The sequence below is a fragment of the Marmota monax genome, unplaced genomic scaffold, assembly GCF_021218885.2.
Source record: "Marmota monax isolate L192 unplaced genomic scaffold, Marmota_monax_Labrador192_F-V1.1 WCK01_AAM20220418_F8-fsc00105, whole genome shotgun sequence".
NCBI lineage: Eukaryota > Metazoa > Chordata > Mammalia > Rodentia > Sciuridae > Marmota > Marmota monax.
The window spans coordinates 6,154,732-6,398,524 of NW_026692947.1; the positions used below are offsets into that span (position 1 = coordinate 6,154,732).

The 243,793-nt window shown below is 40.2% G+C and overlaps 2 protein-coding genes and 1 non-coding gene across 6 annotated transcripts; all 3 read right to left on the reverse strand.

Annotated features, from left to right (window-relative positions):
* Positions 1–58,295: 58,295 nt before the first annotated feature.
* Nek2 (NIMA related kinase 2) lies at positions 58,296–71,011 on the reverse strand. Of its 2 annotated transcripts, none has more exons than XM_046452292.1 (8): positions 70,788–71,009; positions 69,708–69,925; positions 69,090–69,330; positions 66,047–66,129; positions 65,010–65,136; positions 63,778–63,997; positions 62,141–62,266; positions 58,296–59,176 (listed from the first exon to the last, which is right to left on the reverse strand). In XM_046452292.1, the coding sequence occupies exons 1-8, from the start codon at positions 70,881–70,883 to the stop codon at positions 58,950–58,952; spliced, it is 1,338 nt and encodes a 445-aa protein (XP_046308248.1). In that variant the 5' UTR covers positions 70,884–71,009; the 3' UTR covers positions 58,296–58,949. The 2 variants fall into 2 exon arrangements, with proteins under 2 accessions (XP_046308248.1, XP_046308249.1); XM_046452293.2 differs by having other exon boundaries at positions 59,054–59,176; positions 62,069–62,266; positions 70,788–71,011.
* A 53,865-nt stretch (positions 71,012–124,876) lies between these two features.
* Positions 124,877–243,084, reverse strand: Lpgat1 (lysophosphatidylglycerol acyltransferase 1). Of its 3 annotated transcripts, none has more exons than XM_046452113.2 (8): positions 242,982–243,084; positions 194,149–194,413; positions 162,565–162,683; positions 160,425–160,520; positions 156,528–156,801; positions 153,753–153,879; positions 132,983–133,089; positions 124,877–131,155 (listed from the first exon to the last, which is right to left on the reverse strand). In XM_046452113.2, exons 2-8 carry the CDS (start codon positions 194,402–194,404, stop codon positions 131,004–131,006), a joined length of 1,131 nt encoding a protein of 376 aa, XP_046308069.1. In that variant the 5' UTR covers positions 194,405–194,413; positions 242,982–243,084; the 3' UTR covers positions 124,877–131,003. The 3 variants fall into 3 exon arrangements, with proteins under 3 accessions (XP_046308069.1, XP_046308067.1, XP_046308068.1); XM_046452111.2 differs by lacking the exon at positions 242,982–243,084 and adding an exon at positions 195,740–195,905; XM_046452112.2 differs by lacking the exon at positions 242,982–243,084 and adding an exon at positions 195,286–195,414.
* LOC124097726 (U1 spliceosomal RNA) lies at positions 210,826–210,989 on the reverse strand. Its single transcript, XR_006853346.1, has one exon. It is a non-coding gene; the product is annotated as a U1 spliceosomal RNA (small nuclear RNA).
* Positions 243,085–243,793: the final 709 nt, after the last annotated feature.

Consider the following 243,793-nt stretch of genomic DNA (forward strand, 5'->3'; position numbering starts at 1 on the left):
GAAAATTTATCATGTAGGCTGGGTATTATTAATAACTGTGCTATTCTATCTCCTGGTGAAATTACTGATATACCCCTTGGAGAACTGGCTATAATTTTTATTTCACCTTCATAGTTGGGATCGATTACCCCAGGAATTATCATAAGTCCTTTTAGAGTAGAAGAACTGCATCCCAATAATAAGCCTACTGTTCCTTGGGGAAGAGGTCCTTTTACTCCTGTGGGAATGATTTGAACTCCCATCTCTGGAGTTAGTACTGCTCTGGCAGAGGCGCAGATGTCCAATCCTGCACTCCCTCTGGTTTGTCTAGTGAGGGATCTAATGGATAATGTGTCCTGGGCACTACCCTGATGGTGTTGCTGGGTTCCTCCAGTGCCCCATATATTTGTGGTCATGGGCCCTGGAGCATTGGGCCCCCCTGTCCGTTTTTTGGCAATGGAGCCCGATGCTTTTCTCCACGTTATCATGGGTAAACACCTGGTCCTTGTCCATTTTTTGATAATGGAGTACCCTCTATGGTGGTTTGAGAACGGCATTCATTAGCCCAATGTCTCCCTCTATGGCATCGTGGGCAAATACCCGGTATTCTACCCCTTTGATCATATCCAGTTTTGTTAAACCCTCCTCCTATGGGGCAACTCCTTCTAAAATGTCCTGTGTGTCCACAATTGTAGCATGTTTTTGGCCTGGCACCTAAAGCCTGTTGTACTGCAGCTGCCAAGACTTGCCCCTGTTTATTAATGTCTCTACATAATTTAATATATGTGTTTAAATCTCCATGTTTCCATGGTCTAATGACCTCCCTGCACCATTTATTTGCTTGCTCGTAAGCTAGTTGTTTTATTAATGGCATCGCTTGTTCTACATCCCCAAAGATTCTGGTAGCTGTTTGTATAAGCCTATCTACAAATTTAGCGTAAGGTTCATTAGTTCCTTGTATTACCTTAGATAATTGACCTTGTAAATCTCCATGCCCTAACCACAGCTGAAGAGATTTGTGAGTATATGGCAGGATCATATCTAATTTGTTGCAGCTGACCCTCATAAGGTCCCTCTCCTAACAACATATCTAGATTTCTCTGAGGATAACCGGCTGCTGCATTTCGCTTAGCCGTCTCCGTGCAAAATTCTTGATTGGCAACCTTCCATAACAGATATTGTCCTCCATTTAGCACAGCTTTGCACATACTAGCCCAATCTGCTGGCGTCATGTCCAAGTTGGTAATGGATTCGACCATACTTACAGTGAAGGGTGCTTGAGGACCATAGGTTGTTACAGCCTCTTTCAGCGGCTTCACTGTTTTGAAATCTAAAGCATGGTGAATTCACTGCCCTCCTGCCTGCTCAAATACAGGGCATGCTAATCTTTGAGGTCCTATTTCAGGATCCCATCTATCAACTACGGGGGTTGGGGGCCACTCAGCATATGATATCTCCATAGGTGGAGCTGTTGGTTGAATATTTACGCCCTCTGGTGATAGAAAGGTGTTAGTAGCAACCTCCCTTTGTAACTTCTCCCCTGATAGCCTTCCCTTCTCTAAACTTTCTTCCCCTGTCTGACTAACTCGAGAGACTTCCTCTTTTACTTGATCTAAAATGTCTTCTCCTTGACTAAGCAAACAATATTGTACCAACGTCCATAACAGTAATGTGCCAACTGGCAGAGTTCCTGGGCTTTCCTTTTTTATCCTTTTTAAATCTTCACCATGATGGTTCCATTGTGATATATTTAATAACCCCTCTTTAATGAACCAAGGGCTACACCTTTGTATCGTCTTAACGTATGCCCTAACTGTTCTTGATTTTACTGAGATGCCTCCTTCCTCTAGCAATTTACTTAACACCCTTTCAGTTTGGTTTTTACTAATTTTTAATTCCATATTTCTGCTATAAAAATAACGCAACCCAACAAGATAACACAAAACAAAACCGAAGCAAAACGAAACAAAAACTGAACAAAAAATCGTTGTATCAGTTTTTCTATTTTCTTGACATGTGCATTTGTGGTCTATCTCTATCTCTTCCTCAGGGGCAAACAACTTCAAACCTTGAGCCAACCACTTCCCAGTTTGCCTGATAAAATTCTACGGACAGGCAGCTTGAAACAGAAATGTGACAAATCAAAACAAGAACACGTTGTTTTTTGAAATGGTCACCCATTCTCTCGCCCTGCCCTCAGGGGCGAGCAATTTCACTTACCCCCAAGCTTCAGGCTTTCCGTATGGGCCACCAAATGCCACAGTCTGGCTGGGCACCAAATTGGGAGGTCACGAGCCACTTGTAGATTCAAACAGGAACTCCTTTATTGCCTGAACTCCCCGGGAGAACTCAATGGGAACTCTGTGAGAACTCAAAAGTAGCGGGCGCCTGAGGCAGCAGGAGCTGCCGCCCTATTGCTGGACAGCAGGGGTCTATATACAACTGAATACACAGCCTGTTTAAATTCAGTATCATCCAGTCACAGCAATTATACACAGCTTAACTTAATTATCATCATCTTAATGGCTCGCTGGCGTCACCTCTCAACCACTCCTTCTGGCAAAATGCCATGCACCATCCTGACTCGACTGGGCTGTGGCTCTCAACAAAATGGAATTATTCAACTCCCAGGAAAGTAGTGTACAGAGCAGGTATGAGACACACAAGGAGTACCCATGCATTTTAACTGATTTCCAGTACTGGGAAACAAATACAGGAACACTTTACCAACAAACTACATCTCCATACCTTTTTTACTTCTTTATTTTGAGACAGGTTTTGCTAAATTAACCCAGGCTGGCCTTGAACTTGCAATTCTCTTGCCTTTGCTGGAATTACAGGCATGCATGCATGCACAACCACGCCTGGCTGAGGATGTTTTTGATACCAGAGAAAAGTGTGGTCTTTTTTCCTTTCCTAACCCTATTTTTCTAAATATCCTACCAAAAATGTCCCTTTCCTGCCCCTACTTTCCCCACCCCTTCTTTCCTTTGCTTTAATTTTTTTTCATGGCCCTTTTCTCTAACTCACCTTAAATTGTAAATACTAACCTTTCCTTTCTCTCTGTCTCTCCTCCCAGAAAGACTCTAAGCTCCACAAGGACAAGATTCTGTCTTTTGCTTTGCATGGCTCCCCTTGTCTAGAACACAGAAAAAGCCCTCGGTAGAGGCCCAGTGAATGAGTGAATGAGTGATTGTGCTCTGAGGGGTCATTTAATCACATTTCCTAATCTTCTGCATCTAGTTTCTCCAGGGAATGGGTGTCAGAATCCTGAGTCCTCTGAACCTGAATTTCCCACTTAGCATCAGCCAAATGGAGAGTCTTCTGAGCCCTGCGCTTTGCAGGAAAGGGAGCTGGCTGTTGCTAGTGAGGAGCCCCCTGTTGAGACCTGTTAAGCGCTGAGCAGAGGATGGACCCCCCTGTTGAGATCTGTTAAGCCCTGAGCAGAGGATGGACAGCACAGTTCCCACCCCATCCCCAGGGGATCCCCATTCTTGAGAGTTTCCTGACAGGAATGGGGCAGGTCTGCAGGCAGTTGTGGAGAGCAAAGAAACTTCCTGAATGGGGCCACCCCCAGAGATTATGGGCATCCAGCTGCCCACTCTCAGTTTAAGCCCCCCAGGACTCTGGTTCGTCATTCCCAGAGCAACAGCTAAGTCACATGTGGGGAGGGGGGTTGTGGGGGGAGTGTCACTCTGTTCCCAGGCCCCACAGATAACAAGACACTTGGCATGCTCAGATGAAAGGGGGCTCTCCTTCAGAAGGGCTGGATTGCCAATGCCACTGAGCTCCCTGTAATGGGAAGCTGGACTCTGAACTTGTGATCACCAATGTTGTGGCGATTAAAGACTTCCTGTTGGAGAGAGCAGTCCTCCCAAGCCAAACAACACTGAAGGCTGGCCGACGGCCATCTTGTCAAGGCCGCCCTTGGCAGCCAGGGCTGGAGTGACCGGCTCCCTTCTCTGATAACCTACTTGAGGCAAAGTCAAGGTATCCAGGCCAAAAACAGTTCCTCGGGGAGCATGGTGCTGCTACCTGAGTGCTTCTCGGCCTCCTCATCCTCAGCCTGGCTCCACCTTAGTTAGAACAACCACCTCAGCATATCCAAGAGGAACAGACTGAATGTCCTCACCTATTCACTTTTCCCAAGGCACCCTGACAATTTCTGATGTGTGTTATTAAGGTGGAAGAAAAGTACATTGGAGAAACAGGCTCAAGGAAAATAGAAGGGTGAGGGAAGGCCATCTCTTCCTGGGTTGGCCACGTTTGCTCCACCAGGGTCCTGAGTCAGACACTGGGAACCCCAAACTGGCTAAAAATCAAAAGCACCTGAAGCTCTTGGCACAAAGTGGACATCAAACCACAACCTGGGAGTTCTGGCTCAATACACTTAAGGTAAGTTCTAGAAATCTGAGTTTCCAATAAGCCTCCATACAATCCTGAGGACACCAACTCTGAGTGCCCATGACTACGGAAAAGTTAGGAAACATGATTCTGGCCCCAGTTCTGTCAGATAATTTTGTCACTTCATTTCTTAGGGCATTAGTTTCCTCATTGGTAAAGTAAAGAGGGAGCTTGAACAACTTGTTCCCATCTTTAGAGTGCGGTTCAAGGGGATGTGTCACTTTGGTGCTTTCATGCAGCCCCTGCGGCCATGGTCCCAAGGAATGCCCTGGCTTCTAGGCTAGCCTTACCTGGGAGGAATTCCCCACAGGAGGCTCTGATAATCATAGTGACAGCTGGCACCATTTATTCAGAGCTAGGCTGAGCTAAGCACTGGATCTGCATTGTCTCATTTAGTCTTCACAACAACCCTCCAAGACAGCATTTACCCATAGAATTTTCTGAAATAATGGAAATATTCTATGTCTGCGTTGTCTGATATAGTAGCCACTAGCCATACGCAGCTATTGAGCTTCAGAAACGTGACTAGTGCAACAGAGAAGGTTGAACTTTATTATTAGACTTAAATAATCACACATTGTTAGTGGCTACCATATTAGCCAGCACAACCCCAAGGTATGGCTTAGTGTTATGGTTTGGTGTTCCCCAAAAGCTCGTGTGTGAGACAATGCAAGGTTTAGAGGAGAAATGATTGGGTTATGAGAATCTTAACCCAATCAGTGAATTAATCCCCTGGTGGGGATTAACTGAGTGGTAACGGAAGGCGAGTAGGGTGTGGCTGGAGGAGGTGGACATTGGGGTATGTATTATGTATCTGGTGAGTAGAGTCTCTCTCTGCTTTCTGATCTTCACGTGAGCTGCTTCCCTTCCTGACACTCTTCCACCATGATTCAGCTTCAGCTCAAGCCCTGAGGAGTGGAGCCTGCTGTCCATGGACTAAGACCTCTGAAACTGTGAGCCCTCAAATAAACTTTTCCTTCTCTAAAATTTGTTCTTGTCAGGTCTTTTAGTCACAGGAGTGAAAAAGCTGACTAAAACACTTAGTATTATTCTCATTTTAGGTATTAGAGGTGCCATGACTGATGAGATGGGATTTGAATCTATATCTGAGGAACTCCAGAGCCCTGCCCTTAATCCCTGGGGTACCTACCAGAATGAGCACCACCAAGTCAGGAGGAGGGGGCCAGCCCTGCCTCTGATAAGTGGCTGTCACCCTCACAGTAGGTACCCCAAGTTTCTTTCAGCTCTGGCACCCCAGGCTGGTGTGTATGTGATGGAGCAGGGGCCCTCTGCTACAAGGTAAGCCCCTGACCACAGGACAGTGGTGAGCTCCAACAAAGACTCAAAGTCCTAAAGAAAGCTCTAAGGCCATGTCCAGCATCCTTGTGATGGTTGAGAGGGACTCCATCCACAGAGGCAGAGACCCACAATAGTGAGACCTGTGCTTAGAAGTGGGGGGCTGGGGGCAGCTCTATGGAGTACCACAGAGACCCACAGAGTGTTCTGTGTGCTTACAGACATGCACACCCTCACAGGATGGAGTCAGAAAGGGAAGGCAAAGACTGAAGCAGTCAGTCCTTTAACCAGAAAGGATTCCCTCTTTAGGGTATTGGGGAAAGAGCTCCAGAAGGCTAGTGCCGTACCTTGTGGAAATAGGATCTCTACTTCCCACTAACTACTGCTCCTGGTGACCATCAAGATCAGCTGGGAATGCAGCACCCAGCAAACTGGGAAGCCTCCTTACACACTCACCATGTATACACTCCGTGCACACCCAGCCACACCTCACACACTAATTCACATATTGCACACATCACATATGTTGATGTGTATATTCACACACACACACCATGCTCACACATGTTCTCATACATACATTCACATGTTCATACATATTCACACTCATACATATGTTCACACACACACACACACACACACACACATGCTCAGATACACAGACTCAACCTGGGGTCTAAGCCAGGGGATAAAGCCAAGGCAAGACCTTGGCCTTTGTTATTTTCAAGAATGTGGGGAAAGTAGGGCTCAGCCTGCTCCTGCCCTCTGAGACAGGGACAAAAGGAGGTGGAGCAGTGTCCAAGAGGTCTTTTCCACACCTGGCAGGGAGATGCCTGGCCTTGGCATACTGTCCTGGGCCACAGCCAGAAGGATCTAGGAGCTGCCCTTTCTTCCCTTCTGATGCAGCCAAAGGCTCCCCTGCTGTTCCTGCTCCTGGGGGCTCAGTCAGGTAGACATCCCCCACAGTCCCCAGACAAGTCAGAGCTACGTGGACTTGTTGGGGAGGGAGAGATGGAGCCAGGAAAGGGCTCTCGCCAGTTTCTCAGGGGATTATGAAAAACTTGCAAATGGAAAGAACGGCACTTTTCTTGAAAACAATTCTCTTTTCACTGCAAGGTCTCAGGGGAATAATATTCCTGCATGTCTAGTATGATCGGTGCTGCTCCAGCCCCTTTTAGTGAGCTGGTAAAAGGTTTTCCAGCCTGATCTGCCAGAGACCCTGATCCCCCAGGAATGTTGCAAACTGGCCTCTCCAGGATGCTCGACCACCCCAGGAAACCTACCCACTCACCCTCCTGGTGCTCCCAAGAGCCTCCTATACACAGCTTCGTAAGCTTCAGTGAGATTTGGGGCTTCTAAGCCCAGAGAAGTGGGTGCTCCTCAGCTGTCCTGTGAGGCAGGACCTGGGCTGCTAAGTCCTGTCATCCCACTTCAGATACCTTTTCCCAAGTCCCTCCCTGAGGACTCATCCACCCAGGACCAGGTTTTCTTCCTGGCATGTGGCCCAGGCCACACTGTGCTCAGGCCACCTTCCAAGGCCCTACACATGGGATCCAGTAGCCTAAGCAGTAACTGAAAACCTTCAGGGCCAAGTCCTTGGTTTGGACTCCCCGCCCCCATCCGAGCCCAGACACTCTCCCATTCTCCTATTGTTCCTGCCTCACTGTGTTCTAGACAGCAGTCCAGAGGAGCCTCGATGGGAAGCTTCTGCCCCGCAGAATTAAAGGCCCTCAGATTCTGCCTCCAGAGGCCCTACAGTTTCCTGACACCTCTTCATAAATCCTGAATGATTCCAGGCCATAAGCCCTTCGCAGAACTCAGAGCCTACACCACCAGCCCAACCCTACTGCACAAAGCAAAGGGGGAGAGAGGACTGATGACCTCTTTAACTGGGGCCTCTCCGCTGCCTGGGAAGCACAAGGAAGGACTTCCTCTCTGACGGGCATGTCGGGCATGTCGGGTGGGTAGTGAATTGCTTCTAACAGGAGAAGCCAAGAAAATGGGGCTTTTCCAGAGTTACCTGACATTGACTAGTGGCTCCACAGCTCAGTTTGGCTCCCTGAGCCACCTGACCAAAGTCCCTGAAGAAGCCCAGGCCTTCTGCTTTTATCAACAGCCCCAGCTTTAGAACCAGTGTCCCAGAGCCCCAGCCCTGGCCATAATGACAACATGTGTTTCTCTCTCTCTCTCTCTCTCTCTCTCTCTCTCTCTCTCTATATATATATATATATATATATATATATATATATCCCAGCCGATGCTTTTCTTTCTTTGATCGTGAAATGTATTGACAGCAACTCCTTGCACCCCAGAGCAACCCCTCACCCACTGACCTGGCTGTCTGGGCCCTTTGTTAATGAGACTTTGCATTTTTCAAGCTGTCTTTGTCTTTAATGAGCCCAACCCTCCCCAGCTTGAGCCAGGAGTCAGCTCCTCCCCACCAGGTTGAGTGCTGCTGAAGAAGCAGGAAGACTTCAAGAATTTTGGTCTCTTCTCACTTATCGCAGGCCTCAAACTCCCATTTGGATTCCATGAAATAGTAATCCCCCCTTATCCACAAGAGATATGTTCTAAGACCCCCCGTGGATGCTGAAAACTGTGGATGGTATTGAACCTGTATATCTTTTTTTTTTCTTATACACATACTTATGATAAAGTTTAATTGATAAATTAGGCACAGTGAGACATTAACGGCAATAATTCACAATAAAGCAGAACAATTATAACACATAATTAATTTAAAATGTAATGAGTTGTTTATTTCTGTAATTTTCTGTTAAATATTTTTAGACCACAGTTGGCTGTGGGAGAAAAGTAAAGCCATGGATAAGGGGAGACTAACTACAGTTCTTTGGGAGATGGCCATAGGTCCCCTCAGGGTGCAGAACTTGGGCATATCTGTACCATGCTAGGTACAGTGCTTCTCATTCATTCATTGGTTCATTCATTCCTTGGAAGAATCTATCAGGTCATTCATTAAGGAAGCTGTACAAAGGCAGGCCCACAAACGAAGATTAAATTCAATGGAAACTCAGGGTTGGGGCAGATGAGAGGTGGGGTCAAGGTGTCACTCCTATAAAAATGTCAAATACTTATTTATAGTCTTCGAGACTGTAAAGACCTAGAAGGTGAGCACCATATCTTTTCTTTCTTTCTTTAAGTTTCCAGAGCCTATCCCAAATCTAACAGGTAAAATTCCCATAATTAAGGATTACTGGCTCAACTAATGATTACATGACCGAGTAAATGAATCGAAGACCTGAGCCCATGGCCCTTGATCTGTGGAAGGAGCATCCAACCTGGGAGAGCAGAAAGGGAGCATTGGAGTTGCTTGGAAAGTTCATTGTCACTATCCCTGCTTTAAAAAAATGATTCTGATTCTAGAACTGTAGGATCACAGGCTTTATGACATAGAAGGTTGGATGCTCAGAAACTACAGGCAAGAGTTACAGTTTGTAGCTGTTAGAGAAGACACAGTGTGGCCTTGGTGTTTGTTTAGATTGGGTGGGCCAGTGGAAATGGCAGTGGACTTGAATTTATTCCCATTCTCACATTTCTGCAAAACCTCCCATGAGAGTGGCATTTGTTTCTGGTCTCCCGTCCTTCCACAGTCCTTGGTACACCTTAACAGTGTGTGTGTGTGTGTGTGTGTAAATACATCAACAATTGCAAAACTCAATTTAGTTGCATTCAACCCAGAGTTATCCAGCTTTTACCAATGCCCTCCTTGGGATAGTTGTGTTAGTAAGACTTTGTCATTACTCTTAAGCCTCTGCTCATGGCCTAGTGGATCTGGAAGACAAGAGGGGAGGGGAGCACTGCTTAGCAAGTCTGACTCCTTATGATAATCCATGGGGACAGGAACAGAGCAAACATTGTCACATCACCAGCCCAGACCCAGAGCCTCCCAGAGAAGAGCAGAGGTTCAATGAAAGTGACTAGAACAAATGAGTGCTGAATGTGATCTGACTTCAAAGAACCCAAAAATCAGGGAGAAGTCACATCAAGATAAGAAACCAGAAAAACTGGCCCAAAGGAAATACAGCTAATTTAGGGAACTGCAAGATAATTTTAATTTGGGACTTTGGGGCAATCCAAGAAGATACAGATTGCACCTAATAACCCAAAACACGTTGATGTGGGAAAGAAACAAAGTAGAAGAAAGGTTCTTGGAAATTAAAACTACCACTACTTTTTTAAAATATTTATTTATTTGTTTGTTTGTTTGTTTGTACTAAGGATCAAACCCAGGGGTGCTTAACCACTTGGCCACATCCCCAGCCCTTTTTTTATTTTTTATTTTGAGACAAGGTCCTCCTGAGTTGCTTAGGGCCTCACTAAATTGCTGAGCCTGGCTTTGAACTTGTGATCCTCCTGTGTCAGCCTCCTGAGTTGCTGGGAATACAGATCTGTGCCACCATGCCTGGCCCTAAAATCAACATTATTAATATAAAATATTTAACAATAGGACTATAAGAAAAAGACAAATCAAAAGTCTCCCAGAATATAATCCAAAAAGACAGAAATGGACAATCAATCTAAGCAGACCAAATCTAAGAAGCCCAAACTCCAATGGAGAAAATGAAGGGAAGAAAGTATTAGAGAAACAGCAAAAGAAAAAAAAATCTGAAAAAAGCCTCAAAAATTTCAGTTTAAAAGGGGCCTACCAGCTGGGCACAATGCCTGTAATCCCAGTGGCTCAGGAGGCTGAGGCAGGAAGATTGCAAATTCAAAGCCAGCCTCAGTAACTTCGAAAGGTCCTGAGCAACTTGGCAAGAACCTGCCTCAGAAATAAAAATAAATAAATAAATAAAAAGGGCTAAGATTGTGGATCAGTGGTTAAGTGCCCCCTGGGTTCAATCCCTGGTATCAAAAAACTAAAAAATTAAAAGGCACCTACCAAGTACCAAGCATAATAAATGGGTTGGAATAAAAGTATACATGTAGACACACCTTCATTAAATTACCTTCATATGCAAATACTAATGAGGTTTTGACAGAAGACCATTAGCAACTTCCATCTTGCATATCTCTAAGGGTGGACAGGGCCCAGAGCCATTCCAGCTCAGAAGATCTTCACAGGCAACTCTCTCCGCCTATCTGATGGGGCAGAAGCAGGCTTGTATAGACGTTACCCTTTCCCTGGCTTGGTTGTTCTAAGAGCAATAAAAACAAATAGGCTACAGTTTGCTGAACTATTTATATTGGTACTGTCACCCCCCCTTACAACTGTCCCCCCACATTGAGTAAATAACACTTATAACTTTTCTCTGAGAGGATAAAGACATGGATTCTGGAGTCAGGCTGTCTGCATTTGAATCCTGTCTCTGCCTTTTACTAGCTTGGGCAAGTTACTTAACCTCTCCATGCCTCGGCTTTCTCATCTTATAAAATGGGAATGTAAATAGTACCTACCTCAAAGGGCTGCTGTGAGGATTCAATCTTTAACATATCTAAAGAACTTAGAGAAGCACCCGTTCAGAAAGAGTGACTGCTATCATTGGCTATTGTTATTCAAAGATATAAACATAACCAATAGAAGAACAGTGAAATATAATAGCCAGGTGGTAGGGGGAACGTGTTGGGGAGTGGACAGTGTTAGAAGTGAGGTGGGTCCTTAGTCTTCCAAGCCCAGCCATCAGTGGACATTGAGGATGATAGACCAATACTCGCCACCTGAATTTCAATTTGGATCTCTGGGAAGGACCGTAAGTAGAACAAAACATAATCCACTGGACATAGTGGACTTGGGATGCTGGAAGGAGATTTTTTATTTTAGACCATCTGTTCTTTGATATTCAGCCATGCATATTTATTACTTGTATACCTTAAAAATAATTGGTCTTTTAAACAAGTTACTAACTAAGGTTGGCATGGCTTTGGTGTGCTGGAGCAGGCCCATGAGAGCCAGTCATGCACATCCATGAGCCATCATGGAAGTGTTTACACCACAGGAATCAGAAAATGCTATCAGGCAGGGCTTTCTGTCCAGAGAGTAGATTTGTCAGCACACCACTAGATAAGTCAGTTAGCCCTGTGATAACTTTCAACACTTTTAACATCCCCTGCTTGAAGTTCCAAAGATCAGAAAGCTGGTGAAAGCCCTCAAGGTCTGCATGCATCCTGAGACCTAAGTAAAAAGAAAATTTCATCCTTCTGCTCTTCAGGGTGCTTCTGAACTGCCTGAGCCCCTGAGGACTCTGACATTATGGCTGAGACAAGGTATTAACCTAGTGACATTCTCCCTCTGACATGGTAACAGAAATATGGGCGATACTTTGATTGACATTTATTCATTTATCAGAAATACATATATTGAGTATCTGTCATATGCCAGGAACTAGACCGAGCGAGTCCTGGTCCCAGCAACAAACCCCTTAGGAACGCTTCCTGCCTCATTGACAAAGCCCAGGCCTTAGAAACTCAGCCTGGAAAGTGAGGAGTTTCTGATTCAGTAAATATTGCAGGTGAGGCCAGAACTTGTTTCTATCAAGTTCCCAGGAAAGGATGCTGGTCTGGGACCACACTTTGAGAATTACTGCTCTGGAGATTCCAAACCAGACGAAGATTCTCCAATGATGGTAAAAACACAATTATATTTCCACCCTTGAGCTAAATTTGGTTACATGAAGTCTTCTGGCCCAATGACTGCCCTTAGCCTGTGAAAGACCAGTTCCCTGCTGTGAATTACAAATACACTTGTGAAAAACACACATTTCCATTTACTCATTGGCAATACCAGACTCTGGTGGTACAATCTCTCCAGGTCTTTAGGATGATGGATGTGTGAAGGCTGTAGTCTCGCAGGCTCAACTTCAGTCCTGGCCCAGCTACTGGCCAACTGTCAGATTCTGGGCAAATTACCCATACTCAATGAGCTGTCATTTCTTCAACTATCAAGTAGAGCTAATAATATATTAACCTCACAGGATTGTTCTGGGGCACATGCTAAATAGGAGCACGTATGTGAAATGCTCAGTACAAAGCACATGCTCCTGAGGCCATGATTAGTCTGAACAGAAATAATGGTGTTATTTCTACTGATTTGTGTTTCTAACTAAATATTTGTATTAGAGGTGGCTTTGGATTGAGGGAATGGTCTTGTTTTTAGTGCATCCTTTATGTGCCTCACCAGACTAGCATTTGACTGGCCAGGGGCAGTCAGGGCAGAACAAAGCTCCTTCCTCCATATCCTCCAACAGCACTCTGTCCCAGGAACTTCTCAATCCAATGCATTGAGACGGAACAAGAGAGGATTTTTTAAATATATATATAAATAAATATATATATATGTTTATTTATATATATATATATATATATATATATATATATATATATATATATTTGTACTTGGACCCAATAGCTTTATTTTATTTATTTATTTTTATGTGGTGCTGAAGATTGAGCCCAATGCCTCACACGTGCTAGGCGAGCGCTCTACTGCTGAGCTACAACCCCGGCCTCAAGAGAGGACTTTGAGAACTCAATTGTTCTAGTTCCATGCTAGAAATGCAGGAGTTGGAATTCCAGAGCAGGATTCTGGTTCTGAAATTTCCTTTCTCTGAAATAGCTATGGAGGGAGAGAAAGAAAGGAGAAATTTAGGTTGTATATGTGTATGTGCATTTTTTTTTTACTATCTATTCCCACCCATCACATATTCTGCCAATGTTTTACAAGGTGTATGCTGTAAGTTCCGAGTGGTCAAGGGTTATGACTGTTCCATGTGCCACTGTATCCCCATGCCCAACACAGTGCCTGGTATGTGACTGGCATTCAATAATGGCATTCCGGATGGATTGAATGGAAACTGGCCCAAGAAAACGGGCTGTCTGCAGACGCTTGGGAAAGAAAAGAAGAAATTGTGAATACTTGAAACTGGATTTCTCCAGCTGGTGATGAAGTAGTTCTGGAAGAATGAACTAGAACTATAGCTAAAAGCAACAACCTGAGTGTTGACATTTGCTGGCAGGTATTCTGTGATCCTGAGCCAGGCCAGGACCTACCAATAAAAGCAAGCATGCTGATGATGGGCCCAAGGCTGTGCGGCTGATCACCACCTTGTCGCTCCTCCTTCCCACAAAGTCCTTGTGTCTGTCTTTGCTCCTGCTGTTTCCTAGAATTGTCCGATTAAGTAAATCAAAATACCAGATGTCCAGTTGATTTCAAATTTCAGATAAATAATAGACACCTTTTTAGTATAAGCAGATTGCATGTAATAGTGAGGACATGTAATAAAATTATTTTACTCATTGGGCATGGTGGCCCACGCCTATCATCTCAGAGGTCTGAGAGCTGAGGCGGGAGGATCACAAGTTCAAAGCCAGCTTCAGCAATTTAGTGAGGCCCTAAGCAACCTATCTCTAAATAAAATATAAAAAGGACTGGGGATGTGGTTCAGTGGTTAAGCACCCCTAGGCCCCTGGGTTCAATCCCTGGTATCAAAAAAAAAGTATTTGACTATTTGCCTGAAGTTTACACTTAACTGGGTGTTCCATGCTCTTTCTAGCAACTCCACCTGGCCCATAGGACCCCCCCTTTAGCTCATACATTAGGGAAACTTCTCATCCTTTAATGCCCAGTCTAAATGTCACTGCAGTCATTTCAATGTGCCTCCCAAAATCGAGATGTTGGAAACTTAATCCCAGTGAGAGCTGGTACCTCTAAGAGGTGAGTCCATCACGAGGGCTCTGTGGGTGGGTTGATTCTGTTATCATGAGAGGGATTTGTCATCAAGGGAGTGGGTTTGTTATAAAAGCAAATTTGATCCCTTCTTGCCCACCACATGATGCCTTCTGCCATGTTGATACAACAAGAAGGCTCTCACCAGATGGACTTCTCAACCTCCAGATGCATGAGCCAAATAAATTTCTGTTTTCTAGAAATTACCCGATGGTATTTATTCTGCTATAGCAGTGCAAAACAGATGAAGAACATAACTTTTCAGGACCTTTCTGTACTGCTTCAAGCCACCCCAGGCAGAATTCAGTTTTAGCCTGTGGTCCATTTCACATCAAATCAGCACCTAGGAGTGACCATCTCCCTCCTGTGACCCCAGTGCATCTTCTGCCCCTGGGTAAATCTGTCACCTAAAAACCCTGGAAACTTCAGGTGCCAAGAACACAGAAGGATTCATGTTGAGAAGAGGGATCTGAAAAAGTCAGAAATTAAGAGGATCAAGAATAAAACAAGTTTTTGGCCCTGCAGACACGTTATGCAGCTGACTGAACTCTCTCCTTACCTGGTTCTTTGTAGATTCTCTGGATGGTGAAAAAGAAGATGTCGTGCTCAATGTCAGCCTCAGGTTTCTTTTCTAGCAACTCAGATCATCATTTGGGGTGTGTTGTCCCATAACCTGGGGGCATTCTTTACCTTATAGAAGAGCCGAACCCTTTGGGTGATTTGATTACATGGAAATAGAGTCAGTGGAAAGAAAAAGGAGTACCAAAGACATAACTCTGAAATAATTTTGTCACAGGAGAACTTGGAAAAAACAGTAGAGCCACGGAAAAATGGGGCAACAGGCTGTCCCCAACGCCACACCTTCAGAATCTTGGTGGGAAACATGTAGCTTTCCAGTGGCCGGCCATCTCACAGGCTGCAGGCATTCCTGGGATGTGTTCCTACAAAGAGACAGGGCCGCAGGCACCCTCTCCACCCCGCCTCTCCTTCCCACCTCCGGAAGGAGAACAAGGTTACCGGTATCTCCACTGTGGGGCCACTGGGTGGGGAAGCTGCTACCTTATCTCCACATCCCTGGTGCTGCTCACCACATTCACAACAAATGACCGAGAAGCTAATTTGTAACCAAGATGACTTCCCTACTAGGTAATTCTGCAGTGAGACTTCCCAGCCAGAGGCCAGCCCAGGACCCTGTCAGTGCCTGATCAACATCTCTGGGATTGCCTTTCTTAACCCCCAGGAGGACTGCAGAGCTAAAAGAAGTCTCCAGAAACAGTGCCCAGTCTGTGAATGCACTGCAAAGTCCCCTGCACACCCAGGTTTCTTCCACCCTGCCCAGTCATGAACTCCGGTCCCTTGGCTCCTGAACTCAGGTGCCAGACCAAGGCCCTCTAAACCAAAGATCTTAGCTTCCCAGGCTCCAACCCCAGGAATTGCTGGGTTTGGACCCAGTGGAGGTTGCAGCTCTGAGACAAGGAGCCTTCCAATAGCATCAGGGAGAGGGAGGGAGGCCAAATGATCTTGCTGGCCCAGAGCCAGGGAATTCTCATAAATGTCTATGGGGTGGAATGCAACTGGCTGGCTTCTGGAGGGGGAGAGAGAAGGGAGCTTGGAGGGAGGCGGGATGGGATGATGCCTAATTTCCCAAGCAGTGCCAAGGGTGTGAGACTTAGCTTCTGGAGCTGCTATAATTATATCCCAAATGGACATAATAATAATAATAATAATTCCTTGATACATGTTGCCACTTGAGCAGAGCTACTTAAAAGGTAGGAAAAGAGAAGGAAGTACCCTTCTGGTTTAGCCTGTTGCATTCCCAAAGATTTATTTGGGGGCCCAGGGAGGCCCAACCTCTTTCACTCTGTTTCCCTCACCCCAGCCATGGAGACATTATTAAGCTGTGGGTCAGTCTACAGTGGGTCCCAAACACCCACTGTCCAAACCAAGGTAGGAAAGTGGTTTCTAGAAAGGGAATGGTGAGCCTCAGCCCTCCATGCTCCTTTCTGGTCTTCCCTGGGATCCAGGCCTGGCTGCAGCTCTGAATCAAAGGACAGGCAGCTCTCCCCCATGATGGGACCTTTAGCCCCGTCCACCACAACCTTGTGCCCCTGACAGAAAACAGAATCTGAGAAGTAAAAGAGGCTAAGGAGTGAGGGACAGGGAACAGGGAGTGGTCAGATCCTGTCCAAACACACTGGTGACCATTCTTACTCCCAGGCCAGAGGCTGAGGTAAGTCACAGTCCGCCTGACCTCTGTGCCACACATGAAATGGGAAACACACACATAAAATGAGAGTCAGCATCCAACCCCCTTGATGTTTGGCCAAGGCTCCTGGTAACTGAACTGTCACCACCAGGAGCAAGAAAGGGCTGGGAGAGAGGATTCAGAGCCTCTGGTTCTGGGAAGATGTCAATCACAGTAACAACTCCAGTACCGGGAAGCATGTATCCTGTGCCAGGCACTGGTCTCCTAGTCCCTGGAGACCAACCCATCAATCTTTATGTCAACCCTGTAACATAAGTGCTATCATTAATGATGAAGAGAACAAGGCTAGTGAGGCCAGGGAACTTCCCAAGTTGTCACAGCCAGCATGACAGCCCACGGGCTCCAAGTTAACCCTTTCTGGGACTAGCAGCTTTCAGTTGTGGATCTCTGTGGTCAGGATCCAGGCTCACTCTCAAAGCCCTTGGATGCTGGTCACAGGGGGAAGGGGAGAGAAAAGGAGGGGAAAGGATGCCACTGGCCAGAGGTGGAATCATGCTGTCCCTTCTGCAGAGTGGCTCTAGGAAAGTGCCTAACCCTCTAAGCCTTGGTTCCCTCACTTGTAAAGCTAGCATGGTGTTATTATGTGTCCTAGGGACGTGGGTGAAAATCCCCAGTGCCAGTGTGTATGATCCATACCTGGTGCAGGGCTTCATCAAGTCCTTCTATGACCTAGCCTCAGTCTCCCTCCTCCTTCCCCCAGCCTGGAGAGATGGGAGGTAACAGTGCAGAAGTTGAATTTCTTTGTTGTTGTTGTTGTTGATGATGATGGTGAACTGAATGCCTTTATTTTATTTGTTTATTTTTTAGGTGGTGCTAAGGATCGAACCCAGTCACTTACACATGCTAGGCAAGCACTCTGCCACTGAGCCCCAGCCCCAGCCCCCAGAAGTTGAATTTCCTCTGCTGGACTCTCTGGCTATTTTTGACATTAGCCTTGGTAGGTGTTCCCACTGGAGCCTGTGGGGCCTACAGACAGAGGAGGGCAGGAGTAACAGTTTATAGCTTTGTTTTATGGGAAGAAGCAGCACTAGGGCTAGTCCCTGGAGACTGTCCAGTGACCTAATAGCTAAGGAATGGACCCCAGGAACATGTTTAGCTTCAGGGGAAAAGCATTCTGGAGGTTTCTGTGAGGGCCAACCACAGAAGCAAGTGGTGGTCCCCAGGGGTACAGCTGTGAGACTGCACCTTCTCACAGCCATGCTTCAGAGGGCTGCTGCCAAGCCGTGTGTCCAAGTCCCATAGACCTCAGAGACAGAAATTCATTGGCAGCTTCCCTACCCACCGCTAGCCCCTGGGCTGCAGAGGCCTGGAAAGGGGGGGGGGCAACCAGGCTGAGGCGAGAAGGCGGCCAGAGGGGACGAGCTGGGAGCTGAGGTTTGGAGGAACTGCCTTTGGCTGCTAAGAAACCAGGAGCTGCCAAAGCCTCCCCCCTGACCCGGCAGCCAGTCAGTAGAAGGCAGAGTGGCTTCCAGCAAGGCCTTCCTATTCCTGCTGCATAGAGTTCTCCTCACAAGATGTCCCCACATTCCCTCTCAGTCACCCTCCCTTGCCAAGACCCTAGGTGGGAGGCAGCTGGCCCACAGGAAGGCCTGGGAGCTGGGGGCAGGGGATGGACAGGGCTGAGGGTGACCTCGGCCAGCTGGTGTCATGTCACATCTCTATGAGGATCAGGCTGGAAGCTTGCTGAGGGCAGAGCTGGTGGCCCCCTCCCTCAGCACTGCCTCCCAGAATGTTCCCTCCACAGGGCCACTGATGACACTGTCACTCATACAGGGGTCACGAGAGAGCTAATGGCTACAAGCAGAAGATCCTGGCAGGGGTGTCTTATGCCAATATAGATATTGGCAGCCAAGATGGCCCTGGGCCACACCCAGTGCATTGCGGGTTCTGCCATCCCAAGTTGTGAGTTTATTGTGGTTTCCCCTAAGAAACCAAAGGCTGTGTGACTGGCCCGGGATTTTCCCCTCTTGCTACATCGTGTTTTTTTGTTTGTTTTTTTGTCAGAGGGGTCTCCTGAAAGCCCTCCTTCCCACCCCAGGCCAGGGGGAACCATGTGCTCTGGTCCCTAAGGAAGACATGGGGGAGGGCAGCCCTCACAGGCTGTGCTCAGAGGAGCAGGCCCACCTCTGCAGCTGGGCAAGCCGGAAGACCTCTGCTACAGCTTCCTCAGCCCCAGCAGCTCATCTCTCCCACATGGGAAAGCGGCCAAGGCCACAGGCCTGTGCGGGTGGAGGACGCTCACCACTGGCAGCAGGCTTGCTTGCTTGTTCAGCTTGGGCCATTCTCCTCTCCTCCAACTCAGGACATTTCCAGAGGAAAGCATATGTTGAGGGAAGGGTTACCAGACTGTATCATAGGGATGAGGAGGTAGAGCTCAGCCAGTCAGAGCTTGTGTTTCAGTTCTACCACTGCTTCTGTGTGACCTTGGGCAAGCCAACCCCCTTCACCAGGTCTTAGCCTTGTCATCTATGAACTGGGACTAACAGGACCCACTTGCAAGAATTGACTAAGACCGTGAAGCAGCTCCGAGTGCCTGTATACAGTATGTAGTCACTAAATGTTATTTATTTTTTTTTTAGAAGAGAGAGGAGAGAATTTTTTAATATTTATTTTTCAGTTTTCGGTGGACCCAACATCTTTATTTTATGTGGTGCTGAGGATCGAACCCAGAGCCCCGCACATGCCAGGTGAGCAAATCACCCCTTGAGCCACATCCCCAGCCCACTAAATGTTATTTTATTGTTGTTGTTCTTGCTATCCTCTCTCCTCTGAGCTTCAGGAAACAAGCAGCACATGTGACCTTAAGTGGAGGATATGCTTAAGGCTTTATCGGAGAGGAAAAGCACAAGGCCCCAGAACCACCCATGCAGGTCCTCGAAGGAGGAGTGCTGTCAGCTGCAGGAGGTGTCACAGAGGGCTACATAATCCAGCCGCACAACCCTCCCCGCAGAAGTCACCATACTGACCAGATCTATTTGGACAAGGGTCAGCACTGGCCTGTACAACCGTGCTTCTTCCATTGAGAGTGTTCCACCTTTCAGAAGACCCCATGGATGCAGGCCGTCCTGAACCCACACTCCTGCCTCGGAAAGAGGAAGAGCTGGGAGTGCTTTGATATGTTTCAGGACAATCAAACATTCAAAATCACATATTTCATTTGATATAGCGACGGGCTGTATCTCAGTGACTTAGAGCAATGCTGTGCGATAGAACTTGCAGTGATGACAGAAATGTCGTATAAGCGCACCACCCAGGATGGTAACCACTAACCACACCTGTGTTAGTCCCTGGAAATATGACCAATGGGACCAAGAAACTGAATTTTAAATTTTGTTTAATTTTAATTATTTGAAGTGGGCACACGTAATCAATGGTTGTGATATTTAATAGTTTGAGCACAGGCTCTGGACTGGGCAGCTCTATGTTTGACTGGGTGTTTTTACCTTTCCAGAGCTTTTCTCTTCTCCTCTGTGTAATGGAAGTCATAATTGTACCTGCCCTCATAGAACTGACTGGAGGATTAAATAAGTAAAGACGTATAGACACTTAGCACAGTAAGAACTCAATAAAGACCAACTCCCATCATTATGGTGTATAATTTCTAAGTTTCAGGGGCCTTAGTCATTAAGTCACCAAGCAGCTAAATATTTACAATGTTCCAATCATCTTTCTAGGCAAAGGAAATTTAAAAAAAAAAAAGAAAAATGAGTCCTCAAGGTCCTTCCTGCTCCAGGGATCTTGTCCTGAATAAGGAAAACTTCACAAGTGATCAAGGATTGCCATGCAGTCATGGTGGGACTCTGGTGTGGTAGGAGCCCAAAGAAGACTTATAAAATAGCATCAGGTGGGAGAAGGAGGTCAGGGAAAGCTTCCTGGAGGAAATGATGTTGCATTGACTGGTTCAACTTACCCACGTCCACTTGGCCTTGTCTCTGAAATTTTTTGTATTAGTTTCCTTTGTTGCTGTAGCAAATTGCCACAAACTTAGTGCCTGAGAACAACACTTACTGTCTTATATCTCTGGAAGTCATACGGCTTAAATGGCTTTGCAGGGCTAAAATCAAGATGTCAACAGTCTGGAGTTCCTTCTGGAGACTTTAGGGGAGAATGCGTTTCTCTTTCAGCTTCTGAAAGTAGCCTGCATTGCTTGGCTCATGGGCCCTTCCTTCCTCTATCTTCAGGGCTGAGGAGCAACTTGAAATCTCTCTCTCCCCACCTCCTCCTTTCTGCCTTCACTTTCACATCTCTATCTCTGAGCCCCCTGCCTTCCTGTTATAACACCCTTGTGGTCAGCACTCTGGTTCTTACCCGTGATCCCAGTGACTCAGGAGTCTGAGAAAGGAGAATGGCAAGTTCCAGGCCAGCCTCAGCAACTTAGAGAAACCCTGACTCAAAGTTGAAATACATAAATAAATCTGGGAGTGTAATTCAGTGGCAAAGGGTCCTAGTACTACAAATAAGTAAGCGAACAAACAAATAAATAAAACCTGTGATTATGTTGGGCCCATCCACATCCTCGTCGCATCTCAAAATCCTTAATTTCATCATGCCTGCAAAGCCCCTTTGCTATGTAAAATCACATATTTAGAGGATCTGAAGTTTAGGATGGACACCTTTTGTTTGTTTTTAATAGCGTAGTACAATGGACCTATTTAAAACACACAATTCAATGGTTTTTAGTATGTCGACAGATCTGCACAACCATCACTGCAGTTAATTTTAGAAGAGTTTCATCACCTTAAGAAGGAACTCATATCCTTTAATCTCTCACCCACTTCTCACCCCTTTCCCTAAGCAACCATTAAGCCATTTTCTATCAGTTTCTCTGTTCTGAACTTTCCTATGGAAAAGCAACCCAAAGGAGAGCCCTGAATGGGAGAGCTGTGGGAAGGCAGGTGGTTGACTGTGTAAACAGGACTAGTGTCGGACACATGCGAGATGTATCTGGAACTTCCAGGAACAATCAAAGGAACTTTACAGAGAACCAGGTGTCCAGCCAGGCAGGAGGGCAGTGACCAGAGTGACAGGAACAACTATAGTGCTGGGAGCTACAGAAATCTGGGAGCCCATGAAGTTCATGCTCTTCCTTTCATTCAGATTTCTCGCTGAGAACAGAGCCCCACACAGGCTGCCTCCCAGAGAACACTGAGGGAGCCTCGGCACCTCCTTGCCTGGGCTACCACCTAGATCAACAGTACCATTCATTCCTTTTCCTCTGGACATCTTGTCAGCATCTTGAGTTAAGAACTTGAATTAAGATGGTTTGTCTTTTTTGCAAGGAGGACAAAGATTGAGTCAAATGGGCCAAATGGTAAAGTTAGAGGGTAGGGAGCTCAGCAAAGGCAGGGACAGGAGCACTATCTGGGCCCTGGCAGCTGAACAATTCTTATCACAGCGCAGGCCCAGGAGGTGGGAGAGAGTGGGTGGGTGCAGGCTAGGGAGGAGATGAGCTCAGGCAGATTGGGAACTCAGTGGGACAGAGACTAGACCTAGAAGGAGCTGCAGGAGGGACCTTGAGGTGTTGGGAGGGAGAGCTGGGAGGTGGGGAAGGAATGGGAAGCAAGGAATAGGTGAGGGGGGGCGTCATTCCCCAGTGGGTTGTCAATAATTCAGTTGCTCATTTAACCAACATGTGATGAGCACCAGCTGTGTGCTGACTGTCCAGAAAGCTCTGGACACCAAGGTGAAGGAGGTAGTGTTCCTGCCCTTAGAACCAAGGACAGACACCATAATCCCCTGGACTCCTAGAAGATGGACAACTCAGGTTTCTGGTCCCTTTCCCCTCCAACAATTTTCTTAACTCCAAGTCTGCTTCCTTTGGGACCAATAAATGGAAAATTGTTTCACTAAAAATGATTATGACTTCAACCTTTTCGGTGTCTGTACTTATTCAAAGGGCAGCTCCAATGAAAGAGCTAGAGTCAGGGGCATGGATTCAGGGCACAGAGTTCCTGTCTCTACACATAAGTGGATGCCCCACTCCACCCTAAAGTGCCCAGGACAGGAAAGCAGAGAGGGAACACTCAGACACCTGGGGAAGTGGCAGGAGGAAGAATACAAGGTTTAAGGATAAAGACAGTATGGAAGTCAGTGGAGAAAACTCTAGAGTCAAGACAGGAGTATGCAACAGGTACCAGCTATGTGACACTCATTGATGGGAAAGCAAGGAACTTGAGATGGGTAAGCAAGAAATGAAAGATGGAGACCAGGTAGAGATACACACGAGAGTTTGTCAGAGCTGACAAAGGCCATCTCTCTGTAGGAGAGAGAGGCAAAACAGGCTTGAGCTCTGGGACTTGTATAGGGGGAAGCTCAGGAATCAGAGCTGAGTGGGTCCTAATGCAGATGGTTAAGGGTTGAGTTGGTATAAGGGAGTGGTGAGCCTTTCTCAGAAAGGCCCTTGGGGCGAGAAAGCAAAACTTTTTCTTTAAAATGGCGGCTGTCACTTAAGATGGCCATCCAGATGATAAGCAAGGACCTTATACTTAATGGGTAAACTCCCTGAGCTTCCATTACTTAGCCTTAATATGTAGGTTAATATATATATATGATTATTATATATAATATATGTAATAATTATAACATAGGATAGTATCTCCTGAATACAGTTGTACCTTATATCCTCAGGGAACTGGTTCCAGGACTCCCTTGTGGGTGTCAAAATCCACAGATTTTCAAGTCCCTTCTGTATAATGACAAAGCCTCCCATATACTTGAACTCATCTCTAGCTTGCAATGTCCAATACAATGTGAATGTTACATAAATAGTTGCTGTTGTCATAATGTATTATTTAGGGAACAATGACAAGAAAAGTCTGTGCATATTCAATGCAGATTCCAAATACACACACCACACACACACACACACACACACACGTATACATATATATTTTTTAATTTATTCTAATTTATTATACATGACAGTAGAATGCACTTTGACACATCACACATAATTGGAGTATAACTTCCAAATATTAGCCTGTCCTCACTCACTACCAACCCTGTGGAGTGGACAGGGCAGCTACTGTCAATCAGAAAAAAAAAAAAAATGGAGAATCTCCAAAAACTAATGATAATGATTTGGGAAAAATAACAGAACATTGCACAATGGGAATATGTGTGGCATTGTATACTACTGGCATATTCAAGGAGGTTGAGGTAGGGAAATGTCTTTAAAAACAGAAATGAGGAGGATTACATCAGAGATTTTGAAACAATAATTCTTGGCCACAGAGGTCGAGCAGAGAGCTGCTGGCCGATGTCCCTATAGAAGGGCTTTTTATGTAAAGTTGCTGTGGCCTCTGTGCGGTGCTGTCATCTAGCAAAGTCTTTTGTGGTAGTTAAAATCATGCATATGAACCCTTCCTCCATGACCTTGCAGCTTTGTTTACTTTTTTATTGTTGTTGGGGGTGACACGAGTGACTCCATTTTGATTCTGACAACTTTCACTTCTCTCCCAGTGTTAAGAAACCTATTTTACAGATGAGGAAACAGAGGCCCAGAGAAGTTAGGTTTTTTTTTCCCCAGAGTTGCTTACCTGGCAAAGATACCAGGGCTGCTGTTCAGTTCAGGGCATCCTCCACCAAATGATGCCACAGCTGAGGGGACCTCCCAGCCTCAACCCTCCAGCCTGTCCTTTCCTGAGGCAGATGGAAACCTGTGAGCACCCCACAGTGCTCACACATTTGGTTCTCCTTCTCTAAATAGCCACACTGAAGTTTTTCATTGAAACTATAAGAAAAACCCCATTTTTCTTTCAATAAGTCTTTAAAGGTCAAAATAAGGGATTCAGGATGTGCACTGGATGTATCAAAATATTTTAACCGAAACTGAATTTCTTTCTTGTCAGTCTTTCCATGACTCGTACCATTAGTCACTCACAAGCATTCAGAGAGAAGTAACTTGCATAATTGTAGTTGCTAAATCTTGATTTTAAAAAAGTATTTAAAATTTTTTTTTCCCAGCATTCATGTCAGCAAAATATTTCCCACTTTTTTGTGGTTCTGCTCATTTTTGTGTTTGCAGTTTTGAGACTAGGGACTTCTTAGAAGATGTATCAGTGAGATGGCTTATAGGAAAGGAAACCTAAAACTTAGTTCAACAATGAAGAAATTCCTTGTTCTACAGATTTGCCAATCCAGGAGCTGCTGATCCTTCAGGAGAAGCCTGGACCAGTGGCTCAGCTCCATTTCCAACGGTCCACGCAGCCATTTTCCTCTGGCCCTTGGCTCCATGTACAAGCTGCCAAGTATCATAGGAGAAAACAGCTACACTGAATAATGAAGAGGTAAAAGCAAGCCATGTGTCCATCGACTGATGGATGGGTGAACAGAACGTGGCATACACAATCAGTCTTGAAATAACAGACTGTCTCCAAAAAACAGAATGATATTTATTGCAAATTAGCAGGGAACATTGCAATGTGGAACTCACATGCCACAGAAACCAGAGGTGTATTCCAAGGGACTAGAGGAAGGGATAAAGGCAAAATGAAGAAGTTACATAAGCTATTTTGAAACCATGATCCTTGACCTCGAGGATTAATAACAAAGATACTCAAGGATCGTTAACAGAGGCAGAACCAGTCCAAGGTTGAACAGTTATTGGCCAAATGTTCTTATAGAAGCAGTTTTTGTGTCAGATCACAATGGCTTTTGTGCAAAATTGTGCTTCTGATACTCTTTTGTGATCTTGCAATCATACATGAGAGCCCCTCCTTCATAATCTCCTGGCTTAACTTATTTATGTTTTTTTTTTCTTTTTGGAAGGGGGATTAGGGCTTGACATGTACAACTTCATTTTTTCATTTGTTCTTTTTAGATATACACGACAGCAGAGTTTATTTTGACATATTATACATACATGGAGTATAACTTATTCTAACCAGGATCCCATTCTTGTGGTTGTACATGGCGTGGAGTTTCACTGGTGGTGTATTCTTAAATTAACATGGGAAAAGTTATGTCAGATTCATTCTACCATCTTTCCTACTTCTATCTCCCCTCCCTTCCCTTTATTCCCCTTTGTCTAATCCACTGAACTTCTATTCTTCCCCTCTCACCCCTTGTTGTGTGTCAGCATCCACATACCAAAGAGAATATTTGACCTTTGGTTTTTCTTGGGATTGACTTATTTCACTTAGCCTGATAGTCTCCAGATCCATCCATCTACCAACAAAATCATAAAGTCGTTCTTTTTTATGGCTGAGTAATACTTCATAGTGTATATATCCTACATTTTCTTTATCCATTCATCTGTTGAAGGGCATCTACATTGGTTCCATAGCTTAGCTATTATGAATTGAGGTGCCATAAACATTGATGTAACTGTGTCACTGTAGTATGCTGACTTTAAGTTCTTTGGGTATATACTGAGGAGTGGGATAACTGGGTCAAATGGTGGTTCCATTCTAGGTTTTCTGAGGACTCTCCATTGTGCTTTCCATAGTGGTTGTACCAATTTGCAGTTCCACCAGAAATGTATGAGTGCAACTCTTCCCCCATGTCCTCACCAACATTTATTGTTACTTGTGTTCTTTTTTTTTTTTTTTAGAGAGAGAGAGACAGACAGACAGACATAGAGAGAGAGAATTTTTTTTTTAATATTTACTTTTTAGTTTTCAGCGGACACAACATTTTTGTTTGTATGTGGTGCTGAGGATCGAACCCAGGCCGCACGCATGCCAGGCGAGTGCGCTACCACTTGGGCCACATCCCCAGCCCATCAGTGTAGTTTTAATTCATTTCTCTAGTAAACAACTTTGTTTTAATTCTGATGGCTTTCACAATACATCCAATGGAATATCTCTCACTCATAAAAAGGGAGGAAATTCTGACGTGTGCTACAACATGGCCAAATCTTCCAGTCACCAACAGATAAATGCCACCTGGTCCCACTGCATGAAGCACCTAGAGTTGTCAAATTCATAGAGACAGAAAGCAGAATGGTGGCTGTCAGGGTCTGGGGAGAGAGGAGAATGGGGAGTTGGTATTTAAGATAGGTGGTGTTTCAGTTTGGGAGAATGAAAAATGTTCCATAGGTGAACAGTGTTGACGAACACACAGCCACGTGAATGGACTTAACTGTACACTTAAAAATGGCCACAATGGTAAATTTTATGTTACGTATATGCTATCACAATTTTTTAAAAAATGGGCATGGTGACCCCGTGATTCCTATCACATCTCTCTTCTCTAAAGCAGACTCTAAGGGAAAAATGCCTCTTTTCTAGATGCCCATAATTTATCAACCCTCTCATTAAGGTCATATTTCTCATTTCTGAATCATCCCTTTGGCCAGGAAAATTGTTCTACAAGATTATTTTAGGTCTTGGTGGCTGACCCAATTACCATGACAAAAGGTTTGGGATTACCCCCCAGACCAAGGAAGCCACCTCCATAGTAGGGGTGGAATCACCTTCCCCGCGCCCAGGGTGTAGGGGTTGAGAGAGGGAGGAGAGTGGACCCATGAGGGGACGCAGGGTGGACGTGGAGTAGGGTGATGAAGGGGAGGAGAGAAGGGGTGGGGGCATGGCACAGCCTGCTGGCTACCTTCCAGCATCTATTCTCTTCTCCTCCTGGACCCACAGCCAGACCACATTTCCCGGTCTCCATTTGACTCTAGGTCTAGACCTTAAGCCATGGGCCTGCCTCCCCCACAGTCTTTTTACTTTATCCCTTCCCAGCATCTACTACCTGGAGGACAATCTGGCCTTCAGGCAACTCAGTAGAAGGAACTGGGGTCCCTAAACAACTGTTCCCAAAGCTGGAGTCACTCACTCCACCATTGTTGCACACGAGAGAAATAAACTTTCATCTTTTAGGCTGAGCAGACGTGGCCTACCCTTATTTCCTTAAATGAGGACTATTGGGTCACTCCCAGATCACTCACTCACTTCTAGGACTGTTATGATTTGGATCTGGAATATCCCCCAAAGGTCCCTGTGTTCAAGACTTGGCCCCGGGGCACTACTGGGAGGTGTGGAACCTTTAGGAAATGGAGCCTAGTGGAAGAAAGGCTACTGGGGTTGTGTCCTCAAAGGAGATATTAAGACCCCAGCCCCTTCCCACCTCTCCTTTTGTTTCCTAGCTGCCAATCATCTTTGCTCTACCACATGTTCCCACCATGATGCTCTGTGCCTAGGCCCAAAGCAACAGGGCTAAGTGACCGCGGATTAAAGGTCTTGAAACCATGAGCCAAAATAAACCTTTTCTCTTCTTAAGTTGACTCTCAGGTATTTTTACAGCAACAGAAAACTGACTGACACAACTGCTTTTACTGTATAAGGACTGAGTTGAGCAGTTATAACAGAGATCATACAACCTATAAAACCCAAATTATTTACTCTCTGGCCCTTTATAGAAAAAATTTGATGATCCCTGGCCTGTGTTAGTATTGGATCTCTTTGTTACAGCAACTCAACCTTCCCTTAGCTAAAGTAGCATACAACCAACACTGTGTCCTTCCAGAGTCACATTGAAGTATTTTAAATTCAGAAACTAAATCACTTATTCCTAGGAAATAGCCATAGAGTATGTCCCACTTCAGGTGATTATTAGCCTCCAGGTTGGTGATTCAAGCCAAGTTGCACCTGTGGGAAAATCTTTAATAGAAGTAAGCAGGCCATGGGCTGGGGCTATGGCTCAGTGATAGAGCACTTGCCTAGCATGCATGAGGCACTGGGTTCCATCCTCAGTTATAAGAAGAGATGTATGGAGAAACTGAGCTGACTGGCCCTATACTTAGGTCACTCATGTTTTATGCCCAGATTAGCACCCCAGGAAGCAGCCAACCTGACTCACCCCTTAACATGGCTCTGCTCACTATTCTCTTTTTGGTTTTGGTTTTCTGTGGTGATGGTGATGTTGGTGCTAGAGAAGGAACCCAGGGCTTGCACAGGTTCTGCAGGTGCTTTGACACTGAATCATACCTGCACATGGACGACGTGTTGATGCTCCTCTCCGGCAGAGTCCTGCCTGCCCTAGCCCAGGTACGGGTGACAAAGGATCCCAGAGCAGAGACCTGCTGGCTCCGAGGGTTTCTTGCAAGACAGGATCATTATGTTCTCCGTTGAGGACAATTCTGACCCATCAAGAAGATGTGAGCTTTCAAACTTCCGGACCTGGGGGCTTAAACATGGACGTGCACCCAAGGAATTTCCGGATCCTGGGGCTTAAACATGGACGTGCACCTGAGGAACTTCTGGATGCTATGGCCTAAACATGGAGGACTGAGGAACTTCCAGATCCTAGAGCCTAAACATGGACGCACACCTGAGAAACTTCCAGACCCGGGAGCCTAAACATGGACGCCTGAGGTACTTCTGGATCCTAGAACCTAAACATGGATGCCTGAGGAACTTCTGGACCTGGGGGCTTAAACATGGATGTGCACCTGAGGAACTTCCAGATTCAGGGGCCTAAACATGGACGTGCATCTGACAAACTTCTGGATCCAGGGGCTTAAACATGGACGTGCACCTGAGAAACTTCCTGATGCTACGGCCTAAACATGGACGCCTGAGGCACTTCCGGATCTGAGGGCCCAAAGATGGACGTGTACCTGACGAACTTCTGGATCCGGGGGCCTAAACATGGACGACTGAGGAACTTCCGAATCCTAGAGTCTCAACATGGACGTGCACCAAAGGAACTTCCAGATCCTAGAGCCTAAACATGGACGTGCACCTGAGGCACTTCCAGATGGTACGGCCTAAACATTGATGCGCGCCCAAGGAACTTCCTAATCTGGGGGCCTAAATATGGACGTGCACCCATTGAACTTCCGGATCCTGGGGCTTAAACATGGACGTGTGCCTGAGGAACTTCCGGATCCTGGGGGCCTAAATATGGATGCCGGAGGAACTTCCGTATTCGAGGGCCTAAACATGGACGTGTCCCTGGAACTTCTGGGTCCTTGTGCCTATAGAGGGCAGGGCGTGACTCTCAGAAGGGCTGTGGCCCATGAAGGGGAGCCTGTTGGGAGGCAGACTGAGCTGTCACACCCTGAACTTAAATGTAACGGTGGCCTCACTTCCAGGCCTTCCCCTGGGTGTCATTTCCTCCCCTTCCAGGCGGTGCCGGGGAGGAAGTGAGACCAGGCACAGGGGCCAGGCCCTGAGGAGGGACACCGAGTTTCTCCTCGCTTAGCCAGGCGCCCCGCCTGGCTGGGGACAGGGACGTCTTGTGACACTGGCTGCCTCCTGCATCCCTGCCCCAGGACCACAGGCGGGAACAGTCATTGATTCTCCCCTGGCCGCTGACCCTCAGCCCCAGGGTCTGCCCAGGGAGAGCTCTGTCTCCCAGAGGGTCAGGGGGCCCCTGTGACCTGCTGCTCCTTACCCACCGTCATCCTGGGCAAGCACAGGTCAGGACACCAGATGCTACTGAGAGTGATATCTCCTAGATGGGCGGCTGGGGACTTTGCCTCTGTCCCCAGGCCCTGGACCCCAGATGATCCCCCCCCAGAGACTGAAAATAACCCCACACTGCCCAAGACTTATTTTTAAGCTTTGGATTCTGAAATTTTCCTGCTGCCACCTTCTTTATGAAGCCACTTTTTCAACAGAGACAATATTCCAGGGGGAAAAAGAACAAAACATGGAGTCAATCAAACCAAGCTGACACATCTGGTCCTCCAAGAGAAATCTGGATTGGAAGGAGAACAGCCATTCTCAACTGGTAAAATAATGAAGTTCCCTTGTCCTTATTTTGTGTAAGCAAAATAAATAATCTGATGTTAACTCATCAAAAAAAAAAAAAAAGAAGAAGAAGAAGAAGAAGATGTGAGCTTTCAACTCCATGGTCTGTGCGTCTCTGAAAGGAAATACCCAGAAGTGAGGAGACTAGAAGGGCTGGGGTTACCTGGAAATTGGGAAATAAAGGAGGGAATCTCCTCAGGCCAACTTGAGCAGTCTGCTCTGGGTCTGCTGAGAGACAGGCAGCCGAGGGGTTAAATCCAAGCACTCGGGAGTCAGGTGTATGGATTTGAACCTCAGCCTCACGGCTTGCTAACTCTGTCTTAGACAGGTCACTTTTCTATGCTTCAAATTCAGCAGTGCTAGGACTGCTCTCATAGATTGTTAGGGACATTACATGAGATCTTGCTCAAAAAATGTTAGATCTTTGCTGCATAGTTTTACACCTCTGATCACAACAAGTGTTGAAGGCCTCGAAAAATAGTGTGAGCACGTGACGGCCAGGAAGCCTTTGTGAAAAGCGAGCCGAGCTGCCCAGAGACATTTACTAGGATTCCTGGTGTTTGCTCAGAGCAGAGCCTGGAAGGGTTGTAGTGGGAACAGTGGGATGGAAGGGAGGCAGGAAGAGAGGGAGAGGACTCTCCCGTAGCCTCCTTCTGCTAGGTTACTGGCAACAACATGGAGTTAACTTATCCTGGGAAAGTAATTTTTGGACCTCATCTATATTGAACAGTGACTTTAAAAAAAAACAGTTTTATTGAGATATGATGAACAAATAAAAATGGTATATAGTTAAGAGTACAGCTTGCTATTCTGATACACATATGCAATGTGAAATGATCACCACAGTGAAGCTAATTAACATATTCTTCACTTCTCACAGTAACCATTTTCTTGTGTGTGTGTGTGTGTGTGTGCGCACACATGTGCATGTATAGTGAGAACAATTAAGATCTACCCGCTTAACAAATTTCAGATATATAATACAGTATTGTCAACTACAGTCACCATGCTCTATGTTAAATCTCTCATCCCGCATCACTGCAACTCTGTACCTTTTGACTGACATCTCCCATTTCCCTTCACCCCAGCCCCTACCATTCTTCTCTCTCCTACCAGTTTAAAATTGTACATATAAGAAAGATCATGAAGACACAACCAATGTAACTTCACATCACGTACAACCACAAAAATGGGAAGTTATACTCCATGTATGTATGATATGCCAAAATATATTCTACTGTCATGTGTAACTAAAAAGAACAAAAAAAAAAATTTAAAAATCATGCAACATTTGTCTTTTGGGCCCTGGCTTATTTCACTTAGCATGAAGTGCTCCAGGTCCATTTTATAGTGTTATAAACATCAGGATTTCCTTCTTTTTCAAAACTGAATAATATTTTTTTGTTTGCATGTATATACCACATTTTTTAAATCCATACATTGGGCCATGAGCGTTTGAATGTTTTACTCTTTTTCCTCACTAAGCTCTTCAAAAATGCCCAAAGATAGGCTCGGGAGGCTGCAGCAGGAGAATCGTGAGTTCAGAGCCAGCCTCAGCAAAAGCAAGGCACTAAGCAACTCAATGAGTCCCTGTCTCTAAATAAAATACAAAATAGGGCTGGGGATGGGGCTCAGTGGTCGAGCGCCCCCGAGTTCAATTCCCAGTGCCAAAAAAAGAAAAGAAAAGAAAGGGCCCAAGGTTGTGGAGAAGGCCCTGACTAAATCCTTTTATACCTAGACTCTGCTTTGGTTTCACCTCCCCAGGGGGTCCTGGGCTGGATTTGGATTACGCCTTGCACATTCCCGTGATAACTTATTACACATCTATTTTTACATTTTATTCAATTAATATGTATGGAGTGCCTGTCACTCGCAGCTCCTTGTGTATTTCTGGACTCTAAGTCAGGGCAGGTCTTTCATCCCCACGCCAGGCCTGCTCCGTGGATCCCCCACCCAGTGAATATTGCTAAAGGGTCATGATTCTAAAGTTCACTCACAGCCAACAGTTATTCAGTCTATGTTCCAGGAATGGTGTAAGTATTGCTGTTTACCTCACTCAACAACTCCATGAAACAAAGACTCATGTCCCTCTTGGGCAGCCCTGGGCTGCCATCTTGACAGACCTCACAGAGCTGTGGGTGACTTCTGTGGGTCTCGGAATCCATGGGGTGAACCCCCACACCTATTTCCCTTGCTAGGGAGAGAAAGAAATGGTTTCGTATATTTCATTAACTTAGAAAACAAAAAAAACAGTGAACTCCCAACTCCTGTGTTTCCAAGCTCTGGTCATGGAGGTCAATTCTGGGACTGCTTCTTTCTCTCGGGTCAAGTAGGGTCAGGGGACTGCTCATGCCAAAATAAGAGACTAGGAAACAGAGCAAATTAAGGGCGGTTCTTCTTCCTTAGAAAGAGCTGAGACATGCAATAATTTATGGGGAGGACCGTGTGACCCTGGGAAGTCTCCAGACTAATCCTCCTCCATCTTAGGAACCTACAAGTTGGGGCTTGACTTGCCCGCCTTCACACAAGGCCGAGATGAGCTTGAGGCTACAAACAGTTTCAGCTTTTGCACAGATCACACAGACTTTTTGCAGCCAGGGCCTTTCCTGGAAGCCCAGGGCCTATGACTGAGCCCCTGGCAAGGCATTTGGCTGTGACAGTCTGGGAAAAGGACCAAGAAAATTGATCTCCATTTTCTGCACATCAAAATGAGCCTAAACAGAAAACACCCCAGTTTTGGCCTTCCCAGTGTGGGTGACTGTGGCAGGACGGCATCAGAGAAGCAAGGAGCCCCATCTGAGTAAGGAGGAGCCCCCCCCACTGCCTTCACCACCTCTGGCCACTGGTGGAGACCAGAGAAAAGGACTAGGGGAAAGAACAGAATTGGGGCAGGGGGGTGGGGTCTTAATAAGCTTAACTCTTACCCATAAAAGCAGAGTTCAGGATCTACCTGGGTTTCTAATGACCCTAGAGGGAGTCAGGAACCACAGATGAGGGAAGGGTATGGGAGAGCTCAGGTCAGTTCTAGAACCTCCATAGCCTCATGCTAACTATTCCGACAATTGCTTGCCCAACTTCCCAAGGAAAACCAGACCAGAGACAGGGGGAGGAACAGGGCCCATGAGCCAGTGTGGGAGGCAGAAAGAGAGGAAGTCAGCATTCCACCCTCAGCCATGTCCCCAGATGAAGAGAACAGTGACAGCATTCCCAAAGAGGAAGCTCAGCTGAATCCCTAGAAATTTGATCAAGGGAGCAAGGCCTGGGATCACAGGGGCTGTCGGGCCTGAGAGGGGCCTGGGGTTGCAGTGGCAGGTCCGTGACAATGGCTGGGGCCTAGGAGTGGATTCCATAATGACAGAGCAGGGAGCAGTGGAAACAGCCTGGTTCAGGGGGCTCATAGACATGGGTGTGAATCCTTCATCTCCAGTTAGCAATTCCTCTCTCTCCATGGATCAATTCTGAGCCTCAGTTTCCTCATCTACAAAACGGAAATAATCTGGCAACTGTGAATTGAGAAAAGATGAAGATTTACAGCTAGCATAGGTTCTGACCCTGTAACCTGCCCCAGCGCCTTCCCCTGCGGAGCGGCTGTCCTCACGGTCTCCCTCATAAACCAAGCCATGGTTGAGCTGCAGCCCACCCAGTGAGAGCAGGGCCACCCTTGGGAAGACCACTGCCTCACCTGCCTCCAGGCAGTGCGCCTGTTTCTTTGGTGCTTTCTTCAGTGCCCCCGCAGCATGGGATATGCCATGGCTCGGCACCAGGACATCCAATCCCTGGACCCCTTCAGAAGCCTGAGATGCGGGTTGCCCTGGTAACCTGCCCCCTCAGTCATGGTGCCAGGCTTGGTATTGTACAGACAGCTGGTGTCGCCCAGCCCCACGGCACTCCTGCTAGCCCTGCCTGCCCCAGGTCCTGGACCAGCTCCACTTGGGCCTGCTGCATTCCCTTTTCTGCTCCTCATTCTGCCCAGAAGGCATGGCTGCTGAGGGAGCCCAGGATGCTTAGGAGGAGCTGTCCCAACAAGCTGACGGGCTGAGGGCCCTCAGTCTCTTCTGGGCTCATGCCACCAAAGCCCAATAGCCAGACCCAAGCTGGCTGCTTGCCAGCTTCTAGCATTTCGTTTGCTTATCACTGTTTGTTTTAGAACCTTCTGGGAAGCAAAACTCTACCTGAGGGAATCTTTGGCTCTGGAGGCCTGTGAGCTCTCAAGAATGCCCAAGACACGGCTGACTCTCTCAGGTCTGGGTATGGGGACAAATGTCACCTAAGTGTCATGGCTTGTAGCAGACCTCTCCTAATCTCCAAAAGCAGCCCAGGGCAGTGCTTGTGAAGAGGACCTGCCTGAAGCAGCCACCATCTGGGAGTGGATGGCTGCCCAGGTCTCTGCTCTATACCCGGAAAAAAGAAATGAAGGGCATTTTGTATTTCTCCCATAGTTTGTTTTAATATAAAGTAACATCTAGGAGAAGATGTTGTGGACATGTTCTTATAATCACATATTGGCAGAAACCCCAAATTTCCTGCAGTTTGAGAAACAAGATGGAGATGCATCTTTTATAAATCTCTATTCAATAAATATTCCTTCAAAGTATTATTACCTGGCAAGGCTCCAGTTCTTTAAAATTGTAAAATAGATTTTTAAAAACCCTATTGAAGAGTTCAGTGGAGTAGACAAAGGGGGAATGAAAGGAAGGGAGGGGAGATGGGACGAGGAAAGACAGTGGAATGAATCTGACATAACTTTCCTATGTTCACATATGAATATACCACAGTGAATCTCACCATCATATACATCCACAAGAAATTACTTTATATACAGGGTTATGAAAAATTGTGCTGTATATAAGTAATAATGAGTGTAATGCATTCCACTATTGTCATTTATTTAAAAAATAAATAAATAAATAAATTTTAAAAAGCAAAAAATAAAAAATAAAGGAGCAAACGAGTTTAAAAAAATAACTATGGGCAAATGGCAGAAAGATCAATAGAATGAAGGGAGTCGGGGTTGGAGGAAAGAAGAGGAAGAAGTGTACTAGGGACTGAATCAAAACAAGAAATATTCCATACTTTTATAATTATGTCAAAATGGATTCTACTGTCATGTATAACCAAAAAGAACCTATTTTTAAAAGATGTTTGTCCATAAGACAAATGTTATTTTTAAAAAACCTATTAAATCAGATGGAATTATAAAATAAGCAGGTTTATTGTAGTGGATTTGAAAAGAGTAAAGGAAAACAAACCTCAGATAATTCCCACTGCATTGAGACAACCATTTCTGAGTACCTTTTGGTGTGTTCACATATACATATCTACCAATTCGTGTCATGATTACTTTGTAACCTAAGCATTTCCCTAATCAATGTTCAATATGATGATTTTTAATTTTTTGACTTCATAATAGTCCATTGTGCAGTTGGACAAAGGCTTTTCCTGTAAACATTCCCATTTTGACATTTAAGTTGTTTCTACATTTGGTATTATTTTTAAAATGCTTAATAACCATCTTTGCATGTTCACCCCAGAACATACTTAGGATAAATTTCCTAAAAGTGGACTCACTGGGTCAAAGAACGTAAAGGTTTAAGAGTTGTTGGCGCACACTGGCTTGACTGGTCTCTGCCTTTGCTTCTTCAAAAACCATTCTGGGGCTTAGGATGTAGCTCAACTGGTAGAGTGCTTGCCTCATATGCACAAGGCCCTGGGTTCAATCCCAAGCACCACACACACAAAAAAAAGAAAATTTTCCATCTTGAGTTCAGAGAAATATTTGCTTCAATTTTCAGTAATTTTTTTTTCATTATATGTTTAGACAATAATCCATCTGAACCAATTATAACCAATAGTAATCCCTGCTAATAATTACTGGGTGGGTAAGATGGACAGAGCACTAACAAATTTATATGCATTATTTCACTTTGTTCCTGAAAGCTCTATCCTTTTCCCTGATGCCAGTCCAATAACAAAGACACCGTTTTGAGAAAAGGGGAAAAGGTTTATTGCTTTGTTAGCAAAGGAGAAACATAGGAGACTCCTGTCCCAGAGGCTGTGATTCTACCCATCAAGGGGAACAGGGGGAATTCAAATGCTACTTTCCACAGGTTCTCCATAGGAGTTATAATTTACTGGTTAATTTGGGAGGCAGTCATTTCTGAGATCTTCTGGTACCATCCCCAAAGTCTAGATGATTTTGTTCCTGTGGTGGGTGTGTACTCAAGCACAGATAACTCTGCCTAGGATGGGGAAGAAAGGTAATCCTGTTTCCCCTGAGATGAGGGAGGTGGGGGGTGATTAGGAAGGAGAAGGAAGAGAAAGAAACACATCCTTTAAAAAATAAGTTGCAATGGCAGAGAAGCAGGGGCTATAATTCAAAGCATAAAGTGGACCACTGTTAAATTTCCCCACTGCCAATTTCTACATTCCATTTCTATGGAAAAATGGGTGAAGACATCTCCAAGCTACTTCCTGCTGAGAAAGGACAAAGCTGTGGGGAAAGTGATCCACATTCCTTGTTCTCTATAGGTGGGATATGGTCAGTTAAGGATATTCAGAATCAGGGCAGTCCAGAGGTCCATGGTGGCAATTGGTAGGTGACTGACAAGGTATACATAAAGAGGGATCCATGCTAGGACAATGATAAAGACACTACAGTATTATGTTTTTGTAGACAATTAGCACAAAATTAATTAGTATTTCAGCCAGTCTTTGAGAACTATGAAGACAGTAACTCATAATCATGCCGGTGAAAAACAGATCAAGTTTATCTATGTAGGAGATTAGGAAGATTTGTAGATCTATGAGATCAGGTCCATACTGATTCAGGACAAACTTGTGTCTCTAAGTCCTTTATGATCATTATTATTAGGCACTCCCACACAAGAACCCTTCCTGTATAGCCTCCAGCTTTTCTTAATTTTGGTAGGGCACAAGATGTACAAGTGTACATCTTAAATTACATTAAAAAAATCACTCTTTCTTTTTAAATGTCAATGTATGACTGTGCTTTGGTTATATTGTCCTGCCAGGTGTTTAAGACCTAGTTGGTCAAAAATGATGTTGTTCTTATCTACTCTTAGGTCAGCTGAGATTCCTCAAAGATCGCTCTTGGGAACGTATGTGAAGGCCCTTGGCTCCTTTAGCTTTCCTCTACTTGTCAAGCCATATACAGGATGGGTCAGGGTCTTAATAATTATATGTGGCTTCCCTTTGAAGGACCAGGGACATTTTCACTGCAATGACCCTCCTCTTTGCAGAATGTGCACTATTTGGCTTCCTGTTCTCTAGGGTCCTCTCAGTCCTCCTGATCTGGTAAAGTCAGGTGACTCACCCAAGTTGCAGGGCTCTTAGAAGGGTCCCATGGTTTTCTGGGTCCAGTTGATCTTAGAGGGTAAAGGCCAAAATATTGGTTGCTTTTTCCTTGGTAATTTTACTTCCCTGACTTTGGTCTCCAAGTTTTTGGTTTTAAACATCCAGCAGGCCAGTTTCTCCAGTCGTACAGTGGGAGTAATGAATTTTAACTTCCATATCTATAATTTTACAATTACCCCTTTTATTTAATTGGGGGTCAGTATTAGTACTGGAAGTCAGCATTCTATTCTATCTATCCTGTAGGTGATGATTTATTGTCTTAAATTATTTCAGATTGTTCCATTAGAAGTAATAATTCTGCAAAACACTAAATAGGCAACATTTATAAAGTTGTATAAGGAAAATGCAAAAGAACACTAATGTGTCTTTGGTGTCTATTTAGCCTCTACAAAGATTCATATTTTTATCAACTCAACTACATACAAGCTTTACTTTTTAAAAACTCTTTTACAAACCTAAATACCTTTTACAATTTACTCAAAACTTTACTGAAATTTTTTTATCCTATCCCCTGTTTACTTTGAGGTCACAGTAATATTACAACAAAAAAATCTATATTTTGAACACAACCTTAAGTCAGTTTAATTCTAGCCTACTTTAGAGCCATCTTAACATGGAGAAGGAAGAGCATTGCAGCCTTAACTTAGTGAGGCTAAGTATTTTATTTCTGAATCTGATCTTTGGCTCCTTTGAAAATATCATTCTACAAAGTTCTCATTAATTATTTCCTGAGTCTATCTGAATATCAGTTAACATAATACAGCATTACATCTGAAACATAATTAAACAGAAAGGGTAAGAGAGTACTTAACTTTCCTTTTGAGGAAAAGGTGGCAGAATGTTTTCATGTTCCACAATGTCAACCTTTGAACAAATTAGGCTCTCTTTATTACCTTCCAAAAATACATTTACAACCAGTTACCTTTATCCAGTTATAAAACATTAAATGACATAAATAAATACCAATAGAATTTGCTAGTTCTATATAAATCTGAAGAAGACTATTGCTACAGACAGTTTTAATTTGGATAATACCAACTTGGTAAGCTGCTCTCCTAAGATTTACATTTAAGTACTCTCCCAAGCTAAGTTTAACATTCAAAGTAAAGTTTAGAATTCACACTGTGAGGTAACAGTCATACAGGTCTGCATGAGTTAGCAGTACTAGCAAAAATCAAAGGTTAGCCTTAAATATCTTCTACATTTAAGAAACAGTGTTGGATTCAAACTAAAAAGCTTCTCAGCAAAAGAAACAATAATGTGAGGAGAGAACCTATAGACTGGGAGAAAATCTTTACCACATGCATCTCAGATAAAGCATTAATCACAAGGATATATAAAGAACTCAAAAAAAAAAAAACTTCACTCCAAAAAAACAAATAACCCAATCAATAAATGAGCTAAGGAACTGAACAGACACTTCACAGAAGAAGAAATACAATTGATCAACAAATATATGAAGAGTGTTCAACATCTCTAGCAATTAGAGAATGCAAATGAAAACTACACTCAGATTTCATTTCACTCCAGTCAGAATGGCAATCACCAAGAATACAGGCAAAAATAAATGTTGGCGAGGATGTGGTGGTGGTGGTGGAGGGGGAAGGTAAACACTCATACATTGCTGGTGGAACTGCAAATTGATGCAACCACTCTGGAAAGCAGTATGGAGATTCCTCAGAAAACTCAGAATGGAATCACCATTTGACCCAGCTATTCCACTCCTTGGTTTATATACAAAGGACTTAAAATCAGTATACTATAGTAATTCAGCCACATCAATGTTTATAGCAGCTCAATTCACAATAGCTAAACTATGAAATCAACTTAAGTGTCCTTCAATAGATGAATGGATTAAAAAATGTGGTATATATATATTCAATGAATACTACTCAGCTTTAAAGAAGAATGAAACTATGGCATTTGCTGTTAAATTAATGGAGTTGGAGAATATCATGCTAAGCAAACTAAGCCAATCCCCCCAAAAAAACAAAGGCTGAATGTTTTCTCTACTATGCGGATGCTAATTCACAATAAAGGGGTGGGCACTAGGAAAGAATACTTAGATTAGGTAGAGGGGAATAAAGGGAGGGGAGGGGAGGGGATGTGAGGATAGGAAGGATAGTAGAGTGAAACAGACATTATTACTTTATGTATGTATATGACTGCATGACCGATGTGATTCTACAAAACATACAATCAGAAAAATAAGAAATTTTGCTCCATCTATGTATGATATATTAAAGTGCATAAATGCATTCTACTGTCGAGTATAACTAATTAAAACAAATTTAAATTTTTTAAAAAAAGGAACAGAGTTCAGGGTTAATGATCAGAAATCCACTTAGTCAAAGCAAACAGATATAAGACAGGTCTTCAAATGGCAGTGTGGCCCTTCTGTCAGATACAATGTATAAAAAGAACATTTATTGGTTATCTTGCTGGTAAACCTACATAAACTTTCATTTTATAAACTTCTTTATTACACTTAGACAAGTCTCATACAAACATAGTCCTCAGATGTATACATATATCTAGTCACATATATTTAGGGTATCAACTATATTGTTATAACCTAAAATAACAGTTGTTTATTTAACCAGTTAGAGAGTAATCATTTAAAACAGGTACATGGCTGGCGTTGTGGCTCAAGTGGTAGCGTGCTCGCCTGGCATGCATGCAGCCCGGGTTCAATTCTCAGCACCACATACAAAGATGTTGTGTCCGCCGAAAACTAAAAAAATAAATAAATAAATAAATAAATAAATAAATAAATAAATAAACAAACAGCTATAAACCCTAATTCCTTTAAAACTTACTTTCTATAAGTAATTAAACCTAACAGACACAAAAAAAATCTTGATAAGGGCAGATCAACGTTTCAGACTTTACTTCATATCAGTACATTAAAATTTGAATAACTTTGTGCTAATTATAGCCAATTTCATCAAATATACTTTTTTGTTTTGTTACCAGGGTTGAACTTAGGGACACTTGACCACTGAGCCACATCCCCAGCCCTATTTTGTATTTTATCTAGAAGCAGGGTCTCACTGAGTTGCTTAGTGCCTTGCCATTGCTGAGGCTGGCTTTGAACTCGAGATCCCCCTACTTTAGCCTCCTGAGCTGCTGGGATTACCTGCGTGAACCACCGCACCCAGCCATACACACACTTTTTGAGATTTACTTTCCATAAACCTTCTACAACTTACTTGGACATTCTACAACTTGTTTACATCCTTTGTCCTCTCTTTCATCTTGAATTTCAGCACAAGAATATTACTTTAACATACAAAATATTTTCTCATCCAGAAACTTTCTTTTACTTTCTAATTTTCCATACTAAAATATATTTCCATACCTATAACTTTCTTATATCTTTTTTCTAGTTTCAGACCCTTTCTTGAATTCATATTCTGAAACAATTCTTATGAATGCTATCTGTGCATTCAATTTACACAATAAATTTCATCCCAGGAGAAGGCCAGACAATCTGACAAATACATAAACTATGCCTTTTTTACCAAAAGCAGACCCCAATGCCAATCCAGTAACAAGATACGGGAAAAAGGGAAAAGAAGTTTTGTTGCTTTGCTAGAAAAGGAGAAACACGGGGGACTGCTGTCTCAGAGGCTCTGATTCTGCTCATCAAGGGGAGCAGAGAGCTTTTAAAGAGATGATTCTACGTGTTAGGTCAGTTTGAGGTGCCTAAGGAACCAAAGCACCAGGCAACCTGTGGAAGCAAAAGAACAACCAATCCGGTGCCAACAGACGTAATGATGGTGCCTTATAACCATCTGTCAATCAGCAGGGTCTCCTGACCAATCCTGGAAGGACATAGATCTCAGCAAGATCTCCCAACCAACCCCAGGAGGACAAGGGTCTCTAAAAACCTCCCTTTCTGCCTTAAGCCCAATAAAATTCCAATCCAACTAAGCCTGGGTGTGATTCCTCGGACCGCTCTGTTGAACTGGGCGGGGGTCCTCTCCTGGGAGCAAGTCTCAATAAACCCTTGTTCAGCAGCTTTTAATCTGCCTCCTTTTGGTCACCGTTGCCTGTCCTTATACTACGTATTCTGTCCAGAGTTGTAATTCACTTATTAATTTGGGAAATAAGTCATTTCTGAGATCTTCTAATACCATCCCCAAAGTCTGAATTACTTTGTTCCTGTGGTGGGTGTGTGCTGAAGGACAGAACTCTGCCTGGGATGGTGAAGAAAGGTAATCCTGTTTCTCTTGAGATTGGGGAGGAGGAGAGATTTGGGAGAAGCAGGGAGAGAGGAAGAGAAAGAAAAATGTTCATTTTAAAAATAAGTCCCAGTGGCAGAACAGCAAGGGTTATATTCAAAGCATAAGGTGGACCATTGTTACACACTAATCTTTTTTCAAGGGGTTGGAGCACAGGGTATTTTTGAGCCTGACCTGTCTCCCTTAACATTATCACAATGCCACCAACTTTAAGTGAGTACCCCACTGTTAATTGTATCCAGAGTGTCCTGTTGATCTTTTTCTTACACTAGGCATATAGATATTCAATGGAGGACGTCTTTCCATCCTTTTCTTTAGGCTTCCCTTTGCAGGGGCTGCCAACAAAACACAGGTTGGCTTTAGTTTTTGTTTTTTTCTTTTCTGGATGCAACTGTTTGCCCTGATAGTCTCTTTGTACATTTAGTTTGATGGAATATTGTCAAAGCAAGAACTGCTCTGAGCTGGGTATGGTGGCTCATGACTGTAATCCCAGCTGCTCCAGCAGGAAGATCACAAGTTCAAAGCCAGCCTCAGCAACTTAGGGAGGCCCTAATTAACTTAGCAAGACCCTGACTCAAAATATAAAATGAAAAGAGCTGGAGATGTGGCTCAGTTGTTGAATGCCCCTGGGTTCAATCCCTAGTACAAAAAAAAAAAAAAAAGAATTGCTCTGCTCTAGTGATAGATATCCATCCCCTGGCCAAATGGGGAGTCCTGTCAGATTTTAAAAAGGGGCACTATTCCTGTCCCCAGTATAACAGGGGTTCACTTGATGCTTTGACAATAATCCCTTGTGGCTTTAAAACATACACGTTTCTCTTTTTTCTTTTTCCAAACCTTCTCCTCCCTGATCTTCTTTTCCCTAACCTTCTCCTTCCTGATCTCTTCTCTCTAATCTCATTTTCTCTGAATCACCTCTTTTAAAACCCCTTGTTCCTCCCCATGGGCAGAATCACAGCCTTTGGAACAGGAGTCCCCTGTGTTTCTCCTTAGCTAGCAAAGCAATACACTGTCTTTTTCTTTTTTCTCAAAATCATGTCCTCATTATTGGATTGGCATCCGGGACAAGAACCGAGATTTCAGCAACACCAGGTCACAAATTAACAGTGCTAGAACATACTGCCTTGTAGCCAGCAGTCTCCACCCCCATATGGGGCAAAAGGGGCAGGAAGGCAGGGCAGAGGCCAGTTTCTCTTTGCCTATTTTTCTACAGCCCAGGCAGTTTTCCTGAGATTTTTTTTTCTAGCCCAGGGATAGTGTTCCTGATCCACGGAGAGATGATCAGCATCTGCCTAAGGCCATGCTGAGAAGCAGTGCCAGCACAGGGCCAAAAGGATTTAAATATCTTTTTAACCTTTTCTCCTGGTTTCCTACTATCCTTGTGTTGTCAAAAGCTCAGTCCTTGTCCCTGACGTCAATCCAATATTGAGAATACAGTTTTGAGAAAAAGGAAAATGAAGAGTTATTGCTTTGCTAGTAAAGGAGAAACACTGAGGACTCCTGTCCCAGAGGCTGTGACTCTGCCCATCAGCAGTACAGGGGGCCTTTTAAAGAGGTGACTCAAAGGCTATATTCCACGTGTTTTCTCTAGGAGTTGTCATTCACTGGTTAATTTGGGAGACAGCCATTTCTGAGATCTTCTGGTACCATCCCCAAAGTCTGGATGACTTTGTTCCTGTGGTGAGTGTGTGCTCAGCAGATAACTCTGCCTGGGATGGGAAGGAAGGTAATCCTGTTACCCCTGAGATTAGGAAGGGGGAGAGATTAAGGAGAAGCAGGGAGAGAGGAAAAGAAAGAAAATGCTCATTTAAAAAATAAGTCAACAGTGGCAGAGCAGCAAGGGCTATATTCGAGGCAAAAAGTGGGCCACTGTTCCATCTATACACCCGAGACAGTGCCTTTTTGTATCCTTAACTTAATTTCTGACTGTTCAGACTTCTTATCATGCAACTGCATAAATGCCTGTACACACAGAATTTCTTTATATACTTTACAGACCAATCCAGAGGCAAGATTGTATAATAATCCAGAAAACCATTCAAAGGCCAAATTGTGTTACAGAAAAACACCTTTTTCTTAGACAGGCTTATACCTTTGACCCACTCAACCAAGATCTTCCTTCCCAAGAGAGTACCAGTAAGATCAATGCAGCGTGGCCCATAGCTTAAAAGGCCAATAACACATACCAAAAAAGAAATAGATACAAAAAAAAGAAAAACAGAAAGAATCCCTGAAATTGTAATAGGGGCTCACCTGATGCTTTGACTATCTCTTGTGGCTTTGAAACTTACATGTTGTTTTTTTTTCTTTTTCTCAACCTTCTTGTCTCTGATCTTCTTTTCCCTAATCTTCTCCCTTATCTTCTCTGATCTTCTTTTCCCTGATCTTCTCCTCTCTGATCTTCTTTTCCTTAACCTTTTCCTCCCTAATCCCATTTTCTCTGAATCACCTCTATAAAAGCCCCCTGTTCCTGCAGACGGGCAGAATCACACAGCCTTTGGGACAGGAGTTCCCTGTGATTCTCCTTTGCTAGCAAAGCAATTTTTCTTTTTTCCGTCTTTTTACTTTTTCTCAAAAATTGTGTCCTCTTGTTGGATTGGCATAGGGGACAAGGACGGAGCTTTCAGCAACAAAGTCATGATGGACAGATGGGAACATTTAAAACAGACAGACCTGCACATACAAATGTCTTCCACTTACTTTGCCCCTGACAAACAAACTCCTACGGCAAGATTGTATACTAATTCAAAAGCTATTCAACGGCCAGATCATTACAGTAAAACATTATATTTTTCTTAGATAGGCTTATACCTATCGGTGGTCCTTTCTTCCACTTCACCTCTGACAAAAAAGAAACAGAAAACAAGAAAGGATCCCCAAAACCATAGCTGCAGACAGGAACATTTAAAACAGACCAAGTTCTTTCCCAAGAGACTATCTGTAGGATCAGTGCAGTATTGCCCATGTCCTCAAAGGGTCAGTCACAAATGCAAACATGGACAACCAGAGGAAATTCCAAAACCCAAGCCCAAGAAACAGATGAGAACCTAGAACAGACCAGAATATCCCTAAGTTCTTGAGTTCTGCTTAACCATGACTTTTACACTAGTGGCACCACAGATGTCTCCATGAAAAGGGACCAGATGTTCACACCAAAAGGAATCAGATGTGTGGAATCAAGGATCTTGGTGTGCAAGACCAGATGGGTGGTGCCTTACCAGATGGTCGAGGGGTGTCGCAACTTTACTTTATCTCAAAGTGGGCCATGATGGAGCAACCTGTGTGGCTCAGGGAGAAAAGACAGGAGTTTCTCAAAGCAAAAGGATCTTTAGCAGCTGCTGGGACCCATCCCTCAGTCCCTCCCTTTACACACAGGAATAGTTCCTCTGCTTCAACCAGAAGCAAACTTATCCATCTCTTAACTCTCCAGCACTTGGCTCTCAACACATTTGCCAGCCACCTTGCATCCCCAGCATGGAAGTGAGGCCTGCCCAAGAAAACTGGAGTGGTGGCTGCTCTTGGGTCCCATCTGGGGTGCCCAATTTGTTACCAAAAGCTCAGTCCTTTCCCCCAGGACCAATTCAATAACAAAGAAATGGTTTTGAGAAAAAGGAAAAAAGAAGTTTCGTTGCTTTGCTAGTAAAGTAGAAATACAGGGGACTTCTGCCCCAGAGGCTGTGCTTCCGCCCATCATGGGGAGCAGGGAGCTTTTAAAGAGGTGATTTAAATGTACATTCCACATGTTGCCTGTCAGTTGTAAATCTCTTGTTAACTTAGGAGATAGTCATTTCTGAGATCTTCTGGTGCCATCTCCAAATTCTGAATTACTTTGTTCCTGTGGTAGGTGTGTGCTAAAGGACAGATAACTCTGCCTCGAATGAGGAAGAAAGGTAATTCTGAGATGGGCATGGTGACACACGCCGGTGATCCTAGCAGTTTAGGAGGCTGAGGCAGGAAGATCTCAAGTTCAAAGCCAGCCTCAGCAACTTAAAACTGTCACTAAATAAAATATTTAAAAGCTGGGGATGTGGCTCAATGGTTAAGCATCCCTGGATTCAATAGCAGGTACCAAAAAATAAGGTAATCCTGTTTTCTCTGAGATTAGGGAGGTGGGGATTAAGGAGGAGGAGGGAGAAAAGAACAGAAAAAAAAAGTCCTTATTAAAAATAAATTGCAGTGGCAGAGCAGCAAGGGCTATATTCAAAGCATAAAGACTGTCACTACAACGTTACCCCTACAATTAAGCTGTGAGGGAACAACCGTCTTTACCCCCATCTCCCATGTAAAGAAAGTAAGATTTTACATTTAGCTTGTTGGTACATGAAGCAAGGTGGGAATCTAGCTTCACTTCCCCGTATTATTCCAACATCGTGTCTTAACAACTAGCCTTTCCCCTACTTTCTATCACGTTCATCAGATAACCACCAACTCATCTTTCTACACACGATGGGTTCCTGAGCTGCCTCTTCTTTTCCATGAGCGGCTTCTCCCTTTCCCATTTCATGCTATTTATATCACTGAAACTTCATAATGTATTTTAGTATCAGAGTGTAGAGCCATCCTGTCCTTTTTCCCCAGAAATTTGATGACTTTTTTCATACACTTATTTTTTCCAGGTGAATTGTTCAAGAAGAATCCATTTTGTCAGATTAAAAACTAAGCCTTGGAGCTGGGATTGTGGCTCAGTGGTAGAGCGATTGCCTAGCATGTGTGAGGCACTGGATTCGATCCTCAGCACCACATATAAATAAATTAATAAAATAAAGATTCATCAACAACTTAAAAAAAAAAGCCTTATAGGGCTGGGGCTGCAGCTCAGTGGCAGAGTGCTTGCCTAGCATGTGAAAGCCCCTGCACTTACCCAGCACTGTGGCACTGACAGGAAAGTGTCCTAGTCTTTGTATGGCTAGGAAGCTCTATAGTCACTGGCAGGACGAGAAGTGGCATAGTAAAAAATACAAGAAAGTCCACTTAGGCAGAGCCAAATAGCCAAATTCTGCCCTCAGGAAGTGTCAGGGTTAGGCTGATCAAGAATGGCAAGAAAAATCAGTTTTTGTATTCAATAATGATTGCTTGAATTTTTAAAATATATTTTTATTTGTAGATATAACCAATATCTTTATTTTTATTTATTCACTTTTATGTCGTGCTGAGGATCGAACCCAGGGCCTCATGCATGGGAGGCAAGCACTCTACCACAGAGCTCTACCCCAGCCCCGGTTGCTTGAATTTTTCTTTTAATTTTTTAAATTAGTTATTCATGACAGTAAGATGCATTTATGCACTTTGATATATCATACATAGATGGGATATAATTTCTCATTTTTCTGAGTGTACATGATGCAGAATCACATTGGTCATGCAGTCACATATATACATACAGTAATATTGTCTGTTTCATTCTACTATCTTTCCTATCCCCACATCCCCTCCCCTCCCCTCCCATCACTTCCCTCTACCTAATATAAGGTAACACTATTCTTTCCTAGTGCCCCCCACCTTATTGTGAATTAGCTTCCACATATTAGAGAAAACATTCGTTCAGCCTTTGGTTTTGTGGGATTGGCTTATGGTTGCTTGGATTTTATTGAGGAAAAATGATGAAGTTCTGGTTGTTGTCAAAAAGATCATGCTGTTGGGGACATTCCTAGAGCCCGATTTAAGGTTGTTAAAGTAGCCCATGTCTCTCTTTTGGTCTTACACAAAGGCAAGAAGAAAAGACCAAAATGTACATTTACTACAGTAGTAATAAATTTTCATATTGAAAAAAGAGCCATATAAGCTCAGCTTCCCAATTAGCTGAACTTACAGGCATGTGCCACCAAGCCAGCAAAATGTCTTATATATTTTTGTTACAATTACATAAAGCTTAGCCATTTCAGCACATGGCATTGAGAGGTGGGTGGCTCCTGGGGACTGAACTCAGGGGCACTCGACCACTGAGCCATCTCCCAGCCCTATTTTGTATTTTATTTAGAGACAGGGTCTCACTGCGTTGCTTAGCGCCTTGCCATTGCTGAGGCTGGCTTTGAACTCGCCATCCTCCTGTCTCAGCTTCCCCAGCCTCTGGGATTACAGGCGTGCACTACCACACCCAGCTGAGCACAGGGCATTTTACAGTACTAAAAGTTCTCAGCATGATGTATTTTGCCATTGAGGTTAATGACCTTGATGTCATTTAATAGATTTTCATGATGAGAACTGCACATTTCCTACACACTTTTCCTTGGTTTTGCTCACATTACATTTTCTAACTAGTTAACATTGGTGTACAAGAAAGTTATGAATGAGGTATTCCCGTTGCTCATTTACAGGTGAAGAAACAGAAATTAAGGGCATAGTTCCACATGAGACTATAGCAGAGCTTAGAACTATCCAGAGGCACAGCTGCATCAGAACCTGCCTCAGTGTTGTATCTGTCACCTCCTCAGAAGGAAGCCACCTATGTGCCCAAAGGCCATGTCTGTTCAGATCCATGTCTCCTGGCTTAATGTTTGCTGCCTGGAGAATTTCAGTTTCAAGAGCAGCCAAACCCTTGAGGTCAGCAAGGTCCCCACCTTGACCTTGACTGTGCCCAGCAAAGCCCAGAACCCAGCAAGAAGAGACGCGATCAGGTAATCACAGGTATAGGGGGTGGCACAACAGGACTCTGGACACTGATTTAAAAGCAGCTGTTCTTCCTGTTCAGAGTGAAAGTCTGATGACCTCTATGGACTCAGAAAACTGTTCCAAATGTTCCTAACACGTCCAGAGGGATCATGGACAGCCCCCAAACACACCAAGGCCTGTAAGTCAATGCCCAGGTAAAATGGTGGTCCAGCCCTGGGATTCCTCCAGATGAGCAGCGCCGAGGGATAGGGCCAGACGAGAGGACAGAAGCCCCTGGGTCTGTGTGGCTCTGGGTGAGTCACTTCCCTCTCTGAATCTTTATTTTCCCCATGAGAACAATATCCACCTAGGCCAGCTTTAGGACTGTTTGGGGATCGACTGAGATCATGTTTGTGAAAATGCCTTGAAAACTGCAGCTAAGTAACACAAAGGTAAGAGGTGACTCACGCCTAGAAAGGGGCCATAATAAGGCTCAGCTCTGATCTGCGTGAAGACAACTGGGTTTCCTAGAGAGCAATTTTTATCAACTCTCCTGCCACCAGCTGCACCCTGCGAATTTGACCTTCACCCCCAGGAATGGCTGCTAAGTCATTTACCACTCTCCACTTCTAAGGTTATGGGACAGTTATGCTGACCCAGCTGAAACCATGATTAAGTGGCTGGATATTGGAAAGAAGTGTGGGTACTTATGGTTCACAGATACCTGTCCCTGGGGTGTTATAAACATTAATAATTAATCATTTCCTCGTACTGGAGTCGGATGTCCAGGAATCTCAGAGTGATTGGGAGCAGGGATTGGCCATCGGATGCCTGGGGAACCCTGGCTCTGTGACCACATACTGCCCTATTCTCTGCTCCACAGTCTCTCTGTAAATGAGAGGCTACACTTGATGAAAGTGAATTTGCAACTGAAAAAATTCTACAAATTGTAATAATAAAGTCCGATTCTTTACATGAGCTTCAAAGACCTTCCAGATTCCAGCATCTAAAGACACCTGTCCTCAGGCCCCACCATGACTCAAGGGCTCTAGATGTGTCCACTAGCATATGTCCCTGTGTGTGTTTGTGCCCATGTGTTTGGGGAAGGGGTGAGACTGGGAGAAGAGAGTAGAAGAGCACATCACTGAGAACCTCTTTCCCAAATACAAATGATGCTCTCTCCGGGATATATCTGATGGGGTCTGCTGCTTTGTCTTCCACCCACACCCTCAACTTCAGACTCTCCAGGGAACAGGGCAGGACAGGGCCACAGGGGGATTAGCAGAAGCATTATCTTCAACTGACTCTCAGAACCACTGCTATGGTTAGGATATAAATTGCCCTCCAAAGGCCCATGTGTTAAAAGGATGGCCCCCAGCCTGTGGCACCATTGGGAGGTAGTAGAACCCTTCAGAGGTGAGTCCTACTGGGAAAAAAAGTTAGGTCATTGGGTTCATGTCCTCAAAGTAGATATCGGGACCCCAGGTGCTTCCTCTCTCTTTAACTTCCTGGCCGCCATGAGGCAAACAGGCCTCCTCTGCCATGGGCTCCCACCATGAGGTACCAAGCATAAAACCGCGGTCAATCATCCGTGGACTGAAATCTTCGAAACCGTGACACAAAATAAATTTTCTTCCTTATAAGCTTATTTCTCTCGGGTATTTTTTTCTTTTTTTTTTTAAAGAGAGAGTGAGAGAGAGAGAATTTTAATATTTTATTTTTTAGTTCTCAGCAGACACAACATCTTTGTTTGTATGTGGTGATGAGGATCGAACCTGGGCGGCACACATGCCAGGCGAGCGGCTACCGCTTGAGCCACATCCCCAGCTCAGGTGTTTGTTATAGCAACAGAAAGCAGAGTAACCCAGCCACCTCCCCATAAGGCCCCCCATTTGGAAGGCAGGAAAACTGCAGTGTCCTTTCAACCTCTGCTTGGAGAATGGGCATGGAGAGAGTCTCTGACTTCTCAGTTCCTAGCTTGGGGGCAGGTGCACAATAGGAGCTTAGTAAGACTCTTGAACAAATAAAGTAGACCTTCTCCAATGCTTTTTAACCCTTGTTTTGTTTTGTTTTTGGTGCTAAAGATGGAACCCAAGACCTTACACAAACCAGACAGGTGCTCTACCATTGAAACTGTCCAGGGCATGGGGCAACCCTATTTAAATGACTCTCTGCTCATATCCACCCCCTGCCTGCCCTCTCTCTCTCTCTCTCCTCTCTTTCTTTTTCTCTATCTCCCCCACCCTCCCAATTTGAGCATCTCTCCAGACCACTGCTCAATTTGCACGTCCCCAGGATGCCTCCAATTGAATCCCCAGTCCCCCTACCCAGGGGTCATGTGCCATGTCCCTGGGTCTCTACAGATCCACCAAGAAGCAGCCAGGATATGAGCTCTGTTCGGTGGCGGTGACAACTATTCACTGAGCAGCATTACAGATTAGCTTTGCTAAGCCTGCTAAAAAGAATGTACACACTCTGCCTAGATAAGCAAAGATGTGGCTTCTGTTTCTTAGAACAAATCTAATTGTCATAATCTCGACCTGGTTAGTGAGAGAAACATTTAATAGACTAATTAATTGACTGGTTTGGGGTAAATGTTCAGTGAATCCAAAGTTCAGCTCTAATGAGCCATTTTACCCTTCCCAGGCCTCTTAATAATGTGGCCATGGGAAAGCTAGATGTCCTTATGTCATTGCTCAGGAATGGTGGGGTGTGTCTCCGGCTGGTCCTTGCACAGCTCTCTGCTCTAGGTGACTGTCTCTCTGGTCCATGAGCTTGGCTGGCCTAGCCAGTCCCTGGCCATTCTTGGGATCTAAGCTGCACGTTCGTGGCCAATGGTAACTTCTGGCTTGTTCTCTTGGTATGGACAGCTCAGTGGCTCCTTCCTCTATTCCTGAAAGTTCTGCCAATCCCTGAAGCATGGCTGCGACCCTCATTCAGCCTAAGATTCATGTGTAGCTGTAGGCCCCCAGCTAGATTCTCATTACAATCCTCTGCAGGACGGGCGGGATTCTGGTCTCTTCCAGTCCCTTCTACACCACATGGTACCAAGGGATTTGGGATTATCAAACCAGGCACTCTCTGCACAGAGCCCTCCCCTGTGCCCACCCCCTCCCACATTCGAGTGTTCTGAATGGGGGTCGGACACAAAGGACCCTCTACTTTTGCCTTTCTCCTCAATCTATTCAACCTAACTCCTATAGTCCCACCCTATCCCCAGCTCTGGGACTTCAGCCTGGAGCAGAAGACATTGCACAAGTGTGACCTGTGTCCCCAAACTCAACCCATCTTTTCCCCACAATCCATTGGGCCCAAAAGGCAATGATCTCCCCACATCATTGCTACCAGAGAGCAGTCCACCCACCAGCAGCATCAGCACCACCAGGGAGCTTGCTAGAAATGTGGATTCTCAGGCCACCACCCACCATCTTCTGAATCAGATTTGCATATTAACGAGATACTCAGATGATTCCTGTGCATATTAAACTCTGAGAAGCAGTGCTGGCTTATGTCACATTCTGGGGCTTTCTCCCTCACTTACCTCAGGCTCTCAGATGCTATGATCTGCTTCTCTAGGCCTAGTTGGGTTTTTTGTTTTTGTTGGTGGTAGTGGTTTTTTTGTTTGTTTGTTTGCTTGTTTGTTTTGGTACCAGGGATTGAACGCAGGGCACTTAACCACTGAGCCATATATTCCCAGCTCTTTTTAATTTTTTTATTTTAAGACAGGGTCTCACTAAGTTGCTTGGGGCCTCCCTAAATTGCTGAGACTGGCTTTGAACCTGTGATCTTCCTGCTTTAGCCTCCTGAGCCTCTGGGATTACAGACGTGTGTCCCAGCACCTCGCAAGGCTTGTTCTTGATATAATTATGTACCATACTTATGTTGGACTGTTTCCTGGTATCTTCTTCTCTACTTTTTATATCTGCATTTATTACAACCCATGTGTCTTAAAAGCCACTTTAATTCCTTCCTAAAGCCAGGTGGAATAAATTTATGAGCAAGAACTGGCACTGTTTGGGGGACTTGACTGCAGTTTATCCCACTTAGTCTCTTCCAGTATTACTGTCCTTGTTTTACAAGTGGGGAGACAAAACTCAGAGAGGTTAAACTAACAGCCCAACAGGGCAGCTGCTGGGTGTCTAAGTCAGTGTCTCAGCACTCTGTTCATAGTTTGGAGTCAGCAGGAACAAATTGGACACTGTCCCCATGGCATGCAGGCGAGCACCATGCTCAGAGGGAGATCTGAATTGGATTTGTACCAAGCTCTGAGACTCTCCACTGGACACCACAGAGATTTTCCCAGCATGCTCGGTGGAGCAGCAAAACCCTGGCTGGGAATCTTCTTTATGGGATGCCCACTTCCCCAGTTAATTGTACACAAGGTTCTTAGGGTAGAGGTAGGGCCAGTGCTGCAGCTGAACAGCTCTGTGGGAGTGTTTCAAGGCCTGTGCTCACCTTACCCCCAAGGCCGCCATCTTGAGGCAGGGGCTATCTTTCCCACCACGTTGGCTACTCCAGGCAAACCAGTTCCTTCCAAGACTCAAGGAGAGGCTGCTTCCTGGAATGAACTCAGGATAAATGTAAAGGTTGACACAAGGCAGCTGTCTATAAAAAGAATGAGGAGAATGTTTGAGTACCAACAAGAAAGGATTAGTTTTAACTGATAAAGCAAGTTAAAGAGCAATCTATATTAAGATCCCATTTGTGTGTGTGTTTTTTTTTTAAGAGAGAGAGAGCGCGAGGAAGAAGAGAGAGAGAATTTTTCTAATATTTATTTTTTAGTTTTTGGTGGACACAACATCTTTATTTTATTTTTATGTGGTGCTGAGGATCGAACCCAGCACCCCGCGCATGCCAAGCGAGCGTGCTACCGCTTGAGCCACATCCCCAGCCCTGTTTTAAATATACATACTCAGTCACATAAAAAAATACACACAAATCTTCATACACACAGCCTTTCCCCCTCCCTTGCACGCACGCGCGCACACACACACACACACACACACACACCAAACACCAAACTGTTAGCAGCTACTTCAGGAAAGAGAGGTATAAAGTGGGATTATGAGGGAGAAAGTGTTTACTTTTTAATTTTCACAATATATACTTCCATATTGTTAGAATTTTTTTTACAATGATATCACACCATAATTGAAAGACTGATTTTTTAAATGTAGTAAGTAAGTCAGCCATTATTAACACTTCCTGTGACTGTGTGACTGCAATTCCAGAATCAAGATGACCAGTGTGTTTGTTTCAGAGAAAGTCAGGGTGGGCAAGAGGAAGTGGAATTTGTTTCTTGGCTGGGTGGTCATGAGGGAGACAGGTGGGGGTCAGCCTTGGTAGTCTGGGATTTTAGTAGCTTGGGCAAAGCTTTTATCTTGGTGTCAGAAATGCAGGTAAGGGGGCTGGGATATGGCTCAGTGGTAGAGAGCTTGCCATGCTTGAGATCCTGGCATGCTTGAGATTCTGGGTTTGATTCCTAGTACTCCCTGTCCTCGGAAAGAAAAAGAAATACAGAAAAGGAACCTAGCAAGAATAACCCTGCTGGCTCCTCTGAATATAGTGTTTAATCCAAACTTCCTGGTGCAGGAGGCTCCTAGGGACTGACATCTGTTCTTTCAGAGAAGGAGAGATCTGCTGGGAGCAGGAGGGATAAAGTAAGCCCTATATCCCACCAACTAGCTCTCAGCATGCATGCACAGAGGGCCACACAACCTCCTCCTCACAGAGAAACCCATCCTTCCAATATGGATCCCTATTTTGATAGCCACCAAGTTACGATGAACTAGAATCCTTTCTTATTCATTATTGGTATATAGAAATACTCTTCATTCTTTCTTAAGCAGCCTCTGTGTATCATCTTTGACATTCATCCCAAGTTCATTCTAGAAAGACCTCCATGCATTGAGTCTTTAGGGAGCTAATTTCCCTAAAAGGAGGAGCTTTGTTCTGCAAGGAAAATGTCATCTGGAAATAGCATGCTCCTGGGAGGACACACCTGAGGGAAGAGGCCCTGGGAGGCCTGAGGGTACTGAGCAGCCGGGCTGGGCCTTTGAGGAAATGTAAAGCCACATGGTGGACAATGCTGAGGAAGAGGAGGAGGGGTGACACAGAGGACCCCCAGTAGGACCCCTAGAGGCTCAGGCCTGGGGTCCTACTGGTATCACCTGTAAAACACTTCCTGGCAGCCATATCTCTGCCATTCACCTCTCCTGGCACCAAGTCCTGAGGGTCACAAGGTTCTAACCATGCTGGCTCTGCATCCATCCTCCTTAGCCATTCGCCTGTCCTAGGTAAAGCCTTAATCCATCATTATGGTAAACTCCATGGTCTGAGGGCAAAGCTAATGTTTGTGGCAGTTGGAAGCAGGCAGTGGAGGGCTGTGAGTGTCAAGAACATGATTTGGGGGCTGGGTGTGAAATTCGGAGTAGGGCACTTGCCTAGCATACAAAAGACCCTAGGTTCAATCCCCAGCACTGCAAAAAATAAAACAGAAAACAACAACAAACACTATTGTTAAGAGCACGACTTTGGAGGCTGAAAAGTCAGTTCAGAAGGCTCCTGTGCCTCTTCCTGTGACTACCAGTTTTCTCAGTTTCTCCGTGTAAAATGTTGGAAATAATGATACCTGTTTCACAGGGGCATTGTGAGACTGAATGGAATAAAAGGCAGGAAGCATTAAACCAATGTCTGTCTTGCCATCTCTCTAGGACCAATTGCTTGGGACTTCTGGTCTCACAGAACAATAGCACCGCCTTGCGGTTTCTTTCTGCTTGAACACCTCATTAATCTTCGAATCCAATGACTTTCCATAGGGGCCAGGCTTGGTTAAACTCATTACTGTTTAAACAAGTAAGCTCTGTAGTGGTTAAGTAAGTGTTGGATCTTAGAAAGTTCTAGGAAAGAGACGTTGAAGGGATCCTTTCACCCCCCCATCAAAGAGATACACTTGTTACCCACAACCACTACCCCCAGAACTTCCCAACTTTAGCAGGGAAAAAAAAACAGGGTTTAATGCATTTTTGCAGTGCTGAGGATGGAATCCAGATCCTTTTGAAGTCTAGACAAGCAGTCTACTGCTGAGCTACAGTTAACATCCCCAGCCCAGGGAAGGGGTTTTGTTGGCATTAGAATGGAGAAAGAGGATGCATAATAATAAAAAAATTTAAAACGCCTCTCTTCGGTCTCCAAGCCTCTGCCCTATAGCTTTTTTCAATTTTCACTCCACACACACACACCCACACACACACGCATGCTCACACACACGCTGCAGTGTTATTCTTTTGCTCTCCTACCTACTCAAATCTTTCTTTCCTCTTCTCCTCTACCCTAACTTCCTATTGTTAGCTTCTTCCTCTTCCTGCTACACCCTTAATCCCCACCTCTTCCAAAATTGCAACCAGCTACCCCCCCACTCCCATTCTGTGCTTTATTCTCTACCCTTCTTCCTGCTTCATTCTGCTCAGTAGCACTTACCACTAGCATGCCCTCATTGTTTATTGTCTTGCCCCATTTGAATGGGCAATAACAAGGGCAGGGATTTTGTGTCTCACCATTGCTCTGTCTTCAGCACTTTAAACAGTGCTGATTCATAGTAGGTACTTAATAGTTGTTTGTTGTTGAATTAAATGAGATGGAGAAGATTAGAGAAGTTATTCAGCATGCCATGAATTTCAAAATTAAAACTTATTTTAAGATAGGAAAGTTATTTCCTAAAGAAAGGATAGGTTTCATGGACAACTAACCAGTGCATTCATATAGCTGCACACATAGGAGGACCCCGCCTGCCGAAGAACCCATAACGTGGGGTCTAATGACTGTGGTTGCATGTGTGTAAGAGAGAGAGACAGAGGGAGAGACAGGAGACAGAGAGAATACTGGGAATTGAACCTATGGGTACTCTACTACTAAGCTACATTCCCAGTTCTTTTTATTTTTTGAGACAGAGTTTCCCTAAATTGCTGAGGCTGGCCTTGAACTTGCAATTATCCTGCCCCGGCTCCCTGGGCAGCTGGGATTATAGGTGTTCACTAACACACCAGGCTATCTCTAAGTTTTTTGTTTGGTACAGGGACATTTAACCACTGAGTCACATCCCCAGCCTTTTATTATTATTATTATTATTATTATTATTATTATTATTATTATTATTATTTAGAGACAGGGTCTCACTGAGTTGTTTAGGGCCTGACTAAGTTACTGAGGCTGGCTTTGAATTCATGATCCTCCCGCCTCAACCTCCGTGAGCCACTGGGATTACATGCATGCACCACTGCACACCCAGCTTGAAGTTCTTAATTATGTGTTCTGTAAGAAAATCTAATAAACAATGGAGCATGTGTGCAGGCGTAGAGCCTCAGCTCACATATGGTGATTGTTCTTAGAGACCCATCCAAACTCCTTTCACCCATACCCCACAACCACTGCCTTTCAGCAGGGGCCTGGGCACAGGCAAAGAAAAGTTCTGGACTGGGCATCTGGGTCCCAGGGCATGGCAGCAGGTGTCCATGAGCAGCCCCATGACATGTCTGACAAGCAGCTAGCCAGCGGCCATGTCTTGACAAGAGTACCCTGACTCAGAGATCCTGGGTTGGGGTAGTAGGCCTGTGGGAAAGGTAGATGCCTGGCTAGACTTCTCCAGACCTGGCATTGTGCCCCTTCTGGTTGGCTCAAGACACCCTCCAAGGACAAGCACAAAGTATGAATTGGATAATCCCAGTGATTCCACAAGTTAAATGCTCTCACATTTATACTTAAATCTGTCATTGCACAAAATAAAGATGAGTGACAAATTTCATGTTGTTTGCTTTTAATGCTTCTTAGAACATTGAACAGCAAACAATACCACCTTAAGCAGAGAGAGACCTTAGAAGAAAGGGAAAAGCTTTGTATGCACCTTTAATGATAACTTGTTTCCCACGTTTTGAACAAAAGCCCCAATTTTCACTTTGGAGTAGGACTTGCAAATTATATAGCTGGCCAGAAGTATACACAACATTTATGTCAAAATGATCCTGTTAGAATAATCTCTGGATATAACACAAAGGCATAATAATCAGTTTCCGACTGTGTTTGGCTAGTGTCACTTGTCATTGATAGAATGATGATACCAACTATATAATAAACCTACATATAAAAGAAGCTATTTTCTCTTGTCTACTATTATAATTATTTGTGTGGGTGATTTTGTTTTATTTTTCTTGCTTGTCCAAACTTTTTTTTTTTTTCGGTCTATTATTAACTCTTGATGACTTCATCTAATTTCATTATACACTAAAAGGATTAGCATTGCCAGGAAAAAAAAAATGTGACAGGCACAGCAAAGACTGCTAATTCATATTAAAAGTCAAAAAAAAATTCATTAAAATCTAAATTAGTTTCCTTCAAGGGTGGGAGGTATGTCCCAGCAATTTTTTACACAGGTCAGGTTTCTCATGAGTGGTACTGTTGGCATTCTGCTGTCAGAAATTGTCCTGTGCACTGTAGAATGTTGAGTGGTATCACTGGACCCTACCCACTGGACATAAGCCATCTGAGTCATGATTATCAAAAAGGTCTCCAGATGTTGCCAATGTCCCCGCAGGGAACAGAATCACCCACTTTAAAACTGCTAGCTTCTATGGACTAACAAGATGGGTGTTAAGGTTCTAGAGTAGCTCCCTTGAATAAAAGATCCATATTCTCTTTCCTACCTTACAAACCTATCATCATAAACTCATACCCTTCCAACTTAGATCAACAAATACAAGAGACATAAATGTAAGAAAACTAAAGAATTGTTTTATTAGTGGGATAGAGGTGGACAAACAACAGCCAGCTCATATGCTATTAAATAGAATAAAAAGGAATAAAAGATTGCAGACATCACAGTGATGAATTTCCACAGACAATAGATTTACACCACATGGAATATTTATATACAAGATGTCTTGATATTAGTGACCAATTTATAGTCAATCTCTTTTTCCAAGTTCAAGAATGTTCAAAACCTCAGACTTTAAATTTAAAACTATACATGACAATTGTAAGCACACACCACTCATTTAAAACTTCTTAATAACTACTATTCCTGAGTAAAGACCTTTTTTCCCCCTTAACATTATTGTTTTCCCCAAGATCTCAAAGGTCACATCTCATACTCCTAGAAGTAATCACACACAGAATTAAAAGCCCAACCAAGAAAGTATCATTTCTATAAAGTTGTTCCTAAGAGAAAAAAAAAAAAAATAAAGACATAGACATCTTATACAATTGTTGCTGAAAAACAGCAATATTAATCCCAAAATACCATGCTTACTATACAAAAAGGCGTGGCTCATGGAACCAAGTATATCAAGCTACAGCAGTTGAATATCAATCTTTAAAGGGTTGGCTCTATTAAGTACTGCACACAGCTCTGTCTCTCTGCCAGGTTAGCGCATGCCCAGGATCTGTCTGCTTTTTAATTGGTAATTTTTTTCAATATCTGACAGAGCTTGAGCCCGCAGCTGGGCAGCATGAAGCCTTTTCTTCAGATCCTTGCACTTGGATTTGGAGGTGAGCTGACTCTCCGAATTCTCACTTCTCATGATGTTCTCTTTACTTTCTCCACTGAAATGAACTTTCTTCTTAATTATTGAGGATGGGAAGTCAAGAAGTTCTTTAGAAAGGAAAAGAAAACAGGTTTGAGTTACTTGAATAGGAGTTCAACTCCTATACATGTATCATAATTTTCAAAAAATATTTACTCTCAGGAGGCTGAGGCAGGAGGAGTGTGAGTTCAAAGCCAGCCTCAGCAATGGTAAGGTGCTAAGCAACTCAGTGAGAGACCATGTCTCTGAATAAAATACAAAATAGGGCTGAGGGTGTGGCTCAGTGGTTGAGTGCCCCTGAGTTCAATCCCTGGTATCCAAAATAAATAAATAAATAAAATTTACTGTTCTGGCTCACATTTGAAATGTGGGTACCTGTCTGATTTTCTCTGGGATAAGAGGTTAAGGGCATCAGAAACCAGCCAGTCTTTTTTTTTTGTTGCTGTTTTTCCCCAGTACTGGGATCAAACCTAGGGACACTCTACAATTGAGCTACATTCCCTTTTTGAGACATGGTCTCACTAGGTTGTCCAGGCTAGCCTTGAACTTGCTGTCCTCCTGTCTCAGCCTCCTGAGTAGCTGGGATTTCAGGTACGCCATCACTCCCAGTACCAATTAGCCTTTTAATCTATATGACTAAAAACAAACCAAACATAAGGAACAAATGTTTCACTCATTCATTCATTTTGCAGTGCTAGGAATGCAGTGCGTGCCAGGCAAGTACTCTACCACCAAGCTAAGCTCCAGCCTGTTTTATTCCCACAACAGTCAACTTTCCTCTTAGGGTTAAAACGTTTGGGGATGATGGGCACAGTATGATACTTCTGGAAATCAGTGTTTTTATCTCTGCTCTGGAAAACCAGTGCCATTCTGTGTAGGACACCTTACTTTCACAAAAGCACAGAAGCAGAGACTCTTGCTTGTGGGGAAACCTGTAGTTTGGGTCAAGTGTGTAGTTCAAAGCAGATCAACTACCCAGAAATTTGTTTCAAAAAAAAAACTAAAATGCTGTATGGACAAGGTAAATCAAGTAATGGTGCACTAAAAAATGCAAACCGTGCTTTTCATATGGAAAAATAATCGTATTTACTTAGAGAAGTAACACTATTAACCACTGACAGAATTTGCTGGGGATTAGAGGCTTGCAGGTTTCAATTCTAGAGGCTTCTTATTTCTCCTTTGTAGTCACTTAAAGGAAATATGTTTAAATATTTACTGAGTTCATAGTATGGGCCATTGTGAACCAAACAAAGGCCCTATTCTAGTAGGAGGAGACAGATGACAAACAAACAAACAAACAAGTGCGGATGGGGCAATGTGATCGTGTGCTATAAAGGAAGATAATACCAACATGGCCTGCTGGGTGGTGGTGGCAATATTGAGAGAAAACTTCAGGTGAATGCTGAGCAAAAAACAGGACAAAGGTGAGGAAGAAAGAAGCCACAGAGCTGTCTGGATAAAGAAGAGACAGAAAGGTTGCCACACAGAGCCCTTCCTTCTCCAGTCCCCTGACTTCCTCCATGTATTGTTTCTACTTCAAAGCAAAGGAACTGCTTTCAGACTTGAACTCCATGGGCTCAAAAAAAATTTTTTTTTTTTTTTAAGTACTGGAGATTGAACTTAGAGGAGCTCTACCATTGAGCTACATTCTCAGTCCTTTCTTAATTCTGAGACAGTTTCACTAAGTTGCCCTGGCTGGCCTCGAACTTGCAATCTTTGCTTGTGTCTCAGCCTCCCAGGTGGCTGAGATTACAGGCCAGCAGTTGGGATGATAAGCATGTGCATCCACCTGTTATAACCACAAATACTTACACATTGTAAATCAACATAGGGTTTACAAGAGAATATTTAGAAAAAGAATACTATTTTGTTCAATAGAAAAAAAATGAGTATTTTATTAAACAAAGGATAGCTTTAGCAAAGATGCAGCTGCGTACTGTGAAATAAGTGATAGTTAGAAAAAAGTAACATTTTAAGGGATGACGCCCATATTTCATATAATCTATTTCATTTACTTCTATCAAGAGTTTATCTATCACTTAGTCACTATAAAATTATTGCAATCATCAGACTAACTTAAGCAGGTTTTTTATTTGCCTCATTTACAAAATGCTGTCACACCAAACTGATCTGATTCTCTCCCAAATTATTAAAGATGCAAATGGCAGCCTTCATAAATGCATGCTATTCTACATGGAATAAGGGAGTTATAAGAACTCTGATGAAGTTTCATTGAACATGCAGATGCTAAATTTTTAAAACCAACACAAAACTTTGAATACATAATTTGTGTCATAAAGAAATTAAAAGAAAAGACGTCTAGCATTTTGCATTTTCCAAAATTCTAGACAGCAGACTAAATTAGATCTGTAAAAAATGAAATGGAAAAAGGCAAGTGAGAGGATCTGTCGGTGTAGCCATCATCACGAGGACACAGCAGGGACAACGCTACATGAAGGCAGCACAGTGAGCAGGCTGTCTGCACCCAAGCTCTGAAGCGGGGCGGCTCGCACAGTTGTGCACACATTAATCATATTTCAACAAATACATGCCTCAATTTGAAAGGGTCTAAAACAAGGATTCAAAAGTCATGGTCAATTCTGCACTTGACTTCTATGTCTTTTAAGCCATACTCTATGGCTGAGGTGTGGCAGTATTAAAGTGTTAGGGTTTTTGCTTGAAAATAGAAATAGAGTTTGATAATATAACCAAAGAAAAATTTGAAACATACTGTTGTAAAAAAACGTCTTCATTCTAAAAAATGAATATCAAATACTAAACATGTAGTTTAATAAGGTAAATAAAATTGAAGATGAAAGCATATGACTCACTGCCTCAGGTCTATGAACCCAGTAAATAAATCACTACTATAATTTTATTTCCATTGAAGCACATATATTCAGTGAAATTTATCTTAAGATTTGAAACTTTGTAAAATGAAAAAGAGCTACCAAGGCCACCTTGAGGGTATCACTGATGTGCACATCTTCATTTGTAGCACCAACTTCTGCACACCGAGCTGACTCTCATACCTGGAGTACTCGCGAGAGAGAGGAACTTCTGCTCCTTCAGCAAGCTGTAGTTCTTCACCAGATTTTCTGCTCTAGTCAGTTTGTCCTCTGCTAGTCTCTCCCGAACACAAAGTTCACGTTCCTTCTCTTTAAAAACGTAATAGGAAAAAATGAACAAAGAGCTTTGGCTATAAAACAATTTACATTTGGTAATCTTTTCTTATCATTCCAATAGCATGCCTGACCATGGCAGAGTAATGTTTTGTGAAAGGTTTCGTACTGGTTTCTTAACCTAATCAACCAGATCCTGCATTTTTAATTTAGTGTAATAGTAGGTCATAAGTTATCGTATGTTTTCTTGTTAGAAACTTGTTTAAGTACAAATACAAAGTTAGTTTTTACTTGGTCACATTTGGGAACACAAAACAAAAGCCATCTCTGCTCTCCAAGGCAAATAGGCAACAGCTAGTTTCCAGGGCATTCCCTGGTCTTATAGCACAAAATCTCTTTCTTCTGGTTCAGCTGTAGCACCAAAATGGAAGGGGAAAAAAACATAACTGAGTTAAGGTGCGACTCTTTAGGTTAGAAACAAAGCCTACTTTCATTCATGGCCCAGATTTCAGAGAAAGAGGTGTGTGTGTTTAAAGAGTTCTTTTGACAAGAGAGTCAATAAAAAGTTTCCAGATAAGCACAAGCTATCCCTATACAGTGAGCATATCTCACAGCACTATACAATGTTTTTATCATTAGAAAGCAAAACATAAATGAACACACTGAATGCTTGATAAGCATATTTAAATAGAAAAGCATTTGAAGTCTGCATAGGGCATAAGGCCACAGAAGTGAAATCAGGGGTGTCATGAGGATGGCAGGAGACACACATAGCTCCATCCCTGTCTCTGAATGTTAAAATGGGGACTCACTGATATTGCTACCTGGTGTGATTCTAAGATGCTGGTAGTAACTTTCATCTTAGTGGAATAGACAGACTTCTAACCTCAAAAACTAATTAGCATCAGGGCTGGGGATGTGGCTCAAGCAGTAGCACGCTCGCCTGGCTTGCGTGCGGCCCGGGTTCGATCCTCAGCACCACATACAAAACAAAGATGTTGTGTCCGCCAAGAACTAAAAAATAAATATTAAAATTCTCTCTCTCTCTCTTAAAAAAAAAACTAATTAGCATCAATCAGTTAATACTAATCACATCAATATTAACACTCATCACAGTAATATTTATAATTCTAGAATATCTTGCACCTATATTCTCCACAGAATTGCCTAAACATACCCAGTCTAATACTGTCGCATTTTAGACCGTTTTATGACAGAAGGCAGCACATTGTTAAGACCTTCCTTTACAATGGAACAAACCTTAAGGTGTTTATAGTAAAGATGAAAAAGAAATAATTGCACAATAAAGTACAATGACTATTGTGTTAGGCCCAACCCAGTTAGTACCCAAGAATATATGACTAACAACTGACTCCAGAGAAAAAGTCCAACATGAAAGTGTCAGCAAGCTTGGTTATTTAGTTAAATGTTCTGGTTGATAGAAGGTTCTAGTAGAACCTATACATATAAACTATTGTGTTATATACACACACCAGAGCAACCCACTCATAGCGCTACTCTGCTCCTCCCACACCACGTGGACTTACGCTCCAGCCTTTCCTCTCTGGCTTTGAGGGCTCGCTCTCGCTCCTGTAACTGTATTTCTTTTAGTTTCAGCTCACTCTGGACAGGAGTAGACTCCTGCGACTTTTCAGGCTCTCCTAATCTTCGCCCTCTCCTTTCAAGATGTCTTCTTTGTTCTTCTGCAACCAAGTCTGCTATCAAAGGGTTCTCAAGAATTTCTTCCACAGAAGGCCGATGGTAATCCTGGGGAAAAATACTCAATGATACAGTCAGACTGCATAACAGAATATTTGTCCTCAGAAAGTAGTTATATTAAAAGGGTAAATATTTCCAAGGCAAAAGAGAAGATTGTTCAAAGAGACAGGTCTTTTTTTTTAACCAGGAATTGAACCCACGGGTACTTAACTACTGAACCAAATCTCCAGCCCATTTTTATTTTTTATTTTGAGACAGGTCTTAAGTTGCTTAGGGTCTCACTAAGTTGCTGAGTCTGGCTTTGTACTTGTGATCCTCCTGCCTCAGCCTCTCAAGCCACTGTGCCCAGCTACAGAAATAGGTCTTAAATATCTGAAAAAATAAGTTCACTGGTCTTGAAGTTCTGAGTCCATAAGGTAATGCAGATTTTAACTTATTCCTCTTTTACCCTTCCCCCGTGTAAGAAGGCTCAGTCCCTTTGGTATAACTGGTGCTGGTGCTTGACAGCACGGCTGGGTCTGCTTCGAAAAAGCACCGCCTTTGAGTGTCTAAACCACAGGTAACAGGATCCCTTCCCACCAACCTTCACCTGCTACTTCCTCTGTATCCCTGTTACAGCATTTCCCTTCCACTCTCACATCAGCCTAGTCTCAGAACATATCTTTCACCATCCCATGGCCAGAGTTTTTCCACAAAATCTCTTTATTCAAGTTCTTTTTCTTCTACTGTACTTATTTCTGGCTCCTTCCCTGACCACCTGTTACTTTGAGGTAGGCAACAACCAGGGGAACTGAGGATTTGGATCCTTTCTGTAATCTTTCCTCACCACCGACCATCTGTTAGCATGGAAGAGAGTGGAGGAAAAAGAAAGCAAGCACAAAAGGTAGGCTGGCAAGGACCTGTAATTTGCCAGATTTACATGTTTTCACTTGTGTTAACAGAGTATATTTAGCTAAGGAAATATTTTCTTTAGTCTCTATCACTTTAAAAGAGAGAATATATACTCCAAAGTTTAATTGAGAGATAAAATCAGACAATATAAAACCTTTATAGCCTTTACCTTTAAATTTAACATCCTCGTAATAATGTCATTCAATTCATCAGAATAACGATATGGAATTCTCCTGAATTTGCCTTCTCTGATCTTCCCGGCTAGTTCTTTTTGGTTGAAAGCAGTAAATGGAGGCCTGGGGTAAAAAAATATAAGTAAAAACAAATGATGGAAAAGAAGGAAGAGAAAGAAAAGAAAGAAGAAGAAAAATTTTTAAATGAAAATAGATAATAGTAACTGAATCAAAAGCATAAGCACCATTGTATTTCTTTTTACTTCTGGGACTTCCTTCTATAGCTAATTTTAATAGTACTACCTTCATACTATTGACCCCTTGGGTTAAGTCATGCTGGCGGGGGCGGGGTGGGGGGTTATTCTGTGCTTTGTAGGATATTTTGTGGATCCCTGCCTCTCTCTACCCACTAGCACACTCTAGTTGTGACAACCAAAAATGTCTAGATATTGCCAAATGTTCCATGGGGGACAAAAACTGCTTCCCCACAAATCCTATAGAAGAACCACTGTGCTATAGAATAGTTTAAAAGGAAAAAAAGGGAAAGAACTGGACCTCTTTCCTATCCTCCAAATCCCCAGACCTCTCCCCTTGATCTGTTTTATTTCTTCCCTGTCCTTATAATAGCTTTACATTATCTGCCTGACCTTGAAAATGTATCAGTCCAACAAGACAGCATCTAACAGTCAAGACCCTTTAATAAGTCAGGACCCAGGGTCTGCAGTTGTGGCTCAGTGGTAGAGGGCTTGCCTCACATGTGTGGGGCACTGGGTTCGATCCTTAAAAATAAATAAATAAACAAAATAAGGTATTGTATCCATCTACAACTAAGAAAAAAAAGTTTTTTAAAGTAAGTCAGAACCCAGCTTCATGGATGTCATCTTTTTTTTAAATGTTTATCTACTTTACTAAAAGAATGACAGTTCTTTCAGATGTGAATATTTTTTAATTAGCATTGATGCTCAAAAAGCTGGACCCAATGAAAGGTGACAGTGTAAACCTTAGACTAGGAATCTGACTTTATTATACTTACATTAATGCACACAATTCATACAGCAAACAACCCAGTGACCATATATCTGATTTCTCATTATAGGACATTCGATTCATTTGTTCCTAGAAGGGGGAAAAGGTAAGAAAGTTAAATAAAAGTTCATCTTGTTGGCCAGGCATGGTGGCACATGCACGACTGTAATCCCAGTGGCTCAGAAGGCTGAGGTGGGAAGATCAAGAATTCAAAGCCAGCCTCAGCAACTTAGCAAGGCCCTAAGCAACTCAGTGAGACTCTGTCTCTAAATAAAATATTTTTTTTAAAAGGGATGAGGACGTGGCTCCGTGGTTAAGCACCCTTGGGTTCAATCCCCTGTACAATAAAAAAAAAAAAAGTTTATTTGGTTTTTAATTTTTTTTTTTTAAGAGAGAGAGAATTTTCATTTATTTTTTAGTTCTCGGCAGACACAACATCTTTTGTTTTGTATGTGGTGCTGAGGATCGAACCCGGGCTCACGCATGCCTGGTGAGCACGCTACCACTTGAGCCACATCCCCAGCCAGGTTTTTAAAATTTTATAAAACTTTTAAAAATTATACCTGAGTAGAAAACAGAAACTCAAAGCTTGGTAGTATTTGCTTAAGAAAGAGAGGGGAGGAAAATGTTATAAATATTTTATATTATAGCAAGAACTTCAAATACAAAAGACTAATTCAGTTTATGAGACAATAACAAAAGTGTATACTTTATCCTCAAATTTATAATGGAAAGGCTCGGGATGTGGCTCAATGGCAGAGTGCTTTGCCTAGCATATAGAGGGCCCTGGGTTCAATTCCTAACACCAAAAAGCAAAATTTATAATGGGAAAAGAACAACAATCTTGTCCCAATATACTTTGTCATATATAATTCATTCCCTTATTTTTCATTCACAAGTGAAAATGTTTACTGTTGGATAGATGCTGACCATTCAAAAATGAATATGAAAGATCCCTACCCTTGAGGCATTTATAATCTAAAAACTCTATTTTTTTGACAGACAGGGTTTTGTTAGGTTGTTCAAGCTAAACTCGAACTCCTAGGCCCCCCCAAATCATCTTACCTCAGCCTCCTGAGTGGCTAGAACTATAGGTGTGTACCATTGAGTCTAATTAGAAACCTCATTTTATTTTATTTGAATGATTGATTACAGTGCTGGAAATTAAATCCAGGGGCACTCTCTACCACTGAGCTACCAACCTCTCCAGTCCCTTTTATTTTTTTTAATATTTTTTTTAATTAGTTGTTCATGGACCTTTTTTATTTATTTATAGGCAGTGCTGAGAATAGAACCCAGTGCCTCACACATGCTAGGCAACCATTCTACCACTGAGCCACAACCCCAACCCCTTATTTTTTATTTTGAGACAGGATATCACTAAGTTGCCCAAGATGGTCTCCAACCTGTGATTCTCCTGCCTTAGCCTCCTGAGTAGCTGGGATTACAAGTGCCACCATGTCCAGCCACAAACTTCATTTTAAAAGAAACAGAGAAAATTCGAGAATAACCAAAATATATTATTTAGCCCACATGTAAGTGCGTACATAAATAGCTAACTAAATTATTCATTTATATATTTTTCCTTAATCCACTGTATAAGTCAAAGCAATCACTAATATTCTCATTACCTATTTTAATTGTTTGCCCGTCTTCTATGCCTACAGTAACAATAGTCTACCATAGTTCTTATTCTCAACAGAGGGACTGAGGGCAAGTACTAAAATCTCCAGGAGGCCGGTTAGTGTTTTAAAACCCAGCTGGTGAGTCTGATACCACTCCTTGACAATTAATGACTTAGGGGAACCAAACTGATCTAATTACAAGGGCAGGAAAAAAGGGAACAAAAGAATTGCATAGGTTTCAAATTTTCCACCATTTTTGGATATCTTCCTTTATGTTAAAGCCTTTCAATTTGGAATTTGATACAGTGAGAAAATGGCACTGTTCTGGCTATGTCTGATCTTAATTTAAAAAAAATAATAATAAAATAAACTTGCAGTTTTATACTGCAGTCAGATGTTAGCATAATTTATAAAATATTGGAAAATTCTAGAAATGTTTGTAAGCTAATAAAAAAATGAAAAAATCTTTTCATAATATCTGCTCAGATTTCATATATTAATACATTGATGCTGTTCCTTATTGATTTAAGGTCTTTAAAAGCCATCAGACCATTTGTGAAAATCAAAGGGAGAACAGCATTGTAGAGGAAAGGGACAGGGGGGAGGCAGGAAGGAGGGAAAGGGGAAATACTGGGAAATGATATTAGCTAAATCTTATTGTTATATTATATGAATATGTAACAACAAATCCCACCATTATATACACCTATGATGCACCAATAAAAAAATAGGGAAAATAAATAAAAGCCATCAGATAATATCTAATGACAGCCACAAACACTCCAAGGAAATAATCAAAAAGGAAGAAATATAATACATACAAGGATATGCATACAGTGCTCTTTTGGAAACAAAATATCCATCAATAGAGGCAATGGATAAAGTAAAGTGATAGACTTTCTATAAATGAATTTCAGGAAAAGGTAATAAGAAAATTATTTTTTAAATTAACATTGTAAAAACATGTTATCTGAAGTATGTGAGCTTTGTGAGTCCCATATGTCCAAGTACAAGAATCCAACTAGGGATAAAATACAGTGTCCAAGGACCTTCCCAGAGATCCATATTCACTGGGTATGAACTCAGGACCCAGGACTAACAAAACCTCCGAGTGAGTGTGATGTAGGTGTGCCCAGGACCCATGCTTTGGAAAGCAGTGTTGCTCTTGAAGGCAGAAACAAAACCCATTTCATCTTTGTTAATTCCAGAGCTTTGAACATGGTAATAATTTAATAAAAAGTGAATTCAATAAAAATTGAATTGCTGATACAGAGGAATATAAGGGTCAGGTGGTTCATTTGGAATTTAAAATGAAACAGTATTATTAATTCTTGGCTAAATACAAAGAAACCAACAACAATAAACCTTGAATTTGAATGCTTAGCATTAAGGAGTTAAAAAGCATCTAAATTCTGAAATACTTACAGGAGACATGTAATAAGGTGTACCAACAAATGTTTTTGCAAAACTTGTATCATGGTTTAATATTCTAGCTAGCCCAAAATCTCCAAGTTTGACATTTTGCTTGCCATCCAGGAAAACATTGGCTGGTTTTAGATCCCGATGCAGCACAGTATGACCACCATCACTTCGTCTGTGACACTCCTTCAAGGCTAAAGTCAACTGAGCCATCACTCGAAGAACAAAATCTTCATCTAAGTATTGTCTGAAACCAAAACATCGGCATATAATGTCTAAGTAAAATCATTACAAATAATGAATGAGGAGACTTATCTAGTTTTTCTTGTCTACCAATAGGGAAATAATAACTTGATGCAAAATATGGGTATCACCAGTGATTTTTCTAAAGTACCATGGACCCACCAAATACAAGAACACTCTTCTATGTTACTAAGTACTTTGCCCCTGATCTTAACATAAGATTCTTAACAGCAACAAAACTAGACCCCTTTTCAGATTACATCTAATATTATATTTCCCACTATTATTTATAATTATGAGGAAAAAAAGAATTAATTTAAAATGATTATGTAGGCAATAAATGGCAGAGCTGACATTTAAAAAATGGAAGATTATAATTACCTTTCCTTGGTTCCCTTTGTAATTACACTAGCCAGGTCCCCTCCTTCACAATATTCCATTACAATGTACAGCGTTGTATTGGTTCTGTCAATAATTCGATCGTAATAGCGGACAATGTTTGGATGTTTCAGTTCACGAAGCAAATTCACTTCAGAAACAAGCATCTGTTTCTCAGCTTCTGTCATAGAGCCATAGTCAAGTTCTTTCCAAACTAATATCTGAAATAAGAAAATGTCCGAGGTACGAATGAACTTGTTATGCTCAAAACAAAGAATGGAAGTTACAAAAAGAAAAAAAAAAAAAAAAATGCCTCCTTTTTAAACATATTCCACAATCCAACGTCATGATCATGTTATGTAGTTAAATAAACTTCATGAGCCCAGAGTTTATTGCCATAATCTTCCTCTAGTTTTTAAGCAGTAAATGATGCTACAGGGGGAGGGAGGCAGATGAGGCACAAGAGGACTCCCTCAACCCCTTACTCTCAGTTGCTTAATAGGAAATTGGCCAAAAAGTACTTTGGTCACAGTCAGGGGAGGGGTGTCCAAAGTCCTTGACTATTCCAATCGGTCAGGCAGCTTCCTCTCCATTGTTTCTTTCTGTACAAGCTCTACCTACACGCGTGGGGAAAGAGGAATCTGCTAGCCGGACTGATGGGTGTTTTAAATGAGTTCTGACTGCAGATACAAAGCTTCAGGCCTGGTGGTCCTGCCGCTCCATCGCACCTGAGTCCTACTCTCAGATCTAAGAATAGCTCAGGACTGAGTTAGCTGCCACCGACGGAAAACCAGGGGCAAGCCAAAGCAGGAAAAAGGGAGGAAACGGGACAGAAAATAACGAAATATGTATTATATAAAAGAAAAACCGGAAATATGTATTATATAAAAGAAAAGACGCAGCCTCCCATCTCTTGGACGATCCAGGACAAGCTGTCAATCTGTCAATCGTAGACCCCGGGGAGACCGCCGAGACTTTCCGGCACCCACCACCAGAGGCCCGTCGGTTCCTTCGCGCAGGGCCCTCGCCCCGGGCTACCGAAACCTCAGCGGGAGCCGGGACACGCCGGGGCCCCGCGCTCACCTTGCCGTCGCTCTTCCTCCGGATCTTTTGGCAGCGGCCATAGGAGCCCGTGCCGATGGTGTACAGCACTTCGTAGTCCTCCACCCGGGACGGCATGGCCGGGCCGCCGCAGGACTCGCGCTGACCCGGCAGGTCGCGCCACAGCCACGGCAGCCCAGAGTCCCGGAAAGGGAACCGACCCGCCACCCAGGCCGCGGGCAGCGTTTAACCGTCGCCAGCCCGGGCCTCGCAACCTATTGGCAGACAGGGAGGTATCTTCGCCTCTCTGATTGGCTAAGAAAAACAACACCCTAGGCATCTTGGGAAAAGGGTGTCGCTAAGCAACCGCGTCGGCGTCGGTGTCCGGCCTTCAACCTCTAGGAGAAGAGGGCGGAGCTAAGCCAAAGCTGGAGTCCAGGAAAAGAAAAGCCGTCGCCGCAGGGGGCCTTGGACAGTTCTGTCTCTTGATTGAGGTCCCCGAGCTAACTGAGGTCCGAGGGCCTCTCAGCCCCCGTTGCACAACACCAGATCCAACTGCCTTCGGACTTTTCCACTCTGACAGCTCGCTCTATCTGCCTTCCTCTGCACAACGCCCGTCTCTAGCAAGTTCCGGAACCCTGAACCTGGGCGGGGCCCTGCTGGACACTAAGTATAGGTGAAAACTTAGAATCCCTCACCGAAGCATGCATGGACCAGTGTTTACCATGCTATCAGGGCTGTACTAAACACTACATCTTTATTATGTATTCATCAACTCAAAGCTATAAAGAAGAAATGAATGTTATTACTATTTCCCATGAGGAAAGGGAGGCACAGAAAGGTTTAATCATTCGCTTCAGGTCCAACAGCCAAGAAGAGAAGAATTGCTGCAAAAATAGTCAATACTCATAGCAATGATTTAAAGTTTACACATAACTTTAAGGTACAATCATCATAGATTATTTCTGAACACCAGATTTAGAGGCCTGTTCAACATACAAAGGAGGTATAGAATGTGGAAGTCCCTGATGTATGGAAATATTCAGGAGAATATGGTGGCCCTAAGGCAGGGAAAGTCAAGACTACCAAATAATCCAAATAATGTATCTGGGATGCCTGACACATAACTTCATTGAATACAGTCTCCTTTGGGCATCCACAGAAATCATCGTACTCAGCTCACACAGCCAAATAGAACAGTCCCATTTTTACCTGGAAGAGGGAACCTAGAGGCTTCCATCTGGAACTTGTTGAAGGAATACATGCATTGTCAGAAAGCTAATAATTTGGTAATGAGTAAATAGGTCAATTTTCTTTAATATCTGTTCAGCATGGGATTGAAGGGAACCTGACTTTCTATTAATAAGAATTACAAACCCCTTTATGTTAAAAATAAATAATTTATTACATGCACCAAATATAACATAATTGGAATTGTTAGCCAGGAGAATTATTAAATTAACATTCCAGGGCACCATCTTACCTCAGAGGAATAAGACCCATTTAGGTTTTGAAAGTTATGTAAGGAGTTACAAATGACTGAGGTCATGGGCATCATATTTTTTTCAGTGCCTCTTTACAGATTGGTATCCATGGTATTCTTTTGTTGGCTTGTCCCAAATCCAGTCCTATGCCTTCTTTCTGGCCACTCTTATGCTCTTATTCTGCCCCAAATCCAGCACTTTCTCAAATAATTTACCTGGGATGCACATCACCATCACCACCTTTGCATCTACTATTCTTCACTCCCTTAGCCACACCCCAACCCCCATCATACCTGTCCACAGGCACAACTTGTCTTTCAAGATTCAATTCCACCTTTTTCTCCTCTACTCTGAGAATCCTCCTTAGCATAACTGGACACTCAATTCCTCCATCTACAGTATTCAGAGACCACTTTGTACATAAATCAACATTATTGGTTTCACAGTAGCTGAACCCCAAGCTCCTTGTAGCTAGCATAAGTCCTGGAATAAAGAAGGCATGAAATAAAGTTTTGTTAAGTGAAAACTCTGAGAAATCTGCTTATTAATAATTATGCAAGGATTTGGAGTGAACCCTCAATTACTTAGTTTTCAAATGCCAATGGCTCTGTAGCAGAGACGAAATATCTGGAAAAAGCCATCCCAGGAGTATAGAAAGCAGCTCCTAGGTATATGTGTTCATTCAGCTAGTACTGAGCACCTACTATGATCCAGGTATAATGATAGGCATTGATATGCTGTGTGTTCATTAAGAACGGAGAAAGAAAGAAGAAGAGAGGATAAAAGGAAGGAAAGAGAGGGAGGGAGGAAAAGAAAGAAATTGATTCAGCCTCCCAGCAACTCAGGAGACTGAAGCAGGAGGATTGCAATTTCAAGGCCACAACTTGAGGCGGCCTTAAGGACTTAAGGAGACCCTGTCTCAAAACATTAAAAAGGGGCTGGGCATGTGGCTCAGAGTTAAGCACCCCTGAGCTCAATCCCTATCACCAAAGGGGAGGGGGTAGAGAAAGAGACAATGAAGCCATAATGACAATAATAATGAAAAAAGTGGTATAGACATGGCACGACAAACTTAATTACTGCCCAGAGTTAACCACATCTTTGTGGGATGGAGCATACAAGACAGCTCAGCAGAAACCAGACACTGGAGACTGAGGAGCATGTGGAAATCAACTGGGGACATGTTACAGGAAACACTTCTCTGTTGAGGGCCACAGCTGAGTCAGGATGACGCATGGCATTTTGCCAGAAGGGAGTGGTTGACAGGTGACACCAGCGAGCCATTGAGATGATGATGGTTAAGATAAGCTGTGTATTCAGTTATATATAGACCTTTGCTGTCCGGCAATAGGGCGCCCGCTACTTTGGAGTTTCCTTGAGTTCTCACAGGAGCCCAGTGTGTGTGGGGGGGGGTTCCCAGGGAGCGTGTGTGGAGTGCCGGTGAGAGTTCGGAATAAAGAGTTGCTGTTTGAACCTACAAGTGCTTTGTGGCGGCTCGGTTATTTGTGCCCAGCCAAACTGCAGCACTTCTCCCCATCACTCCTTCCCCCTCCCTTTATTATCCCATCTATATTCTCTCTCTCTCTCTCTCTCTCTCTCTCTCCCCCCCCCCATCTCCCCCTCCCTCCCTCCTTCCTTCCTCCCTCCTTCCTCCCTCTCTCTCCCTCCCTCCTTGTCCCTCCCTCTCTGTCCCTCCCTCTCTTCCTCTCTGTCCCTCCCTCTCCCTCCCTCCTTCCTCCCTCTCTCTCCCTCCCTCCTTGTCCCTCCCTCTCTGTCCCTCCCTCTCTTCCTCTCTGTCCCTCCCTCTCCCTCCCTCCCTCCCTCTCTCTCTCCCCCTCCCTCTCTCCCTCCCTCCCTCTCCCTCTCTCTTGTTTTTCTCAGTCCTGGGGGTTGAATTCAGGGTACCTGGGATTACAGCTGTGCACCATGGTGCCTGGCTTCTTCCATTCATCCTTAAGACTCAGCTCAGATCCATTTTCTTCCTTGGTTTTTCCCTAATGGACCTCAACTTATTGTCAACTCCTGTTTACTCCCCAAAGCAGCCAACTGTGCTCTGTACATTTGCCACAGATGAAGCTACATTATTAGCCTCTCATGTATATCTATCCTATCTGCCCCACTAAATCAAAAACTCATCCTTCAACAAATATGAACTGAGGCCCTGGCAGGTGGCAGGTGTTGAGGACTCTGCAGTGAGGACAGACACGTAGTCCCGGAGGTAGGAGAGAGACATAACATGCATGGAGAGGCAGGGAGCGAAGGCACAAGCCTATAATCCCAGCAGCTCGGGAGGCTGAGGCAGGAGGAAAGTTCAAAGCCAGGCTCAGGAACTAAGTGAGATCCTGTCTCAAAATAAAGCTTATGCTTTATGGGCTTGGATTGTAGCTCAGCGGTAGAGCACTTGCCTAGCACGTGCGAAGCCCTGGGTTCAATCCTCAGCACCACATAAAAGAAAAATAAAATAAAGATATGTGTCCAACTACAACTAAAAAATAAATATAAAAAAATAGAGCATAAAAAGGATTAGGGATGAAGCTCAATGATTAAACATCCTAGGTTCAATCCTGGTACCAAAAAAAAAAAATGTGTGGAGAAATTCAACCATTATGAATTGTGCTGTGGATTGAGAAAAAAAAAAAAGAGCTGATTGCACTTCAACAGAGAACTAAGGGATGAAGAGCTCCACCTGGGTAGGACCAACCTTAGAACTCCCCCATAACCACTCTCCCCAAGTCAGCCGTTAATGAATTCATTGTCCTCATACTTTACTCTTTTTATTTTTATCTTTTGCCAAATGTGTTGCTTCTGTCAGTTTTCATTTAAATTGGTGAGATCTCAAATAAGAGATTTGTACTCTACCCACAAGAACCCTCATACTTATGGACATTTCTAACTTAATAGGTTCGGACAAATCTGGGGTTTATGATAGTTGCCCCCAATTTTTCAGCTGTCTCCTTTGCCTTAAACAAATAATGCATTTTATTTTATTGTATTTTGTTTTTTTCACTGCGGTATTCCCAGCAACTATTGTGGAAATTCTTTAAAGTGCACTCAATGAGCATGTGTACATTAAATGAAGACATCTCCTTGCTCTCAGCCTTCCTTTTTATGTGACAAGAAAGGTCCACTAGAGGGCAGTACATCACTGTGAAATAAACCAAGAGGCATTCTATGGGTGCTGGGCCACCTGTAGAGAGGCCTATCCTTACAGGAAACCCCCAAGATTTGCATATTTGAAGATCTAAAATTAGATATTTTGTATATAAGTTTTATCTCCACAGTTCCTTGGAGCAATCTGAAGTCAATAATTATGGAAATTCTTTGAGGTGGTTAATAAAGATTTCAAGAAAGAAAAAAATTACATTTTTGTAATAATCAAAAGTTAAAAGATTTTTTTAAGGTGCATAGTATAGTAAATGCTTAATAAAAAGATCATATTCTAGAAGAAAGAAAGATACAACAGAGGCAGGTCCTAATAACGATGTTCCACTAGATATAACAAGGACAAGATGCAGGCCAAGTGAGTTTGGGACTTAATGATAGGCAACTGATGGAAAAGTATGATGAGAAGAAATTTATCTTTGAAACCAGACAGTGTTTAGTTTAGAGCTCCACCACATTTTTTTTTATCTACCACATTTTAAAGAGGGATGATTTTAAACTTGTACCTGAGGGTACAAATTAAGGAAAAGCAGATTTCTGTTCGACACAAGAATAAACTTTCGAAGAGCCATTCACAAAACGTACATGGTTTTTCATGTTATATGCAAATTCAGGATATTTGTTGTATCTAAGAATATTAATCATATAAATTGATTAGAAGAACGTTAAAAATGACTTACAGATAATGGCCTGAATGTTTGTGTCCCAAATTTTTTACGTTGAAACCAAATCCCCAAGGTAATGTCATTAAAAGGTGGGCCTTTGGGAGATGATTTGGAATGGGATTGAAGTTCTTATGAAAGAAGCCTGAGGGGGCTTGTTCACCCCTTCTGCCAGGTAAGGACACATAGAAGGTGTCATCTATGAGTCAGAGGCCCTCGCCAGAATCTGCTGGCACCTTCATCATGGACTTTCCAGACTTCATAATTGTGTGCAATAAATTTCTGTTATTTATAAATTCCCAGTCTGAGGCATTTTGTTATAGTAACATGAAAAACCTAAGAAACAGCTTTAATGTATTTATGACTTTTAAATAATACCCCAAATTTTTCCATTGGGGCAACACTGTGAAATTGTTAAGAGCAGTGAGCCCTCAGGCCCAGAAATCCAGGCTCAGAGGGAGTGGTATTGACTGAACTAAGGCAATGCAGGGGGACGGAGGAGGGAGGCATCCCGAGATGCTTGGGGGGTAGTTTCTGGGGAAGATAAATCCTGGCTTGTGTGATGGGTTGCACGGTGCTACCGGAGCAGAAGCTGGAGCAAGTGTGTGGTGCTCAGTTCATGTTGAGCCCAAGGCCTGATGGGAGCTGACCAGTGGCAGCTGGATACAAGATCTCAACAGATCAGTCCAGGCTGGACACAGAAAGCTGGGTGACACAGAAAGCAGGTGGTGACAAGAGCCAGGTTTGGAGATGAATGTACCCAACAAATGGCAGAGTAAGTAGGAAGATGGGAAGAGCCCAGAGGTTATTCTGTATAGGAGGAGGAAGAAAGTCGGCCAAGGAGACCAAGGAAAGTGACCAGAGGGCTAGGAGAGAACACGAAAATAATTCATAGCCCAGGTTCCAACAGAGGAGATGACTTCAAGGACGGAGAGGTGGTCCCTAGTGCCCGACATTGTAGCAAATAAGGCACCAGAAGACATGTGAACACTGCATTTGTCATTTGGAGAGTCTAGTGACATCCCTAAGAGCATCTACAATCTGAGCGAGACAGAAGCCAGCCTGCAGCAGGACCAGATGGTGAGGGAGGGTTGATGGAGTGTGTGTGTGGACAACCCTAGGCAGCCTTCCAGGGCGGCCATGGGCCCCGCCTTTCTGCCTGTTTGTCCCTTGTTCCTGTGTCCCCCAAGAATGAGTATCCTGCCCCAGAGGCCTCCTGCCCTCATTGGCACCACTTTGCTGGCATCAGCCATGGCTGACTTCACATTACACACTTGTGCTGTGTCACCTCTCAGGGCTGCGTGCTCCTCCCCCACGTCAGCTGTCAGCAAGGGCCCCAGTTGGCTGGGCCACGGGCAAGGCTGTGACCATGGCTGATCCAATTGCAGCCCAGCCTAGGTCTCAGGAAGAGCAGTGGGTGGCCAAGGGGGCATCATGGGAGGTGTGGCGGGCATTTGCTTTGTGGAAGGAGGGTTCCAAAGGATGTGAGAGCCGGAGTTTTTGTTTTGATGTCAGGGGGACAGAACTGAGAGTCTTTGGCACCAGCATGAGCCTGTTCCACAGACAAGGCGGGCGGGGAGCCCCCAGCGGCCTCCCATCAGCAACACAGTGGAGCAGAGAGTCAGCCCAGCAGGAAAAGCTCCTCGCCTGCTTTTGGTGTTGCCTCTTGATGGCCCTTTGATGTGGCCTGGCAGGGACCACAATCTCTGTGCTGCTGTTGGCTGGGAAGACGTCCCTGGGCAGAGGCAGACGAGAAAGCCTGAAGCTAGAGCCTGTTCCCTCCAGTTCTCAGAAGGCTTGATTACTGCTCTCAGGCCAGGTGCTGGGCCAGATCAACTCCTTCCCCCCCACAACAGCCCACACAGAAACCTCCCAGTAAGGATCTGAAGGCCCCAAAGAGCTAAAATAATTGACACAGGATGTGAATGACAGATACAAATTAAACGCCAGCTGGGGGTCCAAGATCTTAGAAGCAGGTTCATGTGACTTGTCTAGTTTGTTTTAGGGTAGAGGGGTTTAAAAAAAAAATCAGTTTTACCTTAGGGTCCATTTTAGCAGCTTTTCCATGACACCTGGCAAGTGCCCTCTGATCAGAGGTCATCATCCTTGCTGGGCCCCAGGGAGCTGGCTCCCTGCAACAGTGTAGAGAGTGAAGACTCATGAGAGGGGCAGGAGTTCTGAGCTCCTGCTCCTGCGTCACACAGACCTGAGCCTGATGCTCAGCCCTGCATGCACAAGGCAGCTGAGACCAGGAGCAGTTACCCCTGAGCCCATAGTACCTCCCTGTGTACTGGGGTTAACACCTACTGCCCAGGCCCTGGAGGGTTGAAGGAAATGTAGTGTGCAGTGTTTGATCTGCTTAGAGGCTCCAGACAGGACAGCTATTATGGTTTTTAGGATAATTCTCTTACCAGGTGGAGTCCTAGAGGAAAGCCCAATGTGCTGACTTTCCGCTACCTGCTGAGGTTCCACCAGGGGGACCTTACACAACCTCCAGGGTCAGCATTTCTTAGGGCAAAGACTGCCCCCACTGGCTGCCTGGTTTCACCTGGCTTCTGCTCTGCCTGTCCCCAAGCACCTGGGTGGATGGATTCTCAACCTGCATTCAGGAGCATTCAAATGTATATTTGTTTCTTTAGGTAACCTGACAGGGAGAGTGAGGTGTTCCTGGGTGATGTCAGATCTACTTCCCACTGAGCAGGTGCAAACTGCTTCTGAGAGGCCACCACCCCTCCTCTGCTGCCCTTGCCACCTCTGTCTCCGCCTCTGCCCTCTGCCTCCTCCTCTCTCTCTCTTCTATATTATTCTCAGCTATTCATCTGTGACAGAGAGGTGGCTGAGCTGCACCTGGGGAGAAGAGAGGCCCAGCTCCCTGACCCTTCAGACCTAATTCCTTCCTTCACAAGCCTCAGGTTTCAGAACTGACCTCAGTCAGGTCTGAAGCACCCTATTAAAAAGCTCCCTCTTCCTCTTATTTTTCAAGAAATATCTGGCAATATCTGGTACCTTCTTGGGATAGATCTGCCACAAGGCCTGTACAGCACTTTATATTCCTGTCTATTCTATAAGTTCTTCATTTTGGGGACATTATAAGAAAGTACATGCATATCTTTCTCCCGAATACGTAATACATTAAGCCCATAGTACAATGAAGTCAAAATTAACCATGCAGAGTAATTCTGGGAAGGGGACCTTGTGTGACACAAAGCACTCATCATCTTGAGTATTTGCTGTTGAATACTTTAAATACCAGTTTTCCAGCTGCGTATGGTAGCACTTGCCTGTAATCCCAGCAGCTCCTGAGGCTGAGGCAGGAAGATCTCAGTTTTGAAACCAGCCTCAGCAACTTAGCAAGGCTGTAAGCAACCTAGTAGACCATATCTCAAAATAAAAAATAAAAGGGGCCTTGGAAAACTTGGAATGGAACCACCATCTGACCCAGCTATCCCACTCCTTGGTTTATACCCAAAGGACTTAAAAACTGTTACTATAGTAATGCAGCCACATCAATGTTAATAGCAGCTCAATTCACAAGAGCTAAATTGTTGAACCAACCTAGATGCCCTGCAATAGATGAATGGATAAAGAAAATGTGGTATATGTACATAATGGAATACTACTCAGCATTAAAAGAGAATAAAATCATGGCATTTGCAGGTAAATGGATGAGTTGGAGAATATCATGCTAAGTGAAGTAAGCCAATCCCAAAAAACCAAATGCCAAATGTTTCCTCTGATATGAGGATGCTGATCCATAATGGGGATGATGGGGAGCATGGGAGGAATGGAGGATAGGGCAACTTTAGATAGGGCAAAGGGGAGAGAGGGGAAGGGAGTGGACATGAGGGTAGGAAAGACAGTGGAATGAGATGGACATTATTACCCTGTGAACATGTATGAAGACACGAATGGTGTGACTCTACTTTATGTACAGCCAGAGGGATGAAAAATTGTGCTCTGTATGTGTAATATGAATTAAAATGCATTCTGCTGTATTATATACCAAATTAGAATAATTAAATAAATAAAATGGAAAAATATATTAAAAAGGTTGGGGATGTGACTCAGCAATTAAGCAAGCACCCTTGGTTCCAAAATAATTAATTAACTAATTAATTAATTAAAATACTGGTGTTCCAAAGTACTCTCAAAACATGTTTTAAATTATAAGAGATTCTTTGTACCCTTTTTGTTTTGTTTTGTTTCCTGGAGGAATTGGGAAGGTCTAATTTGAGGAGATCTTGATGATTCTCAAGCATATAGCCAGCAATTCAGGCTCCTGCTGGACTGTGGCACCGTGGAGTTGCCTGGGACTGTCCTCCACCTGGGCATCCCCAGAGCTGCAGAAGGAGTGAGCTGAGGTCACAGGCACATCTGGCATGGTTGATGTGGCCCACAGAGCTCAGATGAGGGAAGCACCCACTCATCCAGGCCAAGCCCATGCTAGTCTCTCTTCTTCAGTCTTCACCACATCCCATAACTGAAGTTTATTCCCATTTTCCAGGAAAGATAATCAAGGCCCATAGAGGTTAAGCCTCCAGTCTCAGGCCCCTATGACTACTTATGGCCTGAAACAGAGAAAGCACCAATGTGCCCACCCACCCTCCATATTCTTGGAGGTCTGGTTCAATCATCCCTTGGGAAAGCCCCCCCCAACCCAGTCCTCACCCCCAAATCCAGACCACCCAGAGGATCTGTTGGAGGACAAGCCCTGAGCCTGGCTCTGTGTGTGTGCTTCTCACACTGAGTGGCTGTGTGTGCACACGTGTTTGCGCACACACAAGGAAAGGGTACAGGTGGGGACATGGGTCGTTTTAACAGAAAAGCTGCAGCCTCCCCATAGTTTGGTTTGGAGGTTGAATGCTCACCACCAAAAAAGGGGAAGCCAGACGAAAACCAAACAAACCAGACAGCAACAAGCCCTGCCCCGGCAGGAAGCCAGAGCAGAACTCTCTGAAAAAAAGAATGGAAGCTCTTTGTATTCTCTTTACAACTTCTCTGTAAATTTAAAATTCTTCAAAAGGAAAAACATTATTTGAGACTAGAGATGTTCAGGGGTAGAACCCATGTTTATCATGCAGGAGACCCTAGGTTCAATTCTCAGCACCAAAAATAAATAATTTACTAAAAAACAAAAAAAGAAAGGGAGGAGGGAGAAGAGTGGACTTATGGCTTAGCTCTGTGATGTGAGAATTTTGTTCTTTACCAAATGTAGATACCTAATACTTATTTTCAAGAAGTAGTTAGGCAGCATCTTGGAGCTTGCAATTGCTAGCCACATGCTCATAACAACTGGTTCCTTAAAGTGGGCCCTGTGGGGCTCCTGCTAGGTGATCATCCTCCTGCAGTCTGTGAAATGTAACCGTAATGCCAATGTGGTCATTGTTAACCAAGGCACAGCAACCCTGCTCAGAAGGTGCTATGCCTATCTTTGGGTTACAGATGAGAAAACCAAAGCTCTGGAGGGTAATTTGCCAAGATCTGACCACTAGAAAATGTCAGCTGGGCTTACACCCTTGACTCCAAAGCTCAAGTCTTTTTTTTTTTTTTTTTTTTTGGTGTGTGTGTGTGTGGTGCTGGGGATCGAACCCAGGGCCTTGTTCATGAGAGGCAAGCACTCTATTAATTTAGCTATATCCTCAAAAGCTCAAGTCTTCATCATTTCTAAGGAAATAAAGCTGTGCTTATTTTGATATGTTTTATAATTAAGAAGTCTCCTTGTACCCCATTCCAGAGGGTACAGTTTATTACCACATCTCAGGATTCTACATACTCAGGAAATCCACATACTCTAAGTTCTAGGACTCAACCAGAGTAGGCCAGAGTATGGTTGTACTCCAAAAAATATTGTGGCAGTCTTCATAGTAAAGTATCTTCATGGAGCAAATGGAAAGTTTTCCCAGACTCAAAATTTTGGCAAGGTCCTGTGTGTCTCCAGGGACCGTCAAAGTCCCTATCCTTCAATTATTCCTGTAAGGGGAAGAGGCCAAGCATGGCCAGGAGACATTGACTCCCTTGCTACTCAAATCACTCAGCATGTGGCAGGGTGCAGACCAGAGTTGTGGTTACCAGGTGAGGCCATTAGATTACCACACTGTGTGGCATTCTCTAGAAGCCACCTGGACAGGGAGACCAGAGCAACCTACATGCAGCTCAGGTCGATTGCCATGGACATAAAGGGAGAGAATGACCTAAAAGGGTTGGGGAGGTGGCTCAATGGGGAAGCACTTGCCTATTGGGTGAGGCCTTGGGTTCAATTCCAAAGCACCACAAAAAAAACACACAAATAAATAAGAGTTTTTAATATAAATATACCAGCATGCACTTGAATATGATGTTAATGGTCCAGTAGGTTCTGACACGCAGATGGAAGGGCTTCACGTGAAATCAAGGCTCACCAAGCTGGCTTATGCAGGAATAGGATTCCTTCCCATCATTGAAGCCTGGATCATTCTCTGCTTCATTTCCCTGCCCCTAGCCTGCTCAGAGCTCTGCAATCTAGGGCCCACTTCATGATGATCAGTGAGTTGAATCTACCTTCCCTTGGTACTTTGAAAGTATGTTTCCCACACTAGGAAAACTTACAACACCTTATCTGTTCTTTTGTGAGACTTGCCCAGATGTCTATGTCAAAAGTTCACCTCCATCAATTCTACTGGCTGTGTATCAGTGACCAAGCATCCTGGTTGGCCTAGGATTGTCTGAAACCCCTGGGCCTCAGGCTGATCAGGACAGCTGATCATGTTAGTTATAGAACTCCCTCATGGGAAGCACCCCAGTCCAGTCACAGCTAGGTCAGCGTTGATTGTATGTGGCATGGGTCCTCACGTGTGGTCCTTGGAGGGCAGGGTGGAGAAGGCTAACCTTCACCTCTACCCATCTCTGTCCTTGCTATGGTGATGTTGAAGTCTAATCACCATTGTGAGGTATGAGAGGGCAAAAACAATCTATGGTGTTTAGAGGTAGGACCTTTGGAAGGATTGGGATTTGATAAGATCATCAGGACGAAGTTTCATGATTCTATGTGGTGATTTTATAATATAGAGGGAGGGAGACCAGAACACATGTGGGCGCGTGTGCACACACACACACACATGCATACACACATACACTCTCTCTCCCTATTCCTTCTCATGTGATGCTCTGCACTACATTGGGACCCTGCAGCAAGAAGATCATCTCCAGCCATGGTTCCTCAACCTTGGACCAGAACTATAATCAAAATAAGAAAAATAAGCCTCTCTGTTTTTAAATTCACCCAGTCTGTGTATGGTGTTTTTAGCAACAGAAAACAGACAAATACAGTTCTTAAGTAGAATCTCTGATTGGATTTAGGAACCAAAGCAACACAAGCCAGATTAATAGAAAGAAATTCATGTACCTGGGGATCCTGACAAGAAAGTCTTTACTTGAAAGAAAGTCTGAAGAAATGGTCAAAGCAGAAAGCTTTTATATTTTAGACAATGATTACTTTTGTGAAGAAGTAACAAGGCAGAAGAGTCTGAGCTAGGGAGAATAAATTCCAGAGTGGTCACCAGGAAATATCCGGAGGCTGTCAAGCTAGTGGAAGACAAGGGTTATTTAAGTGCTGGCTGATGATTGAGTAGGTTTATTTTTACAGATCCATTGAAGCATCAATTCCTAGTCCCTAGAAATAGGGTTATCTCCTCGTGTTGGTACAGGGATGCAGGGATTTTTACAGCTTGCAATATGTGGAAAAGGATAGGTCAAGCGGTCCTTTCTGCAATCATAGTTGCTCAAGCAACTTTACCTTGAATAGTCAGGATACCAATTTGCCCTATTTGGGAGTGAATCATCCTCAACTTCTGCAGCAGCACCAGCATCCCTGGGTGCCTGTCAGAAATGCAGTTTGGTACCCTGCCCAGCCCTCCTGAGTCAGAACCTGCTCTTCACACAGTCCCAGAGGGATTCCTCTGCCCTAGAGGGGTGATTTCCTGCTGAGAAGCTCCACATGGACACCATCTGCTTTCAAGTCACTTCTTCCAAGGGACTCCCACAATTCAACTTGGTCCAAAGATTTTGGGAGACCAGTCAAGCACTAGCCATTTGAAGCCATCCCAACTGTGAGCAGGTGTCAGCAGTGATCTCAGGGAAGGCTCTAGAGGGTTCCTGGCAGAGCCACCACACCAGCCTTTTCTCTCTGGGAATACAAGGGAAAGGGAGTGTTAGAGGGACGGCCTCCAATCTGCTCTCATTTGTAATACAAACAACAACAAATGATCCGCAAATGTTAGCACCTTGATCTTGCAGTTCTCAACTTGGGTATTGATCAGAAGTCCCATGGAGTTCATTTTTTATTTTATGGTTTTATTTTTAATGCCTGGGCCAAGCTTGGGAGCTTCTCTTCCAGATTCTCTGGTGAGGGGCTGGGCTTCTGTCATTTGGGGGATATCTAAAAAAAAGAGCGTCAGTAGATGATCTGTGCTCCTGATCAGCCCTGCCCTCTCTGCCATCCTGCCTGTCACTGGATGGGGGCGCCCTTGTCCTACTATCACTGAGGGAAATGGAACAGCCTACCCCTTGCCTCTTCTGACTGGCACACTCTTGGAGGGGGGGGGGTATGGTTGAGGGAGTGTGGATTATGAGATACTGCACTCTAAAGAATCCAAAACCCTTGGGAGGCCTAGAGACTGCAGTGTCTGGATATAGAAATGCTGACCCCGTTACTGCGACAGAATTAGCAAACTGCTGTGTTTCATGGGCAGAGATGTTCCTGAAGGGGCCTCGGGACCTGTTTGCCCAAACTGAGAGCAGTTTCTTCTGAGCCCTTATCTCTCTTCTCTTGTACCCACCTGCTATGACTTGACTTTGAGAAGGACCCAGGTGCAATCCCTAATTGTGAGACTTTTTTCTCTGGATGTGCCACAAAAGCTCCTCCCAGAAGTCTTTGCAGACAGCATTCCTCACCGCCTTCAGGGACTCTACAAGTGAACATCAAGGGGCCGGCAGTGACCCCCACACACCACTTCCCCTGAGGCCAGCTGTAGACTGAAGGAACTGGCCTGGGCAATACGTGAAGGAGACTCTAAGGGGTTTCCACGGATGGGAAACCAGGAATCCTGCCTTCTAGCCTAGGTTTGCCCAAAAGGTTGTGAAATGTGTGGCCTCGGGTCATCCCTTCCTCTGTCCAGGCCTCAATTTTCCTCTTTATGTGATGTGAGTCAGTCCATTTGGTTTCTGGGATGTAGCCCAGCTTTTCACAGCCATGACTATGTGAGAGGTTATATGTGGACAAGCTCCCTGTGCACCAATGCACCAGCAGGGAACACTCACGGGACACATCCATGCAAGCATCCTCTTAGGATACAAGTTCTGAGGGATCTGGTGGGGAAGATTCATTGTGTCTTCTTCCCTGTTGCAGATGCAGGCTGCCCCCATCCCAGCAATGGTCCTGATACTGGGGAATGAGGACTGTCACACACCAGGGCCCTGCACATTTATCTCTTTCTATCCTTCCATGAGCTTATGAGGAAGTAGAATTTATCCCATTTGGTTTTATTTCAGTGTTGGAAGAAAGTATTAATGTCAATTTAAACTATCAAATGTACCAAATAGCTGGGAGCTATTCCCTGTTGAACTAAAAATGGGCTATCTCAGTACTTTTCCGTGGCTCTGTACTTTTCCTATTTACAGACTCTGTAAATAGGAAACAATAGAAGTCTACCTGGCTCACAGTGCTGGGGACTGGAGAGTTCAAAATCAAGAGACCACACCTGGTGAGGGCCTGTCATTCCTTGACAGGAGTCAGAAGGGCAAGCTAGTGTGACAGATGGGGTAGGGCCAGACTTCTCCTCTGCCAGGCGCCTACTCCCAAGAAAAGGGCTCTCATCACCTCTTAAAGGTCCTGCCTCTTAATTCCATCACCATGGCAATTAAATTCCAACATGAGTTTTTGAGGGGACATTCGAACCCTAGCATGGGCCAATTGTATCACCATTTGGCTCATAAAACATGAAGTATTTGTCCATTGAGAACTAACATCTCAATATAGAACAAAATTTAGATTGACTTTTAAATCAACATTTTTGACACCAACAAAATATTTGACACTTCTTTATCATATAACTGATTATCTTGAGAGTGAGTTGAGCTCTTCTGGAACACTGGGCACATTGGGGTTTCTGACATTGTCATCATTGATTGTGTTTACTTATTTATTTATTTTTAAGATTCTGGTGCATAATCAGCACAGATAAAACTGCTGGAGAACCATCAACCTATATTCCAAATCCCACTCCTTTCCCACCCCACATCATCATTTATTCTCATTTTACATATTAGGGAGCTGAAGCTCAGAGAGGTTAAGACATTTGTTCAGGGTCATGCAGTTAGTGAATTGTGAAGATTCTGGCTGTTCTGGCTGTTCTCAGAGCATATGCCAGTACCAGTGCACCATGCCCATGTCAGCAATGAGGTGATCCCATGCCCATGCCTCACTTTGGGCCAAAATGATAGAATCCCATGCACTGATAAACCAAAACTATCTGTTTTTGAGGTACCAGGCTGTGTCTTGGCTGCTGGGGATCCCACGATGCCCAAGGCATAGCTCTGCTCTCTAAGACTCAGTTTGAGCTGAGGAAAGCAAAATCAATCATCACGATAAAAATATCTTAAGCACTCTGACAGAGTCAGTCTCTGTGCTCAGTGAATGTGCAAAAGCAAACACCTGCCTCCCACATTGGGAATTAGAGAAGGCTCCCCTTCAGCTGGGTTTTGAAAGCCAAGTAGGAGTTAGCCAGGAAACAAAGTTTAGAGTAGGTGAGAAAGTTTCTTTGCATTTATTAAAAAAAAAAAACAATCTGGGATTGAAACTAGGGGTGCAAAACCCCATCAGTTTCAAAATTATGTCTCTTAAGGAATTCACTAATTTTTGTGTCAATTTAGTAATTCTTTTTTTTTTCCCACAGACTGAACTCACTTAACCACTGAGCCACATCCCCAGCCTTTTTTTTTTTTTTTTTTTGTATTTTATTCAGCAACAGGGTCTCACTGAGTTGCTTAGGGCCTCACTAAGTCACTGAGGTTGGCTTTGAACTTGCTTTCCTCTTGCCTCAGCCTCCTGAGCCACTGGGATTATAGTCATGTGCCACCAAACCCGGCTACATATAATCTCTGACACTAGGGTTACTGGTTTTTTCCTATACCAATTCTCTGATACCAGCTGGGTATCCTATAATGTATTTCATTTCAGCCTACCATGTGGCATCAGATTCCATAGGTTAAGAACTCAGATCCACAAGACTGTCCCGATTTTAGATGCCAGTCAGAAGCCCAGACTTCTGATCAACCAGTTACACTTCTTCCCAAATTCCCTCCTTGAAGTCCATGCTAGACAGGCTCACTGATCTCAAGGAAAAACTGTCCATGTTTGACTGGTTTATTATAGAGGATGCAAACAAGAAAGAACCAGATGGGAGAGACGCAGGTGAGTCCGGGAGGGGCTGGGTGGTGGGGAGTGGAGCTTCCATGTCCTTTTTGGGCACACCACCCTCCCAGCACTTCTTTCTGTTTGTTACTCAAGTCTCAGGCCAGAGTTCTGAATCTAGGGGTTCCAACAAATCAGGTCTGACCATGCACCCCAAAACCAAATGGAAAAAGTAATGGTGAAAAACAAGAAAGGAACTTTAATCGGTATAGGCACACCAGAAAAATAAGGGGACCCACATCCTTAGCCCTGTTTTTGAAGGGCTGACAATGACTCTGAGGTCTTTTAGAAAGGGGGATGAGTGCAGGAGTTGGGGATTTGCACCGTCTGGCCTGTCATTCACTCAGGATTGGTCAGGAGGGGACTTGTCAGCAAGCAATTAGGATGTTGCTGTTTGGGGTGGGGGCAGGAAGTGGTTTCCATTCATCACACGAGTTTTCTGAAGTCCAAGGTGACTCAGAGCAAGAGAGACAGGCACAAAATGGAGGCAGGGGCTGGGGTTGTAGCTCAGCAATAGAGCACTTGTCTCGAACATGTGAGGCACTGGGTTCCATCCTCAACACCACATAAAAATAAACAAAGTAAATACATTTTAAAAAATGGAGGCCGAGGGGCTGGGCTTCTGGCTCAGTGATAGAGTGCTCTCCTAGCTCACGTGAGGCACTGCGTTCAATCCTCAGAACCACATAAAAATGAAATAAAGATATTGTGTTCACCACCTACAACTAAAAAATAAATAAATATTTTTTAAAAATGGAGGCAGAGATGCCAAGTATTTTATCTTGCTTTTAGTTACCCATTGGGCATTTGCAGGCCCAAATGAAGAATTTAAGTTCTTGCTACGTGTTCACCAGCCCAGACACCAGCCAAAGTGAAGTGAGCAGAAGGTCTCAGGCAGACAAATGCCAGCTAGAAGCTGGTCAAATCTCATGCTCACTACCATTTTATAGGTCTGAATCTTCCCTTCCCAGAAATTGGCTGGAGAGGCTGGGAGTTCAGACCCCTTAATCTCTGGTCTTTGTGGTGACTAGTCCTGGCCTGAGGCTACTAGTTCCTCCTCCTCCTCCTCCACCTAACCCACCTCATTAGCATAAACAGGATCAAAAGGGATTCTTATGAATAACAGACATCCCTACACCTCAGGAAATTCCAAGGGTTTAGGGAGCCTTGTTCAAGAAATGGGACAAAAACCATGCACACTTAAAAGACAGCGGGGATGTCACCGTGCAGGGGAATGCGGAGGTCTCTGGGAGGGGAAGAAACTTCCAGAACTTCCAGGTTTTTCAGCAAAAGAGCAATAGTTTTATTATAGAGAGAAAGTACACACTGGGGGAGTGGGGCACGCAGGGAGGTGGCGGGGAATTGCCTCCTCATAGTCTGTTATTTTCACATTTATAGAGGGACAGTACCTAGGGGGCCGGACTAGAGGAGGAGTCAGGGTGGGGTCATGCAATTTCCCTGTGATTGCGCAGGACCCAGCTCGCTCTATGCATCACGTATCTCATTAGCATCACGGTACCTCTTTAGCATCTTCAATCTCCCAGGGAGTGGCTGGGTGGGAGGAGTGCATCTTATTAGTATAATGAGGTTAGGGTCATTTCTTAGTCACCGAAGCCTCTAATGTGCATGCTCCCTAAAGGAGTGGTTCTCCCAGATGCCTCTTGGTTATTTTGGAAGTTTTGCTAGTTTTTTCATCAGCCAATGCCAAGCCATGGCAAGGACATGGCCTGGGTTGCTCAAGAGTTGTTCTACATGCAGCAGATTATAGGTAATTCTCGACAATTATGAGTAATTCTCTTTTGAGACTCAGTGTTCTCTCTGTATCCCTGAATTCCTGTCTCAGGGACAGTGTTACAACAGGGGGAACTGGAGGAGCCCTGGGTGCCAGCCAAGAAGCTCCTGGAGGCTGATCCAGGCTTCTAGGTCTTTGGATCTTGGCTGAGGAGGGGTGCTGCATCCTGGGGGGAGGGGACAGGGAGGCAATGAAGCCTTCTCAGCAAGAGGGTGTCAGCACAGTCAGATATAGAGCCACAAAGACCAAAAGAGATCTTATGGCTGGAGGCAGGGTATCCAGATAAGAAGTTACCACCAGGCACAGGAAGGCCCCTAAACCACGGCCATGGAGATGGGTTTAGAGAGGTGAGGCTGCCATCAAGGCACAGTTAGAAAGTAGAATGACTGGGACTTGGTGATAAGAATGTGGCCAATAAATGGGAGGGAGGCACTGAGGCCGATGTCCAGGTTCTTGGAATGGTGGCACCTGATATGAGGAGGAGGGGAGCAGGTCTGGGAGGAGGGTTGGGTCCTGCAGCCCTCTGCCAGAGAATCCCTGCAGCAGTGGATAGATGATCTGGGAAGGAGAGACTGGATACCCGGGTCATCCGCAGGTGAATGATAGTGGGAACTACAGAGGGGGGCATGGATAAGGCGGGCTAGGGGGAGGAGACTGTAGGGGGACTGTGTGAGGTGAGCAGAGGGTCACAGGAGACAGACCAGGCAAGCAGTGTTCATGGGAAGAAAGATCTCTGTCTTTTAAGTAATTTGCCAAACCCCTGTTCTGTTGAATTCAAATCTATCTCGATCTGTTTATAGTCCTTACAGGAGGAAGGGTACCTGGGATCTAAAGTTGCTCTCCAGTAGGTGATCTATGTATTTATTGGCAGCTCCTTTCATTTGAAGCATGATTGTATAAAAAAATTAGCTGGGCATGGTGGTGCACGCCTGTAATATCAGAGGCTCCAGAGGCTGAGCTCAAAGCAGCCTCAGCAAAGGCGAAGTGCTTAGCAGTTCAGTGAGACCCTGTCTCTAAATAAAATACAAAAAATAAAAATAGGGCTGGGATGTGGCTCAGTGGCTCAGTGCCCCTGAGTTCAATTCCTGGTGCCCACCTCCCCCGCCGCCAAAAAAAAAAAAGAGATTATAGAAGCAAGTTTGAGGTGTCTCCCTGCCCTTCCCCATTCTGTGTGTGCCAGGACAAACACTCAGATGGTGATGGGCCCTGGAGTGAAGGATGGGGTGGGGAAGGGGGTCCATAAGAACACAGCTGAGGCCCAAGGGGAAGTGGAAGTATCAGAATTGTACCTTCTCAGCCTGGGCCAGTGGGCCTGTGCCCCCAGATGACCTTCGTTTCTTCTTGTGCCACAGGAAGAGGTGGCAGGGAGGAGGTGGCAGGTGTTGTAACTTGCACCCACAATAGGAAGCTCCAGAAAAGGAAGTTGGAAATTCAAGCCCCAGCTGGTCCTCTGGTGACTTTGACTGGTGCCAGGGATGCAAGCTGGCAGGTCCACTGAGACGGACCCCTGAGAGGAGAGCTGTCCCAGAACCTGCAGCCCTGCCTGCGGGGCTTCACCCCCACCACATGCCCTCGGCTCTTCTCCACCAGCCCCAGGAAGCAGCTGCAGAAGAAAGTGTGTGGGCGAGTCCACCACCTGGGCATTACCCTCCACTTCTTCCAGGGCCTCAGGAAGCCAGCACCTTTGACCACCTTCTCACCTCAGCAGCTCTTCTCACCAGCTTCCCTTCCAGAGACTTCTAGTGCGATTTCCTCATCGACCTAAATGCGCTGTTGACAGATGACCTATAGGAATGAATGAGGAAGATCTGCTGCTGCAAATTGTGCCAGCAAGCATTGCTGCCAACCACCCCTGTCACGGGCTGAATTGTGTCCCCTCCCCCAAAAAAGGTATATTGGAGTCCTAACTGTTGTAGGGACAAACGAGACAAGGCACCGAAGATAGCAGGAAACAGTTTTATTTGGCTGCAGCCAGGTTCAGAGGGCACAGCTTTTGCTGTAATCAATTAATCCCCTGAACCTCAAGTTCAGGGAGTTTTAGAGTTTTATACCCAGCATGTAAGGGGAGGGGCTCAGAAGTTCAGTCTGCAGAAGTTCACATAAAATCAGTTTTTTCTTTCACTGTTTTGGGCAAGTTAACCCTTCAAGGACAACACCTGAGAAGGGGAGTGCTTATTCTCCCCTTATTTCCTCCCCCTGCCAGTTGTTACCATGGAGTCCAGTTGGTAACTTATCTTAAAAAATATGCACATCTCTGTGAAGCCCAGCTCAAGGCCAGAGGCCCTGTTTGCACATTTCTACAAAGTACTATACTGGATATGTTTGTGAAAAACTAGTAAAGGGGTGTCCAGCACCTGGAGTGCTGGTATCTTCCCTGCCAGTGGCCAAGTAAAACAGGGCAACACAAAAATAGGAAGTTTATCTACTTTGGACTCTTTCTCAGAGACTCTTTTGCTGACAGTCCTAAAATCAGTCATGGTGAAGAGGGCTTTTCTGTGGAGAAAGGGGGTGCCACTTCATAACCCCTAACCTTAGTATCTCAGCATGTGAGCTTAATCAGAAATAGGGTCATTGCAGCCATATTTATTTAAGATAGAGGTCATTTTAATGGACATTAAAATAGATCTTTATTAATTCAATGTGTCTTTATGAAAAGAGGAGGTGGTTTAGAGACGGCCACATGCACTGCACAGGGAGAGGGCCATGTGACGATGGAGACAGGATTGGCTGACAAGCTGTATCTACAAAATCAAAGAAGGGCAAAGATCACCAGCAAGCCACTAGAAGCCAGGGAAGAGGCCTGGGACAGATTCTGTCACAGCCTTCAGATAGAACCGACCTTGCTGACCCCTTAATCTCAGACTTCCAGCCTCCAGAACTGTGAGGCAGTAAGTTCCATTATGTAAGTCAGTTTGTGGTGTTTTGTTAGGACCGCGCTTGCGTACCATACACCTCTGCCCACATTCCTGGAAGGGAGGGACACACAAGGCCACATCTTTCACCCCAATGAAGGGTGGTCTCTTTCAGAAAGGAGGGAGGTGAATATCACCACAGGGTCTTTTCCTGGTCTCTATCCAGCGAAATTATTCCAGATCCACCTCAACAAGTCATTTCTATCCCTGTTCCATGGCCTATCCAGGACTCTCTTGGCACTTGTTTCTTCTCTTATTTGTCCACATGTCCATCTGTCCATTTGGTTTTGTTCAGCCAGCACAACTTTCTTGCCCCTATCCTGTGTGTTGTCGAGGTGCCGGGCACAGTGGGGACGGAAAGAGACCTGAAAGAGCCTGTCCTCATGGTGTAATCATCACCGTGGGAGCAAGGTCATTATTTCAACGATGCTGAAATCAGGGTAAAACGATGCTGGCGGTGAGCGCAACAACAGAAACAGGGTGCCCAGAGCCAGGGAGCCATTAGCTGGGACCTTATCTCCCAGCTAACCCTGATACAGACCCCAGCCTGTTTGTGACACCCGTGCTTCCTGTGAGGACAAGGATGGTCAAGTTATGTACAGAATGACAAGTGCTTTGCCACTGTGAAAGCTGTGGCATCTTGATCACAGCTGTGGGTGTCAGTTTCTGCCTCCTCTGCAGCCCTGTTTCTGCATGGGACTGAGGGGCTCTCTGGCCAAGGTGGCAGTGATGTATGACACTCCTTAGTGGCTGAATTTCTTGGATAAAAAACAAGAGGTGACAACACCAGTAAAGTGTGAGAGACCAAGATGCCTGCAGGAGGTTTGGGGCCTGAGGATGGTGTATGGCAGTGCTACTTAGAGGGTGGGTCCCCCGCCAACAGTCCTTCGAGTGAGTTTATGAGAAATATAGATTCAGGCTCCATCCTGAACTGGGGACTCTGGAACCCAAGGGCGGGGGCCCAACTGTCACTCAGCTGCAGCATGCCATTGCGGGGGATTCTGATGAAGGAGGGGTGCTCCTGGAAGCTGAGAACACTGGAAGAGGGTACAGGCATGGTTCTGGAGACAGAAAGACCCTTGTTTGACAACTGTCCTCCTGGCTTATGAAGCTTAGTTCTCTTATCCTTAATAAGAGGGGAAAAAAAAGCACCTAACTCCTAGTACCAACTTCTAACGTTGTGAAGATTACATTAAATGACACATGCCAAATGCTAGGGCCCTGGCACAAGTACCATAAACATTAATACTCTATTAGAATGAGTATTCTCCTATGAGCTTGTGGAAAGCAGGCCTACCTATCCAGACTGTCAGAGTGTTAGTTAGGAAGTCGTCAAAAAACCCTCAGTGTAACCAGAGCCCTCTCTCCAAGTGGCCGGCTGGCTGGCTCTGCACTCTGAGCACTGGTGAAGCCAGAGAGGCTACCTGGCTCTGTGCCTTCTGGCCCAGAGGGCCTGTGGGACAAAGGTTGTCAGAAATTTGGGCCTTAACTTGCCTCAGGAACCAAAGCTTAGGAGTCAGGTTACATATGCAAATCATCATCATGACTGGAGGCAATGTAACCTCCTCAGTGTCTTCTAAACAAGGAAGGGCGTTGGTGTTGAGGCAAAGAGGGCCTTGGAGGGTAAGGTTAAATCGGTGCATGTGAACAGTGGTTCCAAAATGTTTTCCAAAGAGAAGGCCAGACACCTACGGGCTTTCTGTGCCAGCAAGCCAGAGTGCAATCTTAGTGTTCATGTTGCTTCTTTCACACACTTGTCCCTTTAAGCAATCTGACTTGTCTACACAAACAGGAGGTTGTTCTAAATTGTAATAAAGGTCTGAGCCCCGTGGTTGCTGTGGACAGCCACCCCACACAGGTGAGAAAAGCCAAGGGAGATTTGCAAACACTGGGCTGATTTTCAGAACTTGTGCATCCTGTTCTAATACTTTCAACTGGGTGATACTGGAGGTGGCTTCGGCTACTTTCAACTGGGTGATACTGGAGGTGGCTTCGATGTCATTAAACTCCTAGGACTGCTTTATGGCAATGGGCCAGACTTGTCTTCCTCCTCCCACACTATTGCTCAGCCTTGTTGGTGGAGGTTTGAGCAGGTTTTCCTCACTCCTTCCAGGAATTCCCCAGGGGCTAGGTGAATCACTGGGTGAACCATCAGGGACATTCTTTTCCTGAGGAAGAGACACAGGCCAGTCTGGGGTCTCTGCCTGCTGGGTTGAGGCCCCTAATCCTGACTCTACAGCCAGGCAGATACCTGTGCAGGCACATCATGGATGGACTTAGCCCTTCAGGCTCTACATCTGTGTAACTGCTGTTTGGAGAGGCTGTGCAGTCGTCCTTCACTACCCTCAGGGGATGGATTCCAGATCTCCGGCCATATGAATATCAAGTCCTTAGATAACCTATTCTTCTTAAAATATATATATTTTAAGTCATCTCTAGATTACTCACAATACCTAATATAGTATAAATGCTATGTTAATAGTCTTACTGCACTGTTAGGGAATAATGAAAAGGAAAACTAAATCTCTACACGTTGGGTATAGACCCAACCACCTAGGCCTATCATGTCAGCAAAACAAGGTAACATTTTTTAAAAAAAAATTAATATTTATTTATTTTTTTTTAGTTTTCGGAGGACACAACATCTTTGTTTGTATGTGGTGTTGAGGATCGAATCCGGGCCGCACGCATGCCAGGCGAGCGCGCTACCGCTTGAGCCACATCCCCAACCCCACAAGGTAACATTTTAAAAATATTTCTACCCTCCATTTGTCCAATCAATGGATGCAGAACTCACAGCCGTGGAAATGCCCCCACCCGCTCACAGCACAGTGCTGAAGGCAATTGGCCCAGGGGCCCACTATTTGGGCTTGAATCTGCTACTCACTTTTTTTTTTGGCTATTTGGGCAAATCATCTTATTTGTCTTTGTTGTTGTTGTTACTGTTTTAAAATTAGGGTAAAATACACAAAATAAAATTTAACATTTTCACTACTTTTAAGTGCACAGTTTAGTGGCACTAGGTCCATTCACAGTGTTATTTCCTGTTTTCTGTGACACCTTGATCTGCCATCTGAAGTGATGAAGGTCTCTGGCATATGAGGAGGGCTTCTCCTGCTTTCTGCTCCTCCTGTTTTTGTGACCTTGATCATTTGTCTATGAACCATTCTGAATTCTGGCTCCTCGTCAAAATTAGATGGATAGCTTTTGCGAAAGAGATGTTGCCACAGTCTATGAGTTCTGTCTAGGAGCTGGTTGTCCAGTAAGCAGAGTGCTGTCTGACTTCTTCAAATTCATTTATGCTCTCACCTCCTGTGGCATCAGGAAATATGAACGCCCATGGGGCATTCTCCTTGAAAGTTCTATTACATACAAACCAGTGTTTTTAAATATCAGAGGTTACACTCCAATATCATGCACGATTTCAAGAAAGTTTTCATTCACCTTTGCACAAAAAGTGGGTACAAAATAATAGTACTGCATCTGGGGAAAAAACCCAAGGGCCAGTGAAAACCAAAGACTCAACAACATCTGAAGTGGAAAATTTGGGGATCCTTCCAGGAACATCAAATTGGACCAGTTTTTCCTTGGACTGTCTAATTTTTATTGCTTGGTGTAAAGTGGAGGAATTAAGCTATAGATTCTGGTGGTGAAGACAAGCCTACAAGCCCTGGGACTCCAGTGATCCGAGGATTGCACTGCCTCTTAGAAGATGGACCAGTGCCTATGGATGTTCTTTTACCTTTTTAAAAACGTTCTTTCAAAAGTGAGTTTGCTCTGCTGTACATATATATGAAGTTTTTGTATGGGGAGGGGGGAAGGAGCTACCCAGACTTAAATTTGTAATGAAGGCCATTTTTAGATATAAAGTTTTGAATATCTGAACAAAAAGAAAAGTACATTCACAATGTTGTGCAGATTGCCACTATCCATCTGTAGAAATCTTTGTCGTCTTGCAAAACTGCAACTCTGGGGAGTGCCCATATGTAGGCCAACATGGATGAAACTTGAAAAATTATGTTAGCTCCTGTCACAGAAAGAAAAATATTATATGAATCCAATTGTATAAGGTACCTAGCTATAGTCATCAAATTAAAGCAAAAGAGAGTAGAACTGCAATTTTCAAGGGCTGAATGGAAGCGACAATAGAGAGTTGCTGTTTAATGGATATAGAGTTTCTGTTTGGGAAGTTGAAAATAGTTTAGGGCTTCGATACACAGCAATATGGCTGTCCTCAACACTACTGAACTGTTCAGTTAAAAACTGTGAAGATAATAAATTGCATGTTATGTATATTTTTCCACAATTAAAAGATTGTAAGGGCTGGCGATGTGGCTCAGTGGAAGAATGCTTGCCTAGTATGTGTGAGGCCCTGGGTTCAACCCTTAGCACCACTAAATAAATAAACAAAATAGAAAGCCCTGATACCCTACTCTCAAGTTCATCTCAATTTCCTTATTAATAAAATAGGAGAATTCACTGCATAATAATTCACAGTGGTGCTTAGCCATCTAAGTGTTCTCTTGTCACTATTATTATTGTGACTGTTTCAGGTCAAGTAGGGCACAAAGGAGGTGTATTAGTGATTGACTTTTCTGAGAAAGGGGACCAGGATGACATGTGGAGGGGTGGCGTATTGGGAAGCAGTTCTGCTCCATGACCCTAGCGTCTACCCTGCAAGATGGAGGAGTTCATCAATGTTGGTTACAAGAGAGATTTCTTAAAAAAGAATAATCTGCTTCTAAAGCCTTTAGCAAGAGGTTCCAGGAATAGCATTGGAAATCTTCTCATCTTCTGCAAGCAGACTCTCGTAGCATTTTTTTTTTAGTTAATTAATTCCTCAAAATCTTTTGTATTTTTGATTTTGGTAAAATACACATAATGTTAAATTTACTATCTTAACCATTTTAAGTGTGCAACTCAGTAGTAATAAGTACTGTGTAATTTTTATGTTCATAATGTGCAATTTTTGAAAATGTGCTTTTAAAAAAGTCTGATGAAACCATAAAGTGCAATCACATTTAGTTAAAAATGCACTAAAAGAAAAGAATCCCACTCTTGAAATTCTAGGAAGTATAGACCCCAAATTGGGGTCCAACTCTCATGAAGCCAGGGATCCTGGGCCTGAACTTTCCTCCCCCCAATAGCCCCCACTGTGACTGGGAGGGACAGCAAATGAACTGAGTTCTAAGGAAAGATCTGGCTGTTGATGGGCAGCAAAAAATAAATGAAGCAAAGAAAGAAGATTACTCTAAGGGCTTTTACAACATCTGTTGGATCAAATGGTTTCTGACATTTGCACTGACTCTCCTGGGATCTTGCTCTGAGAAATCTAATAGCCTCATTTCCCCTGCAGCTAACCCTCAGGCAAGCACAGGGCACTGTCCCAAAGGTGAAGGACTGGCAAATCCGGAGGGCACTGAGAGGGGCACGGAGGGTCTGCCTGCTGTTGGTTCATCCAGGCCTCAGGGTGTGTGCCTGGGACTGAGGACCAGAAGCGCCCCTCTGCCTCATCAGTGTGCAGCATCAATGCTGGGGATGCTGGGGACATTATCTTTTCTTTTATCTTTGTTTGTTTGTTTGTTTTATAGCTTTACTGAAGTATAATTGACATTTAATAAACTGCATGTATGTAAAGTAAACACTTTGATAAGTTTTCATGTCTGTGCACACTTGTGAAACTGTCCCTACAAAATAGTGTGCATATACATCTGACCCAAAAGTCTCCAGGCCCCTCTTTCTAATTTTTTCCTCCTCCTCTGTACCCATCAACCCTTGAACCCCCACCTTCAACTCTCAAGTAACTACTGATCTGCCTTTTTTTTTTTGCCACTATGGATAAATTTCATTTTATAATTTTTTTTATGTATGGTAAAATGTATGCTTTTTGGATCATATTTTTCACACAGCTTGATTCTTCTGAGATTTATCCATTATTGTATAAATCTTGTATCAATAGTTAATTCAATTTATAACTGAGTAGTATTCCATTGTATTAATATACCATGATTTGTCCAAACAACTACTGATGGACATTTGGGTTATCTTAAGTTTCGGGGCCATTACAGAGGGAGGTGCTTTGAACTTTTGTATTGGAGTCTTTGTATAAACATGTGCTTTCATTTCTCTTGGGTAAGTACTTAGGAGTGGAATAGCTGGACCATATGATAAATGTGAAGGAAACCAAAATATTTTGGTTTGGGTCTCTAATTATTAAGGATTGTTTAACTGAAAAAGGTTAGAAAATAGAGGGACTTTCTGCTCTCAGAAGTCTACCTAAAGGCGGGCATAAATCCTCCCTTATTAGAGAGAGCCGCTTACCCAGCCCAAGTACACACCAGTGGACCCCAGAGACCAAAGAAAGTTATGAGCAGATTTCAACTTAGTTTCTTCATTACAGTTTTCCCACCTTTAGAAACCCTGGGACTGGTCTCTCCTTTGTCTTCTCATTCCTCTAAAGTGTATGTTTTTTTGTTTGGTTGGGTTTTTTTTACAACACAGTTTAAGCAAAGCTCCCAAAACACTGTTGAGAGAATTACTTTCTTGAGAGACTGACTTCTATCTCATGTGATAGGTACTGTATGCACAAAAACTGACTTGTTTTTCTCCAGTTAATCTATCTTTTACAAGCCAGGAACCTGTCCTGGTTAAGAATTTAGGAAGATTGAGGAGAGAAAATTATACATTTTCTACCCCTCATGTACATGCATTTTTAAGAAATTAGTCCACTTCTTTCCAATGTCATTGTACCATTTTGCAGTTCCCATCAGCAGTGTCGGAGATTTCCAGTTGTTCTGTATCCTTGTTAGCTTTTGTCACTGCTAGTCTTTAATGTAGATTCTTTGATTTGTGTTAATAGGATCTTACTGTGGTTTTGGACTTAAATTTCCCTACCAACTAATGATTTTGAGAATCTTTTCATGGGCATATTGCCATCTGTTTATCTTATTTGATGAAAAGTCTACCAAAAATGACAATTTAAAAAAAATAGCCAAAGCAATTATTAGCAAGAAGTGTGAAGCAGGAGGCGTTACAGACCTTAAGTATACTACAGAGCTATAGTAACAAAAACACCATGGTATTGGCACCAAAACAGACATGTAGACCAATGGTACAGAATAGAGGATATGGAAACAAACACACATAATACAGTCATCTCTTACAAAGGTGCCAAAAACATACATTGGAGAAAAGATAGCCTCTTCAACAAATGGATGAAGGGAAAACTGGAAATTCATATGCAGCAAAATGAAATTAAACCCCTATCTCTCACCCTTCACAAGACTCAACTCAAAGTGGATCAAGGACTTAGGAATTAGGCCAGAGACTTTAGACCTAACAGAAAAAAAAAAAAAATCAAGTCTAATTCTTCATCATGTCGGCTTAGGACCTGACTTCCTTAACAAGACTCCTAAAGCAAAAGAAGTAAAATCAAGAATCAATAAATGGATTCAAATTAAAAAGCTTCTTCTCAGCAAAGAAACAATAAAGTGAAGAGAGAACCTACAGAATGGGAGCAAGTTTTTATCACACACACATTAGATAGAGCACTAATCTCCAGGATATATAAAGAACACAAAAAACTTAACACACACACAAAAACACCCAAATGATCCAATTAATAAATGGGCTAAGGAAATGAGCAGACACTTTACAGAAGAAGATATACAAGCAATCAATAAATTTATGAAAAATTATTCAACATCGCTGATAAACCCAGCCTAATTCCAACTTAAGATTGGGAGCCATCTTATCACAAATTCATGGAAAGTTAATATCTGTTTTACTATAAATTACTGAGATTTCTAAATTTGTTTGGAATTCCTGCCCGGGCCTTGAACTCACCCATGCCTGGCTCCGTCTGACCAGATAACAACCCTCTCTGAAACCTCTGCAGTGCCTCATAAATTCTGATGTTGGGATCAAATTTATTCGCTACCTTGAAATATTAAGCCATGCAGATTGTTACCTACTGTCTGCCTTTGTATTATGCTTATCAAATTCCTGTAAGTTCTCAAGACACTTCCCTTTGCAATTGTTTGTTCTATAAAACCTCATTCCTGGAGAGCTGGGGTGCTAATCTCTAGCCCAAGTTTGGTACAGACAGTTCTGGCCAGCTCTTGTGTACACAATACAAACTTGCTTTAATTTGATTTAAAATTGGAATTGGTGGTCTTTTCTTTGGGTCATGGTTCAACAATCACTAGCAATTAGAGAAATGCAAATCAAAACTAAGATTTCATCTCACTCCAGTCAGAATGTCAATTATCAAAAAATCAAACAACAATAAGGGCTGGGGAAAAGGGTACACTGATTCATTGCTGGTGGGATTGCAAATGGTACAACCACTTTGGAAAGCAGTATGAAGATACCTTAGAAAACTTGCAATGGAACTTAAAAGCAGCATGCTACAGTGATGCAGCCACCTCAATGTTCATAGCAGCTCAATTCACAATAGCTAAACTGTGGAAACAGCCTAGATGCCCTTCAATGATGAATGAATAAAGAAACTGTGGTTAATATATACAGTGGAATATTACTCAGCATTAAAAGAGAATAAAATCATGGCATTTGCAGGTAAATGGCTGGAGTTGAAGAATGTCAAGCTAAGCGAAGTAAGCCAATCCCCCCCCCCAAAAAAACAAAGGCTGAATGGTTTCTCTGATAAGTGGATGTTGATCCATAATGGGAGGGGGAGGCAAGGGAAGAATGGAGGAACTTTGGATTGAGCAGAGGGGAGGGAGAAGAAGAGAAGGGGTGTGTGGGAGGAGTGGTGGAATGAGATGGACATTACTATCCTATACATGGGTATGATTGCATGAATGGTGTGACCCTACATCATGTACCACCAGAAAAATAAAAAGTTGTGCTCCATTTGTGTAAAAAAAATAAATAATAAAAAATGGGTTATTGATGAGTTTTGAGAATTTTTTAAAAACAGATACTGATGAACCCAGCCTCATTTCATCTTAAGATTGGGAGCCATCTCATCACAAAGTCATGAAAAGTTAATTTCTGTTTTACTATAAATTACTGAAATTTCTAAACTTGTTTGGAATTCCTGCTCATGCCTTGAACTCACCCATGCCTGGCTCTCCCTGACCAGATAGCAACCCTCTCTGAAACCTCATCGGTGCCTCATAAATTCTGATGTTGAGATCTAAATTTACTCCCTACCTTGAAATATCATGCCATGTAGATCATTAATCTACTATCTGCCTTTGTATTATGCTTGTCAAAATCTTGTTATCTGTAAGTTCTCAAGACACCCCCTCTGCAACTTTTTGTGCTATAAAATCTTGTTCCTGGAGAGCTGGGGGTGCTGGTCTCTAGCCCGCGTAAGGAGAGACAGCTGCTGATCAGCTCTCTTTGTGTATACAAATACAAGCTTGCCTTAATTTGATTTAAAATTGGAGTTGGTGGTCTTTTCTTTGTGTCAGGGTTCAACAATACTTTCTTGAATATATGCCTTGCAATCTGTGACTTTTTATTCTTTTGTATCTCATGAGTAGCAGAAGATTTTTATTTCAAGAAGTACAATTTTTTTTGTACTGGTGATTTTACCCAGGGGTGGTGGTCTACCACTAGGCTATATCCCCAATCATTTTTATAATTAATTAATTAACTGATTAATTTATTTATGTATTTATTATTTTGGTGGCAGCCCTGGGAATTGAGGCCTTCACAAGTGCTACTCTACCACTGAGCTACATCCCCAACCCTTTTTTATTTTGAGACAGGGTCTAACTAAGTTATTCAGTCTGGACTTAAACGTGCAATCCTCCTACCTCCACCTCTGAATCGTTGAGATTATTGGAACACATCACCCTTCCCAGCTCTCAGGGTTTTTTAAAATTATATGAATCATGCTTTACTGTTATGCCTAAGAAATCTTTGCTTAGCAGATGGGCACCAAGTTTTTTTCCTTAGGAATTCTTCCAGATATTTCATAACTTTAGTTTTTACATTTAGGGTTTTTTTTTCTTTTCTTTCTTTTCTTTTTTTTCTTTTTTTTTTTTTTAAGAGAGAGAGAGAGAGAGAATTTTTTTTGTAGATGGATACAACACAATGCCTTTATTTACTTATTCATTTTTTATGTGGTGCTGAGAATCAAACCCGATCCCACCCATGCTAGGCAAGCGCTCTACCGCTGAGCCACAATCCCAGCCCAACATTTAGGTTTTGATTCATTCTTAAAAATTTTTATTTTATTTTTTCAGTAGTCGATGGACTTTTGTTTTTATTCATTTATATGCAGTGCTGAAAATTGAACCCAGGGCCTCACACATCCTAGGCAATCACTCTGCCACTGAGCCACAACCCCAGCTCCTTGATCCATTTTTTATGTGATGAGAGGTATAAATAAAATATAAAAATATATTTATTTGTGTATGTATCAGTGTTATTTGTCAAAAGACTATTTTTTGCACTGACTTACCTTTATAACTTGGTTAAAAAAAATCAGTCATGTGCATTGTATTCATTTCCTAGGGCTGCCATAACAAATTACCACAAGTTTGATGGCTTAAGACAACAGAAAATTATAATCCCTCATAGTCTAGAGGGCAGATGTCTGAAATCAAGGTGCTGGCCAGGCGGTGGTCCCTCTGTAGGCTCGGGGGTGAACACTTTCTTGCCTCTTGCTTCTGTGGCTCCAGACATTTCTTGGCTTGTGGTGGCATCATTCCAATCTCTGTCTCCATTTTTAAAAGGCCTCCAGGTGTCCCTTCATGTCATCTCCCTTTCTCATAAAGACATCTGTCATTGTATCTAAGGGCTGTTCTAAATCCAGGATGATCTCATGTGAGGATCTTAACTTAATCACATCAGCCAGAAATCTTTTTCCAAGAGAGTTCATGTTCAGAGGTCCCAGTGAATGTGCTTTGGGCAAAGGGGCATAAGTCAACCCAAAATATGCATCTATGTGTGGGTCTGTTTCTGGGCTGTCTTTAGTCCATTATCTATTGGTCTGTTTTTGCCAACACCAACACACAGTGTTGGTTACCATAGCTTTATATTAAGTCTTAAAAATCAGGTCGTATTAGTCCTCTAACTTTGCTCTTTTTCAAAGTTGTTCTGGCCATTCTAGGTTCTTTATATTTTCCATAAAATTTTAGAATCAGTATGTCCATTTCTGAAAAGACAACTGTTGAATTTTTTTTTTTTTTGAGATTGTGTTGAATCTACCAGGGGAGAATTGATGTGTTTACAATATTGAGTCCAATCACTGCCTCCACTTTTGAAAGTCCTCTCCTACTGCATGTTCAGTTGCCCCCACATCTCATGTTCTTTGAACCCCACTTTAGTTTAGATCTCCTATTTGGAATTGGATTAATGTAACAAGTAAGGCTGTCTGCACAGACTGATAAGAACACAGATGAAGGATAGGACCACAGTCTGAACAGCTTCAGGGGCTCCCATCCCACTGCGACTCTATGACAGACACTCCCCTGGTGTTGCAAGGAAGAACTTGCAAATTGACACCCTACAGGCGTTGTCATTTCTAGATCTCTGGCCACACCATTGCTCTGCTTGGAAGGCTATTTTGCCCATTTGCTTATCACAATTCTATTCAACCTTCATGACCTAGTCAAATGTGACCTCATTAAGTCTTCTCAGGTTGCTCAGGGGACATTGCTACCCTCTTTCTCTGAATTTTCACAGTTTATCAGAGTCAGCCTTTGAACTTGATTAGTGGTGACCAGGCCTTTCTTTCTGACAAATGTCACATTTCATGAAGGCAGAAGCCACTTCTTACTCTGTATCTCTGACTGTGGACATGAGGCTTAGCCTGGCAGAAGCTCAGTGATGGTTTGAGGAGTGAAAAAAACAAATGAACTGAGATTCAGTGGAAAACCAAAAAAGCAGGCATTCTCAGCTTTGTGGGGGACATCTTGGGTATTGCATGCAAAAGTTCCTCAGGGACACAGGATAGACTGACAGGGAGGAGGATAATTTGGACATTAAGATATGTGGGTCAGCTTTTGGCAAAGCCAGAGGGGTGGTGAGTCTCGATTCAATGTGCAGCCTGCTGTGTCAATGTCATCATGCCACTGAACTTTAAAACCTGGAGGATAAAGCATCAGTGTGTTTGCTAAAGAGGATCTGGAGCACACACAAATACACACACTCATATACACACAGACAACTTAGGCAAACACAGGAGTTAGCATAGGTGGACACGCCCATATGGAGATATGCAAATATACACTTGGATATCTGGGCACATAGAGTTGAATATAGAATACCTGTTAATTGAACACACATACATACACACACTCAACAATCTTTGTGGTCCAAGTAAAACAACTGGTTGTGATAAAAGTTAAAGGGTAGGCAAGCAGCCCTGAGCAAACACTTAGGTTTGATAACCAAAGTCAAAGAAAGCTGTAGTCGCTGAATCTTGAATTGCCCTCGCCCTTCTCGCCACCTTCTTTTTCTCTTTTCCAGAAAGTAATCTAGGATTGAAGTTGCTGAGGCTGGCTTTGCACTAACGATCCTCTTGCCTCAGCCTCCCAAGCCACTGGGACTTCAGGCCTGTGCCACCGTGCCCAGCTGTAATTTAGGACTTAAGGCAATAGGCAAGCAAGATCACTGCAGGCACTATCTTCTATAATGAACCACAGCATCCTGCATCCTGTGACAATGCCCAACAGGCATCAAGCCAGTTCAGTTCTCTGCACACCTCGGCAATGGATGGGAGGGAGGCCACAGGAGAGTCAGCAACTTCCATACTAATCTTATCCTGTTGGCTATAGCCCCACAGAGGTCTGGTGAGTTTTTGGCTTCCTGCTCAGTGCTTATACCTTCCTGATACCTTTTCCATCTGATATCAATTATAATCATGGGGGTTGTGTGCATGCCCACCCATGTGTCTTCTGTCTGGCAAGAAGCTCTCTGAGGATAAGGATCATACGTCCCACAATTAGACTGAGCATCTCTTTAGGGAGACCTTGTGTCCCCTGGGCCCTTCCAGTGAGAAACAGGCATTGCTTTCTCCTTGTCTTCATGCACTGAGGGCCCTGAATGAGTGTGGCTTCTGAGCTGGATTTCTCTCAGTAGGCTGGTGTTCTCTCCCCTTCCTACAGATCTTTTGGGAAACTGTCTGCAGAGAATTTTCCACATGGGGCTCTAGTGAGCCACCAGATCTTTGTATTTCAATTGGTGGCAGGTCCAGAGGCCTGCAGGCTGAGAAGTGATTGCCTGCTCAACACAAGCCACAGCACCCCAAGGACTGAATCCTCTCAAGTTTCTTGGCATATTGGAACCACTGGGGAATTGTTGAGAACCTGAGATTTCCTTAATAATTTACATCGTTCTCCTCCCTTTACAGGATCCCATGACCCTGAACAAAGTCAATGAACATTATCCTGTGGTAACTGGTAATCTCATCTCCTCGGTCAGGTAACAACAACAAGGGGCATAATACCAAGAATTATTCTGAACTCTGGCCAGCTTCCCAGGAGAGCTGGACCTAGCTCCAGGGACCTGGAAAGGCTGCTTCAGTTTACCAATGGCCTTCACTTGTTGGGAGGTGGAGGATAATTAAGAAGAAGGAAATGCTTTGGGAACCTTAGGAAAACAATAAAGACCTGATTTTTCTCACTAACCTGTTTCTCACTAGCCTTTGGGGATGCAGAATGAGTTTAAGTAGCCTGGATGCCCATCCCCCACCTCTGGTCGGTCTTATTTTCCTTCACCTGGGCTCCAGGCCCACCCCTGTCCTTTTCCTGTGTTCTTGGTCCTCCTACCTTTTCACCCGGACCCCCTCTGCCAGCTCCATTCCCTCCACATAGAAACATACTTAGGTCTCTGGCATCTTAAAATACCCACCCCCATCTTTCCCTTCCAGGGCCTGATCTACTTCTGTGCTTCTTGGCTAAGTCACTGAAAGCCACTGAGGGAACGACCCGCTTTCTCACCATACTGCCCACTGGCTCCCCACCACCCTCTGCTCCACTGAAGCAGAAGCTCCATGGTGATTGATAGACCCCCAAATACCTCCTGGGCAGCTTAATATTCCACAGGCAAATTCTGAACTTAGTATTCATCAAAAATTGTTTGAAAACCTTCTCTGTGCAGACATGGCACTGTAAAGTGAGAACAATCAAGGTCAAAGAGCTTATGATTTGATGGTGAGGAGAGACGCAAACCAACCATTACCAGTTTGATTGCTAAGGGATTCAACTGAGATATGTCCAATGTTATGGGAGCCCAAGGAAAAGCATCAAACTGGAAGAGAAGGAGCAACTGATCAAGGAAGGAGTGAGGCTAGAACTGAGTTTTGAGTGATGTGAGGGAAATAAGAAGAAATTGAAATTTTCAGCTGTGAGACTCCTTCAATTTTAAGTTATAAAAACAAACAAACAAAAAAAAAAACAGTGCAAACCAGAGATCCACACAGCTGGGGAAACTAGGTGAAAGTGGCTTCAGACTCATGCAAGTCATTTTTGGAACTGATCTTTTCCTCCCACTCATCTCTGCTGCTTCTGCCTCTGCACTGGATTCAATCTGTCCTCATCAGTCAAACTCCCTCCGAGGTTACGGAGCAGAAATAGCATGGCCGTAAGCAGTTCCAGGCTTATGTCACTTCAAGTTTTCAGTCCTAGGAGAAAGAAAGAACTATCCCAGCACCTCACATATAAAATTTTACAGAAGGGCTCTGATTGGCCCAGTGTGGGTCACGTGCCAATCGTGGGCCAAGCAGTGTGACTAGAGGATGAGATACTGTGATTGACCAGGCCTGGACCTCCTACCCAGCACTGGAGCCAGGAAGCAGGAGACTGTGGTTGGAAACTCCACCAGGTCCACGTGGAGTTAGAGCAATAGTAATGCAAAGCACGGTGCACTGAGAATACAACAACAACAGCTGTGCATCATAGAGAACTTTCTAGACAAAAAGAACCACATATGCACCAGCCATGGTGCATGGGAATTACTAGTAGTTTTATATAGCTGGATCTAAGGATGAACTTGGGCAAGAGACAAGAAACCAACCTAGAGAAGAAAGAATTTGCAAGACCATATGTGTTAAACAAGAGTTTGAATATTATCCTGAAAGCTATGGGGAATCTTTGAAAAATGTTATGTCAGATATTGATACAATCTGGGAATTTTTCTTTTGCCCATAGACTTGTTCTTCTCCTTTCTACTTTATTTCAATTAATGGTACATCCATGCTGCCAATGCCAGCAATTAGGGGCATTTGGAAGTCATCTTCCTTAACCAAGTCCTTCCTAGACCCTCCCAATTAACCATTTCTCCCTATTTTGTGGCACTGCCTCGAATGCAGGCCTGTGTCTGTGCTTGCCCCTGTGTTGGTCTCTCCTAATTTAAATCAAGGCATCTGCTCTTCCAGGGAGTTTTCTGTGCTTCATTCCAGGTTGGGTTCGACCTGGTTTTCTCTGCTTCCATAGCACACATCCCTCTTAACAGTCAACACTGAGCACTGCAATGGTGTTGCATCTGGCTCTGCACCAGAAGCTGTGTGTGCGTGTGCCCTGTGGCTACCCCAGGGCATTTCTGACCCCAACTGCAGGGATAGTCCCCAGAACACTGTAGACACTGGATATGTGAGTAAATGAGCCCCACTTCCTTCCACTAAGACTGATAAATATAAGCACACCCATAACTGAAAAATAGAAAATGTTTAAGGTCTTAATTTCCAATGCTCATGTTCTTTTTCTCTACTCTTTATATCTTCTCTCTACCTATCTAGCCATACATAACATGGAACTGAAATCTGCAGTGTGTATGTCATGTATGTGTACATGAAATAATTTGTTACTGTGTTTTAATTTAAGAGTGAATGGTCATGTGATTTTTCTGAATTGTGAGTTTGAGTTTTACTTTTCATACTATAGTAGCCCTTGGTAGAGTTTTATCCCTTGAGGTTTTGCATTCCTAACACAGAGGTATAAAAATACTTTTCAAACTAGATGCACAAACTCACACACAGAGAGACACACACACAGTAGTCCATGATTCAGGTATCGATATAAAGCCCTTCAAGTTTTTTTCTAAGGATATACTAAATTGAACCCTATGAACACAATATTGTATAACAGAAAAACATTTTCTCAGGGACTGAGAGTGGTAGAGTTATTGCTTAGCACATGCAAGGCCCTGGTTCCACCCCAGCACCACACACACACACACACACACACACACACACAGAAAAAAGAAAAAAGAAAAGATGTTCTCAGAATCTTTCCTTTGCAGCACATGGAACTAATGACATTTATGAGCACTAATGCATTTAACACATTCCACTCTTTTTTCAAAGGGTAACCACATGGAATTAAATTATAGGGGTAGTCTTCAATGCATTTCATTTTTAAAAAAGAAATAATTTCCACACTTCAGGACTCTATGACTAATGTCACTACTTATAACCCATTTGATCATATAAAGAGCATGTTCCAAGTCTACCCTAGAAATTGCTTCTTGAGGATTGAACTATAGAGGAGAGTTATTCTGAGAATGTCCCAGTCAAAGCTAATTAACACCAGCATCAAGGAAATTACACAGAGTGACTCCTTGACTTTACTTCTGTTTGTTTATTATGTTGATTTTTAAAGGAAGTTTTTATGCAAGACTTTTTATTACTTAAGTTATATTAGTTATCTGTCAAAGTAACAGATTACCCCAGCATTTAGGGGCTTCAACCAACATGTCTTTTCTTTTTTCTTTGTGGTGCTGGAGATTGAACCCAGGGCCTTATACATGCAAGGCAAGCACTCTACCAACTGAGCTATATCCCCAGCCCTCAACCAACATGTCTTATTACCCACTTTCTATGTGTCTGGGATCTGGGCATGGCTTCGCTGGATCCTCTGTCTCAGGTCTTCTTACCCAGGTGCAGTCAAGGTTCATCTGGGGCCTGATTCCCTTAAGCTCTCTTATGTGGTTTGTGGCAGGATCCAATTCCTTGTGGGCTGATACACTGAGGGACTCAGTTCCTAGCTGGCTGTTGGCCAGAGGTGACCCCCAGTTCCTTGCCATATGGGCCTCTCCAATATGGCGGTTTGCTTCATCAAAGCCACCAAGAGAGAGCGTCCACATTACAGTCCTTTATAACCTAATCACAGAAGTAACATTCCACCACTTTTGCTGTATTCTATTTGACAAGTTACTGGCTCCATTCACAGGAAGAGATTTCACAAAGGTGTAAGTACCAGGAAGTGAGGGTCCCTGGAGACCATCTTAGAAGTCTGCCTACCACAAAGTATGGTCATTAAAAAGTGAAACTACTGTATTTAAATGTCACCTTTGCTCTTTTACATTGAATAAAACAGAGCTCCATCAATACTTTGGTGTTAATCCCCTGATTAAAAGCATACCGATTTACTTAAATAGTTTATTCTCAAACATTAAATAGAAAACTAAACATGATTTCTCACTTTGTTTACTGAACTCCTGATTGCCAAATCGAGCTGATGTTTGCTTTTGTTGCTGGGATGATAATTCAGATTTCCTTGGTTGCCTATGACAAAAAACAAGTATGAACCTGTTTAGGCAATAGGGGAAATACATTGGCTCAAATAACCACACCATGGGAACAGCCTTGGGGACAGACCTGAGCAGCCTGAACTAGACAAAATAACTGAGTTTAATAGGTTCTGTATAATCACTGGGCTTCTTATAATAACATCCTTTATCCCAAGACACTCTGTATTTTTCACTTTTTATTGGACCCAATGCATAAGTCTCCTGGGGCTGCCATAACAAATTGCTACAAAGCATCTGACATAAAACAACAGGAATTTATTCTCACAGATCAGGAGGCCAGAAGTCAAGGGATCAGGAAGGGTGAAATCTACTGAACGTTATAAGGAAGAATCAAAGTCATGCCTGTCTCCTCACTTCTGGTGATTTCTAATAGTCCTTGGCTTGAGACACACTGGCATCTCTAACTCCCTCTTCAGTCCCCTTTTTTCTCTGAGTCTCTCAGTGCCCTCTCTTCCTCCTACAAAGACATGGACACCAATCATTGGATTTGGGGCCCAGCCTGAACCCAGAGTGACTTCATCTGAAGATCCTAATGACCCTATTTCCCAGTAAGGTCACATTCGGAGTAAACTTGAACTTCAGGGAAGGGAGCACTGCTCAGCCCACTATACTTTATCTTCACAGTGGCCTCTGGAGAAAGAAAGATAAGTTCTGTCATTCCCTTTTATACATTGGGAACCCAGTACGAGATGGGAATGAGGCAAAGGTCATGTAACCAGGTGGTGGGAGTGGATCCCAGGTTTAAATTCCTCCTCCGGCATCCTTTCGCCATCCAAGTGTTATTGCACATATACCTTATGGGGACATTACGTGGGAGACAGGCAAACAATGAGGGCAGAGGAGCTTTGGTCCTTATCTGTCCAGCTCTTCTCTCTCACCTTCTAGAGAACTCGCTCTGGCCCTTCCCACTCGTGTGTTCTGCAGAGGCACCTGGCTCCAACAGGGCCTCTTCCCAGGCCCAGGAGTTCACCTGGGGCCCACAATGGACACCCTTGACTGACCTCCACAGATTCAGAAATGGGCATGTGAGAAAAAAGAGGCAGCTAAGAAAAACAGAGCTGCCTCTTTGCAGTGTAGACCTGAGCCCAACAACACCAGTCTTAGGCTCATTCTAGTAGCAAAGCTGAGAGATCAAGCTGCTGGTGGCCACAGGAACAATGTCCTCCCAGAGGAGAACAGACACACTGGGTGCAGGTTTCTGTTTCTCCTGACCAGCATGTAAGTTCTGGGAGGCCTTGTTGGTTACATTATTTGTTGTACTTGGCAGAGTACCTAGTATGTAGTAGGCACTCAGATGTCAGGAGGTCCTGACATCTGTTGGGACCTCCAGCTTCAGAGGGACCACAGGGCTACTCCCTTCCTTGTTTTTCCACACACCTTCATTGCATTCCCTCAAAACTCCTCAGGGTTCTTTGTTTCTTCCATGGAAGGGGAAACCCATACCCTCCCTTCTTGCTTCCCAGATCCGTGCTTGTCTGCACATTGCAGGAAGTCAGTTGGCGCCATGATTTGGAAAGACTGCCAGTCTTCGCTTTGTACTTTCTCATCTTGCTCTTCTTCTATGAGTTTCCTGGTGAGGAGGTGTGGGACCATGCCACCTCTGTCATCTGTCCTCCATCCTGTTTTCATGCTGTCTGGTCCCCAGAGCACAGCTGTACTCTGGGACTGATTCCCAGCTAAGGCTAACTAGTAGTTTATGATTCTTCTTTATCCATCTCCCTAATCCTGAACTTCCTCTGAGAAGGAAAGTAGGGAGCTGTCTGGCCTTTAATTTAATTTAATAAAAACATTTTAAAAAATGTTTTTATTAGTTATTGATGGACTTTTATTTCTTTGTTTATATGCAGTGCTGAGATTCGAACCCAGTGCCTCACACATGCTAGGCAAGCGCTCTACCACTGAGCCACAACCCCAGCCCCTAATTTTATTTTTTGACTTGTTCTTTTTAGATACACATGACAGTATACCCACTGTATCATGGGTTTTGATGTATCATATATACATGGAGCATAAGTTCCACTGGTCATGTAGTCATATATGAACGTAGGAAAGTTATGTCTGATTCATTCTCCTGTCTTTCCCATTCCCATCCTCCCTCCCTTCCCTTCATACCCCATAGTTGAATTCAATGAACTTCTATTCCCATCCTCACCCCCAATTGTGTGTTAGCATCTGCATATTAGAGAGAACTTTCCTTGGCCTTTGAGTTTAGCTATCTGAACTATTCACGTACTGTTGAGAGCCACAGCCGAAGGGGCCCCAGCAAACTTCCAGCTGCCAGCAAACTTCCAGCTGCCGGCTGACGATTGGCTCACAGCAGCCCCAGCAACATCTAGCTGATTGGCTCCTCTGCGGTGATGCTCATTGGACTGTTTCCCTGCCCTTTCAGACCACGGAGCTGCTCATTGGGGGACTTTTTTGGCTCCGCCCACGTGACCCAGCCAATCGGCCTCAAGAGCAGGAGGATTGTGGGAGGTGGAGAGAAGCTGGTGTGGGAGAGAGAGGCTTGGGGAAAGCCGGTGGTGGCAGTTGAGGCTCTGAGGGTTTTTCCTGAGAGACTATTTTGTTTGTCGTGTGTGGTTCTAAAAATAAAGTTAGTTTCTTTTGACAAGTGGCTCCTGATTGTGCCCAGCCAGACTGCGGCATTTGGTGGCCCGTACGGGGAGCGACTGAGGGTAAGTGAACTGCTCGCCCCTGAGGGCAGGGCGAGAGGATGGGTAGCCATTTTAAGATTCTTCTTTTGTTATTTTGTTTCACTTTTGTTTTAAGTTGCCTGTCCCTGGAGATGTGTAAGATGGAAGAAAAACCGCTCACATCTGAGGAACAGATAGGGAGAAAGGACGGATGGACATTTCAGGAGGCTATTATAATGATTTTGTGTTGTTCCAATTTTGTTTCACTCAGTTTCAGTTTTGTTAGGCGTTGTCTTGTTGGGTTGTATTATAGTAGAAATACGGGATCAGAAATTAGTAAAAAACAAACTGAAAGAGTGTTAAGTAAATTGTTAGAGGAAGGAGGCATCTCAGTAAAATCAAGAACAATCAGGGCATACGTTGATACAATACAAAAATGTAGCCCATGGCTTTTTAAGGAGGAGTTGTTAAATATATCACAATGGAACCATCATGGTGAAGATTTAAAAAGAATAGAAAAGAAAAGCCCAGGGACTCTGCCAGTTGGCACATTGCCATTGTGGACGTTTATATCTTGTTTGCTTAGTCCAAAGCCTTCAGTTCAGACAATGGTAGAGGAAGAAGAAGACATAATGATTCAAGTAAAAGAGAAGGTCTCTCAAGTTAGTCAGACAGAGGAAAAGATTCAAGTAAAAGAGAAGGCCTCTCAAGCTAGTCAGACAGAGAAAGAAAGTGTAAAACAGAAAAAGCCATCAGGGGGAAAGTTACAACAGGAGACTGCTACTAACACCTTTCTATCACCAGAGGACGTAAATGTCCAACTAACAAGGCCACCTCCATATGCTGGGAGGTCCCCAACCCCCACAGTTGATAGTTGGGATCCTGAGACAAGATCTCAAATATTAACATGCCCTGTATTTGAGGCAGGAGGGCAGCGATTTTACCAAGTTTTAAATTTCAAAACAGTGAAGCAGCTAAAAGAGGCTGTAACAACCTATGGTCCTCAAGCACCCTTCACTGTAAGCTTGGTCGAATCCATTAACAACTTGAACATGACGCCAGCAGATTGGGCTAATATGTGTAAAGCTGTGCTAAATGGAGGACAATACCTGTTATGGAAGGTTGCCAATGAGGAATTTTGCAAGGAGACGGCTAGGCGAAATGCAGCAGCTGGTTATCCTCAGAGAAATCTAGATATGTTGTTAGGAAAGGGACCTTATGAGGATCAGCAGCAACAAATTGCATATGATCCTGGCGTATACGCACAAATTGCTGCAGATGCAATTAAGGCATGGAAGACTTTACAAGGACATGGAGGTTTACAAGGTCAATTATCTAAGGTAATACAAGGAGCTAATGAACCTTATGCTGAATTTGTAGATAGGCTTATTCAAACAGCTACCAGAGTTTTTGGGAATACAGAACAAGCAATGCCATTACTAAAACACCTGGCTTATGAGCAAGCGAATCGTTGGTGCAGAGATATCATTAGACCATGGAAACATGAAGATTTAAACACATATATTAAATTATGTAGAGACATTAATGAACAAGAGCAAGTCGTGGCAGCTGCAGTAAAACAGGCTTTAGATGCCAGAGACATTAATGAACAAGGGCAAATTGTGGCAGCTGCAGTAAAACAGGCTTTAGATGCCAGGCCAAGAACATGCTACAATTGTGAACAAACAGGACATTTTAAAAGGAATTGCCCCATTGGAGGAGGGTTTAACAAAACTAGGTATCAAAGGAGTAGAATACCAGGTATTTGCCCACGATGCCGTAGAGGTAGACATTGGGCTAATGAATGCCGTTCTCAAACCACCATAGAGGGTACTCCATTATCAAAAAACGAACAAGGACCAGGTGTTTATCCACGATATCGTGGAGAAAGGCATCGGGCTCCATTGCCAAAAAACGGACAGGGGGGCCCAATGCTCCGGGGCCCAAAACCACAAATATACGGAGCACTGGAGGAACCCAGCAACCCCATCAGGGTAGTGCCCAGGACACATTGTCCATCAGATCCCTCATCAGACAAACCAGAGGGAGCGCAGGGTTGGACATCTGCGCCTCCGCCAGAGCAGTACTAACTCCAGAGATGGGAGTTCAAATCATTCCCACAGGGGTGAAAGGACCTCTTCCCAAAGGAACAGTAGGCTTATTATTGGGACGCAGCTCTTCTACTCTAAAAGGACTTATGATAAGTCCTGGGGTAATTGATCCTGATTATGAAGGTGAAATAAAAATTATAGCCAGTTCTCCAAAGGGTATATCAGTAATTTCACCAGGAGATAGAATAGCACAGTTACTAATAATACCCAGCCTACATGATAAATTTTCCAGTCGTACTGTAGAAAGAGGTTCCAAGGGATTAGGCTCCACAGGTGTAGATTGGGCTATGCTTTCTTTAAATTTAGATTCTCGCCCCATGCTAAAACTAAATATTCAAGGACATGAATTTAATGGGCTACTGGATACAGGTGCAGACCTTAGCATCATCTCTCGTCAAGAATGGCCAAAACATTGGCCATTACAACAAGCCACTCAAACGCTTCGAGGCCTAGGAGTGGCGACTAATCCCCATAGAAGTGCAATGGTATTAGATTGGAAGGATCCTGAAGGATGTGAAGGAACTATACAGCCATATGTATTGGATCATCTTCCCGTAAATTTATGGGGACGAGATGTCCTAGATCAATTAGGTTTGACATTAACAAATAACATCAACCAAAATGCACCCACTATTATGACTAGACAAGGTTTTAGGAAAGGAAAAAGATTAGAAAAACAAGAACAAGGTATAGCAGCACCAATACAAATAGATCAAGGAACAGACAGACATGGGTTGGATTTTCAGAAAGGGCCACTGAGACAATAAAAATTACTTGGAAATCAGAAAGACCAGTATGGGTTCCTCAGTGGCCCCTGACTAAAGAAAAGATACAAGCAGCCCATGACCTGGTCAAACAACAATTAGCAGAAGGACATATACAACCTTCTGTATCTCCCCATAATACTCCCATTTTTGTCATCAAAAAGAAATCTGGTAAATGGAGATTATTGCAAGATTTAAGAGCCATTAATAATGAGATGGTTATTATGGGACCTGCTCACTCAGGGATTCCTCAGTTGTCTGCTTTGCCAAAAACCTGGTATGTTTTAGTTATAGATATTAAAGATTGTTTTTTTTCAATTCCAATTCATCCTGAGGATAGTCCACGTTTTGCATTTACTATCCCTGCACTGAATCATGAAGGTCCTGATCAGAGATATGAATGGAAAGTACTCCCTCAAGGGATGGCTAACAGCCCAACTATGTGTCAAATTTATGTTAACAAAGTAATCCAGCCACTTAGAAATCAAAATCCTGAACTACAAATATTTCACTATATGGATGATGTATTATTAGCACACAAAGATAAAAAAAACATTGCTAGAATGTTATGCCACACTTACAAACTTATTAAAAAATTATAATCTAGAGATAGCAATAGATAAAGTACAATTAAATTTTCCAATTAATTATTTAGGAGTTCTATTATCCTCAACCATGGTCCGTCCACCAAAAATTCAAATACGAGTAGATCAACTCAAATCACTTAATGACTTTCAAAAGTTATTAGGAGACATAAATTGGATAAGGCCTTATTTAGGTATACCAACAGGAGAGTTGGGACCTTTATTTGATATCCTAAAAGGTCCATCAGATCCAAATTCACCCCGAATGTTAACGCCTGAAGCAAGAAAGGCATTAAAAATCATTGAAACATATATGGAAAATATGCATTTGGATAGAATTGATATAAGTTTGCCTTTATTATTTATTGTACTACCAACAAAAAATATTCCTACAGGAGTATTTTGGCAAGAAGGTCCATTATTATGGATACATTTATCTTATTCTCCTAATACTATTCTTACTAGGTATCCTGAGGCTGTAGGACAATTAATACTCAAAGGAATAAAAGCAGCAAAGGGAGTGTTTGGAATTTCTCCCAATAAAATTATTACTCCATATACTATGAATCAAATTGATGAGTTAGCTAATGAGTTAAATACTTGGGCAATAATCATGTGCAAATCTAATGTTTCATTTGATAACCACTTACCATCTAATCCTTTATTGTCTTTTTGGTCATTGCATCCTGTAATTTTTCCAAAAATGACAAGAAAAACACCTATCATGAATGCTCCAAATATATTCACTGATGGTACAGCAGCAGTAGTTACCCCTGATCAAACTTTTACATTTTTAGTACCCAAACAATCAGCTCAAAAGGTAGAGCTTAATGCAGTTTTACAAGCTTTTGTGATGTTTAAAGATTCTGTATTTAATTTATTTTCTGATAGTCAGTATGTAGTTAATGCTATAGTATCTCTTGAAGATGCTGGTAGGATTTCCCCTTCTTCTACTGTTTTCTCTTTGCTTTCCACTATACAAAGTCTAATCTGGGACAGAAAAGATCCATTCTTTATAGGACATATCAGGGCACATACAGGATTGCCTGGAGCCCTTAGTTTGGGCAATGATTTAGCAGATAAAACTACACATGACATACATATTTTCTCTACACTAGAAGAAGCTATAAATTTTCATAAAAAGTTCCATGTCAATGCTAATACTTTACAAAAGCGTTTTAAAATAACTAAGGAACAAGCTAGACAAATAATAAAACAATGTCAAAATTGTGTGACCTTTTTACCACAAGTTAATCTTGGAGTCAATCCTAGAGGATTGATACCTAACCATATTTGGCAGATGGACGTCACACACTTGCCAGAATTTGGAAAATTAAAATATTTGCATGTTACAGTTGATACTTCTTCTGGATTTTTGATGGGCTCCCTTCATGCCGGAGAAAAAACTAAAGATGTTATAGCTCATTGCTTACAAAATTTTGCCACTGTGGGTGTTCCAAAACAGTTAAAAACAGATAATGCCCCTGGTTATACTTCTACCTCTTTTAAACAATTTTGCTCAACATTTGGCATTACTCATATAACAGGAATCCCATACAATCCACAGGGACAAGGCATAGTTGAAAGAGCTCATCAAACTATTAAAATGTACTTATTAAAGCAAAAAGAAGGAATTGGGAAGGGGTATATATTCCCCAAAGATAAACTTAAAATAACCCTTTTTACTCTAAACTTTTTAAATTTGGATTCATCAGGACTTAGTGCTGCGGAAAGGCATATGTGTCCAAAAAATGTACATAAGCCCAAGGTACTTTGGAAGGATATTCTAACAGGACAATGGAAAGGTCCTGACCCAGTAATTGTCTGGAGTCGGGGGTCTGTTTGTGTGTTTCCACAGGGAGAACAGCAGCCGATTTGGATTCCAGAGAGATTAACCAAGGTCCTGACCCAGTGATTGTCTGGAGTCGGGGGTCTGTTTATGTGTTTCCACAGGGAGAACAGCAGCCGATTTGGATTCCAGAAAGATTAACTAAAGCGATTTCTACAGACCAAAAAGAAGATGATTTGGCTCAAATCCATAACAACTGATATCCAAAACTCCAGTTTGGCTATTCTTACATCTGCAACAGAACAAGGATTCTTTTTTCAATATCTATTTTATTATTGCCCTTTGCCATATCATGAAGTTCTATTTTGTTTTTTGAGCTCATACAGACCTAGGTTAATGTTTTGCTGATCAGTTCTATTTTTTGACTATAGAGTTTTTAAACATTGCAATGGAGATTTCACCTGTAAAAAGTTATAAGGCCTTTACTATAATGTTATGTGTTGTATGTATTATATTATGTGTGCACACTTGTGTTTTGTGTTATATGTTTGAATGTACGTATGTCCATATATCATATATGATGAGCGCTCATGATAAAATGGATCCAAATATTTTTTTTTTCACGTGATTTATATGGTTTAATTTAAATTGGGTAAACAACTGTTGAGGATTGTTTTAATATGTAAACAAAAAAGAAGGTTAACAGATCTGTTTGTTTACTTTCACCTTTCCTTTTCATTATATTTAATAATTCTCTTAAAGATAATGTAAATTGTTAAGAAAATTGTTTTCTTTTAGTGCCTTCTGTAATGTTACATAATTTTTTCTTTAGTCATTATTGCCAGAATTCCTATCTTCATCCCAGTGCTAGTGAAGTCAAAGATAAAACCAATCTACAGCTTCTACAATAGCCATCACTGAACTGCTTGCAGAACTTGCCTGGACACATTGTGAGCTCACCTGTATGCATTGTGAACTATCTGTTGGTACAGCGAATTGTGGTAGTGCTGGAGTATTTTTGCTGATGGTGTCACCGGTGGTACAATTTTTCAAAGGAGCCCTCAATTGGCTTAATGTCATGGCATTTTGCATCCTCCTCTACTAGTGATGGTCTAAAATTTGGGGGCCAACAGAGGTGAGGCAAAGAACCTCACCCCCCCACAGGTGCAAAGGCCTATCCACAAGTATGGCTGTATGCTGGACCGGTAGTCAGTGACGGGTATGATCCAATTGCAGTGGTACCAACCTAAGACAGGAGGCTGACGCCTAGAGGTCAGTTCATCCGATGACGGGTAAGGACCATATGTTGAATTGGACTGCCTAACAGGCACGGTCCCTAAGCCACATGCTTGTTGTTTAAACAGAGAGGGGGAGATGTTGAGAGCCACAGCCAAAGGGGCCCCAGCAAACTTCCAGCTGCCAGCAAACTTCCAGCTGCTGGCTGATGATTGGCTCACAGCGGCCCCAGCAACATCTAGCTGATTGGCTCCTCGGCCCCAGCAACATCTAGCTGATTGGCTCCTCTGCGGTGATGCTCATTGGGCTGTTTCCCTGCCCTTTCAGACCACGGAGCTGCTCATTGGGGGACTTTTTTGGCTCCGCCCACGTGACCCAGCCAATCGGCCTCAAGAGCAGGAGGATTGTGGGAGGTGGAGAGAAGCTTGTGTGGGAGAGAGAGGCTTGTGGAAAGCCGGTGGTGGCAGTTGAGGCTCTGAGGGTTTTTCCTGAGAGGCTGTTTTGTTTGGCGTGTGTGGTTCTAAAAATAAAGTTAGTTTCTTTTGACAAGTGGCTCCTGATTGTGCCCAGCCAGACTGCGGCATTAAGGAGTGGAAATTGAGGAAATTATCAAAACCACATAAGCAGCATTACTCTCCCCACTTAGCCTTTGCCCTTCCTTCTAGCAGCAATCGAAATCTCAGCTCATCTGGGAAGTCTCTCAGCCTGTCCAAAGAAATAGCCTAGCAGTGTAGTGTATGCCTGTAATTCCAGCTACTTGGGTGGCTGAGGCAGGAGGATCTCCAGTTGGAGACCAGACTGGGCAACTTAGGGAGACCCTGTCTCAAAATAAAATAAAAAGGAGTTGGGCGGGGGCAGCTGGGGTTGTGGCTCAGTGTAGAGCACTTGCCCAGCATGTGTGAGGCACTGGGATCAATTCTCAGTATCACATATAAATAAATAAAATAAAGGTCCATTGACAACTAGAAAAAAAATATTTTAAAAAAGGACTGGAGATGTAGCTCAGTGGGAGGCCGCTTACCTAGCTCATGTAAGGCCCTGGGTTCAATTCCCAGTACAGCAAATTAAAAACAAAACAACAACAAAAATGGTGTGTGTATATAGAGTGGGGCAGAGAAAACTTCTCATTCTTTGTAATAAAATTATTTCCCTCCCTAGGCTATGTATATTTGTGTATATATAATATACAGTGTGTGTGTATATACACACACATTTATTATTATTATTATTATTATTATTATTATTATTATTATTATTATTATTATTATTTTGTACTGGGGATTGAACCCAGGGTACTCAACCACTGAGCCATATCCCATGTCTCACTAAGTTGCTTAGGGCTTCACTAAGTTGCTGGGGCTGGCTTTGAACTCATGATCCTCTTGCCTCAGCCTTCCCAACTGCTGGGATTACAGGCATGCACCTCTGCACCCAGCCAGAATGTAGGCAATGGTATGTCTGTTTTTCAGATATGCTTTGTTTGAATAGCAGCCCTAAACAGTATGAGACAAAGCAGCCTTTTTATGCATTCATTTCAAATGTTTTAAACCTCAGTTTAAAGGCGACAGAATAGAGCGGGATCCCAGAACTTCCCTCTCCTAGTACCCCAAGGAATAAACATGGAAAATTCACAAACAAAGCAAAAGTATAACAAGAAGCTCCAACAACCAGAGTCATCAACATGGAAGACAGAGGGCAGAGCACACACCAAAAAGTGCCAATCAAGGAAAGGCACAGAAGCTTCTAGAACCAAGTGGCTTTTACTTCACCCCCACATCAGAGGAAAAATATTCATTGAGAATATTCTGAACCGGGGGCAGGGGCTGGGGCTCAGTGGTAGAGCACTCGCCTTGCACTGTGAGGCACTGGGTTTGATCCTCAGCACCACATAAAAATAAATATATTATATCCATCTACAAAAAATAAAAATAATATCCTGAACCCTTCACCAATCCTCACCAATTCATACAGCAGACACCTGAGCAGGTGGTGGGGGTGGGGTGAGGAACTGAGACTTCAGGTCCCAGGACCTGAGCCATGGGAAGGGCTGTCCTTGGCTTGCTGTTTTCTAGGTGGGGTGCAGGGGTGAAGATTGCTCCTCTCACCTCCAGGCTTTTTCTTGCTACCATCTGAGAGCCTTAGATATAACCGATGAAGTCTGACCACGTGGGTTAGGATCTTAGCTACACCCAGTGAGGGGACTGTCTAGGTGAAATGAGCCTCATCATGTGGACTCACCATTGGGCCCAGCAGGCATGCGCACTGCCCTGAGATGTGTGGGTCTGAGCTTGTCAGTTCCCATTTGCTGGTTAGGCCTAGTGCTCTCCTGCTTCCGCAGCCCAGAACAAAAACCCTCAGTAGCTCAAAGCCTCTCACTTCCTTCCTGGCTGTGGTTTTCAGTCTTAGTACCTATATCACTGCCTGTCATTCCTCCTCTAACAAATGAGAGGCTCTTGCATGTGCTAGAATGTCCTGGTGCCTCTAGTGGGGCTGGAGAGGTGGCCCTGCTATTGTTCCTGACCTTCCTTTTTCAAGGCCTAGTGGAGAATAAATCAGTCTGGGCCTGTGTGCCTCTCCACCCACCAGGCCCTCTGGCTATTCAGCTCTAAATACTTCTCCAGTTTATTCCTGATCTCAGGCCAACACACTCTGAAGTTCTGGGTCCATGAGTGGTGGTTCAAGGCAAGCTCCCCACTGCACAATGGCTTGAGCAGTTCCAAACCTCTTCTAAAACACCATTTCTATAATCTGACTTCACCCTGCATCCTCCCTCCTAGAATCCCCACCTTCTGGTGTTGCTCTTCAGGTATTCTGTGAATGGTGGGTTGGCAACTTGCTGAGCATTGGGCTGGGGAAATCACAGGCCCTTAAAGGTTCTCAGCACCTCTTTCTTCCTATCACTCAGCTCACCTGCAGACCTAGCTCTGCCTCAGATTCTTCTGTAGTCTACCATGATACCTTGACAACCATAAACAATATTTGATTCTGATTTGCCCCTTTCCTCTGATACCCCACTTCCTAAGAAGCGAACACTGAGCACTTACACTGGAAGATAAAATGTCAATTCTTGAGATATAAACTTTGGAGACTTATGCAACTAGAAAGAGAAAACAGTTCAATATTACTTTCACCTTCCTGAAGCTTTAGGATGCTTTCAATGCAGTTTTATATTTAGGATCTTATGAATTATGCATAGAGAACCATCATCTGGTGGATAGCTCCCAAACACTAGAAATTACATTTCCCTCCTTTTTGATAATTAGTTCAAGGTCTTCACCAGTGACATCATGTCTCAGAAGCAAAAATAGGTCTCTATTAAGACTATGTAATGTCTTCTGTCTAGCAGATCCTATTTCCTCTTTATGCCCTCTTCTCACGTTCCTAACTGCCTCTCCAACCTCAGAGCTCTTTCTTGATGCTGTCTGGGCCCTGGGTGTATCAGATACAGTCTGAGTGTGCAGGGTTAGGAGCTTGGCTATGCTGATTATATCTGTCTACCTTAGAAACTCAAAGGACCCAGAGTTCCTAAAAGCTTATGTGACATTAATAGCTTATATGGCAGGGATACAATTAGGTTGGAGTTTAGGCACAGTTGTGTATGGGAATAATTTACATTCCATTAAACTCAGTGGGGGTGGGATAAACACAGCCCCTGGGCCGACACACAGCAAAATGTACTAATGTCCTATCTGCCCGGTGGCACATGCCTGTAATACAAGCAAACTCAGGAGGGTAAGGCAGGAGGATCTTGAATTCAATGCCAGCCTCAGCAACTTACACGAGGCTCTAGGCAACTTAGTGAGACCCTATCTCAAAATAAAAAATAAAAAGAGCTGGGGAAGTGGTTCTGCTGCTCTTCTCTGGGCTTGTACTAAGATAAGACCTTGAATTGAATGGTGTAATAAGACACTCGAGCCCTAGATGCAATCATGACCTAGAATTTATTAACCACTTCCAGTCTTATACCTGGAAATCAGAAATAAAAGGAACTGTTTTGAGATTGAAATCTTTATTCCCTTTAGTCTGAAACGAAGGCATTCTTTTTATCTTGTACCGCACCAGGCAAAGTCAAAAACGAAATGCATTTCACTTCCACATTCAAAAAGTTAAAATCATGATAAATCATGATTTAGACTTTTTTTTTTTTTTTTAATGGCTAACTGTAGCTCTGCAACAGCTGAGGGCAAACATAAAAAATTATCCTTTAGGGTTTGGGGACTATTATGTTTACTTTTAAAATTGAGGAAGAGGACATTAAAGAAGTTTTTAGATTCATCACCCCTTAACAAGTATACTTAGTCCTTGTCATTTAATTGTTATTTACTAAAAACAGAAACCTGAAGTGAGGCAAATCTGCTGTTTAGGGTAAACATTTGAATGAGAAATGCTGTTTCTAGTCTTCACAATTCTATCAATTACCCATGCCATTCGATGCCACCAGCAGTTGATCAAAACTATACCAGAATGAAATGTGCCATTCTAAAAACAAGGCAATTTCTGAAGTTTACTACTTCCAAAATCCCAAAGACCAATGAGCCATGCATCAATCAGTGTAAAAAATAAAGATTACTCTCAAACAAAACCTCTCTTAGATAGGTGTCCTTTGATTGAGTGATAGTACAACAGATTTAATCCTCTTAAAGTATTTGGAAACTCAACATTTTCATTTAATGGAAGTTATGGGCAAACTGACCAGAGCACAGAAACTTCTAGACCTAACTGATGGTCTTTATTCTAAGCTAAGGAATGCTTTGCTGTGGTAGCTGATCTTCAAAGATGGCTCCCAATGAACCAGGCCTCTGGGTATTTACGTCCTTTCTCCTTTCATAGACTCTCCCAAACTGAATCAGACTGACCCTGTGACAAAAGGAATGCAACATTGAAAGCATCAAAGTGTCACCATGCCAGTCTTGGCCCAATGCCCTAAGAAGTCTCGGTAGTTTCTGCTTTATGCTTTTGGGAGCTCCAAGCTATCCTTGCTCTCACTGGCTCACATTAAAGCTATCAGAATTCAACACATCCAATACAGGCCCACATGCCCCATTTCTAATGCCATCCTTTGTCCTTACTAGAATGTGTACAAATTGGGGAATGACAAAAAGTTCTATTGTGGCTTACTGATGCCTTGGTTTAAAGGATCATTTGTGTCATCGATATTTTGAATTGTTCCTTTGTTGAGCATCCTGGAGGGACTGCTGAATGGCTGGGAGGTATGCCTTTCTCCTATAAATGGGGAGCAGTTATCTGAAACGGGAGGATTCTCAGAGATGAGGAGTGATGTTCAGGAATGGCATGCTTAAGAGTTCACATGGAAGTAGATTTTCTTGACAACCATGAGTTTGAATACTTCTTAAAAATCTCTGTGTACGCATCTGTTTGTGGACAGCAGCTTCTGGCCTTCCCTTTGTCTTCCAACACTCCTGGGTTCTTCTTCCAGGCACTTCAAGCTCTTCTGATCTCTCCCTTTCATTCCAAGTATCTATTTTCTTTTCCCTCAACCGTCCATCAGCTGAGTGTAGATCCATAGAAAACTGCAGATAGACTTTCAGGAGTTTTTTGCATAAAAAATGAAACAAAGTGATGAAGATGCAACCATTGATATTTTAGGGGTAGTAGCTCAGCCTTATGTTTTATCATGACACTGCTAAGCTGCTATAATCACAAGCATGACTGAGTCCTCTCCCACCTGAGGTAAGTAATGAGTGGGAGCCTCATCTCCAGCTCCATTGAGTCTGACACCTAAAAAGCAAAAAGTATTCTGAGACCAGGTCTGCACCCCACAATATGGTCCATGCTTTCTAGCAGAAAACACTGTCTTGTCTTTCCCTATGCACAACAGGTTTAATCATACCTAACTAAGAGTATTCTGATTACGAAAGGGGCCTGCCTCATTTCCAGTGGTCGTCCCACCCTCCTCCCAAGATCCATTCTTATTTCTGTTTCCATTTGACAGAAACTGTAGAGACTTAGGTTGTTTTTTTTTGTTGTTGTTGTTTTTTGTTTTTCCCCTCAAGCCTATAAGAGTTTAAGAACAATGTTACCAAATCCTGAGAGGTAAAAATTTATTGATTTCTATCATATCAGCATGTTATGATATGGTCACGCCTGTTCACACAGCTGACTTCTTAGAGCCAAAAGAGGATTCTGTTTTTCCATTTAAAAATACATTTTTTTTTTCAGCAGGAAAAAACATTTTAAAAACGAACATTTTCATATTAAGTGGGTATTACAAACAACCCCCCCCACTCCAACTCATGAGGAATAGGGCTGGTCAGCGATAGATCTCTGGGTGCTTTAAATTTGCATTCCACCTCTGCCCCCAATCTGTTCTGTCTTCTACATAAAATACGTCTGGGGGAAAAGAAATTAGAACTTCACCAAAACAGTAGCCTAAATTCAGCCAGAAAAAAGAGGTAGACTGAACTGTAACTATTGAACTTATTTGGTAGATTGTGCAAAATATTTTAAAACATTTAAAATTTTCAGTGGGATCAAACATATTCTACAAGGAACTGAACAACTGAGGTTTTATATGCTTAAAACAAAATCTTAGAGATGCCTATACCACAATTACTTTACTTTGAGAAATGAAAGCTTAAAGCCAAATTGAGAACTATATACTTCCCCTGTACTTCAGGCAAAGTTTGCTTTTGTCAGATTCCTCAAAATCTAAAGCTCATGTGGTAGGACTGATCTTAATGCTTTTCCTACCCTTCAATCCCCTGCTAGGGTCAATAATAGAAATTTTCTCAGAACAGTGAGCAAATTAACGGGAAGAAGTTTATTCAACATTAATAGTTAAAACAAAATGAAACAAAAAGAATAGGGCAATGGTGTGCTGGTGACATCTACAACTGGCTCCCAAGGGCCAATCATTAAATTTCAGGGTTTTGCCAGCAGTTCTTAAACAATTGTTATTAAAATTATATAAACTTACAATTAGTGCTAAAGCTAAAAAGTGGTCTTGTATTATGGGTAAGAAAGAATTTAAAAGTAGATCACATCCTAGATTGAATGACAGTAAATTTCCTGGGAGATGAGCAAGTGGAGTAGGATATAATACCATAATTAAACTCATGTTGAAATGCAATTGTAGGTTGGCTAAAGGGTTCAGAAAAAAGCAACTAAGAATCTTGTGAGAATCAACTGGCTATGTGGAGTTTATATACAATGTTTATATTTTATTTTGTTTTTTTTTTGTGTGTGTGTGTGTTACACATCCTTGCTATCAGGAAAATTTATAACAAATTTGTGTAACATATATGAATATATATATTTTTTTCTGAGATAGTGGACCTTTAAACACTTATTGGCACACCTGGAGAATGAAGAGGAGAGGTTAGACCCTCTGACCCAGGGAAGGAGGTTCAGAGTTTTCTCATTGGATGTTTCAGCCTGTTCTTCTCAGCATGCTTCTGCAGGAGGGGCCCTAAGCACAGGTCTACAGGTATTAATGCCCAAAGAGCTCCAGTATGACACAGACCATCCCCACTGCTAAGAATTAAAGCACTGTACTTGGAAAAAATCAACTTTATTTTCTCTAGGTTAAAAAAAAATAGAACCAGCTATTAATTTTTGCTAAGAAAATGCTTCTTTTGGTGTTCATGTCTAAATTTCTGAAAATGCAACCTGGTTATTAAAATCATCCCGAATGCATTCATAAACCAGATCCATGTGTGACCAGCCCTTTACAAAAATTAATTACAGTTGCCACAGCCTTTACATTCATTCTTTTCATACATTACAACATGCAGATATACAAAGAAAGGTCAAACAAGTTGAAGTAAACATTACAGCATCAGGAAAATGAAAATCCATCTGTATAAAATAAATACAACTTTGTAATAACTGTAAAGAAAATGAAAGCAATTAACAAAAATAATGGCAGTTTAAAGTATAACTGTCTCATTACCCAATCATAAAATAAGTTACTGTAAAATGCATAGACTCTTTACATGTAAAGAATTTGTGCATCACAGTCATGTGTCCAACAGTTTTACACAATAAAAATAAAGCCATTCAAAATGTGTGCATACTTTGCAATTAGAATACACTTAATATTTTTTTGCTCTTTAAACTGTCTTAAAAATATTAAATGTAAAAATCCTCAGATGAACATCTTACAGAAAAACCCATATTTAATCTTCTATATGGCTACAGTCACCTTCCCCCAACAGATCAGCACCTCCAGCATTTTCCTAGGGCCCAGTTCCTAGTTGTTGGGGACTGGTGCAAAATGATTACAACAAAGCACCAAGCAATAACTGCTCCAGAGTACACTGGCTCTTCTGTGATACAGAATTTCACAACGTAGGTGTTTTGGTCCCAAACATCTTAGTCTCTACCCCTTATAAAATGAACTAGTATATCTGCTGCCCTGTGCTCCTTTTTGACTTTGCCTGGCATGTTAACACATGTAAAGCTCATAGCTCTGCAGGGCAAAAAAAAAAAGGGAAAAAATATAAATATTTTAAACCATTTTTATCCATCCTTTGTGGACTAGAGCTGAGCACACTCAATGGTAACTCTGGAGTGAAGTCCTATGTAGTGACTTCAGAAAAAGAACAAAGAAACAGTTAACTCTTCCTATTCAGTAGTGCAAATAAAACATTTCCTTTTTAAATATAAAAAAGAATACTAAGAAGACTACCCATGATTAAAGACTACATTCTATGATTATAACCAGGACCAACTAGTTTAGAAGAGTCTTCAGAGAAGTGATTGTCAAAAAACACTACTAAGACAAATCCACAAGAAGTAAGCAACATGAACAAAGAATGAAGGGCCATCCTCAGCATCAGATGGCAGCAACACTAGGATGATGTTCTGAAGCTTACACTAGGTGATGTAAGATTTCATTTTGATAAAAAGGCTGATAACGATATCAGTACAACCTATTCTTGATAATCAGGGATGCCTTTTCCAGCCCATTGATTATTCAGGCTTTGGAGTTTCCTCTTCCTCATAGCTCTCTGTCTTTCCATGTTATTTCACTACTCATTAACAGTCCTACATACACAGGCAAGAAAAAGCTAATAAACAATTTAAATCATTTTTTTTTAAATTAGCAAGCATCCCTAGAAGGAAAAAAGAGTTTGATGAAAAGTAAAACTTCAAACTCCTTCAAGAATCAGATTTTTGGCTTCCTTATGACTTATAACTGGATTAAGTATCCAGTAATTAATTTTCCAGTAATCTTTAGTTCCTTTACTGTGAAAAATTAAGGATTGGTTGAATATCAAAAACCAAAAACTACTTAATGAAATGACAGGTTTGAACTCAGCTATCTTTTTTAAAAAAAAATCTTCTGTTTAAATTCTCAACCAACTAGTTTGCTCCTCCAAAACATCATTTTCTACTCTGTAATTTTTCTTTACCCTCTATTGCTTTTAAGTCCATCTATCATGTGTATATTTCATCACCGATAATTGTTTCTGAAGTTAAGAGTGACTAGCTGGCTTGGTCACTTTTGCAGTCATGGAATCTGCTTGTGGCCAAGCAGATGCTCTATCACTGTTTCTTGGTGATGCCAGGATCCCAAGAGTGAGCTCTCAACTCTATCTCCTGTGGGAATCTAGGCAGTCCAGCTGAGACCAAGAAGTGCTGAGATTCTAAAGAACCACTGGTATAACACTGGCATAGTTTTGTTTTCTTTCCCCTTGACAAAATATATGACCTCCTTTCATCTCATTTTACAAAGAAAGTTCAAATAGGAATTTTTATTTAGCTCTGTATAGTGGCATATTGCTGCTTCCCCGATTGCCATAGAAGAACACTGATTTTTCTCTTTATATTTCCTAGTACAGCAGGTGAACTCCAGTTACTGACAAGGAAAGCACTATCAAGGCTCTCAAACAAATACATTTGCAAACGAAGAGAAAGAACATATTAGAAAGAATCAAAGAGGGGCAGGGTAGATCAAATACACATCTATTTACAACTCATGGATCAATTTTCAAAAATTAACTCACATCTATAAAGACTGTGGAAATGATACTGCACTTGAGAAATAAAGCATCTTACAGGAAAGTTTAATGTTACAGTATATTTAACAGTGTCACGTTCCTTTGGAGCACAGCGATGTCAAAAATGGCTCTAAGCCACATTTATGTATACTTTTTTTTTTTAAAAAATAGGAGAACTGTTCACTCTACCCTGTGACTTGCTTTGCAATGAGGGAAAGGTCTATAAGCTAGGACTATGCATAACTATTTTTTAAGAGTGAGCAACCTTTCCCCAGATGGCTAATATCTCAAATGAACAATTCATTTCATCTTGTAATTAAGTAATGTTTGCTGGATCTCAACCAGAAGCATCACTGAGCTTCTCTTTGGCTTCCTATCATCACTGACACCTTACAAGTGAGACTGGTCTCACTAACTCATTGTCACTGTAGAACACATAATGAAATGCTTCAGTTTCAAGAAAATTGCATTTTATAACAATTGTTACCAAACCAAACATATCAAAACTGTCTTCTGCATTTTAATAGTATAATATAATATTCAATGAGGTATTTCAGTTAATGCATCCTTCCCCTTCACATATATTGAGTTATCCTAAAGATGAAGCTGCTGTGGGCTTTTATTTGGTGTTGCTTTATCTTTCCCACACAACTGTGGGAAAATTCACATCTTTTTTTGGTTCATTGGAAAACAGAAACATTAGCCTTTATTTTTATTTTACAGCTTACTTCTCAGAATTGTTATTTGTGTAATTCGTGACAACAGGGGAGTCTACAGTGCTTAAATCACAGAAAACTACCACGGACTTATTAGATCTTAATCTTACAACCCTAAACTGAAAACATTCTCTATTTCAACACTGATGTAGGGCCAGCATTTTTTTGAGAAGAGTTTGGTTCTCCTGTGAGGTACATCACATAAACATACTGACCAAAAGGAAAAAAAAAAAAAGTTTTCTAGAAATAACAGAAACTTGATGTTACCCTCTTCAAAAGCAATTGGAAGAGACTGGGAAGCCTTTTGTGCAGGCCTCTCCTGGTTACACCAACCCTGAGAGGGGCAGCTCCTTGATATAATGCTGGAACACACTGCTGTCTATACAGATATGGAGGGGAGCCACTTGAGAACCAGTCACCAGTAGAAGCCAATGTCTGGCTCTAGTTCTTATTTTCCTAATGAACTAGTCTATTTTCCCTTAAATTGATCATCTAAATATTTTATGTTAATTTGTTCATCCATCCCCAAATGCATTTAGTGATACTATGTCAAAGAGGGGTACAGGGAGCCTCTAGTTACAAATAGGGTCACCCTGTCAGGGAGGTGCCCAATGCAGGGTGGTGCTGGACAGCAGCTGCGGGCAAAATTGCAGAGACAGGAGAGCCCCCGGGAAGCCCACTCACTGACGAGGCTTACTTTTGTCTTCAGGCTATGTTACTATCATTTGCTATATTGGCATCTGATAAAAGTGCATTTTGTAAAATACAATTATCAATCTATAATATGCCTTCTATACAAAAAGAGAAACAGGGTGATGCCCCCACCCGACCCTACCCTGGTGGAAAGGAAAGCATTAGCACATGTAAACATGGTGCTGGACTGAGCTAGCCTTCATAAAATCAGAGCCTATGCCAGGAGGTGTTCAGTGGACACTGGTTCCTCCCCACAGAGAATATCAACACTGCACCTGGTCAGGTGCTAAGGACTGAAGTTTGTTACTTCAAGCAACAGGGAAAACACTCTTTGGGAGGTGCCTCCAGCTCCCTCCCCTCATGGCTACTAGTACCACAGCCCAAATGGGTGGAGATGTGGGCACTGTGGCGCACTGCTCTAATAGGGACTGCTAGCTAGGAGAGATGTAATTCTGAGCTTGAACTAAATGACCAGGTAGATCCTGTGGCAACAGTTTCTTTCAGACAGTTTTTCAGGATGATTTTTATGATTTCCTCTTCTCCAAATGTGATGTTTGCCTATATGTGGTAGAATGTATCTCTTTAAAACATGAAATGTTCTTAAAATATATCAGCAGGTCATTATATTACTGATCCTCATTTTAATAGAGTTTTAAAATATCCCAAAGGGGGATAAATATTAATTCATCCACTGAATTTCCTTCGCTTCTTTTATATATTCTGATTTGCACATGTAAATAATGCACACTCATGAAAGTCTGAACTCCTATGGTGACCTTGACAAGTCCAAGTCAATTCCTAAAATAGGCAATGGTAAAAATACTCAATGATGTTGTACCACATACAAGCTGACAACACTGCAAAAGAGTATATAAGAAATAACCACGTGTTGCTGAGGTTCATCTCCCTGGAAACAGCTTCCTTCTGACCCTTGACAGGTGGAAAGGCTCCTGAAAGACAAGACAGAAATATTGTTTACTGCAAAGGCAGGTCTCCTACAATAAAAGTTGAATATTAATTTAATGAGACTCATGGGGTCTTTTTGTTTGTTTTTTTGAAAGCCTTCTGTAACTTTCCATTGTTCCTGAAAAGAGATCTCATTTGAAATACAATTTCCAAGCCACTAGGTTCTTCCTCATTCCAGCCTTTGCCTTTATTCTCTCTGCTGGAATGCCCCTCCTCAGTGAATCCTTCCCATATCAGAAAAAAAAAAAAAAAAAAAAAATGCCACTCCTGGCCCTTATCACTCACAGGTTTATTTCCTTCCTAAAATTTTCCCTAATCTGTAATGGTCTCATCTGTCCTTTTCTCTATCTATAGAGTTTTACTGTTTGTCTTCCACAGGAGTAAAATCTGCATGAGAACAGTTATTTCGGTAGCTTTTTCCCCTTATCTGGAGACATTTCCATAGTGGCTGGGACACAGGATCTGTGAAACTGACACCAAATAATTTCTGAAACAATATAATTTATACTAGTCCATTTGAAAATAAATTTTTTTTTGCCACAAAAAGTGATTATATAACACCAATAATATTTTTAAAAAGCAGTAGGCCTTATGAAATATGTCTTAATAATAAAAAGGAAAAATACAAAGCAAACAGATGCCTCTAAATTCTTTTCTGGAAAGCCAAATCATTTCAGAGCAATTTTACCTAAGGTCATCTTTAACACTCTTCAGCATTCAAACAATCTTTGTCCTTGCTGATAATCTCCCAGGGTAAGCTGATTCAAGAGGGGATTTGCTGCTCACAAGCAATTTACAGAGGGTACTTTCAAGTTTCAAGGTCTAATATGCAAATAGTTTTCTTAAAAAGAGGCCTCTACTATTGTTACTATAATTTAGGCCAAATATATGAAGGCAAGAAATTGAGGTTGAGAAAGTAGAGATCTTGGTAGTCTCTTATCACCCATACCTTCTCAGCTTTCTGTTAAACTAAAACACCAAGGCCATTCTCAGGTAAAGAACAACTTTCTGTTTACCTTTTTCTCCCTATAAAGGAGCTAGAAAATAGGCCTACAACATAGCAATTCATAAAGCATTTTGGTAGTACTGGGGCTGGGTGGGTGTTCTACTAATAGTAATTTCCTTCTTTCCTAACTTCCTTTTTTCTGCCTTCTTCTTCCCTCCTCCTATTTTGTTTTCACTGCACTTTAATTTTTTATAGGGTGCAGAGAATATTTAGAAAGAACCTTAGACTACATAAACATTTCTTTTCCTCTTAAGAATAAAAGACTTAAGTTTCTAATCCACGAAAACTTAAAAAATGAATGTTATCCTTTCATGTAAAGAATAAGCCAATAAAAACGTCAGTTAAAAATGACCTCGAATAGCTACAATGAGATTATATGATGAAATGCCAAAACTTTATGCTATTTGCTACTTCATAAAACATCCCACTATGTAGGGTTGGGGATGTAGCTCAGTGTTAAGAGAACCTGCCTATCATATATAAGGTCCTGGATTTGATCCCCAGCCCCCCACCCCAACACACACACACATTCTGTCTCATTTATAAAATGCCCCATATGATTATACATGTATGACTACAGTTGTTCACTGATTCTCTCTCCTTTGTGTGAAATCATACTCATTGCCTTTGCCCACAAGCTAATACAGAGCGAACTTAACATAAATTTGTCTTCATATCTTAAATACAGAAATACTTTGATTACTTTAGGGAATTTAAGGATTTGAAAAATGGCTATCTTCCCTAAAGCCTACCTTTAAGATTTCTGGTAATTTCATAAATGTACATAATAGAAAATACTGTGTACCTGTTTTATAAAAATGTGATAAGAGGTCCTCTTTTTCAATAAAGCGTTGATAAAGCCAATTGGCAAGGTCATCAGTCTCCAGGGGTACATCTTTAACTGGAAAGATCCTATCAAGGGTTAGGAAGAAAAAGGACAAACTTCTTTAATTCAAAAGTGAAAATCATTTAGAACCACAACTTAGCTTTAGTAATGAAAAACTGAATAAATTTATAGAAAATATCTTTGCTTTTTTTTTTTTTTTTCGGGGAAGAGGATAGCAGGGGCACTTGACCACTGATCCACATCCCCAGCCATATATATATTTGTATTTTATTTAGGGACAGGATCTCACTGAGTTGCTTAACACCCCACTTTTGCTGAGGCTGGCTTTGAACTTGTGATCCTCCTGCCTCTGCCTCCCAAGCCACTGGGATTATAGGTGTGTGCACCATGCCTGGCTCCATCAATGCTTTCTAAGGGTTGGTCTGAACTTCTCAAGGCCTTTTGGCTTTTTTTTTTTTTTTTTTTTAAACATTTATTTTTTAGTTATAGGTGGACACAATATCTTTATTTTATTTTGTTTTTATGTGGTGCCGAGGATTGAACCTAGCACCTCATGCATGCCAGGCTCTACCTCTGAGCCACAACCCCAGCCCCGGGCCTTTTGACTTTTGAAGTTGTTGTTCATTATAGTTCACTTATGTGTTTATTCAAACATTCACTAGCCTATCATGTGTTAGGTTCAGTTCTAGAGGCTGAAAATATACTTTTATATTGTCCTAATTTATAAATTATTACTGAGAATAATTATGTCTTTATATTTCCAGGTGGGAGCAATATGTAGAACAGATTAAGTTTTAAAATGCAGCTAAGCAGAATATGCTCAGTCATTTCACTAAGTACTAGGCATCATGATACATTTTAGCAATGTCCTTTGGCAGGAAAGTCAAACAACCAGATTGAATCTGCCCAAATTTGGTGGCTTTTCAGTAATTACACCATAATAATGGTTTCATGAGTAGGCACTTTCATTGATTAGAAATGGCTACTAGAACACTATTCACCTCTTTTGGCCAATTAACTTGGTATTTATCACCATGTTTATTCTTTAGTGTTAGATCTTATCTACTAACTTCCTGCCAACAGAAGATGATCAAGTTTCTTCCTATTCTCACCACACATGTGCATCATTTCCATAATCCTTATCAACTATGCAGTAAATTCAATGAGATATTTAACGTAAAACTTAGGTTCTGTATTATAATCAAACATTCACAGTCAAATCATGTAGTGAATTATGGCCTCTATTCCTTTATTGCCCATTTTTATTTTCCCTGGATTAAGGAATTACATTAATTTTATTTATATAATTTTCTATGTACAGATAACTAATTCAACCACAAGCTCCCAGCCAATTGTCTAGAATCAGTTCTCTAGTTTGGGTCCACAACTTTTTCTAAGAAGACTAAAAAGAAAATACTCCCTAGGTTTGCTGGACGTGGTGGCTCATGCCTGTAATCCCAGTGATTCTAGAGGCTGAAGCCAACCTCAGCAAATGAACATGGGCCTAAGCATTTTAGCAAGACCCTGTCTCAAAATAAAAAATAAAAAGGGCTAGGGATGTGGCTCAGTAGTTAAGTGCCCCTAGGTTCAATCTCTATTTCAAAAAAAAAAAACCAACAAAAACTTTTAGGCTTTGTTGGTAATTTGGTCTCTGTCATATCTGCTCAATTTTGCCTTGTGATATGAAAACAGTCAGAGACAATGTACACATAGATATGCAGGACTATTCAAGTAAAATTTTATTTAAAGATTTTACACACACTCAGGACTTGATGCCTGTAATTTTCATTCTATAAAGTCCTCTTGCTACCATCCTAATGATGCCCTGTACTCCTAAAATAGACACAATATTTTCTATACCTTGTTTTTCTTTTCTCTACTCATTTGGATAGAGCACATTCTCCAGTGGTTTCTAGAAAAAGGATACTTGAAATCTTAAAAGTTTGCAACAAATGCCTTTTTTTCTGTCTTGCTATAGCTTGGATCTTAAATATCCCCCAAAGACCCATGTATTGGAGGCGTGGTCCCCAGGAGGTGCTACTAGAAGGTAGTGGAACCTTTAAGAGGTGGGGCCTATTGGAAGACTTTTAGGTCATTGATGACCTCCTCCCCTTCCTTTCTCTTTGCTCTTTGACTAAGGAATAAGCTATTTTGCTTCACCACATGTTTCCACCATAATGTGCTGCCTTGTCAAAGGCCCAAAAGCAATAGGGTCAACCACTCACGAACTGAAACCTCTAAAACTCTCAGTCAAAATAAGATAATCTTTAGAAGTTGATTATCTTAAGTTTTTAGTTATAGAGACAGAAAGTTCACACTAACCTAGTCTTCAATCTTGGTTGATAATTTGGCTACACACAGAATTCAGAGTTAGAAACCATTTTCATCTCTTTTGTTGTCCTTTCTGGGAGATTTCTTATTTAATTTCTAAACATTTTACTGAGTTTTTATTTCTTTTATTGCATTTTTAATTTCTAGAACTCATACTGTTCTATGTTCCTTTTTAAAATATTCTATTATAGTTGCAATATCTTATTTTTATGAGAGGTTTTCAAAATTGTAATGGAAAGTTTAAACATTCACAAAAGAAGAAAAAAGGATTAATGAACTCTAATGTATATTATGATTTTTCAGCCACTGTCTTTCCGGTATTGCCTCTGTTTCTCTAAGTCATGTTTTATGTTTGTTTCAGTCTCTATCTTTCAGAGTTCAGGCTGGTTGGATCACTAGTTACCTGGTAATTCACTATTATTTGCTCACATTTACAGATGTTAGCTGAAAGCCCTCAGCATATAAGTGGAGTCCACTGGCTATAAGCCTCACTGATAGTCATCTGGCTGGGCCACCTAAAACTGTTTTTCCTCTTGAACTCACCCATTTTCCCAGGGAAAGGGCCTCTGATTTCCTGCCTCCAGAGGGAAGCTTTCTTGTAGCCAGAGAGGGGGTGGGGGTGGGGGTTGGGAATCTCAGCATTGGGCACACAGACATTTCTTCACCATGCTGTTTTCATGCTGGGACCTCTGCCTCAGCAGGGCTGCTGCTCCTCAGCACAGTTTCTATTTCTCTAGAGTAATCCTCCCACATTTGCCAGGATAGGGAAAGAATTATCAGTCAGCTGTGGGATATAGGGTAGGGGTTTTTAGTTCTTTCTAAACAGATTTTGACCAGTCTGCCCAAGCTTAGCAACATTTTAACCTCACTTCTATGGGTATTGATGCTGCCAGTCTTTTAGAAGTTCTAAAGTATAAATCAGGTGGGATTCTGGCTTCCCACAGCTGGCTCAGGGTTTTGTCATGTTATTTATTGCTTCATCTGTTTTCCAACTTATCAAGGTTTGTTAACATTGTCTCCAATACTGTTCTCTTCCTTGTGGGTTTGTATCTTTAAAAAACCCCATTTAGGGCTGGGGTAGTGGCTCAGTGGAAGAACGCCTGCCTGGTATGTGTGAGATGCTGGGTTTAATTCTCAGCACCACATACAAATAAATAAAATCAACAACTAAAAAATATTTTTTAAAAAAGACAACCCATTGAGTGTTATTTTACTGGGATTGGGGGAAAGAGGGAAAATAAACATTCCCATTCTCCATTTTATGGGAGATATGAAAGTAGATGAATTCAATCCTCTTTTTAGAAGCCCTCCAGCTATTTCTGAAAGGTCTAAAATGCTTGTTTTCTCTTTGTCTAGGGTCTACTATTTGCCATTTCTCAAAAGGGTCTAAATTGCTATTTCAGGTTTTGGCAAAATTTGTCAGTTACTTAGTAAGGATTTAAAAATTATAATGATGCATTCCATCATAAAAACAGTAAGCAACTTACATAGTAGAATCAGTAGAACACAATGCTCAGACCAGTCAAATAAATACAAAGGTTTCCAAAACAACAGAGTAACTACACTCCTTCAAAGGCTTTTAAAAAATTGTTCATGTACTAAGGTCATTAGTTCACAATTTGGGGGAAAAAATCAGAAGGAACATTACTTATGAATTACATTATAATCAGATTCCTTTCTTTTGCTACTTAAATTATAAAATATCAAATGGGGGTTATTTTAAAACCCAAAGTTATGCGTTACTGAACAAGAAAAGGAGGAGAGGAAAGAAGGAAAGAGTGTGGTATGAAAAATCTATTAAAGTCAATTTCAAGAACTCATATAGCTTTGACTCAACTTTTGTTTTCAATATGTAAAAGATTGAAAAGGAACCAAATTGTTTTATTTGCATAGAAAATGACTTTCCCAATTTTAACTATCTTTCTATTTCCCAAAATATAAAACTACATTTCTCCAAAGCAATAGTATAGAACTGTTTTGGTTGACTGGATATTTAAATGGAATAGGAGATCTTAAGGTATTAAAAACTTCAGGTTTGGGCTTGCAGCTACAATGGATGAACAACAGAAAGATGAATTAAACAATGTCTTAACTTATTAAAAATATTGGAATTGCTTACAGTATATGAAAGTATCCAATAGACTTGTATTTCTTAGCCCTTTTAAGACTTACATTCAGGACAGGGGTGGTTCCCAGCAATTTGGGATTTGAGGCAGGAGTACTACAAATGCAAGGCCAGCCTCAGCAACTTAGTGAAAATCCTGTCTCAAAATCAAAATACACATGAGCTGGGGATATAGCTCAGTGGTAGAGCACATTTGGGTTAAATTTCTAGTACCAAAACAAAACAACAAACACCTACACTAAGTCATCGAAAGATCGTTTTAAACGAAATCTTCTATTTCTCCTCTGCCCTCTCCACACCAGGTTCTGATTAAGGCTCACGAAGTGAGTACTCCCTGGCTAATATTCCCTTCTACAAAACAGTGAGGATTTGTAGGGGTGAACCTGGGGACACTTAAAGAGTCTGCTTTTTAGACACAATTAAAACAATCCCAGAAGGCAGTGTGGCATTGTGATTTGCAGACTGCCTGGGACTGAATCCTCACTCTATCATTTGCCAGCTGTGTGTCTTTGAGTAAGCCATATAACCTTGATACGACTTAATTCCCTCATCTGTAAAATGGGGCTAGTACAATGATTTACCTTACAAAGTGCTTACAACAGTACTTGATGTGGGCTAAACACTCATACAATATCAGTAGTGGTGGCCAGATCCCTCAGGGGAAGCATTACTGTGCTTCTTTGGGTTTAGCAACAGCTGCAACAGCTAAACTAGATCAGTATTTATTAGGAGGAGTTGTCACTCCGTAACTATTTCATATAATATGAGACTTTCCACACATTACATGTACACACATACACATACACACCCGTATATACATTCTCTTCCTCTATCACTAAAGCAACAATGAAGTCAGCCTCAAGCTAATCATATAAAAGTAAAAGTATAGTTGCTACCAAGTATTAAAAAGATGAATCCCTGACAAAGACTTTAAAGACCCTTTTAATAGCAATACTATATACTCAGAGATACAGAAACAAGGAGCTAAAAATTTCAAAATGCCATGGAAAATGTTATATGTTTACCATACCATGCTAAGCTCATATATCCTTACCCTGCTATATCTCAACTACTTGGTTGCAAAAGGCCACACTCCTTCTGTCTCAAGCCACCATCTCCACTTGAATGGATATTAAATGAAGATGATTAGTATAAAGAAAGTCAGTTTTTGTGAAGAGCCTTTCCCCAACTCCTTCTGTAAGAAGTCTCCTTAGTTATCTGCCATTAACATGTGTAGGTTAAGTTGGGCAGAAGTCTGTGAATGAGTAGATGTCTGTATCCTCCAATGAACCTTATATAATCTTAATTTTCAGGTAGGAAGACAAATTAATTCAACTGATGGCAATTTTACTAACACTTGTCCTATGTGTACACTCGATTATTCTTGCTATATTGGCCTGGGTAGGACCTTTACTACAATGTGGATTATAAGTACTGATAATGAGCATCCTTGTCCCCCATTCTTAATCTTTTAGGGAAGAAACATCCAATAGCTCACAATTAAGTATGGTATTTGCTGTAGATTTTTTCTGTAGACACATTAATCATATTAAAGAAATCTACTTCTAGTCCCAGTTTGCTGAGAGTGTTTTATTTTTATTATGAATAAGAGTTGCATTTTATAAAAAAAAAATTTCCATCTAATGAACTGCTTATGGAATTTTCCCTTCAATTCTGTTAATGAGATAAATTACATTGATTTTAGATTTTAAACCAAACTTTTATTCCTGGAAAGTATGTTTTTGCTATATAACATGATGTGTTTTTCATGTATTGCTGGGTTTGGTTTTGTATCTGTAATCATAAGAGGTTTGTCTGTACATTTTTCTTTCTTATAAAGTCCTCAGTTCAGGTTTTGGTATCTGTATTATGCTGGACTCTAAAACAAGCTGGGAAGTATCCCTTCTTTTTCTATGTTCTGGAAAAGTTGTATTCCATATCCTTATATTGTCTTTTAAATAATTATAGGATTTGATGGAATCCCCCTTTTTCATTGCTTATAGTGGTCATGTAGGTTTTCTCTTTTCTTTGTTTCTTGATTAGAATGAACAACTTTATTGTTTTCTTTTTTGGGGGAGGGTGGTACTGGAGATTGGACCCTAGGTACTTTACCACTAAGCTACATTCATAGTCTTTTTAATTTTTTAATTTTAAGACAGGGTCTCACTAAGTTGCTTAGGGCTATCTCCTACAAGTTTTGAGAGATCATATTTGCATAATCAAACTATTTTCTAATTTTCAAACTTTGAGAGGAGAGAATAGTTTTTACTCACTTTTCTGGCCTTTTACTTTTAAAATAGGACCACATTTTACAAAAATAATTATGAAAATAGGAACCAGGCCTGGCATATATAAGGGGTAGAGTATATAAGGGGTAGAGTCCAAGCAGAATAATGCCCTGCAGTTTTTAGCCAGCATGGTCTGCACACAGGAAATTTCATTGCTTCTCTCTCTTAAATATTTGGAAATTTAGAAAGGTTAATTCACTTCATCTTGATACTAGAAGGTTGTCTCAAAACTAAAAAGTAAAACTGAAAATCAGATTTTATTTTTAAGTGAATGGCATAACTAAGGTTTTATGTTTAGATGATTTAATACTATTTTGACACATGTTAAATAATATAAATTCCTCTTATTTCCTATTGATGGATAGTTTTCATCTTTTATTATTATAAGCAATGTGGCAATGAATGACATCATACAGATGTTCAGTCACAGGTGTGTAAATTTACCCGTATGATCTGTGTAAATTTATCTATGAGAAATTCAAAAGTTAAATGTATTAGTAATTTTTGAAAGTTATCACTACAGTATCTTTACAAGGATTATACCTATTTATATTCCACTAAAAATTATGAAAATGCCTTTGATGAGAAGATTTTTAAACTGAAAAATAACCAAGTCAGAAAATTCTCATTTAGTTGTAGATGATGGCCAGCAGTGTTTCTCAAAAGGATCATGCCATTTTTGGTCTATATTCTTGGGGATTCATCCATAAATTCTCTTTGTTAATTTAATATTTATTTTTTTTTCTGGTATTAGGTATTAAACCCAGGTATGTTCAACCCTGAGCTATATCCCCAGTCCCCCTTTTTATTTAGAGACAGGGTCTAGTTAAGTTCCCCAGGTTGGTTTCAAACATGAGATCCTTCTGCCTCAGCCTCCTGAATAGCTGAAATTAACAGACTTTTGGCCCTTTGCCCAGTTTAAATATTAATCTTAATTTAGTAAAAACATTTTGAGTCATAAAGATAAGCATCTTATAATTAAGTCCTGCAATGCGATTCTGGTTCCTATTTTTTTTTTTTTAATATACTAGGGATTGAACCCAAGAACCCAAGAGTGCTTAACTATTAAGCCACATTCTCAGCACCCCCTCCTTTTTTTTTTTGGCAGGGGGTAAAAGGGTTTGAACTCAAGAGCAATCAACCACTGAGCCACATCCCCAGCCCTATTTTATATTTTATTTAAAGACAGGATCTCAATGAGTTGCTTAGCGCCTTGCTTTTTGCTGAGGCTCGCTTTGAACCTGTCTCGGCCTCTCAAAGCTGCTGGGATTACAGGTGTGCACCACTGTGCCCAGCATCCTGGGCCCTTTAATTTTTAGTTTGAGACAGGATCTCAATAGGTTGCTTATAGCCTCGCTAAGTTGCTGAGGCTGGCTTTGAACCTGTGATCATCTTGCTTCAGCTTCCTGAGTGACTGGGATTATAGGCATGCACCATTATGCCAGGCCTGGTTCCTATTTTCATAATTATTTTTGTAAAATGTGGTCCTATTTTAAAAGTAAAAGGCCAGGAAAGTGAGTAAAAACTATTCTCTCCTCTCAAAGTTTGAGACTGAGCTATAAGTCAACTTATAACTCTTACTGTCCACTAAAATAAAACAAGAAAGGAGTTCTGCTTCGTGTAATGACAGTCATTTATGGGCAACAATTATAAATTTTGGACAAAACAAAAAAGTAATCAGTGAATGCACTTAGGAGAACTAAAAGCAGGCAGGCACTGGAGAAGAGTCTGCATTGGAAGATGGGCAATGTTCTCCTTTTTTTTTTTTTAACATCTTTTCACTTGAGAACAATTCAGTCAGTGCCACGTAGGGAGGCTTGAATTTACATAAAAATACGTGTCAGTCCTACTAGTTTAAGATTCAAGAGGACAGAGATTAGTGTGACCATTGCAACTGGAAAAGAAGAATCCCATTAGGAGTAAGGCCACAGTGGGAGCCACAAATTCCGATTTTAAATTCAATTCAAATCTCCTGATGACCCTAGAGCAACATATATAAGGGGTAGAGTCCAAGCAGAATAATGCCCTGCAGTTTTTAGCCAGCATGGTCTGCACACAGGAAATTTCATTGCTTCTCTCTCTTAAATATTTGGAAATTTAGAAAGGTTAATTCACTTCATCTTGATACTAGAAGGTTGTCTCAAAACTAAAAAGTAAAACTGAAAATCAGATTTTATTTTTAAGTGAATGGCATAACTAAGGTTTTATGTTTAGATGATTTAATACTATTTTGACACAGCTTTGCAGTATGCTTTTTAAGCTATTCACCTACTACTCTTAGGAATCCCACTCTCAAAAAGGAATGAAATAAATGCACCCAATGCAAATGTCTGCAAATCTGCTCTCACTTAGCAAGCTATAGTAGCCCTGGCATCTTCCTATTAAGAGTCCATGTCAGATTGAGTGTGGCGGCACATGCCTGTAATCCTAGCAACTAGGGGGCTGAGGCAGGAGGATCATGAGTTCAAAGCCAGCCTCAGCAACTAGCAAGGCCCCAAGTAACTTAGTGAGACCTTGTCTCTAAATAAAATATTAAAAAGGCTCAGGATGTGGCTCAGTGGTTAAGCACCCCTGGTACAAAAAAAAAAAAAAAAAAAGAAGTCCATGTCAAAGCTAGTGATCACACACAGTTCTCTCAGCCACAGGAATTAGGGTATAGGAATGGACTCATAACCAGTTAGGGTCAAGGTGATAATAAAAGTTCTATAGGGGCTATAGGGAAAAGTTGAAGAAAGGTTGCCAGAAAAACTTAATCTACTTTTCCTCTTGTTTTTGTTCTTTCATGGAAGTTTGAGGTCTCAAATTTCTGTTACCTACCTGTGAGCTAGGCAAGCAACCGACACAGAAAGGAGAGCAAAACTGAGAAAAGCAGAGCTTGAGTCATTGCAAATTCCATCATAGAACTTGTCCTATTTTGGATATCCAGTCAATAATTTCCCTGATCATTAAAGTATAACTCTTTTTTAATTGGGCTTTTAGTTACTTAAAGGATACAAATACAAACCTGACAAAATCTGTACTCAACTTCCTAATCTTATTTCCACAACTTCCTTTTATGCATGTTATATTCCTGCTATGGTATAGATAAGTGGCCTCCATTGGCCATTGTGTCAAAGGCTTGGTTGTGTATGGATTGACACCCTACCCTACCAACTGTCCAGAATAGCTTGATATTCCCTTGACTAAGAGATAGACAGAAGGGCAAACCAAATGTCTGCTCTCAAGAGCAATCACTTCTATTACTCTGATTGTTTGGTTACCATGGGATTAAAATATTAAAATGAGTAATCCCCTAATATGGCAAAGGATCAAATGCAGGAAATACCAGTCTTCTTGGAATCAAATAAGAGCAATTTTTGTGAGATTGAAATAAATAAACCTATATATCAGAAATCAACCTTTGCAATAACAATAGCTATCCCAATGAAAAACCAGCTCATCATTTTTAAGAAACAAAAATTCTTATTATCAATAAACTAGAATGTGCTCTTAAATACAGAGTATTCTACCAAAATACATAGAATCTGATTTAAGAGCACTAGATGAAATTACGTTTTCAAAAAAATAATGCTTAGCAGATGGCACTGTATATATTAGTTAGAACATTTGAATTTTTAAGCCACTAAGATACCAAAATGTGAGCCAACAAACAACATGACTAAACCTCAATTCAATTATGTCAACTACATGAAAGGAATCAAGCACTAAGGGAGATTCTGAGATAAAACAGTTCCTGCTTTCAAAAGGCTAATAAATCTAGCAGAGAGATGAGAAAAATAAGCAATGAGAATATGATAAATGTTGTATAGAGTCTAAAGAACTGTCATGTGAGTTTAAATGAAGGAATGTGCATGTTCACTTATCTATGGCACATGATAAATTCATAAGTTACCACTTGAATTTGGCCTAAATTATTAAGTAGAATTAAATTTAAAACAAATTTTTAGCTAATTAATATATACATATAGTTTTCAAAAGGCAAAGTGTACTATAAGGTAGACAATGAAAAATAATAGCACTATATTTTCCCTTGTCAGATCCCTGTTTCCCAGACAGAACCCTTTCCAACTGTTTATTTTGCTGTTAATTTCATATAGCTTATTATAACACCATTTCCAGATTACTCCATTTAAAATTTATTCATTGACTTCCTACTATGGAATCTAAGAATCTGGCTATCTTATAAGATTTTCTCTTCTCTCTCATGTCTGTCTTTTTCTTCTCTGGCAGTTAAAATTTCCTTCTTGGTGTCAACTCTGTCCTTTATAACTAAATCCATGATTATACTTATTAGTTTTTGTTCTACTTATTTTCTTACATGTCTTTTTCTGGCATCAGACTATGTTATACTCATCTTTGTGTACCCTATGTATAAATCAATGCCTGGTCCTTAATGGGAACTCAAGTTTGCTGAATTGAATTAATTGACAGTAATCTGATAGGGTAATGGGCAGTTAACTGACACTATTGTTGAGAGCCACAGCCTGAGGGGCCCCAGCAAACTTCCAGCTGCCAGCAAACTTCCAGCTGCCGGCTGATGATTGGCTCACAGCAGCCCCAGCAACATCTAGCTGATTGGCTCCTCGGCCCCAGCAACATCTAGCTGATTGGCTCCTCTGCGGTGATGCTCATTGGACTGTTTCCCTGCCCTTTCAGACCACGGAGCTGCTCATTGGGGGACTTTTTTGGCTCCGCCCACGTGACCCAGCCAATCGGCCTCAGAGCAGGAGGATTGTGGGAGGTGGGGAGAAGCTTGTGTGAGAGAGAGAGGCTGGTGGAAAGCCGGTGGTGGCAGTTGAGGCTCTGAGGGTTTTTCCTGAGAGACTATTTTGTTTGTCGTGTGTGGTTCTAAAAATAAAGTTAGTTTCTTTTGACAAGTGGCTCCTGATTGTGCCCAGCCAGACTGCGGCACACTATCAGGGTAGGTACAATAATAATAATTCAAAAATTCCAAAACTGCTTGTTACCAAAAATAGATTAATGGACAAGAACAGACACTTTAAAGTTTAACATATCAGAATATCTCCCAGCATTCAATTCCCAGAAGTTTTACTTTGAGCCATTATCCTGAGGTAAGCTGCTCAGGCCTGATCCTCCACTGAAACAATTAGGCTTTTTTTAAAAAGAAAAAACACTCAGGTATCTGAAAATAGAAATGAGATGTTAACTTTTACCTACTTTAAATACAGGAGAAAAACTAAGGAAGACATTTCCAAAAACTCTGAAGGTAGCAACTTACACTTATATTAAGAAATAATTTTGAGTAGCCTTAAAGTCTGTGTAGATCGGGAGATGGCAAACACTCAGCATGAAGGCCACTGCTTCCCTTCACAGTCAGGGATAGATAACTGAGTTCCCTTCCTGAGCAGACCTTGCAACAGTCAAAGCTACAGCAAACCAAGAAGCCAGTTAAGGATATAAGCAATGAGATGACACTGCTCAGAATTGGAATTTATTATATCTTTGTTTTGTATCCCTTGAGATGTTGTAAGATGCTTAACAAATGCTTGTTGAGTGAACAGAAAGGAGCCATGCAGTAAGCAAAACATGGTATTGGTATATTTGTCTAAAAGAATCATGATTACGCTTTCCATGTGTCTATAGACTTTTTAAAACTTTTTATTTTAAAGTAGTTTCAGTCTCAGAGAAAACTTATAAAAATAATACAAAGAATTCACATATATATTTAACTGAAAATTTCCTCAATATTTCCCATCTTCTCCTGCCTTTATTGTTCTTTCTATGCAGGCGTGCGCCCCCCCCCCCCACACACACACACTCTTTTTCTAGTATGCATTTTTTTCCATCAATTTTTGAGAGTAAGTTAAATGAAATGGTTATACAAAAAGACCTAGGTAGTTCTTCCATTTAACAGTTTCAATGACTTTAAAGATCTTTAGCTAAAGATAAACATCAGTGAGAGTCAAGTATACTCATTATTCAATTAAAACTTAAACCCTAACATATTTTGTATTTGGGGGCATAAAATTCCCGACACAACTAAATAATTTAGAAAATAAAAGTATATATTTTGAAAATTCCAAGGACACTTTCCTAGACCTTGAAGAGACTTAAAAAGTGAAAAAGACATGGTAAACCCCAGGAGGAAGAGGTGGGAAGAGAGCTCTTCATTTCCAGTGTTTATTCACAATCACTCAGCAGATTTATAAAGTCCTCCAAGTCACATTATGGCTTAAAAAGAAAAAAAGATTCACACACTATTAATATCTCAGAAAATTGGCTGTGTTTGCTATACTCTGGTTTTTTTTTTTTTTAATTTTTTTTTAGTTATTTATTTTTATGTGGTGCTAAGGATCAAACCCAGTGCCTCACATGTACGAGGCAAGCACTCTGCCACTGAGCTACAACCCCAGCCCAACTCTTGATTCTTTATAAGTGAGGGCTCTCATAGCTAAGCTTAGTTCTTGGGCTTCCTGACAGATCAGGTTGTATAGAGTCAGTTCCTAGTTCTCAAGCCTTCATACTCAGACCAGGATTTATACGCACTATCGATGTCCTGGTTTGGGGCTTTCACACTTTGCTCAGGTTTGGAGCAGGACTTAGAAGTGGCTCCTTTGTTTCTTAGGCTTTTGGACTTGGACTGGAACCACACTACTGATTTTTCTGGGCTTCCAGCTTGCAGACTGCAAGACTGTGGAACTTCTCTGCTAGTAATAAATCTCTTTCTCTATATATCTCTGTATATCCTATTGGTTCTGTTCCTCTGGAGAATTCTGTTTATACTATGTTATGTTACTACAAAATTATTTCAGCTATTCATTTATTTTTACTCATTCAAATGAATTTTAAAACCCTTTTGTCAAATTTCCTGAAAAAGTAATACAAGATTCTGACTGATTCTGATTTAATATAAATTATTTTAAATTTATAGATTTATTTATAATTTTGAGTCATCTCCTCTAGGAACACAGTCTTTCCATGTATTGTCTTTTGTGTTTTTACATTTTAGATGATACAAAATGAAATATTTATAAATGAAATGATATGTTTGAGACTTGCTTCAGAATAATTCAGTGGGGTCTGGGAAATAATACAGAAGAATCAACATTAACCATAAATTGATAAGGGGAGGGATGAGTACATGGGGTTTCATTTATAGGTTTGAAATTTTCTATAAAAAATGTTTTGGAGGCATGGCTATTTCTGAAATTATACCCCCCAAAACTTTTGACTTTTTTATTTTGTTATTTTTATGTAGTAAAAGTAAAAGCAGAAGGGAAAACCAAGTGACATATTAATCATAGACAGATTTGGATTTTGATATAAAATGTATACTAAATGTTATATTCCAAATGTTAGATTAATAGATAGCAATCATAAACAGACACAGGTTTAGACATAAAATGTTATGATAAATGTTACACTTTATTTTTAAGTACTGGCAATACTTCTCATAAATAAGGTTTTTTAAAATCTTTTTGACAACTACTTTCGCTATGCAGATGTAATTTTGACAATACTCTCCAAACTAGAGTGTGTGTGTGCCCAGCAGTACAACTGCTAAATCATAAGGTCTGTGCATATTCACCTTAATGGATGTAGTAAAACAGTTCTCAAAGTGTGGTCTAACAGTTTACAATCTTATTAGCAATATATAAGAGGTCACTTTTTCCTATGTTTATGTCAAAAGTCATCATCTTTGATTTCTGAAAATCTGATTGGCTTGAAATAACAAATTTCTTTTGTTAAAAAAAACTTGAAGTAAATATGTCAAACAGTGATAGTTTGACTTCTTCTTTTCTTATCCCTTTAATTTCCTTCTCTTGTCTGATTTCTCTGGTTAGTGTTTAGAGAAATTATATTGAATAGAAGTGGTAAGAGAGGAGGGACATCTTTGTCTTGTTCCTGATTTTAGATGAAATGCTTTCAGTTTTTCTCCATTCAGTATGATGTTGGCTTTGGGTTTGTTATAAATAACTTTATAATGTAAGGTAAGTTCTTTCTATTCCTAGCTTCTCCAGCACTTTTAACATGAATGGGTGCTGGATTTATCAAAGGCCGTTTTCTGTATATATTGAGATGATCATGTGATTCTTGTCCTGAATTCTACTTAAGTGGTCAATTACATTTATTGATTTGCGTTATGTTGAACCAATCTTGCAACCCTGGGATGAAACTCACTTGTTAATGTTGAATTATCTTCTTGATGTGTTTTTGAATGTAGTTTGCTAATATTATATTAAGGATTTCTACGTCTATGTTCATCAGGGATATTGGCCTGTATTTTTCTTTCCTTGATGTGTCTTTGTCTGGTTTTGGTATCAGGGTTATACTGACTTCACAGAATGTATTTCTTCCCTTTGAATTTCATGGAATAATTTGAGAAAGACTGGGTTAGTTCTCCTTTAAAAATTTGGTAGAATTCAGCTGAGAATCCATCTGGTCCTGAATTGTTTTTTTTGTTGGAAGTCTTAACATTGCTATTTCAATTTTATTACTTGATATTAGTCTTCTTAGGTAACATATTTGTCTTTAAAAATTAGTTATGTATTTTTTTAATTAACTTCCTCAAATTGAAAATAAGTTATTGTCCAAAGTCCCTAAATGTTCCAGTTTTAGTATATATGCTGCTGAAGCAAGAACTAAAGTCCCACACTGAATACATTCTCCAAAGTAACCCATGCCCTAGTCAAATTAGACATGAACATAACACCTCTGCTTGTATAGCAATCTATGCCACTACACTTAGGTTACATTTCTTCTCAAGATTTTTAAAACTGAAAATATAAGCTACTTCTGCACAAAAGAAATAATCATCTTTCACTTTCTGTCCTAATTTGAAGTACAGGAGATACTTATATTAAGAGCAGCAGTTACTTTCACATTTATCCTTAAACACTATCTCTCCAATTAAAATCTAATTATGCTTATATTTATATTAACCACTTAATAGCAGTGAGCTGTGCTCACTACTAGTAATAAGCTGTAATGAGTGACATAATGTAGAAAACTGTTAGTTTGACAGAAATATTCTCAAATATTTCCCACACTTTAGCCTTAGCTCCTCTTTACTTTTCAGAAAGTTCAATAATGTAGTTGCATACCTACTAATACAAAACTGCTTCCCTAGTTAAACAATGTAATATTGGGAGGAAAGAATAAGAAAAGACATCTTTATAGTAAATGGCTGAGACATATGGGAATTCTGATTTAGTAATAGTGAATATCAGTAATTCATACATACTCGATATGTTTTAATAATTGCACTTCATATAAAAATAAGGCACGCTATAGTCAAAAACATTTTTTACCAGTACACCATTTGGTGCTCACAATAATTCATTCACTGAAGTTGGTGCAACCTCTGAGCACCAAAGTCTTAGGGTGGGCTTCTGAGGAGTCATGTATACACTGAGTTTAGTTATTAGCAAAGTGACGTTGGCACTTAATCACCATTTGTCCCAAGTCTTCCAAAGAATAAGCTCCAAATACCTGCCCTAAAAGTTCAACTTTTGAATGACAACAACACTACCTTTTCGTAAAACAGGATCAATTATGTAACTGCCACTATGTATCTGCTGCTACTTTCTCATCTATGTGGTATTTTAGGTATTTGTGTAGCATTTTTATATATAACATGGATTTTAGAAATCTTAAAAATCAACATAAGCCTAAGAAGTAAAAAGTGACATAATGTAGAAAATTGCTATTTGAAGCTATTGCATTCTTGTATTTTTTTTTCCTAAACATCAGTACAAAAATCTAGAATTAAAAAAAAAAAAAAAGTGCTGCACTTTCTGGTAGTGTAGATATTCCCTTCCTGTTTAAATAAAGAGAAAAAAATTTAAGAACTTATTAAAACAGTATGATGGGAGTCACTCTATAGGGAAAAATGCCATGTTTACTCACAGATTTTCATATAGTTGTCATGAGTCACATTATGTTCATTGCAATGAGGTACAAAATAGTGGAAATTATTAGGTAGCTTAAAATGTACAAGAAGAGCAAATAAATATATTATGGAAATAAAAAATTATCTAAGCACTGACTAACGTTAAATAAATTATGCCAACTATCCTATTTCCCAAGTGAATTCTGATGGTAAGAAATGCTGTAGTATACCAGCTACCCCAAACACATTCTTTAGGTCTCAGCAACATCAAAATGTACTACTCAGGAGAGGACAGTCACTATTCTCTATGGAATTTACCTATAATATGACATAAGCACCTCAAATATCCAGACATTTATTACAGATTGAGTACTTATGAATTGCTCAACTTTTAAAAACCTGTTTGTACTTTCTTAGAATTGTGTTTAATTACTGCCATCTCCAAATTTGCTTCCATTGATCTAAAATGAATTCCTTTGAAGCAGTACTTGTGTTCTAGGATTTATATATTTTACCTCTTTTGATAATCTACCAATTGCATTTTTAATGGAGAAATTAAAATACATGATATATTTCAAACTGGATTTGATCAAGGCTGAATAGAATGGAATAATTACTTTATGACCCTCATATGTCATACACCTCAAGATTAGACTAAAAAAACTAGCAATAGTACTAACTACTCCATCTATACCAAAGCCCTCTAAGACTGAGGGCTGCTAAGATGTTTTTTAAAAGTCAGCTGGGGTTGTTAAGAATAACAGAGTAACCAGGCACAAAGGCACATGCCTATAATCCCAGCAGCTCTGTAGGCTGAGACAGAAGGATCCTGAGTTCAAAGTAGCCTCAGCAAAAGTGAAGCGCTAAGCAACTCAGTGAGAACCTGTCTCTAAATAAAATACAAAATAGGGATGGGGATATGGCTCAATGGTCATGCCCCTGGGTTCAGTCTTTAGTATTACCCCCCCACACACACACACACACACACAAACAAACAAAAAACAGAATAACACAGTAATACTTTGGAGAAAATGTCATTACAAGAAAAAAAAATCAATTAATAAATTTTTTGTTTGTTTGTTTACTGGGTACCAAGGATTGAACCAAGGGGCGCTTAACCACTGAGCCACATCCCCAGCCCTTTTTTATTTTGAGACAGGGTCTTGCTTAGTTGCGCAGGGCCTTGCTAAATTGCTAAGACTGGCTTTGATCTTGTGATCCTCCTGCCTCAGCCTCTCATGTCACTGGGATTACAGGTATGGGCCACCATGCCCAGCTTTTTTTATTTTTTATAATGAGACAGGCTATTGCTATAATGCCGCCATACAGGGCATAAATACGTTTTTAAAACCTGCCTGTAGGTGAAGATAAGAAAGATAACACCAAGCAAAAGCAGTTTTTCAGTTAACATTATGGTTTTCAGGCAATCTTTTCTTATCTTTTTGGGCTCCTATTCCTAGGTTGAAGCAGTCAGTACTATTCAGTTTTCCTGCCAACTTCCTTACATTAAAAGAGAAGGGATTTAGGGCTGGGGATGTGGCTCAAGTGGTAGTGTGCTCGCCTAGCGTGCGTGAGGCACTGGGTTCCATTCTTAGCACCACATAAATGTGAAACAGAGATACTGTGTCCACCTAAAACTAAAGAAATAAATATTTTTAAAAAAGAGAGAGAAGAGATCTAAACCTTATTTATTCACACACACACACATATATATATATACACACACACGTATACATATATATGCATATGATTATTAATGTTGCATTTCAAAACTTTTACTCTAATTGAAAACATCTTGACTTTGATTAGTATTTTAAAAATATAACCAAATAGAGAGTATGAACTAGAACGGATATCTTTTCCCATCTCCAACGGTGCCCTGATAGACTACAACAATCATGAAGAGTCAGCTTATTGTTGATAGAGCTTATTCCTGAGAGCTAAGGACATGGCCATGTCCCTTTTCACAAACTTTTGAAAAACCTCAGTACTATGCTGACATCAGACACCCCTGTTTTGTCTTGCCCCTTTCATTTGCTTTCCCTTTCCTACTGGAACACAGGTCCATCCCCCTTCCTTAACTCTAGGCAGACAATGATGTCTTACAAATTCCTGGGAAGAAAAGGAAAGTGTATCTCCTCACCTGTCCAAACAAGACTCCTAGGGTATGTATATACCCATAAATTATCAGGCATAATGTGCATTTTAGTGGATAGAATATGATTCTACACCATAATTGAATCTCTACTAATCTAACACAATAAACTTTTCTTTATTATTTTTACATCTGGTAATAAATTATTTTTCTATATCAAACTAACAGTTCCTTATCTTCTATCTATACTTTGGATTTACTCTCCAGGTCAGGGTTTCTTAACTTTTTTTTGGTCATGGATGATTTTGAGAATAAAGTTAAAGTAGTGAATCCTCTCTGTAGAAAGTACAACATACATAAAACCATAAAAATTTTGCATACAGACTTCGTTAAAAAATTATCTGAGGCCCATCCATTAGGCCCAGGCTTAAGAACCTCTGCTTCAAGTGACTTAAGAGCCTTATTCTTATTCCTGATAATTTTTCTAAAAAATAGACCAATTCTTCAATTATTAAGATTCTACATGATTCCACTCATTTTTTTGATTGTCCATAAACCAAATTTCCTATATTTATTGACTAAAAAGAGGGTCAACTATAACAGAATGCTCAAAAAATAGAATTTTTTTTCTTTGATTCAGTTTTTTTTTTTTTTTTGGTATGATCTGCTAGGACATCTACATATATCAATGAAGATACCATCTTCTTTTATCCAATACACATATCCAACTGCCATATAATCCTAGTTTGGGCATTAACAATGACCTTTGTTGTTAGATTATAAACTTTAAAAAGTTACTGAAGGCTACATGAAATAAAACTGTTCCTAGAGAAATTCTTCCAGGGCCTAGCACATCACCTTGTATATAAGTGCTCAATAACTTAAATAAAATGTACAACATATGTGAAATGGAGTTAGAAAAGCCATTAAGAATTATACTTTTACATTACACATGAACTTCCTAATTGGGAAATTAAGTCACACACTGTTCCAACTATAATTTTATAGTCATCTCGTACACAAAAACCAAACAAAAATATTTAATTTTAAGTTTCAAATCCTCCCAGCTGGATATTTACATTTATAGAATACTGATGGTTTACACATATGAAAAAATACTACTATTATCAATGGGTATGTAATTTGAGCAATTTTCCTCTTATTGTGAAGGATCTTTATGGCAACTGTGATTTTCCTTGGTACCCACTTCATACATTTGTAAGTTAGCTGTCATGGGTTGAAGTCCTTGACAAGGAAAGTAAAGCTAAATGAACTATAAAGTGATCAACTATATTCAGTCCTTATCAGTGCTATGCTTTGATATAAATTCCTTCACATGTTTACATGAAACTTTCCCCCAAAAAAATCTACATTAAAAAATCTCAAGAATATGGCACAGAAAATTCAACATTTTTGCTGTTTATGCAAATGGCACTGGCATACCAAAATATTAAAAATGTATATCATATTAAATTAGTTTAATCATTCATAACTTTTTATGTGGATTAATGATTTCAAAACAAATTCCATTCCTATCAATACATATCTACCTAACCCAAGTGATTACACATTTATACTTGATGTTTGCTCTTTCAGCTACTTTTACTCAAGAATGTCAGGCAATTGGGTATCTAAAGTGCCTTTGGAACATCGTTTTTAGAGATTTGTGTCACTCAGTAAAAATAAGTACTTGAAATGATATTTTCCATATTCAAAAGCCAGTGTAGAATTTTTATTCCCTGTAAACACACACCATGCCAACTATTTCTACTGTCCGGTTAAAAACTAAATATTAAAACATTCACACTGTTCTGAGGTCATTCTATTGGATATATACTGAAAACAAATATAGAGTTCTTTTTTTTTTTTTTTTTGAGAGAGAGAGAGAGAGAGAGAATTTTTTAGTATTTATTTTTTAGTTTTCAGCGGCACAACATCTTTGTTTGTATGTGGTGCTGAGGATTGAACCCGGGCCGCACACATGCCAGGCGAGCGCGCTACCGCTTGAGCCACATCCCCACCCCAAGAGTTCTTACCTGTAATGGACATGTGTGACTGTTGGTTTCCTGTATCCAAGGATCCAAGTTTGAATATCTAGAGGTTCAGCTCTGGGATATGCTATGGTTGTATCTATTATCCATTGAAGGCCTTTTGATTTGCTCTCTGAAAACAAAGAAAAAAAATTACTTAAGGTTGGATCACTTTTTATATTATCTGCAGCAAATAACATGGTATCAATCACTTGAGAAGTGTAAAGTTTATTAATATACCTTTTGCTTTAAGAAGTGAGGATGAACTTTGGTGCTACTGCTCTATAATACACGTAGGACAAAATTAAGGATTTCTTATTGTTTTAAAAAATGGATGAATTTCAAAGCAAATAATTGAGCACTGTTATTTACTGCACATGCATAATTCAGGTATTCAATACAATTACGCATCCTCAAAGTCTTATTTATATTTTATCACTTCTGTAAAAAAATTGGCCTATGAAAAGGTAAGAAGTATCACATTGCAAAAATGAAAAACAGACTTTGAAACAAAATCATTCACTAAATATAATTATAAAGCAAACACCAAGATTTGCAATACTTGGAGATACTAATAAATACAAGAACATGGCAATAAAATTATGAATTTTTAGACATACATTATTGTCAGTTGCTGTTCTTATTTGAAACAAAGCAAAAGAACTGCAATTTTAGCAAAAGTTACATGCAAATAAAGCAATAAACTCTCCTGTCTTTTGGAAGGGACAGCAGATAACTACCGTTGAAGTGTAAGGATGGGGAAGCTCTATTTAGTTTGTCCCTTTGTACACTATTTTTATTCCCAGCATGGAGTACAAAATTGAGCAAGAATGGAGAGGGAAATCTTCAGAGAATGCTGATAGAACAGACCATTACACTTTAAAGTCTATGTTTGAAGTATCTAAGAATCCCCAAAAAGAAAAGAAGAAAAAAATTCTCATTTTTTCCAAACATATGCATTAGAAATCAGTGGTGTGTGTGTGTGTGTGTGTGTGTGTGTGTGTGTGTGTGTGTGTGTGTATGCATACATATCCCTTAAATTCTTTAAATATTTTAGAACAACATTCTGAAGACGGGGAAATCTGTAAAAAAATTTTTTTTTGTCAAATTTTACAAAACTTTTTGTCTAATTCTTTCAGATGCTTGAACATTTTCATAATGAAATGATAAGAAAAAATACCAGAGTTCAGCTTAATATTTTAATCAAGCAATAAACACATATGCTAATCCTTTTAAAGTTAATCAGACAAAACTTAATTTTGATATGTGAGTATGGATCACATGAGAAATGGTTTGTATTTACAGGGGATAAAAATACTAGCAAATACACTAAGAAAAATAAAATGAAAAATACCAAAACACAGAGAAGAAAATAGTAAAATACAAGAACTAGTTTACAGGTCTATTAATGATCTTTTCTAAACAGCTAGGAAAAAATGTTTTAATTAAGGTAGGATAAATAATAAATTACTTTGTTATAAACATTTCCTCTCCAAAAGAAAAACCATCTTTCTTCACTATTAGGCATCTTTCTTTGCTATTAAGTATGATAATTGGTCCTTCCTTCAAGATATAGACAACCACAGTGTTCGGACCAGGTTCACTATTTAAACAGCAATGTTACTTGTTCCAATTAATCCTGTGTGGAAGACCTTGGCCTTTCAGTTTGGGCTTGCCTGACATTGCTATAGTGTCTTTCCAGTAGTGAAGCTATTCTGAACTTAACTTTCCTATTAAAAGACTCTTTCAATTTGTCTTTTAAATAGATGATGAAAGATTAAGAGAGCAGACTGCCAAGCAGCTGCATGGAAAAAAAAAAAAAGAAGAAGAAAGGAAAACTCAGGGTAATCTCATGGGCATTATTTCTACATCTGCTCTTTATCACCATTTAGAAACACATTTCTGAGAGTCAATCATTTCAGTTTTCAGTGTATTTAAAGAATATTAAAAGAATAGCAAACCACTACTAGGGAAATAGACCAAGTCAATTTCTCTGAGCTTCTAAATTTATAATTTGTCACCAAATTTTTACAGTAATAGTGGCTTAGATAAACTTGCTCAAGATAGTTGTCATATTGTTGGCACAAATACCTTCTACAAAACTTCACAATCTACCAGGCTATTTCCAAGCTGACTGTATCTTTTTCTTGGCCATAAAAGTAATACATACTCATTATTTAAAAACTGAAAAATACAGGAAAGGATTAAGAAATGGGGAAAATTATCCATAATGTTACAACTTAGAAAAACAATCACTGCCAACATTTGGGTATTTTTTCTTTCACACATTTCCTACTGGTAACTGATCACAGACTTGAGCTCATGCTCAAGTTTCACAGAGTTGTGTGTTTCAACAGTATACCATGAGCACCTGGCTAAGCCACTATATAATGGCTGCATTGTAGTCTCCACTTATGGATATTTGATGATTACTTACCTTCTATTTCCATTTTTTTTTTCTATTTTAAACAACTCTGTGATAAATTTCTTTGCCTGTACTTGAGATTATTTCCCCCATTTTCAGTGGAATAACTGAGTTATTTATTAATACTTTAAGGGTCTTAATAAATATTGTCCAACTACATTAAATTTCTTCTCTATTATTTGAATAAAAATGATAAATATATACATACTGTTTTCATTAATAGAAACATCAAAAAAAATCATAGTTTCATATTCTACCCCAGTATTAATTTTACTTGACAAAAATCACAAAAAGAACAACTATACCTTCTGGAACTCCAGAAAACCCTTTACAGGAAAGGCTAAAAACCATCATACCTAATTCTTTAGCATCTCCTCCTGCTTGACTTCCATTTTCCTGTCGTGCTACAAGTACACTCAAAATAATTTTTGTTGCACCAAATCTTGGCAAAGTGACATGTGTAAGAAATGGCAAGTTATTTTTCTTGGCATATGCCTGACTTGTTTCTCGCCTCTTCCTGAGGAAGCCCCCTTCGGGAAACAAAACAATCCATTTTCGATCTCTGCTCCTATAATTATTTTCTAGGTGCTTCTTGAGAAGCAGCAGCTGTTGGTCACGATGAGATTTTCCCTAGAAGGTATACACAAATAGGACAGTTACATCCAAAATGAAAATGCTGTAAGATCAAATAAAAACAATCATTTCTAAATTCAAATCCAGTCACAGAATAAAAGAGTCATTTCCCCTGACTTATTTCCCTTTATGATCCCAGTGGTAAAAAGAGAAAATTTATTAGCACTTAATAAACAAGCTTTCTTTCTGCAGGAAAAGTAATTTGTTCTGATTGCCCAGAAAGTTCAGTCATTAACCTTCCAGCAACTACAAACTAAATGCCTACTATATGCCAAGTGCTATCAGAGATTCTAAAGACAGGATTAAACAGCGAGATTATACTCTAGTTTTGGGAAAGTGGTAAATTTGGAGTGTCCACTCAATCAGAATCAGTGATATGTGTGTTTCAGCAGCTTTTGGTCACTGTGACCAAAATTCTTGACAAACACAACTCAGGGGAGAGAAACTTTATTTGGAGCTCATGGTTTCAGAGGCCTCAGTCCATAGACAATCAAGTCCATCCTCTGTGCTCAAGGTGAGGCAGCACATCGTGGCTGACGGGCCAGAGAGAGGAAAGCAGCTGACCTTGCAGTGGCCAGGAAGCAGAGAGAGATGGAAGGGGCTTCAGGGAAGATGAACCCTTCCTGGGCATACCCCCAGTGACCCACCTCCTCTAGCTATACCCCATCCACCTACAGTTACCACCCAGCCCATTCAAGCTAGCATGGACTGATCAGGTTACAGCTCTCACAATACAATCTCTCACCTCTAAGCATTCCTACATTAACACAGGAGATTTTTGGGGTCACCTCTAATCCAAACCATAACAATGTGTTAGGAAGAAAAGATTAAGAGGCTAGAAAAAATCAAGAAGGTCAGGGAAAGCTGCTTTGGGGAGGTATCATTTAAGCAAAGAGCTGTTAATGGGAGGGAATAAGCTGCATGAAGAGGAAGTATATACCAAGGAATGAGAACAAAAAGCACAAAGATCTGGATAGGGACAAACTCAGGATGTTCAAAGAACAGTACCAAAGCTGGTATGACTGAAAAGATGAATGAGGTAGTCAGTGGCAGGAGATGAAACTGCAGAGGGAGGTGGAGACCAAGTGAAAAGGGCCTTGTGCATGGCTAGGTAGTTTTAGATGTGAATTCACTGGATTTTAAATGAGGCAGTGTTATAATCTTATTTAGATTTGAAAAAAAATCTGCTGGCTCCTGCGACAAAAGGACTACAAGAAATAAGTTAGGAGACTACTGCAAAAGTTCCTGCAAGGGAGCTTCAAAGGATTCAACTCAGGGATATTCATGAGAAGTGGGTACAAACAGGGAATAAAAAGTTGAATGCAAAGTTACCAGGATTTTCTGATATATCTGATCTCAGTTGTGAGGGAAAAAAAAGGAACATGGATGACTTGAAGACTGAAAACAGGAATCCAGAAAAACTTATAGGACGACCCAAACCTACAACTAAATATCACAAAGGATCTTTCAGAATAATCAATTTGCTAATTTCCAGGCAACATAATTATAGAAGCTCCTTAAAATAATTAGTACACTTTCAGGCCAGGTGCCATGGCACACATCTGTAATCCCAGCAACTAGGGAGGCTAAGGAAGGAAGACCACAAGTTTGAGGCCAGTCTCAGCAACTTAGCAAGACTCCATCTTAAAATAAAATATAAAAAGGGATGGGGATGTAGCTCAGTGGTAAAGTGCCACTGGGTTCAATCACCAGGACAAATAATAACAACAACAATAACAATAATAACAACAACGACAACAACACATTCAGTCTTTAAATTAAACATATCCCAAATGCAAAACAAGGAAGAAATTTTCTTAGTTTACTAAACTAAACTGATTATGATTAAAATAGCTTAAGTTCCCAAGACTCCTTATAAAATATCTTTACTATTCTTGGGAAATCTTGTCAAAAATCATCTTATAGCAAAGCCCCAAAGATTAAAAAAAAAAAAAATTAATACTTTTTCTATTCCAAACCTCCTTCCATGTTAAAAATTTTCATTACTAATCTACTGGGAAAAAATTTTGCTCTTTAGAAATGAATTTGGCAATTTCCCACATACTATGAAATGTAGTTTTACATATACAAACTTCATATTGCAATAGCCACAAAAACAGTTTGGTGTACATAATTTTTTATTTTTAATTCTCTCGAAGTACACTGATAATTTAGCACTTTCTTGATGTTTAAGGATCATGATCGCTAAGATCAACTGTTACACTACACTATAAGTCAATAATTTCCTCAGACCTCATGTTGTAAGAGGCTTGGCTACTTTTTCCACTAGACCCCCTAGACTGCAAAGCTTTCGGTCAGTTCTACTACCTTCTCTGAGACATCAGTCTTAGGTTTTTTTGTTGTGGTCACTGTTTACTTTGTCCTGACCTCCTGACCAATCTCCACTACCACCTCTTCGTGAGGTTCCAGTCCATACTTCCATCTGTCTTTGCTCAGAAGAACCATGGTAAGCACTAGGTAATTGGACATCATGTGAAAATAACAGGTTCTGTACATAAAACTGTATGGAGTAAAATGGATGTTCTGTAACACTTCTTTTCACAGAGCTTAAAAGTTTTCTACTCATTTCCAGTTTATTTCTGCATTTGTGCTTCATAGAAGAGGCTTCATTTGATTCCCGAGTTATTCATTAAGTATTTATATGCAGAGCACTGCACAATCCAGATTAAAATGCTCATTATAAAAACAATAAGTAAGTGTTGCATTAGCACACATGAAAACTCTTACATATCACATCTAGGTTTTCCACTTTTGAGAAAATCAGGTTTAATACTAGTACCATACCAGGGCAATATAATGTAACACTGACTGAATAAAAGGTTATGATTCTTTTTGCTGCACTAAACTATTCCTCATGCTTGGGATCTTCCTCAATCCACGTTTGTCCATCAAAATCCATAACAATTCTTTAAAATTTATGCCAAATATCATTTTATCCTCTCAAGTTTTTCTGAGTTCACAGAAAAAAATCTGATACTAATTTCCCTAAAACAAATTCCCAAAATATTTCTGATGATGATAATGACAACAATTATGAAGATACTCCCTACTGGTAACTTAAGATATCTTCTATATCATATAACAGGCCCTTATAGATCAAAATTATAGTGATAATAAAGATGATGATGGTGGTAAACATGATAAGGGCAGCCAGCGATGTTCCGAGTGTTTTACCTACATTACTTCATTTAATCCCCACAATAACTATCTGGGGTGTTACTATATTATCTTCATTTGAAAAATAAGGGAACTTTGAGCTGGTTAAGTAATTTTCCCAATTCATATAACTAAGAAGCTGAAGAGCAGGGAATATGATGAACGTTTGATAAATGTTTATTAAACTGAACTGTATCCTCTATATGGGAGGGTAGTAGAGGTTAAAATATTTGCATTATAAATATCTTATTACTCAGGCACCCTCAAATTCAGATTAAAGTAAATGTTTATGGAAGAAAGACCTAGAGGAAGGACTCCCTGAAACACTAGAACTGACTACCTATATAGTTGGCTTTCTTATGTACCTTTTCATAGTGAAGAATCAGTCTGACCAGACTATTCATTCAGACTTTTATTGTGGGGAAGAAATGTTCATCACTTACCTGCCTTATAAAGAAGTCTCCATGAATTAGAGAAACAATTCCAAAGTTGGTGTACTTAAAAATATGATCCATCAACCATATTAACTGAGCAACAGCCTAAAATATTTAAAAGCAAGAGATAATTAAATATTGTATAGAAGTAACCGGACTAAAATCTAGCCAAGGCTTCAAATTTTAAACATAGTCATCCAAGCATTAAGCATTCTTAATTAACCTAAATATTTTAAATCTAATGCTCTTTCCTACAAATATAACATAGGTACTAATAAAGTCTACATGAAAAATCGCAGATCTTGATTCCAAGGGTTGGAATTTTAAGTACTAGGTAGGAAACTAGAATATGAGTATATATACACATAAATACATATCACTGTATAACAAATGAACCCAAATTAATTAATTTTTTTAGATTTGGACTTAATGATTTCAAATTTGTTTTACCTTAAACAAGGTCCCTGACAATTTTTATCTTATAAAATTATATTAAATCAATAAAATAAAATTGTTAAAGTTAAATGAAGGCCATACATTTAATTAATAAGTACTAAAGATTTATAAATGTGAGTATACCTTAATGGTTAAAATATTAAAAGCTAATGATTAAGATAAGAGAACATTTAAAAATATCTTAATAAAATAATTTATACATTCCATTATGTTATAAAGAATATTTATTAGTTTATACAAGGTCATACTCTTTGTCAACATAAAACTATTTGAAATGTTTCAATAATTCGTGATGTCTTAATCACAAAATATTCTCTGCTGCTTATGTGAGTTAATTCCCATGCTGAGGGCAGAAGACTTCAAGTAAATTTAGAAATTAAAAGTATAAACAGGATCTAATTAATAAACTTGTTAATTTCTTTCCTACTGAGGAAATAAATTTCCTTTTTATAAACTTTAAATAAAGTGAAAGTTACAACTTCAGAGTAGAATGCAATGAGCTTTACTTTGGTCTCTTATGGGAATAATAAATGTAAACACTAAAAAACCAAATTATGTAACTCTCATATAAGAAAAACTGAACATTGACACTCATGTGCTGCTTTTATAAAGCATCATAAAATCCCACAGACAACATAATGTAACAACAGCTCTGCCTTATTTTTTCAGTGAAATAACTACTCCATCAGCTTTATTATATTAAATTACTTTAAAAATGTTTTTAATTTAAGAAAAAGAAAGATTTGTGTCCAGTGAAGAACTGAGTCACCATGTCAATTAATACAGAGTAAAATAAACACCAGTATCTCATTATTCATTCTTGTTTTGCTTTCCAATGATAACTACTTTGTTTAAATAAATCCAATTTAACTAAATGAAATTTGTTGAAAAGTGTCCCAAGTAAAAAACAAAAAACAAGAAGTAACTGGATAAAACCTATAAAACATTTTAACTATACACAGTATTTATGAAGTGTCTACAATTTAAGTGGCTTAAAATACCAAAATTATTTTTCTTGTTTAATCTTTCATTTATAGTGGATTCACCTTTTCAGTCAGTTTGAATTATTTCCCCTAAAATAAACTAGGACAGAATTACACATACAAATCTCACATTCATTATACCTATCTTACTGAATTTGTTATTTGTTTTAGGTGACCCTTCTAACTGAAGCAATGTAAAACATGGCCTTAGTAACACTGGATAAAGCAAGCATAATATCTTACCTCCCAATGGATTTTGTAAATAAAATCCGAAGTAATAATGACCTTATTTTCTTCTGGCTAAAGATCCCCAAGAACACCTAATTAACTGGCTAATTTTACTCTCCTCTCTTCTTTTCGTATTTGTACTTCTCAAACTGGCAATCCACCATTCCACTTCAAGACAGTCCTTAATTTGAATTTTATCAGCTTTGCTTTCACCCCACTTAGTATTTTTTAAAACAGTTTAATGAGATATAATTCACATTATCCCAGTTGTGTCTCTGTGTGTGTGTGTGTGTGTGTGTGTGTAAACCTCTAAATTCTCCTCATGGAGTAGCTTATTATTATTTTTTAATATTTTCTAAATTTTCAGGAAAAGTATACATGTTAAGTTTTAAGTCTGTTTCAAACCATAGTAAGACACTTAAATTGATTCTTTCTTGCATTCCCCTTCTGGATATCCATCTATTGCCTTCAGAATGGCTTACCCGTCCTTTGTCCTGTAGGCACATCATCAGTGTGCACACATCTCCTGTTGCCTGATGGTTCACCAACATCATAGCTTCATCTTCTGAAATTGCTTTAATATCTTCCCCCCATTCCATCACTGTAAGAATAAAAAGTTTCAAAGATTTGTTTTAAATATTTTTACATGACTAGGCATTTTCCATCACAAAAAAATGGTATATATTATTTATATGTCACCTAGCTAAAATGTCTGAAAATTTAGAACCAAGTTCATTTTCTATAAAAATCAGAAAGTTAATATAACATTTCTACAATCCCAAACTATCCATTAATATAAAACGGTCATATCTCTGATCTAGACGTTCTATTTCCTAAAATTTATCCTATAGAATCCAAATAGGATTGTTCAAATAGGCAAAGATGCACATATAAAGGATGTTTATTACAATTTAAATATTTACCAACTGGAAAATGGACAAAAAAATATGATAAAACTAAAGAGTATAAGTGTATTAAAAGAATGAAGGGTATTTCTATATGATAATCTCCATAAAATCATATTACTATGATATTATGATATATATATATTTTAGTTTCTGTCCAAGGTTCCTGGCTTATAACTTCCTCCCCAAGGCAGACCATAGAAACTAGAATTTCTCTTTTCTAAAGTGGTCACAGAAACTCTAACCTTCTCCACCTTTCTCTGACTACCTTGTCTGACAATAGATGATAAGACTCCCATTTCAGAAGGGGTCTTGAAATGCTGAGGCCTTGCTGGGTTCCCCTCTATCAGCATTAGATATGCAATGAAGTCTTCATAAAAATCCACAAGGACAGGGTTCAGAGAGCTGAACACATGGAGGCTCACAGAAGGCAGCACTCTCTTGAGAGCATGGAAACTGTGCTTCTTTCCTCATACTTTGCCCTACGCATTTCATGTCCTTCGTACTAGCCTTTATAATAAACTGGTACACGTTTCTCTGAATTTATTTTAGCAAATTAATCAAACACGGGAAGGGGGTTCCGAGAACCCTGATTTACAGCTAGCTGGTCAATTAGTAAAACAACCTGAGACTTGTAACTGGAATTTAAAATTGGAGGAGGTGGGCAGTCTTACGGACTGAGTCCTCAATCTGTGGGATCTGATGCTCTCTCCAGGTAGGCAGTATTTGAACTGACTTGGATTAAAGGATTCCCAGCTGGTGTCTGCTGCAGAACTGCTTGCTTGATGAATGGGGGGAAAAACTTCACACTACTGTCAAAAGCAATCAGTGTTGTGAGAGTATCTGAGGAAGAAATGAACTAGAGTTGTTTTACTTATTTTTTATTTTTTTTAAGAGAGAGAGAGAGAATTTTTTAATATTTATTTTTAGTTTTCAGTGGACACAACATCTTTATTTTATTTTTTTATGTGGTGCTGAGGATCGAACCCAGTGCCCCGCGCATGCCAGGTGAGCGCGATACCGCTTGAACCACATCCCCAGCCCAAGTTGTTTTATTTTTATGCGATGCTGGGGACTGAACTCAGAGCTTCAAGCAGGGTAGGAAAGTGCTCTACCTCTGAGCTATACCCTCAGACCCTGAGCTTGAATAGGCACACTGCAAAAAAGTAGATACTACATATTTTGTCTTTTTAAAGAAGGAATAAAATTTATGTGTTAATTCAATGCACTGAAAAAAGTCTGGGAATGAATCATCATTAGGAGGTGGTTCTCAGACCCTGCAAATCCCATTATATGTATAAAAAATTTCGAACAATGTAAAACTATGAATTTCCACTTTATAGTAAGAAAACAAAAAATAAATAAATAGATAAGTTAAATTTATATAAAATCTCCAGATGAATAGTCACTGTACCAAAACCTATATATGTATTCTAAGGAAGAGAGTGCTTTCTCTGGAGTTATGCACCTTACTTTACAGTAAATTTACTTTATAGGAAAAATGAAATAGAGCTTCAGCTTTCAAACATGACAATCTTAACAAAGAAGCTTCTAGGGTTCCTCAAATGCCTGACATGAATCACCAGAAGCTGATTATACATTAGCATTTACTTTCATCTTATCCTCATCTCTCTCACTTCTATTAGGAGAGAAGTTGAGTCTCCTATGTGGAATATTTCTGGATGAAAGAGGGATGGGAGCCCTGTGGGGAGCACCTTCCCCACAATCCCACCTCCTTCCCCACTCACCCCTGTCACCCCAATATACTACAGCTCCCCATAATATAGTGGAGCTTTTTATAAGAGTTCATTTGAGAAAGGTTCTGCTAATTTTTTCTTTCTACTGAAATCCGTTTAGTCTATTCACATTAAAGATCTTAAAATTCTGTCCTAAGAAAATTTTCAGCATGGCTGAACATACATTAAGTTGTGGTAACTACCTGCAAAATAAGGCACTGCAATCATTCTATTAGATGTTATTACTCATATCCAAATAGCTTATAGGATCTATGAAAAATGCTTTTATTTTAAGATTTTTAAGTGAATACAGCTTGGAAATGATGTGAATGGATGATGCCAAATGCTCCTTTGGAATAAAGGTAGAAACACTGTTGAAGAGCCCAGCTTCTTGAAAACTGTGACAGTGACAGCACCAATTCTTCAGGGCACTTCCTTTCCCAAGTTCCCAATTTGGTTCAGATGACAAGCTAACTTCTCTGAAACATATTTAAACTGCTGATACATTGCTGTGGGAAGTAGAAATTGGTACACTTTCATTTTGTAGTGTCAATTTGGCACATTTTCAAAATTAACAATGCACAAACCGTTTTACCCAGCAGTTCTACTTCTAGAAATTCATTCTACAGATATGCTCATTTATATGCAAAATGACACGTATGCAAAGCTATTTACTGCAGCATTGTTTGCAAAAGCAAAAATGAAAATAACTAAAAAGGGAAACCAACTTAAATTCACAGAAACAGAAAGTAGAATAATGGTTTCCAGGGGCTGGAGGAGGGAAAATTGTTGTTTAATGAGTACATTCATTCCTCCTTATCTAAAGTAGACAGGTTCCAAGAGCCCATAAGGACACCAAAATATGTGCTCAAATCCCTTATAAAAAGTGACACAGAGGGCTGGGGATATGGCTCAGTTGGTAGAGTGCTTGCCTAGCATGCACAGTACCTGGGTTCAATCCTCAGCACGACCAAAAAAAAAAAAAGTTTCACAGTATCTGCATATAACCTACCTACATACTCTTAAATTATTTCTAGATTACTTATAATACCTGATGCAATGTAAATGCTACATAAACAGTTGTTAGACTAAATTATTTAGGGAATAATTATAAGAAAAAAATTTACGTATTCAGTACACATGCAATTGTTTTTCAAACATGTTTGACACACGATTGGTTGAATCCACAGATGTGGAAACCACAGATACAGAGGGCCAATTGCACAGAGTTTCAGTTTTGAAGACAATAATGTGAATACACTTAATAAAGAATACACTCTTAAAAAATGGTTAAGGTTTATGTTATATATATTTTACCACAATTAGAAAATTTTTAAAGGTAGACTAGCTAAAATTATATCCATGCAATGGACTACTATGCAAACATAGTGTTTATGTTCTAATATGGAATAATACAAGTAATAAAAGCAAAATGTACAATAGTGTGAAGGACACCACTAGCTGTGCTTTTAAAAAGGATGGAGAACATATTTACTAAATGAAAACTCCTCATATCATGGTCTGTTGACAATCCTTCAACAGAGACAGACACAGACAGATACACACACACACACACGGTATTTCACTAATTATTCACTCAATAAGTCATAATCAGGTGTTGTGGCTATAAAATAAGAACATTACAAGTGTTTTCTAAAGTGAATAGCAATTTTTTAAAAAAGAAAAAAAGAAAGGCTAGTCTTATAAGGGAGAAAGCAGTGTGAAGACAGGCAGAGACTGGAGTGTACAACTATAAGTTAAGTGACACCAAGAACAGTGGACAATCACTGGAAAACTAGGAAGAGGCAAGGAAAGATCTTCCCTGGATCCTTCAGAGAGAACATACCCTGCTGACATCTTAATTTCATACTTCCAGCCTACAGAACTGTGAAGAATAAATTTTCTCTTCTTGTGTGCTACCAAGTTTTTGGTACTTTATAATGGCAGTTCTTAAGAAATTAATAGGGCTGGGGATTTAGCTCAGTTGGTAGAGTGTTTGCCTTGCATGCTCAAGGCCCTGGGTTCAATTCCTAGCACCACAAAAAAAAAAAAAAAAAAAGAAAAGAAAAAGAAATTAATACCCCCAACCTTCCCCAATCTCTATCACCCCTTTCCATTCTCTCCCCAAATTATAGACTTTTTTCCTTATCAAGAATAGACAAAGAATGTCATTATACTTTTTTTTTTTGGGGGGGGGGTAACCAGGAAATTGGACCCAAGAGCATTTAACTACTAAGCCACATCCCCATCCCTTTTTATTTTTTTTATTTTGAGAAAGGGTCTTGCCACATTGTTTAGGGCCTCACTAAGTTGCTGAGTCTGACTTTGAACTTGCAATTCTCCTGCCTCAACCTCCAGGGCTGCTGGGATTACAGTTATGTGCCACCTTGCCCAACAACTTTGAACATTTAGAATACTTTAATAGATTTCTTACATTATGTATGTAAATGGTCCTCATTGTTCATTTTTAAATACTTTCAAAGTATAATAGTAAGAGTTGATCCAAGACATTTTATCTTTCAACTAGAACTTAGTCAAGCCTTACTTTCAGACTAAATGTCAATTTACCAAGACTCACACACTATACAAAATAAAAAAAGTGAAGATGGCTAGATCAATATTTTATTAAGAAATTATCCTAACACAGCAAAAAAGTCATGTTGAATTTTATAAAATTTTATTTAACAAATTTAATTTCTAATATATGTGGTATTCTTTTAGAGCATAACATACTTAAATCAAGATTAAAAATGCTCAAAGAGAAAAAACTATTGTATATATGAAGTAGTTCTGATTCTCAGATTATATTCTGGTATCTGGTATTTTAGAATCAGTAAACATAACATAAAGCTAATATCTTAACCAAGGAAAGGATTATTCACATATTAAAGAAGAGAAGCTATGAACACCTGCCAGTTCTTAAACTACACTTGCTTAGAAGAACAAAAATATTCTACCACACTCTTCTATGAAATATATTCTCAAAAAAAATATTGGGTCAGGTTGACTATTTTCAAAGGGAACAAAGGGCAACTAAATAAAAACTAAAAGAAAAGTCATAGTTGTAATGAATGTTTAAAATTCTTATTAAAGAACAAAACTAAAGATTATTACCTACTACTAGTACTACTACACACATGCACACATACACATACACACTCAGACACGCTAACATATGTATTAATTCATTTCTCCCCCAAATTATAGATTACAATTCAGACAATTCACATCTCAGAAAGAAGACAAACACAAAAACACATCAAAAACTCCTTAAAAACATCAATGCCAATGTCATTATATTGACCCACAAAACAGAATGAATATGGGGAAGAAAGGTTACTTAATATATAACTATAACAACTTTCCTTTCCAGAGCTCAAAAAGAATTACCCACCAACTGATGTCACAAACTATTCTGCCATTCTGGACCTTAGTTTTCTCATTTATGAAACATTGTTAGTATCATTAGTACCACTCAAACATGCCATGAAAATGAGATATAATTGACAATACCATACAAATCATGGATAATTGGATTACATGACAGTAAAGTCCCTTTTGGAATTACTATTAACTAAATGAGCCATATGCCTTCTGTGTCATGTAAGGTCAGACATTCTCACATAAATAGTAAAGATATTAAGAGCCAAAATATCCCAAGAATGAATTTCACACAGCTCAAGTGTTCAGCAGCCCAAATCAGAGGCAGACTGAACTGTATTTACCCAAGGTCAGAGGTTACCAGAACAAATAGGAAAGGAGGGAAGAGGGAAAAGGGGAGAAGGGGAGAGAGGCAGGCAGGCAGGCAGGCAGACACTGAGAAAGTAAGTTAACTAAGGGTGGCTGTGAGAAAACAGCATAGAATACTGATTAATAGAGGGCAGAATGGTAAGGAAACAAAATCAAATAAGAATGTGATTAAGAACAAAGGGAAGGAACTGAGGGCAATTATAATAGAGATGCTTGATGCCACCCTGATCTCCACAACATTCTATTCAAACTTCCAGAAGGAAAGCTCAGACATCTTTAAAAGCCTGGCTGGGGAATCTGATGTATTCCTCTAACTAAGAACCACTGTGATTAAAGCATTGGTAAGTCCCCGCCCCCCTTTAAAAACAAGTATACTGAATAAACTAGGAAATCATGGTACGTGTTCCTTTTTTTTTTAGTACCTAAAATAATTAATTTTTTTAATTACCTAAAATTTATAAGGCTAAAATTTTGGGGTCAAGTCTTAAGGTGTAGCTTTTGGAGGAGTTGCTTAACTACACTAATAATAGCTGCATATATTATTAAATAGATACCTAAATAAATAATTCTAATTTTAAGTGGACATTTCTGGAATGCTTACTATATGCTAAGTGTTTATAATTTGTAATCATTATTTTCTTATTTAATCTTTATGAAATCCCAAATGTATAGATAGCAGTATCCCCAATTTATAAATGAGGAAAATGAGACACAAAAGATTAAGCACTGTTTTCAAAGTTACTCTCAGGAAGTAGGAGAACTACGATTCAAGCCACTATCTCACACTGTCACTGTTGTCATGCAGTGGGTCAAAGAACCATATGGATAGGAACTTGGATAAACTGCCCAGGCAGCATCTAAATTCGTACATGAATACGCCAGGGAGTGGAGCGGCAGGCCAACTCCCAAAGTACTCAACAAATAGTGTTGGCAGGTGGCAGTAATAGGAGGGGGAGAGAGGGAAACTCCCAAAGAAGTGTTTTTTGAATGACAGTTAAATAATAACAAAGTCTAAAGGGGCAATGGGTATCTTAGAAAAATCAACATCACTGGGCCCAGATGCAAGCATCTTAAATTTAATATGCTTAATATAGAACTGGCTCTTTTCCTTAATTTTCTCCATCTTAGCAAATTACTTGTTTGGTCATTCATCTCAAAAGAAGACTTAAGAGCACCTTTGATTACTCCCTTTCCTTAATCTTTCACATTTAAAACATCTCTAAATCTACCCCCACATTCTGTATACTTTGTATCTCTCCTTCTTTACTATTACCACTCTAGTCTAAGCCACCAATAACTCTTGCCTGCACCTCTGTAATGACCTTCTAACTAGTCTTTTTACTCTATTCTGGTCATCATTTAAAAGAAATCTTCATAATTCTAATTTCAAATACCTTTAAAATCAGAAACATCTCTGGCAAGCATAAATTAAAAGAAAAAGGAAAATTTTAAAAATATATTGGAGGCTGGGGTTGTAGCTCAGTAGTAGTGCACTTGACTAGCATGTGAGAGGCACTGAGTTTGATTCTCAGCACTATATATGAATAAATGAATAAAATAAAGGTCCATCAACAACTGAAAGAAATATTTTTAAAAATATATTGGATAATTAGATCTAGTACTGAGACTTGTTTTATATTAGATTTACACTGTTTTCAAAAGGGGAACTATTAACACTCTGAGTGAAGCAATTCTTCCTCCTATAATCATTAGCATTGACAAACTTTTAGCATCACCAAATTTTTAGCATCCCTGACCAGTAGTGTCTACTTCAACCCAAAAGACAATTTCAAAAATCCTGCCTCCATTCCCATCCCATTTGAGAACCACTAAGTTAAAGCAATCAAAATTAATTGAGTCAATATAAGCTAGAGGTAAAATTAGAGTGAGGCTAAATAGCAAATAAAAATCATTCTATCAACATGAAGCTTAAGTAAACATGTGCTTATTACAAACAAAGATCTCTTTCTCTTATCCCCACCCCTCACCTACTCAGCTCCTAAGATATGACAACCAAGAATCTGGAAGACTTCTCTTGCAAATATGACTAGTTCAAGAAGAAAGACCTACAAATATTAACATCTGGGGTTCCCCAATGAAATGTTCCAACCAAGTCATGCTCAATGTCAACCAGTCTCAGCCAGTGGAAGGCTATCAATCTATTTTTTAGTCCCTTACTCTTAAAACAAGAATGGATAGTTGAGGGGAATCATAACATGCCACTCCAAAATGTCACTTTGTCATAGTGATTATTTGGAACTGAAGGTGACCAAGAAACATCAGATGTGGGAAGGGCTCTCTTTCTTTCTCTTTTTGCCAAATTCCCCCCAAAAAAGGTGCCAGTCGCAGGAAGAAGTAATCATTCTTATCACCAGAAACAGGGAACTGACATGGAGATGAGACTGCACCAACAATAACCCTTACCTTCCATTTGTTTCCTCCATACATTTCCCAGTCACTTTCCTACAAATTGCTGCTCTTAGAAGCACAAGCCCCTTTTCTTATCTAGTCATTTCTCCACAATTTATTACCCTCTGTTAAAATGGTATACGAGACCCTGAGTCTACTTCTTTGGATTTTTCACTTCTTTCCAGTGAAACTCTATCCCACATAAAAATATAGTATCACATAAAATTCATATACCTTTTTTTAATGTCAATCTGCTTTTTGTTTTGAAAGGATAAAAGAAACTGAAGTTAAAGACCAAGCCTGACATTCCTGTGGCAATTAAGACAATTCCCGCAACGGCCCATTAGATGTGTGTCGAAATCTTCCCTGACCACCTAGTTACTTAACAACCTGGACCCAGTGCAGCTCAGCACGTAGGCACCTCAGGGCCTAAACCAATCAGTTTAAATGTGTACTCCGCTTTAGGACTAACCTATCACCCCGGCCCAACCTGTTCCCGCCAATGAATGTACTAATCGTGTTCAAGAGTTGTTGTTCGATTTTCCCGCGCCTCATGATGATTTGCTCTGATGTATGCAAAGCCCCCACCCTCCCCAAAAAGTGTACTTAAGCACTGCTTAACCCCTGCTCAGGGCTCTTGGCCGCTCTCCCTTCTTGAGTGAGCACGGAGCCCCAGCATGCTGGATCCTCAATAAACCCCCTTTTGCGGTTGCATGAGTCGGTCTCTTGGTGGTCTCTTCCTCCGTCGTTCGCTGGTCCCTTACAGTTTGTCACTTATAAAACCCAAGAGGGCAGAGGAAAAGGTTTTCCTCCCCTATAGAGTCATACATTATCAGATACATACAAAAACAACAACAAACTTTAATTTGAAAGAGAACAAAAAGAAGCAGCAGCAGCAGCAGCTGGGGGAAGCAGAAATAACCCAAGAAAATGAAAACTTGGAAGAGACCAGTATTGATATGTACATTTTGGGGCTAGAGTTGTGGCTCAGTGGTAAGAGTAATAGCTGAGCATGCTCAAAGCCCTAGGCACTTAATCCCCAGTACTACTGATCTCTCAAAAAAAAAAAAAAAAAAAAAAAAAAAACTACCTCAAAGCAAGAGATGAGATGATGATGATATGACAACCATGAAACATGAACAATGTGCTTTAAAAAAAAAAAACTATTAGAAATTAAATTGATAGCAAAAATACATCTCCATAAAAGGATGGAGAAATAAATTTGGAAAAATCTTCCAAACAGTACGTACAAAAAAAAAAAATGAAAAATGAAAAACAGCAATTTAAACAGTCAAATAACAGGGGTTTCAGAAAAAAGAAATTAAAAAAAAATAATAGTTAAATGCCGCAGTCTGGCTGGGCACAAAATAACCGAGCCACCACACAAACTTGTAGATTCCAACAGCAATTCTTTATTCCCGAACTCACGCCGGCACTCTACAAGCACGTTCTGGGGAAAATCCCACCTCCACTTGGCTCTGCATCCCAAAATACTCTCTGAATCCTGCGAGAACTAAACCTCCAATAAGAATTTTTGCAGATAAGTGACATCTAAAATTTCTATAGAAAGACCAACAAACTATAATAGCCAAAGTAATTTTGAAAAAAAAAACAGAGTTGGAAGGATCATACTGATTTAAAAATTTCCTATAAAAGCTACAAAAATGAAGATAGTGTGGTATTGGTAAAGAAATACACATATAAATCAACAAAACAGAAATGAAAGTCTGAAATAGACCACACAAATATGTCTAAATTATTTTTGACAAAAATACAAAATCAGTTGGATGGAGAAAGAACACTCTTTACAACAAATAGCGTTGCAAAACTGTGAACCTCTACCCAAACCTCATACTTTCAATAACAATTAATTCAAAACGGATCTATGAAAAACATAGAAGTATAAGACTTCTAGAAGAAAACAGTCTCCATGGCTTGGGGTTCTTAGATATTACATACATACAAATAAACACAACCCATAAAAGTAAATAAAATTTAAAAACTGAACTTTTCCAAAACGTATCATTTTGTTTAGGAAAAGACATTGTGTTCAGGGAACAAAATGGGAGAAAATATATGCAATCAAATATCCTACAAAGAATTTGTATTCAGAATATATATAAAGAATACTCAAAACTTAGTATTAAACAGCCCAATCAATTAAGAAATGGACAAAAGACTTAGACATTTCACCAAGGAGGATACAGCATATGGACTGCAAACAACCATTCAGAAAGATGCTCAATATACTTAGCTACCAGGGAAATGAAATTCAAAACCACAATGAACTATCTTTATTTACTTATTTAAATGACTAAAATTTAAAACTACTGATAATACCAAGGACTAGCAAGGGCAAAAAGAAATTAGAAAATTACTGAGACAGTGTGAAATAGTGTAGCCACTATGGAAGAGTCTGGCAGTTTCTCATAAAGGTAAAAAGACACCAAATAACCCAGTAAACCCACTCCTTCATATTTACCCTAGAGCAGGGGTCAGCAAACTTCCCCTAGAGCCAGAGAGTAAATATTCTTTCCTTCAAATCAAAGTAAATTGATGGAAGACATTACTAAATAGACTATACTCTTTTTGTTTCTTAAATGTTTCTTATATTAACTGCTTAACAACCTCTCCCCCAAAGTAATCTAGTTCAAATTTACTTTGTTAAGTCACTGAAAGCTGGGGTAGCTACTTGGGTCTCTTTCTATAGTATATCTCAATAACAGTACCTGCTGCAAAATCCTCAACTTGCTTAAAGGGTTGGTTTTCCCAGTCTTTTAAATAGCCCCTTTATCTTTGAGTTGACTTATGAAACACTATACTTAATTCAGAGATTAGGATTTAAATCAAATGTATTTTAATTTTATTCCACTGGAAGAACTTTTAAGTAACATAATAAAGTAATATTGAGGAACTAAAAAAAGGGAAATTCTAACTTCTGAAGGCAAAAATTTACAGCAAATTATCAGGAAATAAATGTACCATGCAGATTCTCTGCTTTGCTACCGGACCTCTAAAAAGCTTTAGAATCAGACTATGATATATTGTAGGGGTATCAATCTTCAAGAAATTTAGAGGCTGGGCACAGTGGCACACACCTGTAATCCCAGTAGCTCGGGAGGCTGAGGCAGGAAGATTTCGAGTTCAAAGCCAGCCTCAGCAGAAAGTGAGGTGCTACACAATTCAGTGAGACCCTGTCTCTAAATAAAATGCAAAATAGGGTTGGGGATATGGCTTAGTGGTTGAGTGCCCCTGAGTTCAAATCCCAGTACCCTCCCCCCCAAAAAAGAAAAAAGAAATTTAGAGCTAGAAAGGAATTTAGAGAAATTTTCATCACAGATATTGTAAATCAAGGAACAGAACTCTATGGCTGCTCCTTGCCTAACTGAATAGTTGCAAAGAAAAACACACAGATGGTAAGTATAATTAATTTGCACCACCTCCTGCTCACTATCCCCCAAAGCATTTATTGATGTACTCATTCATTCAACTAGGTTAATTCTTTTCATATAGACACAGGGTTCCACCATTGTGGGAGATAGAGAAGTATACTGGAATTCTATCATGAAGTAATTATAAAAATCAACTATATGTGCTTAGCAAAAAGAAAAAGTAGACCGTGAAGGAAGGGAGAAGGTGGAAAGAAAGAAGAAAAAAGACAAAGAGAAGCATTTTGAATAGTACATGCAATTTTGTCTGCCTTTCCAGTCAACAGATGCATGCCCTGGAGTAGGCATGAGCCTGGAATTATGAATCTGCTGCTCCCTGTCATTTTCAGTTCTCATGTGCCCATCATCATGCCAGCATCTCACTGAGCTTTATGATTTTAGTTTTTTAAAGGTACATTTCCTATCATATAAAACTTAAGCCAACTTTTAAATAAGGAAATATGATCCCTGCCCTCAAGGAATCTGCTCACTTACTGGAAATAAAAGACAAGGTGGAGAATATGAAAATATGGAGGACTAGGAAAAGAAGAAATCCTTGTGAGCTGAAACATGGGGAACCTGCCTGAGTGAAAACCTTCTGGAACAGAGAGTTAGTGAGAAGAGGAAATAAGGTTGCATGTGTAAATACAAGTCCAGGGGTATGGAATAACTTTTAGATGTCAGATAATGAAACAAAGGCCAGGAATATAAAATTCTTTTTCTGTTACCACATAGGTGACAACTGAGCAAAGTAGGCTTCCTACATGACATCAGAAAACTGAGACTGTTTAAATAGATAGCACATGTCCCATCCAAGGAGGGCAATTACTCTTCAGCTCCAGTCTCTCACTGATATTTGTTATTTGGGAATGTAGACCAAGACCACCATATACTCCCATCTTTAAGAAAACATTTATGTGTTATATAATGAAGTTTAGGTCAATGATGGACTAAATAGATGAGGGTGGCTAATTCATATACCCTAGGTGTATAATTTAGGTTTGTATAAATATACTTTGTGATGTTTACACAAAGACAAAATCACCTAAAGACATATTTCTCAGAAAATATCTCTTTAACATAATTATAATTGAAAATGTGAAAACTTTTGTGAAAGTTAAAGAAGAGCAAATTAACAATGGAAGAAGGTTCCTGAGCAAGCAGGAAGGAATGGAATCCAAAACAAAGGGAATGTTCTTGATAGGAGAAACATTCTACTCTGTAACAGGAAAAATAAAGGGAAAGACTACTAAAAGATAAGTCTGAAGAAGTACCTTGGGGAGCAAGCCTATTAGAGCACCAGAATTCCATAAGACACTATTGAGATAACAGAAAACCAGGTAATAAAGGGTAATAAAGGGACTGACAATAGAAGAAAAGGAATAAAGGAGGTAGAAATGAGGAAATGGTGGTTTGCTACAGAGGCTATTTATTTCTTAAGAATGTCTTTCACAAAGGTGGAAGGAGGTGGTGTTAGTGAGGAAGGAGGTAGTGTTAGTGAGGTGAAGCAAGAAAGATGGGATATTAGCCTTTGATAACAGACTATAGATGAATGAGGGTGTGAAGACATTAGGGGAGAATGAGAAGACAAAAGGGAATTAGTCTCCAGAGAGCACAGTACCAAAAAAAACCCAGGGCAAGAAGAGTAATGAGGAGTTAAAAACTGTCCCAGGAAAAAGAACTGTTCACAAAGATTTCACAAATATGTTAAGTAAAACTGAGCTAGACAACAAAGTTGGGGAAGCCCATTAACATTAAAGAGCAGAAAGCAGAATACAAGCATTCACACCAACCAGCCAAAACCCAAGAGATCTTAAGCAAAAGAAATTCACAGTTGGGGTTTAAAAAGCCTCTGGTTTGAGGCTTTACCACATCTCCAAAATTTGAAATTTAGGAATGAAAAGAAGAAAGTACTAAGGATATGATAAAACAAGAAAGTAATTAACTATACTATATCTTAATAAAAGGGTTTTCATTCATATTCTCTCAATTTCTACAACAGCCCTAAAAGACATACAAAACCAAGTGTTAGTCTTATTTAAAGCTAAGGATCAAATAAGACACTGATGTAAGGTAATACTCTAAGTGAGCACAGAAATCTAACTAAAACCCAGATCTGTTGACCCCTGAAACCAAAGTGAAGATTGATTCTATCTAATGGGATTAGTAATCATTCAACTAAAAGTGAAATGTGCTATGTTCTCATGGTATGATGGGCTTCAGAGTAGAGAACTTCAGAGACCAGCTCTGAACCTTGCTATTCTATCACCTACACAGAGCAAATTACTTAATTTCTACCAGTCTGCACTTGCTTATTATATAAGAGGGTTAATGATACCTACTTCTCAGTATTGTTTTCAGTATTAAATAAGAAGCCATGTATAAATAAAAGTTATGCTACCCTCCCAATATTGGTAAGTTTCTCTTCTCACTGGAGGCACTACTACTTATCTATCATCTACATAAAAAAGTTACTCTCTAGTCTGCAGGATGAAGGAAAATGGCTTTTCTTTTAAAAATAAGTATTACCAGAAGATAAATGGTTCCTAAAAGAATCGAAGAAATTAATTTAAAGAGTAAACTAAAAATTGAAGAATCTAAGGCAAGAAGAAAAAAAATCTTTTCAAACCTGGTATTAGTAAGATGAGGAATTAAGAAACAGAAGAGAACAGAAATTACATTAATTAGAAAACATGGTAAGTGTAAGCTTCTCACTGAACAAGGAGTCCAAACCTAGAGTCGATGGGTCTACAAAGGGATTTCAGAGAGTTATGACCTCTTAAAGCTGTTTGTAAAATTGTGAGCATATGCAAAGGTACTATGGGAAGCCAAAAAGTTCCCCCAGATGCCCATGTCAAATCCCTGGAACCTGTGAATGCTACCCTGTATGATTTTAAAAAAAATGATTAAGTTAAGGATCTCAAGAGTAAGAGCTTATCTTGGATTATCCAGATAGACCTTAAATCCAAGTACACTTGTCCTTATAAGAAATATACCTAGAGGAGGAAATGGCAATGAGACCCTGGAAGCACAGACTGAGTGATGCAGTCACAACCCAGGAACCTAGCCTAGAAGTTGGAAGAGGCAAGGGATCTCCCATAGAGCTTCTGGGGATTCACCTGCTGACATCTTGATTAGAACTTTTTGCCTCTGGAACTCTGAGAAAATAAATATCTATTGCTTTAAGCACTTCTGTAGTAATTTGTTATGACAGTCATAGTAAACTAATACAGGTACACATTTTTTTGGGGGGAGAGGATAGCATAACTTTTCATCAGATTCTGAAAGATGTTCTTGTGAACCCCAAAAGATAAAAGAACTACTACTGTGGAAAGTAAAGAAAAATTATCCATTAATAAGGAACTAAAATTAATTTATTATTATTAGTAGTAGTAGTGGTAGTAGTACTAGGAATTGAACACAAGAGAACTCTACCATTGAGTTATACACCCAGTTCTTTTTATTTTGAGTCAGGTTCTCTCTTAAATTGCCAAGGCTAGCCTTGAAATTGAGATCCTCCTGCCTCAATCTTCCAAGTAGCTAGAATTACAGCTGTGCACCACTGTGCCTAGCTAGGAAACTAGAAATTTTTAAAACCTGCAGAAAAAGTAGTTCCTGGGATAAGGTCCCTCCCATAGCTAGTAAATGTTGAAGATATCCTCTGACATAATTTAATATTCATTTCGTTATTTCTTGGGATTAAAACCTCATAATATATTAAAAGGCAGTAATTCCTAAACAACTCAATACCTTGCTAAAAATGTGGATTCCTAGGCTCTACTCCTGCTGTACTGAATCAGAATCTTCAGGGTAGTGGAATCCATGTATATATTTACACTTATATAATGCTCCCTAGAAAATTCAAATATGCAGATAAATCTGAGAATTACTACTATAAAGCAGGAGTTGGCAAACGTTTCCTAAAAGATGGTAATGATGGTCAGTAAAAAATTTAAGATACACAAACAAAACAGAACACTGAAGATATTATGTAGGTATTTACATAATATTTTCTAACATGTTTCTACAAGATTTTTATTGACAAAACTCAAAATACAAAAGACAATAACTGATCTTTGTAATATAGATCTACTAATGAGAAGAATGGAATTCCCTGTTGGGAGAGATAACATTTTGCTTAATTGGAGTTTAAAGTTACTGTTTTTGTTTGTCAGATTGATTGCAAAAGTTCAGCTGTAAAAACCTTAGCTGGAGGAGACTTACAAAACAGGAAGCGAGATGGATTTAGCCCAAGGGTTGTAGTTTGCCAACCTTTACTGTAAGGTAAAAGAAGGAACAATCAACTGCCCTTAAGCAATTGCCAAGAGACAAGAACTGCAAAGGTAAAGAACAAGCAGCAGAACTCTGAATGTTTTATATTGTAGAGAAGTGATTCCTAACCTTTTAAAGAACCAACATTTTTTTAAGGTCCAAAAAAAATGTGGCTGACCTTTATATAATAGTTCTTCTAGCACCAAGTGAAAATATCCATAACAAAAAGCTACTAAAGTCTATAATGACTTCAAAAGATGTGATAGTCAAAACAGAAACTATACACATATATATTAGGAAAATATTAGCACATATATCAAGATACACTTCTTTTTCATCCACAGATGGTACCTGAGAGGCATATGGACTTCTGAGCCCTGATAACTCTGAGCACTCCAGGAAAGCCTAATGTTTGGGAACCACAATTATGGATGAGATCCAGAGTTTCAGAAAGGAGACAGCAGAAACTAGAGGGGAAGAGTGTCTTGGCGTTAGACAAGCAGGTAGAAACTTTCAAAGAAATGGTAGAACAGATTTTAGGAAGAGGAAGAATATCAATAAGAAAATGCAGAGGAGTTGTAGGAAGGCAGTCTTATTACTAAATAAAGAATTCTGTTTAGGATTAGATCATGGAGGCTGTGGACCTCTCTGCTGTCTTTGCCACTATAGACAACATTTAAGTGGTTTCACTCAGTGCTGGTAGGCATTCACTCATTCAATTCTCACCAAGAATAGTTTCCAAAATACATTAGCTGTGTACGTAAATGACCCTTGTTCCATCAGATACAACCCTGAGTGGATCAAGATCTAGACTTTTCCTTCTTAAAAATAAAAATTTTGAAAGAGACCTGCCTTGACCCTAAATTCTTCTTGCCACTATAATCCTCTATTCAGTGACAGCTAAGCTTCTGGAAAGTCATATTTGCTTATTTCCATTTTGTCCCTTCCCATTCATCACTCATCTGGATCTGGTTTCCAATTCTACCATCTCAATGAAGCTGTTCTTGCCAAAAACAATAAAAGAGATATTAGCTCTCATCTTACAAAACAGAAACTTGCAGCAGCATTCAGCAGCTCTCCCTCCCCTCCCCCGAGCATTCATCCCTCGAAATGCTGTTGACTTCTGGGGTACTGCACTATGGAGGCAGGCATTACTCCTACTACTTATCCAGCTGCTCCTCCCAAGTCTGTGCCCTCTACCTCCCCAACCTCCGAATGCTGGGTTCCCTAGGGATTGCTTCTGGGTCTCTCATCACTCAGTACTTAACCATCTCCCTAGGTGATCCAACCCATCTTCACAACTTTAAATGCCGTTGAAAATTCCCCAATTTCTCTTTCTAGCTCAGTTTCCCTTCTAAGTTCCACAGTACACACGAATGTCTATTTCATAGCTCCACTTGGATGTTTCTCATTTACCATACTAAATTTTAAAACATCTTTCCTCTTGTTGCTCCTTCTCTAGGCTTCCCCATCCCACCTAGCAGCACCCACCAAAAGTCTCAGGGGCATGTCTGTCACCTGTACCTTTACTGCATCCTCAGCAAGTCCTGACAATTTTCCCTCCTATAAACTTCCCAATTAGTTTACTTTTTTCCATCTCCATGGCCATCACCCTTAACCAATCACCTATTACCTTCACCCACACAAGAATCTTTCAGAGCTGCAACCCACAGCCTCCAACGATACCTGATTCACTTCATTCTGATCCATTCTCAAAAACTAAGCAGAGTATACAATTTCAGATAAGAACTGGATTTCATCATTCCCTTACTTAAAATCCTTCCAGTTTTCTCCTAAGATAAACTTCAAAATCCTTTAAATGCACCATAAAGCCTCAGAAGATGTAGCCTCACCAGCTTCCCAAATGACCCCTGCTCCTCTCCCCTTACTCACTCCAAGCTGCTGCCAGCCTGACATTCTCTTTGTCCTCAAAGACAATAAACTCTTTTCTACCCTTGCACATGTTATCCCTGCTCCTCCTGGTTTCACTCCTACTTATTTCTAGGGTCTCAGTCTCAATGTCACTTTCTCAAGGAACCCATTTTCCCTGATACCACAAGTCTCCACATTAAGTCTCCTGTTTCATTCTGACAGCCCCCCTCAACTTGTTTTCCAAAGCACCCTCCACAGTAGTGATTATATGGTTATTATATGACTCCTGCTGTCTGTCCCCCACACCAATAGGTAAACTCATTAAGAATAAGGGTTATACTGTTAGATGGGTGCACTGGCACATGCCTATAATACTAGTGGCTTGGGAGGATTACAAGTTCAAAGCCAGCCTCAGCAACACAGCAAGGCCCTAAGTAACTTGGGGAGACCCTGTCTCTAAATACAATTAAAAAGTGCTGGTGATGTGACTCAATGGTTAAGGGCCCCTGGGTTCAATCCCCAGTACAAAAAAAAAAAAAAAAAAGAGAGAGAGAGAGAGAGAGAGGGTGTTATGCTGTTTTGTTGCCACTGTACTCCTAAGCTACCAACACAACGACTGGCACAAAGTAGGCCTCCAAGTAACTTATCTTAGAATAAATAACTGAATTAATTAGAAGATACTTAAACTTTAAGTACTTTAAACTATTTCAGAATTTATAAACATACAGTTTAATTAGTTAATATTTTAGACTACAGTTTACGTTACTTTATTGATTGATTTAAAAGAAGAACTCTATTAAACTATACTATTAGTATATTTAAGTATTCTCAAATATATTTTAAAACTATATTGACTTAGACAGGCCTTTACCCAAAAGGTTAGCATAGTTGTTTTCCTACTAATAACAATAATAATAAAATTTATCATTTATAGAGGGCCAAACACCTTGCTATTCATTTTATAGTCAAGCTTTATAAGAAATAAATATCATAATCTATTTTTACAGAAGATGAAAATGAGGATCAGAGAAACTGAGCAACTAGGTCAAAGTAACACAACTAGCATTGGGGTGGCAAGATCCAAACTCATTCTAACTCAAAAGACAGTGTTTTTTTTTTCCCAATATATTATGCTATTCCTAATATCATACTTATTTAGCAACATCTATTATTGGCAGTGTGTATTATTTGAATACAGAGAATACATCTACATTCAAGCATCTGGGGGCTTAAGACAACTTAAAGTGATTATTTAAGCCTCAAAAAGGTTACCCAGGGCTGGGTCTGTAGCTCAGTGGCAGAGCGCTTGCTTAGCATGTGTGAGGCACTGGGTTCGATCCTTAGCACCATATAAAAATGAAACAAATTGAACAAAGGTATGCTGTCCATCTATAACTACAAAAAAAAGTTGTCTAATTCAGTCTCTCATACACAAAAACTAATACTATCCTATTCATAAAATAGCCTACAACAATTACTCCAATTGACATCCTTGCTCCTTATCCAGGTATCTATCCCTTATTTTACAAAATAAATTTATTCTCTGTTAACTGTTCTCTGAAGGGAACTCTATTAAAAACTAAAAAATAGAACCATCACATTAGGTCAAAATGTGCATATTCATCTGTTTTTCAGAAAATGTTGTACGGATGCCTTTTGAACACAGAATTCATATGAAACAGCTATTCCCAAAACCACCCAGCAAAATGAAAACTATGCCAAAATATCCTTTTGGTAGAAATTTATCTAAATCATGATACTCTTTATCCCAGTATTTGACAAATCAACAAGTTTGCTAACTAGCAGTAGGTAGTGAATACATTTTTGATTGATCAATTATACAAAATACTTCTATAATTGATGTCCTGTTTTGTTTTTGAGAACGAGAGAGAGTATTAACAATATTTCTAAACCAACTCCTAGTGAAACATATAACTAGTAAATATTTTCTCTATATGGACATAAAAAAGATCATTCAATCCAATTATGTATATTAATTCTGAAAAACACTGTTATCAGTAAACACTTTTAAATCCAAATGGTTTTTAATTAGGATTTCTGAGTAGTGAACTAGCCTCATTATTAAAGTTATAATACATAACAAAAAGATTATAAATTTTTAAAGAATTAAATATAACAATATAGTTAGCATTCAAAACTTACTACAAAGTTACAGTAATCAAGAGAGTGTGGTACTGGCATAAGAAAAAGAACTGCAGATCAATGAAACAATTAAGAGTTCAGAAATAAATGCACATCTAATTTTGACAAGGATGCCAAGATCATTCAATGGGGAAAAACAGTCTTTTCAACAAATGGTGCTAGGACAATTAGATATCTAATATAAAAGAATAAGGTTTGGACCCTTTCCTCATTCAATTAGAAAAATCAACTTGAAATGGACTGCAGAAATAAATGTAAAAGTTCAACTCTAACAGAATACATAAGTATAAGTGTTTATGACCTTGGATTACAATGGTTTATGACACTAAATGCATAAGCAAACAAGGAAAAAAATAGGGTCTAATATCCAGAATTTATAAAGAACTCTTAAAACCTGTATCAGTTTTGCATTACTATAAAAAATACCTGAAATAGGCTAACTTTATAAAGAAAAGAGGTTTGTTATATTGAGTTTTGGAGGCTGAAAGTCCAAACAACATGGTACTGGCAGGCTCAGGTAAGGGTCTTGTCACCTTAACTGCATCACCTCATGGTATATTGCAATGGCGAGACCAAGTAATCATTTCACTAAATGGGAAATCAAGAGATTGTGTAGGACAAGCGCAAGTTTTTTATACAATCCTATTGAGAGAACAACCAGAGTCCCATAAGAAATATTCTAATCCCTTTTGAGGGCATGCCCCCAATTGACCCCAGGACCCACCTCTTAAAAAGATGTCCATAGTACCTTCTAATACTACCACCCTGGGACCAAGCTCCTAACATATGAACTTTTAAAGGGACAAACAACATCCAAATCATAGGCTAACTCAACAATAAAAAAGCCTAAAAGCCCAATTTAAAAATAGGCAAAGAATTTAAAAAGACATTTTTTTCAAAGAAGATATATAAATGGCCAAGAAATATATGAAAAGATCATTAATCATTAAGGAAATGTAAATCTAAACCACAATGAGATACTACCTCACGTTCTCTTGGATGGTTAGAATTTAAAAAACAAAAACAAAAGGCAGAAAATAACCGGTATTAGTGAAGATGTAGAGAAATTGGAACCCTTCTACACTGCTGCTGAGAATGTACAATAGTGCAGCTGTTATGGAAAATAGTTTGGCAGTTGCTCAAAAGTTAAACATAGCATTACCATATGACCCAGCAATTTGACTCCTGGGTCCAAGAAAATTGAAAACATATGTCAATACAAAAACTTGTACATGAATGTTCATAGTGACATTATTTATAATAGCCAAAATGTAAAAACAACCCAAATATTTATCAACTGATGAATGAATGAACAAAATGTAGTCTACACATACAAGGGAATATTATTCAGCCATACAAAGGGATGAAATACTGACATGTTATAATGTGGATGAACACTGAAAACATTATATTACATGAAAGAAATCAGGAACAAAAGATCATATAGTGTATGATACATGAAGTATCCAGAATAAGCAAATTATAAAACTCAATATAGATAAGTGGTTGCCAGAGGCTGAAAGGAGGAAGAATGGAGAATGACAGCCAACAGGTTTGAAATTTCTTTTGAGGGTGATGATCTGGAATTAGATGGTGATGATGGATGCTTAATTGTGTTAATATACTAAAAAACACTGAATTTTAAAAGTGAATTTTATCATATGTGAATTATATCCCAATTTAAAATATATGTAAACTGTGTTTAACATAAAGATATGCTGATCAGTTTAGTTTTCGGATGACTCAGCAACATCTTGATGTACTTAAATTACAATTTTTTTTTTAACCTTAAAGTCTCAAATAGTAAAAACTTCTAATAAAAAGCAGGTGTGTTATATGCATGATTCATAGTTTCTTAATGCTTAATGAATTTTAAAAAGTTTGGGAAAATTTTTTGCTAGCAAAATTTGATCAGTGGGCTGGGGATACAGCTCAGTTGATAGAGTCTTTGCCTCGGATACACAAGGCCCTGGGTTCAATCCCCAGCAACCCCCCCACACACACACACACCATACACACAAACACAAATTAATCAGTGTAACCTCATAACTAAAAATAATATTCTAAAAGGATTAGCTATCTGGAGCTGAGGCTATAGCTCAGTGGTAAAGTGCTTATCTCGCATGTGTGAGGCACTGGGTTCAATCTTCAGCACCATATAAAAATAAATAAAGACATTGTGTGTTCATGTACAACTAAATAAATATTAAAAAAGATTAGCTATCTATACTACAATTTAAAATGAGCAGAAATCAACCAGGCTTATTGTTTTTCATATTTTAAAATATTAAATAATAAAGGGAAATAACTAATTTTAATGATCTAGATTTTATGTGATTATATTCATAAGAAGAAATGAGACATTTTGCTAACTAAATAAGTATACAAACAGCAGGAAACATTTTACTAGGTTAGTGATATGGTACACAAAACTTGAAAAATCTGTGAACACAGCTCTTACTAATGGCACTTCATTTCTTGATTCCTACTGAATGACTCGGCTTGATGAATGAGTAGGTGAGATTGCTAACAAACATTGGGATTTTTTTGGTACTAGGGATTGAACTCAGGGGCACTGGACCACATCCCCATCCCTACTTTGTATTTTATTTAGAAACAGAATCTCACTGAGTTGCTTAGCACCTCGCTTTTGTTGAGACTGGCTTTGAACTCATAATCCTCCTGCCTCAGCCTCCCAAACTGCTGGGATTAAAGGCATGCGCCACTGCACCCAGCATACATAGTTTTTAATGACAGACTTCACCAGTTTTAAGCACTATGAAGGCATATAAATACAAACAAAACTATCACATACCTAACAGAAACAATAGTAATTGTAATTTAATTTTTTTAAAATGAACATCCCCAAGTCTCTGGGATCTGAATGGGTAATGTCAATGACCAAAGTAGGCTCAAGTTAAGAGAAGGAAGAAGTGGCTTGCTGGGTGAACTAGAGCATAGGCCCCATCTAAAGAAGGCAGCCATCTCATGCTTGATGCCAGCAGGAGTGAGCCCTTGCACGGCCTGATTTTAATTTCTCAACAGCAGCTAGAAATGCAGATTTTTTTTTTCATGTTTTGTGAAATATCCCTAATTTTAAAATGCTGGCAACTAACTTTGTAAAAAAACATAAGGCCATATGAACACATCAGCTGCTGAATATGGCCACTGATTTACAAACTCCAAAAGAAACTCTTAAAACAAAAGCTAGAGCCTGGGGTTGTGGCTCAGCGGTAGAGTGCTTGTCTACCATGTGCAAAAAACCCTGGGTTCAATCCTCAGCACCACATAAAAATAAGTAAATAAAATAAAGGTCCAACTACAACTAAAAAAACAATAAATATTTTTTTAAAAAAGCTAAATACTTAGCAAACCCCAATCTTAGATTAGGAGTAGTAAACACAGGAAACTAGTTTATAGTAATTTTTATCAGAGCTTGGGGGGCACTGGTAATCCTTAAACATTTTAAGATTTTCCACAGATCAGACCCTAAAGTATAAGTATTATTATTCATGTCACATTTCATTATTTATTCATGTCATATTTCATTCATACTCCTTACTGAAGTATCAAAGGTAACTCATTTCCTCCATTCATTTTGATGAGAATTTTCTACTAAAGTCAAGCAGAAACACAGTGAATGTTTTAACTATGTACAATTGGAAAATAGTCCAAGAATAAAAACAATCTGGGAACTGTGAGGGGGACGGGGACACACACATACACACACACACACAAACATTTTAGAAACTACTACTTGCTTTGGGGCAGACCTCAAATATAATTAACTGATCCAGAATTGGCCACAAAAGACCAGACTCAGTCTGACTTGGGGAGGATCACTTGTGGCAACACAGAGAAATAATCAGGCTCCATATGTGAAAAAAAAAACATCAGAGGCAGAAATTTAGAAATCTACCCTGGCCCCATCCAGATCGCCCACCAATAATAACACAGGTGTTACGGCTTGAATATGAGGTATCCCACAAAAAGCTCATGTGTACCGGGTGCGGTAGGGCACACCTGTAATCCCAGTGGCTCCGAAAACTTAGGAGAATTTCTAGCCTCAGCAAAGGCGAGGTGCTAAGCAACTCAGTGAGACCCTGTCTATAAATAAAATACAAATATATATATATATATATATATATATATATATATATATATATATATATATATGGATGGGGATGTGGTTGAGTTGTCCAGTGCCCCCGAGTTCAATCCCCAGTAGAGGGGGTGGGTTGGGGGGAGGGAGGCACTCATGTGTGAGACATTGCAAGAATGTTCAGAGGTGGGGGGGGGGGGAGATTGGATCAAGATTAATCCACTTGAATGCATTAACTGGGTGTAACCATAGGCAGGTAGGGTGGGGTGGCAGGAAGTAGGTCACTGAAGGGCACGCCTTGGGGTTTATATTTTGTCTCAGGCATCCTTATCTCTATCCCTACCCCTCTCCACCTTCCTCCCCCTCCCTCCGCCCCTCCCCTCTACTCTTCTTTCTTGCTCCCTCTGCTTCCTGGCTGTCATGAACTGAGCAGATTTCCTCCTCCATGCCCTTCTACAATGGTGTTCTGCGTCATCTGGGGCCCAGAGCTATGGAGTCAGCCAACCATGTACTGAGACCTCTAAAACCATAAGCCAAAAAAAAAAAAAAAAAAAAATTTCCTCCTCTTAAGTTGTTCTTATTAGATCTTTTGGTCAGAGTGGTACAAAGCTGTCTAGCACAAAGGGAAATATAATTCATATATTCAAATATAATACCTTATAAGGAATAAAAAATAACTGGCATGGCACTGAGATGCTATAAGAAAAATGGTAGAAATGAGCAGCAAAATGTACCATTTATCAAAGAACAGTCACCAGAATTATATTACAAAGGAGAAGGTAAAAATTATAAATTAATATTCCTGTCTAAATTTAAGAAAATCAGTGAAGCCACCACCAGTGAAGCAAGACCACAGAACACAAATACAAAAACTCAAGACAGAAATGTCTAGGTAACAGGAATAGAGGAAGAATGAGTTAACAGAAGTCAATCAACAGTTATAGAAAATAAACAAAACAATCACACAAATAAGAAAAACTGAAAGGAGAACAAAGAAGAGATATTACAGAAAACACAATAGGAGACAAATAAACAAAAAATATTTATAAGGATTAAGGGAAAAATACTTGCTATAAAAGACATACAAAGGGAGATTCAACACACACATAATTAGGATCCACAAATTAAAACAAAACATAATAAACATTTAAAGATTAAAAAAAAAACTGTCCTGAAATAAAAATAGAATCTGTATACTAAAAGAACATACCTGTACCACAAAAAAATGATCTATACACAGTCAATAACAACATATTCTAGTAAAGTTACTAGCTCTCAGATAAAGAAAGAATCCTTTGTATAGATAGGCAAAAAAAAAGGTCAATTCACTAATAATGGGGTGGGAATAAACCTGGCTCTTCACACCTCCAAAGTAACATTTAATACAAGAAGGCATTTGAATAATACCATATGATACTACAGGAAAGAAAGGGTGGGCCAAGGATTTTATTACCTGATAAGCTGCCTTTCAAGAGTAAAGCAACAAAACAGTTCTGAAAATGTTATAAGAAAACTCATTTTGTTCCCATGAGCCATTATTGAGAAACTACAGGTTGAGCATCCCTTATCTGAAATGAGTGGGATCAGAAGAGTTTGGATTTCAATTTTTTTTTAGGTTTTGGGATATGCACATATACATAATGAGCTTTCTTGAGAATGAGACGGAGATGTAAATGCAAAAGCTACTTAAGTCTTATGTATACCTTATATTCATGTAGTCTGAAGGTAATTTCATAAGCCATTCTTAGTAAACCTACATTTTGACCTCACATGAGGTCAGGTGTGGAATTTTCCACTTGTGGCATCATATTCATATTCAAAAAGTTTAGGATTTTGAAGCATTTCAGATTTTGGATTTTCATATTAAAGAACCTCAATCTGTACAAAGATAAACTTCAGCTAACAAAAAGACAACTGGGAAAAATTTCACAAAAATACTTAAGTATTAAACATATTTAACAGAAGAATTAAGACAAAAACAGATGGAGATAAGTGTAACAAAATAGAACATAAAAATAGGCCATACAGTTATATAAATGCAAGTAACATAAACTGGGAGCAGGGAGAGAGCAAGGGAAAGTATAATAAGCTTTCTGATGACCTTAATGTAATAGCTAGGAGCCGAAGGTACCCTCAAAGCTCACAAATGAAGAGGCAGCAGTAAAAACAAACATAATAGTATATACTACCGTGAATATACTATTGACTAAAATTGGGCAACAGAGAAGAGAAAGGAGAAAAAAGAAGAATTTAAAAGAATTTTGCCTTTGTTCATAGAAGAGTTACTATCAAATTTTTGATCTTTCACTGTGTGGGCTATTGTTCTTTGCTTTTTTTTTTTTTCTTCAGGTATTTAGCCAGCTTTGTATTTTTGTGATATATATACATCACATTCATATACATATATATATACATATGTGTGTGTGTGTGTGTATATATATATATATTAAGAAAACACTCTAGGGACATTATCTAAAGATCAATATTGGCTTTTTAAATACAAAAATAAACTTGTGGCAACAACAATTTCAGTTCATGCTTAAGGAGAAATACCTGTGAAACCTCTGTTTCAATTATCAATAACAAAAGGAGCAGGATAATAATAGGACCAAACTGATAAAACTGTTGTGAGTATTAAATGACTAATAGCAAAATGACAAAGTAAGATTATTCATTAGTGTGAAACTCTTAGAACACTACTTGACTTACATTTTAATAAATGTTAGCTAACATTATTGCCTCAAAGATGTAAGTCTCAAACTGATACATTATTCAAGTAATTTAAATTCATTATAATTACTGATTAGATAAAGATACCCACAGAGAAACAGCTCCCTAATGGGTAAAAAAAAAAAAAAAAAAAAAACAGGAATCTGAAGCCTCTCCTCCCCTAAATTCCCTATTCCCTCTCTACTACCACTAATGCTAGATCAGAAGCACCTCCTCTTTTATACCATGCTACATCTCTATTAGAGCATCATTCAATATATTTTCACTGTCTCCCCACCAAGCTGCTGTGAGTTCCTAAAAGTGAGCAATTGTGTTAGTGTCTCAGTACTTCCAAAGCACCCATTCCTACACATAACAAATGTGCTAAATTAACAAATATGTATTTTATACAATCTAGTTCACGTCAGGATTTATATTTTATGGATTGCAACCACCTTGACATCAGACCTTTCAGGAAGGTAGGCAGCTAAGGAATTTTAGTTGGGATCAGGAATAAAAGAAATGATTGTTCAAGAGACACTTAAGCTGTGGATGTAGTTCAGAGGTAGTACTTGCCTAGAATGCATGAAGCCCTGGGTTTGATCCCCACCACACCAGAAATAACAAAAACAAAAACAAACAAACAAAACAAAAAAAAAAAAAGAGAGACGTTTATTGAGCACTCTGTGAGGAGCAGGCAACAAATTAAGCTCTAGGGTTATAAAAAAGATCAAGCTGTCACCCCCCACTAATGAGTAGAAATGTTAAAGGTAGATTAATTCTGCTGACTCTTAAGTTGCGGTGTTCTTTCCATTACAACAGTCTCTTTCAAATGTTGACTAAACACACTGTAACAAGACACAATCTGAGGCAACACTCAGCACAGATATACACATTTCTTATCTTTTCTATTTAACTATATTTAATTTCACTTTCCAAAAATGTTCATTTTGACGTTCTATATTGGTTTTATGACTCAAAGGCTAAAAAATACTGCTCTAGAAGACACATTTTTAAAACATTCTCTAGAAATTCAAGGTCAGATATAATTCCTGAAAATTAATTTTGCTTACATAACAAATCTGTATCCCAATAAAAAATGTAGAACACTACCAAATCAAATAACACACAAAGATGAACATATAGCCATAGCAGCTGTGAGGAACCTAAACCTCATCTGCATCAGCTTTCCCTAAAGCCACCCCAAGTAAATACCCAATCTAAGGGAAATAACATTTGCTAAGCAAAAACAGCTTAGCAGAAAGTTTCCTGGTACCCCAAGTCCCTGCCAATCAGACTGGCCCATAAGACTCTCGATCCTATATGGAAATTCTGGAGCTCCCACTTACAATGAATATTTTTTTAATAACTTTATTTTATTTATTTATTTATTTATTTTTATGTGGTGCTGAGGACTGAACCCAGGGCCTTGCATGTGCGACGCAAGCATTCTACCACTGAGCCATAACCCCAGCCCCATGAAGATTTTTTAACTATTTCATGTACAGAGACTTTAATGTACTTGGACAACAATAATTTTATTAAAATAAGTGAAAGTCAAAATAAACTGCTATAAATAAACACATTTTGCTTTTCACAAAATCTCTCTCTGAAATTTGCCAACCTTCACTTAAATTGGAAAAATGGGTACACAGATTTACCCCAGATCCAAACAAAGCATGTAGAAATGAATCACTAGTTAAACTGGTATGTCTTTTGGATAAAATACTTAAGACTTAATACTTTGTCCTTAAAATACTAGGATAAAGGCAGTATAAAACTTTTCCTCAACATGAGATACCTGTACAGCACTTCCCACTAAAAGAAATGTTAACTATCACCTCCACCTTGTAATAATAGCAAGCTAGGGAGGAACAAACTCATTGTCTTCAGAGTTCTTTCAATAAATGTGTTCCTCTGACAATGTCAGAAATAAGCAGAAAGACCAGAAAATCCTTTTTTTCCACCTTCTATGCCCACAAGTAATTCTCCAGCTCTGAGAATGTAAACTAAATACAAGAAAATTCATTAAAGTCCTTGGGCTTCACCATTCATCATCCGAGAAGCATGTCAGCATTCAAAGGACTCATTTTTGTGACATCTGCTGTACATTAAGAGGCAACATCACAGAACTTTAGTACATTTTTGTAGCTGGGAGCAGTGGCACACGCCTGTAATCCCAGCAGCTCAGCAGGCTGAGGCAGGAGGATCACAAGTTCAAAGTCAGCTCAGCAATTTATCAAGCCCTAAGCAACTCAGCAAGACCATCTCAAAATAAAAAATGAAAAAGGGCTGGAGATGTGGCTTAGTGGTTCAATCCCTGGTACAAAAAAAAAAAAAAAAAAAAAACTTTGTGTTACCCCAAACAGAAGTTTGTTTATTTATTTATTTGCTGTGCTGGTGATTGAACCCAGAGCCTCACATATGCTAGATGAGTCTAGCACTGAGCTACATCCCTAGCCCAGTAATCTGTGCAGAACCAGAGAACCTGACTGTGTTCTATTATGATCAGACTCTCTGAAACCAAATATTTTACATATGGGGAAAACATTTAAAATATACACACTAAAATATTCTATATTTAAATGAGAAACTGACCAAATTGTCAAAATGAGGTAGCCTAGAAAAGAGCAGATCCATCAAAGACATTGATGCAGATCGTGTCAAGACCACTTTCTAAGCAGGTAGCAAAATAAACCACACAGTAGTTCTGTAATCAGTAAGGGAGTGATACCCCCAAGAAAATAAAAATACACTGCAGCTGTGCTATGGCCAAAGGATAACTAACTTCAAATAGTAACTCTACATTTCTTATAATCTCAAAATCAATGACAAATTAATTTTTTTCACCTTTTTCACTTATAAATACATCACACACAAGCCCAAACATTTCAATAATTTTGTTGCATTTAAAGTAGAAACAACTTCTGGAATCTGTCTGTAAAAAGCTAATGAGCTCATTTAAAATGAGCATACTTAAGTACAAAGAATAAAATAACTAGTATTAAAATATATTTGGGGGGGCTGAGGTTGTGGCTCAGAGGTAGAGCGCTCACCTGGCATATGTGGGGCATGGGTTCAATCCTCAGCACCACATAAAAATAAAATAAAGGGAGCATGGGAGGAATAGATGAACTCTAGATAGGGCAGAGGGGTGGGAGGAGAAGGGAGGGGGCACAGGGTAATTAATGATGGCTGAATGTGATGATCATTATTATCCAAAGTACATGTATGAAGACATGAATTGGTGTGAATATACTATGCATACAACCAGAGATATGAAAAATTGTGCTCTATATATGTAATAAGAATTATAACGCATTCTGCTGTTCTATATAAATAAAAATAAATAAATAAAGGTGTTGTGTCCACCTACAACTAAAAAATAAATATTTAAGAAATATATATTTGGAAAAGCTCAAACTATATCAAGTAAAGTCATTCAAAGTCAGCAATGAAATTCAGATAAAAATTCAGCATAACAGATTTGAACTTCATTTTTTTCTCTACCACTGCTACTGCTTCTGTTCTAAAAGTGAACCTGAAGCTCACCTACTGTATATAAAAAGCAGGAATCTCAACAAGACACAGGACAAGGAAGCAATGAACACCTATCCCCGGGGTTTCAGTACTTGCAGAGTAATAAATGGCATTGCTGGAAGGAGAAAAGGCTTCATCTGGGGCAACTGAGAACATTCTGACAACAGCAAGAGTCTGCCAGGCTCCATAAAAGCTCTGTACTGTCAGTCCTTCTCTCCTGTGTATGGACAAAATCTGCAGATGCAGCCTCGGCAGGAAAAGAAGGAGACCAAATTTAAAAATGGAGAACTGCTATGCTGCTTAACCTTGAGAGTAGGTACCCACCTCACTGTTCTAAGCTCTGAACTGCAGACTACTGACACCAGCATCTGTGGCATGACTGTTAAGGAAACTGCCAGCCAGTTAAACATTTCTGTGATAAAAAGCCTTCACATCTGACAAGCACTAGAAACCTCAATGTGTTCTTCATTATCTTAATTCTTGGAGGAAAAAAAAAATCAAGTAAGTATAATAATGGACATCGCATTTTCACAGAAGCATTAAGTTCTCAAAGTACATATGGTTTATAAAAAGAAAATAAACACTACTTCTCATTTAATTCTATGACAGTCCACTTCAGAATAGTGTTATTACTGCTCCCCCAAAGCAATTTAAAAGCAGAAATAGAAATCTACTTAAAAGCACTCAAGAGAGTAACAAGCTTAACAGACAACTTAATTTTTAAAACTTAACACTGAGATAATACAAGATTCTAGAGAAAAAAAAAACACAAAAAGCCATTTTTGTTTGGCTTATAATGTTATTAACATAGTTCAATATCACATTAAATGAAAAAACTTATTAAACTGCCTTTGCACAAATCTGGTTCGTCATTCTTCTCAATTCCCAATGTTTATGGGCTAAACATCTTTATAAGCCCTCAAGTCCTACATAATGCACTCTTGTTTCTCTACAAGAGCTCTCCCAGTTTTAACAAATGAATGTCAATCACATTAAAAATTTAATTTAAGGAATTTAAGAGAAACCAAACAGGATTGTTTTTCGTTTATTTTTCAATAGTGTAAGCATAAAAGCATCTTCAACCCCAAGCATAGCAAATATTCTGTCATGTCTACTGACTTAAGCATAACATTACAGATTTTTTTTCAGATGCATTAAACAAAAGTGCTCACATTCTTACCTGTATATCCAGCGAACCATCCCCAGGAAGCCACCATTCCTAAAAGCCATTTATACATGGTTCCTTCAATATACCAGAACCGCTTACTGTCCAGCACTCGAAGGGGCTGCAGAACAATTACATAGCAGACATAGGATGGAATAGCAACCAGGTTGTTGAAGATCATGAAGGCAAATCTTATCAGGGCTTTCACCAAGATCCAGCCCCTTCGAGGAGCTTCTTCCAAAGTCGCAGCCATTCTCACATTGGAGTCCATTCTGTCTTCCTGGAGTGAAAGGAAAATTCATTTAAAAAGGAAAATGGACTAAACACATCTAAATAGTCACCAGCAAAGAATCGCCTCCAGCACAAAAATAAAAGAAAAAGCTAGGGTCTAAGCTTTCCGGGTGTAGTACCTCAGCTATCTCACGGGCAAATTCCAGAGGGGGACAGAGAGCGAGGGAGAAGGAACCGCACAAGGTCAAGGGAGCGGTTCACCGGGGCACTTGGGGCATGTCATAATATATTTAGCAAATGATAATACAATTCCCACTCCTAATTGGAGGCGGTCCCCGCACCGCGTCTCACTGCGGTCGTCTTTCTAGACTTTAAAGAAGAAAAACAGACCCGCTAGCTTCAGACACCCTCAATGTCTCCCAACTGAGGGTACAAGAGTGAAAGGACTGAAACAGGCACCTCTCGGTCAGATTTCCCAGAGAGCGAGAAGCGAGGCGTCCTCCCCACCACCATTCCTGCACATTTGATTCATCCCTTTAAAAGGTCCCTCGCATCAGCCAAGAGTTACGCTCAAAATTCTCATTTGCAGCAATAGGGTTTTTTTTTTTCCTTTTTTTTTTTTAAGAAAAAAAGGAGAGGGGCCTAGAAAAGAGAAGATAAAAGGTGAAAGAAGAAAGAGGGGCTTAATAAGGCAAAAACGAGAAAGCAGTAGGGGGAGGGGAGCAAAAGCCAGAGGGAGGTAAAGGCAGGGGGCCAGGGATGAAGAGAATGAGATCTGCGACCGGAGGACCGGGAAGCGAGGGATGATGAAAGAAACGGAGACGAGGAGGCGACCACCGCGCGCTGGCCGGGGCACCGGCAGCGGTTTCCGCGGAGGAGGAAGGGGTCGGGCGGCGGGCGCGGGCCGCGCTCCGGGCTCACCTCGGCGGGAGCGAGCGGCAGGCAGCGAGAGGCGAGCGGCGGCGGAGCGCTAGGGCGAGCGGGGTCGGGGGCCCGCGGCCCGGAGCGCGGGACGGGGCGGCGGCGGGTGTCCCCTGCCGAGAGGTCGCGGTCATGGACGCGGCGGCGGCGGCCGAGGCGGCCCGAGGCGCTGCGCGAGCGGGCGCGCGAGCGCCCTACTCCCCTCGCGACTGCCTGCGGACAGAGGGACGGCGGGGACTCAAAAGGCCGGACCTGTCACCGGGGCGGGTCCCAGGGAGGCGGGCGGATACCCCGCGCCCCCGCCTCCTCTCCCGGGCCTACCGCGCCCTCGTCCCTCAGGCCGCCGCCGCCGCCTCCTCCCCGGGCCACGCGACGACACCCCTTCCCCGCCCCCAGCGCCTTCCCGGGCCCGGCTTCACCGCGCCGGGCCTGCACCCGCCGAGCCGGAGGTTACCTCGGACTACCCGGAGTCGGGCCCCGGCTGCGGGAGCAAGAGGAGCCGGAAGAATGCATGGCCGGCGGCGGGGCCGGCGGAAGGAGGCGGCGGCGCGGCCCGGCCCGGCTCCGGCAGAAGCGCGGCTCGCGCCGAGTCCCTGGCGGCTCCGAGACTTGGTCCCCGGGGCCCAGCTGCGTTCGCCGGGGCTGGCGGGGAGGGGCGGCGGGAGGAAGCGGCGGGAGTCGGGACTGCGGCGGAGCCGCCCCCAGAGCGCCCTCTAATGAAGGCGCTGCGGCCGCCGCCCGCGACCCGACCCTGCTCGTCGGCGGGTCTGGGCCCGGGGCTGCCAGGCCGTTAGGCCAGGACCTCGCCGAGCCAGAACCCAAGCTGAGGGCGGTTCTGAGAGGTCTAGGAATGAACACCAACCCTTACACCACACGCCGAGTGCTTCGGTCCAAACTGAGAGCCCTTTTCAGCCCAAACCGCCGCTTTTCATTGTTAGAGCGCCTCTGCCAAAAGTGGGAAGCTGTCTCGTTGAAGACTGAATGTCCTTTTTTCATTCCTAATGAAACCCAGTTGTGCTCCTGGCTTTTCTTCTAAACCTCCCCAGAGTATTAAGGTCTAGAGTTTTAAATCAATTCCTTTAAGCGCCAGAGTTCTTGTTTCTGGAAAGCACCCGGAACATTAATGACAATTCCAATTTCCCATCCTCCCTCACCCTAGATAAAAAGGAATTCAGTGGGAATCCAGTGATCTACACAGAAAGACTGAAATTTGGTTAGTCAAGAAAGGAAAAGCACTTAACCAAGTGCCTAGAATTGAACAAATCCTCAAAAAACTGACTATAGGAACTCCTAGACAGGACACACAATACTGGCAGGTACTGTAGCTGCTTTCTGGTTGAAAGACTGGACCACCGGAAGGAAAACAAAGAAATAGCCTAATGGTTGGTCCACTTGAACATTCTCAAATGATCTGCCTAAATTTGCTTTTAAAAACCCAACTTTAAAAATCTTATGCCCCTTCATCACAATTTTAAATAGGAGGGCACTTTTTCCATGTCCCTAGAGCATTGTTGTATTTGAATAAGTACAATATATCCTGCTTGTTTTGAAAATGTTGTTCACTGTGTTGCACAGTCTTCTCAAAGCACAGTCTGTCTTGAAAAAAATATTAGATTCTTTTCATTTATTATTAGTTTATTTTTATTCATGTGTTATCTATTTCACTAATGTTATATTTTGTGTGTGTGTGTGTGTGTATGTGTCTATGTAGTACTGGGGATTAAAGCCAGGCCCTTGAACATACTAGGCAAGCACTTGACTAATCAGCTACACCCCATCCCACTAATATTTTAGCTGTATAGGTCATAAAAAAGCACAGGCCAAGTCAGGAAACTGATGTATAGCAATAGAAAAGCTAGATATGCCCATTCTATTCCTTGTATTCTGTCTTTTAAATAAAACACGAGCAAAATAATATATGTATTTTAGATTATTGTTCACAAGGTGTCATTATATTCTTAAGGAACCTAGTACCTAGTGAGGCACATATTTCTTTGCAAGAATAAATTCCCCTAAAGATTCCATTCTTTCCTTCCCATTCAGCTTTCCCACATGCTGAGTAAACACCGGCTGACACCTGGAGAGAGATAACCTACAATGGGATTTACGCCTGGTTCCTGAAGGTGGAACATCTGCCTGAGCACCAGACACACCAGCACTTAATGAGATGAAATTAGTACCTGCCAGCCAAGCCCAGAAAAGAGCCAGAAGAGGTCTGTCCAGCAGGACCTGAAGCAGTGGGTCTCAAGCTTTAGTGTGGAAAAAAAAAATCACTTGGAATGTTTACCAAAAAAGAAAAAAAGAAAGAGAGAGCAAAGAAAAGCCTTGATTCTTAGGCCTCATACCAGAGCAATTTAACACTTCTGTATCCAGAGGGCCTAGAAGCTTGCTTTTTAAAAAGTATCATAAATGATTCTCATGTAGGTAGTATAATCAGGTTGCTTTAAAAACCTCAACCTAGAGTTATCCTGAAATGATCACATCCTTTTCTAGACCCTTCATAATTTTAATCATTTGATCATATCTGTTCTCATCTGTACTAATCTGCTAGGGCTGCCCCAGGCTGAGAGGGCCTAAACAGAGACTAATTTGCTCACAGTTCTGGAGACCAAAATCAAAGGTCAAGATGTGGGCAGGTTTGATTTCTTCTGAGGTTTGCTTCTTGGTTTGCAGGTGGCCACATTTTCACTGGATGTTCACATGGTCATCTCCCAGTACATGCACCTGTCTGCTTGCTCTTCTTAGTTTCTGTCTCCAAATCTCTTCTTATAAGGACAACTGAGATTGGATTAGGGCCCACATTGATGTCTGCATCTTAACTTCCTTACCTCTTTAAAGACCCTATCTCCAAAGAGTCACAATCTGAAAAAGGAGAGGTTAGGACTTCAACATATGAATTGTGAGGGCACAGCTGAGCTATCACATCCTTCTACTCTTTTCTGAATTCTACCATTTCACTAGCTCCTCATAGGAAGGACCTGGAATCCCTCATCTCATTGATCATTACAGGTGTTCTCCTATTGACCAGCTCCAACCTCATTAGACTTCAGGTGGCTGGTGTTAAGGATTGAACCCAGGGCTTGCACACCTGCTAAGCACATGCTCTATCCCCAACCTGTCATTAGAATTTTCTTGAAGCTCAGTAAAACACATCGTGTTCCAGGTACAGTTATGCCCTAGTTTTGTGCCGAGAGAGAGAGAGAGAGAGAGAGAGAGAGAGAGAGAGAGAGAGAGAGAGTGTATGTCTTTAACTTTCTGACCACATAAGCACATTGAGTTTTAAGTTAATGTGGCAACTAGGTGCAGTGGCACAGGCCTGTAATCCCAGTAACCCGGGAGGCTGAGGCAGGAGGATTGCAAATTTGAGTCCAGCCTCAGCAATTTAGTGAGACCCTGTGTCAAAACAAAAAATAGGGCCGGAAGTGTAGCTCAGTAGTAGACACCCCTGGTTTTAATCCTCAATACCAATAAATAAATAAATAATTCATCACCTATAAATCATGAAAAACTGTGCTAACATCTTCTGGGAACAATTTCAGGTAATGCTTATATTTATTTCTTGTATTTCACAGTTCATTTTAGTTATACATTTTGTATTCTTTCACTTTACATACAATACCTTCCTCTTGCCTTTTTTGTTCTCTACCATACTTCAACCACTTAGGCAATCTGCTTACCCCCACTGCACTGCAGGCAGATGGATATATAAATGCTGTGGAGAGCCAGGCATGGTGGCACATGCCCGTAATACCAGTGATTCAGGAGGCTGAGGCAGGAGGATTGAAAGTTCAAAGCCAGCCTCGGCAATTTAGCAAGGCCCCAAGCAACTTGGCAAGACCGTGTCTCAAAATAAAATATAAAAAGTGCTGGGAATATGCCATAGTGAATGAGTGCCCCTGGGTTCAATCCCTGGTACATACATACATACATATGTACATACATACATACATAAATGCTATGGATGACTGTAACAGGGAGATTGAGATGGCCAGTTTTTCAAGTTAGATCTGCAGAAAGCAAGGACCCTCTTCAATGATAGTTATGTTCCTGTTCCCTAAACCTTTATCAAAACCTGAAATCCAGAATTTCAGAGCTTTCATGTATACCACCAATAGGAAAAATGGGAGACAGACCTCACCCTGTAGTCATAGGTGTGATAGTTTCTGTTTTGAAAGCCCTACAGAGATAGTCCTCTAAGAGAGCAATAGGACTTCTCACATTTCCTGGAGTCTCCAGACATTTGAAAACAATCTAACCATAACACCTTAGAAGGTTTAATTCTACCCATCTGGTTCACATGTATGCAACAAATTAGGTTATAACCAGAGAGGAGTTCCCTAGGGCAAAAAATCCTCTTGGGCCCTCTTTTTTTTCCCCCTCTCCTAGTGGCAATTAAAAAAACATTTTGTTTACCTGTGTTGGTTTCTACACTGAAGTTCCAATGAACTATTTCCTCTCCAGGGGAAAACCTACCAACCATTTTGTAGATGTGCAATGACTTGGCACAGGACCCACATCACTAGAAAAGAGTGGTTAGTTAAAAATCAGCATCCTTGGGCTGGGGATATGGCTCAAGTGGTACCGCGCTCGCCTGGCATGCGTGGGGCGCTGGGTTCGATCCTCAGCACCACATAAAAATAAAGTAAAGATGTTGTGTCCCCCGAAAACTAAAAAATAAATATTAAAAAATTCTCTCTCTTAAAAAAAAAAATCAGCAGCCTGAAAGAATTAGGCCTTGCCACCAATATCAGCTTTAACTTCAAACAAAAAAGGGAAATATATGTATGGATGTTCTCTATTAGTATCAGTAATCATTTAATATAGAACCTACTGGATTTATAACTTTAAAATCTTTTAGACAAGGTAATTTTTATTTAAAGACAGTCAAATCACCAAGATTTGACTGTCTTTAAATAAAATACAAAATAGAGCTGGAGATGTGGCCCAGTGGTTGAGTGCCCCTGAGTTCAATCTATGGTACCCCCAAAAAATTTAACAATAGGATAGAGTGAAAGGTGAAATCATCATCTTTCAAACCATGGTCAGAAGAAATAATGTTACTAATACTCCATTTTAAAATTTACTTTGATCTTTGAAAATAGATTATTTCGGTAACAATCTATGGCTAGAGGTACCTCAGTTTAACCACTAACTTTATAAAATAATAGTACCTTTTTATTATTAAAACATCCTCCTTCTTCTATTCTCAAGCTATCAACTACTTCCCATCCATCTTAGATAATAGGGTTGTAGTATTTTTTTTCTTAAAGGACCATTTTTAATATTGCGTTTTCCTGTTTTAACAGTGTTTTTCTACATTCTTCCAAATCAATCTGGTTTACTTCAAGGCCTTCTACACCTGATTCCTCACTGATTATTCTAGAAGAGTTTACTAATCAACAGCCATACACACTGAAATGCTTCAATTAGATTCAGGTGGCAGAGGCTGGTGCTGCTGGACAGCTGGCTGGCTTCCTCCTTTACCCCATACTATTACCATTTTCAGTGAGCACCATAAAGTTGAGAGGTTAGAAAACATTGTCAAATTCTCTTTCCATTCTTATTATTTCCCAACCAGCCCCTTCTATTCTTAAAGTAGTATACCTTCACTCTGATGGTCCCCCCACCTACAATGACATCCTTCTCCCTGACCATCATTTAACTACCAGGAAAAGCCTGTCTCCTATCCAGGACTCAAGTCCTTTCCTTGAGTTATCTATTGCATGTATAGAGAACACTACATCCAGCCAGGCACAGTGGTGCATGCCTATAATCCCAGTGACCTCGGAAACTCAGGCAGGAGGATCACAGGTTCATAGGTAAGCCTCAGCAAATTAGCAAGGCCCTAAGAAACTTAGTAAGAGAGACCCTGTCTCAAAATATTAAATAAAAATGGCTGTGAATGTAGCTCAGTGGTAAAGTGCCCCTGGGTTTAATCCCCAGTACAAAGAAAGAAAAAAAGAGAACAGCACACACAATTTACTTGGTTCTTTGTACACATTCTTTTTACATTCTTGTAGTACTGCATAGCTACAACCAACCTTCCAACTATGAATCTCAAGTTTGAGGAGATCTCAGTATAAACCTAAACACACTTGAGAAGTTCTGGGAGCAGTTTCACATGTCTCCATTCAGACTGCAAGCAAATTCCTACTCTCCCATCTCACTTCTTTATCTGCTGGTCCCTCAGTAGCTTCGTTCTTCTAATAATTCTGTCCTTCCACACTCCATCCTCTGGTTCAAACACAAATCTTTCTTCGTCCTCTCTAATCCTTGGGAAAGCTAGGTCTTCAAAAGGTCCTGGTTCCCCTGAGTTTCCAGCCAAACTGCTCTCCTCATAGTCACCTGAATTCTAGCTTGGCATTTCCCTGGATTTTGCCCTCAGAAATTTCTAGAATAGTACCTTGACTAGCTTTGAACCAGATTATACCCTCTACCTTCTGGCTCACCTCCTCCCCAAAGAAACCAGTAAATCTCACATCTCAAGTTTTATTTTGTGACTCCAAGTCCTAGTATTCACAACACACTCCTCACTTATGGAAACCTTCATTTCTCCAGTACTCTGTGTTTCTGGGTTTCCATACAAATTAAACAAACAAACAAAAATCACTGGGGATATCTTTGTTCTGGTATTAGAGTGGTGGAACTTAGTGAAGTTTGACAAGAGAGAGGAATTCAATAGAAAAGGAACACTGGATAATTCCACTTAAGAGTGGAGGAAGGGGCTGGGGATGTGGCTCAAGCGGTAGCGCGCTCGCCTGGCATGAGTGTGGTCCGGGTTCGATCCTCAGCACCACATACAAACAAAGATGTTGTGTCAGCCGAAAACTAAATAATAAATATTAAAAAATACTCTCTCTCTTTTTTTTTAATTTTTTATTGTTGGCTGTTCAAAACATTACATAATTCTTGATATATCATATTTCACACTTTGATTCAAGTGGGTTATGAGCTCCCATTTTTACCCCATATACAGATTGCAGAATCACATCAGTTACACATCCATTGATTTACATATTGCCATACTAGTGTCTGTTGTATTCTGCTGCCTTTCCTATCCTCTACTAACCCCCCTCCCCTCCCCTCCCCTCCCCTCTTCTCTCTCTGCCCCATCTACTGACATTCATTTGTCCCCCTTGTATTATTTTTCCCTTTCCCCTCACTTCCTCTTGTATGTACTTTTGTATAACTCTGAGGGTCTCCTTCCATTTCCATGCAATTTCCCTTCTCTCTCCCTTTCCCTCCCACCTCTCATCCCTGTTTAATGTTAATCTTCTTCTCATGCTCTTCGACCCTACTCTGTTCTTAGTTACTCTCCTTATATCAAAGAAGACATTTGGAATTTGTTTTTTAGGGATTGGCTAGCTTCACTTAGCATAATCTGCTCTAATGCCATCCATTTCCCTGTAAATTCTATGATTTTGTCATTTTTTAATGCAGAGTAATACTCCATTGTGTATAAATGCCACATTTTTTTTATCCATTCATCTATTGAAGGGCATCTAGGTTGGTTCCACAGTCTTGCTATTGTGAATTGTGCTGCTATGAACATCGATGTGGCAGTGTCCCTGTAGCATGCTCTTTTTAGGTCTTTAGGGAATAGACCGAGAAGGGGAATAGCTGGGTCAAATGGTGGTTCCATTCCCAGCTTTCCAAGAAATCTCCATACTGCTTTCCAAATTGGCTGCACCAATTTGCAGTCCCACCAGCAATGTACAAGTGTACCCTTTTCCCCACATCCTCGCCAGCACTTGTTGTTGTTTGACTTCATAATGGCTGCCAATCTAACTGGAGTGAGATGGTATCTTAGGGTGGTTTTGATTTGCATTTCTCTGACTGCTAGAGATGGTGAGCATTTTTTCATGTACTTGTTGATTGATTGTATGTCCTCCTCTGAGAAGTGTCTGTTCAGGTCCTTGGCCCATTTGTTGATTGGGTTGTTTGTTATCTTATTGTCTAATTTTTTGAGTTCTTTGTATACTCTGGATATTAGGGCTCTATCTGAAGTGTGAGGAGTAAAGATTTGTTCCCAGGATGTAGGCTCTCTATTTACCTCTCTTATTGTTTCTTTTGCTGAGAAAAAACTTTTTAGTTTGAAAAAATACTCTCTCTCTTAAAAAAAAAAAAAGAGTGGATGAAGTAGGGTGTGGAGAAGTTAAGGGACTTGCTCACCACACTACTAGATCAGAAATTGAGTTGCTGTGGTCTTAAGGTGACCCACTGATTCTGATTTACTCAGGACTTTCATATTTTTAGAATTGCAAATCCTATATTCCAGGAACGTCCTGACAAATGGTTAGTGAACCTATGTGACCGGACTCCTAGGTCTCCATGCAATCCCCTAGCAAGGTTATAGAGGTCCAACTCCCCTCTACACCCTGCCCCCTTTTGCTTTGCTAAATCTGCCTCCTGGTGATCTGGCACATCAGAGGCTAACAAGTCATTCAGGCTGATAGGGGTTGCCGCGTCCGGCCAAGGGAGCCGAGTCCGGCGAGGGACTTGCGAGGTTAAAAGACACACAGGACACCAAGGTTCTTCATCCAGGAGTCAATACCCTTTATTGCTAACATACCTTTTTTTATACCCCAAGCATCAGAAGTGGAAAACTACCCAAAAGCAGGAGGGAGGGGGTAGAAATTTAGTTTCAACATCTATTATTGTCAGGTACCGAAACCTCCCTTAACAATAAGTCCATCAGACCAGAAAAGGTCAAGGCATTCCTGTGGGATACATATGTCTCAGACGGACAAGCAGGAACAGAAAAACCGCAAGTTCGCCATGGCCTTGTGAGCTGGCCACACTGGCATGCAGAACAAACTAGTGGAGGTAAGGCTCCAGGGGCCAGGGTGGACCTGCTGCCAACAAGGGGTATTTAATGTTTTGTTTAAAGAATATCACTTGTCCTTACCTGGCTTAACTTTCCTGGGTTAAATTGCTTATCCAAACCTTCTGCAGTGTAGAATAAATCATAAGCTGTCTGAGCAGAACTTTTCACTCTGGTCCTATATTAATTGTGTGTTTAAGGTTAATTTATCAGTTTGGGGACTGAGCCTGTTGGCTGAGACTCTGGTGCAATGAAAGACATGCCACCTTGCATTTCACTAGTGCTTTACAGACATCAAAGCTCTTTTGCACACACATGATCTTATTGATGCTAATAAAAAAATTAAAAAGGCACAAACTGAAATAGGTAGACACTTATTGCTTCGAAGAAGTAAGAAGAAGAAGGAACAAGAATTTCTTTACAGGTGGTTTTCTCTTGAAATGTCTTTAAGAAATATTTTACAATTCATTCCTTCATACCTTTGTTTCTTTGAAATTTTGTCTTCAGAGCATAAACTGAAGTGGAAATCTAAAATATTTTAAATCAGCAACTGGCAACCAGCCTTGAGAAACCCCCAAGTAGAGCTGGGGGATCTTGGATCCGTTCCTATTTTAGTGCTAGGAATTTTAAAAATCTGTGGGCAAAAGAGTGAGGCTAAAATGCGGCCTCTTCAAGTATGGGAATTTCCAAGGTTAGAACCGTTCAAGTTAAATTCATACATAGTTTAATTCTTGTATTAAGTGTTGGTAGTTTCAGCTGCTCTGTGTTATGTTGAACCGAATAACAATCTTAAAAAAAAGAAAAAAGGCAACATGATCTATTTCAGTGTTTCTTAGACATGTCTAATCATAGAATTCACCTGGGGTTCTTTTGCCATGTAAATGTGTTCATGTAAATTTCTGAAAGAACTTGTTAAATGCTGATTCTGGGGCCCCATTCTTAGGGTTCTGATCCTTGGCTTTAAAAAGCATCTACCTGTGATCTGAGGCTCTCTAAGTCTTGCTCTTCACACCTGCCACCATAGTCAACAGGGATGTTTTAGACATGCAGAATTTCAGTCTGTACCCCAGATCTCCTGAATTAGGATCGTAAAAAAACTCCCAGGTGATTTGTGTGTGCATAAGATTCAAAAAGACTATAATTGAACAAACAACATCATATCAATTCAGAAATTAGAACAAGTTTTCTTTTCTTTTTTTCTTTTTGGAAGGGGGAGCTTTTGACATGTACTCATCAAATATTTGTAAGATGAATGTATTTTTATGGAAGAGGGACTAAGAAGTCCCCCTAACTTTATAAGACATAAACTAACTTGCACCAGGCACAGTGGCACATGCTTGTAATCCCAGCAGCTCCAGAGGCTGAGGCAGGCGGATCACGAGTTCAAAGCCATCCTCAGCAAAAGAAAGGTGCTTAGCAACTCAGTGAGACCCTGTCTCTAAATAAAAATACAAAATAGTACTGGGGATATGGCTCAGTGGTCCAGTGCCCCTGAGTTCAATCCCAATACTCAACCCTCCCCCCAGAAAAAAAAGTAAACTAACTTGCATTGGCAAAATCTGAATAAAACCAAAGTCTGGATTAAGTGTAACAACAGATATATAAAGCTGTTTTACATATTAATCAATAAGCACTTATCAGGTGTTTTATATGGACCCAGATGTTGCTTCTCCCATTCTATTGGGGATAAAGAAAGCTAATATAGAGACTTTTAGACAATAATTAAATGCCCTTATGCTATGTGGATATTGTTGTTTGCAACTGCAATTCAAAGAAAGGGAAGCAGACTGGAACAGTAAAAGAAGTGGAGAAGGAGTGGGTGAGCTGGTCAGTAAAGAATGTGTGGGATTTATCTTGGCTGACAGGAAGCCTTCCCAGGAAGGAGGAACACAAGGAAAGTAAAACTAAAAATGTCCAACCCCCATCACCCTTCCCCCCACACACAAATCAAAATTTAAAATGTTTTTATTTTTCTGAGGTGTTCTAAAGAGGTGACTGGCCCCATTGTGGCAAAGGTTTAAAAAGAGCTAGGAGTGGAACACTAGAAGTTTATGCAGAATGAAACAGAATTGTAGAGCATTTTGAAAGTCAGAAGTAGATCTTGCTATGCATGCGTTTAGCAGATGCTGACTATTTCCCCCAATATCCTTCCTTCCTTCCTTCCTTCCTTTCTCTCTCTCTCTCTCTCTCTCTCTCTCTCTCTCTCTCTCTCTTTCTTTCTGAAGAGGATTTAAAAAAAAAAAAACCTCAGGCCTATATCATATGAAAACCAAGACATTTCCAAACCTCCTTCGCAAAGGTGATCATATGACTATGTTCCTGCTGATGAGATAGAAACAGAAGTGTCAGCTACAACTTCTCCAATGTATCTTGAAAAGATATTCTTTACATCTTCTCCTTTCTGTTAACTAAATAGGGGTAAGGATAACTGGATCTCAGGTAGCCATTTTGGACCTAAAAGTGGAAGCTGTATACTAAGATGAGCAAACAATACATGTCCAGTGCCTGATGATCAGGGCACATAACCCTAGACTGCTTTCCTCTAGTCTTTAACATGAGAGAGACTGTAAATTCGATGTGATTTTCTTAAACCACTATTACTATACTTTGGATTTTTCTACCATGCATGAACAAACCTAACCTGAACAAATAAAACATGTAATTCAAAGTTTAAAAAAATGCAACCAGGAACTGCTATGATTTGAATAAGTGTCCCCCAAATGGCCATGAGGTCCGAGGCTTGGTCTCTAGTCTGTGGTGTTTTGGGAAGGTGGTGGAACCTTTAATAGACGAGGCCTTGAGGACTTGTGGGAGGTCTTCCTATCATTGGGAGTGTGCCCTTGAAGGGGATATTGGGGCCCCAGCCCCTTTCTTTTCTTCTCTAAAGTGTCCTGACCATGAGGTGAATGGCTTTATGCCATCACATACTCCTGCCATGATATGCTGCTACAGGCCCAATGCAGCAGAACCAATCAGTCATGGATTAAAACCTCCAAAACTGTGAGCCAAAATACAGTTTTTCTCTTTATAACTTGATTTATCTCAGATATTGGTTACGGTAACAGAAGCTGGATAACCCAGATATCATCCCAGTTCCACCTTTTACTAACCCTATGACCCTAATATGTTAGCTACCTAATTTCTCTATGCCTTTGTTTCCTCATTTGTAAAGAAGGGAGAAGGTCTCAGAGGGTAATTGTGAGGAGCAAAAGATATTAAATTTACACAGGACTGGTGCATACTATACTCTTAATAAGTATGCTTTTTTTTTTTTTTTTTTTACAATACTTCAGATTTAAACCCAGGGGTACAATACCACAGAGCTATATCACAGCCCTTTTTATTTTTTATTTTGAGTCTGGGTCTCACCAAATTTCTAAGGCTGGCCTTGAATTTGTCATCCTCCTGCCTCAGCCTCCCAAGTCACTGGGATTATAGGCCTACACCATCATGTGTGGCTACTGTTTTTAATTATATACAAGGGTAGGTCAGCAAATCAATTTGGAACAGGATGGTTGTGGAAATTTTGACAGAATTTACATCTAAAAGATTGGCATGGCAGTAGCAGACACCATAGTTTGGAAGGTAAACAGAAGCAGGAAAATACTTTCAAAGTCTCAAGTCTGGCCTATGGCATTAGCTGTAGAACTGAAGTGGATGTTTATTGAGCCCCTTGTATGTGCCAGGCACATTCTAGGATTTAAATCCACAGTGATAAACAAAAACACACATGGTTCTTATGGAGTTTACAGCCTGGTAGGAGAAGCATACATTAAATACTAATGAGTAATCCTATAATGACATACTCTGATAAGTGTCCTGAAGGAAAGGAACAGAACATTCTAAGAGCTTGTATCAGAGGGATCTGACATAGTAAGGGAGGATTAATTAAGATACAAAGAATGAACCTGAGTTAACTAAGTAAAGGAGAGCAGAAAGTACATCCCCCAAAGGAAACTGAAGGACAAGGCCTATGGTGAAAAAGTAAAAACACACAGGTAAATTCTTGAAATTAAGGTAGAGCCAGCACACCCAGAGTGGTTAACTCAGAGGATGCCAGCTCTGAGAGAAGCTGGAAAGGTAGGTAAGCACCCTGTAGGGCCTCACAAACTACCAGAAAGGCTTTTATTCCAGGGGCAACTGGAAGCTGCTGGCAGACTTTGAGCAGAATCCTCAGGTGGCCAACTGGGACAGATGTTGGATTTTCAGTGTTAGAACTGGAATGATTCCAGGCAAACCAAGGGGTTGGTCACTCTAGCAGTAAATGATCTGAATTTTCCCTGAAGATCACACTCTGGCTACTGTGTGGAAAACAAATTAGAGTAAAGCAGGAGTGCAATTGATAAGAACAGTTAGGAGATTATTGGGGTATGCAGGCAATGGCAGATCATGCTGGGCTGGTGACAATGGAGTTGAGGAGAAGAGTATGGATTTGGAGAGAATTTTAGAGGAAAAACTGGCAGGAAGTGGTAAGAGGTATGTAATGCCACTTTCTTTCTTTTCTTTTCTTTTTTTTTTTTTTTTCAGGTGTAACAAATCTCTTTTTCTATTAAAAAGCTGGTAATGCCAAACAGGAAGTCTAGCTAATTCAGGGATGTTCCAGGGTTCAAGGTAGCCACTTGTGTTAAATGGGGAGACACTGAGTGGTAGCAGCCCCTGATTCCTAAAGCCAGCTGCTCCTTCATCTGTCTAGGATAGCAGAGTTGTCCATGCTGGAAATGCCACTATTAATACAACAAGGAGACCTAATATGGTGGCACATGCCTATAATCCCAGCAACTCAGGAGGCTGAGGCAGGAGCATTGTAAATTCAAAGCCAGTCTCAGCAACTTAGTGAGGCCCTAAGCAGCTTAGCAAGACCAGTTTTCAAAATAAAAAATAAAAAGGACTGGAGATGTAGCTCAGTGGTTAAGCTCCCCTGGGTTCAATCCCTAGTACCCCCTCAAAACAAAACAAAAGAAACAAACAAACGTGGGTTATCTGAAATGTAAAGGTAAAATCTGGATTCAGACCTCTCATGGGATTACTCTACTCTGTATATTATTTTGAGCTCTAAAACACAAAGTTAGGTCCAGATGACACTGCCTTTAGTCAAAGTATAAACTATCTGGTCTAGACCTTAGCTTTATGAATCAAAGGCTTTAAAGAAAAATTATGGCTCTTTAACTGCTGCCTTTATTGAGGATCGTTTAAACTACCTCAGATCAATGGTTTCACAAGGAAACTGGTCTTCTTTATAGCCTACCAACCATACCAAACACCAAGCAGATCTGCTATAAGGAAAGCCAAGAGAAGGGGCATGGGGGTAGGAAAGACGGTGGCAATGGACAGACATCATTACCCTAGGTACATGTATGACAACACAAATGTTGTGACTCTACTTTGTGTACAACCAGAGAAATGAAAAATTGTGCTTAAAAAAAAGAACCTGGATATGCTCTAAAAGTTTTTGCCTCCCACTAGAAAGTGCTTCAACGGTTTCCACGAGTGATTTGTTTAAAAATTTTTGGTAGAACTGCATTTCTGGAAGTATTTTAATAACTTGTTTCTGCATATTCCAAGACTCATGTACTGAAGATAGCTAAAGAAATTATTGTTTATCTACAATTGTCATTGTGGTTTGTGATAATTTTAACATTCTTTGCAAGTTGTTCCAATTTTTTAGTAGATATATAGTTCCACCTTTTTAATTGTGGTACTCTTTTTTGCATCAGAAAACTAACTGATGGCCTTATCAATAAAAGATTCAAATTGTGAGCCAAGAAAAAATAATGAAAAAAAATTGATGTTATAGAATCAAAATTTACGCATAATTTCCTTTTTGCTTGTTTTTCTCCAGTTATATATAAAGCCTTAAATAAGCCTATAGAAACTTTTAGTGTTTTTTTAAATCAATGAAGTACATACATGTTTTCTTTGCAAATTAATAATTAGCATGTTTTAATATTATTAAGTTTCATTCTAAAAGAGCCCAACTATACCCAGTAGCATTTCACAATTTTAACTTGAATGAATTAATTTTATTATAAAATACACTACAAATAATTTTAATGAAATAATACTGAAAATCTTATGACTGTGACCAGGATACACTTAGATGACTGGGGGTCAAGTGCATCAGCAGCAGGAGCAGATGTGCTTGTCTACAATAAACCCTGCCTTCTTCTCTGAGGATAATTGATTCATCCAAAACAGCTAAAAGGCTGTTCCAATGTCTAGACACTCCAAAGAAGCTGAGTTGGCAATTATGCAGTACCCATACACCAGCAACCCACCATCAGGGTCATCTTAGACCTTGTCACCACCCAGAACTGCTTCAATTATGAGATCTTAAGCCCCATTATTCCCATCTCTGACCACAACTTCCTGTTCTTTCAGCTCTCACTCCCTCACATCTAGACCTTGAAACCCACCACTCATTCTTTTCCTCCCACTTCTCCTCTGGGCTTCTCTCACCTCTCTAATCACCTTGATCACAATCACGCTCACTATTTCCTCAACTTGCCCTTCCCTAGTCTTTATCTTATATCTGCCCAGCAAACTAGAATGGACCCTAAATCCTTTTTTGTCATACTCATATTGAGGCTGTTGGGCTTAGTTAAAAAAAAAAAAATCACACAGCAGAACTCAACACAGCAGAACTGAGTCATTTGGGAATCTTTTTATAGCTCCCTGATCAGATTCCTATCCTGTTTGATTTATTTCTTATTCTTTTTCAAGGGAAAGTGCAAATTCAGTACCCTACTACCACAAATTATGCAGTTGAGTTTCCTGCATTTGGAGAAATCACAAGGGTCAGCATATCTGGAGTGCAATGGGAAAGATCCACCCCGGGAAAATCACCTATGTGATCACATTATCTCCCCTGTCAGGTAAGTATCCATCTGTCTCATTTCAAATATAATATATTTTTTAATAGATGTCCCCAACTTATGATAGTTTGACTTACAATTTTTTGACATTATGATGTTGCAAAAGTGACATGCAATCAGTAGAAACTATACTTCCAATTTCAAATTTTGATCTTTTCCTGGGCTAGCAATATGTAGTACCATATTCTCTTGTGATGCTGGGGAGCAGCTCAGAACTGCAGCTCCCAGTCAGTCGAAGATCAGAAAGGTAAACAACCAATATTTTACAGTATGCTGTCTTGCTAAAGCTATGATATTAGATGGCTTAGGTGTATTACAAATATTTTTTACTAGGATGATATTTTCTACTTAATGATGGGTATATCAGCATCTCTTCTTGAAACTCAATGGAAATCTTCTCCCCTCGGTCTCATCAGAAGTCCTTACTTTCCTGCCCCAAAGTAGAAAGCCTCCATAGCCAGCTTTACATGGTTTAAAGTTTTAATTCATGTTTCTCAATTCACATTAAGCCAAAGAGTTACTGGAACTATCTCAATTTTGTTACTATTTTTAAACAATCTAATTTCTAAGTAGTCGAGAGTACGTGTTGAGCAAGTGATGGGAAAAGATATAGACCCAAGGGTTCTTTAGATATGTGTGTACATCATGATATAATTAAATATATACGGTTATATATAAAGAAATATGTGCATATAAACATATAGTAATATGTGCAGGGCATACATCAGCTTTATTTATTTTTTTTAAATTTTTTATTGTTGGTTGTTCAAAACATTACATAGTTCTTGACATATCATATTTCACACTTTGATTCAAGTGGGTTATGAACTCCCATTTTTACCCCGTGTACAGATTGCAGAATCATATCAGTTACACATCCATTGATTTACATGTTGCCATACTAGTGTCTGTTGTATTCTGCTGCCTTTCCTATCCTCTACTATCCCCCCTCCCCTCCCCTCCCCTCCCCTCTTCTCTCTCTACCCCCTCTACTGTCATTCATTTCTCCCCCTTGTATTATTTTTCCCTTTCCCCTCACTTCCTCTTGTATGTAATTTTGTATAACCCTGAGGGTCTCCTTCCATTTCCATGCAATTTCCCTTCTCTCTCCCTTTCCCTCCCACCTCTCATCCCTGTTTAATGTTAATCTTCTTCTCATGCTCTTTGTCCCTACTCTGTTCTTAGTTGCTCTCCTTATATCAAAGAAGACATTTGGAATTTGTTTTTTAGGGATTGGCTAGCTTCACTTAGCATAATCTGCTCTAATGCCATCCATTTCCCTGCAAATTCTATGATTTTGTCATTTTTTAATGCAGAGTAATACTCCATTGTGTATAAATGCCACATTTTTTTTTATCCATTCATCTATTGAAGGGCATCTAGGTTGGTTCCACAGTCTTGCTATTGTGAATTGTGCTGCTATGAACATCGATGTAGCAGTGTCCCTGTAGCATGCTCTTTTTAGGTCTTTAGGGAATAGACCGAGAAGGGGAATAGCTGGGTCAAATGGTGGTTCCATTCCCAGCTTTCCAAGAAATCTCCATACTGCTTTCCAAATTGGCTGCACCAATTTGCAGTCCCACCAGCAATGTACAAGTGTACCCTTTTCCCCACAACCTCTCCAGCATTTGTTGTTGTTTGCCTTCATAATGGCTGCTAATCTTACTGGAGTGAGATGGTATCTTAGGGTGGTTTTGATTTGCATTTCTCTGACTGCTAGAGTACATCAGCTTTATTGAGATGCAATTCGCATATTACACAATTCACCCATTTCAAGTATGTAATAGTTTTTAGACATTGTCATCTCATATATATAAGTATATTTACAGAATTTACAGGTTTTAGTATAATTACAGAATTGTGCAACTGTTAGTAAAATCCATATTAAAATGTTTTCATCATCCCAAGAAGAAACCATGCATCCGCTAGCAGTCATTCCTTTCCCCTATAATTACCTAGCCCTGGATCATTGCTATTCTATATTCTGTCTATTCTGTAGATTTTCCTATTCTATATATTTCATATAAATGGTCTCATACAATATGTGGTCTTTAGTGTTTGGCTTCTTTCACTTAATATGTTTGCAAGGTTTATCCATGTTATAGAATGTACTGGAACTTCTTTTTATTACCAAATAATATTCTATTGTCTGGATATACCACATTTTATTTATCTATTCATCAGTTGATAAATGTTTGGGTTGTTTCTGATTTGGGGCTAGTATGGATAATATTGCTGTGAACATTCATATACAAATGTTTTGCATGGACATATGATCTCCATTGTCTTGACTATTTAGGCATGAAATTGCTGGGTCACATGGTAACCCTGTGCTTAATCTTTTGAGGAACTGCTGTACTAATTTCCAAAAACACTATAGCATTTTATTTTCCCACTAGAAAATTATGAGGGTTTCTTTTTCTCCATATTCTTGCCAGCACTTGTTATTTTCCCTCTCTTTGGTTATCCTTTCCTAATGGGTGTGAAATGGTAGCTCAATGTGGGTTTGATTTGCATGTGCCTATTGCCCACTTGTATATTTTCATTGGAAAAAGTCTGTTCACATGCGTTGTCTATTTTTCATTAGGTTCTCTTTTTATTTTTGACTTATAATCTTTCATAAATTCTAAATGTAAGAATAGGAAAACATACTTTCAATATATATCTGTTTCAGATATATATTGTAGGTTTTCTATTTTGATGGAAAAGCCCAAATACTTAATTTGAAAATGTCTAATTTATCTATTTTTCTCTTTTATTGTATGTGCTTTTGGTGTCATATCTAACCATTGCTTAATCCAAGATCATAAAGTTTACAACACTGTTTTCTTTTGACAGTTTTAGTCCTACATTTTGAATTAATTTTTATATGTGGTACAAAGTAGGAGGTTCAATTTTATTATTTCATATATGGCTCTCCAGTTGTCTCAGAACCACTTGTTAAAAACAAACAAAAAAACGATTCTTTCTTCATTGGATGGCCTTAGTACACATGTCAAAGTTGACTGATCATCAATGTGAAGGTTTATTTCTAGGATTCTCAATTGATCTGTATGTCTCTCCTTATGACAGTACCATGCTATCTTGATTATTACAACTTTGTAATAAGTTTTGAAATTAGGATATGTGAGTCCTAATTAGGATATGTTGAGTCCTCCAACTTCATTCTTTTTTAAGAATGTTTTGACTAGTTTGGGTTCCTTGAATTTCCATATGGATTTTAGATCCGCTTGTCAATTTTTGCAAAGAAGCCAGTAGATTTTTTTTTTTAATTTTTGTGTTTATTTTTTATGTGGTGATGGGGATTGAACCCAGGCCCTCATGCATGCTAAGAAAGTGCTTTACTACTGAGCTATCTCCCCAGCCTCCAAATAGAATTTTGATAAGGATTGTGTTATAAATGCCTGAGGAATATTGTCTTCTTAACAAAATTAAATCTTTTTTTTTTCCCAGTCTGGGAATTGCAGTCAGAATCTCATGCACTAAGCTATATCCCCAACCTTTTTAAAAATTTTTGAGATGATTTTTAAAACTACCCAGTCTGGCCTTGAACTTGCCATCCTCATGCCTCAGTCTCCCAAGTTGCTGGGATTACAGGTATGCACCACTATACTCAACAATATTAAATTTTATCATTTATTGAGGTCTTCTTCAATTTCAACAAAATTTTGTAATTTTCAAAGTAGACGTTTTGTACACCTTTTATTAAATTTATTCCTAACTATTTTGTTTTTCTTGATGGTGTTGTAAACAGAATTGGCTTCCTAATTTTAAGATGTTTCACAGCAAGTATATAGAAATAGCATTTATTTTTATATGTTAATCTTTATCCTGAAACTGTGCTGAATTTGCTTGTTGGCTCTAAAAGTTTTCCTTCAGGCAGATTCCTTTCTTTGTATGAAATCATGATACCTGCTACCTGAAGGATCTTAAGAATGATAACAACTACTGTGGTGGGGCTGAGCTGGGAGTGGCTCTTCAACTTTTCAAAATAGCAATGTGCTTTTTTGCTGAAACTGTCATTTTTCTCAGTAAAAAAGGACTGAGGGTGTGGATCAATAGTAGGGCACATGTTTAGCATGTGTGAGGCCCTGGGTTTGATTTCTAACATATCTTTTCCTGTCTCGTTCTCTCTCCCTGCCCCATCCCCCCATTCCCCACACAATGAATCTCTCAACAAAAATCGTTACTAATTCTTTACAAATAACATGTCCACTGTGTAGACTTGAAAAATACAAATTTTCACCTCAAGCATTGCCCTCAATCTGCATGAATACATGATTTCAACAAACTGTTGATATTGATCCCAATCATTCAGGAGGTACGATGGTTTAATGAAAAGTGCTTGATATCTGGAATTGCAAGATTGGTTTCCAGTCTAGCTCTGTCTGTATAAGCTGTGAGACTAAAACCTGCCTAATTCACATACAAGATATTGTTGAGGGTCCAATGAGCCACTTCTTAAAATACACACACACACACACACACACACATATGTTTAGTAGTAGTTGAACACAATTCCTTTGTTTTATTTATTTATTTATTTATTTGTTTTTATGTGGTGTTGAGGATCGAACCCAGCACCTCCCACGTGCTAGGCAAACACTCTACCAGTGAGTCACAACCCCAGCCCCTAGTGAGCCACTTCTTTATGCTGACTTCTGTAGGCTAGGTGTGTCCTCTGTGCAGGGCCCCCAGGGATAGTGGTACTAGAGGAGGCAGGCCTGACTGTGCTGACCCTTGAATAGTGCCTTCCTGTTTTTATTACTGTGATTCCCTTGGTTTTATCAGGGATGATTCCTTTCCAACTTAAACTGTTACGACATTCCACCTCTTCAAGGAAATCCTTCCATGCTAAGGGTAGATCTATCTTTGGTGAAGTTATCTCTGGATTTCACTTTGTTCAGGATCTAGAAAGGAGGATCTAGAAATCTGTGATGGGAACATCACAGTAGAGCTCTGAAGGGAAAAATAGGTTTTAGTCTTATCTCAGTCACAGAACAAAGGCTTTGTCCCCAGGATGGAGGATTAGCAGAGGCAATCCATCTTATCATAATGCTCATTGCATTTAGCTGCACCACTGCCTCCTTCCTTTATGTCATTAAAAACTGATTTTATAAGAGGTAAACAACATGTCAGTTTTATGATAGGCAAAGCCAGTAATCTTAACATATGGTTGCCTAGCTAGGCTCAATAGCATAGTGGCAAGAGTGTGGTCCTAGAGCTAGATTGTCCTTGGATTTAAATCCTGCCTCCATCTTTTAATAGCTATGTGACCTTCACAAATTATACATACATACAGTGATTATGCCCCCATTTCCCTATTTGTAAGGGGTATAATTATAGTAACTCACAAAAGTTGCTGTGAGAATTGAATTGTATTTATATATCTATATTGCTTATCACATGATAAGCACATGAAACATTTTAACAAGTCATAATAGACTTCAAGGCATTTACTTGATTAAGCTAAGAAAATGCACTAGTCGAGCTCAGGCTGTAGCTCAGTGGCAGAGTGCTTGGCAGAGTGTGTGAGGCACTAAATTCAATCCTCAGCATCATATAAAAATAAAACAAATAAAATAAAGGCATGCTGTCCATCTACAACTACAAAGGAAAAAAAAAGAAAGAAAATGTACTAGTCAATAAAATGATATGAAAGCAGTATTCGAAGTTCACCCCACCCAGTGGTTTTCAAACTTTAGTATGCATAATAATTATCAAGAATAATTTTTAAATGAAATTACCAGGCTCTACCCCCTAGAATTTCTGATTTAGTAGTTAGTGACACATCTCATGAATCTGCACCTTTAGCAAACACTGTACTCCAGTATTCTGATTCATTCAGGTGATCCATGGGCATTGTGGTTTTTTTTTTTTTTTTTTTTTTTAAATTTCATATAATTGAAAATTTACACAAAGTCGCAAAAATAACATAGAGGGGTTTGGAAGTGTAGCTTAGTGTAGAGCTCTTGCCTGGTATGCACAGGGCCTTGGTTTCAATCTTTAGCACCATGAAGAAAAAGCACAAAGAGCTTTCATATATGTTTTATCAAGATCCATTAATTTTTAATAATTTGCTACATTTGCTTTATCAGTCTTTTCCTACATTTGCCTCTCTTTATGAAATATTTTTTCCTAAATTATTTGAGAGCACATTGCATATCACATCTCTATACCCCTTCAAAACTTTAGTGTGTGTTTCCTAAGAACAAGGATATCCTCTCTATATAACCACTGACCAGTTATTAAATTCAGGAAATTTAATATTAATACACATTTTTATCTGATATATAATACATATTCCAGTTTTATCGATTGTCCAGTTGTCTCCAGAATGCCTTTTTATAGTAGCTTCCCCCTGCCATACAGAATTGGGTATAAGATCACATATTATCTTTTGAATGACATCCTCTTTGTTCCCTTTGGTTTGGAACAGTGCCTCAACCTAGCTTTGTTTTTTATGGCATTGACATTCTTTAAAGAATACAAGCCAGTTTTTATAGACCATCCCTTATCACAGACTTGGCTAATGTTAGTGATTAGATTTATGCATTTTTGGCTGGAATCCCTTTTGAGAGTATCATCTCTGGAGATGTATGATATCCACTTCCTACTGGTGAGTTGGCGCACACTTTAAGAAATACTTGGATGCTTTGAGAAATATTTGACTAGCCATTTTCTGTTCTAAGAAGCCTCAGAACCTAAAGTGGTCAGAAAAGGAAACAAAGCTTTTACTGTCTTGGATGGTCTGATTGATTGATGGTTTGTGAAGGACCTCATCTAATTATTGCCAAAGTACATCAGAAGATAATCACGTATTAACCACAGATGTTATAACATTCAAACCCACAAAACACCTTCACTCTTAATTTATTCAACTCTCTGTCTTTACCTCCATTCCATTCTTAGCAACTATCAGTTCATAACTTTCATTTTGTATTTATTACAGGTAATCTAGTCAATATATCATATGACATAACTAAATTGTGTGTGTTGGTGGGTACTGGGGATTAAACGCAAGGGGACTCTACCACTGAGCTATACCTCCAGCCTCTCTTTTTCCCTTTTAAATGTTGAGACAGGATTTCACTAAATTGCCAAGCTTGCCTCAAACTTGTGATCTTCCTGTCTCAGCCATCTGAGTAGCTGGGATTACAGGTGTGTGCTACTGCATTCTGGCTGATAAAACTGAATTTGCCCATCCATATATGGAGGCCAGTAGAAACAACTTAATTTCTTCTATCATGTATTTTTTACGTATATATACTAGCTTCCTCTTCAATGGTATGCATTGTTTTTGTTCTATCCCTAAAATACACTTATTCAAAAACTATAATTGATGTCCTCCCTTATTACTTATATTTCTGTATAAAACCTGCTGTCTTGGTGTACCTACGAAATTGCAGACTCTACAATTCTCCTGGTACACATTCATTTATTCCTTCCTTTAAAAACTAGTCCAAAGGTTAAGAAAGAATATGATGTATGTCTTAAAGCAACTAGCATTTATTGAGTGTCATCTTTCTGCCAGCCTCTAAACATATAGCTTAATAACCAGAGGGGAGTTTCTGTTACTGCCATTTCACAGACAAGGAAACAATTACATCACTTGGTGTTAGGCAACTAACAATTGATAAAGTTAGGATTTTACCTGGTGTCTGACGAACTCTAAATAAACTCTCTCTGGAGACCATCTGTAATGGTACAACAGTAAGGACAGAATGAACAAAATTATGTTCATATGTCGGGCACAGTGGCGCACACCTGTATTCCTGGCAGCTCAGGAGGCTGAGGCAAGAGGATCTCGAGTTCAAATCCAGCCTCAGCAACTTAGTGAGGCTCTAAGCAACTCAATGAGACCCTGTCCCTAAATAAAATAGAAAAAAGAGCTGGTGATATGGTTCAGTGGTCAAGTGTCCCTGAGTTCAATCCCTAGTACCTGTTCCCCAAAATTAAACTCATAAAATTCATAATGCCAGAATTAGGGTATACCTTTCAAAATTGAAAGTTCAACTTGAGGTCAAATGAAAGCATTATCTTTCAAAATGGCTGGGAAACTTAAGGAACTTGTATACCTTGGGGCCCTTCAGGAGAAAACCAGAAGTAATTCCATAACAGATTAAAAAAGAACACTGAAAATACAATTGAAATCCTTATATTCCCTCCTCTATTCTTTATTCCACTTACTCTCTTTCTTTCCTTAGGTTATTATTTTTTGTGTTTACATAAATATGCCATTAAAATATAAATCAGGGATGGAGTTGTTGCTCAGTGGTAGAGCCCTTGCCTGTCATATGTGAGGCGCCACATATAGGTAAAAAAAATAAAAAAGATCCATTGACAATTAAAAAACATATTAATAAAATAAAATATAAATAGGAGCTTGGAGTATAGTTTTGTGGTGGAGCACTTGCCTGGCATGCACAAGGCCCTGGGTTTGATCCCTAGCACTACAAAAGAACAAAAACATAAAATAATGAAAATAAGCAAATGCAAAAAATAGTTTGTGGGCTGGCTCAGTGGTAAAGCGCTCACCTAGCACATATAAAGAGACCTGGGTTCGATCCTCAGCACCACATAAAAATAAATAAAATACAGGTATTATGTCCGATTACACTAAAAAGTAAATATTAAAAATATAGTTTGCAATATATAACACTGGACTAACTTAGTATTGTCATTAAACCTCATGTTTCAAGATCTAGCATTTCTAATTGTATTTGTCTAATACATGGTGTCAAATACATGTTTATAACACATTTGTTTTCACAACTGTACAGTAGGAATATACCAAGTGGTATAAATTTCCACAATTTATTTATTTATGAAAAATATTTGGGTTTACAATATATTCTTAGGGAAGCTAGGATTGTTTGGAAAGTACCTTTTACTTTTGAGATCAGCATTATAAATAAGTCCCCAAAAGTCAACAGGGTAAATTGGGTCTGGAGTTTACATTTACTTTTGGCTTGAGCCTCAAAATGAGTCTTGCAATTGTCAGTTAAAATTTCAATTTATGCTAGGGATTGAATCCAGAGTCTTGTGCATATTAGGCAAGTGCTCTACTCCAGAGCTATACCTATAGTCCTAATTGACAATATCTTTAGACAAGCAGAAAATTTTAATTTTAATGAAGTCCAAGCCCATCTTATCAATTATTTATTTCATGGATCATGGCTTTGATACTGTATCTAAAAATTCATCACCAAACCCAAGGTCAACTAGATTTTCTCCTATGTTATTTTCTAGGCATTGTATAGTTTTACATTTGGGTCTCAGATCCATTTTAAATTAATTTTTGGCAAGAGTATAGGGTCTGTGTCTAGATTTTTTTTTTTGTATGTGGATATGCAATTTTTTTTATTGGTTGTTCAAAACATTACAAAGCTCATGATATATCATCATTCATACATTTGACTCAATTGGGTTATGAACTCCCATTTTTACCCCAAATACAAATTGCAGAATCACATCGGTTACACACTCACATTTTTACATAATGGCATATTAGTGACTGATGTATTCTGCTACCTTTCCTTTCCCCTATTATCCCCCCTCCCCTCCCCTCCCATCATCCCTCTCTACCTCATCTGCTGTTGTTCAATTCTCTCCCTTGTTTCCCCCCCCCTTTCCCCTCACATCCTCTTCTATGTAATTTTGTGTAACATTGAGGGTCTCCTACCATTTCCATATGCTTTCCCTTCTCTCTCCCTTTCTCTCCCCCCACTCGTCTTTGTTTAATGTTAATCTTTTCCTCATGCTCTTCCTCCCTGTTCTGTTCTTAGTTGCTCTCTTTATATCAAAGAAGACATTTGGCATTTGTTTTTTAAGGATTGGCTAGCTTCGCTTAGCATAATCTGCTCTAATGCCATCCATTTCCCTGTAAATTCTATGATTTTGTCATTTTTTATTGCTGCGTAGTACTCCATTGTGTATAGATGCCACATTTTTTTTATCCATTCATCTATTGAAGGGCATCTAGGTTGGTTCCACAGTCTAGCTATTGTGAATTGTGCTGCTATGATCATTGATGTGGCAGTATCCCTATAGTACGCTCTTTTAAGATCCTCAGGGAATAGTCTGAGGAGGGCGATAGCTGGGTCAAATGGTGGATCCATTCCCAGCTTTCCCAGGTATCTCCATACTGCTTTCCAGACTGGCCTTACCAATTTGCAGTCCCACCAGCAGTGTACAAGAGTACCCTTTTCCCCACATCCTCGCCAACACTTATTGTTGTTTGATTTCATAATGGCTGCCAATCTTACTGGAGTGAGATGGTATCTTAGGGTGGTTTTGATTTGCATTTCTCTGACTGCTAGAGATGGTGAGCATTTTTTCATGTACTTGTTGATTGATTGTATGTCCTCCTCTGTGAAGTGTCTGTTCAGGTCCTTGGCCCATTTGTTGATTGGGTTATTTGTTATCTTATTGTTTAATTTTTTGAGTTCTTTGTATATTCTGGATATTAGGGCTCTATCTGAAGTGTGAGGGGTAAAAATTTGTTCCCAGGATGTAGGCTCTCTGTCTACCTCTCTTATTGTTTCTCTTGCTGAGAAAAAAACTTTTTAGTTTAAGTAAGTCCCATTTATTTATTCTTGTTATTAACTCTTGGGCTATGGGCGTCCTATTAAGGAATTTGGAGCCTGACCCCACAGTATGTAGATCGTAGCCAACTTTTTCTTCTATCAGACGCTGTGTCTCTGATTTGATATCAAGCTCCTTGATCCATTTTGAGTTAACTTTTGTGCATGGCGAGAGAAAGGGATTCAGTTTCATTTTATTGCATATGGATTTCCAATTTTCCCAGTACCATTTGTTGAAGATGCTATCCTTCCTCCATTGCATGCTTTTAGCCCCTTTATCAAATATAAGAAAGTTGTAATTTTGTGGATTGGTTTCTGTGTCCTCTATTCTGTACCATTGGTCCACCTGCCTGTTTTGATACCAGTACCACGCTGTTTTTGTTACTATTGCTTTGTAGTACAGTTTGAACTCTGGTATCGCTATACCTCCAGATTCACACTTCCTGCTTAGAATTGCTTTTGCTATTCTGGGTCTTTTGTCTTTCCATATGAATTTCATGATTGCATTATCTATTTCTACAAGAAATGCCGTTGGGATTTTAATTGGCATCGCATTGAACCTGTAAAGAACTTTGGGTAATATCGCCATTTTGATGATGTTAGTTCTGCCTATCCATGAACAGGGTACATTTTTCCATCTTCTAAGATCTTCTTCTATCTCTCTCTTTAGGATTTTGTAGTTTTCATTGTATAAATCTTTCACCTCTTTTGTTAGGTTGATTCCCAAGTATTTTATTTTCTTTGAGGATATTGTGAATGGAGTGGTTTTCCTCATTTCCATTTCAGAAGTTTTGTTGCTGATATACAGGAATGCCTTTGATTTATGCGTGTTGATTTTATATCCTGCCACTTTGCTGAATTCATTTATTAACTCTAGCAGTTTCTTTGTAGACCCTTTTGGGTCTGTTAAATATATTATCATGTCATCCGCAAATAGCAATAATTTAAGTTCTTCTTTTCCTATTTTTATGCCTTTAATTTCTTTTGTCTGTCTAATTGCTCTGGCTAGTATTTCAAGAACTAAATTGAATAGAAGTGGTGATAGAGGGCATCCCTGTCTTGTTCCAGATTTTAGAGGGAATGCCTTTAGTTTTTCTCCATTTAGGATGATGCTAGCCTGAGGTTTAGCATATATAGCTTTTACAATGTTGAGGTAAGTTCCTGTTATCCCTAGTTTTTCTAGTGTTTTGAACATAAAGGGATGCTGTACTTTGTCAAATGCTTTTTCTGCATCTATCGAGATGATCATATGGTTCTTGTCTTTAAGTCTATTGATGTGGTGAATAGTATTTATTGATTTCCGTATATTGAACCAGCCTTGCATCCCGGGGATGAATCCTACTTGATCATGGTGCACAATTTTTTTGATATGCTTTTGTATTCGATTCGCCAGGATTTTATTGAGAATTTTTGCATCCAAGTTCATTAGAGATATTGGTCTGTAGTTTTCTTTCTTTGAAGTGTCTTTGTCTGGTTTCGGGATCAGGGTGATGTTGGCCTCATAGAATGAATTTGGAAGAACTCCTTCTTTTTCTATTTCTTGAAATAGTTTGAAAAGTATTGGTATTAATTCTTCTTTGAAGGTTTTGTAAAACTCCGCTGTATACCCATCCGGTCCAGGGCTTTTTTTGGTTGGTAGTCTTTTGATGGCTTCTTCAATTTCTTCCTTTGTTATTGGTCTGTTTAAATTGTGTGTGTCTTCCTGACTCAATCTGGGCAGATGGTATGACTTAAGAAATTTATCGATATCTTCACTATCTTCTATTTTATTGGAATATAGGGTTTCAAAATACTTTCTAATTATCTTCTGTATTTCTGTAGTGTCTGTTGTGATATTGCCTTTTTCATCCTGTATGTTAGTAATTTGAGTTCTCTCTCTTCTTCTTTTCGTTAGCATGGCTAAGGGCCTGTCGATCTTATTTATTTTTTCAAAGAACCAACTTTTAGTTTTTTCAATTTTTTCAATGTTTTTTTTTTGTTTCAATTTCGTTGATTTCTGCTCTAATTTTAATTATTTCTTGTCTTCTACTACATTTGCTGTTATTTTGCTCTTCCTTTTCTAGGTTTTTGAGGTGTAGTGTGAGTTCATTTATTTGTTGGTTTTTTCTTTTTTTGAGGAAAGAACTCCAAGAAATGAATTTCCCTCTTAAAACTGCTTTCATTGTGTCCCATAGATTCCGGTATGTTGTGTCTGTATTGTCATTTGTCTCTATGAATTTTTTTATCTCCTCCTTTATGTCTTCTGTAACCCATTGATCATTCAGTAACATATTGTTCATTTTCCATGTGATGTAGGATTTTTCCTTCCTTCTTTTATCATTGATTTCCAGTTTCATTCCATTATGATCAGATATGGTGCATGGTATTATCTCTATGCCTTTATATTTACTAAGAGTTGCCCTATGGCATAGTATATGGTCTATCTTTGAGTAGGATCCATGTGCTGCTGAGAAGAACATGTATCCACTTGATGATGGTTGATATATTCTATATATGTCGGTTAAGTCTAGGTTATTGATTGTGCTATTGAGTTCAATAGTTTCTTTATTCAGCTTTTGTCTAGAGGATCTGTCTAATGGTGAGAGCGGTCTGTTGAAGTCACCCGTAATTATTGTGTGGTAGTCTATTTGACTCTTGAACTTGAGGAGAGTTTGTTTTATGAACGTTGCAGCTCCATTGTTTGGTGCATACAAATTGATAATTGTTATGTCTTGTTGGTGGATGGTTCCTTTTAACAGTATATAGTATCCTTCTTCATCCCTTTTGATTAACTTAGGTTTGAAGTTGATTTTATTCGATATGAGTATGGCCACTCCTGCTTGCTTCCGAGGGCCATGTGAGTGATATGATTTTTCCCAACCTTTTACCTTCAGCCTGTGTATGTCTTTTCCTATCATATGAGTCTCCTGAAGGCAGCATATTGTTGGATTTGTTTTTTTGATCCAGGTTACTAGCCTATGTCTCTTGATTGGTGAGTTTAGGCCATTAACATTTAAGGTTACTATTGAAATATGGTTTGTACTTCCAGTCATGTTTATTTATTTATTTATTTTAGTTTGACTAGTTTTTACTTTTTGGTTATTTTCCTCCCCCTTTACTGAGATACCTCCTGCTGTTAGTTTTGGGCACTATTTTTCAATTCATCTTCTTGTAGTATTTTGCTCAAAATGCTTTGCAGTGCTGGTTTTCTGGCTGCGAAATCTTTTAGCTTTTGTTTATCGTGAAAGATTTTAACTTCATTGTCAAATCTGAAGCTTAATTTTGCTGGATACTGTATTCTTGGTTGGAATCCATTATTTTTCAGCGTTTGAAATACATTGTTCCAGGATCTTCTCGCTTTCAAAGTCTGTGATGAAAAATCAGCCATTAACCTAATTGGATTACCCCTGAATGTAATCTGCCTCCTTTCTCTCGTAGCTTTTAATATTCTCTCCTTGTTCTGTATGTTGGCTATCTTCATAATTATATGTCTTGGAGTTGGTCTATTACAGTTTTGAATGTTTGGGGTCCTGTAGGCTTCCAGGATTTGGCAATCCATTCCATCTCTGGGAAGTTTTCTAGAATTATTTCATTTAATAGGTTGTCCATTCCTTTGGTTTGATTCTCTGTGCCTTCTTCTATCCCGATGACTCTCAGATTTGGTTTTTTTATGACATCCCATATCTCTTGAATAGATTGCTCGTGGGATTTAAGCATCTTTTCTGTGTTGACTATATTCTTTTCAAGTTGATAAACTTTGTATTCATTATCTGATGTTCTGACTTCTACTTGATCTAGTCTATTTGTAATATTCTCGTTTGAGTTTTTAATTTGGTTTATAGTTTCCTGCATTTCTAGGATTACTGTTTGATTTTGTTTTAAGATCTCTATCTCCTGGTAAAGCTTGTTCTTTGCCATTTGAATTTGTTTGTTTAATTCATTTTCAAAATATACTTTTATTGCTTGGACTTGCTGTCTCATGTCTTCTCTAATATTCCTTTCCATCTGAGTTAGGTATGCCTTGAGTTCTTTCCCTATCCCTGTTTCTGATGCTTCTAGGTCCTCCTGTAGATTTAAGTTGTCCTGCATTGTTTGTACTCCTTTTTTCCCTTGTTTTTTCATGATGTTCACGCTACTTTCCAGTTCTATTTGATTGCTGTGTTTCTGCTCTCTTCTATAAATTTGTTTTGGTTTTTTATATCTCTGTTATCTCTCTTTTGTGTTGGTAGACTATGCTTGCTAAAGTGGATTCCGCTGAGAAGGAATTCCGAAGGCCGAGCTCCAGTGACGTCACCTCCCTACTATGGCGGGCCCCAGACTCCTTACTGGGGTGTCCGAATGGAGGGGTTGGACTGGACTGTCTCTGGTTGGTTTCAGCTCCCGGACGCCGGCGGCCGGGCAGTCTCCAGCCGCCCAGTCGCGTGGGCAGCCAGTGGGTGATCAGTTGCCGGCTGGCAGGCGGTCTCCAGCTGCCCAGTCACGCGGACAGCGGGTGGGCTGTCGCTGGCGGGCGGGTGATCTCTAGCTGCCCAATCGCAGGGTCGGTCGCCAGCGGGCGGGCGGTTTCTAGCCGCCCAGTCGCGCAGGCAGCGGGCGGATGATCGGTCGCTGGCGGGCGTGCGGTCTTCAGCCGCCTAGTCGCAAGGGCATTGTATAGTTTTACATTTGGGTCTCAGATCCATTTTAAATTAATTTTTTGCAAGAGTATAGGGTCTGTGTCTAGATTTTTTTTTTTTGTATGTGGATATGCAATTTGTTCCAGCATCATTTGTGGAAAAGACTCTTTGCTTCATTGAATTGCCTTTGTATTTTGTCAAATATCAGCTGACTAATGTGGAATTTTTTCAACATTCTGTATTCTGTTTCATTGATTGATTTGTCTATTATTTTACCAATACCACACTGTCTTTATTACTGTAGGTTTACAGTAAGTCTTAAAGTTGAGAGGAGTCAGTCTTTCAACTTTGTTCTTCTCCTTCAATATTGTGTCAACTAGATTTGACTCTCTCTATAAAATTTAGAATTGATTTATCAATATCTACATGGTAAGAACTAGGGATGTAGTTCAGTGGTACAGCACTTGCCTAGCATGTGTGAGACCCTGGATTGGATCCCCAATATTGCAAAACAAACAAACCAATCTATATGATAACTTGCTGAGAGTTTGTTTGGATTGCGTTGAATCTATAGATCAAATTGGAAAGAAATGGCATCTTAATAATATTGAATCTTCTTGTCCATGAACATGGAATATCCCTTAATTTATTTAGAACTTCTTTGATATCTTTCAGAGTTTGTAGTCTTTCTCATATACAGCTTGTATATATTTTGTTAGTTTTATATATAACTGTTTCTTTGGGGGGATATTCATTTAAATAGTAATGTGATTTTAATTTCAAATTCCACTTTTTCATTGCTGGTATATAGGGAAATGATTGACTTTTGCATATTAAACTTGTATCTTACAACTTTGCTGTAATTGGTTATTAGTTCCAGGAACTTTTGTCAATTCTTTCAGATTTTCTACATAGATGTTTATGTTATCTGCCAACATGCATTTATTTTTTAGTTTTTTGTTTTTTTTTTTTCTTTGCTTTTCAGTTTTTGGAAGTTGGTATTATGGTATAAGCACAGAGATTCTTTCCACAGCTATCCTGTCCACTAACAAGCCCATTAAAGGCAGTCTTCATTTATGTTACAGTGCTTTTGATCTCTAGTGTTTGTTTGTTACTTTTTTTTTTTTTTTTTTTTTTTTTTTTAGAATCACCCTCTCTTCTTATGTTATTCATCTGTTTTGGCACATTGTCTACTTTTCCCATCAAGGCCCTTAGCATACTAATCATAATTTTTAAAAATTATCAACATACTTGCCATATCTGATTCTGGTTCTTTTACCTGTTGTCTCTTCAAACTGTTTTTGCCTCTTAGTTTTTTTTTTGTTGTTGTTGAAAAAAAATTGTTGAAAGGCAAGCAAATATACTGTGTAAAATAAACTATAATATTTTAATCCTTTTAAAAAATTTAGTTTTTTATTTTTTAATTGTTGATAGACCTTTATTTTATGTATTTATATGCGGTACTGAGAATTGAAACCAGTGCCTCACACAAGCCAGGCAAGTGCACTATCACTGAGCCCCAGCCCCAACTCCTATTAATGCTTTTAATAATTAGCAGTAAGTTATCAGAAGAGGGAATGTATTCTGTCATCCTATGATTAGGTCCTATGGGAAGCCTGTGCCCCTGAACTGTGACCCTCCCAACTGCTTCTAAGCTTTGTTTTGTTCCTCCCGCCTCAGGAGGGACTGGAAGGCTGGAGGGAATTTCCCTTTCCTCACATGGAAAACTATAGGAAGTTGAAGTTGGTGATATTCTTTTGCCCATATTGGTTAGGCTCTGGATAAAATAGCTTCTCCTGAAGGCAGATCTTATTAAGAACACAATGTCCTGGCACATTTTATTATGGTTCTTTATTCCCTCTCCATGCCAGAAACATGAAGAGATTTTTCTCAGATATTCACTCTGAGAACCTAGTAGAGCCCCAGGAGGTAAATCTCACGATATCATGTCCCTGACCCCACTCCATGACTAGTCCCCTTGAGTTTTTATCTATCAGGCTTCTTCACACCAAGCCTACAGCAAGTCATCCATTAGGGTTCAGGTTTTTCTGCCTAAGTGCTAGTTCCCACAGTGGTTTCTGCCCATGAGTCTCTGGTCTAGCCTGGCAAGCTACAGTGCTCTATATTCACTTGTCAATCTCTCCAATCTTGGGATCATGGGTCATCAGTTTACACTGTGACCTCTCTTTTCTGTCAGATCAACAGAGTTCTTGATTTTTCAGTTTGTTCAGCTTTTTACTCATTATTAGGGCAGAGTGGCAACTTCTAATCTCCTGACATACCAAACTGGAAGTCAGAGGTCCCCATATTATCCTTTTTAAAGTTCCAGTCATCCCGTCTTTAGCCAGTGAGAGAGTGCTGTTAAAAGTTGGCTTTTGAGTCCTTTTGATATGACCCTAGTAATCCTTAAAAGCTTCCTTGCCATGTGATATTTTAGACTGTTTATAAATCTCCTGCCCCAGATCTGAAGTCAACCATTTCCTCCCCAAAGCCTTGTTTCTTTTAATGAGAAATGGCATTTGAAGATTATATTCACTCTGAGAATACCTGTAAATCCCAGCTACTTGGGAAGTGGAGGCAATAGGACCTCAAATTTGAGGCCAGGCTGGACAACGTAGCAAGACCGTATCTCAAAATAAACATAAAGTGATCTGGGGATGTAGCTCAGTGGTAGAGTGCCTCTGGGGTCAATCACATGGTGGGTGGGGAAGACTATATTCTGGGCATTGACTCATTACAGGATTGGTCATTGTCTATTCCTTATGAGTTCTTTTTGATATTTCATTCAAATTTGGGCCTATATGTTATGATAGTCAGCTTTTCATCCCAGTGACCAAAATATCTGACATAAACAACTCAAAGGAGGAAATATTGATTTTGGCTCATGGTTTCAGATGTTTCAGTCCATTGTTGGCTGACTTCATTGCTTTGGACCAGAGGAGAGACAGTGAGTGCATCATGGCAGAAAGGCATGGCAGAAGAAACCTGATCAGCTCATGGCATTCAGGAAGCAGAAAGAAATAAAGAGAGAGACAACAGAGAAGAGAGAGAAGGGACCAGGGATAAGATATAGTTTCCAAGGTCATGTCCCTTGTGACCTACTTTCTTCAACCATATTCCACTTGCCTACAGTTTCCTCTGCCTCACAGCAGACCATTCAGCCAGCAATGGTCTGATGATCCAATTATTTCCTCAAAGCCCCATCTCTGAACACTGCTATGCTGGGGACCAAGTCTTCAACATATGAAGCTTTGGGGAACATTCCATTTATTTCCATAAAACATAACAAGGATTGTTGTTTTTTGTTCATTTCTTTCTTTCATATATTACAATGTTACATTTTTATTGCTTGTTTGTATTTTTTACATTACTTATTTATTACAGTTATATTTTCTTTTTTTTTTCAAATTTTTTAGTTGGACACAATGCCTTTATTTATTTATTTATTTATATGTGATGCTGAGAATTGAACCCAGGGCCTCACACGTGCTAGGCAAGCACTCTACTGCTGAGCCACAACCCTAGCCCCTACAGTTATATTTTCTTAATTACATACTAAGAATCCTAGTTCCTAAGAACACATGGGATAATCGAATTAGAAATTTTCATTATTACTCCTATATTTTATTTGGCATTGAACATATAGTATCAGACTACTAATACTAATACTAGCATGACAATTGTAACTAATAGGGACAGTTTTTTAAAATATTTTTTACATTCGTACTCTCTTTTTGACTAATTTGATTTTTTGAATTTGTACCATATTATATTGCCTGAACATAGAGACATTAATTTTCATTTAGCTTTAGCTCTACAAGTAATTATAAGTCCTTAAACTGATAGTTATTTTTGATTTCTGGAACTCATTTTCTAGAGATTGGAGCTATATATAGCTCAGTGTCAGAGAAGTTGCCTAGTATGTCAAGGCTCTGAGTTCAATCCCCAGTACCACCACTCCAAGAAAGGAAGGAAGGAAGGAAGGAAGGAAGGAAGGAAGGAAGGAAGGAAGGAAGGAAGAGAAAGTTAGTTACCTAGTGTATTCCTCAGGTAACACTTAGGGGGAAAATATTCCTTGAGCTGATTTTTGTTTTTTTGATTTTTATTTTTGTTTGTAATCCTGGGAATTGAACTCAGTGCCTCTCACATTCTAAGAAAGTACTCTACCTCTGAGCTATATCCCCAGCCCTATTTTTACTTTATTTTGAGATAAGGTGCCCAATCTGGCCTCAAACTTGGCACCATTTTGACTGGGTATAGTGGCACGTGCCTGTAATCCCTGTGATTTGGGAGGCTGAGGCAGGAGCAATGCAAGTTCAAAGACAGCCTGGGCAACCTTGTTGTCTCAGGATTACCAGTGTGCACTGCTACACCCAGCTTCCCTGAGTTCTTTAGTATGAAAACAGCTGATTTTCTTAAAATTTAAAAATCAATTTACTGAGATATAAAATCCTAGACTTATATTTTCATCCCTTAAATATCTTAAATATGTTATTTCATTTTCTTTTGGCATAAATTATTGCTGTCAAAAAGTCTGATGGACAACTTGTATTTCTTTCCTTTAAAAGTCACTTGCCTCTTTTTTTGTAAAGTTTAATAATTTTCATAGATATATCTTGGTGCTATTTAGTCTGAGGTGGTGTTCTCAGGTATGTGGTGTGCCTCTTCAATGTATACTTTTTATTTTTTAATCTCAGGAAAGTTTTCTCCAATTATATTTTTTAGTATTTTTTCTATTCCTTTGCTTTGGTTTTCTCTTTCAGGGAACCCTATTATCCCTTTGTTAGTTACATTTTGCCTGTTTTAAATTATTTATAACTTTTTGTTAAATTAATTTAAACTCTTGTTTTTTTTTTATTTAAAATTTTCCCCTTTCCACTTTTTATGTCTAATTTTTTCCTGTGTTCCATAACTTACTTCCTCTTCTCTTCTCTTTCCTCCTCTTTTACTTCTTTATTTATTTATGTGGTACTGAGGATTGAACCCAGGGCCTTGTGCATGTAAGGTAAGTAAGTACTTTACCAACTGAGCTATGTCCCCAGCTCTTCCTCCTCTCTTAGAAGTCCTGTTGTTGATAGAGGTCTTTGTCCGAACCTCAACCTTGCTCACTTTACCTCTCCCATTTTCCTTCTATTTTTTCCCCTATATTCTTCTTATTGAGGGATTTTCTTGACTTTGTATTCATTAAAATTTTAAATTTATTCTTTTTTTATATTCAAGAGCATTTTTTCTCTTAATGATCATGATTGTCTTTCTGTTCCTCTGAGAAATATGTATGTTTTCCCTTGCACTTCCTGAATTGTTTCCTTTCCTCCAAGTTTCTATTTTCTGTTATTTTTATTGTTTTTTAAAAATTTTTTGGTTGTAGATGGACACAACACCCTTATTTTATTCATTCATTCATTCATTCATTTTTTATGTGGTGCTGACTATCAAATCCAGTGCCTCACATGTACTGAGCCACAATCCCAGCCCCTTTTCTGTTATTTTCCAAATACCTTTCATTGTAAAAACTTTCAACAATGCTTTTTGTATGATCCTTGGCCATCCATGCATGTATTAGGATGACAGCACTAAACTGCTAATTACGGTTCTTGGTTTCTATGTTCATAAGTGGAGAATAATTGATAACTGCTTTGTCTGTAAGATCGTTGGGCAAAGATCCAGCTGGTTTGGAAGCAGAGTCTTCCCAAAGGAAGAATCCTATAATCTCTTACCTAATGGAATAGAAGAATAGATGCTAGCATCTGGAAATTAACATAAAATTGCTTGGAGTCCCAATTTTTGGTCTGTACACTTTCATGTAATTCCTCTGTTTTTAACAAGGTATTCCACCGGGTGACTTCAGCCACTTTAGGGATGCTGGAGTTCAAAATCTTTCTGGGTCAGCTTTTCCAGAGAGCAAAGGTCTATCTAATCTCCCACTGGGATGGGAGTAGGGTATGCTTTTGTCTGGGTAGAAGGAGTGGGAAATCTTGAAGGAGTCTAATTCTTCTTTATATAGATTTTCCCTCAGTCCCTCGGTTTGCAGTTTCTCCCTAATCACGTATCTCCCATTTCTTTCTGGAGTTCAGTGTAAGCATTAGTTTGCTTTTTGCTGTTACTTCCCAAAGGACACTAGCATTTCTGCTGTTTTCTTTCTACTAAGTCAATTATCATTTCCTACCCATTTATCATCCAAAAGATTGTTGACATCTCTCATTTGCTGTGCTCACCTCACCTGTTCTCTTTATGTTTTTCTTAGGATTGTGTATCATTTTATCTCTCTGTCTTTCTGTCTCTGCCACACACACACACAAACACACACACATTTTAATAAGATTTGGCAGACAACAGAGATTAACAAATGTGTTTAATTCATTAGCTTCCCTAGAAGTGTATTACTTTTTCATGTATTATCATTTTGTTTATATAGGAGGGCAGTGCTAGATACTGAACCCAGGATCTTGCACATGCCTAGTGTGCATTCTACCACTATTCTACCACTAATAGGAGCTCCACCCCTATTCCCTATATTATTTAAAAAACTTACGGTCAGGAGATCAAAAAAGCTGGACATTATTGGGTTACTTTCTATTTTTAAATGGGTCTAATAGCTGTGATTTTCAAAAAACCTTTCCTGAAGACTGAATACCAAATGAACCAAGGGTCTAATGCAGTATCAACATTCTCACATTTTTATGTATAAACAAATTAGTAGGGCTGGGGTTGTGGCTCAGTGCTAGAGTGCTTGCCTGGCACATGTGAGGCATTGGGTTCAATTCTCAGCACCACATAAAATTAATAAATAAATTAAATAAAGGTACTGAGCCCATCTACAACTAAAAAAAATATTTTTTTAAAAACATAAATTAGTGAGTAATTATCTACTTTACAAAGGCCCTTACTATGGGAAAAAGTTATCTCCCCTAAAATATTTAAAGTAAAAGCTTATTTACAAAAATTCCAATCAATAGTTTATAAGAACATAACCATTACATATAATATAATTTACTTAAATATTTCTGCCACTCAAGTCACTCAGCATAGTCTTTATTTTAGAAGCTAGAGCTTAATAAATAATACGAACATTTAAATCCCATTAGTAAATCTCAAAAAGAGAAAAACTTCAAAGAAGAGGACAAGCAGAAAGAAAACAGTCTTTAAGGACTCTTGGGCAAAGGATTCCAGAGACAAAGCAGGAGTATAGGCACAGCTGAGAGGAGGCCTTCAAAGTACCAGGGAAAGGTACTATAATGGTGGATTCTCACTCACAGTAGAAGGTGCAAGCGCAGGCAAGCAGACAGATGGAGAAAACAACCATGGATCTGAATCAAGCATCATGATTATAATCAAGGGCATGACTGTTACTGAACAAAGAGTTTCCAAGTCACAGGATGTTCTGGGCCTGAATAATGGACTGTGTATCAAGAATGCCCTAAATTAAAATAATACTGGCAAAGAGAAAGGACCTAGAGGATTTAAGAAAACTGAAAAGTAATCAAAATAGAGTCAATGAGCATCAGAAGGAAAGAATTTAATGGAATTCTTCCAAGTAGATTTCAGAATTTCAAAAGTGCATGTTATTTCAAAAGGGCAAAAAGGAGTGTGGAGCTATTAACAAGGAGATAGCATTGTGATGAAATCAGGGACAAACCAAACAGAAGCAGAATGGTAAGGACCTCATAAAAAAATTAATGCAATAACTCATGTTTATTCATTATTTACTATATGATAAGCATAATGCTAAATGCCTTCTCTTAGAATTATCACATATCTACCATTAACATAAAGTAGGAACTATTTTTAACCATTTATAGATGTGGAAACTAAGGGATTGTGGCTTTTAATTAATTTGCTCAATCACATCTAGGGCTAGGATTTAAACTCAGATCTGACTTTGGAGTTGGAGCAAATTCATAGTATTAATAATAATTACTGTTTCATGAATATCACGGATGTGTCAAGCACTTTATATACATTATTTTTATTCCTCACTGCAATTCTGCAAAGTAGCAGTTATAGATATTTGTAGGATATTACTTCATTAATTATTAATAATATATTGATGGAGAGTTGCATTCGAAAGTATGAAAAGCTGATATTGAATTCCCTCAAAAGCAAAGCATCGTTAGCTTCTGTTTAACCACCTGTGAGAATGGGCAGTGGTGGGTGAAATGGACCAAGTATGGACATCAAAGATAGACAAGCCTGGTTATGACAGATTTGGGATCCCAGTTCAACACAGTTGGGAAAATAACAACTAGTGTTATTCCAATTCCTTTATAACCTTGCTTTTGGTGCGCTGTGGATATAGCAGCTTGTTTATGAGGAATTGGCATGAATTCTCAATGATAAAATGAGTATCTAGCCAACCTGAATAATGGTGGGGTGACTACAGGATCCAACTCTTCATTTCATGGGTCTAGAAAACTCCTAATTCTTGCTGGGCACAGTGGTATATACTTGTAATCCCAGCAACTCCGGAGGCTGAGGTAGAAGGATTGCAAGTTATGGGCCAGCTTAGCAACTCAGTAAGATCCTGTCTCAAAATAAAATTAAAAGGGCTGGGGATATATTCCAGTGGTAGAAGATCCCTGGGTTCAACTCCCAGTACAGAAGGAAGGAAGAAAGGAAGGGAGGGAGGGAGGGAGGGAGGAAGGAAGGAAGAGGAAGAGAAAAAAGAAAAGAAAGAAAAGAAGGGCCCCTAATTCCAATACATTTTCTTAGCAGGCTCCAAGATGCCTCCATGGGCAACTCTGCTGATGTTACAAAGATTAATGTTCCTTGCACAAGATCAAGAGAGCCTCTGTTTAGTGGCAATTGCCCTGTGTCAACCCATCTCATTCTCCCTTGCTCTATAATTCCGAGCTAGCTTCACAGCTGACTCTATACCCAGTCCTAGTCATCCCTCCTCACACCCAGTTCCTAAGTCCATCTTGACCAAGGCAGGAAATCCAGTATTGTGTTTGTGTAGTCTCTCCCTGCAACTCCATCTCGTGGAGCAGAGAAGTAACTTTTCTTTCTAAGACCTGAATTCTGGCTCCCTTGTTATGGCCACTGAATGCTTGTATGGCCTGCTCATTCAGTGCCTGATTCTTTTGATCTCTGAGCTGAGCTGGGACTCAACATTCTTAAGGAATAGAAGGAGGGGTGATTGTGTTGACCCTTGGAACTCTACTGGATGCCCAACCTGCACTACTCCTTGTCCTAAAGTCTGATGGGTTACTCTGCCCAAGATCTTGGTGCTAAAACGTAAAACCAATGCTCAGCAAAGTTACCAGAACTACTTTTACATAGTCCAGGGTCACAGTTCTCCAGAGTTCAGGGTTTGGCTGCAAATTGAGTCCCTCCCTCTGTGTTCCCTACCTACCTCCAACCTACCTCCCAGTGCCAAATATTCTGAAATTGTGATTAAGGTGTCTGGGCCTCCTGGGCCTTGTGCCTGCTCTCTGGGAGAAGGAAGCTTCTGTCCAGAGCTAGTGACCACAGCAGGGGAAGACCCAGCAGTGGATTATCCATGAAGCTGGCTCAGGACACTTGAACTTCAGGGCCCCTCAGGCATGGGCCCCTCTGAGAGGTAAGACTTGTCCAGTGTTCTAGGTGGGGAAAGCTAGGTTATATTCAAGCAAATTTTCTGCTGGTAAATTGCTTATGATGATCACAAAAGAAAGAGATATATATATCCCCAAGGCTTTAATTTTGTGTGGTCATTTCTTTACTCAATCTAAATGAATATTCACTTCCATACCTAAATTTGTATTTACATTTGCATTCTTTTTCATAAAGAAGGACTCCCAAATTGATAAACTTCATGCCACACAAAACCAGGATTTGCCTTTGGAAAAACCCAAGCCTTATCCAACTATCTCCATTGACTATAATTTAATTGATCTGGGGCAGTGGATCTCAGCTGGACCAATTTTTGTCCCAAGGAAATAGATATTTAGCAATGTCTGAAAACAACTGGGGTTGTCTCAATGTGGGTGGGGAGCTGCTAAAGGTATTTAATGGGTGAAGGCCATGAGTGCTCTTAGATATCTTAACAATGCAGAGGAAAACCCCCACTGAGAAGAATTCTCTGGCTCAAAATGTCTGTAGTGCCACAACTGAGAAAACATGATCCAGGATTGGTCTCTAAGCATCAGCATTTTTTCAAAATCTTTCTAATTCATTTGATATACCACTCAGGTTGAAAATGATAGTTCTATAGATAATAAGATTAGCTAATCTTTACTACCAAGTGCTTACTATGGGCCTGTCCATGTTTTAAATGAATTAGCTCACTCAATCTTTGGAATATGCTTACAAGGATAAATACTATTATTGCTTCCATTTTACAGATGAACAAACAGAGGTATAAAATATTAAGAAATGTGTCCCAGTCTTCAAATCCAGGAATTCAAACCCAGACAGTTGGGCTCCAAACCTGAGCTGTTAATAATGTTGCATACCTAAACCTCCTTGGCTGACTTATTTCATCCAGCTGGAGATTTCCATTGGAGAAGGAAGAGATTACATAGAAAGTCCCTGTCAAGCTCCTATAGCACAATGATCTGCCTGCATTCAATACTTGGAAATGAAAAGGAGAAAAAAGGTTCTCAAATAGGTACAGCTGAGGTTGGGGAAGATACATAAAATGATTTTGAACTGTGCACCCAACGATAGCCCTGTAGTTGAGAGTGTTGGCATTCCACATTCTCACATATGTCTTGGTCTAATTCCATTTGCTAGATGCAATTTCTTCAAATGAAATTTTTATCCAGAAATGGTAGACCCATGGTCAGGTAAGTGTTCTAAAAAAGGGTCCTCATCCATTAGACTGCAAATAAGTAATAGCAAGTATTGTTATCATCACCAGCTCCAGAGTAGTAATGGGCTGTGGGGCAATGTACCTTTTACAGATGGATGTCTCTAATTGAAAGCCATGCCAAGCAGCTGTCAGAAATGCTGACTACCAGACCGGGGAAAGTACTGCCAAATGGAGAATGAGGACAAGTACTGTGGCAAAACAGTAGAAATATGTAGCCCAAGATGACTCTCTTTATTTACTGTTATAAAATGCTCAGGCAGAAAAAATACCAGTATGCTAAGACTTCTTGGTTTAATTCCACAAAACCAAGAATAAAGAGTACTGTTATGATAGGGATAAGACAAAGACACAGACTATGGGAAAAGGTGTTTATTAATAGTAGAGCTCTTAGCCTAACTGGGGCTGTATTTCTGCTGTACTGGATCCCCCATCAACATTCCCAGCAAGAAGTTATGATGCTTTGGTTCCAGAGTGCCCCTGTGAACTGGCATCTTATCCCTCTTAGGAGACTTCTCTTCTGCTCAATTGACCTTGCTATCCCCAATGTTACTGCTACCCTTCCTAACCACTCCCCATCCCTAGGGGAGGATGCCAGATAATGCTTATTTCCACTGGATTATGGATTACACAAATCCAGGAGGTTAAGGTTCTTAGTTGGATCATCTGTTAACATTTATTTTTGTATCCCCATGATTTAGTAAGGGTCTAACGAAAAAATGTTTGAAGGAATGAAAGGACAGAAGGATGACTCATCCCCAAGGATCATGAAATCCCAAAGCTGGGTCAGTCTGGCAAGCAAGAAATGACTTTCCTCATTCTTGTTGAGAGCCTTAATTCTTCCTTGAGGACACCATGACATTTTACAGATTTGTCTTTCCTCTATATTTTTCTTTGTAAAATGCAAACCACAACATCATGTTTCATGAGCCAGAGAATTTTTACCTAAATCTGCTCTCTGTGAGCTCTCCCTCCACACTGCTTGCTGACCACAGAGCACTTCCATTCCCAGAAGGGCCCTGCCCCACCTCTGGGATTTAGTTCCCATCATACTCTTTGCAGGAAGGTCTGATATCGGCAGCCATGTTCAGGCACTCTCAGTCCTGGGGGCTTAGCTGACAAAGGCCCCTCAGTTCTCTCTTTCCCAAAGTTTCTTAATTGACACCCCCCTACTACCCAGCTCCAGGTAAACTCATTCTGTATTCAGTTAACATATGAATCAGGTAAGACTCAATTTACATATCCAGGAGGCTTTCTTTTTGCTCTGTAAAGTAGCTTTGCACATCTCTGCTCTGATTTGTTGACTTTTACACCCTCACAGTTGACATCACTGTCTTACACTCATAGTTTCCTCTGTGACATTAGACTGCAAATAAGTAATCGCAAGTATTGTTATCATCACCAGCTCCAGAGCAGTAATGGGCTGTGGGGCAATGTACCTTTTACAGATGGATGTCACTAATTAAAAGCCATGCCAAGAGGCTGTCAGAAATGCGGTGGCTTCCTTTTGAGTGCTCGGTATTGCTGACCATTCTAGCTCATGGGCTCAGCCTAGGCAACAAGGTTGGTACCCCTAGTGAGCCATTTCTAGTCCACCCTCAGCCCATTCCTTCCCTGGCTCCCTAGGGACTGGCTGCCATGGTCTGGATGTGATTTGTCCCTCATGAGTTCCTGTGTTGGAGATTTGGTCTCCATTGTGGCAATGTGACACAAATTAGGACCTTTAAATGGTGAAGCCTAGTGGGAGGTCCTTAGGTCTTTGGAGGGTGTTCTCCAAAGGGATTGATGTTCTCATGGGACCCCTTGTGTTAAATTCTTTCTTTCTTTCTTTTGGTACTGGGGATTAAACCCTGGGTTGCTCAATCACTGAGCCACTTTTTATTTTTTATTTTGAGACAGGATCTTGCTAAGTTGCTTAGGGCCTCACTAAATTGCTGAGACTGGCCTTGAACTTGTGATCTTCCTGCCTCAGCCTCCAGAGCCCTAGGATTACAGGCATGAGTTACCATGCCTGGCTTGAGTTACTTTCTTGAGAGAGTGAGTACTTATGAAAGTCTGAACCTGACCCTTCAATCACTCCTATCTCATCATATGATCTCTTCTTTCCACACACACTCTCACTGTTCTGATGCATTCACCACGTGGTTCTCACTAGATATGAGCTGATGCTGGCACCATACTCTTGAACCTCCAGAACTGTGAGCTAATCAAGCTTCTTTTCTTTATAAAGTTATTCAACCTCAGGTATTTTGTTATAGTGAAGAAAAACAGGCTATGGATGTAGCTCAGTGGTAGAATATTTGCCTGTCATGTGCAAGGCCCTGGATTTGATCCACAGCACTATAAAAAAAAAAGGAAGAAGTAAAAGGAAATAGACTAATACCCTGACTACTCAACAGTCAATTACAGAGTCCCCTAAGGAACAGCAGAGAACCACTTCCTTGGACAATAGGATGGATGTGTCTTGGTGGTCCCTACCGTCAAGAAACCCACAGTAAGGAAGCCATAGAAATGTGATGTGTTCAGTACAATCATAGAAATATCCTTTTTAGAGAATGGAAGAGGAGTTCCAAACTAGGGTAGAGAATAGAAGCTTGGGAAGTTTCCTAAAGTAGTCTAAGTCTTTCCTAAGTTAAGTCTTAAAGAATCAGTAGGGAATAGATGAAGATGAGATGATGCAAATATGACTTTATCCCTCACCAACCAGTTTGTACTGAAGAACTGTCATTTGCCAGGCAAAGTTCTTAGTGCCACGGGGACAGCCACAAACAAAACACAGAGTCCCTGACCTCACAGACTTATTCCTAGTGGGAAGAGACAGACAATAAGCAAAATGAATACACCAAATATATAGTACCTTAGAAGGTGACAAATGTTATGTAGAGAAAAAAATAAATCAAAGGAGGGGATTCAGTGTGTATGTGTGGAAGAGGGTTAATTTTTAGAATGTAGGGATTTTAAATATCGTAGCCACGGAATACTACCAGATGAGTACTGCAGAGATCCAGCTTGAACTGGCTGCAACCATCTTGGTTGTAATGCCATGTTGCCCAGCAGGTGACCCTGGCATGCCTCCCAAAAGCTTGAGGATAAACAAAGTTATTGACACAGTCAGCTGAGCATTTCATGTCACAGAGACTGTTTCTTGACTGACATTTGACATGTTAATAGTTTTTGAGAAAGCCCAGGTAAACGGCAATTGACTGAGGTCATTTGTCCGGCTTAGTGTATAAACCTCTTCTTCCTGCTTGGGGTGCAGGGATACTCCCATTTTGCTGCTGCTGAAGACATGTTTCTGTCCTAAATCCTTGATACAGCTTCTCTGTGCCATCCCTTTTCAGCTGGTTCTAAACACTGAGTTTTTTCTGAAACAAATACCAATTGCTTTCATCTTCCTTATAGTTTTAGCTATTTATGAAGTTTTTAGTTCTATTACTTCATTTTGATCTTTTTTTTTTTTCTTTTGTGGGGCCTGGTGGGTACTGAGATTGAACCCAGGGGCACTTAAAACCACTAAACCACATCCACAGCCTTATTTTGTATTTTATTTAGAGACAGGATCTCACTGAGTTGCTTAAGGCCTTTCTAAATTGCTGAGGCTGGCTTTGAACTGATCCTCCTGCCTCAGCCTCCAAAGCCTCTGGGATCCTGGGAGTGTGTCTCCATGCCTGGCTTCATTTCGATCTCAAAAACAATCTTGTGAGGAGGCAGGAAAAATTAGTCTCCCACACCTGTTACTCTATGCATTAGTTTTCTAGGGCTGCCATAAGGAAGGACCACAACTGTGTGGCTCAAACGGCCAAAATACTTTTTCTCACAGTTCGGGCGGCCAGAAATCTGAGATCAAAATATGGGCAGAGTTGGTTCCTTCTGGGGGCCATGAAGCAGGGGTCTGTTCAGTCCTCTCTCCTTGGCTTGTAGAAGGACATCCTCCTTTTGTGTTTTCACAAGGTCTTCCCTCTATATGTGTCTGTGTCCAGAATTTCCTCTGGACACCAGTTCATATTGGATTAAGGCCCACCCATGTGGCCTCATTTTAACTTGACTTACCTCGGTAAAGACCCTGTCTCCAAATAAGGCCACATTCTGAGGCCTTGGAGATCAGGACTTCAACATAGGAATTTGTGGAGGTAAGGGACACCATGAAACCCATAGCATTCCCCAGATTACTTTGATCTTGCCAACTTGCGCTGGCTGACTCTGTGAGTCTGGAGGTGTGAGATGACTTAGGTGACCTACGCAGCACCTGAGTGACTCTCAATGCACAGACCTGCTTATCTTTGAGACTATCAAGGAAACAAGGGCCTTTCCATGATGGGTCCCACCTGACCTATTTCAAAAGCAAAATATTTTGATTTTTTTTTTAAAAAGGACTCAACAAATCTAGGTCAAGTTAGACCTTGATTCCAGCATTAGCTACCTCTTGAACACTGAATAACCCTGAAAAGTCCTATAGGCTTGCTTCAAGGATGAGCAGGTTCTTCAGGAAGTAAAAAAAATTGAACAAAAACTACAAGAGAGGAAGGAAAAACTTAGAAGGAATATGAACTCAAGGAGAAGGTTGAGAAAGGAAGGGTAAAAAAAGGTCAGAATTGCAAGTTATCTTAGGTCTCCTCAAAAATTAAATTACACCTGCTCTATGGAAACTGTAGTCATTCATACAAATGTGTTTTGAGAGGTTAAAAGTGTTATGCAATTGTGAAGTGTTCTTTTCTAAGGTAGAAATAACTGTTTCTTGTCCTTTTAGCTAATTTTTAAGCCACAAATAAAATATAACTCTTCTCAGTTGCCAATATCCATCTTCATTTCTTTGAGGAGACAGCTTTTTTTTTTTTTTTTTTAAATTAGCAAGTGTGAAAAACTTCAAAGACACAGTAACCTCTGTGCTAACCTAACTAGGGTACAGGCTGGAATGTTTAGCTTTTGCCTGAGGTCTTGGTGTGACCCTTATTATAGAAAGAATTGGAATAAATATATTTGGTTCTCAGATCTCATTTCATATTGTCTAAAATATCTGAGAATAACAATTCAGCTGTATTCCAGGGCCTTCTAATCGGTGATTCTTAAATTTTACCTTGAAACTGATCCAAGAAAGCAATTCTTCCCTGTAGTCCTTTGGCATAAACTATTAACAAATCCATACACCTTCATTTTTGCATACATCAAAACCTACTTACTGGGGCTGGAGCTGTGGCTCAGTGGTAGTGCACTTGCCTGGCATGTGAGAGGCACTGGGTTCAATTCTCAGCACCGCATATAAATAAATAAAAGGTCTATCAACAACTAAAACAACAACAACAACAAAACTACTTACTGATAGCTTGCTATATGAACTATTGCTACAGATTAATCCAATTTGGAATTCATATGCAAAAATCATTGAGCTACCAACTTTTGAGGATTCTGCTTTAGAATTCCACCAGGAAGTTTGGCTTCTGGGAAAATGGGACCTAGCATAAAGCACAGAGGGAGCCTTCCCCATCCCTATACATTGTCTGGACAAGTGCTTTGTCATTAGTCTATCATCAGTGTCATGTGTGGGTCAAGATTTCCAATTGCTGCCATTCTTGCTTTTAATTATAATTTACTGTTAATTTAGCTCCATCATTATCAAAGTAGTCAAGACTTGTTTGAGCCTTAAAGTGACTAGTGATACATATCTAAACTATATTTTTGGTCTTTAACCTTCTAGTTAAAGACAATTATGCATTCAAATTGATTATGAATCATTTACACCTTAATTGCTAAAGCACATGTATACCTGATCCCCCCAAATACACTTGGGTCCCTTAATAGTATCCTTAAGTTATTTTTCCACATGTATACAAGAAAGGATGAGGTAGGTTGACTGTGGGTTATTTTGCCCAGCTTAAAGTGGTATAGAGAAGGAAAAAGAAGAGGTTAAAAACATTTTTAGACTCTAGGAATGAGGAATGGAATGTGCTGCACGCCCCTGCAAAACACTTGCAAATGGCGTGTGCACGTGCATTTCACTGGGGAGATGCTTGGGAAATAAATATTCATACTTACCTTTTTCCAACTCCTACTCAGCTGCAGGCTCGCTGTAGTTGCAGCAGGAAGTAATGGAGGCGGCTGATGAAGCAACAGAAGTATCAGAAGTGGAGGGGAGGCGGGGCTCTTCAGAGCAAAGGTTTCAGGGCAACTGCAAATATGAGTGACAGAGTCACAAACAATGAGCTCTGCAAATAGTGGCCACAGCTCACAGCAATAAGTTTCTATGTAGGGTTGTAAAATCTGCTGGTTGCGTTTCAACATATGGCCAGTACCCATAAAAGCTGGCAGTGACTCTGGGAGATTGGCCATGTTGGGGTTTCCATGCGCATACAAATAGTCTGGAGCCCTCCCAAACCTGGCCTGGGCTTATTCAAAGAACAATTTAGTTTCGAGTAGTTCCTCCCCCTGTGGATCCCACTGAATTTTATTTGTATTTGTTATAGCATTACATTCTTTTTTTTTTTTTTTTGATACCAGGGATGGAACCCAGGGGTCTTAACCACTGAGCCACATCCCCAGCCTTTTTTTATATTTTATTTAAAGACAGGGTCTCGCTGAGTTGCTGAAGCTGCTTTTCAACTCATAATTTTCCAGCCTCAACCTCCTGGGCTGCTGGGGTTATAGGCATGTGCCACCACACTCAGCTACATTATATTCTATCTTGCTTTATTGTTGTTTAAAGGTCTAACTTTCCTTGTGGACTTCAATTCTTTGGAGCAGGACCAATTGTATCCATCTTCAGGAGGAGACATAATGACAAACGCAGAACTGGAAGGGTTCAGAGAAACCAGGGGTGCACATTGACTCCCCTTTGCTGCCTGCGTGAC

Bases quoted from the DNA above. Each gene is read 5' to 3' on its own strand.
- Nek2 (XM_046452292.1), bottom strand. From the start codon at position 70,883: ATGCCGTCCCGGGTGGAGGACTACGAAGTGCTGTACACCATCGGCACG. The intron at 69,331-69,707 runs GTAATTATAATC...TTTTGGTTTCAG, and splicing joins ACAAAGGGAACCAAGGAAAG to ACAATACTTAGATGAAGATT. The intron at 59,177-62,140 runs GTATGAGAGTCA...TCCTTTCTAAAG, and splicing joins CTCTCTCGCGAGTACTCCAG to AACTTCTTGACTTCCCATCC.
- Lpgat1 (XM_046452113.2), bottom strand. From the start codon at position 194,404: ATGGACTCCAATGTGAGAATGGCTGCGACTTTGGAAGAAGCTCCTCGA. The intron at 160,521-162,564 runs GTAAGCCATTCT...TAAATATTTTAG, and splicing joins GCCTACAGGACAAAGGACGG to GCTGTTGCTCAGTTAATATG. The intron at 133,090-153,752 runs GTAAGAACTCTT...AACCCTTGATAG, and splicing joins GTCACACATGTCCATTACAG to GATCTTTCCAGTTAAAGATG.